This window comes from Pleurodeles waltl, chromosome 7 (genome assembly GCF_031143425.1).
Source record: "Pleurodeles waltl isolate 20211129_DDA chromosome 7, aPleWal1.hap1.20221129, whole genome shotgun sequence".
Taxonomy (NCBI): Eukaryota; Metazoa; Chordata; class Amphibia; order Caudata; family Salamandridae; genus Pleurodeles; species Pleurodeles waltl.
Window position 1 is genome coordinate 446,876,185 of NC_090446.1, and position 224,252 is coordinate 447,100,436.

At 46.0% G+C, this 224,252-nt stretch overlaps 1 protein-coding gene across 4 annotated transcripts; it reads left to right on the forward strand.

Annotated features, from left to right (window-relative positions):
* Window positions 1-3,293: 3,293 nt before the first annotated feature.
* LOC138304161 (uncharacterized) lies at window positions 3,294-171,694 on the forward strand. 4 transcript variants are annotated; one of them, XM_069243979.1, is made up of 14 exons: window positions 3,294-3,484; window positions 10,228-10,314; window positions 28,967-29,171; window positions 44,332-44,500; window positions 44,730-44,814; window positions 44,908-45,043; window positions 46,534-46,723; window positions 94,048-94,156; window positions 94,396-94,427; window positions 94,524-94,623; window positions 116,844-116,909; window positions 137,255-137,347; window positions 170,524-170,670; window positions 171,385-171,694. In XM_069243979.1, exons 4-13 carry the CDS (start codon window positions 44,346-44,348, stop codon window positions 170,653-170,655), a joined length of 1,098 nt encoding a protein of 365 aa, XP_069100080.1. In that variant the 5' UTR covers window positions 3,294-3,484; window positions 10,228-10,314; window positions 28,967-29,171; window positions 44,332-44,345; the 3' UTR covers window positions 170,656-170,670; window positions 171,385-171,694. The 4 variants fall into 4 exon arrangements, with proteins under 4 accessions (XP_069100080.1, XP_069100083.1, XP_069100082.1 ...); XM_069243981.1 differs by lacking the exon at window positions 28,967-29,171 and adding an exon at window positions 4,117-4,580 and having other exon boundaries at window positions 3,295-3,484; XM_069243978.1 differs by lacking the exon at window positions 28,967-29,171 and having other exon boundaries at window positions 3,295-3,484.
* The last annotated feature ends 52,558 nt before the right edge of the window (window positions 171,695-224,252 follow it).

The window sequence follows — 224,252 nt, forward strand, 5'->3', positions numbered from 1 at the left end:
GGCTGACCTCCCATGTTCTTCGGCGCCGATCCGGAGACCTGGAACGAGCCTCCCTTGAATGACGCCGAGATTCTCTACGGCGCCGGGAGTCTCGATGACGCCGATGTCTTGGAGAAGACTTTTTCTTGTGATGCTTCTCCTTTGACTTGGCCATAAACAGCTTCGCCTCGCGTTCTTTAAGGGCCTTCGGATTCATGTGCTGACATGAATCACAAGTCGAGACGTCGTGGTCGGAGCTCAAACACCAAAGGCAATCGGAATGAGGAGCCGTCACCGACATCTTGCCTCCACACTCACGACAAGGCTTAAATCCAGACTTTCTCTGCGACATTATTTCCACAGAGAAAGAGTACGCAGCAAGATATACACTGTAACCGCAAGAGTAACAGTTGCTCCCTCGAAGATAACCGTTTCGAATGCACGGAAAAAAGGGAACTGACGTCTGCACGTCGTCGAGGACCTCTTATTGCCTGTATGACGTCAGACGGCGTCGCGTGCGAGACAGTGACGTCCTCGTCGACGTGCAGAGACTAGTAAGAAGATTTCCGTCGAATGCTGGCGCCATGGGAGTATTCATGAGGTGAGGAATCCACAGGTAGTTGTATCCATCAGAAATAAGGAAATTGCTACAGTAGGGATTGAAACTGCAAGTATTCAAGCCCTACTATGGTAGTAGCCCTGGCATAATCAGAGAGGCTATAATCAGAGCACTTACATAATGAGATTGCTGCCATAATTTGTCGCCACACTACATGGCACCAAAGGGACAAGTAGATCTTTTTACAGGACAAGTAGATTTGAGAAGCAACCTGTCCACTGGACAAGTAGATATTCTAATAAATTCCACACCCCTGTAGAGGGCAGATGCACTTTGGCCTATGAAGATGGGCTCTTGAGGATACAAACCATTTTATGATGGGCTCTTAAGGAGACGAACCATGTACCGGCCTTTATGATGGGCCCTTAAAGAAACGAACCATCATACTCTGCTACCATCTCTGTTAGCGCGTCTGACTTTATTTGGCTTTTTATCTTTAATTTATAAGGGGGCGCATTAGAGGTTCGATGGACGTTTTGACTGCGCTTAGAGTAATTCCCACCATAAGACTCAATTTCAAATACAATCAATAAGAATATCAATTAATAGAATCAATAATCGTGGGAGTCAATAATTTCCACGCACCATGACCCGTTTGGCCATGAATAACCACACCTTTATGTAAAAGTTATAATGTTTATTTCCCTATGTTAACAATGCTAATATCACATAACTTAGTCTCAATATCAAGTGATACACATACAGAAACAACACTGGTTGACCAAATCTTCTAAAGAATCTCAATTTAATCAAAGCATGTATGGTTACGAATTCTAGGATTACAGTACAACTCAATAACAAGAATAACTACACAATAGAAATAGCATAGATTTAGTTTCAGCAAAGAAACATCAACTGTTGTTAATAATTAGCAAACATTTTCAGTGAGTCTCCTGGCTAACCGTCTGATTAGAAGAGCATGTTTGGGCTTCAGCCAAAACAATTTAGTCAACAGAAATTTGGAAAACATCTAGCTATGGCTCTATCAAAATTAGCGTTTGGTACCTAGGAACAAAAGATAAATTACATCAAACAATAACATTTGGTTGGTACCTCTCCTCGGTATGGTTCAGCAAGCTGCAACTGTCTTTGACAATTGGACATCTGTTCGGTCAGCAACAGCATCAGACCATGAAAGGAAATGGTTCAGAACAGGGGACTCTAAGCTATCCTAACCATTTGTAAGGCATAGCATAAGGATCAGCATTCAGCATCAAAGTCTAAGCAATAAAGTTAAAGGTAGAATTAAAGTCCTCAGGAACTGCTCAGCTCTTCAGACAGACTAAACAACCTCCTCTCAGGAGGATATCAAAGTGGGAGAAAAGCCTCTCTCTTCTGAGTGCAGTCGGACTAAGTTAAAACCATCCAGAACACTTTCCACATTGCCATCGGTCCAAGAATTGTGCGTTTATATTTAGTCCAATGAAAGTAGAATTTCAAATGTACGATATAACTAAACTGTCTTTCACATGTCGATGATACATGTCGATGATTGTCTCCTCTTTTCCTGTTCCATCGTCGGACTCGTCAGGTAACAATTTTGTATCTCTCTGCTCTCCAGTCAGTGAGTGCATCCATTGATAGCTCCTGGGTACATCATGTTGACACACACTAAACTTTACATTGTAATGATAGCTAATACAGCGTTTTCTAGCAAAAAGTTCTCATGGAAAAAGAAAACCATCTACAAATGTTTGGTCAACGCAGTGGAATAATACAAGTATTAATTTCTCTAAACAGCCATTTTATGTGAATTATTTAAACAGTGCAGCTTAACGTGAGGCTGTGCAACTAGGCCCAAAACCTTGCTAACCTAAGACCTACAATTAACAAAGCACGTACATAATCATTAATATAACATACTACTACATTAATCTAAACATGAGCACGTCATTTCATATTAATAAGCAATTTATAAGGACACTTTGCGATTGACTGCCACCCAAGTAGGCACATTTTCGAAGTTGTGCATTATTTTCTATATTAATTCATTTTCTATGCAGATTCAACATTCAGAATACATTAATATTTATTAGTAAAAATTCAGCGCTTACAGTTATGAATGGATTGGTGTGCGCTTGTCTCTGTAAACAGCTGACATTGGAGTCCTAAGGGCACCTCTAGTTAAACAGTTACAAGGCTTACTAAGAAAAGTGAATTGGCTTGGTTTGTTGTTAATTATATGCAGGGCCACCGGAATTATGTGGCAGAAACGCCCAAAATATAGGGCAGGGATGTGGCAAGCAAATGTTTACTTATGCATTTACAATGCCAGTAGCTCCAACTCAAGTAAATGCGACGCCTAATGCATTGCAAATGATTGCTTTTTCAAAGCGATCCCGGGCCACATAACGCCACCGCGCAAAAGAATTGTCCGTTTACTAGAGCAAATCACAGAGGAGCAGGAACCTAGAACCCCACCTATGAGTGAAGCAGCTGGGCAGCGAAATAAGGCAGAGATTTGGTCCCTGTCTTCAGCGGTCTGGTTCTGCTTTAAGGAATTGAGCCAACAGATTAAATGCACGTGTCCGGTGATGACAGTCCGGTCTGGAACGGAAACCCGGTCCGCCACCTAAAACTTGCGTTAAAGTTTCGTCCTGCACCTCACTTTATCATGAACGTCTTCTTTAAGAGAAAAACGAGCAACCTTCAAATGCCGTTCTTCGAGCCACGCCCACAGCGGAAGTCTTGTGCTTCTGTTGTTAGAGGTTACCTAGGAGATGAGTGGTCTTCCTGACCTCGAAGGAAGGCAAAGGGAAAACCGAGGTTTTGATGCAGGAAGCGGGACCAGGAGATTCGGAGAGAGGACCGTGTGATCCAACAGAAAGTCCGCAAGAATCAGAGTGAATATCTAAACTCCAGGGAGGAGTAACAAATGCGAAGAAGGTAGAATGAATGGGAAATTGGGAAATCAGTTGGGTTCCTTCACAACAACGTTGCAACCATTTCAAACACGTGCCTACTTTTGCGCATTGTGACATCAGCCTGTGAACTTTTTGCAGGAAATGGCATTCTCTTGCTGTGCTTGCTTGAATTAGCGCTCTCTTCCTTTGTAATGCTACCAATTGTGGCATTTGGGAAGTTGAAATGGATCACTGAAATTGAACATATTTACTATTTAATTAAAACCATACAAATGATGTAGCAAAAGTAAATCCACAAATTAAATTCAAAGACAGTTAATTTATTGAATTATCAGGACCCCCTTTTTAAAGTTAAAAAAAGCGACAAATGTAAAACAAAGGTTTAACAGTTTCCTTTGCTTGCTGTATGTTTGGCAAGGACAAACTATGTGTAATTAAGGCTCACTTTTAATAACTACATACCCTGCATGCCATTGATGTTGCATAGTTTTCCCAGCACTGCGTTTTCTCAGTCAGTTGTACTGAACTGGAAAGGAGTATTGCAAATGTACCCTTTACAGACAGGAGGATTGGAACAATCCGATTTCTATTTTAAATTCCCTTCTTAAGACACTGTAGTCAGCCATGACATTACTCTTAATACTTCCCTGGCAGGGTTGACCCAGGAGAATCTATGCAACATCCCGCGCAGAGATCGCGGCAGCGGCCAGGATTACCGGATCCCTGAAAGGACCCCGCTGTCCAGGAGGATCACTGCCGCGGAAGGAGTGACGCCCGGGGAAAAAAGAGACACTAAAGGAATACAGCAAACAAGGAAGAAAGAGAAGGGGTCGCAAAGTAATGGTAGAAGGGTAAGAAAGGACGAGAAAACAGAAGCAGAATAAGAGAAGAACGCGCCTTGTAGCAGGAACAGAGGGGCAGAGGACTACAGCCCCCAGCACTCCTACCTCTGAGGCCCTTATCCAGGGCTGGCATCACCGCGGCGCGGGACGCACGCGGGATGCGCCCGGGCGCGTACAAGGGCCAAGACCGGGCCAATAAGGGCCCGTCTTCGCCCGTCATCGCCTGTAGGAGACTGGGCTGGGCCAGCACTCTTGGGTTGGAATGCAAGCGCCCAGGTAAGGAGTCCTATAGGCTGGTCCTTGATATTTATTTACTGTCATTTTTTATTTTATTTTACCCTTTTCCTAACTGGGTCACTGTACACGTGATATGGGGAAGCGGAAGGCTGATGACACTCCAGTGCCCCATTCTGGGATCAAGAAACATAAAAAGCGGCCGACTGGGAAAGTGGATAGATGTTCTGCTATTAGCAGAAACCAATTTAAAACCATTGACTCACTGTTTGAGGAGGTTGAGGCAATATTGAGGAGTCCCTCCATTTCTGCCCTTCCTAACCCTGCTATTCCCTTACTCAAGAAGATCCCCGATCTTTTCGGGAAAAAAACACAGAGGCCCAGATTGGACGTAAAGGTGGATCTTCATTCCCCCCCCAAAAACCTATGACGTAATCTCATCACCACCAAAGAGATCCCCTTTGCACGTGGAATCTGTCGAACATATTCTAGCTGAGGCCCTTTCACTTCCAAGGCACAAGGCCCTAGCTCCCACTGACATTCCTTGTTCAAATAGATTCTCGGTCCTGTCTTCCTCTAATGAAAGCCAAGAATGTCCTCAAGCTCCAGTTCTAGATGAATTTGAGGAGGGGATCCAGGGTGGGAAGTTGGAAAGCAATGAAGCTTCCAAATTGGCAACCATTTCTCACAAGCTGGATGACCTAAACCTCTTGCTGGTAACACTTTTGAATAAGATTTCGGGACTCACTGAACAGAGGGCCACATGTAATTGTAAACTGTTTAATGAGGCCGTTCATAATCCCGAATTGATTGTGGGACCAAGAATGACTATTACACCTAATACTGGCGGCAAAGCGACCACCTCATCTCCACGTAAGGGGTTTAGGGTCTCATCTGGAAGTAAAGCAGCGAATGACAGGCCGATTTGACCGACTGTACTGGTAACTAACGGGCGAGCTTCCAAATTAGACACACAGAAACATGAATATATCCCCGGGCTGCGGGGTTCGCCAAACAGCTTCTAACAAAGACCCCGGGGAGCTTTGGATGTGCATGCAGTTGCTAGTTACCCTAGAGTTTCACCCTCTGGCCATCCGAGATTAATAAAGTCTCATGATATGAAGGGGTTACTTGGTTGGAGAAGAGAAGGTGCCTATTTATTTCTGACAGGGGTCCCCAGGCTGCCATCTGGTCATAGAGAGTCGAATGACTCTCTCACCAATAAAGTTATATACTGGTGGGTGATTTTCATTGTTCCTTTGCATCAACGAACATTATTAGTAGCCTGACAATTGAGGAAGACGAGCTATGGGGTATTCCCCAATCCAAAAAGACTGTCTCTTCCTCTGTTTCTCGCGTCGCAATGCAGATGGCCACTTTATGCTTAAAAGTTGGGCTAAGAGAATGCAATGGTCGCACAAGATCCGATTCCAACCGTGCTTCCACCTTTAAGCGAGGGCTTTCCTCTAGTACCATTGACTATCTCTTGGTGGATATTAGACTATGGACAAGTACCTTAGTTATGGAAATAATATTCCGCCATGATAGTGATAATAATCCCTTGTGCTTTACCTTAACTAATCATATATTTGCAAGAGCCCAGCATCTAGAGACCACTGATGTTCCGACGCCCCGGTTGAATCTTGGACAAACCTGTGTCAGCTGCCCAAAAGTGATATCAAACCCGTACTTGATCAGGGAAATCTACTTATCGTTTCTAGAATTTTTCTCTAGTTTTGGGGAACAAGAAGCTGTTATTATTTCAATCATGGCTATTCATACAGAAATGGCAGGTACCCTTCAGGGTATCTTTTATAAAGAATCATCTTCTAGGCAGACACCGACAATATTTCAAGGAGGGAATGGTATAACAAGGATTGTGTTTGTGCAAGATCCAATTTAAAAGTAGCTTTAAAAAATCACTCACATGGGGAGATTAGGAACGCCAGACTAAGGTATATTAGGTCCTTGGAACGAGCTAAAAAAAGCTGGGAACATGAGGTTTGGCAGAGTTTGTTGGATGCAGTTAAGATCCGAGATGATGGTTCGTTCTGGAGGTTGTTGGCTTGTAGATCAAGAGGGGGCAATGATAATATAAGCATGTACATTGAGCCTGAAAGATGGGTGACTTATTTTTCTGAGATCTATGCTTCCCCTGTTTAACAGGACCCTGTACATATTGGGTGCGTTGACTACAGAGCTTCCGATAAAAGTTCAGCGAAGGACATTGTTTTTACAATAGATGAAACAACAGCAGCCATCAATTCCATGAGACTAGCTAAAGCCCCTGGCCTTATTGATAACCTGCAAAAGATCTTTGCTAAGCAAGAGTTAGACAGGCTCACGGAATTGGTCCAGCATGACCAAGTTTTATCCCCTCTTCAGGGTGTCTTTCACACAAAAATCAGTACCATGGACCAAGTTTTTAGGCTTTCATTGCTATTTTGGAAATATGTCACCTTAGCCAAGCAAAAATTGTAAGTTCATTTTGTAGATTTAAGATCTGCTTTCAACCTTGTTCCAAGAGAGAAGCTATGGGAAGTCTTGAACAAAATTGGTACCCCAGGAAACCTAGTGCAATTAATCCAAAGGCTGCATGATAATACAAACGAATGAGTAAGATGGGGTAGCCAGGGGGAACTTACTGATAGAATAGACATTAGACGAGGGGTATGCCAGGGTTACGTCCTTGCCCCAACTCTTTTCACCTTGTTTATCAACGAGGCGGTGCAAGCCGTATCTTATTGCCATAATGTGCCGCCCTCCTTGAACAATCAAAAAATCCTGATCTTATTATTTGCTGATGACTCCCTTTTGATTTCCAAACCACCTATGGGTCTTCAGGTCCTAATGGACAGGTTTAGCTCATTCTGTGTCGACTACGGATTGGAGCTTAATTATAATAAAACCAAACTTATGACCTTGGGTTGTGGTAATACTAAGAGATATACCATCTTTCACAATGGGACCCCCCTAAGTAAGGTATGTTTCATCGATTACCTGGGGGTAAGAATCAGCAATAATATGCATTGGGAGGCTCAGATTGATAAAATCATAGCCCTTCTGTCGCACAGATCTGGGGCCATTTTGCATTTTCATAAATCCACCACAGAGAGAGCGGTCTCTCCAGCCATTAAAATCTATCTGGTGAAGGCCCAGGGTGCTGTGGTTTATGGGGCAGAAATTTGGGGATTTTCTAATGTTAGTAAACTCTGTGGGGGGAAATAGGTTTCTAAGATCGCTTCTGGCATGTCCTCGGAATACCCCTTTGATCCCAACGTTTTGGGACCTTGGTCTTTCGCGTATCTCAGATGTAATTGTCCTAAGACCCCTGCTTTTCTGGGTACGCGTCTGGACTACTCCTGAACTAATTGTATACAAGGAGTCCCTCCAAGATATTCTAGATAGACCCAATGCACTTTCTATTCCTTGGCTTAAGCATATCTCAAATTGGCTTCATATTTTGGGTCTTAAAAACATTTAGAGTCAACCTTACAATCTAAGGAGGGACCACAAGAAACACTTGAAAACAGTGTATTGGACTTATGTCAGGGAAAATTACCTGCTACATATGTCACATCGCAGACTGACATCCCAATTTCTTGATCTTAAGTGGTATCCTCCTCTTGAACCATTTATGGATTCAGTTTCTGACCCGCTAAGCAAAAGTTTATATATCCAGTTTAGGTATGGATGCTTACATCTTAAATCTTTTAAAAGCACGTGGAGTTCTGCTACAACAACTGATTTATGTCCCAGCTGTAATTGCACTCCAGAATCAGTAGTACATTTTATGATTATATGCCCCACATATAGGATTGCATGGCGGAAGTGGCTACGCCCAATCTGTAGGAATATGGGCATGAAACATTGCAAAGATGCCCTAAGGATTATGATGAGGGATACCTCCACTCCCCTGTTCTGTGCGGTCAGCAAGTTCCTTGCGGCCGCATGGTATATACACACACGTTATCTAAAAAACTATAATGACTAGTTCTAAGTTTTATAGTTTTAATTATTTATTTTTTACTAATGTATGTCTTTTAAGATTACTGTGATTGTTCACCAGCTGTTAATGAGACTGCTAAGAGAAATGGGCTTTCAGGTGGTTAAATACAATTTGCGGGGAAGTATGCTTATGATTTTACGTATTTATGCTTTTATTCTCCCCCTAAGTTATTTCTGATAGCATGATAGTTGTGTCCTCTCTTCTTGAAATTGATTTTATTTCTGTATTTTTATGATGTTATTGCGTTGATGGTTGAATGTAACCGAATAAAGCTGTGTAGTGACTGACTGACTACTCTTAGTCCTACTTGTCCTTCTCACAGTCATTACATCTACGTCCCTCCTCCTTGTTTCAGTCATTGTTACATCATGAGATATACCAAATTATCAGCCTTTGGTAAAAACACAATACACAACAAAGTATGCACACCTAACGATTTACTGCACTATGATCCCGTAAAGTAATAGAGATTAGGTAAAATAACTCATTGCAAAACTGAACTTAATACCTCCAAATCAACATTTTTATTACAGTCCAGAACCTTATTCGGTCTGTGTTGTCCCACAAAAGTAGAGTCCGAAGACCAAGTGGCTGCTCTACAAATCTCTAAAAGAGAAACCCCCTGGAATTCTGCCCAGGATGCAGCCACCCCCCTGGTAGACCGTCCCTGAATCAAGTAACCTCCAGAATGGTCCTGTTGACTGCATGATAATGTCCATCAACCACCTGCTTAGTGTGGCTCTATTTGCTGACCTGCTTGCCCAAAAGTAAAAAAAAAAAAAAATCAATCCGTCACCATGAATGCTTGAGGCCTATCAAGATAAGGGAGAGTGCACATTTAACACTGACGAATGAAAAGCTTTTTCCTCAGAAGGAAGAAGGGAGGGAGAATCAACTCCTGGGAACCGTGAATAGAAGAGTTAACCTTAGGTAGAAAAGAAAGATTAGGATGACGAATAACCTCCTCTAAAAGTCTGAGAAAAGGAGGACGACAGACAAAGCAGAAAGCTCACCGATCCGTCATGCAGGGGTGATGGTCACCAGAAAAAGAACAAAGCCCCCAAACCTTGGAATTGTTCTTTGAAGCGAACAGATCTACAAACGGTTGACCAAACTTTGTGCAGATCTGAAGAAAGATCCTTCGACACAGTACTAGATTGATTGATGAATACCTGTATTCTAATGAGTTCCTCGTCCTAGAAGACAGGAAAAACAACCAGAAGGATTCTGTGTAAGCCCATGCCTTCTATGCCACCCAGAAGGGTGAGTAGGGCTTGCTAGAATTCTGCATGTTTTTTTTCTATCTAGAGGTTGGAGTCACCATCATGATATAATGACTTGGATGAGAACGATTGGTTATGGTTGCCAGGGCGTATTGTGCAACCCTTTGAGTCACCCATGAGGTTGCCACCTAATTGGTATTTATGTGGTCTGACCTGCATTTTTATGTGCATGCCAGTAAAAAAAAATAAGGTAAAGCGATGAAATGCAATAGCTTTTTCCCTTTTTAACCTTAAATCTGAAACAGCAAAAATAAATCACCTGAAAAGCAATTGATAGATGTCCAAATGAATATAATGTGTTAATAAAGCAAACATAGCAATATTTACTGTGATATGAAAGAATACTGAACATTTCACACAAAATCTTTGTCACCCAATCTTGGTCTTTCCATAACAGCAAAGTGAAAATACATGGCCAGTATTTTCTTCTGAAAAAGTGGAAACCCTAATCAGCAAGGAGGGCGAACTGGAAAAGTTGAGGAAGGTGAGCTAATTAAAATCAATTTAAATGAAACATTTTAGATGGTAAGTAATATTTTCAAGAAGCATGATTCCTTCTATGGGAAGCATTTCAATTATTTGGAAGACGAGGATGAGTCCATAGTGGGTAATATCCTCCAAATGAAAAACGAGGTAATGTTGTGCCATTGGGCATGACAGGAAATAAGAATCCAATGCATACCGGCATGCTTGTGTTCGAGTATGAATCTAATGGCTTTTCTCTCTTTTTGCTGCTTCTGGTAGCATTTAGGAAAAAAAAGGTGAACATGTAATGCTCGTTTCTGGTACCACTCAATTAACTCGCATTTCCTTGATGGCACTGGACTCGTTTTCACCCTCTTAACATGTCAAATGCTCCCTATAGCCACCAAATGACTAACTGTCTCTACAAAATGTACTTGCCTTCCCCCAAAAACATGTTGGCATCTATGGACTTCAATTTTCTGACACAACACAAATGCCTGACTTCGCATTCTTTGGAGAAATCAGTGGGTTGAGAGGTCTGCTTCCCTCAGCATGTAAAGATCTAGCAAATGCAAATTCTCATGGTGCAAAATGTCATGTTGCTTCTGTTAGATCAAAACGCTGCTCTTGAGTATTAATTTCAACTGGCTTCTGTTAGGGAGTACTCATTTGGTACAATTTGCTGTGGTGGTGCATGCAGTAATTCTGACACGATTGTTTTGTGTAGGGTATGAGTTTGGGTAAGATCAGATTTTTAACTGACAAGACCTGTCCTAGTTAGGTGCTTCACTAGTTCTGAAGAAGACCAGACTAAGGGCTAGATGTGTGAAGCCACTTCACAGAATCAGGCTGTATACGAATGCAAAAAGTATTTTTCTAATGTATCAAACCTAGCTTGTGATTTGGTAACACATTACTGAATCGTAATTTTGGTTTGCAACCTAATAACCATTCGGTATTTGGAAATGGCTTGCTTTGGGCGTTCCTTCCAAATACCAAATCATAGTAGTATGTATTAATGTTTTGCAACCGGAATGTGGTCGCAAAATATTCATACTTTACCATCAATTCAAAGTTGGTGGTAACTCATTCGCAAATGAGAAGAGATCCTCTTGGGACCCCTGTTCCCTTGAGAATGTTGAAAAGAAAAAAAAAAAACATTTCATTTCTTTTTTTTTTTTAAACACAACCTGTTTTCCTTTTAGGAAAACGGGCTACATAAAAAACATAATAGCTTTATTTAAAAGCAATCACAGACATGGTGGTCTGCTGACCCCAGCAGCCCACCATCTCCATCTCTGTGATGGCATCTAATCCTAGTGAGTCAAAATTGAGTCCTACCTCATTTTTATTCCTGATGTAGGTCAAATTACGACCCACTACAGATTGGTAATTTTTAAATTGACCTATAAATAACAATGTGATAATTCGCAAATTACCACACTGGTTGTAAAAATAGTATTTTGCGACCAGTTGTGCGTACACCTAGCCTGAAATACCTAACCAGGGTGAAAGTAGCAACAGTAAAAAAAATTGAACTGCTTTCTAGAAAATGGACCTATAATGTATGGTACAATTATATTGCAAATGAGAAATGAATGGAATATTGTTACTGTATTATAATAAGCAGGCACAACCAAGGCTTTTCTGTTTAGTATTTTCTCACTATTTGACTTCTCAGTTGAGTACTAAGTCTGCACTTTTGAACATTTGGTACCCAGTGTAATTTCTGATTGTTGCTTACATCTTGCCTTCATAAAACCTATACTATCTTAATGGGGGCATATTTGCATTTGTATGCTATTTTTAATAATACCTGTGCATTGTCACAGAATGAGATGCTTGTTCTGTGTGATGTCATAGAGTGTGGTGCTCATTCTTTGCTATGTCACAGAATTTATCTTATGTGGAAATACAATCCCAGAGGCTGCAGGGCACTTACAAGCACTATTGCAATTAGAGAAAAGGAATAGGTAGGGTAAGGGGGGGGAAGAAGTATGGTAGAGAGAAAGAGTTGATAATAATTTGCAAAGAAAGGTAGAGTAAACAGCATTTCCAGCTTTCAGAGAATATTTGATAGAGGAATATTTCAAATATTTTGAAACAGCCAGAAGGTTTGGTGGTGTGCTTAGATGAAAAAGCATTCTAGGTAAAAGTCACAGTGCAGCACTGTCATCAAGTTTGCGTGATCCTACATTTGGGAGTTTCTAGACATAAGATGATTGGTTACTAACACCTCACAAGCCACATGATTGAGATAGCATAGTGGCATGACATGATAAGTTATAGGGCTACAGTGATTGTCCTGTGTGACAGCCTAGTTTAAGTTGACTCTGTGGGTTAAGGGAAGTCACTTGAGTTTATTAAGTACCTGGGTAAACTGGTGGAATTTTCCTGGTATTGAGGGAGGCCTCTAGAGGGAATCTCCATGATTTTGGGAAGGTCTGCTAGGATAGCAGTGCAAAATTAAACTTTGAACAATTCTAGGGCTTGCAAAGTTAAGCAAAAGCCACTGAAGGAATAGATGTCAATGTTACTTATCGAGAGGAGTTTGTGACTATATTACTTCATTTTTTGCTTCACATAGGCTTGAATTTTTGAGTAAGTGTCCAATGTCACACCAGTGAACTTGGCTTGAGTAGGGGTGTTTGTTAATATTTTGTCACAGCATGTGTGTTTTTTTCCTAAAACTTACTTCAAAATTAATTACACTCAACTGGCTTATTGAATTTTACAGTAGGGTTGTGGCAAGTTTGCACTGGAAATGCTCCACTACCATTGATGTTAAATGCCATATGTGAGCAGCAGTGTGTATTTGCCCCATACTTATATGACTATGGGCCTCATTACAAGTCTGGAGGTCAACAGCCTGTCAGGCTCGTGGTGGCGGTCATGACTGCCATTGGTTTACCTGTATGTCCGCCAGATTGAGTTTGGCTGTCGAACCGCCAAAAGACTGCCTTCTGTGCGGGAACAATGATGCTGACGGTTGTGCAGGTTGGAATCAGCCAGGGCAGTGCTGAACCCAGCGCGGCCCTGCTGATTACAACCTGGTTCTCCGCCAGACTTTTCATGGCAGTTTTACCACCATGAAAAGGCTGGTCGAGAACAGGTGCAGGGGTCCACCTGCTCAGCACCCTGGTAATGCGCACTGTCTGTGGTGCAGACAGTGCGCATTACGAGGGTGCTGGTGCACACTGCGGGTGGCAACATTGCCACTGGCTTGATTACGAGCCGGCGACCGTGCCTCAGCCATTTTCCTGCTGGGCTAATTGGCAGAAACCTTTGTTTCTGCCCGTCTGTCCAGCAGGAAAGTCATAATGGGGCCGGCGGGGAGGTCGCCAGTAAGGCCGCAACCTCCCAGTTGGAAGTTTGGCGGACAAGGCTTCCCGTCTGCTGAACTCGTAATCAGCCCCTAAAACATTTACTCTAGAGAACACCACTGTGTCATTGCAAGGCTGGAGTTTTAAAACCACTGCTTGAATACGTGGCAAGGAAAATGCTTTGCCATGTATCATGCTTATATTTATACATTGGCTAAGTCAACCCTAAGACTGCCCTGAAAGCTCCCATGGTTGGGAGCTTACTGTATAACACTGCAGCTCATTACATATTAAAGAATATTGTGTCCCCCTGGTGAATAGTTGCCAAAGGCTGTTTGTCACTGTGTAGGTCAAGTAACATTTTCCTGTGAAAGAATTGTGCTTAAAAATTGACTTTTAAGTTAAGCCTTAGGAAATAATGGAAACATACTTGAAAGTTAAAGAACAGGTGTCAGAGCACTCATGATATTCCTAATTAGGAGTATTGATGTATCCAGTCTTCTTAGTCAATCAATCACCGACTCATGTTCATCTCAGAGTCCAGATTTTATTCTCAATGTATGGAACTCTCCATAAGTATAGTACAGTACAGCCAACACGTGTTTCATCCCATGAGAAGTTAATCTCTTAAGGACTTCATCAGGGCTGCAAATAGACAAAATAATAGCGTCTACATATGTGGTAACGAGCGTTGATCAAAACAGAGACCATATCAGCACCCAAAGTGACAATAGTGCAATGTAACAGGGCAAGATATAATGTGACTTTTGTGATATTCGTAAAAAATTATTAGTGGTTAAGATAAAACAGTATAGACCGACAATTTTTATATATCCGTTCAAAAGAGGGTGAAATGTACGAATCAGTCATCTGTTATTAAAGCTTTAGTTAACTATTGATTATACATGTCATGTACCATATAGGTTTATATAATAAGAATGTGCACGTCACCAAAAGAAGACAAAATGGAGTGAGACGCCCTATGAGCAAGGCAGAAAAAAGATCCAGGTTTTATGTAGAGATTATAAAACAAAACCCAGAATATATAGAAAACTAAACTAGAGATTATACAAGCAGAAGTAAATAAAATAAATAAATCAAGGAAAACCTAAACTAATCTGTCGTTATCCCATTAAGGCATCTCATCTGTGACATACCTTAATAAAATTAATTAGTTTAGTAGCGAAATATCCAAACAGGGCCATTGAGCAACCTGTCGAGATCCCAAAAAGAAAAAGGGGGGGAGAACAATCAGTCTTAAATAAGGTCCATATCAGGTATAGAGTATAAAATCCAAGCAATTAAGTAAGACAACTCACAAATATACATACACCGACCTTAAGTTCTATGTTGCATCCAAAATAAAGTTGCACCGAGGTAAATTCCATATCAATCTACAAAAAAGAATTATAGACATGAATCTATCATGCTAAGGTAAGCGTCACCGTGTGGATTCTATGTCAAAAAAGAAAAGAAGAAAAGAAACACAAAAAACAAGAAAAAACCCCGATGCCGAACCTCGAACAAACGGAGCCAATCCAGATGTTACAAACCAATACACCACTCACCTTCTGTGATAGAATATCAAACTTATATATGGGGAACCGAAACGGAGTCAAAATGCATCCCGCTACGTCCCAGTCACAATGTGCCGCATCTCGTCTAAACGCCCGAGAAAGCCGTCCCTTTTTAAAAAGGAACTGTATCCGCGGGAATGATTGGAGTGGAAGACGGACTTTAACTAAAAACCATGGGCGCCATATTGTAATGACTAGGACTATCCGTAGAACGTTGATTATACCATATCGGGTACTTAATGTTCTAAAAATTCACCCGTTATCAATCGATATGCCACATGAGAGAAGCAAAAACGGTCTATACTGCAAAGTGAAGTGTCCAAATTACGAAATGTCGATTCTTAACAATATGAGTAGCAAGCATACTGCTAATAAGGTAGATATAAAAGAAATACTGGACAAAGGTTTCTTTAACCTTGTTAACTATTAGAATAGGGGGAAAGAAAAACGGGGGGTCTTAAAACCCAATCATAATAAATATCCCTCATCTTAATAAGGATAATAATAACTATCTATAGTCATAAATTTAGAATAAGCCAAAATATACAATCAGAAATGGGATGGGAAATAGCAAATGATCGCACTATAACCAAAAAGGAGGATAAGAGTGAAGTACATATTCAAAACATATATACCTATTGATAAGATCTGTAGTAACAACACTTTATCTATGAGAAATCATGATATAAATATGTCGGAGATGGGATAGAAAAAAACATGTGGTCATTAATACAAAAAAGAGAAGGGGATGAAAATAAAATAACATTTACATCACATATAACATGATATGTCTGTTGCAGGGACAGCTCATAAACAGTGACGTAAGGACGTCTTTAAAAGAGAGATAACATAGTAGCCTCATCAGTTGCAATGAGTCAATAATGAAATTCAAATCACATTGAATGCATTTGGACATGCGTAATATCTCGGGCAATGCGTCTGAAGAGATCGGATACATTATGTCAGAAATCTAGACCTAGAGATGACACCATTCGTTGTATAGTTAACTATACGAAACCAGCTATGCTTCTTAAGAAATGTATGAATAGACATTGGAATATTCTTACAGCTGACCCTAACTTTAAGAAAATGATTCCTAGGACCCCGGTTTTTACTTTTAGGAGGGGTAGAACTCTTAAGAACATCCTATGCCCTAGTTTCCGCACTAAACTGAGACACAATGATTGGCTTAGTAAACGTAATAAGGGTTTTTTCAAGTGTGGACACTGTGGCATGTGTAGATGGGCAAAATCTGGCATCTCCTCCTTCATGAGCTCCACTGGAATTTCATTTAATATTAACTACAATATCACATGTGACAGTAATTTTGTCATTTATATGATCGTATGCAAGTGTGGCCTGTATTATATAGGCAGCACCATTAGATCACTAAAAACTAGAGCAAGTGAACATTTCAGAGCCCTCAGACAGGATGATGGGAGATATCCCATTGTAAATCACATGCGGCTATGCCCTGAACGTAACAACTCATGTGGTTTTGAATTTTTTGGGTTTGATCTCATTGAAAGAGACCCTCGGGGTGGTAACAGGGAGTTAGCCCTTAGAAGAAGGGAATGCTATTGGATTTTAAAACTCAGAGCTGTGGAGGATGGCCTGAACACCAATTTTGAGATGGAGTACTACTTAGGTGACTAACATCTTATCTTCAATCATGGCTGGACTACAATGTAGGTTCATGTGATACTTATGGATTTCCATAATGATTGTATCCGTATGTCATTTCATTAGATATGTATCCATGTCAATGATTGTTACTGAGGCAGCGTACGGGGTCTTTATACAATGATATTGCTGTATAATTTGTACGTATAGTTGATTCGAAGTATACATTGTTTCAATATAATAGACTTGGTACTAGTATCAATTTCAGCTCTTTACGCATGTCCAAATGCATTCAATGTGATTTGAATTTCATTATTGACTCATTGCAACTGATGAGGCTACTATGTTATCTCTCTTTTAAAGACGTCCTTACGTCACTGTTTATGAGCTGTCCCTGCAACAGACATATCATGTTATATGTGATGTAAATGTTATTTTATTTTCATCCCCTTCTCTTTTTTGTATTAATGACCACATGTTTTTTCTATCCCATCTCCGACATATTTATATCATGATTTCTCATAGATAAAGTGTTGTTACTACAGATCTTATCAATAGGTATATATGTTTTGAATATGTACTTCACTCTTATCCTCCTTTTTGGTTATAGTGCGATCATTTGCTATTTCCCATCCCATTTCTGATTGTATATTTTGGCTTATTCTAAATTTATGACTATAGATAGTTATTATTATCCTTATTAAGATGAGGGATATTTATTATGATTGGGTTTTAAGACCCCCCGTTTTTCTTTCCCCCTATTCTAATAGTTAACAAGGTTAAAGAAACCTTTGTCCAGTATTTCTTTTATATCTACCTTATTAGCAGTATGCTTGCTACTCATATTGTTAAGAATCGACATTTCGTAATTTGGACACTTCACTTTGCAGTATAGACCGTTTTTGCTTCTCTCATGTGGCATATCGATTGATAACGGGTGAATTTTTAGAACATTAAGTACCCGATATGGTATAATCAACGTTCTACGGATAGTCCTAGTCATTACAATATGGCGCCCATGGTTTTTAGTTAAAGTCCGTCTTCCACTCCAATCATTCCCGCGGATACAGTTCCTTTTTAAAAAGGGACGGCTTTCTCGGGCGTTTAGACGAGATGCGGCACATTGTGACTGGGACGTAGCGGGATGCATTTTGACTCCGTTTCGGTTCCCCATATATAAGTTTGATATTCTATCACAGAAGGTGAGTGGTGTATTGGTTTGTAACATCTGGATTGGCTCCGTTTGTTCGAGGTTCGGCATCGGGGTTTTTTCTTGTTTTTTGTGTTTCTTTTCTTCTTTTCTTTTTTGACATAGAATCCACACGGTGACGCTTACCTTAGCATGATAGATTCATGTCTATAATTCTTTTTTGTAGATTGATATGGAATTTACCTCGGTGCAACTTTATTTTGGATGCAACATAGAACTTAAGGTCGGTGTATGTATATTTGTGAGTTGTCTTACTTAATTGCTTGGATTTTATACTCTATACCTGATATGGACCTTATTTAAGACTGATTGTTCTCCCCCCCTTTTTCTTTTTGGGATCTCGACAGGTTGCTCAATGGCCCTGTTTGGATATTTCGCTACTAAACTAATTAATTTTATTAAGGTATGTCACAGATGAGATGCCTTAATGGGATAACGACAGATTAGTTTAGGTTTTCCTTGATTTATTTATTTTATTTACTTCTGCTTGTATAATCTCTAGTTTAGTTTTCTATATATTCTGGGTTTTGTTTTATAATCTCTACATAAAACCTGGATCTTTTTTCTGCCTTGCTCATAGGGCGTCTCACTCCATTTTGTCTTCTTTTGGTGACGTGCACATTCTTATTATATAAACCTATATGGTACATGACATGTATAATCAATAGTTAACTAAAGCTTTAATAACAGATGACTGATTCGTACATTTCACCCTCTTTTGAACGGATATATAAAAATTGTCGGTCTATACTGTTTTATCTTAACCACTAATAATTTTTTACGAATATCACAAAAGTCACATTATATCTTGCCCTGTTACATTGCACTATTGTCACTTTGGGTGCTGATATGGTCTCTGTTTTGATCAACGCTCGTTACCACATATGTAGACGCTATTATTTTGTCTATTTGCAGCCCTGATGAAGTCCTTAAGAGATTAACTTCTCATGGGATGAAACACGTGTTGGCTGTACTGTACTATACTTATGGAGAGTTCCATACATTGAGAATAAAATCTGGACTCTGAGATGAACATGAGTCGGTGATTGATTGACTAAGAAGACTGGATACATCAATACTCCTAATTAGGAATATCATGAGTGCTCTGACACCTGTTCTTTTTCTGTGTGTTTGCCTTGAAACATGGGAGGACTAAGGGAGATCCTCTTGTCATGAGCACCATACCATAAACTTATTGGACTATTACTTGATTGGACTTACTGTGAGCGCCCAAATCCTATGAATATCTTCCCTGTTGGCATTGTTTTTATACTTGAAAGTTATGTTCCATTTTATATTGAAAAATCAAATTTTATAGTTAATGGAGATTTTGGTTAATTTGAAGGAAAATGTGTTAAAAAGTGTACGTTGGTGTACTTTGTAGCCAAATGGAATTAAATTAGTGCTGTTGGCTGTCTTTTTTTCAGGATTGTAATTATCATCCAGTTAGTGCAGAATGTTTATAATCTGTGATATCATAGATCTGGCTCTTACACTTTGTGATGTCAGACCAGAATGCTCATTCATTATGATGGCATATAATACTATGGTTTTGTGATGGTCTACTAGCCGTGAAACTGATTTTGAGGTGGATGTACACATGTGACCAGATCAAATATTTATTCCTAGTGAACCAGTCCAGCTTCTAGCTGTTATCATTGGCTTGTCACCATAGCCAACTCAGACCTACTATGTTTATAAGCTCTTCTGCAAGGCAACCATCAAGTATACCATAATAAATGTACAAATATGTACAAAGTGCAGTTGTCAAACAGTATAACATCCCTACTAATAGAGCCTAATAAGGATTGTCGTAGTTTGGACTCTTGCTCTAGGCAAGACTGCTGGTTAAAGGATGACAGTACTTTTGCTTGTAGGCGACTATGACTGTCCTACAACAAATCGCAACTGTTGTCCCAACCTTACCGGCTCTCTAGCAGCACCTCACCAGAAACACAGTAGTAAAAGGTGATTTGTGGCAGCCTTTACGCATGGACTCGAGAATAAGACATCTCAGGGAGTGTCAGGGTTAAATGGAGATTACCCCTTTCCCACAGATATATCATGTCTCATACAAACACAGGCAATGACAAAGATGCAGTAAAGTTTCAATAGTTTTTATTTAACATAACTGCAATTTGCGATAAGTTGCATGGGCTGCAATGATTAGGATAATGAATAGTGCAAGAAACAGAATTGTGGAGACGAGAGTCATTATTACAAAGACCCCCACCATCTTGCAATGCATGTAAAAGACATAAGAGATGTAATGAGCCCTAATACCCTAATGTAATAGGCCTAACCTCCTACCTAAAGGAGAGCTGGGTTTGCTAAACCTAATCTGCCAATGCCATCTCCATGAGAGGAGCCCCCAACCCTCGTTACCTTGGAACGAGGTCTCTATCTCAGAGTCCGTAGGGACACGAAGACTGGGTCAGCGTCAACATGATGTGCAGCATCGATATCAGCGATGGTGGCAATGCCTTCCGGTCGGAATCCCTCTGATTATCTGTCTAAATTGCGATGTATTTATACAGATCTACCAGAACCCCTGACGTAGGTGTGTTCCCAAAAAATAGATAACAGACATGCTTGGGATGGTAATTAATATAAACAATCCCTCGAAAGTATAGAGAGGGAAAATCCCTAAGTGTGAACACCTACTGTTTGTCTGTCTTTACTGCTTGATCTTGACGCCTTAGCGCGGTGGCACTGATAATGCAAAACATAACAAGTGGCCTAACTATAAACAAGGCAGCCATCTTAGATGAATTAAATAATTAAATAGGCTAAGACAGAGTAAGCTAAGTAGGTCAAAAGTCACTAGGTGACGGGGGGACGAGTCTGCAAGCCAGAGGCTAAGCTAACTCCTGTTATCCCATTAAAACAAACTAGGATTCACTATAGGATTACCATTAATTAACCAAAGTAATCTATCCCTATGGTTTCTTTGGGTAGGTTACCCACTGCAAAGACCTTTCCTACTAAGGTATTCTGCTGGATGTACCAAAATATCTGCCTTTAGACTTTAGCAAAATGTAATAACAATTCCCCTTAAAAACTATTGTTTTTAGCACATGCACTTCACAGTAAGTAAGTCCTGCTTGCTGTGCCCTAACTTTTCATTATAAACGGTTCACACCTAAGGAATCTGACATACCGTTTTCTAGTGAACCGATAAGCCTCTAGCTTTTACCAATGGCTTGACACTACATACAACACTGGCCTACTGAAGTGTGCATAAACTGGCAACCATGACACGTGTGTGAGAAGGTAGCCTCTTTCTAGCATTGTTACCCCCACTTTTAGCCTGTTTGTGAGTATATGTCAGTGTGTTTTATCTGTCTCGCTGGGATCCTGCTAGCCAGGACCCCAGTGCTCATAGTTTGTGGCCTGAATGTGTATGCCTGTGTAGTGACTAACTGTGTCACTGAGGCTCTGCTAATCAGAACCTCAGTGCTTATGCTCTCTCTGCCTTTACATTTGTCACTATAGGCTAGTGACCACTTTTACCATTCTCAATTGGCACAATGGAACACCCTTATAATTCCCTAGTATATGGTACCTAGGTACCCAGGGTATTGGGGTTCCTGGAGATCCCTATGGGCTGCAGCATTTTTGTTGCCACCCCTAGGGAGCTCAGACAAACCTTTACACAGGACTGCCACTGCAGCCTGAGTGAAATAACGCACATGTTATTTCACAGCCATTTTCACTGCACTTAAATAACGTATAAGTCACCTATATGTCTAACCTTCACTTGCTGAAGGTTAGGTGCAAAGTTATTAAGTGTGGGGGCACCCTTGTACTAGCAAAGGTGCCCCCATATAGTTCAGGGCCATTTCCCCAGACTTTGTGAGTGTGTGAACACCATTACATGCGTGCACTAAATATAGGTCAATACCCATATGTAGCTTCACAATGGTAACTCCGAATATGGCCATGTCACATGTCTAAGATCATGGAATTGTCCCCCCATGCCAAATCTGATATTAGGGTGCCAATTCCATGCATCCTCGGGGCTCCACTATGGACCACGGGTACTGCCAAATCAGCTCTCTGGGGTTTTCTCTGCAGCTACCGCTGCTGCTACCCCACAGACATGGTTCTGCCCTCCTGGGGTCTGGGCAGCCCAGTCCCAGGAAGGCAAAACAAACAATTTCCTCTGAGAGAGGGTGTTACACCATCTCCCTTTGGAAATAGGTGTTAAAGGCTGGGGAGGGGTAGCCTCTGGAAATGCTTTGAAGGGCACAGATGGTGCCCTCCTTGCATAAGCCAGGCTACACCGGTTTAGGGAACCCCCAGTCCCTGCTCTGGCGTGAAACTGGACAAAAGAAAAGGGAGTGACCACTTCCTGTCCATCACCACCCCAGGGGTGGTGCCCAGAGCTCCTCCAGTGTGTCTCAGACCTCTGCCATTTCGGATCCAGAGGTGTGAGGGCACTCTGGAGTCATGAGGGGCCAGTGCCTGCAGGTGACGTCAGAGTCCCCTCCTGAAAGGTGCTTACCTAACTAGGTGGCCAATCCTCCTCTGAGGGCTATTTAGCGTCTCTCCAGTGGGCTTTTCCTCAGATAACGACATGCAAGAATTCACCAGAGTTCCTCTGCTCCTCTCTCTTCGAGGCCAAGTATCAACCGTTGACTGCTCCAGGAAGCCTGCAAAACTGCAATAAAGTTGCAAGAAGACTACCAGCGACATTGTAGCGCCTAATTCTGCCGGCTTTCTCGACTGTATCCTGGTGGTGCATGCTTTGGAGGCTGCCTGCCTTCATCCTGCACTGGAAGCCACCAGGAAGTCTCCAGTGGGTCGACTGAATCTTCCCCCTGCTTCAGCAGGCACCAAACTTCAGCGTCACTGGTACTCTAGGACCCCTCTCATCCTGACGAGCGTGGCCCCTGGAACACAGGTGGTGGACCCAAGTGACCCAGACTGTCCAGTGGTCCAACTGTCCAAATTTGGAGGAGTTAAGTCCTTGCCTCCCCTCTCCAGACAGTAATCCTGTGCCCTGCGTGAACTGCAGCTGCTAGGGCTTCTGTGCACATTTCCACGAAATCCTTCATGCACAGCCAAGCCTAGGTCCCCAGCACTATGTCCAGCGATGCTCAGCTCCCTGAGTTGATCTCCGGCTTCGTGGGACCCTCTTTTGCAGTGTTCAGATGACCGCCGTGTTCAGACTTCTTGAACCCGTGTTCAAGTACTTCTGCAGGTGCTACCTTCTTGTGCGTGGGCTCTCTACGTTGCTGAGAGCCCCCTCTGTCTCCTCTCACAAGTGGCGACATCCTGGTCCTTCCTGGGCCCGGGTAGCACCCTTTTTCTTCAATCGCACCTCTTGCAGCTGGCAAGGCTTGTTTGCGGTATTTTGCCAAGGAAACAACTCTGCATCCTCCAGCACTCCGTGGGACATCTTCTGCACGAAGGAGAAGTTCCTATCATCTTTCGTTGTTGCAGAATCTTCAGCTTCTTCTATCCAGAGGCAGCCATTTCGCACCTTCATCCGGGGTTTAGTGGGCTCCTTTCCCCCCTGGACACTCTCACAACTCTTGGACTTGGTCCCCTTCCTTTGCAGGTCGCCAGGTCCAGGAATCCATCTTCAGTGCTTTGCAGTCTGTTGTGGTCTTTGCAAAATCCTCTATCACAACTTTAGTGTGTTTCTGAGGAAATAGCAGTATTTTACTCCTACTTTCCAGGGTCTTGGGGTTGGGTATCTTGGAAACCCTTAGTGTTTTTTTACACTCCCAGCGACCCTCTACACACTACACTAGCCTAGGGGTCCATTCGTGGTTCACATTCCACTTTCTTAGTATATGGTTTGTGTTGCCCCTAGGCCTATTGTATTCTACAATGTTTGCACTATTTGCTGACTGTTTTACTTACCTGCTTTTGGTTTGTGTGTATATTTTTTGTATTTTACTTACCTCCTAAGGGAGTATATCCTCTGAGATATTTTGGGCACATTGTCACTAAAATAAAGTACCTTTATTTTTAGTAACCCTGAGTATTGTGTTTCCTATGATACAGTACCTATATGATATAAGTGATAGAGTAGGAGCTTTGCATGTCTCCTAGTTCAGCCTAAGTAGCTCTGCTATAGCTACCTCTATCAGCCTAAGCTGCTAGAACACTACTAATCTACTAATAAGGGATAACTGGACCTGGCACAAGGTGTAAGTACCATTGGTACCCACTATAAGCCAGGTCCACCTCCTACAGCGTGCAGTTGTTAAATTACACATGTGTACAAAATTATAGTTGCCCAAACAATATACACCTTTCAAGAGGGCCTAATAAAAGTAATCATGGTGAAATTGTGCTCCCTCAGTTTGTGGGAGTGTGACCAACACCAAAATCCTTGCCTACTTTGGTAATCAATTCAATTCAAAGAAGCTTTATTGCGGCTACAAGAGCCAAAAAAGCGCGAGCAGTAATAAATACAAATAAATGCACATGATAAAATAAAATTGCAGGTAAATATGGTGATAAAAGGGAATGAAATATAAATAAAAATTAAAATGGAATAAAAATGAGATAGAATAAAATGGAATGAAATTAGAAAAAATGAAATGAAGTGAAATGCACTCTGCAGGATGTTGGGACAGTCTTATTTGGAGTCTTTGTCCAGGAGAGTTTTCCCTCTAATAAGCCAACTAGCTCCGAGGAATTTGGCGATAGCGATCACTAGCGTTGGTCTGGTGTCTGATCTAAGGATTCGCAGAGCTAGCGCAGAGCAGCGTGCTCCCAGTAGTCTGCATGCCGGGGCCAGCCATTTCCTACGGGGGGCAGTATACGCGGGGCATGCAAAAAGGAGGTGAGGGAGATTCTCCACGGGGGCTTTGCAAGCAGGGCATGCGGTGGATTCGTTGTGTGACCAGCTGCTGGTGAAAAGTCTTAGTGGGAGTGTTCCAATGCGGAGCTGGAAGTACAGTTTCCTTTCCCTTGGGGCCGTGATTAGGTCCCAAAAAGTTTCGTACTTGCATGACTCTTTTAGGTTGGCAAAGTCACAAGATAATGTAGTGTGGAGTGCAGCCCGAGTGTCTTCGTTGTTGGCCCTTTGCCAGTAAAGTTTCTTTAGTTCGCTTTTCGAGGGAAAGACTGACGTGGCTGGTGAGTTCCAGAGATCATCGAGCCCGATAGAGTGGAGTAAATCCTTGATGGATCGTAGCCAGGGGATTCTGTGCAGGTGGTCGGCTTTTAGGATGACCTGTAGAGCTTCGGTGAAGATGACAAGTTCCGGAGTGGTCCAGAGACGCCGCCAGTACAGCAGAGGTCGCAGGCGGGCTTTGTGACCAATGCGTTTGATGCCGAGGTCCTTGAAAAGAGGGAACAGTGGGGTGCTTAGCGGAAGGGACACAAGGTTTCTTAAGAAGTTGTTTTCAGCGGTGGTTAGGTCTTGGGTTTTGGTATAACCCCAAAGTTCAGCCCCGTAGAGCGCTGAGGAAACTGCCTGGGCTTCGTATAATTGTAATGCTGGGCGAATTGGTTTTGTGTGTGAGAGAAGTTTTTTAGTAGAGCCCCAGTTGTTTGTCTTAATTTAAGGGCTTGTTTTCCTATGTGTGGCTTCCAGGACATGTTGTCAGTGAGTGTTATGCCCAGGTAGCTGAAAATGCCCACCTTCTCGAGTGAGGAGCCCTCTAGAGTAAATTTCCCTTTGAAAGATCTGTGGGGATTAAGGGTCATTAGTTTGGTTTTCGTTGCGTTGATTTCGAGTCCCTGGGATGAACAGAAATGCTCGAAGCACGCAAGGAGTTTCCTTAGACCACTAGGGGTCTTAGATATCAAGAGAGTGTCATCGGCAAAGAGTAAGACTGGGATTTTTTGTGTGCCAAGTGAAGGTGCGTCAGCCTGCAGTCTGAGGAGGGAGGGGACAATTTCGTTGATGTACAGGGAAAAGAGGGTCGGGGCAAGTACGCAACCTTGCCGCACACCCCTAGAGACGTGGATTCTATCGGTAAGTTGGCCCTTGTTGCCCCACCTGACTTGTGCGTAGTTGTCCTCGTGGAGTCGTATCAAAATGGCAAGGATGTGTTCCGGGATTCCCATCCGAGAGAGAGTGACCCACAGTTTGTTGCGAGGTACTAGGTCAAAAGCAGATTTGAGATCCACGAAAGCTACATAGAGGCTGCCTTTACCGATGAACACTGTTTTCCAATATAATAATAGGAATCTGAGGGCTTGATCAGTGGTGGAAATCTTCTTTCGGAAACCGGCTTGGAGGGGGCTAAGGATATCGTGGTCAATTATCCATTCTTCTATCTTCCCTAGGAGGCAGTGGCAGAAGACTTTTTGGACACAGTCAATTAGACTAATGGGTCTATAGTTACAGGGAAGAGATCTGTCGCCCTTTTTAAAGATTGGAATAACAATGGCCTCTTTCCAAGAGTCGGGAATTGGCGCCCCAGATGCTATTGCGTTAGCTAGAATGGTGAGATATCTTGACCAGGATGCTAGGTCTGTTGAGAATAGGTCTGCTGGGACGCAGTCTGAACCAGGGGCCCTGCCGCGTTTTAGAGTGCTTAGAGAGTAAGTTATATCACTTTGGGAGAACAACAGGGGTGCTGCGGTGGTTGGTGCTAACGAGTGAAATAGGAGGGGGCCCGTACAAACAGAGGTGGGGCTATCATGATCAGGGGAGTACAGACTACTAAAGTGGGCTATCCAGTCTCTTGGGGCAATATTGGTTGTGATGTCCAAACCACTGGTTTCGGGGCCTCGCGCTGCCAGGGACCAGAACAGACTATAATTTCTCTCGCGCACAGCGTCGCTGAGTGATGTCCACCATTTGCTATCTTGATCACGCTTGGCTATGCATATTGCAGATTTATAGGACTTCCTAGCTACGCGGATGGCGATGGGGTCCTTGGATTTAATGGCTTGAACTAGGCGCTTGTTTAGGGACCGGCACGTTTTGTTGAACCAGCGGTGCCTGGCTTTGGGTCGTTTGTCGTCATGGGCTGGGGGTGCTGAGAAGTGGGTTGCGATATCCCTAAAGCAGGAGGTGTGGATTGAGCTAATTTCCTGGTGGGGTGTTGCAGAACCTGCCTCTAGGTCCCTTAGTGTGGATTTTAGGGTGTTGTTGGCAGCATTGATGAGTGCGGGCCGGGCCACAATATTGACCCATTTTAGGTGTCTTTTGTTGTTGGCCAGGTTAATACCCTCGGGTGCTACTGCTGCGGGGTTAGACGTGGCTGGGAGGTTACCTAGGGCTAATGTGTGGACAGAAAGAGGGTTGTGATCACTTTCGGTCCTTTCGATGATTGTCATATCGATGACTAGAGGCCATAATCTTATATCGAATAGGCAATAATCGATTCTGCTGGTGTGGTTCGTTTTGTTGTATGTGTGACTACCGTTGGTGTCTGATTACTTTGGTAATCTGTGAGAGTACATGTAACCTAATACCTTTCTACGAACTGTAACATACTTTTAGAGGTATACTTGATTACCATATACTTTTCACACTACATAAATCAGGTTTTATTTGTTTTTCATATCTTTTCATAATACACAGGCCACACTTCTGCCCTTTGGCATAACGTTTCCCTGCACACAAATTAAGCTATTGCTGTTATCATTGGCTTGTCACCATAACCAACTCAAGACCACTGCACAAGGCTCAAGCTTGACCACAACGCAATCATCAGGCATACAGTTATAAAATTGCAAATGAATACAAAATTACAGTTCACAAAGAAAAATACTGTGTTTCCTAACAGGGCTGAACAAGGATTCTCACAGCGCAACATTTCTAAATCCATTGTTTGTTATAGGTTCTAACCAAAATAGTTGTATGTTAATACAACTAATGCTTGTGGCACGCATGCCTTTGCCATGCAGCCTTCATCCTGCAGATTTCTTTAGCAGGCATGCATTTACCATGCATGCATGCCTTTGTGTGTGTGTGTGTGTGTGTTTGTGTGTGTGTATTTTTTCTTTTTTCTTTTTTGTGGGGAACCTCCTAATCCCTCCTTTTTTAATTTACTCCTAACCACCCCATATGTCTAACCAAACACTAAAACTATCCCTACCACCCTTTACCACCACCCACCCCACACCCTAAAGATTCCCTTACCACACCTAAATACTACAGTTACCCTTACCACCCTTTAACACTACCCACCTCTAACTTTACCCTTACTACCCATTTCCTCTGCCCACAACTAATCCCTATAATTACCCAGACCACCCTTTATCACTACCCACCCCTAAACCTTGAAATTACCCTTACAAATTACCTAGTGGTGGTTGCCACTAGGTAGTTATAGTTAGGACTGCTTTTCCACAGAAAGAGCGTTTTTTGGTTTGCTAATAACTTTGGCTGAATGGAGAGACCAGTCCATTCTCACACCCAACTATGCACACCCGTCAACTGAGAGAGAGGTGTGACAGTAGAGGGCAGACCCTCCCCACACACAACAGCGCACACTTGTCATCTGAGAGAGAGGTCTGAAAGGAGAGCCCAGTCCATCCACACAATCAACTGTGTACATCCATTATCTGAAAGAGAGAGGTCTGAAAGTACAGGCCTGTCAATCCCCACAAACTGTTATAAACACCTGCCATCTGAGAGAAAGGTCTGACAGGAGAGGGCAGTCCCTCCCCGCACACACCAGTCATCTGAGAGAGAGGTGTGAATTGAGAGGCCAGACTATCTTCACACTGTACTACTATACACGCCTGCTATGCTTTGATGTGACTGGTTGCAGAACCTCAGATTGTCCTTGGTGCTTTAGAGGAGAAGGAAGTCTCTTTGAGTTGTACTCAGCAGATGTGACTTAATTTATAACTGGAAGACACTAGTATCCTCAGTTGCATTTAAGAAAGGGCTCCAAGTTCAAAGATCTGAGGTGGCTCCACATGCTGCGGTACTCACACTAAACTGTTTGTTTCTGCTTTTTTGGCTGAACTACTTCTTGCAATATTAACAGATTAAATATTTTGCAGGAACCTTTTGCCACCTGACCTCATGTCGAAGAACTGCCACACCTAGGATTCCTTGGCAGGCTTAGGTGGTTGAGCTGGTGCAACTGCCCCTGACTGCTCATCAGAATCTGATGAAGACATCTTTATACGTGAAGGCAATCTGGGAAAGAGAACAAGCCAGATTATATCTACCTCACCAAACTTCTAGAGGGAAATAAAGCAATAAGTATGGAATCTTCTTTTTCCAAATAAAGATATCCATATTTAATTTACCTTAGTACCATACCTGGTAAAGACGCAAAAACATACCATCATGGTAAAGGTGTGCATGGTAAAGGCAGCGTTGTAAAGGCTGTTACCCCACCAAAACCCTTGCCCACAAAGGTAATCTGTTATTTTCTATGAAAGCAAAACCCACCTGTAGGCTTTAATTCAGAGAAATAATAATCCACCCTTAAATGCTTATTGATTTTAACATATGGTTTTCACAGTCAATATGCCACGCCTACTGCTTTCATAGTAACTTCATTGTAAACAATCAAGTCTGTAGCCTTTATAATTGGCTAAAGCTTAGTCCTACTGTATTGAGCGTAAATGTTCGACAAAGGAACCATCTGCCGTATAGTCATAAAAGTACAAATATATTCAAAATTATACTTTGCAAAGTACTGTCTCTCCAAAAAAGCCTAACAAAGATTAAGTAGTGCATATATTATATCCATATGTTTTGTTCAATTGAATCACCAACACCAAAACCCTTGTCTAGTACAGAAAACTGTGAAATTTCATGTAACAAAATACCCGCCTACTGGCTTTAGCACAGTGTAATTACAAGCCATGCTTAAACTCCTGTTGTCTTTAACACATAGGTCAGTCCTACTGGCTTTGTTATAGTGTTTCATTGTAAAAAGTTAAAACCTGGGGGGCAAGATGGCGGTAGCACTCTAAGAGTGGTCCGGACCCCTCCGTCATCCGCCGCCATCCATGCCGCAAGACTGCCTACCGGACTCCCACCACCGATGGCTATCCTCCTGACTGATGTAGTGGTCCTGATGTGAGGCCCCTCGTCACTTCTGCATGTGACTGACATCCCATAGGGATGAGGAGAACGGCGCAGCTGATCGGAGGCGGTTGGTGGCCTCAGAGGCTGGCCGGTGACAAACCACCCTTCACTCCTTGCATTCTGCTGTGGGTGGGTCAGACTTCAGGCACCCGCTGCTGGGTGGCCCGGAGCCTCCGTGGGTGGTGCTTGCCCCCAGTGGGTGGGGAGCCGTAGCTGTGGAACCGGCCATGTGACACGGTCCGCCGGGTGTGCTTCGGCCCTGGGAGCCCGGACGGTGGAGACCTTGTGGAGGTGGCCTACCCCCAGACCAGATTGGGGGTGCGTCATGGGGTGTCCACCTGCCACAGCTGCTTCCTGGTCTGGGGCTGAATTGAGAGCCGCTGCCCTGTTTGTCAGTGACAAGGAGGGCCCCGGAGACTTCTGCCTTCCAGGGGGCAGACCCGTGTGGCTGGGATGACCCAGGAAGTGATGAGATTGTGCTGTAGTACCTTAGGCCACCCGAGCCTACAATGCCAATAGACTGCGCAACTGGGTTTGGCGCGCTGGGAGGCCCATAAGCAAGTGAGTACCCTGCAGAGGGCGGTGGCGGCCCGCTCCCCCTCACCTTTCCTCGCAGCCACGCACCGAGATGGCAGTAAATCCCGGACAAGACTTTTGAGGGGTGGGGTGGCCTTCCTCCCCTTCTCCAATGCCAGTGATTAACAAACTGACTTGTTTGGGACCCATTTGATTGCGCTTTCTGTCTGCTGATTCTGAGGCCCACGGAACCTTGATCTCGACCCCTCCTGGGCCATGGAAGACCCCAACAGTGTTACGCCTCACTCTCAGCGCGGGAGGAGGGGATACAACACCCCACGCATGAGAGACGGAGGGGGACGGTCTGGGTCAGTGAGGCACAGTCTCCGCACCCCCAAGCATCGTTACGAGTGTGCCCCAAGGGACTCATAAACACATCCCCAACCATCCTCAAGCTTGTGCATCAGGCGGAGAACCCCTAATTTAAACGGTCCCCCCACCTGGAAGATCCCTGCCATGGGGAAGGCGAAGCAGGTGCGGCCCTCGTCCTCCCAGACCCGCATTGATAAATTCACCACCCCGGCTGGGACTCCGGGCAGGGACAACATGGAAAACTCAATCCCTACTACAGGAGACACAGCTAAGATTCTACAGGCTATTCAGTCTTCACAAGTGGCAGTTGAACATAAGATCGGGGAGGTAAGAGTGGACATGGCTTTCATACACCAGGACCTTAAAAATATCACAGCACATATTACGGAAGCAGAGCAGCGTGTCTCCTCAGTGGAAGATGAGGTTCGAGACTTAAAGACCAAGGTAAATTGCCTACTAACACACACTCATGAATTACAACGGCGTGTTAAGACGCAACAGTTTGTGATTCATTGGCCTTCCGAAAGGAGCCAAGTGTTCCCGGCCTGGTGATTTCCTCGAGGCATGGTTCAAGACATGAATCCCCTTTGATAAACTGTCCTCGTGGTTCACTGTGAAACCAGCTCATAGAGCACTTACCGCACCCCCCCCACAAAGGATGCACCTTCTAGGATGCAGATTGCCTGGTTTCTTAACTTCTGCGACTGTATTCTGATGGAGGCCCACTGACAAGATGGAGTACATTTCCAAAACTCAAAGATCCTAATCTTCCGAGACTACTCTTGTGAGGTCCAGACTAGGTGACGCTCTTATGTACAAGTCAAACAGAAACTGAGAGTGCTACATCTGCAATATATGCTCCTTTTTCTGGCACGCTTTAATGTCTTACGTGCAGGCAAGGCCCCCTTTTTCAATACCCCCGAGTCTGCGTGGGAGTGGGTGACGGAGGAGCGGTGGCTCCAGCCATGCCCCGATGCTGCAGCTCCCTCCGGCCTGGTTTTGTCCCGTGTGCCTGGGGTGACCGAGAAGGGTGCGCCGGACCTAAGCGCTCCCGCATTTGAGCTCACTGTGGAAGACAAAAGACCCTACAGGGGTCACGATCACCTAGTTCTGGCTCTCCTAACCCATCGACTAAACAAAATACAAATGCACCTTGCAGTCTGGTCCAACATACTCGAACGCCCTTGTCTGTGGGGGGGAGGATGGCAGGGGGGTGCTTGAGACTGAGTCAAACCCCAGTAATCAAACTGATCACAATTAAATGATGTGGTGGCTGGACTGGCCAGTTGGCGCAACAGACAGAGAGATCCTGCTTCCTGGAGGTGTCCACCAATCCATACTGTCTAATTCTTTTTCTCCCTTATTTTTTTTCTCTTCCTTTTTTGTTACTGTTGGACACTGTTAAAGGGTGACAAATCCTTCTTCAGTTGGAAAGAGAGGTATGGGGAGGGGGCATATTGGGGTATGTTAACCATAGTTTGTTAATATTTGACCTCAAACTCATACAGCAGGTCCCTCAAATAGACCTCAGATGCTCTCTGACATGTGGTCCTCCATGGACAAACTCTCACTCTCTCACACCTCATGGCCCCCTGCACCATAATGTCGTGGAATGTCAACGGGCTCCTCGACAAAATCAAAAGGGTGGCGGTGCTGTGCCACTCACGGCGTCTTCGCCCATCTATCCTGTTCCTACAAAAAGCACATCTAATGGGGACTTTCTGCCCGTTCCTTGCCCGATATTGATTTGATCGTGTATATCATGTGGGCTTTGGCACGGAGCCAGGGGAGTTGTGATACCCTTGCACCACAGTTACCCCATAGTGTTAGACCAGACATGGTCTGACCCTAATTGGAGATTTATTACCCTGGCGGGCATGATAGAAGGCCATCCTATCAACCTCCTCAGTGTATATGCCCCCACAGTGCTCGAAACGTTCTTCACTACATTAACGGACATAATAACTCGGGTGCCTTTGGGCCCTACTATCATTGGGGGCGATGTGAATGCTGTCCTTGACTTGAGTTTGGATGTCACGGGCCCGCTTTGCAGATCTGCTGCAGGCGATCTAACCTTCTCAATAAATGGTTATCGAGTCTTGGCCTGTGTGACGTGTCGCGAACTTGGCACCCTTGCTTCCGACAATACACTCCTACCTCTGCAGCTCATCACACACATGCTCGCATTGACATGCTCTTTATGCTGGGCACTGATCTCTCTCTAGTCACTCAGGCACAGATACTCACTCGAGGCATTTTCTACCACGCCCCAATACTCCTGACCGTTGGTTCCTCTGACCTCGCTGAGAGGCTTATGTGGCAACTCAGTGCATGGTTTTTGCAAGATGCTATCTGTTCCGCTGGCCTCCGTGCAGAAATTGAGCATTACTTTTGGGAAAATGCAGAGATGGTCCAGTCCAATATAACGTTATGGGTGGCAGGCAAGACCGCTGTTCGTGGCCATACCAAGGCTCTCCTGCGCCAACAAGAAAAGAAGAGGCAGGTACCCGCAACACAACTTGAAGCTCAGGCGCTGCCACTACAGCGGGACCTAAACAAGGGAAGTGTAGAGTGCCAAGAACATGGCCTGTAACTAGTGTGATTGGAAATCAGGACTCTCTTCCTCGAAGAAGCAAAGCTGATTTGGTGGTCCTCCTGTAGGAGGCTGGCCTGGCTTATAGTGGGTACCTTGTGGTACTTACACCTTGTGCCAGGTCCAGTTATCCCTTATTAGTAGATTAGAGGTGTTCTAGCAGCTTAGGCTGATAGAGGTAGCTATAGCAGAGCAGCTTAGGCTGAACTAGGAGACATGCAAAGCTCCTAATATACCACTTATATCATATAGCACTATATCATAAGAATACACAATACTCAGAGTTACTAAAAATAAAGCTACTTTATTTTAGTGACAATATGCCAAAAGTATCTCAGAGGATATACTCCCTTAGGAGGTAAGTAATATACACAAAATATACACACACAAACCAAAATCAGGTAAGTAACAGTTAGAAAAGTAGTGCAAACACTGTAGAACACAATAGAATGCAATAGGGAGAGATAGGCCTAGGGGCAACACAAACCATATACTCCAAAAGTGGAATGAGAACCACGAATGGACACCAGGCCTAGTGTAGTGTGTAGAGGGTCGCTGGGAGTGTAAGAAAACACTAAGGGTGTCCACGATACCCCACCCCAAGACCCTGAAAAGTAGGAATAAAGTTACCCTACTACCCCAGAAAGACAGTAAAGTTGAGATAGGGGATTCTGCAAGGACAACAACTGACTGCAAAGCACTGAAGGCGGATTCCTGGACCTGAGGACCTGTAAAGGAAGGGGACTAAGTCCAAGAGTCACGCAAGTGTCCAGGGGGGGCAGGAGCCCACTAAACCCCGGATGAAGGTGCAAAAGAGCTGCCTCCGGGTGGAAGAAGCAAAAGATTCTGCGACAACGGAAGGTGCTAGGAACTTCTCTTTTGGTCAGAAGATGTCCCACGGCGTGCTGGAGGATGCAGAGTTGTTTCCACACAGAAAGACCGCAAACAAGCCTTGCTAGCTGCAAGAGTCGCAGTTGAGGATTTTGGGTGCTGCTAGGGTCCAGGAAGGACCAGGAGGTCGCCCCTTGGAGGAGGAGACAGAGGGGGCACTCAGCAACATGGAGAGCCCATGCAGAAGCAGGCAGCACCCGCAGAAACACCTGAACAGGTACTTAGAAGATCTGAGGACAGCGGTCGACTCAGAGTCACAAAGGAGGGTCCCACGATGTCGGAGTCCAACTCAGCGAGTTGGGCAATGCAGGACGGAGTGCAGGGGAACTGGGCTAGGCTGCGCACGAAGGAAGTCTTGCAAAAGTGCACAGAAGCCCGAGCAGCTGCAGTCGACGCAGTACACCGGATTACTGTCTGGCGTGGAGAGGCAAGGACTTACCTCCACCAAATTTGGACAGAAGGGCCACTGGACTGTCGAAGACACTTGGACCCAGCTCCTGTGTTCCAGGGACCACGCTCGTCAGGTTGAGAGGGGACCCAGAGGACCGGTGATGCAGAAGTTTGGTGCCTGCGTTGGCAGGGGGACGATTCCGTCGACCCACAGGAGATTTCCTCTTGGCTTTCAGTGCAGGGTGAAGGCAGACAGCCCTCAGAGCATGCACCACCAGGAAACAGTCGAGAAAGCCGGCAGGATGAGGCGCTACAATGTTGCTGGCAGTCTTGTTGCTACTTTGTTGCGGTTATGCAGGCGTCCTGGAGCGGTCAGCGGTCGATCCTTGCCAGAAGTCGAAGAGGGGAGTGCAGAGGAACTCTAGTGAGCTCTTGCATTCGTTATCTCATGAGATGCCCACAGGAGAGACCCTAAATAGCCCTCAGAGAAGGATTGGCTACAGAGAAAGGTAAGCACCTATCAGAAGGGGTCTCTGACATCACTTGCTGGCACTGGCCACTCAGAGCTGTCCATTGTGCCCTCACACCTCTGCATCCAAGATGGCAGAGGTCTGGGACACACTGGAGGAGCTCTGGGCACCTCCCCTGGGAGGTGTGCTGGTCAGGGGAGTGGTCACTCCCCTTTCCTTTGTCCAGTTTTGCGCCAGAGTAGGGCTGGGGGGATCCCTGAACCAGTGTAGACTGGCTTATGCAAGGAGGGCACCATCTGTGCCCTTCAAAGCATTTCCAGAGGCCAGGAGAGGCTACTCCTCCCAGGCCCTTCACACCTACTTCCAAAGGGAGAGGGTGTAACACCCTCTCTCAGAGGAAATCCTTTGTTCTGCCTTCCTGGGACCAGGCTGCCCAGGCCCCAGGAGGGCAGAAACCTGTCTGAGGGGTTGGCAGCAGCGGTAGCTGCAGAGGAGACCCCGGAAAGTTAGTTTGGCAGTACCTGGGCTCTATGCTGGAGACCCGGGGATGCATGGAATTGTCCCCCCAATACCAGAATGGTATTGGGGTGACAATTCCATGATCCTAGACATGTTACATGGCCATGTTCGGAGCTACCATGGTGACGCTACATATAAGTATTGACCTATATGTAGTGCACACGTGTAATGGTGTCCCCGCACTCACAAAGTCCGGAATTTGCCCTGAACAATGTGGCAGCACCTTGGCTAGTACCAGGGTGCCCACGCACTAAGTAACTTTGCACCTAACCTTCACTAAGTGAGGGTTAGACATATAGGTGACTTATAAGTTACTTAAGTGCAGTGTAAAATGGCTGTGAAATAACATGGACGTTATTTCACTCAGGCTGCAGTGGCGGTCCTGTGTAAGAATTGTCAGAGCTCCCTATGGGTGGCAAAAGAAATGTTGCGGCCCATAGGGATCTCCTGGAACTCCAATACCCTGGGTACCTAGGTACCATATACTAGGGATTTATAAGGGTGTTCCAGTGTGCCAATCAGAATTGGTAAAATTAGTCACTAGCCTGCAGTGACAATTTTAAAAGCAGAGAGAGCATAAACACTGAGGTTCTGGTTAGCAGAGCCTCAGTGATACAGTTAGGCACCACACAGGGAACACATGTAGGCCACAAACTTATGAGCACTGGGGTCCTGGCTAGCAGGATCCCAGTGAGACAGTAAAAACACCCTGACATATACTCACAAACATGCCAAAAGTGGGGAGGTAACAAGGCTAGAAAGAGGCTACCTTCCTACACCTCCCAAGGAAACCTATATGGCTGGGGAGACAAAAATAGCAAACTGCTGTATTGGCTGGGAGAGGGTGATTCCTGAGGTGGTGCATGCAGCCGGGATAACTCATACCACCCCCCACAGCATAACCTCTACTTGAACAACGATTGAAAGAGGTATCTTTGTCTTATCTCCTAGCCTCTGTCATTCGAACCCTAGAAGGGCCCATAATGCCCAAAGATATTGGTGAGGATATTACAGCCCTGAAGACCCCCGGCCTGGATGGTTACCCTGCTGAATACTATTCCAAATTTAGCGACATATTGATACCACACCTCCATGACCTCTATAACGAGGCCCTACAAAGAGGCGTTCTGCCGTGTGACCTGGATCAGGCCACAATTGCAGTACTCCCAAAATCCCGACCCCATCCTGTGTCTCGTTCTGTTTACCGACCTATCTCGCTAATAAATGGAGAAGTAAAGATATACGCCGCTATCCTAGCTACTGGCCTGAAGGCAGTCTTGCACCATCAGATCCATTCTGATCAATGCGGATTTATGCCCATCCGTGGCACTTGGCATTGCCTGCGAAGGTTGTATGTGGCCTTGGCACATCAACACACACTCCCCTATCCTCTGGCCTTACTATTAATAGACTTCGAAAAAGGCATTTGAGTCAGTGGACTGGGGATACCTAGACCTAGTTCTCCGGAAAATGGGATTGAGGCGCTCCTTCCATCGTACGGTGCAACTTCTATAACAAACACCAAGAGCTTGTGTTCATGTCAACGGGGTGGGTTCAGAGGCCTTTCCTGTTAGTAGGGGGACGCGGCAGAGCTCCCTCTATTCCCACTCCTCTTCACCCTTGCCATAGAACCCCTGGCACACTCAATTCAACGAGATGCCTTTCTTAGTGGATGGCAATTGGCAGGAGGAGAAGAAGACCGCGTTGCTCGATATATGCTGACAATTTCCTACTTTATTTATGCTACCCATCGGTGAGCAGTCTCAGATGCCTTTACTTACTCCAGGTCTTCGGCCTCCAGCCTCTGAGTGAACCACCAAAAATCTCTCCTGATCCCTCTCGCTGGCTCCCACGACACCTTAGACTGGCAATCACATATCCCCATCTGGCGCCTTAGCTTCACTTCCACAACCTGGTCCCTAAATATCACTCCCCTTGCCCAGAGAGTAAAGACCGACCTCGGGTGATGGCAAACAGTGTCTTTGAATATAATGGGCCAAATAGCACTATACAAAATGATAATTCTACCTCATTTCCTTTATATCCTCCAGAATCTCCCCATTCAGCTTCCACGGCAGTGGTTCCAACAGATGGACGCAGTTGCTCGCAGATTCGTCTGGCACAATAGCAGATGACGCATTTTTGGGATGTTTGCCAGCGAGACACCCATGAAGGCAGCTTGGGCATGTCAAACCTATACTTCTACCATTTAGCCATGCAAACATTGACCATCAATAATTGGCTTACGGGGGTTGTGATGACCCGGCCTACCGCCCAGAGCTGTCAATGATGGGTTTTTCACCCATCATGGATATGTTGTACGAAAGCCCCATCCCCAAGACTATTCCTGAGATAACAAGCCAGGTTCTTAGCGGGTGGTGCTCAGCTCAAAAACATACGGGATGGTGGAGCCAGATCACTAACTACACTCCGTTAAGGCATGGTACATGGCTGTGGGAAGTAGCGGCCCTGGAGGGATTCTCAAGATGGGATGCCATCAGCCTCACGTTGGTAGGTCACATCAGGGAAAGCATTCACATGATGTCCTTTCAGAAACTCCAGCAGATATATGCACTGGCTAAGACACAATTCCATAAATACCTACAGTTGAGACATGCACTGACTGTACATATTCCCAAAGATACTCCTATACCTGAATTCAGCCCCAAGGAGGCCAAGATGATGATGGGGACCCTTGGTGTGGGGGGGGCACTCCTTGGTGCTAAATGCCTCTCCATCTCTCCAGCCCTTGGCTCCAGTTGGAAAACCTGGATCGGACAGATGGATGATGAGGCCTGAAGAGGGATACGTTGATGGCACCCCATACTATTAGCATATCAGGCAAATTACGCTTGATAAAAACATATTATCTGCACAGTGCATACCTAACCCCCAACAGGCTCTACCAAGCAGGCTACGATCTAATCCACACTGTAATAGGTGCTCCCACTCACCTGCTGACTTCTTCCATTTGGTCTGGTCCAGCCCCGTTATTACACGTTATTGGTCACAAATGCTGAAGAGACTCTCCACAGTGTTCGAACTTGCTCTTGAGCCCTCCCCGTTGAGCAATCAATCAATAAATCAATCTGGAATTTGTAAACCGCACTACTCACCCGTGAGGGTCTCAAGACGCTGAGGTGGGGGGTGAGGTGCTGCTACTGCTCGAACAGCCAGGTCTTGAGAAGATTCCTGAAGATAAGGAGATCTTTGGTCTGACGCAGGTGGGTGGGAAGAGTGTTCCACGTCTTGGCGGCGAGGTGCGAGAATGATCTGCCGACAGTTTTAGTTCTGCGGACACGTGGTACGGTGCAAGGGTGAGGTTAGCGGAACGGAAATGCCAGGTCGGGGTGTAGAAGGAGAGCTGTTTGTTGAGGTATTCCGGTCCGGTGTTGTGCAGTGCTTTGTGAGCGTGGGTGGGGAGTTTGAAGGTGATTCTCTTGTTGACTGGGAACCAGTGCAGGTCCCTCAGATGGCTTGTGATGTGGCAGTGGCGGGGGATGTCCAGGATGAGGCGTGCAGAGGCGTTCTGGATGCGTTGGTCCTTCTGGGGGTAATGGAGGGCGTTGATGGCTCACGAGCTCTAAAAATGCTATTGGGCAAGGCACTGCTCATAGCTAACGGAGATATTGCTACACGGTGGGTAATGAGCACCCTTCCTTCCCTATCAAAGTGGAGGCTGGGGATGGATTGCTGTGCCTGAATGAAACGTCCTGTATATCAGGTGAGGGGCTGCCCGAGGAAATATGATAAGATTTGGTCTAAATGGTTGGGGACTATGTAGGAAAGTACCATCTTTCTTGGCATAGTACTCCCAATTAATGCCTGTTTGTCAGTGTGTTTTTACTGTCTCACTGGGATCTGCTAGCCAGGACCCCAGTGCTCATAGTTGGTGGCCTATATGTGTTGTCAGAATGCTTGACTGTGTCACTGGAGTTCTGCTAATCAAAACTCCAGTGCTTATGCTCTCTCTATATGTCACTATAGTTTAGTGACTCCATATTCCAATTCTGATTGGCACACTGGACCCCCCTTATAAGTCCCTAGTATATGGTACCTAGGTACCTAGGGCATTGGGGTTCCAGGAGATCCTTATGGGCTGCAGCATTTCTTTTGCCACCCATAAGGAACCTTTTTCAGGACTGCCACTGCACCTTTAATGAAATAGTGCACATACTATTTCGTAGCGATTTTTCACTGCACCAGGTAACTTATAAGTCACCTATATGTATAACCTTCATTTACTGAAGGCTAGGTGCAAAATTACTGTGTGTGAGGGCACCCTTGCATTAGCAAAGGTGCCCCCATGTTGTCCAGGGCCAATTCCCCGAACTTAGTGAGTGCGGGGACACCATTATAAGCGTGCACTACATATATGTCAATACATATATGTAGCTTCACAATGGTAACTCAGAATATGGCCATGTGAGGTGTCTAAGATTGTGAAATCGAATCCCCAATCCAAATCTGGTATTGAAGGGCCAATTCCATGCACCCTGGGGGCTCCACCATGACCCCCCAGTACTGCCAAACGTGCTCTCTGAGGTTTCCCATGCAGCCCCAGCACCTGCCAGCTCACAGACACGTTTCTGCCTTCCTGGAGATTGAGCAGCTCAATTTTAGGAAGGCAGAACAATGCATTTCCTTTAGGAAAGGGGTGTTACACCCTCTCCCATTGGAAATAGGTGTTACAGGCATGGGAGGTGTATCCTCCCAGAGCCTCTGGAAATGCTTTGAAGGGCACAGATGGTGCCCTCCATCCATAATCCAATCTACACCGGTTCAGGGACCCCAAGTCCCTGCTCTGGCACCAAGCTGGACACTCCCCTGTCCATCACCACCTCAGGGGTAGTGCCCAGAGCTCCTCCAGAGTGTCCCTGACGTTAGCCATCTTGGTGAGGCTGGGCCACTGTGAACTATTGACCTTTTACATGACGAACTATATCATAATTAAGTATGTGATTGTATGGGAACATCGCAAATTGACTAATCTGCTTAATCTGTTTAATCTGCTCTGTGACACATCATAATCCAAAAAAACAATAATGTTTGTTATAACAAAGAAAGTTAAAACCTATGAAATCGCTCATGACTTTTCCCAATGAACCAATTAAGCCTTTGCCATTGGCTTTAAACTTCACTAAACACTGGCCTATTCAAGTGGCGATAAACTGCCAATCAATGGGACTACAGTTACAAAATTGCAACGTTTGTAAAACATATTGACGGCAAAACAGTAGGCTACCCCTCCCAACCCCTCCCAACAAGTTCTAACAAGAATCATCACAGTGCAAACCACCCCTAGGGTTTGTCAGAGCAGGAGGTCAACACCAAAACCCTTGCCTGCTATGGTAATCTGCAAGATTACACATAACAAAATACCTTCATATGGCCTGTTACATAATGTTATAATAACCAATTGTTAAAGGCATACTGGTATTTAACAATTGCTTTTCACAATTAATAAGCTAGACCACCTGCCATTGGCATAACGTTTCATAATAAGCAGACGAGCCCCATGGAATTGGACATAATGTTTACCAGTGTATCAATCACACCTATAGCTTGTCACTATAACCAACTCGGGCCTAAAGGTTTAAGAGTAAGCTTGCCCATAAGGCAACTATCAGACACAGTCATACTATTAGAAAGGAAATAAATACAAAATTACACTCGGCTAAGCAAAATACTGTCTCTCCTATAAGGTCTACCCAGGGTTCTCAAGTAGCAAACCTATGTTTATGGTTTGTCACACTGGGTAGCCAACACTAAAACTGTTGCCTACTATGGTAATCTGTGAGAGTCTATGTAACAAAATACCCATTGGTATGCTTTATTATAAAGTAGTACTCAACACTTAAATGCCTACTGATTTTAACATACACTTTTCACAATAGATTTTAGGCCTAGTGTCTTTATCGTTACATTTCATAAACAGATCAGGCCTGTAGCTTGCACCATAACCAAATCAGTCCTGTATTGAGTATAAGTTGTGGTACAGGCCAAAAAAGTGAAAGCACACACATTCAACCCATCAAATCCTGTATTGTCAAACCAGACCTTAAATCAGGGATGTGGAATTTCTATAGTCAGACACATGGGACATATTGTTTGGGGTCAAGGGCAACACGTTTTCATGTTTATTTTGTCCTTGGGACAAGTAGACCCAACCCCCTGCAGAACAAACCCTTTGGCTGCAAGTTTACAGAGAAGGAAGCGGTCTGCAGTTGAGGTAATATGTATGTTAAGCTAATGTTAATGTTGTTCAACTTGTATTTATGGTTCATTAATGAGAAGCCTTCATTATTAGTGTGAGCGCTGTAAATAAACGTTTTAAGGTCACACTGTACTACTGACTGTGGTTCCACTAAAAACAAAACAAAATGTACACGTATAAAAAGGTTAACAATAGGAGGATAAGTATAATGCTCCCAGAATGCTCTCTGATTAGATCCAAATGTTTGCAGAAGCTTGTAAGCAAGAGTGATGATTCTTTGAAAATAAAATGTTCAGAAAAAATGCAAGTTAGAAAAAAATCGTTTTGCTACTATGGAATGTTAGGTGCTATTTCTTTGAAGCGTCATTTAGTAAAATGTATTGATGCATGCTAATATTTCCCAAAAATATTCCTAAAGGAAACTTAGTGTAACCATTTTCAACACAATTTTGGGAAGCATGAAAATAAACAAGCACTGGCAAAGTCAACCAATCCGACATTTTTTGTGAGTCTTTTGGTTTCGTCAATGCATGTCTTGTTTTGACATGGCTTCTGTAACACTTTATTGTTGTGAGAGCTGCCAGGCACTCCCCATTGTGGCAAACACTGGCAAAAAGAAAAAACTTTTTGCTCTCAAAAAGCACACGTTGCCACCAGTGGCGTAACAAAGGCCTCGCAGCCACGTCCAGGAGGCTCCCTCGCACAGCACCTGGCTAGAGTGAGTCTGGAGTGGGGCCTTTTCTAGTTTTGTTATGCCACTGATTGCCACAGTAGTTCCTGGCACTGAAAAAAATTACTTTGTGTGCCAGTATGCTCCTTGTGGAATTGCAGAATGTGATCACTCACAGTAAAGCCAGCCGATAGATAGAGGGAGAAATAGAACTTTAATAGAAACATCTTTGTTAACGCTAGACCTAATTAGGGACCCAATTCTTAAAGAAAGTCACAAATGTGCACCCATGGTATGTCTTTGCATTAGTGTTTTTCATGAATTCACAAGAACTTACAGCAGTAGACCAGGAAATCGTACTCCTAGAAAATATTTGTGAACTGTATTTTAGCATGAGCAAATATGCATATGTAGATTTGCTCATGTGAAAATCGGTTAAGCGTTTACAAGTTCACTTTCCCTCCAACCACTTTATTCCCAACCCTGGAAGAACTTCTACTTCTGCCATTGTCAGGAGTAAATTTGGAACATTTCTCATTATGGGGAAAGATTAGAGGAGAGAGGGTGAAAATCCTTAAAACATGCAAATTAATAGTTTTGCAGACTCAAATGCATTCCAGCCCCGAAACTATTGCTTACTGCTTCCTCCAGCCCCAGTATATAGATCTGAGGAATGGTGGTAAAATAAAGAAATCGCTATAGTAAGGATTGAAACTGTAAGTATTGAAGCCCTACTATAGTAGTAGCACTGGCATAATCATAGGGGCTATTATCAGAGGTCTTAGAGAATGAGACGGCTGCTATAATTTGTTGCAGCATTATACGGCACTAAAGGGACAAGTAGATTGTTTTAGAGGACAAGTAGATTTAAGAAGCAACCTGTCCCATGGGCAAGTATATATTTTATTAAATTCCACACCCCTGTTAAATCCATATTGCTCTCCAAATCAAATTTGCGCTATTAAGTTTAAAGTTAATAATGGAAGGGGAGGGTGCTGAGATTGTAATGCTTTCCTTGTGGGACTGTAATACATTCCTCATGGCTGCTCTCCTTCTGTCTATTCTGCTGCCAGAGAAAGACAAATATCAAAATATGTCTAGTTACGTACTGCATTACAATATCATGCACGTTCCTCTGAAAGTTCGAGCCCAGACAGCTGGAAAAAAATACAAAATGATCACAGGTGCATGGATAGCAAGGTGTTTTTTTGTTGTTGAAGCCCACAGCTTCTCGAAATGTACTCCTGACTATCAACATATGGGTGATGCCAATCCACCTCTGTTGTGATTCTCACATAATTGTCTGTCTACAGCTGCCTGAGGCCATTGGCATTTCACTCTGGTCGCAGTGAAGTCTGTCATGCTTGTTCTGAAGATTGTTTGTTCCTGAATTGGGCAGGCCACACAGAACTGGCCTGGCATGAAATCAGAACTTGTTGCCCATCCTTTTTTTTTTTTTTAAAGTTCGAACGAAACACTTGTGTTGTCTCTTTTTTTGCTGCCTCAGTTTAGCAAATGCGGTGATTTTGAAAACATGCAGAGGGTTTCAAGAGACAGGAAAATAACAAACACAGGAAAAGAACAAACTGACTATTTATCTCAGCATAGGGGTGACTGGTTGTTTGCAGAATTGAGGCATCTCTGAGTCATAACCAGTGTTTTTGCTTGTATTCTGAATTTGACAGGTGATCGCATAGCCATGTACAGCCTGTTTGTGACCCCCCGTCGTCTAGTGCCAAGTCGCTCCTTTTCCTACAGTTCACAATGGGACAGCTATGCATCTGAAGACACTGAATATGCCCCTCCTGCTCCAGAACCATCCGTCCAGGGGGACCTGCGGATCATTAAAATTATGTAAGCATTGCTGATGCTTATTGTGTGGTGTACAACAAAGTCATAATGTGATTTCTGTACAGTAGACCCCGGCTTTCGAGGCTTATGTCACCTTGGAGCCAGTTTCCTTTGGTGGTGGAGCTCATAGTGAGGTTGGGATGCCCACAGGATACTCATTTCCTAAGATGAGCTGTGCATGAATAAAAATCTTTTTTTTGTCCCTTGCACATCCCCCTGCTTGCTGACTCAGAGACTGTGGAGAGGAAGCAATGTACTGCCAATTCAATAAGCGAGGGACCTTGCTGGCTGTCGGACTTATCAGTGGTGTCATCAAGGTAAAATGCTGACGTACTCGGTGTTGTCTTTTCTTGATAGGCACGTCAAGATCGCAGTGGTCCATTTATGCCTTCTGTCTTCTTCTTGCTTAGGTATACATGGTGAGCGAGGGATCATGTGTGCATATGCTGAGTGACAGTGAATCTGTGGATGCATCCCTGCCTGTCACGAGCCTGCGCTTTTACCCACAGAGCTCATCTTCCACCGGAGACTTACTTCTGGCCACATGTAAGACGCACATTAAGCGATAGCAACATGTCACTAGACATAGAAGGAATAAAAGGGCCCAGGATTCAGCCTGGGCCAACAGAGGGAAAAGCAAGGAAGCTAGAAGATATGAAAACACTGCTTATTGTCAGACGCTGATCCAGCCTGGGTCCACTTAAGAGAAGAGTGATGAAAATTGGAAGGCGCTTTGAAAAAAATCTAAATATCTGTGTGCCGCAGATTCGGAACTGAATGAATAGCTAGCCATTGTGTCAAACTGCCCCGTTAGGAAAGATATGGTCAGGGGCCACAGCTCCAGCTTTTGAAGAATGCCCAAATCCCACAGGTGGTTGATCCGATCATTAACAGGCAGATCATTACTTGGTTTTAAACAGAGGATGCCGACCCTAAAATGTTGATGACAGATTTGATACAAAAGTCTGCATAGGGCGAGGCAAAAAACTGTTGGTGAGGGGTTTCTTAAAAATAGAACCCTCCTTATTCTCATTCTCTCTCTAGCACACACAAACACCCTGCTTCTCATGTCTATATCCCCCCTAACAGTCACAAACGATTTCTCTCTAGTTTCCTCTGTAAACCTGTAGCTCCCTGTTACGACTGAGGGCAGTTAAGTATGAGGGTACAGCAAGGCTTTACCTGATTTCTGCCTCTAGTTTGGACTTTCTTTTCTGCTTGCCTGTTTATTCACATTTGCATGGCCAGCTTTTGGAAGCTGCAAACCACACATAACTATGAATGAGGTGAAAGTAAATACATGTGTGGAGGAGCACAATTATCCACAGGTAATAGGTAGTAAACTGAGGCCAAATGAAGACTTACTAAACAATATATGGATAGGATTGTAAACATAATAGAGTAGGCTCAGTAATGGAAACTTATTTATTCAGTTGTTTTGTCTAGCACTTGTTGGATAACGTCTGGTTTCTTTGCTGCACCTTATCTTCTTACAGTAAACAGTAGATTTCTTAGAACACAGTGCTGTTTTATTCCAAGAATCTGGAGGGGATCAGGGAAAATTATGCTTGATAGTAGCAAAGTTTGAAAATGGATTTTAGAACGGTCTGTATCTCCTTTTTGGTAACTTGCAAAAACAGTTGTGAGAGTGACCTAGAAGAGCATTTAGCACAGTGAAGAGGACCATTCACTGATCCAGCTTGCTCCTGGTCTCATGGGAGGGAGCATTAAGTGGTCTGGGTGGTGATGTTAGATGATGAGCAGAGGATTGACAGGTACAGACGTGGGCTGTGTCAGTTGATAGGAGAAGTAAGAGGACCTGAAAGGAGCGAGATTGCAATGGGGGAATGGGTGGGGTGCAGCACTAGAACGGGCCTTGGTCTAGAAGAAAAGCAATGAGAGTAGCTGAGGGAAAGAGACAGGTAATGCGCTGGGGTTTGGAAGGCACAGTTCCAACCAGGGTCCTTACAGGAATAGAGTGTTTGGGGCGGGGAGGTGAATACCTGGCTCTGACTCCACCTTCCTCTCCTCATCAGATGCAAGTGGCCTCGTGAAGTTCTGGCACCTCTCCACACAGACCTGCCTGCAAACCATTTCTGAAGACCGACAGATCCTCACTGGGACATTTAATCCATCTGGGACTTGCTTCTTGACTGCAGGTTCCAGCAACGACATCCATGTTTATGACACAGAAACCAAAGAGAGGATCAACACCTGCAGGCCCAGGTGAGGAACATACAACCCAGGTGAGGATCTCACTCTGAATCTTTCAGAAGAGTAGAGAGCCCTTGACACTGCAGATGGGCTCGTAGTGTAACTGGGGAGCGCGTATTGTAGGTGAAGATCTCAGTATGAATATGAAGACTAAGCAAGAAGCAAGGCACAGAACAGTTAAAAGAGCAGCATGAAGTACTAGACAGGTTAGCGATGGCAGCAAACTGGCACAAGCTGGAAGAGTAATGGGAGCAAGGCTCAAAAAGGAAGCAAGAGCTCTAAAGACCATAACCGACGAGAGTATATGTTGGCACAATATGGATTAGGGTTCTGCATGACATAAGATGTAAGGGAGTAGGTAGTGAGGTAAACATGGGATGAGTGATGGTCGACAAATAAGAAAACTGAGAAAATATATGGGAGACAGGACCAAGGTGCATGAAGTGTGGGAAAGGGAATGATTGAGGAGTGAGAGAACAAAGTACAAAAAATATGAGAGTGTGGACTGAAGCCCAACATGAATGAGATAGAAGAACAAGATGCACAACCAACGAGAGAACGAGCAAGACATAAGATACGTTAGAGAAAGGAGATAGAACTAAGATAGATGAGAGAGAGAAATGGTGCAAAGTGGATGAGAAAAGTTTGCAAGGCAGAAGATGGATGGAATCCAGTAACAAGAGTGAGAGAAATAAGGCACAAGGATGAATAGAGAGAGCATGTGGCAAAAACATACAAGAGACTGGAGTGCGCCACTGGACAGATGATAAAGGGAAGTTGAGTGCAAAGCTGACTATGAGAAGGAACAAATTCCAGTTTGGTGAGTTTACCTCCTTAAAAGGGCTGAGGTTTATCGAAAGATCTATTGGAAGTACTGAAACAAGCCAGAATGCAAATCCTGATTTGTGAAATGTTTGATATCTCGATACTCCGGAAACCCAGTGGTATCAATAATAATTTGAGCCACTTTCCCAGCTAACATTTTCTAGTAAGAGGAAAAAAACTTTTTTTATAGAAATTCCTCATAAAAAGAAAACACAGGAACTGTATGCTCCTTGTAGAAAAATATCTGAGTCCAAGACATGGAAACACCATGCGGACAATTCTATAATCCACAGTCTAGATCCAAGTGCTATATTTTCAGTGACATCGAAGTAGTGCCTTACGTCTCCTAAGTTATTTCCACACCAATGTTAGCTTGCCAACTGAAGGAATGCTTGTCTGTCCTGGGAAGGTTCCTATTCCTAAATCCCAGTTTACACAGAAGAAATGACTTGTGTCAGATCAGCAACTTGTGCACCATGTAAGGATCATTCTACACATCTTCTTCATACGGGGCCTGATTCAATACATTTGTTATATTCCATTGTCCTTGTTGCCTGCTATATCCACCTCTTGGAAGTTAGTGATAAATTTCCCATCCTGTAGGACATCTACCCCATGGCCAACAGGTTTAACTTGCCAATGCATGTACACAGTATAGGTGTAATTCATACATTAGCGTTGTTTTGCATTTAAAAGCCAGACTTGTTGTCTTGTCCATTTCTGTTTTACACTGTCCAGAATGTAGTGCAGTGAGGCACATATGAAAAGTACTTGTCCTGTATAAGCCAAACTGTATCATAGTTGGGTTGTTTGCGCACACACAGGATATTAACTTCCCCTTGATTTATGCATATGAACAGGGAGGACATGCATATCACCTCACTGAACACTGTTCTACAGTTTCACCTGAATTTCTTCTATATAGGAGCTGTGCCAGTGCACTGATATTGATAATTCTAATGCTGATCCCAAATAACATAAACACAGGTAACAGCAATTCTGATTTTAATTCCTGATCTGAGTGGGTTGCAGCTGGGAAAGAGCACCTCTTCAGAGGGAGAACAAGAGACGGTTAGCAATGCTAATGCTTATTCTAGGCTAATGTACCAAGTGTGGATATCTGAGGTCTGGTTTAGGATCTCTGCATTCATGTCACACGTCTGACCACCCCTGGAAAGAAAGCCAGAATGTACATGGGTCCCTTTATCATAGTATTATGACTTACCTCCTTCAAATGAGAACTGGGCTTTGGAAGGTTCTAGGGATCCATTCATTCCACCATATTGAAATGAGGATCACTCCTGACAAACCAACCCTGACTGGTTCTAAACTTGTATTTTCTCCAACTACCAACTATGAGCAGACACCTGATGGCTGGGAAGAATTACTTTTCAAAAACCTTCCTCACACTAGAACCTGTTTAGTATAAATGTATCAAAAGCGCCATGCCCCAGACTGGAACTTTTGGCATATGGTACTGCAGTGTTTTTAGATTGCAACCACATATACTACTGTGGTGTGCCTGATGCCATGTGGTGTAACCTCCACTGTGGCGTTAAACTTGTATACCACAAGTGTATTTTATGCATTTGTGCATGTGCCTTATTTAAAAGTTAAATAAATATGCCATTAGAAGTTAACCAATTTTGCACTATGATTTAGAACGCATGCACTGGGAGGTTAGATAGCAGAGATCAGATTAAAGAAAGACCAGTAAATCCAGATTCATAAACCCAAAGACAATTTGGGGACAGTGTGAGGTATTAAGGGCACTGCAGAGCCCGTCCGGAGATTATTGAGGGTGTGCCAGCAGTGTGCTGCTTTCTGAATGTTCTTTCTCTGATAACACACATTGACTTGAGCGGTAGGGTGTCACTCTGGAGGTCGAAATACATGGTATATGAAGCCAGGCTAGCAGGTGCCTATTTGAACCATGTTGTTAGTAAATTTGCCAAGTGCTGCATTGTTTACAATTCTTATCATTGTATTCACAATTCTTTATTCCCTATCAAACCCCTGCTTTTATAGGAAAAAAATAACTAAGTAACCGTATGACAGAGATACACTAACATAAACGCTTAACAGTGAACACAGACACTGCAGTAATGTCAGTTATCTAGTGGCTCTAACCTGCGATTGTGGCCACAGTATAAGTCAGCAGAGGCTTGTGTGTTAAATATGTATGAACATTTGGCTTTGATTAGTGGACTGCTGGAATACATGTATGTAGAACTAATGTAAACGTGGAAGCCTGTTCATAGGGAACAGAAACGTGGATGTCCTTTGACCTCACAAATTTGTTTATTTACAAAATGCAAATCTATGCTGAAAACAAGCTTTGAAAGACCATAAGCATGCATAGGGTTCTCCCGGTGACCCCCAAGAGCTTGAGGAGAAAAGCAAAGTGTAATAAAACAAGCATTTGCAATACAATATGTCTCGCATTTTCTCCACTTAGAGCTATTAGCGTTGTAAAGTCCTTACCAGACTTTTATTCCCACATAAAATGAAAAAAAGTTCGCTTGCAGTCCAACGTTTCAGCAAATGTGCAGCGACATCGCGCTGCGTAGGAAATAAAAAGTAGTCCAGAAACCATGCTTAAAACATGGAGTCTCATATGTTTTCAGTAGTTGGCCGGTGCGCTCGAGGAGGGCTAAACACCAGAAAAGGCATGACATATGCATGCCTTTCACAAATAAAATCGAGCGATTTTTAAAAGGCAAGCCTTCTACCCAACGAAACTGATGGGCGTAACATGGGTGTAGTTAAAAGCCAACATAGAGAATACAGTAGCCTAGAGCGCTTGTTTGCTCAATCCTAAAAAAATATAGCTCTCTAGGGGGAAAATAGAACAATTTTCACAATCATGATGGGAATATGTGGCAACTAAAAAGTTAAGATTCGCCTCAACTCTATATTACGTTCCCTGATGCGGTATTCATTTATGGTACATGTAAGGAAATGCCTCCTTGGCATGGTTGCCCCCTGACTTTTTGCCTTTGCTGATGCTATGTTTACAATTGAAAGTGTGCTGAGGCCTGCTAACCAGGCCCCAGCACCAGTGTTCTTTCCCTAACCTGTACTTTTGTATCCACAATTGGCAGACCCTGGCATCCAGATAAGTCCCTTGTAACTGGTACTTCTAGTACCAAGGGCCCTGATGCCAAGGAAGGTCTCTAAGGGATGCAGCATGTCTTATGCCACCCTGAAGACCTCTCACTCAGCACAGACACACTGCTTGCCAGCTTGTGTGTGCTAGTGAGGACAAAACGAGTAAGTCGACATGGCACTCCCCTCAGGGTGCCATGCCAGCCTCTCACTGCCTATGCAGTATAGGTAAGACACCCCTCTAGCAGGCCTTACAGCCCTAAGGCAGGGTGCACTATACCATAGGTGAGGGTACCAGTGCATGAGCATGGTACCCCTACAGTGTCTAAACAAAACCTTAGACATTGTAAGTGCAGGGTAGCCATAAGAGTATATGGTCTGGGAGTCTGTCAAACACGAACTCCACAGCACCATAATGGCTACACTGAAAACTGGGAAGTTTGGTATCAAACTTCTCAGCACAATAAATGCACACTGATGCCAGTGTACATTTTATTGTAAAATACACCACAGAGGGCACCTTAGAGGTGCCCCCTGAAACTTAACCGACTATCTGTGTAGGCTGACTAGTTTTAGCAGCCTGCCACAAACCGAGACATGTTGCTGGCCCCATGGGGAGAGTGCCTTTGTCACTCTGAGGCCAGTAACAAAGCCTGCACTGGGTGGAGATGCTAACACCTCTCCCAGGCAGGAATTGTCACACCTGGCGGTGAGCCTCAAAGGCTCACCTCCTTTGTGCCAACCCAGCAGGACACTCCAGCTAGTGGAGTTGCCCGCCCCCTCCGGCCAGGCCCCACTTTTGGCGGCAAGGCCGGAGAAAATAATGAGAATAACAAGGAGGAGTCACTGGCCAGTCAGGACAGCCCCTAAGGTGTCCTGAGCTGAGGTGACTCTAACTTTTAGAAATCCTCCATCTTGCAGATGGAGGATTCCCCCAATAGGGTTAGAATTGTGACCCCCTCCCCTTGGGAGGAGGCACAAAGAGGGTGTACCCACCCTCAGGGCTAGTAGCCATTGGCTACTAACCCCCCAGACCTAAACACGCCCTTAAATTTAGTATTTAAGGGCTACCCTGAACCCTAGAAAATTAGATTCCTGCAACAAGAAGAAGGACTGCCCAGCTGAAAACCCCTGCAGCGGAAGACCAGAAGACGACAACTGCCTTGGCTCCAGAAACTCACCGGCCTGTCTCCTGCCTTCCAAAGATCCTGCTCCAGCGACGCTTCCGAAGGGACCAGCGACCTCGACATCCTCTGAGGACTGCCCCTGCTTCGAAAAGACAAGAAACTCCCGAGGACAGCGGACCTGCTCCAAGAAAAGCTGCAACTTTGTTTCCAGCAACTTTAAAGATCCCTGCAAGCTCCCCGCAAGAAGCGTGAGACTTGCAACACTGCACCCGGCGACCCCGACTCGGCTGGTGGAGATCCGACGCCTCAGGAGGGACCCCAGGACTACTCTGATACTGTGAGTACCAAAACCTGTCCCCCCTGAGCCCCCACAGCGCCGCCTGCAGAGGGAATCCCGAGGCTTCCCCTGACCGCGACTCCTTGAATCCAAAGTCCCGACACCTGGGAGAGACCCTGCACCCGCAGCCCCCAGGACCTGAAGGACCGGACTTTCACTGGAGGAGTGACCCCCAGGAGTCCCTCTCCCTTGACCAAGTGGAGGTTTCCCCGAGGAACCCCCCCCTTGCCTGCCTGCAGCGCTGAAGAGATCCCTAGATCTCCCATTGACTTCCATTACAAACCCGACGCTTGTTTCTACACTGCACCCGGCCGCCCCCGCGCCGCTGAGGGTGAAATTTCTGTGGGGACTTGTGTCCCCCCCGGTGCCCTACAAAACCCCCCTGGTCTGCCCTCCGAAGACGCGGGTACTTACCTGTAAGCAGACCGGAACCGGGGCACCCCCTTCTCTCCATTCTAGCCTATGTGTTTTGGGCACCACTTTGAACTCTGCACCTGACCGGCCCTGAGCTGCTGGTGTGGTGACTTTGGGGTTGCTCTGAACCCCCAACGGTGGGCTACCTTGGACCAAGAACTGAACCCTGTAAGTGTCTTACTTACCTGGAAAAACTAATCAAAACTTACCTCCCCTAGGAACTGTGAAAATTGCACTAAGTGTCCACTTTTAAAACAGCTATTTGTCAATAACTTGAAAAGTATACATGCAATTTTGATGATTTGAAGTTCCTAAAGTACTTACCTGCAATACCTTTCGAATGAGCTATTACATGTAGAATTTGAACCTGTGGTTCTTAAAATAAACTAAGAAAAGATATTTTTCTATATAAAAACCTATTGGCTGGATTTGTCTCTGAGTGTGTGTACCTCATTTATTGTCTATGTGTATGTACAACAAATGCTTAACACTACTCCTTGGATAAGCCTACTGCTCGACCACACTACCACAAAATAGAGCATTAGTATTATCTATTTTTACCACTATTTTACCTCTAAGGGGAACCCTTGGACTCTGTGCATGCTATTCCTTACTTTGAAATAGCACATACAGAGCCAACTTCCTACATTGGTGGATCAGCGGTGGGGTACAAGACTTTGCATTTGCTGGACTACTCAGCCAATACCTGATCACACGACAAATTCCAAAATTGTCATTAGAAATTGATTTTTGCAATTTGAAAAGTTTTCTAAATTCTTAAAAGACCTGCTAGGGCCTTGTGTTAGATCCTGTTTAGCATTTCTTTTAGAGTTTAAAAGTTTGTTAGAAGTTTGAATTAGATTCTAGAACCAGTTTTAGTTTCTTAAAAAGTATTCCAACTTTTAGAAGCATAATGTCTAGCACAGATGTGAATGTGGTGGAACTCGACACCACACCTTACCTCCATCTACAGATGAGAGAGCTAAGGTCACTCTGTAAACTAAAGAAAATAGCAATGGGCCCCAAACCTACCAAAGTACAGCTCCAGGAGCTTTTGGCAGAGTTTGAAAAGGCCAACCCCTCTGAGGATGGCAACTCAGAGGATGAAGATAGTGACTTGGAGGGAAATTCCCCCCCTCCAGTCCTACTTAGGGAGAGCAGGGCTTCTCAAGCCCTGACTCCACAAATAATAGTCAGAGATGCTGGTTCCCTCACAGGAGGGACCAACAACTCTGAAATCACTGAGGATAACTCCAGTGAAGAGGACATCCAGTTAGCCAGGATGGCCAAAAGATTGGCTTTGGAAAGACAGATCCTAGCCATAGAGAGGGAAAGACAAGAGATGGGCCTAGGACCCATCAATGGTGGCAGCAATATAAATAGGGTCAGAGATTCTCCTGACATGTTGAAAATCCCCAAAGGGATTGTAACTAAATATGAAGATGGTGATGACATCACCAAATGGTTCACAGCTTTTGAGAGGGCTTGTGTAACCAGAAAAGTGAACAAATCTCACTGGGGTGCTCTCCTTTGGGAAATGTTCACAGGAAAGTGTAGGGATAGACTCCTCACACTCTCTGGACAAGATGCAGAATCTTATGACCTCATGAAGGGTACCCTGATTGAGGGCTTTGGATTCTCCACTGAGGAGTACAGGATTAGGTTCAGGGGGGCTCAAAAATCCTCGAGCCAGACCTGGGTTGACTTTGTTGACTACTCAGTGAAAACACTAGATGGTTGGATTCAAGGCAGTGGTGTAAGTAATTATGATGGGCTGTACAATTTATTTGTGAAAGAACACCTGTTAAGTAATTGTTTCAATGATAAACTGCATCAGCATCTGGTAGACCTAGGACCAATTTCTCCCCAAGAATTGGGAAAGAAGGCGGACCATTGGGTCAAGACAAGGGTGTCCAAGACTTCAACAGGGGGTGACCAAAAGAAAGGGGTCACAAAGACTCCCCAGCAGAAGGGTGATGAGACAACCAAAACTAAAAATAGTAAAGAGTCTTCTACAGGCCCCCAAAAACCTGCACAGGAGGGTGGGCCCAGAGCCTCTTCACAAAACAATGGGTACAAGGGTAAAAACTTTGATCCCAAAAAGGCCTGGTGTCATAGCTGTAAACAGCATGGACACCAAACTGGAGACAAGGCCTGTCCCAAGAAAGGTTCCACTCCAAACTCCCATCCAGGTAACACTGGTATGGCTAGTCTCCAAGTGGGATCCACAGTGTGCCCAGAGCAAATCAGGGTCCACACTGAAGCTACTCTAGTTTCTGAGGGTGGGGTGGATTTAGCCACACTAGCTGTCTGGCCGCCTAACATGCAAAAATACAGACAGCAACTCTTAATTAATGGGACTAGAATAGAGGGCCTGAGGGATACAGGTGCCAGTGTCACCATGGTGACAGAGAAACTGGTTTCCCCTGGCCAATACCTGACTGGAAAAACTTACACAGTCACCAACGCTGACAATCAGAGAAAAGTACATCCCATGGCAATGGTTACTTTAGAATGGGGAGGGGTCAATGGCCTGAAACAGGTGGTGGTCTCCTCAAATATCCCAGTGGACTGTCTGCTTGGAAATGACCTGGAGTCCTCAGCATGGGCTGAGGTAGAACTAAAAACCCATGCAGCAATGCTGGGTATCCCTGAACTGGTGTGTGTGAAAACCAGAGCACAGTGCAAGGCACAGGGTGAACAAGTAGAGCTGGAGTCTGGAAGAATGGCCCAGCCTACCAAGAGAAAAGGAAAGTCAGTTGGGGAACCAACTGCAACACAGCAAAAGAAAGGGAACCTCTCTTCTCAGGAAGAAGTTCTGCCCTCTGAGGGAACTGAGCCTTTGGAGCTTGAACCTTATCAGGTTGAGCTCTTAGGCCCAGGGGGACCCTCAAGGGAAGAGCTGTGTAAGGGACAAGAAACCTGTCCCTCTCTTGAAGGCCTTAGGCAGCAAGCTGCTGAAGAGTCCAAAGGCAAGAAAAATGGAACACATAGGGTCTATTGGGAAGATGGGCTCCTGTACACTGAGGCCAGAGACCCCAAACCTGGTGCCACTAGGAGAGTGGTAGTGCCTCAGCTGTTCAGAGGGTTCATCCTAACATTGGCCCATGACATTCCCCTTGCTGGACATTTGGGACAAACCAAGACGTGGGAGAGGTTAGTCAACCACTTCTACTGGCCCAATATGTCCAACATGGTTAAGGAGTTTTGCCTCTCCTGCCCCACCTGTCAAGCCAGTGGTAAGACAGGTGGGCATCCAAAGGCCCCCCTCATTCCACTTCCAGTGGTGGGGGTGCCCTTTGAAAGAGTGGGTGTGGACATAGTTGGTCCACTGGAACCTCCCACAGCCTCAGGAAATATGTATATCCTGGTAGTAGTGGATCATGCTACCAGGTATCCTGAGGCTATTCCCCTTAGGTCGACTACTGCCCCTGCAGTAGCCAAGGCCCTCATTGGTATCTTTACCAGAGTGGGTTTCCCTAAGGAGGTGGTGTCTGACAGAGGTACCAACTTCATGTCAGCATACCTAAAGCACATGTGGAATGAGTGTGGAGTGACTTATAAATTCACTACACCTTACCATCCACAAACTAATGGCTTAGTTGAGAGATTCAACAAGACATTAAAGGGCATGATCATGGGGCTCCCAGAAAAACTCAAAAGGAGATGGGATGTCCTCCTGCCATGTCTGCTTTTCGCTTACAGGGAGGTACCACAGAAGGGAGTAGGGTTCTCACCCTTTGAACTTCTGTTTGGTCATCCTGTAAGGGGACCACTTGCCCTTGTTAAAGAAGGCTGGGAGAGACCTCTCCATGAGCCTAAACAGGACATAGTGGACTATGTACTTGGCCTTCGCTCTAGAATGGCAGAGTACATGGAAAAGGCAACCAAAAACCTTGAGGCCAGCCAACAACTCCAGAAGTTTTGGTATGACCAAAAGGCTGCACTGGTTGAGTTCCAACCAGGGCAGAAAGTCTGGGTTCTGGAGCCTGTGGCTCCCAGGGCACTCCAGGACAAATGGAGTGGCCCTTACCCAGTGCTAGAGAGGAAGAGTCAGGTCACCTACCTGGTGGACCTGGGCACAAGCAGGAGCCCCAAGAGGGTGATCCATGTGAACCGCCTTAAGCTCTTCCATGACAGGGCTGATGTGAATCTGTTAATGGTAACAGATGAGGATCAGGAGGCAGAGAGTGAACCTCTCCCTGATCTTCTGTCATCAGACCCAAAAGATGGCACAGTAGAAGGAGTGATCTACTCAGACACCCTCTCTGGCCAACAGCAGGCTGATTGTAGGAGAGTCCTACAACAGTTTCCTGAGCTTTTCTCCCTAACCCCTGGTCAGACCCACCTGTGTACCCATGATGTGGACACAGGAGACAGCATGCCTGTCAAGAACAAAATCTTCAGACAGTCTGACCATGTTAAGGAAAGCATCAAGGTGGAAGTCCACAAGATGCTGGAATTGGGAGTGATTGAGCGCTCTGACAGCCCCTGGGCTAGCCCAGTGGTCTTAGTCCCCAAACCTCACACCAAAGATGGAAAGAAAGAGATGAGGTTTTGTGTGGACTACAGAGGGCTCAATTCTGTCACCAAGACAGATGCCCATCCAATTCCAAGAGCTGATGAGCTCATTGATAAATTAGGTGCTGCCAAATTTCTAAGTACCTTTGACTTGACAGCAGGGTACTGGCAAATAAAAATGGCACCTGGAGCAAAAGAAAAGACAGCATTCTCCACACCTGATGGGCATTATCAGTTTACTGTTATGCCCTTTGGTTTAAAGAATGCCCCTGCCACCTTCCAAAGGTTGGTGAATCAAGTCCTTGCTGGCTTGGAGTCCTTTAGCACAGCTTATCTTGATGATATTGCTGTCTTTAGCTCCACCTGGCAGGATCACCTGGTCCACCTGAGGAAGGTTTTGAAGGCTCTGCAATCTGCAGGCCTCTCTATCAAGGCATCCAAATGCCAGATAGGGCAGGGAACTGTGGTTTACTTGGGACACCTTGTAGGTGGAGGCCAAGTTCAGCCACTCCAACCCAAGATCCAGACTATTCTGGACTGGGTAGCTCCAAAAACCCAGACTCAAGTCAGGGCATTCCTTGGCTTGACTGGGTATTACAGGAGGTTTGTGAAGGGATATGGATCCATTGTGACAGCCCTCACTGAACTCACCTCCAAGAAAATGCCCAAGAAAGTAAACTGGACTGTGGACTGCCAACAGGCCTTTGACACCCTGAAACAGGCAATGTGCTCAGCACCAGTTCTCAAAGCTCCAGATTATTCTAAGCAGTTCATTGTGCAGACTGATGCCTCTGAACATGGGATAGGGGCAGTTTTGTCCCAAACAAATGATGATGGCCTTGACCAGCCTGTTGCTTTCATTAGCAGGAGGTTACTCCCCAGGGAGCAGCGTTGGAGTGCCATTGAGAGGGAGGCCTTTGCTGTGGTTTGGTCCCTGAAGAAGCTGAGACCATACCTCTTTGGGACTCACTTCCTAGTTCAAACTGACCACAGACCTCTCAAATGGCTGATGCAAATGAAAGGTGAAAATCCTAAACTGTTGAGGTGGTCCATCTCCCTACAGGGAATGGACTTTATAGTGGAACACAGACCTGGGACTGCCCATGCCAATGCAGATGGCCTTTCCAGGTTCTTCCACTTAGAAAATGAAGACTCTCTTGGGAAAGGTTAGTCTCATCCTCTTTCGTTTGGGGGGGGGTTGTGTAAGGAAATGCCTCCTTGGCATGGTTGCCCCCTGACTTTTTGCCTTTGCTGATGCTATGTTTACAATTGAAAGTGTGCTGAGGCCTGCTAACCAGGCCCCAGCACCAGTGTTCTTTCCCTAACCTGTACTTTTGTATCCACAATTGGCAGACCCTGGCATCCAGATAAGTCCCTTGTAACTGGTACTTCTAGTACCAAGGGCCCTGATGCCAAGGAAGGTCTCTAAGGGATGCAGCATGTCTTATGCCACCCTGAAGACCTCTCACTCAGCACAGACACACTGCTTGCCAGCTTGTGTGTGCTAGTGAGGACAAAACGAGTAAGTCGACATGGCACTCCCCTCAGGGTGCCATGCCAGCCTCTCACTGCCTATGCAGTATAGGTAAGACACCCCTCTAGCAGGCCTTACAGCCCTAAGGCAGGGTGCACTATACCATAGGTGAGGGTACCAGTGCATGAGCATGGTACCCCTACAGTGTCTAAACAAAACCTTAGACATTGTAAGTGCAGGGTAGCCATAAGAGTATATGGTCTGGGAGTCTGTCAAACACGAACTCCACAGCACCATAATGGCTACACTGAAAACTGGGAAGTTTGGTATCAAACTTCTCAGCACAATAAATGCACACTGATGCCAGTGTACATTTTATTGTAAAATACACCACAGAGGGCACCTTAGAGGTGCCCCCTGAAACTTAACCGACTATCTGTGTAGGCTGACTAGTTTTAGCAGCCTGCCACAAACCGAGACATGTTGCTGGCCCCATGGGGAGAGTGCCTTTGTCACTCTGAGGCCAGTAACAAAGCCTGCACTGGGTGGAGATGCTAACACCTCTCCCAGGCAGGAATTGTCACACCTGGCGGTGAGCCTCAAAGGCTCACCTCCTTTGTGCCAACCCAGCAGGACACTCCAGCTAGTGGAGTTGCCCGCCCCCTCCGGCCAGGCCCCACTTTTGGCGGCAAGGCCGGAGAAAATAATGAGAATAACAAGGAGGAGTCACTGGCCAGTCAGGACAGCCCCTAAGGTGTCCTGAGCTGAGGTGACTCTAACTTTTAGAAATCCTCCATCTTGCAGATGGAGGATTCCCCCAATAGGGTTAGAATTGTGACCCCCTCCCCTTGGGAGGAGGCACAAAGAGGGTGTACCCACCCTCAGGGCTAGTAGCCATTGGCTACTAACCCCCCAGACCTAAACACGCCCTTAAATTTAGTATTTAAGGGCTACCCTGAACCCTAGAAAATTAGATTCCTGCAACAAGAAGAAGGACTGCCCAGCTGAAAACCCCTGCAGCGGAAGACCAGAAGACGACAACTGCCTTGGCTCCAGAAACTCACCGGCCTGTCTCCTGCCTTCCAAAGATCCTGCTCCAGCGACGCTTCCGAAGGGACCAGCGACCTCGACATCCTCTGAGGACTGCCCCTGCTTCGAAAAGACAAGAAACTCCCGAGGACAGCGGACCTGCTCCAAGAAAAGCTGCAACTTTGTTTCCAGCAACTTTAAAGATCCCTGCAAGCTCCCCGCAAGAAGCGTGAGACTTGCAACACTGCACCCGGCGACCCCGACTCGGCTGGTGGAGATCCGACGCCTCAGGAGGGACCCCAGGACTACTCTGATACTGTGAGTACCAAAACCTGTCCCCCCTGAGCCCCCACAGCGCCGCCTGCAGAGGGAATCCCGAGGCTTCCCCTGACCGCGACTCCTTGAATCCAAAGTCCCGACACCTGGGAGAGACCCTGCACCCGCAGCCCCCAGGACCTGAAGGACCGGACTTTCACTGGAGGAGTGACCCCCAGGAGTCCCTCTCCCTTGACCAAGTGGAGGTTTCCCCGAGGAACCCCCCCCTTGCCTGCCTGCAGCGCTGAAGAGATCCCTAGATCTCCCATTGACTTCCATTACAAACCCGACGCTTGTTTCTACACTGCACCCGGCCGCCCCCGCGCCGCTGAGGGTGAAATTTCTGTGGGGACTTGTGTCCCCCCCGGTGCCCTACAAAACCCCCCTGGTCTGCCCTCCGAAGACGCGGGTACTTACCTGTAAGCAGACCGGAACCGGGGCACCCCCTTCTCTCCATTCTAGCCTATGTGTTTTGGGCACCACTTTGAACTCTGCACCTGACCGGCCCTGAGCTGCTGGTGTGGTGACTTTGGGGTTGCTCTGAACCCCCAACGGTGGGCTACCTTGGACCAAGAACTGAACCCTGTAAGTGTCTTACTTACCTGGAAAAACTAATCAAAACTTACCTCCCCTAGGAACTGTGAAAATTGCACTAAGTGTCCACTTTTAAAACAGCTATTTGTCAATAACTTGAAAAGTATACATGCAATTTTGATGATTTGAAGTTCCTAAAGTACTTACCTGCAATACCTTTCGAATGAGCTATTACATGTAGAATTTGAACCTGTGGTTCTTAAAATAAACTAAGAAAAGATATTTTTCTATATAAAAACCTATTGGCTGGATTTGTCTCTGAGTGTGTGTACCTCATTTATTGTCTATGTGTATGTACAACAAATGCTTAACACTACTCCTTGGATAAGCCTACTGCTCGACCACACTACCACAAAATAGAGCATTAGTATTATCTATTTTTACCACTATTTTACCTCTAAGGGGAACCCTTGGACTCTGTGCATGCTATTCCTTACTTTGAAATAGCACATACAGAGCCAACTTCCTACAGTACACCTTTTAGAACTGTTAGCACTCAAAGTCCTCTTGCATGTTTATTTTTCTTACAATATTTTTACTTTGTTGTTATATAACTGAATAAATTATGTCATACTAACATATGACATTTTATACTAACCAATATTTCCCATCCACATCTACATGGATAATTACAATGTGTATAACATGACAACGGTGGTGTTCTTGTATACAGTTCAAATTAATTAGAGATACATTTTTCAAAGTTCATCCTGGTTCAGGCTATTCGAAGCTTGTGTATAAGAGCCCTATGGACACAAAATAAAGCTTCAATTATAATGCACCCGGTAGTTAACTTCCTGATGGTGTCACTATTCTGAGCAAAGCTTCTTATGAAATATGTCACACCCTTTTGGCCCCTTTGCAAAATTTCTACGAGCCTCATCAGAACAATTGAAAGAGCTAGGGTATAGATGCAAGGTAAAGTAACAAAGGACAAATATCAACTATGTTTAATGGGTATAATGGGGACCCTGAGTGCATCCATCAAATCCTATGGTGACGTACACTTAGCCCACCTCAATGAAAATACAGATGCCAATGTAGGAAAACTTGCTGAAAAAGATTGTGAGAAAGACGTGCCCCCACTTTATCACACAGGAACAATGCATGAACATTTAAACTCCCTATCTCGAAAATCCTCCGCAGACATTTTATGGGCAGTGGTAGATAAAAATGAATGGCCCAGAATACCTCTTACTCAAGTGTTTCCTCATGAAAATGACATGATGTAATTACAGGCAAAATAAATATAAAGCAACAAAAAATATATTTTCATATTGTAAGGAAATGCCTCCTTGGCATCGTTACCCCCTAACTTTTTACCTTTGCTGATGCTAGGTTATGATTTGAAAGTGTGCTGGGACCCTGCTAACCAGGCCCCAGCACCAGTGTTCTTTCCCTAAACTGTACCTTTGTCTCCACAATTGGCACACCCCTGGCACTCCGGTAAGTCCCTTGTAACTGGTACCAAGGGCCCTGATGCCAGGGAAGGTCTCTAAGGGCTGCAGCATGTCTTATGCCACCCTGGGGACCCCCCACTCAGTACATGCACACTGCCTTACAGCTTGTGTGTACTGGTGGGGAGAAAATGACTAAGTCGACATGGCACTCCCCTCAGAGTGCCATGCCAACCTCACACTGCCTGTGGCATAGGTAAGTCACCCCTCTAGCAGGCCTTACAGCCCTTAGGCAGGGTGCACTATATTACAGGTGAGGGCATATGTGCATGAGCACTGTGCCCCTACAGTGTCTAAGCAAAACCTTAGACATTGTAAGTGCAGGGTAGCCATAAGAGTATATGGTCTGTGAGTTTGTCAAACACGAACTCCACAGTTCCATAATGGCTACACTGAAAACTGGTAACATTGGTATCAAACTTCTCAGCACAATAAATGCACACTGGTGGCAGTGTGTAATTTATTGTAACATACACCCAGAGGGCATCTTAGAGATGCCCCCTGAATACTTACCAGACTTCTAGTGTAGGCTGAACAGTTTCTGCCAGCCTGCCACACACCAGACATGTTGATGGCCACATGGGGAGAGTGCCTTTGTCACTCTGTGGCCAGGAACAAATCCTGCACTGGGTGGAGGTGCTTCTCACCTCCCCCTGCAGGAACTGTAACACCTGGCGGTGAGCCTCAAAGGCTCACCTCTTTTGTTACAGCGCCCCAGGGCATCCAAGCAGGTGGAGATGGCTGCCCCTCTGGCCTCTGCCCCCACTTTTGGCAGCAGGGCATGGAGGAGATAATGAGAAAAACAAGGAGGAGTCACCCACCAGTCAGGGCAGCCCCTAAGGTGTCCTGAGCTGAGGTGACCCCTGCCTTGAGAAATGCTCCATCTTGAGTTTGGAGGATTCCCCCAATAGGATTAGGGATGTGCCCCCCTCTCCACAGGGAGGAGGCACAAAGAGGGTGTAGCCACCCTCAAGGGCAGGCAGTAGCCATTGGATACTGCCCTCCCAGACCTAAACACACCCCTAAATTCAGTATTTAGGGGCTCACCAGATCCCAGGAAATCATATTCCTGCAACCTGAAGAAAGAAGAAGGACTGCTGACCAACAAGCCTGCAGAGAAGGAGGAAGACGACAACTGATTTGGTCCCAGCCCTACAGGCCTGTCTCCAACTTCGAAAACCTGCTCCAGCGACGCATCCGACAGGGACCAGCGACCTCTGAAGCCTCAGAGGACTGCCCTGGACTACAGGACCAAGAAACTCCAGTGAACAGCGGCCCTGTTCAAAACCAGCTACTTCTTTGCAACAAAGAAGCAACTTCCAAAGACTTCACGTTTCCCGCCAGAAGCGTGAGACTCTACACTCTGCACTCGACGCCCCCGGCTCGACCTGTGGAAAACCAACACCTCAGGGAGGACAACCCGGCGACTGCGAGTCCATGAGTAACCAGAGTCGACCTCCGTGAGCCCCCACAGCGCTGCATGCAGAGAGAATCCAGAGGCTCCCCCTGACCACGACTGCCTGTAACAAGGGCCAGACGCCTGGAACCAACACTGCACCCGCAGCCCCCAGGACCTGAAGGAACCGAACTTCAAAGCAGGGGTGACCCCCAGACAACCTTCTGCCCTGCCCAGGTGGTGGCTGTCCCAAGATGCCCCCCCATGTGCCTGCCTGCACCGCTAGAGTGACCCCCGGGGTCCCTCCATTGAAACCTATACAAAACCTGACGCCTGCTTTGCACACTGCACCCGGCCGCCCCTGTGCCGCTGAGGGTGTGTTTTGTGTGCCTACTTATGTCCCCCCCCCAGTGCTCTACAAAAACCCCCCTGGTCTGCCCCCTGAGGACGCAGGTACTTACCTGTGGGCAGACTGGAACCGGAGCACCCCTGTTCTCCATAGGCGCCTATGTGTTTTAGGCACCTCTTTGACCTCTGCACCTGACCGGCCCTGAGCTGCTGGTGTGGTAACTTTGGGGTTGCCTTGGACCCCCAACGGTGGGCTGCCTATGCCCCAGGCTGAGACTTGTAAGTGTTTTACTTACCTCCTAATCTAACCTTTACTTACCTCCCCCAGGAACTGTTGATTGTTGTACTGTCCACTTTGAAAATAGCTTATTGCCATTTTTACAAAGACTGTACATGATATTGTTTTCATTCAAAGTTCCTAAAGTATCTAAGTGAAGTACCTTGCATCTAAAGTGTTTACTGCTAATCTTGAACCTGTGGTTCTTAAAATAAACTAAGAAAATATATTTTTCAATATAAAAACCCATTGGTAAGTCTTTGAGTGTGTGTTCCTCATTTATTGCCTGTGTGTGTACAACAAATGCTTAACACTACCCTCTGATAAGCCTACTGCTTGACCACACTACCACAAAATAAAGCATTAGAATTATCTACTTTTGCCACTATCTTACCTCTAAGGGGAACCCTTGTACTCTGTGCACACTATTTCTCACTTTGAAATAGTATATACAGAGCCACCTTCCTACACATATTTAATAAGGGACCCATAATTCTGTGAGAAATAATTCTTTAGAAGTAAACTTGCACTGGTGATGTGCTACATATGTGAAATTTCTAGGATTGCTCTGGTGGGGAAACGCCAGTCATGTCCAGTTTGGCCCAAAGGTGCCTGTGAAAACACTCGGCTTGGCGCCAGTGTTGTCATTTCAGTGTGTTGCAAACAAGCACCATATTGGTTGTCTTTGTGTACATAACCACATGATGTACCCACCATCTTGTAATGGTTAGGTTAGTATCCCCGAGACAGAACCAGTGGTGTTGCATTATCTAATTTGAATGTGGCTTTGAGTACTCAACCTGTACATCGGTACTTGAAATATGTAAGGAAATGCCTTTTTTTGTGTGATCACCACAAAGTTTTGGACCAAAGCTGCTGTTTCTTTGACTCTGATAGTGCACTGAGGCCTGTTAACGAGACCTCTGTGCCAGTGCTTTAACTTTTAAAAGTATATTGGCGTATATCTAATTGGCATAAGTTAACTTGCTTATAAATCCCTAGTATACTGTACCAGTGGTACCCAGAGCCTGTAAGTTAGTTTCCCTCGTGGGCTGCAGCTCTTATTGTGCCACTCGAAGTGTAGCAAAGTAAAACATATCTCCCAGCCTGCCACTGCAGACTGCTAACTCAACTTTGCCATTTAAACCAATGACAAACTCCAATATATATATGAATCACCCCTACAGCAAACCTTTTAAGTCCAAAGGTAGGGTGCTGTATATTGAAAAGCAGTACATATATCTTTCTATGTCTATTTGTAAAAACTCAAAATTGTCATTCTTACAGTGGAAAGGCTAGTAGCCCCATTGGAAAGTACAGGATTATGTGCTGAAATCTCACCTGTGCTAACTCCTACCAAATTTGGTAATCCAGTGTATCAAAATATTTGTTTTATTCAACTAACTTGATGATTTCCAGTGGCAATTCAGAGATGCTTTCCACAAGACAGCCTTCTGTGCTCCTGGGGAGAAGTGTGAACGACTTCCAGGAAAGGAAACAATAAAGGCCTGCCGTTGGAAGTGGTGTTGCCACTCCCTGGCAGAAAGGCCACACAGGATGTGAGCCCAAAATGCAATCTTTAGGGAGGACACCACTCTTGAAGTGCAAATAGTGGACACACACAGGAGGGGCTGCTCTTTTTTTCTGGAAGACAGGTTGGCATCGGAAACAGAGGGGGGATAACAGTCACTAAAATGGTTTTCCTGTTCCCAGGCAGCCACACGTCTATGGTGAGCTGTCAAGCTGCACACACCAAGTGAGGGATTCTGCCATCTTGTGAGTGGGCAGAACAGTGCATCCTGGGAAAGCTAAATGCCACACATTGCCAGAAGTCGTCATCAGGCAGGAAGGGACCTAGTTGACTGTTGGCTAGTAATCACTGCATCCCCTGCGGGCACTTTTGGGTATAAATATAGCACCCCTGGCACCCAAACCTCAGGACGTCTGTGCTGGAAAGAGGGCCAAAGAAGGATTGTCCTGCTGTTGCCTAGATCTTGCAAGGAGAGGCTGCCCCTAAGATTGGGCTGCACTTGTTGCTCTTAAGCTAGCAAAGATAGGAATGTGCCTGTGGTGCCCTGCTCAAGGAAAAGTCACCCCGATCCCTAGAAAGAAGAGGTGAATTCCAAGAGTCGGTTGGCTGACTTCCTGTTAACAGCTCCAGGGACACAAAAGCTGAAGAATCTTGCCTTGGCTAGTCAGCATCCACGAACACTTGATCGCCACTGACCACAGATGTGCAGACACTGGCCTCCACCAAAGGGAACCACTGCTTTTGTTGTGTTCGGAGTCCAGTAGTCCAGTGGCAACTGGACTTTTGCTGGACCTAAAAAGACTTTGAGGGACAGCAACATCTGTGGCCAAAGTCACCCCATTAAGACTGGAGACCAAGAAGTAGCCCCAGGGAGCCCCTCTTCAATCACACAGCATCCTACAGCTTTCTAAAAATCTATATCACTGCAACCCTCCTGTGGATTATGTTCATATTGGTGTCTAAACATTCATAAAAATAAGATCTATTTTTGTTGGTGTTGGATTTATTTTGTGTTGTATGGCCTTCTAATTTGATTGTTTTGATGCTTCTAAATAGTTTGCACTTGTTCTTTTGTTTAAGGTTGACTGCTCAAAGCCACAGCTGCCCAGGGCTGAGTTATGGTTTTTGCAAATGAGCGTAACTGGCCCCAAGACAATGTTGTGAGTGTATTACATAGTGAAGTTGAGCAACCACACCATATAATACACCACTTTCCTCACAAAATACAATTATCAGTCTGACCAAAACATATTACAAAAATTAAAAACTAAATTAAATTGAGGAAACAGGATAATGAAGCTGCACCTCAAAAATTAATAGACACCCGGACGCATAATGGAAATCTAGGAATATGATCTAGGAATATGAATGTTGGAGCTGCCATCTTAAAATGGTAAGATTGGTGGAAACCAAGTGTGTGGTGTAACCCTTTACTTATATGTGCTTGTAGAATAATGCTTGTCTCTACACAGCATTATCAACAGAAATTAACAAATCCTCAAGAATGAATCCTTACATCTAAGCATGTATATGATGTTCAAGCACACAGTAGAATAATCAACAAAAGAGTCCTCATTAAAAATTATTAAAGCACAGCTTAATATAGTTCCTGTATCAATAAATTACAGTGAGTACCAGTTGCACAATAAACAGTGAACATTTTAAAATGTTGGCAGCATCAAAATATTTTCCAAAATTACTGTACATGTATAAATTCCTGTGCCAGTACCCAATTAAAAACACATTTTATGCAAACCCCCCACCAAATAAAACAATTTACATATAGTCAGAAGAGATTAATTCCACAAGGCTCACCATGATCGGTACCCAATCAAGATTACAGATTCTTAAACTTTATTCATAATCAGGCATATTCTGGCATGTATCAACCATTTTGAAAACCTGAATAAATCATGCTTCTAACCGTTGTAGTAGAAACTCCACATTGCCCTAACTTTGGCAATTACTGTTCAGTATAAGTCACTGGGGCTCTAACCTGCTTCCATGTAATATGGTACCACAGGAGCCAATGTTACCTTACCTGTTAATGGTTTTGGATGGTCAATTTGCATATGTGGCAGGGAGGTGATTACATACATCACGTTGTCACAGTTGCAATGACTGAAAAACTTTTGACTTTGTGCAATGTCATATATGGTATCTCTTTGCTATTAATCGTAAATCGTAAACGGGCAAATTGAAAGCAAGCCACATTTGTAATGCCCACAGCCCGAGAGATTTCACAATGTTTTCTGTGTGTTCTACTTGTTGATAAATTAGCCTGAATGAGGATTTGCCTTGTATTCTACCCATTTCTTTGAAGGAAAACATAGGTTCTGGAAGGCTTGTTTGCTCCAAAACTGACCAGTGTTTTTTTAATAGGTTTTCGGATCTTATTGGAAACAGGACTTTACGTCATAATGCATGTCTGTCTTTGATCCTCGTTCTTATCCTTAGTGACCAACAATGTTTTGCTAGGGGTGAACCAGGCTCATTTTGTGGAAGCCATGTTCATCTTTTCTAGAGTCCATTTAGTCCCTTGCTCTGTCCTGTGATAGGCAACGATGACAAGGCCTGCCAGACATGCTCAAGGTCGAATGACCAAGTAAACTAATGTACTCTGCTGAACTGCTTGTAACCCAAGGCTTGCACAAACAGATATGTCACATGGTATACATTGTCTCACCTGCCCAGAAACAATAATAGTTAGATATATCCATAACCCAGGGTACAGTGACAGTTGAGTGGCCCACCACATACTGAAGAATTGGCCTCACACCTGGGCGTTTCACTGCATACTGACATTATGTTATATTATGTGTTTACAATTCTTTTGGTACCGGTAACTATGTTCTATGCTGATCTAGCTTTCCTTATCACGAATGTTGTAGTGTTTTATATTGCTTGTCAGCCCTGCTATTGTGATAAGGCCTTTATTGTTGTATTGGGTTTTTCCTTTTGCTTCCATTGCATTTGTTGGCATTGTTGGCAAGGATGATTTCCATTTTGTTGTTGATTATGTCTTCCCCACATTTTAGATATCATGTTCGTTTTAGAATTTTCAGTATCACCACAGTTTTGATTAATTTCCCTGTGCTTTTGTATTTTCCTCTTGGTAGGCAGTGACTGTTTTCCCTCCCACATTCCTCACCGGGATAGCCCTTCGGGAGGCTCCGGTGTGTGGTTAGGACACACCTAGGCTGTTAGGGTCACTCCTCACTCTCTTGTGTATGAATGCACGTGTGAATGAAAGAGGGTTCCTCACTGTCTGCAAGTATCTTTTATGCTTAGCCAGCGGTGGATTCCGGAGGTTTTCCACATGGACTCAGACGCGCCAGTTAACCTCCATTAGAGAGTCTAGAAGAAAGCAAGGGAGTATATATGCTAAAATGTATTCTGACTTTCCTGTCCTCTTCTGTTTGGTGGTAAGTACATTGGGTGAACCGGCACCTATTGCACCCTTTGCCTCTCAAGGCACTACCAATTTCGTGTTGAGTCTGTATTCTTCTTGGTGAACCAGTATTGTGTGACCCCCAACCCCAGAGTGCTTGTGGTTGCACACTCCTCTGCCTTATACTCATAGCGCTGTGCAAAGGTTGAGTGCAGAAGGATATGATGTATGTGTAAATCTGATTTCTCCTTGTCCTCCATGGGTATGAGCTCAGGCAACTAGTCCCAGGGACACCCTATTGTATTTTTGTCTAGTGCAAGTGGAAGTACCTGTCGTGCAGTAGGGACACTTAATATTTTCTGAGACAATGGGCCAGCCAGTGAGTAAAGGGGAGTTGGATAGTAGCAAGCATGCCCCGCCCAAAACATCTGCTGATCACGTGGCTGTACACCATGGTCCTAGTGCAAGTTTGCTGTTGGAAAAGTGGCACAAGTTGATCGGTTGCAATAAGGATTTGTGGTTTTCTTTGGATGGCACGTTTGACATGCAGAAGCTAGGATACTTGAAACAAGTGTTATTGGTGAAAGGAAACAAAATATGTCTGACTGAGTAGGACTTGTTCTGGATGTGAGATTTAACTGTGTGCGATTTGGGGATTACAAGTGATGTAAAGGTGAAGGTTCATAAGCAACTGCTGGCATTACTGAATAATCCACTGGTGCTGGCCCATAATCAAAAGATTAGTGAAAGCTGGCATAAATTTCATTTTGATGTTAATGGAGTGTATCCCTGTCTTTCCCTGCTTAGTGCCGTGTCAGAGGAAGATGGCGAGGACAGATATCCTCTGCTCAAGGACATTATTTTAGGGTGAATGAGACACCTCCCTCCCTATGTGCCAGCTGGAGAGGTCCCTGAAGATGAGAGTAGAGCTACCGGCGACAAACCTGCTGAGCTGTCCCCACCAGACAGGGCAGTGGTCCTGAAGTAGCTGCACAGCCTGCTAAAAGAGGAAGTCAGCAGAGTAGGTCTCTGTAACATTTCAGATGTTCCATATCTCTTTATTATGAGGAAGGAAGCTGTGTTTGTGGCGAGGGAGGTGGGGAAGGGATGGGACCAGCTGGCTAAGAAATATAGAAATAGAATACCCTGCATGGCATGAGGCCACTAAAGGAAGAGTGCAAAGGGCTGCTTTGGGTGCAGTTACCATGAGGAGGTGGGTCACCAGCACCCCTGCCCCCTAACACCCTGGTGACGCACATTTGTGGTAGCTTATCGGACATTTATTCAGTAACTCTTGTGTTGCAAAGCACTTAAAAAAACAGGCATATTTCCTGAAGAAAGATAATGAAAGGTGCCATGCACTGCTGGCTGATGTGGTGGGTGGGACATTGTAGGTTTCCCTGTTAAAGGAGGACTATGACTAACCATACCATGAGACTGTGCTGAGGGTAACAAAAACAAGCTTGCTTGACACCTTCCCAAAAGTTCACTCCACTTATGTGCAGCCTATACACGCCAATGACACTGCTTCTTCCCCTTCCCTCTCCCCACAGTAATGCTGGGACTTGGCCAAATTTAGCTAATCTGGATGCTGGCTTGTTGTTCTGGAGTGACGCCCACATAATAGATACCCTTCAGTATGCAGTTGACAAGCTGTGACAGTGGGAAGACTTGTAATCCTCCCTAACAACTATCGGTGTTGTGCAGTAGCCAGCTGCCATCTCCCCCTTGGTGGCCCACCCCAACCTCATGATGCCACCTCAGAAGGTGTCTTCAGTGCCCACCCCTGATGGCGAGATCAGGACCACAGACCCACATACAGGTCCCATGGTCCAGATATGACCTTATGTCCTTCACCAGTGATTTCCTCATATTACGTGAGGAGCCCCACAAATGATGCAAGGAACTAAACCGCCTGGTAGCAGTGGGGGTCCTTCTGTCAAAGAAACTAGCCATTTTGTTTAATATCATTGTACCTAAAGACCTATGGCAAAAATGCAAGCACGCAGTGACCTATCTGTTGGCCAAACCTGAGCAAAAGAAGTGTGGTAAACCTAATGATTTGGTAACAGTTAAGGTTGAGGAGGTAATAAAACATCTTAAGACAAATATTCCTGAAGACAGAGTAGATTGGTCTAAGATAGTCAACACCACCCAAGAGAAAGACAAGACAATAAATGCATATTATGACTGCCTATTGCAAATTTATCAGCAAAACAACGGCATGCGTAACCCTTTGGGGGAAAGAATTCCAGCTTTTGTCACAACTTTTGTGCAGAGCCCGTGTCCGGCACTATGGGCGCACCTACAAGCATCCTTTGTATATACTGGCAACAAGAGCCAATGGAGAAGGTTCTGGCCGCAGCAAAAGATTGCATAGATCACCAAACACATTTGCAGGCAATAGAAGGCAAAGAAAGATAAAGTGAGGCTAATGGTTGCCCAGTAACAGTACTACCAGAACTGTGGTCAACAAGGTAGAGAATGGGGAAGGAACAGGGGAAGGGGCAGAAGTAGAGCTAGACCAGGGTAGACGGGCAGTGTCTCAGCCTCTGCCAGGGACCAATTGCTTCCACTATAACCAACCCAGCCATTGGTGGGACAACTGCCCCCCTACTAAATGCTTCAGGGTCAGGAGGTGGAGGTATAGTAACCCAGAATACTAGGAATGTGCAGGCAGCATCTCAAAATATGTACAGGGTAGGTCCACCACAGCACACAAATGCACCCGTTTTCTCCTGCACCAGCCCCACCTACTAGTAATAACGCACAGTGGACATCAAACATGGATATGACTGATGGGTACTACCCACTTTCTCCCCACCCCACAAAACATTTTAGGGCTGCCTGAAAGGAGGAGACTGCCTGATGGCACTGGGGATGAAGGACAAACAAACAGACCCATATGCTAAGGCAACAGTAATCTGCAAGACTATTCCATTCCTAGTCGACTTTGGAGCCACTAGATCTATGCTAAGTGCATCACATTAACCTGATGTGTACTCCTTTCAGGAATACAAATATCGGCAGTCAGTCTGACAGGGAAAATGATTAATGAATATCTAACGAAACGAATGAAGCTTATCATTATTGTGCACCACCCGTTTATCTTTCACAGGTCTTGCCCCATAAATTTGTTAGGGAGGGATCTGCTTTGCAAACTACAGTGCACCATCCGTTGCACCACTGATGATATCTCCTTGGAGAGCAGGGACTATGAGTTACTGCTTCAAACTTTCATGACATGTGCCAAACCTGTAATTCCACAGGAACTGAAGGATACAGTACCACACCATGTCTGGGCACACCACCAGAATAATGTGGGACAGGTTTTAGGCTACTCACCAGTACCTATCAGGGTACCATTACAACACATTCCCAAATATAAGATGTCCATGGAAGGGGAAGAGGGCTTTGCACCAATAATTTCTGATTTTACAGCAGAGTATAATAAGGGAAAATTGAATACAGCCCCTATAGCACTCCCATACTTCCAGGGGCCGGATGGGCCCCACATACAGATTTAACCAGGACCTCTATGCAGTAAATAGCATAGTGATCCCTTCATTTCCTGTAGTACCCAACCCAACAACAGTACTATCTAATATCCCTCCAGTGACCAAATTCTTCACAGTGTTAGACCTCAGCTCTACGTTCTTCACCATACCTCTGCATCCCGATAGCCAGTACCTGTTCTGCTTTACATTCAAGCAAAAGATGTATAGTTGGTGTAGACTTGTGTAAGGGTATACAGAATCTCCTTCCATCTTCACCCAGGTGCTAAAGAAGGACTTGAATTGCCTGACACTTTCGTCAGGCTCCACCCTCATCCAGAACATTGATGACCTACTTGTAGCTTCACCATTATATGCAGCATGTGTCACTGACACTGTAGCCCTTCTATGCCTTCTGGCCTTGAAGGGTTATAAGGTATCCCCCAAGAAATTTCAGTTTTGTTTGACCACTGTCAAGTAACCTGGATGTAGGAAGTTGGCTCTGTATATACTATTTCAAAGTAAGAAATAGTGTGCACAGAGTCCAAGGGTTCCCCTTAGAGGTAAGATAGTGGCACAAAGAGATAATTCTAATGCTCTATTTTGTGGTAGTGTGGTCGAGCAGTAGGCTTATCAGAGGGTAGTGTTAAGCATTTGTTGTACACACACAGGCAATAAATGAGGAACACACACTCAAAGACTTACTCCAGGCCAATAGGTTTTTATATAGAAAAATATTTTTTCTTTGTTTATTTTAAGAACCACAGGTTCAAGATTTACAAGTAATACTTCAAATGAAAGGTATTTCACTGAGGTATTCTAGGAACTTTGAATAATCACAATAGCATGTACAGTTTTGACAAAAATGGCAATAAGCTAATTTAAAAGTGGACACAGTGCAAAAATCAACAGTTCCTGGGGGAGATAAGTAATTGTTAAATTCACAGGTAAGTAAAACATTTACAGGGTTCAAAGTTGGGTCCAAGGTAGCCCACCGTTGGGGGTTCAAGGCAACCCCAAAGTTAACACACCAGCAGCTCAGGGCCAGGTGCAGAGGTCAAAGAGGTGCCCAAAACACATAGGCTTCAATGGAAACAGGGGTGCCCCGGTTCCAGTCTGCCAGCAGGTAAGTACCCGCGTCCTCAGAGGGCAGACCAGGAGGGTTTTGTAGGGCACCGGGGGCCACACAAACAGGCATAGAAAGTACACCCTCAGCGGCACAGGGGCGGCCGGGTGCAGAATACAAACAGGCGTCGGGTTTTGTATTGAAAGCAATGGGGAGACCCGGGGGTCTCTTCACCGATGCAGGCAGGCACAGGGGGGGCTCCTCGGGGTAGCCACCACCTGGACTAAGCAGATGGTCGCCTGGGGGTCGCCCCTGCACTGGAGTTCGGTTCCTTCAGGTCCTGGGGGCTGCGGGTGCAGTGTTGGTTCAAGGTGTCAGGTCCCTTGTTACAGGCTTTCGCGGTCAGGGGGAGCCTCTGGATTTCCTCTGCAGGCGTCGCTGTGGGGGCTCAGGGGAGTGGTCTCTGATTACTCACGGGCTCGCAGTCGCCAGGGAGTCCTCCCTGAGGTGTTTGTTTTTCTCAGGTCGAGCCGGGGGCGTCGGGTGCAGAGCGGAAAGTCTCACGCTTCCGGCAGGAAACGTGGAGTCTTTTAAAGTTGCTTCTTTGTTGCAGAAAGTTGCAGTTTGTTAAACAGGGCCGCTGTTCTGGGAGCTTCTTGGTCCTTTGGATGCAGGGTTGTCCCCTGAGGCTTCGGAGGTCGCTGGTCCCTGTTGGATGCGTCGCTGTTGCAGTTTTTGTCGAGGTAGGGAGACAGGCCGGTGAGGCTGGGGCCAAATCAGTTGTCGTCTCCATCTTCACTGCAGGGCTTCAGGTCAGCAGTCCTTCCTCTTCTTTAGGTTGCAGGAATCTATCTTCCTCGGTTCTGGGGTCCCCTAAATACTGAATTTAGGGGTGTGTCTAGGTCTGGGAGGGCAGTAGCCAATGGCTACTGTCCTTGAGGGTGGCTACACCCTCTTTGTGCCTCCTCCCTGTGGGGAGGGGGGCACATCCTAATCCTATTGGGGGAATCCTCCGTCCACAAGATGGAGGATTTCTAAAAGTAAGAGTCACCTCAGCTCAGGACACCTTAGGGGCTGTCCTGACTGGTGGGTGACTCCTCCTTGTTTTTCTAATTATCTCCTCCAGCCTTGCCGCCAAAAGTGGGGGCAGTGGCCGGAGGGGCGGGCATCTCCACTAGCTGGGATGCCCTGTGGCGCTGTAACAAAGGGGGTGAGCCTTTGAGGCTCACCACCAGGTGTTACAGTTCCTGCAGGGGGAGGTGAGAAGCACCTCCACCCAGTACAGGCTTTGTTCCTGGCCACAGAGTGACAAAGGCACTCTCCCCATGTGGCCAGCAACATGTCTGGTGTGTGGCAGGCTGGCAAAAACTAGTCAGCCCACACTGGAAGTCGGGTATGTTTTCAGGGGGCATCTCTAAGATGCACTCTGGGTGTATTTTACAATAAAGTGCACACTGGAATCAGTGTGCATTTATTGTGCTGAGAAGTTTGATACCAAACTTCCCAGTTTTCAGTGTAGCCATTATGGTGCTGTGGAGTTCGTGTTTGACAGACTCCCAGACCATATTCTCTTATGGCTGCCTTGCACTTACAATGTCTAAGGTTTTGCTTAAACACTGTAGGGGCATAGTGCTCATACACATATGCCCTAACCTGTACTATAGTGCACCCTGCCTTAGGGCTGTAAGGCCTGCTAGAGGGGTGACTTATCTATGCCATAGGCAGTGTGAGGTTGTCATGGCACTCTGGGGGGAGTGCCATGTCAACTTAGTCATTTTCTCCCCACCAGCACACACAAGCTATGAAGCAGTGTGCATGTGCTGAGTGAGGGGTCCCTAGGGTGGCATAAGACATGCTGCAGCTCTTAGAGACCTTCCCTGGCATCAGGGCCCTTGGTACCAGGGGTCCCAGTTACAAGGGACTTACCTGGGTGCCAGGGTTGTGCCAATTGTGGAGTCAAAGTTACAGTTTAGGGAAAGAACACTGGTGCTGGGGCCTGGTTAGCAAGGTCCCAGCACACTTTCAAGTCATAACTTAGCATCAGCAAAGGCAAAAAGTCAGGGGGTAACCATGCCAATGAGGCATTTCCTTACACCTGGGTCACAAACTATCAGAGGGAAATTGCTGCCTGGAAGGATCTCCACTATCACAAACTTTCCTAGATCCTGTACACAGAAGAAGGTGAGGGCCTTTTTGGGTATGGCAGGGTACTGCCGTCACTGGATACCAAATGTCTCTCTGATTGCTCGCCCCCTCCAAGCTCAAATGCACAAAATCATGTCTGACTCAGTGCCATGGTCCTATGAGTGCCAAATTGATTTTCTCACTTTGAAGTATGACCGCTGCGTTGCCCTGGTACTGGGCCTCCCAGATTACACCAAACACTTCAATCTATTCTGTCATGAAAAATGGGGCTGTTCCCTGGCAGTGCTTGCACAAAAACATGGAGCATTTTGTCGCCCAGTAGCCTAGTACTCGGCCACACTAGACACCATAGCTGCAGGCCTGCTGCCCCTGCCTCCCACCCTGCCTACCGCCCTGCCTGGTGGCTTATGCTGCTTTAGCCGTGGAACAATCTGAGAAGTTATGTTGGCACACACCTTGGTTTTATGCGTTCCACATGCTGTTGACAGCATCAAAGACGCAGCACCTCACCATACATTGAAATTAAGAGGTGTACCACTTTAAATCCTGCCTGCCTCTTGCCAACTGATTACATCAATTGATGGCTGACAATACTTTCCATAATTGTGTGCTTACTGTTGATAGACCCACCAAGGTGCGACTGGACTTGCAAGCCATTTCTCTGTTTGATGCTGATGGAGACCTCTTTGTGGATGGTTCAATTCGGAAGGATGGTAAGGGAGTTCTGCATGCATTCTCTGCCTTTGGCACTGCCTGCAGCCTGCTGAAAGGAGCCTGGTTGCCAGTGGTAAAAGGCCCCCAGGCAGCTGAGCTAGTAGCATTGAGTAGACCTTGCTGTTTGGCTGAAGATGAGAAAGTGAACTTATACACCAACAGCCAGTATGCTTTTGGGGTTACCCATGATTTTGGCCCGCTCTGGGCAATGCGAGGGTTCCTTACTTCAGCAGGGCACCAGGTTCAGCATGCACAACTGATAGGCCACCTCTTGCAGATCTTGCTGTTACCTTCCAAGGTAGCGCAGCACACACCTCTTCTAAGGACTACGTTTCCAGGGGAAATGCATTTATAAACTGGGAAGCAAAGAGGATTGCTCCTACAAGTTGTGAATTAGCTATGGTTCAAATGCAACCCAGAAACGCTACCAAAAAAATATAGATGATCAAATGTGTTTTGACTCGCTGGTAATTGAAAAAAGTGCTGATGATTTGGAAACAAAAGTGTGGCAGGGAGGAGGGTGTGTGCAGACAGAGGAGGGATTATGGATTGGACCAGATGGGAAAATATGTTTATCTATGTCTATCCTTCCACCTATATCTTGTTTATTTTATGGTCTCTCCCACATTGGCGGAATGGCATAATCATACTGTTTTCTCAATCTTGGTACAATACAAGGTTTCGTCAAGTAGCAGACCGTTTATGCAAACAGTGTACTGTATGTGCACAATTCAGTGTTGGAAAGGGTACACCCACTGCACCTGGCCTTTCCCTCCCCCAGCCCTCTCATGGAAATTTGAAAGTCTATAGCTTGACTTTATTGATACCACCCATGTACAAGTACAGGCATGCACTGGTTGTTTTCTGCATGTTTGGCGAATGGATGGAGGTGTATTCGACTAAGAACTATAATGCACAAACTGTTGCTAAATGCCTATTAACAGAACTATGATTTGGGATTCCATCGTTTTTGAGCTATGACAATGGACCGGCGTTTGTCTCCCAAGTGATTAGGGGGCTTTGCAAAGTGCTTGGGTTCGCACAAAAACTGCACTGTGCCTACCATCCTCCAGCAGCGGGTGCAATGAAACGATATAATGGTGTACTAAAAAACAAACTGGGGAAAATTTGTGCATCCACCGATTTGTCCTGGATTGATGCATTACCACTTGTCCTGTTGGCGATGAGAAGCACCCCTGACAGAGTAACCAAACTGAGTCCACAAAAAATACTGTTTGGCTGGCCACATGTCAATTACTTCGCTGTCAGTATCTGATGATTTGCTCTTACAGTACTGCAAGAAACGAAGAGAGATATTGCATTGTCTTCATCATCAGGTACTGTAGGCTCTTCCTGACTCCACTTCACCTGCTGGACACGATCTCCAGCTGGGAGATTCGGATTGGGTCAAGGCCCACACCAGACGTCACTGCCTCCAGCCTTGGTGGAAAGGGCCATTTCAGCTGCTGCTAACTACGGCTACGGCTGTAAGGTGTGAGGGACTGACTTCCTGGACACCCAGCACTCACACAAAGAAGGCATACTCACTGCTGGAACAACAAGAAGGCCCAGGAGCATTGATTGCATCACCAATAGCTCCTCCTAAGGAACACTGTTACATCCTCCACTGTAGAGCGGTACCTGGGGTGTCACATGCTGGCCAACCTATGGCATCACCTGAAAGGTACAGGTGTTTTGCTACCATACAACAATTAATTTTGAAATATCTCCTTGTTAAAATGCCTGGCACCTCTCTGATTACAGGAAGAAATTGCCAGGGGTGCTCATTATGGTTTGTTCTCCAGTCCCTGCAATGCTAATACCTGCGCCGGTAATAGTATTTGCAGACAGTATTGCCATACCATTTATGGAGGGACAGATACCCAGACTGAGACTTTATATTCCTTGTCCAAGGTTGACAATGCAACAAGAATAGCAAATGCAATAGAAAGTGGGAGAGAAGGTGATGAAGGAAAGGAGATGTTTAAGAAATATGAGGGAAACAAATATGTTGAAATGATGAAAATGTATGTAACAATAATGAATGTTTCAGTATGTTATATCTGTACACATCAGCCTACAGATGCTGAGGACAAAATTACATACAAAGTATGTAGGGTGTATTATGGCGAAGGAAATGTTGTCCACTGAACATAAAATAACGGTGAGAGTAGTACAGCCCCTCTCTGGTAGGAATCCATCTTCGAGAAGACCCACATCTGATCTTCATAGCACAAAAGCCTGCATGTCTATACGCCAACTGCAAGGGAAGGGTCACTATTAGCCCATTTGACAGAACTCCGCAGAAAGGAATAAAGGGGCAGCATGGGTCTGAAACATGGCACTTCCCAAGGGATATGGATGAAGGTAAAATAGGGGTACCAAGGCTATGAATAAGTCAACAGATAGTGTCCCCCTTGTACATTAGAAGTGCCTGTGATCATTGTGAGAAATTGGGTTGTTGGTTGACTGGGGTGTGAGCCCTGGTCAAGCAAAAGCCACATTCCCTTGCAGGGTAAAACACAAAAGTGACTGATTTAACCTGTGCTTAACCTTCGGTAGCTTGGCACTAGTAGTCAGGCTAAACTTAGAGGCAAAGTGTTAAGTATTTATGCAGTACACAAACAGCAACACACCACAATAAAAATCCCAAACCAATACAAAAAATAGAGAACATTTTAATACATTATTTGACACCAACACCATCAAAATCCAGTTAGTAAGACCAGAGTAATTATGTTTTTAAAGTTTAAAATAAAAAATAACAAGTCCTCAGTTTTAGAGAATGGCCACCTTGGCACCTTTAGCACCACGACCAGGGGGTCCAGGAGTGAATGGAGACCTCCTGGGCTAAGACTCACTCAGGCTGGGTCTAGGTGCTGGTTTAAGATGGTGGGAGCCAGGTATGTCCCTGTGGCTCAGAACAGGAGACCACCTAAACTTGCCATTGGAGTCACTTTTGAAGTCCTGGCTGCAGGTGGTGATGCAGGGCTCTACAGCAGGGCTGACCTCTGAAAGTTCCAAGCAGGCTCCAGGCAGCAAAGCAGTCCTTCCAGGTACAGCAGTAGTCTGGCAGAGTACACAGCAGGTCACAGCAGCTGGCAGTCCTCGGAGAGTCCTTACACAGGTCCTGAACTGAGGAGCAAGTCTGAAAGTTCTTTTTTATTACCCTAGTGCCCTGCTCCTAGACGTTGGGTGACGTTTTTAGAAAGGTTCTCTGAAGTTCCAGGAATTTCCTTCCTCCCCTGCCCTGGCTCCTAGCTGGCTTCACTGACAATACAGGATTGTTAAGTCTATTGAAAGGTGCCACAGCCCAGCCTGTTCAGTTGCAAGTGGGGCTGTGCTTATCTCCACCCTCCTCATCAAGTCAGTTAATGGCTCATTCAGGCACTGTTATTTCCCATATTGTGTGACTGTCTAGGGTGAATTCACAAAGTCCCAACTATCACACCAGGGCTAAGGGCAGCATAATGGAAACTTTCTAAAAGTGGCATTTTCAAAATTGTAATAATAAATCAGAGTTTGCCATTAAAGAGGGTTTGTTATTACAAGTTCATAGATACCAAACATGACAAATCTACCACATCTGGTTTAGGAAATTCAACTTATTAATTTTAATAAGGAATCCCCAGTTTTACCATATGGGATGAGTAGGCCTCTCAATAGTGAGAACATTCATTTGGGAGTTTTCCACTACTAGAACATGTCAAATGAAAAAGTATATATCCTACCTTTTAATTACACAGCACCCTGCCCTATGGGCTACCTAGGGCCTACCTTAGGGGTGACATATGTAAGAAAAGGGGAGTTTATGGTTTGGCAAATAGTTTTAAATGCCAAGACAACAGGCAGTGGGACACTGTCTTCAGGCTGCTATGGCAGGCCTGGGACAAGTTTTAAGGTGCTACTTGAGTGGGTGGCACACTAAATGTTGCAGGCCCACTGGTAGCTTTTAATGTACGGCCTTGGGTATATGGTATACCACTTTAAAAGGGACTTGCATGTAAATTAAGTATGCCAATCAGGTATATGCCAATCAAACCATGTTTAGGGGAGTGAGCACTTGCACTGTAGCACTGGTTAGCTGTAGTAAAGTGTACATAGTCCTAAGGCCAACAGAGCAAAAATCCAAAAAAGATGGAGGTAAGCAAGAAAAAGGTTTTGGGGAAGACCACCCTGAGGGTGAAAGGTCTAACCCATGCCCCCCCAGCTGAAAGTGGGGAGAACTACCCAACCTCCTGGGAGGTCTCATCACTAAGGCTGAACAACATGGATAAACCATCAGCATTGGCGTGGTCTGACCCAGGTCTGTGTTCCACTGTAAAGTCCATTCCCTGTAGGGAAATGGACCACCTCAATAGTTTTGGATTATCACCCCTCATTTACATTAGCCACCTGAGTCCCAAACAGGTATGGTCTCAGCTTCTTCAGTGCCCAGACCACAGCAAAGGCTTCTCTTTCAACAGCACTCAACATCTGTTCCCTGGGAAGTAACCTAGAGATGAAGGTTACCGGTTGGTCTAGGCCTTTATCATTAAGCTGTGAAAGTACCACCCCAACGCGATGCTCTGAAGCATCTTTCTGATGGATACAACTACCTGTGGATTCCTCACCTAATGAATACTCCCAGTGCACCAGCATTCGACGTAAATCTTCTTCCTAGCTTCTGCACGTCGACGAGGACGTCACAATTGCCCTCGCGCCGCCGTCTGACGTCATTCAGGCAATAAGAGGTACTCGCTGACGTGCCGACGTCAGTTCCCTTTTTTCCGTGCCATTCGAAACGGTTATCTTCGAGGGAGCTACTGTTGCTGTTCGACAGTTACAGTGTGTTTTTGGCTATTTTTACTTTGAGACATTACAATGTCGCAAAAAAAGTCAGGATTCAAGCCCTGCCGAGAGTGTGGAGGCAAAATGTCGGTAACGGACCCACATTCTGACTGTTTGTGGTGTCTGAGTTCCGACCACGATGTTGACAAGTGCGATTCTTGTCAACACATGAATCCGAAGGCCCTGAAAGAACGTGAGGCCAAACTTTTTCTTGCAAAATCAAAGAAGAAGGAGAAAAGGCGTCACCGAAAGTCGTCGTCGTCACCGAAGTCACATCGGCATCATCTGGACTCCCGGCGCCGTCGAGAATCTTGGCGCCGGTCGAGCAGGGAGAGGTCTCGATCGAGGTCACCTTCGTCTCGACGTCAGAAGACTTGGGAAGTTAGTCCCACTGTCTCTCCCCAGCCGACGACGCCGTTACCTTCTCCGGCTTCACCGACTTCGCCCATGTCATCGGTTAATCCTCCTTCAGTGTTCGAGGTTCCACAGCCTCAGGTGTTTTCTCCGTCTATGCAGACGTCGAGACCGGCGTCGATGTCGCCTTCGAACCAGGCACCTCCGTACCTGGCTTACCCGGCCCCTGGAGCTGATAGTACCGCATTCTTGAATGCGATGTTCTCCATCTTCAAACAGATGGCTCCAGGTGGTGGACCGGCTGGTCCTTCAGGCCCTTTGGCCTTTAACATGGGTGCTCCGGCTCCACTTCGACCTGCACCCTTTATGCCCTTTCTTCCCCTGGGAAACGTGGGCTCGGCGCCGGTATCGGCTCCGGTGGCTTCGGCTCCTGTGGCTTCGGCCCCTGCGGCTTCGGCTCCTGCGGCTTCGGCGTATCAGCCAGCGACGCCGACTCGACCTCCTTCGACTCCGGAACAGGCTTCGGTCCGTCCTGCTCCACGTTCGGCGCCGAAGAAAACCATGGTGCCTTTAGACCCGGCGTCTGACAGATCCAAAGATCGGCGTCAGGCTTCGATGTCCGCTGACGCCATGTCGACGCCGAGGATAGAGGAGAGACTGCATTCGAGGAGGCTTGCTCTTCGCCTCCTTGAAGAACAGGAATACCGGAGACAAGCTTTGGAGGAAGGGGAGATTGAGGACTCTTGTGAGGGTCTCCATGGCTTGGACACTGCTAGTGGCATGGACACCTCTCCTGAATGGGACTTGTCATCACCTGGGGAGTACACAGAGGAGGCAGCCTCTTTTCATTCAGCCATTAGAAAGGCGGCTGACTTTCTGGACCTCCCTTTGCCAGTGACTGAGACCAAGCCTAATATCTTGACGGAAGGGTTGCATCCTGCCTCTACATCTGCAGAGCCACTTTTGCCTTTCAATGAGGCACTACTGGACCCCATTATGGAAGTATGGAAGAAGCCGGTGTCTTCTTCGGCCGTGAATAGATCTGTGGCTCAGAGGTATCGGGTTGCACCGGCTGATCCAGGCTTTCTTTCCAGGCATCCAACACCTGAAAGCCTGGTGGTTCAGGCTTCGTGCTCAGCTCGATCTGCTCCTGGGTCCTTTCCAGCTGTGCCCTCGGATAGAGACTCTAAAAAGATGGACATGTCATCGAAGAATGTTTTCTCGTCATGTAGCATGGCTTTGAAGTCCACCAATGCTACATGCATCTTAGGGAGATACATTTACGCACACAGAGGTTCCTCAAGAATGATTGAGCCTGGTCTCTGATGCTCAGGCAGCAGCAACCCAGGTTATTTAATCTGGGTTGGATACATCTGACTCGGTTGCTAGAGCAATGGGCACTGCTTTAGCTACGAGGAGGCAGGCCTGGCTTCGTAGCTCTGGTTTTTCCTCTGATGTGCAATCGACCCTCTTGGACCTTCCTTTTGATGGTGACAAGCTTTTCGGCGCCAAGGCGGATTCGGCCTTAGAAAAGTTCAAGGAGAGTAGGGCCACTGCCAAGTCGTTGGGCTTGCAAGCCACTTCTTCTGCTTCCTCCAGATTTTTTAGGAGGTTTCGAGGATTTGGTTGTGGTTCCTCCTCCTCCTTTCGAGGAAAATTCCAGCAACCCACCTCTGCTCTCTCCTATAGATCTTTCAAAGGGAGGGGTAGGGTCCGTACCAGGGGAGCCACTCAGCAGCACTCTGCCTCTTACTCATCCTCTGGAGGGGTGCAGCATGGGAAGCAGCCTTAGGCTTCCGCCAATTCCTTCTCACTCCACTCCTGTAGGGGGGAGGTTACTGATTTTTCTCCACAAGTGGGAGGTCATAACATCAGACTCCTGGGTTACCAGCATTGTGAGAAAAGGCTATACCCTACCCTTTCTGGAGTTTCCGCCCCCCATCCCGCCCGTCCTTCCTATTGTTCAGAAGAACACCTCCTGTTGCTAGAACAGGAGGTTCAAGTCCTCCTTTCAAAGGGTGCAGTGGAGTTGGTTCCAGAGCAGGAAAGGGGTCAGGGTTGTTACTCGAGATACTTCCTGATTCCCAAGAAGGATGGTCGGTTGAGGCCAATCCTGGACCTGAGGATCTTGAATTGGTTTCTCAAACAGGAAAAGTTCAAGATGCTGACCCTAGCTCAGGTGCTTTTGGCGCTGAACAATGGAGATTGGATGGTGTCTGTCGACTTGCAGGATGCTTACTTTCATATCCCGATACTCAAGTCGCACAGGAAGTATCTCCGGTTTGTGGTGGGGTCGCAGCACTATCAGTTTGCGGTCCTCCCGTTTGGTCTTACTTCAGCACCTCAAGTCTTCACGAAGGTGATGTCGGTAGTTGCAGCGGAGCTCAGAGGGATGGGGATAGCAGTATTTCTTTATCTGGACGACTGGTTGATCAAAGCCAAGTCTCCGGAGCTCGTGTTGCATCACCTTCAGTCGACTACTCAGTTGTTGTTCGACCTCGGTTTTTCAGTGAACGTGCCCAAATCTCACCTAGAGCCCTCTCAGCACCTCCTGTTCATTGGGGCAGTACTGGATACAACATTGAATCAAGCCTTTACTCCGCTTCAGCGGATTCAGGACATTCAGGCGTTGGTTCCAATGTTTCGAAGTGGAGCAGTTATTCTGGTCCTCAAGGTGCTACGCCTGCTCGGCCTGTTTGCTTCTTGCATACTGTTGGTCACTCACGCTCTCTGGCACATGAGGGCTCTTCAGTGGTGCCTCCGAAAGCAGTGGTCTCAACACAAATGAGATCTCCAAGGTTCGGTGAGAATCTCCAGAGATGCTGCCACGGATTTGAAATGGTGGATTGCGGACGGCAATCTTACCCGAGGAAGGCCGTTCTCGCAAGCTCCGCCTGTGGCCACGGTATTAACAGATGCTTCCACTCTAGGATGGGGAGCTCATCTGGGGGACCTGGAGATCAAGGGTCTTTGGTCTCCAGTAGAACAGATGTTTCATATAAATCTATTAGAGTTACGGGCTGTACGTCTAGCTCTCAAGGCCTTCCTCCCATCCCTTTGCGGTCAGTCAGTTCAGGTCCTGACGGACAATACTACTGCGATGTGGTATATAAACAAACAGGGAGGAGTAGGGTCGTACCTTCACTGCAGAGAAGCTCTTCGGCTATGGTCCTGGGCAAAGGACCATCAGATTTGCTTAGTAGCAAATCATCTGGCCGGAGTCTTGAACGCACGTGCGGACAGTCTCAGTTGCCATTTCTCGGCCGATCACGAGTGGCGTCTCCATCCGGATCAAGTCCGTCTAATCTTCCAGATGTGGGGGTTTCCTCGGATAGATCTGTTTGCCACTCGGGAGAACTCGCACTGCCCGTTATTCTGCAGCCTCCAGTATCCGGGACAAGGAGCATTGGGGGACGCGATTCAGTTGACCTGGTGTGACCAGTTGCTTTACTCGTTTCCCCCCATACCCTTGATTCCTCGAGTTTTGAGGAAAATTCGCCAAGACCGGGCCCAAGTCATCTTAATAGCTCCCGATTGACCGAGGAGGGTATGGTACACGGACCTTCTCCAACTCTCACTGTGCCCTCCGCTCCGTCTCCCTCTGAGGACAGACCTCCTCTCGCAGTCGCAGTGGCAGGTTTTACACCCCCACCTCCTGAGCCTGCACCTTCATGCCTGGAGAATGAACGGGGCAACTTGAGTTCCTTTTCTCTCCCGCCTGATGTAGTGGATGTTATCTTATCGGCCAGGCGACACTCCACTAAATCTATCTACGCTAATAGGTGGGCTAAATTTGTGATTTGGTGTGGAGAGAGGCAAATTGATCCCTTACGTGCTCACTTATCAGATATTTTATCTTTTGCATTGTCTTTGGCACAGAGGGGTTGTGCAGTGGCTACTGTTAAGGGATACTTGTCTGCCCTGTCAGCCTTTCTATGTCTTCCAGACCAGCCTAGATTCTTGAAAGGTCTTATTAACAAATTCCCTCCTACTCCTTTCGTTATGCCTCAGTGGGATTTAAATTTAGTTCTAACTTTTCTTATGGGGTCTCCGTTTGAGCCTATGCATTCTTGCCCCTTAAGGTTATTGGTCCTAAAGACGGTTTTCCTGGTTGCAATTACTTCTGCAAGGAGAGTGAGTGAGTTGCAAGCTCTATCTGTAAAACCCCCTTATACATCTTTTTATGGGGATAAGGTGGTGTTGAGGACCAAGGCTGCTTTCCTACCAAAGGTTGTTTCACCCTTTCATATGGCCCAGACGATTACTCTTTCCACGTTTTATCCTCCGCCTCATCCTTCAAAGGAAGAAGAGAGACTTCACTGCTTAGACCCAAGGAGAGCGCTAAGCTTTTATGTGGATAGAACGAAGGATTTCAGGCTGGAGGATCAGCTCTTCATCGGGTACGTAGGAAAGAGGAGAGGAAAGGCAGTCCACAAGAGAACACTCTCCAGGTGGGTTGTTCTTTGCATTAAAATGTGTTACTCCTTAGCAAAGAAGGAACCCCCTGATGGTATAAGAGCTCATTCCACCAGAGCTAAGTCGACCTCTTCGGCCTTGGCTAGGGGTGTTCCTGTGGTTGACATCTGCAAGGGCGCAACTTGGTCATCCCTTCACACTTTTGCGAAGCATTACTGCTTGGATTCTGAGGTCAGAAGGGATGGCCATTTTGCACGGTCAGTGCTGCAGGATTTCTTGGTTTGACCATTCAGGCACCCACCACCGAGTGCGGTACTGCTTTGGGACTCTATTCATTAGGTGAGGAATCCACAGGTAGTTGTATCCATCAGAAGAACGAGTTACTTACCTTCGGTAACAACTTTTCTGGTGGATACATTAGCTACCTGTGGATTCCTCGCGGTCCCACCCGCCTCCCCGTTGCCTGTCTGGTCTAACCAAGTAGTTCTTGAGTGTGCTCCTCTTGGTTTTGAGGGCTTGTACATATTCTATATATATGTTCAGATGTATATATAATTGTTCGTATATTCATTTACTTGTTTTAAAAAATAAATAAAAAAGGAGAATTGGGTTCTTAGAATGATGTATTTATTTGGAATTTCATTAAATATTGCTATTTGTTCATTTATCTCAATGGCCTATTATTCTCAGGCATGTAAAAAATGTTGGTACTGACGTCGGCACGTCGGCGAGGACCTCTTATTGCCTGAATGAATTCAGACGGCATCGCGTGGGCAATTGTGACGTCCTCGTCGAAGTGCAGAAGCTAGGAAGAAGATTTCCGTCGAATGCTGTCGCAATGGGAGTATTCATTAGGTGAGGAATCCACAGGTAGCTAATGTATCCACCAGAAAAGTCGTTACCGATGGTAAGTAACTAGTTCGTTTGGACTATAAATTCTTTGGAAAAGTCAGGGGCCTTGAGCACAGGGGCTGTGCACATGGCCTATTTTAGAGCGTCAAATGCTTTTTGGCAGACCTCCATAGAGATCACCTTTCTGGGCTGTTTCTTTGACGTCCGCTCAATCAAGGGGACAACAACGGTGCCATACCCCTTGACAAACCTCCTGTAATAACCTGTGAGTCTCAAGAAGGCCTTCACCTCAGTTTGAGTTTTTGGGAGCTCCCAGGCCAGAGTAGCCTCTATTTTGGCTTGGAGGGGCTGCACCTTACCCTCGCCCACCTAGTGTCCTAAGTACACCACAGACCCCTGCCCTATCTGGCACTTACTGGCCTTGATAGTCAAGCCTGCATTCTGCAGGGCCTGAGGCAATTCCTGGTGGTGGAAAAGGTAGTTCTTCCAGGTGCAACTAAAGACAGCTATATCAACTAAGTAGGCAGCGCTGAAGGCCTCCATACCAGACAGTACCTGGTTTACCAGCCTTTGGAAGGTGGCAGGGGCATTCTGTAACCCAAAAGGCAGCACTTTAAATTGAAAGTTGCTACTTAAGTGGGTGATACAATAAGGGCTGCAGGCCCACTGGTAGCTTTTAATTTACAGGCTCTGGGTACATGGTATATTAATCTACAAGAGACTTACATGTAAATTAAATTAAATAGGCCAATCATGTATATGACAATCAAAACATGTTTCGGGGAGTGAGCACATTCACTTTAGCACTGGTTAGCAGTGGTAACAAATTCCTAAAGCCAGCAGGACAAAGAACCAAACAAGATGGAGATTCCTTCATTCTTCTGGTGCAGGCTGAAGACTGTCTTCCCTCTGAGGATGCACAACCTGGAAAGAGTTGCAGTTGCTGGCAGGAGCTGAAGATAAAATGTTGCAGAAGTCGTCTTGGCTTCTTTGTTGCAGTTTGTAGAGTTCCTGAAAGGTCCAGATACAGTTTCATCTGTAGAAGGTGAAGTAAAGGACACAGAGGATTCCTGCCAGAGTCTTATAATCCGAATCTGAGGAAACACCCAGGAGAGAGATCCTAAATAGCCCTAAAAAGGGGGATTAGTCAGCTACACAGGTAAGCACCTATCAGGAGAGGGCTCTGAAGCCACCTGCTGACACTGGCCACTCAGATGCTCCCAGAGTGCCCCACCACCTTGGAATCCAATATGGCGAAACCCAGGGACACTCGGGTGGAGCTCTGGGCACCACCCCTGGGGTGGTGATGGACAGGGGTGGGCCACCCCACTTTCCTTTGTCCAGTTTTGCACCAAAGCAGGGACTGGGGGGCACCATCTGTGCCCTTCAAAGCATTTCCAGAGGCTCTGGGAGTCTACCCCTCCCATGCCTGTAACACCTATTTCCAGAGGGAGAGGGTGTAGCTCCCATCTCTCAAATGAAATGCTTTGTTCTGCCTTCCTGAGCTCGAGCTGCTTGAGCAACAGGAGGGCAGAAACTTGTCTGTGAGGTGGCAGCAGCTGGGGCTGCCTGGAAAACTTCAGAAGGCTGGTATGGCAGTACTGGGGATCCACTGTGAAGCCCCCAGAGTGCATTGGAGTGTACTACCAATACTAGATTTATTATTGGGTACAATTCCCAGATGTTGGACACCTTACATGGCCATGTTCGGAGTTACCATTGTGCAGCTGGACATAGGTCTTGACCAATGTCCAGTGCCCATGTAAAATTGCATCCCCTGACTCACGAAGTCTGGGAAAATGATTCTGGACGATGTGGGGGCACCTCTGGTAGTGCAGGGGTACCCTCACACACAGGTACTTTGCACATAGTCTTCAGGGTGGGAAGGCCTGATATATAGGAGACTTATAAGTGACCTGGTGCATTGAAAATGGCTGTGAAAGGGTGCATGCACCATATTACACAGACTGCAATTGAAGTCTTCCAGAGGCCTTTGCATGAGCTCCCTATGGGTGGCAAAAGTAATGCTGCAGCCCGTAGGGATCCTCTCGAACCTCAGTGCCCTTAGTACCTAAGTACAATATGTTAGGGACTCATAAGGGGTGACCAGTATGCCAATTTGGGAGGAAATACTGGGTTACCAGTATGCAGTGACAAATTTGAGAGGAGAGAGAGTATAAGCACAGTCAAACACACTGACATAAGGCAGAAATTGAGGGTAACATGCCAAAAGAGGGTACTTTCCTACAGTTTCCCCATTAGAGAGAGTATGGTTCAAGAGGTTACTGTAGGGAAATACCATCTTTCTTGGCATGTTACCCCCATTTTACCTGTATGTCAGTATGTTTTTGCCTGTCTCACTGGGATCCTGCTGGTCAGGACCCCAGTGCTCATAGTTTATGGCCTAATGTGTGTGTCTTTATAGTGCTTAACTGTGTCACTGAGGCTCTGCTAATCAGAACCTCAGTGCTTATGCTCTCTCTGCTTTTACATTTGTCACTATAGGCTAGTGACTTAGTTTACCAATTTCAATTGGCACACTGGCCCCCCCTTATAAGTCCCTAGTATATGGTACCTAGGTCCCCATGGCATTGGGGTTCCAGGAGATTTTTATGGGCTGCAGCATTTCTTTTGCCACCCATAAGGAGCTCAGACAAACCCTTTCACAGGACTGCGACTGCAGCCTGCGTGAAATAACGCACATGTTATTTCACAGCCATTTTTACTGCACTTAAGTAACTTCTAAATCACCTATATGTCTAACCTTCACTTGCTGAAGGTTAGGTGCAAAGTTACTAAGTGTGAGAGCACCCTTGCACTAGCAAAGGTGCCCCCACATAGTTCAGGGCCATTTTCCAGGACTTTGTGAGTGGGGGAACGCCATTACATGCGTGCACTACATATAGGTTAATACCTATATGTAGCTTCACAATGGTAACTCCGAATATGGCCACGTAAGGTGTCTAAGATCATGGAGGTGTCTCCCCATTCAAAATCTGGTATTGGGGACCCAATTCCATGCATCCTGGGGGCTCCACCATGGACTCCCAGCACTGCCAAACCAGCTCTCTGAGGCTTGCACTGCAGCAACAGCTGCTGCCACCTCACAGACAGGGTTCTGCCCTCCTGGGGGTCTGAGCAGCTCAGTCCCAGGAAGGCATAACAAAGCATTTCCTTTTGGAGCAGGTGTTACACCCTATCCCTTTGGAAATAGGTGTTACAGGCTGGGGAGGGGTAGCCTCCCCCAGCCTCTGGAAATGCTTTGAAGGGCACAGATGTTGCCCTCCTTGCATAAGCCAGTCTACACTGGTTCAGGGACCCCTTGTCCCCTGCTCTGGCGCGAAACTGGACAAAGGAAAGGGGAGTGACCACTCCCATGTCCATCACCACCCTAGAGGTGTTGCCCAGAGCTCCTCCAGTGTGTCCCAGACTTCAGCCATCTTGCTTTGCAAGGTGTGGGGGCACTCTGGAGGGCTCTGAGTGGCCAGTGCCAGCAGGTGACGTCAGAGACCCCTCTGATAGGTCCATACCTGATAAGGTAGCCAATCCCCCTCTCAGGGCTATTTAGGGTCTCTCCTGTGGGTTCTCTTCTGATTCTACTTGCAAGTTTCCAGCAGGAATCCTCTGAAACTACTACTTCATCCTCTGAACTCGGATCAACCGCAGCCTGCTCCAGGAACCACTGTAACAGCAACAAAGTATCCACAAAGGATACTTTTCTTCTGCAACTTCAGCTCCAGCCAGCACCTGCAACAGTTTCCATGGTGTGCACGCTCTGAGGACTCCCTGTCTTCATCCTGCACCAGAAGGACTAAAGAAATCTCCCATGGGGTGCCAGAGTGACTCCCCTGCTCACGCAGGCACCTTCTAAGTCGACGACCGGTTCTCTTGGACTCCTCTCACAGCGACAAGCGTGCTCCTTGGAACATAGAGGGTGGACCCCATCGGCACAGACTGTCCTGGGGTCCTGCTGTCGCAATTTGGAGGAGGTAAGACCTTGCCTTCCCCCAGAACGACAGTACCCCTGTGCACCGCGTCTTCTTCACCTCCTGAGGCCTCTGTGCACTATTGGCAAAATTCCTTCGTGCACAGTCTGGCCCAGTTCCCCAGCAGTCTATTCTGCGATGCTCAACTCTCTGAGTTGATCTGCGGTGACGTGGGACCTTCTTTTGTAGTGCTGCACCCACCCCACTTTGCACCTCCTTTGCTCCCGTGTCCTGAGGGCTCTCTGAAGTGCTGAGCGACCCCTCTTCCTCCTCACACAGAGTGGAGGCCCCCAGGTCCTTCCTGGGCCCAGCTAGTGCCTAGTTGACACAAAACGTGACTTTGCCGGAACCAAGGCTTGTTGGAGGAATCGAGCACCAAAACACGCCTGCATCCATCTTCACGACATGGGACATCCTTTGCATCACACAGGAACCTGCTGGCATCTTCCTAGGGTGCATTTCTGCAGTCATTGTCCAACCTGGGACTCTTCTTTTGCACCCTCTTCTGGGTTGGCAAGGGCTCCTGTCCTTCCTGGAACTTCTGGACTGGGCCTCCTTCTTTTTCAAGTCTTCAGGTCCAGGAATCCACTGTTTGTTGTTTGCAGACTTGGTTGGTTCTTGCAATAATTCCAATCATGAGGTGTAGTGTGTCCTAAGCAAACTTGCAGTACTTTACTCCTGCTTTTCTGGGCTCCGGGGTGAGGTAATTTACTTACCTTTGCTGTATTCTTACTCTTCTAGTGATTCTGCACACACTACACTTGTCTAGGGGGGAATTCGTGATTCACATTCCACTTTCTTAGTATATGGTTTGTGTTGCCCCAAACCCATTTTGTCCCATAGCATTCTATAGCATTTCCTATTGTTTGCACTATCCTTTGTCTAATTACTTGCCTTATTTTGGTATCTAGTGTATATATTGTGTATAATACTTGCCTTCAGAAGGTGTATTGCCTCTATGATGTTTTTGGTACTGTGTCACCCAAATAAAATACCTTTATTTTGGTAACACTGAGTATTGTCTTTACTTGTGTATAAGTACTGTGTAACTATAAGTGGTATTGCATGAGCTTTGCATGTCTCCTAGTTCAGCCTAAGCTGCTCTGCTATAGCTACCTCTATCAGCCTAAGCTGCTAGAACACTACTAAATTTAACTAATAAAGGATAACTGGACCTGGTATAAGGTGTAAGTACCCAAGGTACCCACTACAAACCAGGCCAGCCTCCTATAGTTACAGATCTGGAGACTCAACAATCACCATGGGTATGTTTGTCATCTTGTTATGAGGTAGTTTGTCCACCGAGTGGGAGCTTTCTGATTCCCCCTTTCTCTGCCTCTGCTGCCCCTCTTGCTTCTTCCTTAAAATGCTGCTGGTACCTTTGATCAAAGGACAAGCTTCAAAGCACAGTACAATAAAAAATAATAATAACAGTTGTACATAGGAATAAAATAAGGCAAACTAGCAAAACACCTATGTCTTGCTGCAATCAATTAATAATAGTACTGTGTCAGACCAATTATAACTTATGAAAAATAGGCCAGTAGCTTGGTACCAAGATGTGGATGAATTTGCAAATCAAGCGGAGAACTAACTCTCAAATTAATCCAGGTGTGATTGGCAACCATTGCTAATGTGAGCACTGTCTAGAAATATGGTCTCATTTCCAATGGTCACAAATGACATGATTCACCCCCTTTTGGGTGCAGTTTGATATGTTGCAGAACAATAGTGTTTCATTGATAGCATTAAATTAACAAAACATAATAAGCCTTTGGCACTACTAACACTTGAGCCTCAAAAAGATGTGTTTATCAAACATCGCTCCTAAATTGCATGCTAGAATTATTGGGTTGTGGGCGATTTGACCAAAGGCAGATGGACTTTCCTGCGATCAAAGGTTCAGCGGAATAATGGCCTTACAGTAAAATTTTGGATTTTTCAGCATTAAGGAATTAATTACGTATCCACATCCAGGATTTTATGTTCCGGTGATAGAACATTGCAATTATGTGTGCCTGGCAATCATGTTGGACCAGTAAAATTTGTATGTCATTGGTATACATTTGGTACCACAGACTGTAGTAATCTGTTCCAATAGGTATTACATAGAGATTTAGAAAGGCAGAATTCTGGTCACTGCGGTCTGTAGGGAGAATTAATAACCCAATTTTATTAACAACAGGAGGCAATTTTTTTAGGTAAGGTAAAGTTACCAACAAATCCTTTCTTTTTGATAATCCCTCTTTTCCGTTATGCACATAATTAATGATCTGGTTTTGGTAAACACAGACCTAATGTCCATTTGAGTACACAATCCTTAGAGTTGTGGAATGTCATTAACATGCTTCTCTTTTTTTGAGAGATAGCCAGATAATTAACCCTTTAAAAACATTTCTTATTAAATAGTGTTGTAGATGTGGCCATAGGAGTAGAGCAGATCAATGCAGTCTACTGTTTGTTAATCCTTTCCACAAATCCTTGAATATGGCCAGCACTCTATAGAGAAAATAAGCACATTCTTCATCTACCTTCTACATACCTAGCTCCAGTCCTTTTAATTCCTTTTTTTTTAGCTTGAGCGTAAGCGTTTGATCTCATGTATACTTTTAGTATACTTCTTGTGGCTTAAAGCAATTTATTTTGTTGGTTGCAGTCCCACCTCCTCCCATGTCGCTGACATTTGTTTTGTCTTTATTCCAGTGCTGTCCTCATTTACCTCTTGCTCCTAAATAAGCTTATTTTACAAAAGAAACACCCAGCCTTTTAGCTCACTGCCAAAGAAAGTCACAATATGCCCTTTGTGGTAGAATGTAGCTAAACCTAGAAGCAATGATGTGAAACTCTCTGTCTTTGAGGCCCCTCCCTGACAGCACTCAAGACATCCTGCTCAGGGCATTGCTGATCTCCTTCATTGGGGCCACAAGTCTTCTCAGGCAGCTCCGCTATTGTTAACTTTATAAGAGCTTTGTTGAAGTGTGAGACAAGAACTCTTGCAAGACTTTTCATTCAGTTGAATTAAAAAGAAAATACAGTTTCCAGCCTTATTTTCCAATTTCTGTTCAGATGTTTACACAACTCAAGGTAGTGCAGTCATCGTCTTGTCTCTCCTCAAGGGCTTGTGATTTCTGATGTCAGTAGCAACTAGTGACCACCGAAACATGGCAGGAAAAGACAAAATTCTGAGACAGGGTTGACCAGTTTATGTGGTAAGAAAAGTACAGTTCTGAATTTATAATGCCAATAGCTCTAACTCAAGAAAATGCGAGACCTATTGCATTGCAAATGCTTGTTTACCACACTTCACCTTATCTGTATCTTCTACCTTCCTTCAGCCAGTCGTTGACCATCATGAACGGACACCGCTCAAGGATCTTCACCATCACCTTTCATCCACAGATTGAGAACTGCTTCATCTCTGGGAGCTGGGACAACACCGTGCAGGTGAGGGTAGGGTTTTAGCATTGAATTGGAGACTGAGTATGAGAACACACGTTAATGGAGAGGAGAAAACAGAGGTGGCTAAGGGAGGAGAGGAGTGCATTATTGAAGGAATGCAGAATGAGAAGGACATGAAAGGGTAGAATGTAATATATTAGGCAGATTTGTGAGGGTTCTTTGTATGGCATGCTTTGCCATGCATTCTTCTGTCTCATAGTCTTTCTTTTTGTGTTTTTTCATAGTTCTGGGATGTTAACAGCCAGCACTCCTTGAGGTAAGTTGTTCATGCTTCCTTGGCAGTAATAACCTACTTTCTGTGCTTCCTTAGCTTTTTCTCACAGACCTCAGTATCTTTTTTACTTTTGATTAGGAAGATATTTGGGCCCCACATTTGTGGTGATGCCCTGAAGTTTCATCCCACCACCAATCAGCTCCTGACAGGCTCCTGGAGGAAGCACCAGTCACTGCAGGTAAGACTGACTGCCCCGTGATGGCTAAGGTAGAAAGATAGAATGGGCCAATTCTGCGAATCAACCTGTTTGCAACTGCAAAAAATAATTTTTGTATCTTTGAAACCCAAACTGCAATTTGGTTAGAGGTTATTGAATTCCAATTAGGGTTTGTGACCAAATACCGATTCAGTATTTGGAAGTGGCATAGATATCGTATTTGGAAGTGGCACATTTAAGGTGTCCCTTCCAAATACCGATTTTCAACGTTCTGTATTCATGTGTCTGATAGAGACTTCTAGCTGCAGGTTCCTTACCCTTGATTTCGAATTTCCAGGTCTCCGCTTCTAATTCAGAATTTTTGGCTGAACAGTACCCTGCGTGCACTATCGGGTGGTGTTGTTTGGATCTGCATGCTTCGTCAGCATCATTGGATCTGTCTGTGAATTCACAGTCGCCTATAAAGGGACCACCCCCGGTGCGCGTACGTCAGGTCTTTTCCTTCTGCGCTGGTTTAGCATAGGTCACTGATTGAGTTACCCTCTGCCTTTTTTGGCAGGCCTCAACGTCAGTTGGCGCTCCAGGAGCCCCAAGTCCTCTTCTTCGTACTCGAGGTCCTCAGGTGTCTCGTGGAAGAGACACAAGAAGAAGAAGAAGAAGTCCAAGAGGACTTTGCAACGTCCATCGGCTGACGAGGCAACTCGGGAACATCGACGTTCCATGCACGGTTCCGTGGAACTACTGCTAGGGCTGACTTCGCATGTCCCCTCTATTCGGAAGCAGGGGTGACCACCCCCCCCCCTTAATTTAAAGAATTTGACAAAGCCATGCGCCTCATATTTGAGCGGGCTTCCCCTGATGGTGAGCCTTCGGGCCCTGTAAGGTCGGCAGCGGTCCCACCAAATTCCACATCGGTGGCTTCAGCCCCGACGCCATTGGGGACCCCAGGATCCAATATCGGATCCGGATCAGCGCTGGTTCCACACAGTCGGCCTCCTCTGGCGTCAGTCTCAACGTTGATGCTCCCTCCACCGCTGGCGCCCACCGGTGGTGCGAGCCTCATTCTCATTCCGGATGATCCGGAACCTGAACAACGTCGTACGATGCTGATTCCGACTTCTATGGCGCCAACAAAGCCCAGATCAGTGCCTGAGGCTTATTTCGAATAGCCAGGCACAGGTGAGGAATGGAAGCGGTCTGAGGACCCTTTAGAATATAGATTGGAGCAGGACTGGTATGAGGTTCTAGAGGAAGCCAATGGACTGGATACGTCTCCAGAAACTGGCATGCTCTCACCTCCTTCTGTGGCTACGGAGGAGGGAGCTTCAGGTGCCATGGTGGTGGGTAGAGCTGTCGAGGTATTGAACCTAGAGTTGCCTATGGTGCCAGTTAGGACTAACATCTTGACAGGTGCTTCAGGCAGGGGTTTCCACATCGGAACCAATGTTGCCCTTCAACAAATCCCTCACTGATGTCCTGCTGGGGACGTGGTCCAAACCCAGCACAGGGGCTCCTGTAAATAGGGCAATCGGCCGCTGCCATCAACCAACTCCTACTGACCTTGGTTTCCTCACCCAACACCCCACCCCAGAGAGCTTGGTGGTCCTGGCCTCCACCCCCAATGGTGCCTTCCCTTCCACTCCCCCCGGATAGGGAATCTAAGGGGCTGGATCAGCTTGGTAAGAAAATGCTTTCCTCCTCCAGCCTGGCATTGAGGTCTGTAAACACCTCATACCTATTGGGCCGTTTTTTCCATACTTTATGGGATACAGTGGCACAGGTGCTGCCCCAGGTCCTAGAGGGCGTACGGGACACTCACTCAAGCCGTCAAAGCTGGGAGAGACATAGCCAAGTTTACGATTCGGTGTGGTTTGGACATGACCGACTCGCTGGGCAGGGCCATTTCATCTAAAGTGGCCCTTCGACGCCACGCCTGGCATCGTACTTCTGGCTTTTCGGAGGCTGTCCAGACAAACCTTACGGACATGCCCTTTGATGGCTCACACCATTTTTGGAGAAAAGGCAGACTCTGTGCTTGAGCAGTTCAAGGAATTTCCGGATACGGCCAGATCCTTGGGCCTCTTGGCGTCAGCTCGTTAGCAGTTTGCCTTTCACCCCTTTAGAGGCTTTGTAAGGGATGGGGTACCATGCCACCGTTCTCCATCATCTCAGCATCCAGTGCGAGAACGCGGTTGTGGTACCTTTAGACCCAGATGGTCTAGTCAGAGGTCGGTCACTTCCCAGCCCCCCTCCTCCACAGTGCCCAAGTCCTCCTAGTGTGGTTCTGCAAGGCCACACGCATCCAGTTTGGAGGGAGGATTCAATTTCATCTCCCTCGTTGGCGGTCCATAGCATCTGACAAATGGATCTTGCAGATCAGACAGAAGGGCTATTTCCTCCCCTCCCAGTCTTTCTTTCCCTCTATGCCTCCATTAAAAGAACGGCCGATTGAGGATCACTTAATTTTGCTCTTGTAGGAAGTTATGCCTCTCTTGGCCAAGGGAGCTATAGAAAGATGGCAGAAGTAGACAGTGGTTGTTATTCCCGATACTTTCTGATTCCCAAAATGAACAAGGGTCTTCACCCGATTCTGAAATTTGCAGGACGTCAATCTCTTTCTCAAAAAAGATAAATTCAAGATGCTCACTTTTGCTCAAGTCTTGTCTGCCCGAGACCAAGGGGACTGGATTTTCACATCCAAATCCTGCCCACCCACAGGCGCTACTTGCGATTCAATGTGGGCCACGAGCAGTTTCAGTTTACCAAGCTTCCCTTCGGTCTTACCTGAGCCCCTCAGGTGTTCACCAAGGTGATGGTGGTGGTAGTAGCTCATCTGTGCAGTTTGGGGGTTTCAGTCTTCCCCTACCTCAATGACTGGCTGTTGAAGGCTCCTACTCCTCATGCTCTCGTCACCCACCTTCAGACTACGGCAGACCTCATGCATTCACTGGGGTTTCTATAAACGTGCCACAACTGACTCCCTCTGAGTAGCTCCCTTTCATCTTAGCCGTTCTGGACACAGTGCTGTTTTGAGCTTATCCTACAGAGCAGCAAGTCCAGGATATTCAGGTTATGATATAGATATTTCGGCATCTATCCTGGATTTCGGTGAGACAGACTCTGAGGCTGTTGGGACTCATGGCCTCCTGCATCCTGTTAGGCAAGCATGCCAGGTGGCATATGAGGGCTCTGCAGTGGGACTTGAAGTTCCAGTGGGCACTGCATCATAGAAATCTTACCGATTCGGTTCAGATCTCGGAGGGACCTGCAGTGGTTGTTAGTGAACTGCGTTTGGGTCAGAGGCAGACTCCTCTCCCTTCCCCAGCCAGATCGCACAGTAGTGACAGATGTGTCACTTCTGCGATGGGGCAGCCATCTGCGAGAGGTGGAGATCAGGGGTCTCTGGTGGAATCTGGACTCCATATCAACTTACTGGAGCTCCAGGTAATCCAACTGGCATTGAAAGCTTTTCTTCCTGTTGTAAAAGGGAAGATAGTGCAGGTGTTCACAGACATCATCAGCGTAGTGTGATACTGCAGCAAGCAGGCCGGTGTGGGATTGTGAGCCCTTTGTCAAGAGGCTCTGCGTCTCTGGACATGGCTGGAACAGCATTGCATAATTCTGGTGGTTCAACACCTGGCAGGTTCTCTGAATGCCAGGGGGGGACAAACTCAGGCGGAGCTGCCTAGCAGATCACAAATGATATCTCCACCCGAGGTGGCGCAAGGACTCTTTCAGCAGTGGTGAGAGCCTTGGTTAGATCTGTTCACCTCCGCAGAGAACACGCAATGTCAGCAGTATTGCTTGTTGGAGTTTCCAAGGTGGCAGTTGCTCGGCGACGCTTTTCTTTGCGAGTGGAGTTTGGGCCTCCTGTATACCTTTCCGCCCATACCACTTCTGCCCAGAATTCTCAAGAAGACCAAGAGGCACAAGTAATCCTCGTAGCTCTGGATTGGGCATGGAGAGTCTGCTTCCCCGAGCTTTTGAAAATGAGCATCGATCCTCTGATCAGGCTGCCCCTTCAAGAGGATCTTCTGTCGCAGCAGCAGGGGAGGGTTCTCCACCCGAACCTGTCAACTTTTGACCTTCATGCATGGAGATTGAGGGGTGGCAGTTGATGGCTTTGACCTTTCGCCTGAAGTCTGTAACGTTATTTTGGCAGCCAGGCATTCCTTCTCTAAAACAGTATATGCCTGCCATTGGAAACGCTTTGTATATTATTGTACAGAAAGGTCTATTGATCCTCTTTCTGCTTCTCTTTCTGACATCCTTCTCTTTATACTGTCCCTTGCCAGCAGGGTTCTGCCTTGGGTATTCTCGAGGGCTATCTTTCCACCTTATTGGCATTCCTTCAGCTGCCTGAGCAGCCTTCACTTTTCAAATCTCCCATTGTAGATAGATTCTGCAAAGGGCTTGTACATATGTTTCCCCCTACGTCCTTTGTTATGCCCCAATCAGACTTAAATCTGGTCCTCACATTTCTTATGTGTGCTCCCTTCGAGTCTTTACACAACTGTCTCCTCCAGCTGCTCACCATCAAGACAGCCTTCTTAGTGGCAATAACATCTGCCAGGAGGATGAGTTAGATGCAGGCTCTTTCATCCAAGCCACTGTATCTCACCATGTTCTCAGACAAGGTGGTTCTCAGAACTCATGCCTCTTTCCTCCCCAAGGTGGTGACCCTATTTCATCTGGATCAGAATATCATCCTGCCCACCTTCTTTGCTCTACCGCATCCCTCTAAGAAAGAGGGGTGCGACTTCACCGGCTGGACCCAAGCAGAGCATTGTCGTTCTACCTTGACCACACAAAAGAGTTCCGGGTGGATGGCCAACTCTTTGTGTGGTACATGGGAGCAAAGAAGGGTCAGACAGTGCAAAAATGAACCATTTTTTGCTGGGTTGTTCTCTGCATCGAGATCTGCTACGCATTGGCCAGGAAGCAGCCTCCTGAGGGCTCATTCTACTAGGGGTAAAGCTGCTACCACTGCGCTGGCTTGGGGCGTACCCGTCCTGGATATCTGTCAGGCAGCAATGTGGATATCCTTTCACACATTTGCAAAACATTACTGCCTGGACAATCAGGTACGGAGAGATGGTTATAGAGGTATCTGCAGCCCACTACCAGGAGGTTATGTCTGGGGTATCTATTCAAAGGTAAGGAACCTGCAGCTAGAAGTCTCTATCAGATGAACAAGTTACTTACCTTTGGTAATGCATTATCTGGTAGAGACTCTATCTAGCTGCAGATTCCTTTCACCCAACCATGTCGTCCCACTCTGGGGATATATCTAGTAGGGTTAGGGTTTATCCCTTTTAGGGCACTAGTTTTGCACAGACGAACTGTTGTTTCTATCCATGACTCTGGGCTTCTGTTGTGGAAGTTGATGGGTAAAAAAACTGACGTACGTGCGCCGGGGTTGTGCCTTTATAGGCAACTATTTCATCAGAGACAGCTCCAGCGCCGCTGATGATGCCACACGGATCCGAACAACGCACGTGGATCCAAACAATGTCACCTGACGGCACGCACAGGGTACTGCTCAGCAAATAATTCCGGATTCGAAGCTGACGCAAGGGAATTTAAAGGTAAGGAATCTACAGTTAGATAGTCTCTACCAGATAATGTGTTACTGAAGGTAAGTAACTTATTCTTTGCGACCAAAAAAATTATACTTCTGAGTACAAACATGTAGTGGTAACCCATTCACAAATGGAAGGGGTCCCTTTGGAACCCTTTTCCCTTTGTGAATGTAAAAAAATAAAAAAACGGTTGTCTAACCCCTTCGCTGCCAAGCATTTTCCCCTTCCTGTGCCAAGCCTTTTTTGGCTCTTTGGGGTAGTTCATGGTTAGGCCCCCATAACGTTTTGTCAACATAAGCTATCCATGCCAAATTTGCATCAGTTTTTTCCAATCTCCTGGGGATTCTAAAGGTACCCAGAGTTTGTGGCTTCCCCTGATGGGGACAGAGAAATTAGCCAAAATAAAGCTAAAGTTTGGTTTTTTTTGGAAAATGGGGTAAAAAGCGCTGAAGAAGAAAGCATCTATTTTTTTCCCTGCAAATGGCATCAACAAAGGGTTTGCAGTGCTAAAATTAACATCTTCCCAGCTTTCAGGAACAGACAGACTAGAATTAGAAAACCACATTTTTCAAGTTTCAGTTTTGACATTTTGCTGGAACATACTCCATTTTTCCTATTTTTGTGCTTTCAATCTCCTTCTAGTTAGTTTCAGAAATAGGTGTGAAAACAACAGTAGATCCTAGAAAGCTATACATTTCTGAAAAGTAGACAAAATTCTGAAATCAGCAAGGGGTCATTTGTGTAGATCCTTCAAGGTTTTCCTGTAGAAAGTAATAGTTGAAAAAACCCAGCTATTTCTGTTTGTCTTTTCTTCTGTAACTTTTCCCAGCTATGGCAGATTTTCTAAAGCAATCGCCGTTACGTCCGCTGGACCCTTCTGGTTGCAAGGATATATGGGGCTTGTAGGTTCACCAAGAACCCAAGGTACCCGCAGCCAATAAGTGGGCTGCATCTTGCCATGGGTTTTCATTGTGTACTGGGTATACAGCAATTCATTTGGTAAAATATAAAGAGCGAAAAATAGGTATCAAGGAAACCTATGTATTTCTGAAATAGGTACAAGATATGGAGTTTAGAAGCAGTGGTTGTTTGTACATCTCTGAATTTGGGAGTGCCTCTACTAGCGTGCAAATTACAGGGCATTTCTCAAAATGACTTAGTTCTTGCACACTGTCTTACATTTGGAAGGCATAAATGTAGAGAAAGACAGTTGGCAATAACACTTTTTCTGCTATCCTGTGTTCCTCCAAATCTCACTTCTGTGGGTAGGCCTAGGGCCTGCGACAGAAAACGCCCAAAATCACAACATGGACTGAAAATTAACACGTTTTTTTCAAAGTGCCTAGCTGTGGGTTTTGTGCTTTTGCTCAGCTGGCACTTAAAGAAACCTAGCATTTTTTTAAACTAGACATCTTGAAGAATCCAAGATGGGATGACTTGTGGGGCTCTTCCCAGATTCTGCCACCCACAATCCTTTACCAACCTCAAACTTTGTCTAAAAAAACAACTTTTCTTAACATTTCTGTGATGAAAAGTTCTGGAATCTGAGGGTAGCCACAAACTTCCTTCCACCCAGCACTCTCCCAAGTCTCCCGATAAAAATGCAACTTCACTTGTGTGGGTAGACTTACTGCCCTTGACATGAAATGCCCCAAAACTCAGCATGGACACATCACATTTTTCCACCAGGGCGAATGCAGGATGGGATGACTTGTTGGGCTGTCACCAGGTTCTGTAAGCCAGAATCCTTTGCAGACCTCAAGGGGGTAACCTGCATTTTTGGTCCCGGGCTCGGTGGCTCTAGGAAAGTGCCATCTTTCTTGGCATGTTACCCACAGTTTCTGCCTGTTTGTCAGTGTGTTTTGCCTGTCTCACTGGGATCCTGCTAGCCAGGACCCCCAGTGCTCATAGTTTGTGACCTATGTGTGTTGTCCGTATGCTTAACTGTGTCACTGAAGTTCTGCTAACCAGAACACCAGTGCTTATGCTCTCTCTACTTACCAAATTTGTCACTACACTTTAGTGACTCCATATTCCAATTCTGATTGGCGCACTGGACCCCCCTTATAAGTCCCTAATATATGGTACCCAGGGCATTCGGGTTCCAGGAGATCCTTGTGGGCTGCAGCATTTCTTTTGCCACCCATAAGGAGCTTATACACACCTTTCATCAGGATTGCCACTGCAGCCTGAGTGAAATAGTGCACACACTATTTCATAGCCATTTTCACTGCACTAAGGTAACTTATAAGTCGCCTATATCTCTAACCTTCATTTCCTAAAGGCTAGGTGCAAAGTTATTGTGTGTGAGGGCACCCTTGCACTAGCAAAGGTGCACCCACGTTGTCCAGGGTCAATTCCCCGGACTTCGTGAGTGCAGGGATACCTTTATAAGTGTGCACTTAATATATGTCAATAGATATATGTAGCTCCACAATGGTAACTCTGAATATGGCCATGTGAGGTGTCTAGGATCATGGAATTGTCCCCCCCAATCTAAATCTGGTATTGGGGAGGGCAATCCCATGCACCCTGGGGGCTCCACCATGGACCCCCAATACTGCAGAACCAGCTCTTTGAGGTTTCCACTTCAGCCTAAGCTGCTGCCACCTCACAGACAGGTTTCTGCCCTCATGGGGACTGAGCAGCTCAATCCCAGGAAGGCAGAACAATGCATTTCCTTTGGGAGGAGGGTGATACACCCTTTCCCTTTGGAAATAGGTGTTACAGGCTTGGGAGAGGTAGCCTCCCAGAGCCTCTGGAAATGCGTTGAAGGGAATAGATGGTACCCTCCTTGCATAAGCCAGTCTACACCAGTTCAGGGACCCCCAGTCCCTGCTCTGGTGCAAAACTGGACAAAGTGACCACTCCCCTGTCCATCACCACCCAGGGGTGGTTCCCAGTGCTCCTCCTGAGTGTCCCTGGCATTAGCCATCTTGGATTCCAAGGTGTGGGGACCCTCTCGAGGCCAGCAGGTGACGTCAGAGACCCCTCCTGATAGGTGCGTACCTGGGTAGGTAGCCAATCCCCCTCTCAGGGATATTTAGGGTCTCTTCTCTGGGTGTTTCCTCAGATTTGGTTTGCAAGATTCCTCCAGGACTCCTCTGCATCCTCTGCTTCAGCTTCTCACAGTCGGATCAACCGCAGTCTGCTCCAGAAACCGCTGTAACTGCAACAAAGTATCCAGGATGACTCCTTTGACCTGCAACTTCCGCTCCAGCCAGCAACTGCAACAGTTTCCAAGGTGTGCACGCTCTGAGGCCTGCCCATCTTCACCCTGCACCAGAAGAACCGAAGCAATCTCCCATGGAGTGACAGAGTCACTTCCCTGCTTCTGCAGGCACCCTTCTGCGACAACGACCGGTACACTGGGACTCCTCTCCTGAGGACGAGCAGGTTCCCTGGAACACAGTTGGTGGATCGAAGTGACCCAGACTGTCCATAGGTCCAGTGGCCCAAATTTGGTAGAGGTAAGAGCTTGCCTCCCCGTGCTACAACTGTACCCCTGTGCACCGTGTCTTCTGCAGCTCCTTGGGCTTCTGTGCACTTCTTCCAAGAATCCTTCATGCACAGTGTAGCCCAGGTCCCCAGCACTCGATCCTGCGACTCACAGCTCCCTGAGTTTTCTTCGGCAGTGTGGGACCTTCCTGTGTAGTTCTGCGACGACCGCACTTTGCATCTTCTTTGTCCCCATGTTCTGGGATTCCTGTGGGTGCTGCCTGGTCTTCACGGGGCTCTCTGAAGTGCTGAGAGCCCCCTCTGTCTCTTCTGCCCGAGTTGAAACCCCCAGGTCCCTCCTGGGTCCAGGCAGCTAATTTTGTACGCAAACCGCGTAGTTGCTTAAATCAAGGCTTGTTGGCGGAATCCAGCGACGCAAACAGCCTGCATCCAATAACTCGACGTGGGACATCACCTGCACCAAGCAGGAACCCGCAGCCATCTTCTTTGGTGCTCTTCTGTACTTTTCTTCTGACCGGAGAATCCACTTTTGCACCCTCTTCTAGGTTGGCAGGGGCTCCTGCCCTTATGGGACTCTTCTTCGATTTCTGGACTTGGTCTCCTCTCTCCACAGCTCTTCGGGTCCAGGAATCCATCATTTGTTGCTTGCAGTGTTGCTTGCTTCTTGCAAAATCTATTATCACGACTTGTAGTGTGTCCTGAGGAAACTTGTACTTTACTCCTGCTTTCCTGGGCTCTGGAGTGGGGTACTTTACTTACCTCTGGTGTTTTCCTACACTCCCATCGCCCCTCTACACACTATACTTGCCTAGGGGGGATCATTCCACTATTTTCGTATATGTTTTGTGTTGCCCCTAGGCCCATTGCAATCTATAGTATTTTCAACAGTTTGCACTATTGTATGACTGTTTACTTACCTGATTTTGATTACTAGTGTATATATTGTGTATAATACTCCAGGAGAATTATCACTAAGATATTTTTGGCCTTTTGTCACTAAAATAAAGTACCTTTACACTGAGTATTGTCTTTTATTGTGTATAAGTACTGTGTAACTATAGTGGAATTGCAGGAGCTTTGCCTGACTCCTAGTTCAGACTAAGCTGCTCTGCTACAGCTTCCTCTAAACAGTCTAAGCTGGTAGAACACTGCCTACATTTCACTAATAGAGGATAACTGGACCTGTTATAAGGTGTAAGTACCTTAGGTACCCACTACAAACCAGGCCAGCCTCCTTCAGCGGCCATCTAAGGAAACATACCATACCCAGATATCTCTGAAAACTAGACACTCTGGGTAGTCCACTAAGGTGTGGCTTGCGTAGGTCTTCCAATGTTTTCTTACCTAGAAACCTCCGCAAACCTCACATTTTGCTAACAGAATCACATATTCCTCACACTTCTGTGTGAGATCATGGTGGGCACAAATTTTCTACCACTGAGCATTCTCCTCATCCTCCTGATAAAAGTAATACCTCACTTGTTTGGGTGACCCAAATGCCTACAGCATGTAAGGGCCAAAAACGTGTAAAGATTGGGAGGATAGCATACCTTTTTTTTTTTTTATACGTTTTTAGGATGACTGCTTTGGGCTCCCACGCAAGTGAGGTACCAGGTGGCAGCCTTCTCAAGTCCCAGGTCCAAAAAGTGTGGCTTGGGGGCAGAAAAACTGTTAAGCCCTTCATTTGCATAACCATGCGAATGGTGGTGGGCAGCCCCCACCCCTTTATGTTTTTCGATTCCCTGGCGTCTAGTGGGCAGTCTGCCCCCTGGGAGGCAGAGAGACTTAGTCCCCATTTATTTGGGGTGGGGGGTTTGCCTTGCCTTTTAAAAAAAATTAAAATATAAATCTTCCCTGTTGTCTAGGTGTCTAGTGGGCTTTCTGCTCTCCAGGGGGGCAAATCAGAGATAAAAATCCTCATCTTCCCCCCCCACACCGGGGGGTGAAGAAAGATTGTGGCCTTTTGTGGGGGGTGGGTGCATTGCCACATCCGTTCTGGGCTGCCCCCAACCCTACACTAACAAATAAACTAGTCCCTGGTGTCTGGTGGGCTTTCTGCCCACCTTCCAGGGGTAGGGGGCAGATTGAGGTAATAACCCCCATCTGCCTCCCGGGGGGGGGAAGAAAGATTGTGCCTATTTGTGTTTAGGAAGGGGTGGGGCACTGTCATGCCCATTTTGGGCAGCTTCCCGGCCCTGCGTATAAAAAAAAAATTCAAAAAAACCCTAGTTGCCTAGTGGGCTTTCTGCCCCTCCCTCACCAGGTGAGTCAGATTGTGGGTTAGTGCCCCCAGCCGTCCCCCAAGCAGGGCAGAAAGACTGTGCTGCTAATTCGGGGGGGTATTTTAATGCATAGTGGGTTGATCCCTGCTTGGGAATTGCCCTCCTGCGCTGATCCCCAAGCAGGGATCCACTTGGGAGATTCTCCCCTTTCCAGCACTACCTCTTCTGTCTGGATCAGTGCTCAGGGGGCAGAGATAGCCACCAATGCAGAGAAAGTGAAATCGGCTCATTTCACTTTAGTTTTTAGAGAAATTACGTCAGTGCGCTGGTTTAACTTCACTGAGAACAAAATAAATCAATTCGTAGGCAGTGAAGCTTTCTCCCACCTCCTGAGACCAATTCTTTTTTAAGGCAATCCTGACTCGTGTGCCAGGAACGAATGGGAGCTGTCCTCGGCACATGAGCACTGTGCCTGAGGACGGCTCCTGGCAGTCCTCAGCACAGAAGTGGTTAAAAGGGAGGCACTGTATCTCTTTAAAAAAACAAACAAAAAAAAACTTTTTTTAACGCAGTCCTGTTTCCATTAAGAGAGCAGGCTGCATTTTAAAAAAAAAAAAGATCACAGACATGGTGGTCTGCTGACCCCAGCACACCACCCTCCCTGTGATGGTTGCAAATCATAGTGGAGTATACAAAAATTGGGCAGTGGAATGTTTGAATTAATCTCAGCCACTGGTAATTTCTTGGGCTACATCCCAGTCCATGATTATTTTGCACACCATTCCACCTCCGTTTGGACTCAGCCATATGCAAAACAGTCTTGAACTCTGCTCCAAAGAAAACATCACAGCCCATACTGCCAGGACAGGTCCTCCTTGAACCGGAACACAAGCAACCAATGACCGGTTTCACTCTAGTTATGGCACATCATCCAGATATACCTTGGTTCCAGCAATATAGTATGCACAGGACCCATGACTGGGCATACCCGTCCGACATAGAGCAACACACTAAAGTATACAATTAATGGAATGCTTGAATTAATCTCAGCCACTGGTATTTACAACGAGGCACATTCTAGGCCATCATTATTTTTCAAATAATGTCACCTCAGTTTGGACTCAGACATATGCAAATCAGTCTTAACACTGCTCCAGTGGGAACAGTCCAGTCGGAACTGCCAGGCCAAATCCTACCAGAAGTCATAGTGAATCATAATTTGCGACCTACGTCATTCATTTTCATGAGATAGGTCAAATTGTGACCCACTACGAATCAGTAATTTTCAAACTGACCTATTAGTACATAGGTCGGTTAAAAAGTTACTAAACTGGTCGCAAAAATACTGGTCGTAAATTGCGTCCAGTATTTTGCCACTAGTTGTACATCCATCTGACCCAAAGGTACAAGCCAGTCATTTGCATAAGCTAACCTGGTTGTTCTTAAATAAGCTCCATGACACTACATATCAGCATTTTGTCTGGCTTTAAAATGTAACATTTTCAAATTGACTTTTTAAAAATTAATAATACGTTAGGATTATAGCAATATAGCCCGCTGCCGAGGTCTATACTGGTTGTTAAAGTTCCTGAACACAAGTTATAGGATTGAGCCGCAGGGCCTGTAACAAGGGTGAGAACCTTTAACAACGGGTATAGCCAGAGGTGGAAGTACTATAAGGCCATTAGAACGTTCCACCCACTAAGTGTGCGAATGTTCTAAATTAAAAAAGAGAAACATGAAGACAGACATTGTAATGTTGGAGCTCCAAGCGTATATCAGCCATCATAAGCCTGGAGCCACTCCATTGTCGTCAGTGAAGCTCTCAACATTCCAATGTTCTAATTCATGTTAAGTGGTGCCTTAGCCAAATTAATGAGAAATTCACAATCTTATTGACCCATTTTTGTATTTTTTCAGTCATATTCTTATTTAACTTCTATTTATGTTTTAGATTTTTCTTTTTTTAATTAACATGGGGCCACATGTACGAACTTCGGGTTTTGCGACTTGCAAATTGCAAGTCATAGCGACTCTCAATTTGCGAGTCGCAAAACCTGATGCACAACACTGTCAATGACACTGTTTGTGATTCCCAATGGGATTGCAAATGACCGACCTCTTGAATTTTCATGAGGTAGATCGCAATTTGCGATCCCATTGGCAATAGCTGCCCTCACAGGGATGGTGGCCTGCTGGAAACAGCAGACCACCATGTCTGTGACTGCTTTTAAATAAAGCAGTTTAAAAAAAAAAATGCAGCCCATTTTCCTTAACGGTAAACTAGATGCATTTCAAAAACAAAAAATGAAAAGTTTTCTTTCCATTTTTTAGAACAGGCAGTGGTCCATAGGACCACTGCCTGCTCTGAAAAAATATTTTTGCTGCCATTCACAAAGGGGAAGGGGGTCCCATGGGGACCCCTTCCTGTTTGCGAATGGGTTAGCACCAGCTTGAAACTGGTGCTAACTGCGATTGTTATGCGACCGCATTCGCGGTCACAAAACAATCATACATGGGACTGCGACTCACAATTGGGAAGGGAACACCCCTTCCTAATTGCGACTCACAAACCCTTTTTGACATTCAGTAAATAGATTACTGAATCGCAAAAATGGGTCTGTACATCCCAAATAGCATTTTCCACGTCGCAAACGGCCCAATTCGCAGTTTGCAACGTTAAAAATGCTTCGTACATGTGGCCATAATCTTCTATTGTTCGGCAGGTGAACAGTGCTACAGCACATTAAAAGTTGAACAGTGTATTAATATTATTTATTAATAAAATAATGGCAAGTAATTATGGACAGTACTTCCTGCCTGCTGAATAGTTTTAGGTGATTGTAAAATTCCAAGTGTACATTTGGCTTTGGATTTAAAGCACCGTAATTTGAAGCCATCCATGGTAAGCCATCTTCAAGCACACAAGTCTCTCCAGTACTGGAAAGAACTTATTCCAGATTCAGTGCCTGTTCAGTCTTTTTTCTTTATGCTGATACTTCCATCAGGCACTGCTTATGTAGATTTTCCTAGTAATTTATGAAGGAACGTCTTAATTTTATTAAATACACGGGGCGAGTATTAAGCTTCCCTAATCTTGCCGATTTTATTTGCAGCAGTCAGGAAATCAAAACCACGAAACCCAGAAGGCCAAAACCAAGCAGCCAATGGGAGTAAACAGTCAATAACTTAGCGGTATCCATAATATAATGTCCCTTGGCTGCGGACAGCTCCTTTTTTCTTATGCAAGAATTTATTATTATTAAGAAATTAAAGAAAAAAATAAGAAAATAACATGCAACAGAGAAAGTCAACAGTTCCTTGCAGAGGTTCAGCAGAAATAAACCCATACCAGGCAGATGAACATCAGTGGTGGAAGATCCAAAGGATGTAACACAGGAAAAGCTAGGCCATTTCGTTGGATTAGTGGTCCGATGATTACGAAGAGGAAGGTAAAGTTGGAGCAGCTAGAGAGAAGGGAGGTGGGATAATACCCGCATCCGTGTTTTTTAATAAAATTAAGACTTTCCTTCTTAAATTATTAGGAAAATCTACATTTTATTGCAAGACTGGAGGCTCATATTATGCTTGTTTAGAGCATCTCAATTACAACATAAGAAGCTGTATGTACTGGTTTTCAGTAAAAGGTGCAAAACACATTATTGTTAGACCAGTCAGCCAACCTTAGAATGTCCTCTAGGCAAGAACGAGCCCAAAAAGCTGTGGAAGCCATAGCACCTCTGGAGTTGGGAGTGAGAGGACATTCTGAGATCAGCCATTTTGAGTTTGTATAATTTAAGGCGTTGTCCAACACAAAGTTTGGTTGACCTCTAAAATATGGATAAAAAACTGATGTTAGGTTAGTCTTTGTCCTTTTGTGAACTGAAAAGAAAACACCTGTAGGAGTAAATTGACATGAAGTAATGTCAAGAGTTTTAACATCAGTAAGACGTTTTATAGATATCAGATATAACATTGAGAGTTTGGCAGATAACATGTTTAATGATATGTCAGCATTGTCAGGCCACAAAATAAAAATCTTTAAGACAACATTCAGATACCACAATTAACTATATTTATGAATATGTGGCTTTCAAAACGTTACTCCATTTAAAAGGCAGCAGAAAAGAGGATGTTCTCCAACTGGTTTGCCGTTGATTAAAGTATGGTTCATGGAAATAGTTGATCTCTACAGATCTATTGTACGATAAGACTTACCTGAACTGACCCCAGCCGCTAGAAGGTTAACAATTAGTGTTATATCTGGTGAAAAGGGATTGATAGATTTTCCCATACACCAGCTTGTCCAAAGAGGCAAGGCTAATTTGTACGCCTTGGTAGTGCCTGGGCCCAGGACTTATTAATGAATTCTGCAGCTTCCATTGAAATGAAAGTTGAAGATTGTGGGATCCCTGACATTTCCAAGCTGATAGAGTGAGCGTTTTGTCCAGAACCAGATTGTGAGGGCGACCCAGGGGATCCAGAAGAAGATTTGGGAAGGATGGAATGAGCACTGGATAATCCACGGTTAGCTCTAGAAGGGGAGGAAGCCAGAATTGAGATTGCCAAAATTAGACCGCTAGATTAGAGTGGCTAATTGCCGTCTGATCTGAGCTAGGACCCTGTTGATTTTGAGAAACAGGGGAAATGCATAATTTGTGAATTGGGTCCAGTCTTGAGAGAAGGCATCTGCTGCTAAAGCTAATGGGCTGGAGCGCCAGCTGAAAAAGCAGGGAAGATAAGTATTGAGTCTGGAGGCAAATAGATCTACATGGAACGGACCCCATTTTTTAAAAAGAGAATTGAAAACTGAGGGATGAATTCTCCAATCGCTCGAATTTCTTAAGTGATGGGAGTGCCAATCTGCTATGGAATTGAGATCTCCCGGCAGGTATTCTGCTCATACTGAGATTGTGTTGCGGAAACAATGCTCCCAAAAGCTATTTACCAGTTCTGCTATGGGTTTGGATTTGGTACCTCCTAGGTGATTGATGTACTGGACTGCTGAAACATTGTCATACGCAGAAGAATGGAACATTGTACTCGTTCATTTGCTAGGCTTTTTATTGCAAAGGAGCCTGCAAGCATCTCTAAACAAATGATATGCAATTTGCATTCCACTGAGGACCATGTACCTCCAGTCGAGATTGAACCACATCTCGCGCCTCATCCAGTCAGACTTGCATCTGACTCTAATACAAGATCTGGGGCTGATGAGAAGATAGACCTGCCATTCTAGGTATCTAAATTGTCTTTCCACCACTGGAGTTCTGTCGGAGCTTCTGAGTCTAGAGAAATTATGTCTGAATAGGCCAGCTCTTTGCGTAAGTGGCAAATTTTCAATCTTTGTATAGCTTGATATTGTAGAGGGCCTGGAAAGATTGCTTTTATGGAAGATGGTAGGAGACCGACAATTCTTGCGAGAGATCTTAAAGAAATGTAGCAACTCAGGAGAGTTTGAGAAATCCTCTGACTTGATGGCGTTGACCTTTGTTGAAGGAAGATGAAGAGTTCAAATCAAATCAAATCAAATCATAAACATTTATAAAGCGCGCTACTCACCCGTGCGGGTCTCAAGGCGCTAGGGGGAGGGGGTTACTGCTGCTCAAAGAGCCAGGTCTTGAGTTGCCTCCGGAATGCGGAGTGGTCCTGGGTGGTCCTGAGGTTGGTGGGGAGGGAATTCCATCTCTTGGCCGCCAGGTAGGAGAAGGACCTCCCACCTGCCGTGGCGCGGCGGATGCGAGGGACGGCGGCAAGAGCGAGGTTGGCGGATCGAAGTTGACGGGTGGGTGTGTAGAAACTGAGGCGGCGGTTGAGGTATTCGGGTCCCTTGTTGTGGAGGGCTTTGTGTGCGTGGGTGAGGAGTCTGAAGGTGATACTTTTGTTGATGGGAAGCCAGTGCAGGTGTCTCAGGTGGGCGGAGATGTGGCTGTTGCGGGGTATGTTGAGGATGTGGCGGGCGGAGGTGTTTTGAATTTGTTGCAGACGTTTCTGGAGTTTAGCGGTGGTTCCTGCGTATAGGGTGTTGCCGTAGTCCAGGTGGCTCGTGACGAGGGCGTGGGTCACGGTCTTTCTGGTGTCGGCGGGGATCCAACGGAAGATCTTTCGGAGCATGCGGAGGGTGAGGAAGCAGGAGGATGATACGTCGTTGACTTGTTTGGTCATGGTGAGAAGTGGGTCCAGGATGAAACCGAGGTTGCATGCGTGGTCTGAGGGGGTAGGTGCAGTGCCAAGGGCAGTGGGCCACCAGGAGTCGTCCCAGGCGGTCGGGGTGTTTCCGAGGATGAGGACTTCCGTTTTGTCTGAGTTCAGTTTCAGGCGGCTGAGTTTCATCCAATCTGCGACGTCTTTCATTCCATCTTGCAGGTTGGTCTTGGCGCTGGTGGGGTCCTTGGTGAGGGAAAGTATCAGCTGAGTGTCGTCGGCATAGGAGGTGATGATGATTATGCTGTGTTTGCGTACGATGTCGGCGAGGGGGCTCATGTAGACATTGAAGAGAGTCGGGCTGAGCGAGGAGCCTTGTGGGACGCCGCAGATGATCTCGGTGGGGTCTGAGCGGAAAGGTGGGAGGTAGACTCTTTGGGAGCGGTTGGAGAGGAAGAAGGTGATCCAGTCCAGGGCCTGTCCTTGGATCCCGGTGGAGTGGAGGCGGGTTATTAGGGTGCGGTGGCAGACGATGTCGAAGGCAGCCGAGAGGTCGAGGAGGATGAGGGCGACTGTTTCTCCGTTGTCCATCAGGGTTCTGATGTCGTCTGTGACTGAGATGAGGGTGGTTTCTGTGCTGTGATTGGCTCGGAATCCGGACTGAGAGGGGTCGAGTAGGTTGTTGTCTTCAAGGAAGTTGGTAAGTTGCTTGTTGACGGTCTTCTCTATGACTTTGGCAGGGAAGGGGAGGAGCGAGATGGGGCGGAAGTTCTTCAGGTCGCTTGGGTCCGCCGTAGGTTTCTTCAGTAGGGCGTTGACTTCAGCGTGTTTCCAGCTCTCGGGGAAGGTGGCAGAAGAAAATGAGCTGTTGATGATGGTCTGGAGATGCGGGGCGATGATGTCGTCGGCTTTGTTGAAGATGAAGTGTGGGCAGGGGTCCGAGGGGGCACCGGAGTGGATGGAGTTCATGGTGGCTTTGGTCTCTTCCGTGTTGATGTGAGTCCAGGCGTTGAGGGTGATGGCTGGGGTTGTAGGTTCTATGGTGGTTGGCTGGGTTTGGTGTCCGAAGCTGTCGTGTAGGTCGGTGATCTTACGATGGAAGAAGGTGGCGAGGGAGTTGCAGAGATCTTGTGAGGGCGTGATGGCGTTGGCGTTAGGGTTGGAGAGCTCTTTGACGATGTTGAAGAGTTCTCTGCTGTTGTGACTGTTTTTGTCCAGTCTGTCTGTGAAAGAATTTCTTTTGGCGGCGCGGATCAGTTGGTGGTGTTCGTGGGTAGCGTTCTTGTGGGCAGTCATGTTATCTGCGGTGTGGTCCTTGCGCCAGGCTTTCTCGAGGGTGCAGCAGTTTTTTTTTTATTCCTTGAATGTATCAGTGAACCAGAGTTTTTTTTTGGTGTTGGTCTGTCTTGGGAGGCGTCTGAGGAGAGCGAGGTTGTCTGCGCAGTTGGTGATCCAATGCGTGAGGCTGAGGGCTGCGTCGTTGGGGTCGGTGGAGAAGGTGGGTTGGTTGTCGCTGAGAGTGGAGAGAAGCTGTTCCGTGGGGATTTTGTTCCACTGTCGGCGTGGGATGGGTTGTGTGCGGAGGTGGCGAGTCTCGCGTCTGAAGGTGAAGTGGACACATCTCTGGTCGGTCCAGTGTATGGCGGAGGAGTGGCTGAAGGATACGTGGTTGCTGGCGGAGAAGATGGGTTGCGCATGAAGAGTTGATTAGGAAACCTAGAAATTCTTTCTGCTTGAAAAGAGTAAGAATTGATCTTCTTTGTTGATAAGAAATCACAAATCTGATTAAAAAAAGAACAAGTGATCTGTAAATGATCTTGGAGAGAAAGAATGTTTTGACCCATAATAAGAATGTCATCTAGATAAATGATCAGACGTATTCCTCTGGACCTGACGAAAGCAACTACTAGTTTCATTATCTTTGGAAAGCACCATGGTGCTGACGAGAGACTGAATGGAAGGGAGGAAAAATTATAAGTTAGACCCGACCATTGGAACTTTAGGATTTTCTGTTTTTGTACTGTATGGGAATTGTCAGGTATGCATCTTGGAGATCTAGTCTGACCATCCAATCGCTCTGTAGAAGAGAATCTCTGAGATGGAGAATTGTCTCCATTTTTAAGTGGCGGTACACTACAAATTGATTAAATAATCGAAGGTTGATGATTGGTCTCATCTTTTTGTCCTTCTTTTGTACTAGGAAAATGAAACTGAGGAAACCTGACTGGTCTTGAAGAAAATGTTGGATGGCGCATTTTTGAAGCAATGATTGAATTTCCTGAGATATTAGATTGGACGTTTTTAGAGAAAACTTTGGAGGCTGGGGAACCCTTGTTTGAAAAGGATTTTCATAAAGCTCTATAGCATAACATTGAACTGTACTTAATAACCAGGTATCCGATGTTATATTTTGTCATTTCTGTAGGAAATTTAAGAGTTGACCCCCTACAGGGAAAGAAGAAAAAGGTAGGCTTACCTAGTTGGAGAGTCACTCTTGAGATTTTGTGCCCTTGGCCTCTGAAACCTCTGACTCTCCGTGGATAAAATTGTGGTTTGAAGTCTTTGTTATAGTTGTTGCTGTTGTAGTTAAAGGAACCTCTGTATCCTTGGTTCCGGTAATTACAGCTGGCAGAGTGGTTCCTGCCTCTACCGGCCCTCCCAAAAACCCATTGGGTGAAGACTTTCTTTATTGATTGTTGAGCTTTAACAATTGATGTGAAAATAGTTACTTACTTGCTCAGATCCTTAACAAAGGAATCCCCAAAGAGTAAGCCTTCAGCTCTGGAACCTAGGTCCAAAAGAGCCAGGCTTGCAAGTTTCGGATTGAGTTTTAAGAGAAGTTCTTTCCTGCGTTTGTGGGTAATTGCAGAGTTTGCATTCCCGAGTAGACAAAATGCTCTTTGAATCCAGAGCGAGAGTGCTTCCGGATCTAAGGACTTGTTATCAGATTGAGCCAAATCGGCCATGTCGAAAATACGGACAAGGGGGCCAACAATGTCCAACAGTTTATCCTGGCATGTGGACCAGACTTTATCCACCCCTTTCCTATGATCCTTGCCAAATTTTGTGAAAAAGGTAAGCAATGTGGGGTCTAAGGTAGGAGTGGAAGTGATGTTAGATGGGAAAAGAGGTCTAGAGCATTTGGATTTAAGTTTTGCCTTGGTCTGCTTGTCTAGGGGTGACCGTAACCTGGAAGTAATGTATTCCGCTACATGATCCATAGGGGACCAGTTTGTCAAGTTTAGATGATGTAAAAGTTTAGGATCAAGCATAGGTAAACCCATAGCATCGAAAATAGGGTTTTCTTTAGGGAAATCTTGGGTAGTAATTATTTTATTTTTTTAACTGGTGGAGAATACTCAACAACATCAGGAATATCCTGCTCATTGTCTGTGCCGTCATTATTTCCCAAATCGTCATCTGTGTCCATTATATGGCATATCACCAATTTAGAGGGTACTCCATTAGTGTGTTTAAGTTTTGATTTGCACTTGGAAGGTGACTTGCTAGACCCCTCCTTAATAGAATGCCTTGAAGAAACCAGGTCCTCATTTTTGTGTAAGGGAACCTCCCTGTTCGCAAGTGCATTCTTTTTAGTAGGGACAGACTGCACCTTCTTAGATATTTTTGATAGAGAAGGTAATTTTCTTTTTCTGCTTTTCCCCACAGAATGGGCCATAAATGTTTTGGACATCAAATGTACCACACAATTCTCAATATTTTTAGTCATTTTGTTCATGGAAACTGATACTCCTGGCTGCACAGATGACTGAATAAAAAAATGTGGTAATTTTTTAAAGATTCCCCTTCATTATCATTATTTTGAGAAATTAGAGAGCTATCAGTCTCCACTGTGAATAAAAGTATTTAAGTTGACTGAAAAAAACAGGAAAATGGGGTTAAAAACGAAGTGGGTGTGAATGGATTGCAAAAGTCCCTCCCAGGGGGTGTGAAACAAAACTGAATGCTATCCTGGGGAAATGAAGCAGCTGGAGAAGGCAGCGTCCCTGGGGAGTTGTTTCGGAATGAAAGTTGATACCGTAGGAAGAAGGCGCACTATGCTGAAGAGCGAGGCAGTTGAATTAGCAGTTCTGGTGACAGTGACACCACCTCAACAGAGTAAACTTCTGACAGTGAAATGAACGTGCAAACTAATAATAGCCTAAAAATGCTGTTACAGGCATGCATGCGAGCTACAGAACGTGGTAAACACTGGTGAATAGATATAACTTCAACAAATGATTCCAGTATACCATATACAGTGGTATTATGCAGGAAGTAATAATAAGAATGATGGAAAATTGTACTTATCTTGACTGCGAGCAGCAAGAAAAGAGGAGCTGTTCGCAGTCAAGGGACATTATATAATGGACACCGCTACTTTATTGGCTGTTGTGTTGTTCTGTTTACTCCCATTGGCTGTGTCGTTTTGGCTTTCTGGGAGTTGTGGTTTTGATTTCTTGACTGCTGCTAATAAAATCGGCAAGACTAGAGGAGCTTAATACGAGCCTCCCATCTTGCAATAAAATCTTGGCAGCGATGATGGTGGAAACAGTAGAGGATATAGGTAAAAATCAGAAACAAAAACCACCCATAAGCAATAACCAGAATGGGGCATGGTCGAAGGGGATGGATGAAAGTAGTTTGTGCAGACGGACAGTGACAGAGACCAGGGAAACCATATTTCAAAATGCCTTTGTGGATAACTGAAATACCATTGCACTAAAATGGATTAAAAACAACAAATTGAAAAGAGTTAATGTTGACACCTTGCGTTTATGTTGAGGCTCCTCTAGAGTTGACTCTAAGCTATGATTCTCCTCTTCCTTCTCAGATCTGGGATCCTGATAGCGGTGAGGTGATTCAAGAGATTCCTGATGACTTCCGAGGACATTCACGGGTCAGTATTTCTTGAGTTATAAACATAATGTTGTGGTACAATGTTTGTTAACATACCAGGAAGGGCAAACACAGCTCTGAGATAGGGATGTGGTATCTCAACTGTCTTTGCAATTGGAACTTTGCCCTGTACAGTTTTATCAGTATGCCTTTATTGATTTCATTTATTGTACAAAAAACAATAAAAACCTATACAAAAAATAAACATGTGGTTCGAAAGCAAACTGCACAATTAGTACTTGCTTTGTTGCTGGAGACAGAGAGGACATGAAAGTGACAACCTGGGGCTGCTGGCCAATATGGATATTGGGGTGAAAATCCCCTAGAAACTGAGCCTAGAGCTGTATGGCATCATTTCTGACATTACAACATAGCTCCAAGCCCTCTGAGTGGTAAAAGACAAGTTAAAACTGCACAAGTGTGATTGAATGACCATGAAAAGTTCGTGCTTTAAAACTGGTGAATGTGATGTACCAGGTGCTGAAAGTGATGCCCTCAGCGCCTTAGAAAAGTGGGATGTACAACCTTGGCCAAAAGGCCAGTCAGCCAGTGGAGATTCCAAGCTTATATTCGTAATGTAAATAACAGCAATGGACCTGCAAGACATCAAAAGAAGATGAGCATGTAAATATGCAAACTTTGTGAAAAAGACTCACTGCTGTTTGAGGATGCGTTAATGGTAGGTTGCACTTCCTTTTAACACCTAGCTCTTGAGAGAGGGATGATAAGGGCAACCTCCCTCTGATTTCTCACTCATCTCCTCTTGGTTTAATGAGGCGAGGGTAAAGAGCCACCTAGCAAGGTACCAACAAAACTGTGCAACGTGGCAGAGGTAATATAGGGGTACCTAAGAGAGAAAAGAGCAAACATTTTGCAAGAAAAAACTCTAAGAAAAACACACAGGAAAAACAGAAAAAAGCAGACAAATCAAGTCCTGATTAGAATTCCGCTGGTAACGCTGAAGAAAAAAACTAGTAAAAAATAGTAACTCAAGGAATGAAGTTGGTGAAGAACATGCTGAAAACAAATCCTCAAACATTGAGATGCATGGAGGATCAGACCACAAGGCCTTATATACTGACACCTCTCCCAGTGACCCAGGAAGCAAAATACCACCACCCAGTATTTACAAGACACGCAGACTCTTATTCTGAGTTTGTTGAAATGTAAAATTTCCTACCTAGAGTGAAGAAAGTTACAGTTCTATAGGAGACATGGAGGCAAGGATTATGCTTGCTTTCTTCTGTTTATTTTTTCAGCAGCCTTAATAAAAACAATAACCTAATAACATTGACAGAGGACTCAATTTCCCATGAGTCCTGAGAAAACAAACTCCAACCAATAAACGTACATATGTCCCTACAGGAAAAGTCCTTCCTCTTTCTTTGTTCGCAACACACCTTAACCTTAATGTAACTCAGTATTCCTGTTTCTGCTTCAAACCTGAAAGAAAAGGTAGAGTCTCAGAAACTTCCAACATTGTGAAAAATCTCAATAAGAAAAACAATGTATCAACATCATGAAGACTGTTTATGAACCAAGACAAAATTGTATACTCAGTGCAATCCTATCATCCCAAGGGTCTGATCACAAAACAGTAGCATACCAAAAATGGGTTGGATAACCCTTGTCTCTGTCTTCAATAGAATTGTAACTTCCCTTCTTGATAGCTAGGACATTTTTCATTCTATATGAGGACTGGAGGCTCGATCATACAAGTTTAAAGCTTACTCACTACAAGCGATGCAACTCCTATCACTGGCTTGAAGTAATTTATTTTTTAAAGATAGAATCAGATATCCAGTCAGAATATCCTCCCATCAACATCCTAAGAAATATGGTTTGGATGCCATAACCACTTGTACTGAGTAAGCCCCGAAAACAAAAGTATATACGCCTGCCTTCGACATAATCCATTTTACCCATCTAGTTGGGTTTCTTTATTGCTATCAGCAATCGCTTAGTGCCCGGAAGCCTCAGTTCTTCTGTCCTCGCTTCATAATCCCTGATGCAGTGTACCACACATATGTGATTTTGTGTTTTAGGAAACAATGAAAGTGACCGCTTCTGGCGAAAAAATTCTGGAATATATGTCCAGGGCTCTCACATTCAAAACAAACTTGCAGGAGATTAAGCACAACAACATAGCTAATTTACCTTCTAAATGTTATCTGGCCAATTGCTGAGGAAACGAAAAACCACATTCACACCCCAAAAATGAGAATACTTTGTTCCTGGTGGAAGAAAGAATCGTATGACTTTCAGAAGTGCATAACTTAGGGAGTTCCATGTTGAAGGAAAAATGGCCAGCCAGATCAGCAGATCTGACCCTGTTGATTGTGCAGAAAGCCAAATCTCCTTCCGCTAGTTCTGATAAGAAATTAATCAGAACTACATATGTCCCTACGAAATACCGATTCTGTGTCACACACCACCTAGACCACTTATGCCAAGCTGATACATATTGTTTGGATGTAGATTCTGCCCAAAGCTTCCTGGTGAGAGAGGAAGCTTACTCTCACAGCCCTTAGACATCCCAGCAACTCCTGTAATCCACCACGCCATCAAACAAAGTGTTTCTTCCAGCACCAGAAGGTGCAAAATCCTTGGAAAATCTGAGAATGTGAGGATGCTGTGGAAGGATTGAAGAATCACAGGAAAGTTACAGAAGCACTGGTAACCAAGCTTGCAACCTCCATAATGGCGTCACTTGAACAACCAATGCCTTCTGCCTCTTGACCCTTGACATGCCCGTCAACCGGGCTGTCATTGAGAATGGTTGAAACACATATCCCACCATATGATTTCAATCCTGAAGAAATGCATCCATGGTTTCTACCATTGTGTCCGACCTGCAACTGAAGATCCTGGGGAGTTGAGTATCCAAGCATGAAACAAAAAGTCCACCTCGCAAGGGCCACATCACGCCATCAGATTGTGAAACACCACAGGATCCAGTTTCCAGGCACTGAAATCCTTCAGATATCTGGTGTTCCAATCTGCTACAGAATTCACCTTCCCCTGAAGGTATTCTGCTGTGATAGAAATCTTGTTGTCCAGACAAAAATCCCAGAACTCACTGCCCAGCTCTTCCAGATCCTCCAACCGTGTGCCACCTAGGCGATTTATGTAAAGGACAGCCAACACATTAGGGCACAGTTTGCATTGTCCAAAAAAACACAGAGGGCACGCTGTTCCCAACCTGACATCACGTTAGGAGTTATTAAGTTGCCAGTATCAGAGGCCTTTTCTGCCACATCGAAAATCTTAGTCTGTGGGCCCAAGACATCCAAAAGCTGGTCCTGGCATGACCACGATGAACAATCAATGCCTTCTTAGAGTCTTTGATAATCTTTGCATGAAGGTAGCCATTTCCCATGTATGTCTGGGGTGTGTGTTATCTTCCCTTCCAGAAGTTGCTGCATGCATTCTGCTTTCAGTCTGCCCCAACTCCTTATCCAGCGGTTTCTGCCTACAAAAGCTTGCATGATCTGCCTCTGTGGGTGCTCAATCCGTGGAGCACAGAAGTTAAATATCAACTGGATCCAACATATCAGGCATGCTTTTGGGGACATCCCCTGCCCCTTTCCCAGTAAGAATTAACATAGGGCGTTTAGGACCACCTTCGTTCCACCAAGGTCTGCTAGGGCTGGGTTCATCTCACGAGTCATCCCCTTGATTGGGGTCATCGGAGTCATCCCTGTCATCACATGTGGCCCCTTGTGGGAGTGAAGCACTTCCTTCTGAGGTACTGGGTTTGTCTGGGCCTGTCTATCAGACTGAAAGGCCTTAACCTGTCTTTTCAGAAAGGCCAACCTGAGGCTCCCAAAAGCATCAAGGGTGCAGAGGAGGGGGCCATAGATTTGGCCTTGGCCTTATCAACACCCCAGACTTCAAAAGTCCTCAAGGACCAGCAGTCTTCATGCTGCACTGAGCAGTCAAGAGCATGATCTGTCTGCCCAGGGATTTCAGGGCATTTGCAACTACCTTATATAAAGACACATCTATGGTGTCTACAGACTCTTCATCCAGAGTTGGCATAAGCCCCCAAAACCTTATGCCTCAAAGCATACCATGTAGTTCAGGAGTGCAAACATGTTTATACTGGTAAGTATATAGATATAACCAGGCACTAGGTCTGACTATTCAGCAGAGCCTGATATAGAAGGGCACACTGGAAGGAGCAAGGATCAAACACATCTGATGCCTACACCCAAAGATTCTTTGGGCAGGCTTATACTGAAGGGGAAACCCTGCCTGCCTCACTAGCTAAGGCCTGCTGCTTGTGTCCTGCATGCAATGTCGCAGGCACCGCACATTCTCTCAGCGGACTTCGCTATGACTAGCTAGACGCGCTGTGGAGTGGGATTTTCCCCATGTCCTATGCCCTCTAGGGGTGCATTACTGAACCGCGCACACAGCTGCAACGCAGTTTTCCTGAGATGAAAATCCTGACCATACGCCTACTACAACCATTCGCTGGTCATCGCACCTGGTGCTCTAGAATTTATGAGCGGGTTGCGGCAGCACAGTATAAACAAAGTGATTTGCTTCAGTGTGTGAGACAGCGCCAACATACAAATTGGCAAGCAAAATTCAGTCTACAGGAGGGAGAAGAAAGGTGCTGAGAGCATATCCAGCAATACTATGCAATATTAAACAGCCAATCTGTCATAAAGGGTGAATTTCCACCCCTCAACAAGCATTAGCCGGTACAACACACTGAAGCAAAGTAAGAGGGAAAAAAACTTCACTGGCTACTGAGCAGGAAAGAAAGAGGAAGGGCTTTTCCTAGAGGGCTACTTTATGGACATGACTAGAGACCTGATTTATGGCTTGGTCTTATATGTACGCTTATTGATTGGAGTTTTTTCCTCAACACTCATGGGAAATGTAGTACTGTGTCAGTGTAATTGTGTTATTGATTGTGATGGCTCCTGAGAAAAATAAACAGAAGAAGTTATGGATAATTTGAGCCTCTAGTCCTCACATAGAGTTCATGTGCTTTTTATTGCACTGAATAAATAACAATACTCTGGAGTACATTAATTATTGGGTGCGATAAATAGAATCTTGTGTATTTCTTAGGAATAACATACAAATTTTAGTGCTTACCGCACTAATAACTGCTTGGTACAGTAAATATACTTTTTCTCCTGTCAGGTTTGGCCTGCTGAAATTTATCAAAGGGTGAGTTATTTAACACACCTGGTAATTACTGGATGTGGTAGATAGCACGTAAACTTGTAATTCCTACACCTCTGCATAAAGAGGTTTACACAGGGGTCAGAAAACATCAACACACTCGTAATCAGGCCATAGAATACCAATATACTTCCTGAGAATCATATTGTTTTTGTCCTCCAAAAATGGATGGCCCAGGCCTTATAAATTCACCAATGGTAAGCCTCTTCCCCCTTGTCCTTTGTTTAAAGAAGTGCTGCCTCAAGAAATAGGAGTCTCTCTGCAGGTAAGTATACCTCTTTTCCCCAAAGTTTTACGTGACTCGCGGGATACACAGATGATGATACTCAGGACAACTACGCGGGGTTAGCGAAGACTACAGTCCTAGTCTCCATTTGATGGGGTCCGAGAAGACCGGTTTCTTGTTCGGCGGATCAAGCATGCATTTACTAAATGTCAAAGGCTACTATTTTGGGGGCAGCATAAAAATTACCAGCTTTCATTTAGTGGAAATGTGTTAATAGCCCCCACAAATCACAAAAAGGTTTGGTTGATAATAAAATGTATGTATTTCAGAAAGTAACAGATTGTTACTTGTTGACTAAAACTTTTCATTTTCAAACAATAAAAGGACTCAACAGAGGATGACTAAGAAAGTCTGTTGCATCTCCTTCTAACTTGCCTGCAGAAAGGGCAACTCCTCCCAGTAGCCACAGCTGCCACCCTGCACAGAATAATATACATTAAAGGTGCCAAGTGTCTCCTTTAGATGGACACATGAAGAAAAAAAAACACCAATGCGGAAATGCCTCATTTGGCAATCTAGAAGCTTTAGATTGAAAATAAACGTAGAGCTGGAGAAATCAACAAAGCGCATCAGACAGCAGAAAAGAACGAAGCTGTGCCAATATCCCAAAAGGAAAGCAATCTATCCTGGTTGAAGCAAAAAGCGGAAGCAAAATTATGTGCAAGCAATGTAGATTACTACAGGGAGTGCAGAATTATTAGGCAAGTTGTATTTTTGAGGATTAATTTTATTATTGAACAACAACCATGTTCTCAATGAACCCAAAAAACTCATTAATATCAAAGCTGAAATTTTTGGTAGTAGTTTTTAGTTTGTTTTTAGTTTTAGCTATGTTAGGGGGATATCTGTGTGTGCAGGTGACTATTACTGTGCATAATTATTAGGCAACTTAACAAACAAAAAATATATACCCATTTCAATTATTTATTATTACCAGTGAAACCAATATAACAGCTCAACATTCACAAATATACATTTCTGACATTCAAAAACAAAACAAAAACAAATCAGTGACCAATATAGCCACCTTTCTTTGCAAGGACACTCAAAAGCCTGCCATCCATGGATTCTGTCAGTGTTTTGATCTGTTCACCATCAACATTGCGTGCAGCAGCAACCACAGCCTCCCAGACACTGTTCAGAGAGGTGTACTGTTTTCCCTCCTTGTAAATCTCACATTTGATGATGGACCACAGGTTCTCAATGGGGTTCAGATCAGGTGAACAAGGAGGCCATGTCATTAGATTTCCTTCTTTTATACCCTTTCTTGCCAGCCACGCTGTGGAGTACTTGGACGCGTGTGATGGAGCATTGTCCTGCATGAAAATCATGTTTTTCTTGAAGGATGCAGACTTCTTCCTGTACCACTGCTTGAAGAAGGTGTCTTCCAGGAACTGGCAGTAGGACTGGGAGTTGAGCTTGACTCCATCCTCAACCCGAAAAGGCCCCACAAGCTCATCTTTGATGATACCAGCCCAAACCAGTACTCCACCTCCACCTTGCTGGCATCTGAGTTGGACTGGAGCTCTCTGCCCTTTACCAATCCAGCCACGGGCCCATCCATCTGGCCCATCAAGACTCACTCTCATTTCATCAGTCCATAAAACCTTAGGAAAATCAGTCTTGAGATATTTCTTGGCCCAGTCTTGACGTTTCAGCTTGTGTGTCTTGTTCAGTGGTGGTCGTCTTTCAGCCTTTCTTACCTTGGCCATGTCTCTGAGTATTGCACACCTTGTGCTTTTGGGCACTCCAGTGATGTTGCAGCTCTGAAATATGGCCAAACTGGTGGCAAGTGGCATCGTGGCAGCTGCACGCTTGACTTTTCTCAGTTCATGGGCAGTTAATTTGCGCCTTGGTTTTTCCACACGATTCTTGCGACCCTGTTGACTATTTTGAATGAAACGCTTGATTGTTCGATGATCACGCTTCAGAAGCTTTGCAATTTTAAGAGTGCTGCATCCCTCTGCAAGATATCTCACTATTTTTGACTTTTCTGAGCCTGTCAAGTCCTTCTTTTGACCCATTTTGCCAAAGGAAAGGAAGTTGCCTAATAATTATGCACACCTGATATAGGGTGTTGATGTCATTAGACCACACCCCTTCTCATTACAGAGATGCACATCACCTAATATGCTTAATTGGTAGTAGGCTTTCGAGCCTATACAGCTTGGAGTAAGACAACATGCATAAAGAGGATGATGTGGTCAAAATACTCATTTGCCTAATAATTCTGCACTCCCTGTATAATAAAATCAAGGAACAAAATGCATTACAATGCGCCTTCCTTTTCCTCTTACAGCCTTCTTTTTGTTTGCGTCAAGCTGGATTTGACATCACTGGAAGAGACTCTACAGCATTTTGGATTGAGAGGCTCAGATTACCTGCAATGGACATCTTGGAAAAGGCTAAGTATAAAACTTGGCTGTGCTGCTTTTTAAGAGTTCATGGCATTCATTTGACTGTGAAGAAAATACACTTGACAACAGAATACACTGTTCCAAAAAGGAAGTGGGAAAAGGAAGTCCTAATTTTAGGAGCAAGAATCCTCACACACCCAAATGAGTGTCATGCTTCATCATCGGAAGTGCTCCTCGTCAGACTGGCGCTGCAATGTCTGACGGGCAACCCCGTAGGGGGGCTCTTTGCCAGAGATCTTTACTCGATGATGCCAAGACCCCACAAGTGAGCTTGGAAAGAGGAGAAAGAGAGTGATAAGGATATTTAAAATTGGCTCAGGACCCAGCACTTAGGGATAACAATTTTATTCAACCATGAAGGGTAAAGGCCAAGGCTAAAAATAGTGAGGAGAGTGAAGTGAGTATAATGGTCAAAACACTCTCAACCACATATAATGGAGGAAAAGTTAAACGGGTGGAATTACCAGACCCTCCCTAACACAAGGGTCAACATGTTTTGCGTCTCTAATGGTCCAAAAGGATCCAGCGACGCTTCTTCAGGATCAGGTGGGAATGTACTTCTCCTTCTATACAACTGCAAAAACACTCCTATACATTAAGACTATCAGTTGACAATACTGCAGTCACTTACAATGTTCATGTGTAGCTAGAGCATCCTATTCCTAACTGTCGCCCTGCAATCAAAAAGAACACAGGTAACAACTGCAAACATGTAATTGCACAAAAAAAGTTAAAACCGTAGAAATCAGTGTTGTGGATGGTGAAAAACACACAATGTGAGTGCAGATGGTGGCACGCTAGTGCATAAAGATCTGTTGGTTAGCTCACCCTCCCATTAGAGAAACAAGCTTCATGGGACAGCTGCGGCCCAGTGACCTGGCGTAAACTATCTAATCGATAAATAGATAAACAAAAAATGGCTGTCATTAAGGGCAAACAGTAGTCTAATACCCCCAGATTACAGAGAACTGTAAAGAGTCCAGTAATTAAAGAAGTCCAAGTGTTAAATGGTCTAGCACTACACAGGATACACTTATCCCTAACAGTAAGGCTGTGTAGGAATCCAAAACTGCGCACCATTTAATCAATAGATGCAAGGTAAAAAGGTTAGTCAAAACTAAACAGACTGAATTATTCAAAATGGGCCCTCTCTGGTGTAAAGGGTCGGTTGAGTAAAAATCACAATTTTACATACTTGCAAGTAATACTATGTCTGAGAGAACGCGGCATTCTTATTGCTGAAGTCAAAAAAGAAACGGAGACACCCGTAAAAGGATATAATCACACACCTCAATTCGTCAAACAGACTGGGCAGTTACTGTAAAGCGCCCGTTAATCAAAGTGCTGGGCAAACATAATTGCAGTCGATCCAGAAAACGTCAAAGTGTACCTAAGCTTACTTGAAAAACTCAGTTGCCAAAGCAGGGACCCTACCCCTGGCCGCGCTCCCGTAAAAATAGTGAAGACGCGGAGAAGAAAAACCCTGTGACGGGAAGCAGGTGATCAAGGTTACGTGCATATAGATGAGCACACACCGGAACGGAAGCGTCAGAATGATGCGCAGATTGTTGCTAAGCGACCACGCCGAGCGAGCGCTACAGGAGGCAGGAGAGAGGCTTGGGACCCCTGAGGTAGGGTTCCCCTGCTCAAGATATAAGACAAATAAGCGAACTTAACTGTGGACTTCCGAAAGGGACGAAGAACACCAGAGACCAGACAGGTAGCCGGACAGCAGGAGCCTGTGGACCACGGGGAGAAGACTGCGGCGGTGGATGACCCTGGGAGGCCACAGGGTTCCTTTGCTGGATTTTTTTTCCAGCCATAGTGGCCCACGGGGAACGATCAAGCAGGGGGAGTAGGGCAGCCCGGCCCTGGAGAGCAGTAATGGGAACACCCGCAATGGAGACTTGCCTGACCCCTTGATGGTGGCGCCACAGCCTATACTGGTGTGGTAAGGAGAGGAGGGGTAAAACACAGGAGTGCTCAAAGTGGGTGTTGTGCAGGGTATAACCTCCTGTGGTAACCCCTAATACTAATCTACACGAGTGGAGGCCCAAACAGAAAATACAGAGCTAACTAATGCGTGACCCTAAGATGGTGGCCACAATGATCCCAGCCCGCTGAACCGGCTGGCTGTAGATACAAGAGGCACTCGTCGCACTCTCACCACCCCAGTTCAGCACCTGTCCTTGGGGGGGATCCATTTGAAACAATGATTGGGCCATGGGCTTAGCTATGAGAAGCCTACATTCCTCAACCACACAAAGGATAGTAAAAATGCTTCACTGTCCATAAAAAGGAAAAGGGATCCTACTTAAGAAAGAAGTACTGAAGGTTATGCGTGGAGGACTTCCACTCCTCGGTATGAATGAAGGAAGGGCTTAGGGCACATGAAGTAGAGGAAACGTGCCCATATGAAACTTAGTGAGGCCGATACCAAAGACCCCTCCCGCATCCAAATTTACAAGATCCCCACATTGATGACATGACACCGCCACGCTGAAGGTCCATTTGAATAGTACCTTAATTAATGTACCCGCACTCCTATGTGGGGAGGGAATCAGGGACTGTAATAGGAAAGTCTGAATGGAGCATCCACTTATCACGACTACCTTTATTCTTTCGAAAAAGCCACAGAACAATAGAGTGTCAAGATATTTTGCCCCAGCGGAAGCGTGAGCAGATAGCACAACCATGGAGACAGGCGACACCATGCCTTTGACAAAAGAAGACCTCCTATCATCATTGCATGAGTTCCAGAAGGAACTACGAGGGGAGGTTAAGGCCGTCATGTCATCCTCCATAGAGACATTGAAAGCAGATCTCAATGGCCAACTGAAATCCTTACAGAAAGATATATGCCCTCATTATGACATTGGCGGTCAGCTGACCACCATGCCAGCGATGGGGGAAGTACCGCTGCCAGGCTGGTGGTGAAGACCGCTAAATTATGACCATGGCGGTGATCCCTCCTATAAACAGCCAATGTACCATCCGAACCGCCACTGACCACGGCGGTAGGCATCTTCAGGTATGCGGAAGACAATGAGCTGCCTACCATATTATGACATAGCAGACTACCAGGATTTCCAGGGTGGGACCACCACCACCAAAAGCCTGGTGGAAACAGATAATATAAAAGAAGACACTTCCAGGTACACAGAGGAGTCCACGGCCACCATGGAACCTAAACTGGAAGTCCTGCCGATGCTGTACCACACGATGGCAGTCCAGGAGATCCAACAATGATGAAGATGACAACGGTGAGTACAGCTCCCTAGCCCACAAGGGAGGGAGGGGAGAGTGACACACACACGCCCTCACAACGTACAACAAACACACATACCACAAACCCAGAACAATCTGCAAAGTAAATCAACAACAACATAACCCAGGAGCAAAGAAAGCTAGGACACATACCTCTGGTCCAACCACTGTAATAATGTTGAAAAACGAGCTTAATTTCAAATAAATAAATAAATAAATATGTACAGCAAAGGCCATTGGCCAGTCCACAGTAAACAAATGGCCACAGGGCAACATCCAAGGCCCAACCTGACTCCTGACAGCCCAATCACTCCACTGGGCAGGGGCATCATGTTGTTAATACGCAGGCACCTCAGTGGGGAGGGGGGTGTTCTTGTTGGGAGGGAGGTCCTTGGGCTTGGGTTTGGGAGGGGGCGGGTCATTACCCTTCCGTTTAGGGGGCAGAGGAGTGGGCTTGGGACGGGGGACCAGAGTGCCACTCATGTGCCCCTTTGTGGCAGGTGAAGCCTTAGGGGGAGGAACAGGAATCGAATTGGAGGTACTGGGCTGGCAGGGAGGGATCTTCCTCTTATGGGCAGGACGGGGGGAGAGTTCAAGGCGGGAAAGGAAAAGCTTCTTAGGACCAAGGGGACAGGTTGTGGGAGGAGGATTAGGTGTGGAGATAGAGGAAGTGGTTGTAGGAGGACTAGGTGTGCTGGACTTGGGTGCAGGTGCATGTACATTGTCATGTGTGAGGTGCATGGCTGTTGGGTGTCTGAGTGGGAGCGTTTATGTGTAATTGGAGGGGGTGGGGCAGACAGGGTGGGAGAGTACAAACAGGACGTGTGGATGTATGTTGTGGTGTCTGCAAGTGAGGTGGGTGTGCGGCATGAGGTTGTGATGGTGGTGGTGTTGACTGTGCATGTGGTGTGAGGGGTGCATGTCTGCGTGTCTGCTGTTGTGGTGACTCTGGGCAAGGCTGTACAGGTGGCAGGATCTGGGACTGATGATGCAGTCCATGCAGGTGTGAGTGTTGATGTGACCATGAGGGAGGAGGAGGAGACTGTGGAGGCAGTGGCTGTGTGTGTGCTTGTGTAGTGAAGTGTGGTGCCTGTGTTTGTCTGTGCAAGTCCTGTCTGTTGTTTTGGGTGCATGCTTGTCAGATTGTGTGCGTGAGATGGGTTGTGGGAGAGGGCTTTGGGACTGGGTACAGGTAGTTGGAGGGGAGAAGGTAGAACCAGGGACACTAGCTGCCATCAGAGAGGATGCCAGAACCTGAAACGATCTCTGCAGGGCAGCCAAGCCACTGTGAATGCCCTACAGGTAGGCATTGCTGCATCCGGGATGCCAGCCCCTGGATGGCATTCACTATGCTTGACTGCCCTACAGAGATGGATCTCAGGAAGTCAATAGCCTCCTCACTGAGGGCAGCAGGACTGATGGGGTCAGGGCCTTAGGTGCCTGGGACGAAGGAGACGCCCACCCTCCTTGGTGAGCGGGCACGGGCAACAGGGTGGGGCATTACTGGGAGGGCAGTGCTGGTACGGGAGTGGCAGGAGAGCTAGTAGCTGGGGTGGTCCCAGAGGGGTCTGCCACCACCAGGGAGCTTTCATCGGAGGAGGAATCTGAGTCTGTAGTCGTGGCTCCTGTCTTCCCCGTGGTGCCCCCCTCACCCTCTAAACCCACTGGTCCCCTCTGAGTCTGTGCTCTCTGCCTCCTGGGTCCCGTGGGCTGCAGCTCCCCCACTCGCCGGTGCCCCTGCTCCTTTGCCAGATGATGCTAATGCACACAAGGACAGGATGAGAAAAGGAGAGAGGGTGGGGGAGAAAGGAAGGGAGCACAGGGTCGATCACAGCACCAACAGCACATATGGCATACACTTCACAATCACTCACTGGTATTAACACTGCAGTATGGACCAGAATGACAGACCATTACTTGAGTACAACAGCAGTAAATAACCCTCACACTACCATCTGCACACCTACTGGGACGCACTAAGCCCGATTTGCCATGGTATGCTAGCTACTTACCATTTCCAAATATATGTACCACCCTACATAGCTAAGCAGGGCTACACAGGAAAAGCTAAAGTGGCATCTTGGGGCACCACTGATTAGAACCTTGCACCCAAACCCCATGCCAGGCAACAACAAAAATAATACCACACAGTCTGTACTCACCCCCTTGTGGCTGCTGTGCTGCTCTCAAGCGCCCATCCAACTCAGGATTGGCCACCACCAGTATGCGGGCCGTTAGGGGGGTCAGGTTCCGACCAGGCACCCCTCCCTCATTGGGACACCGTCCCCAGCTGGGCCTCCGTGGTCTTCCGGGCCTAGCGTCCCAGGTCCTTCCACCGTTTCCTGCAGTGGGTGCTCTGCCAGCTTTGGACCCCCAGGGTCAGCACGTCTTTGGCGATGAGACACCACAACCCTTTCTTTTGATGGGCGCTGACCTGCAGAGGAGATACAGACAGAAGGACACCATAAACTAAACAATCCACTCAGTAACACAGATGGCTTACATTCTACATATAACCCACATTAAGCACACATTAAGCAGACCCCTACCTCTGCACTCACATTGATTCCTACCAAACTCACCCCCCATGTCACACTGCCTGCACAAACATACATATACATGAAGCCATGTTGCATCCAACGTACCCATGTTGTTCTCACCTGTTGGTCTGGAAGCCCATACAACTGCCCATACAGGGGTAGGACCCCATCTACAAGCTCCTCCAGCTCCTCCTATGTGAAGGCTGTGGCCCTTTCCCCTGTAGCACGGGCCATCACAGGTTCCAGACACAGGTCACAGCAGCACACGCAGTGGAGATGTTCAACTGTAGAGTGTCAGGAATCAAGTGAAGTGGCTCAGAGGAAATAGCGGTCACATCTGCGGTGGTGCACACCGTCACCGCCGGCATTGATCATCATTGGTTTCTCTACTCCATAGAGCTCCAAGGTAGCCCATGAGGAGTTGCACAGCGGTTCAGACCTCCTTCCGCCATGATGCCAAACGCCAACGGCATGAGGTCACTTCCACGTGTCCCTGCATAGGGGACAGGCAGTTGCCATTTCCCAATGCTAGTACTCATGTTGGACTGATTTATGTGCGTCATTGGTATAGATTGTACACACCTATACAATTCCAGTCTTCTACATACATACATACATACATACATACATGCTCTGTGTACTGTGATATTGTGTGTCCATACTTCCTGTAGTCACACACATCTTAATTTTGGCTCACTTAGGTACCAACCACTGCAGATGATAAGGAGGCAGAGACAAGCACCTGTGTACAGATCCCTTGTGGACTTGGCTAAACTAGAGGACCTGCACATAATTCTCACCTATCATCTGGACAGAGCCACAATCACTGAACTGTGTGCACAATTGGAGCCTGATCTAATTCCTTTTATCCGTAGCACTACAGCAATTCCCCCTGTAGTACAGGTACTCTCAGTGCTCCACTTCATGGCAAGTGGTTCATTCCAGGTGACAGTGGGTTTGGCTGAGGAATGTCACTGCTAATGTTTTTAGATGTGCTTGGAAGGGTTTTGGTTGCTTTGCTCAAACACATGAGCAGCTACATCTCATCCCCCCCACTGTGAAGGCTGGATTCTACGCCATGAGACACATACCACATGTGCTTGGGGCCATTGACTGGACCCATATTGCCTAAGTCGCTCCCAGGGCAAATGAGCAGGTCTACAGGAATAGGAAGAATCACCACTCTATAAATGTCTAGATGGTGTGCCCTGCAGATCAATACATCTCCCAAGTCACTGCCAAGTTTCCTGGATCTGTGCATGATGCCTATGTACTGAGGAATAGCAGCATCCCACAGGTGATGGTACGACTACAGAGGCACAGAGTGTGGCTTATTGGTGAACTTGAGTTTTCACACAATGTATGTCAGTGTATGCCAACTGGAGTTGTACTCCATGCCATTGTATATGAATAATATGTGTCCCTCACTTCTTCCAGGTGACTCCGGCTACCCAAACCTGTCCTAGCTGTTGACTCTGTTAGGAATTTGAGAACTGGGGCTGAAAATTTGTTACAATGAGGGACATGGCCACACCAGGAGAGTTGTAGAATGCACATTTGGTCAAATGAAAGCCAGGTTCAAGTGCCCCCATTTAACAGGTGGGTCCCTATGCTACGCCCCTAAGAAGGTCTGCCAAATTGTGTAGGTCTCGGCATGCTGCACAGTTTGGCCCTCAGATGCCATGTGCCCTACCTGTAGGAGGAGGGGGAGACAATGCACCTGTGGCAGCAGTGGACACTGAAGACAGTGAAGAGGAGGAAGAGGTGGAGGATGTTGACAACAGGACACATATCATACAGCAGTACTTCCAATGACACTCCGGTAAGACTGTTGATCTGTTCATATCTATATTTTAGTTAAGTGCTGTGTGCCAGCTGTGTTGTGCCAATCACTGCCTTCAGATTTCAGTTGACTGTCACGTATGCCTTCCCTTTATGCAGATGTTGGTGTGGTCAGAACTGTGTACTGGTGTGATGACTACAGACTGCTTGAATACATTTGTTGGATGGATGCACACATTAAAGGACATTTGCACAGGATGACACAGTTCAATACACTGCACATTTCTGTATGATAAAGCACTAATACTCCAGTTGTGTTCAAGGGTGTTAATTGAAGTGATAATGATGAAGGGATAGTGCATTAGTGTGGAGTGATGGTTGAGGAAATGTCAAGTGTAGTGGCCCAATTGGTTTGCAGCACAGGTCCAGTGTCCATGGGTCCATAGGAAGAGGATAAATGGCAGTCCAAACTGAACAAGGTGACTCAGTGGCACACAGGGGGACATTCTGGAGGGGCTCATTTTCTGGCAGTGGTTTTGGTCTTGGTAACAGTCTCTGGTGTCTGTCTGGGCCCCAGGGAACGTTTGCGGGTGGTTCTTCTGCTGCAGAGGGAGAGATGCTGGTGGCCTGTGGGTCTTATGGCAGGTCGTCCTGTCCACTAGCTGCAACAGATGCTGATGGTTGGTGAGTGGACTGGCTAGTGGAAGGTGCCCGCTGGTGTGTTGTGTACTCACGCATGATGTTCGCCATGTCACCCAGCACCCCTGCAATGGAGGCCATGTTTGCATTAATGCCTTGCAACTGCTGCAAGACCTCCTGGTGGTGTTCTCCCTGCAGCCACTGGTTCTCCTGCAAGATGGTAATTACCTGGCCCATCCTGTCCTGGGATTTCTGGTATGCCTCCAGGACATGTGTGAGTGCCTCCTGGGAAGTCAATTCCCTGGGCCTGGCCTCCTCCTGCCGCACAGCTTAACTTCTACTGTCCCTGGGCCCCTGTGCCTGTGTCCCCTGAATGGTGGGCCCACTCTCACTTACACCACACTTTCACCGTCTTGCCTGTGTGGTGTTGACTCGGGTCCCTGTACAGGTGGGCACACAATTGCTCTGGGGATGTTGAGTGGCTGCTGTGGTGTTGTCGGAGGGGTGGGTCCCTTTGGTGTACTGACTGTGTGATGTGGAACCCAACTGACCAGTGGTCCCAGATGGGCCAGGGAGTTCATCCAGCTCAGGACATCCAGAGTTGCTGTCATCACTGAGGGCATCTTCTGGTGGAGGACTGGTTTCCTGTGGCACCTGCTCACCATTGACATTGGCTGCGGCACCTGTGGGGATGTAAGTGTTTTGTCAGGGTCATTGTCTGTCACATATTTAGCATTTCTGCCTTTCCCTATGGGTTGGGTGTTGTACGCACCCTTTTGATAGTGTATGGTGATGGATTGTGGGATTGGTAGTTCTGCGTGCTGTCCATGCATTGCAGGTGGGTGTGCATGCAGAGCTGGGAAGGATGTGCTTCCAGTGGGTATGGCATGCAGGGGTACACATTTAGGTGTGGTCATTGGGGTGGTACACTGTGTGGGATAGAGTGGATTGTAGGCAGTTGGGGTGAAGGCGTGACATGCCATGCAGGTATCGGTGGAGGTAGGTTAGTAATAGTGACTTACCAGTGTCCAGCCCACCAGTGAGGCCCTCAGCATGCAGGATTGCCAAGACTTGTTCCTCCCATGCTGTGAACTGTGGTGGAGGAGGTGGGGGATCCACCGCCAGTCCTCATCATGGCGACCTGGTGCATATATTTACATCTTATCCTTCTGCATTAATTACAGTGCTGAAGAAGGGTACATCTACAGAGAGACTGAAATAGCTATCTGTTGCTAAATATGTATTTACTACATAAGGCCTATGAGAGGCCAGTACTGAGCAATGTTTTTTTTTAAGATGATGGCATGCACTATTGTGGATTTTCCAAACTATAACTTCTCTAATAATGGTGATGATATCACTGCACGTATGTTGTGATAAACCGTTGGCTGTCCACTGATAAAAGAATAAAACAGCCATACATAAAAAACACCAGCTCTCTTAAAATCAATAGTGCAATCTTGCCTACAAAGTATGGAACTACTTGGTATGCATGGAGTTTCATACAGAATGAATTTGTTTTTAATAAACACTATTTACAAACCATATTTCCTGCAAGGATTTGGGTCTAGAATGCATGTAATAAACATGGTGTCACAAAAGGTGTATTTAAACGAACTTTGATTAAGTGAGTGGGCAAAAAAGTGCCATGATTGGCTAGTTAGGGGTGATCACTTAAAATAGAATAAATAATCACCTAGCGCTCCCATGAGTGCTGTGTTTTTCTGGTTTTGATAGTGATGATTTAACGGGGAGTGGTCTGCCTATCACTGCCTGGCAATCAGCTATATATACATATATCGCATTTGTTTTTAAAGAACGTGTTACTCTTTGCTGTTTTGGTCATCTGGTCTTTTGTTTGCAACGTGTATTTTATGTCTTCAATGGTTTTCTTAATGTTTTACTATCCAACCCCAGAGGACTTTGTTCTTCTACCATCCCCAACCATTACCCCCCCATCCTTCTGACTGATGGACTAACTGTAACTCCCGGGACTCCTCAATCTGGTGCTTTCCAGATTATGTTAACAACTTCCCATTTGAGCATATAAGGCAAATAAGTAGAGCCCTCCTGGTGCTCACGTAGACGTACCGGGGCTTGCTGCATGACTCCTCTTCTTAATCAACAAACAGCTTTCAAATTATTTGGAAACAAATAAGTTGCTGCACACCAGCCATTCTGTGTTTTTTTTCCTCTGGGTCTAGCACGGAGGCTGCCCTATTCAAAGTGTTCGAGATTATCAAACTTTCCCTAGACCACGGTGGGAAGATGGTGCCAATATTATTAGATCTCTCTGATGCATTTGACACTGTGTCTCATACCCTACCTCAGCGCTTGAACTCCTTTGGAATGAAAGGGCTAACATCAGATTGGATTGGATCTTTTCTTGAGAATATTGAGAATATAGTTCAATCGGTCCGGCTTTTCCCTGTCTCCTCTGTCTTGAACTCCCTTTTAGTGGGAGTGCCTCAGGATTACTTCCTGAGTCCAACTCTCTTTAGTATCTAAAGTGATATCTTACGCTGATGATGCTCAAGGAGTGATAAAGGGGTGAATTCGAACTGTGGCCGTGTTAAGGCCTATCTCTATGCTGTCTTTGAATGTCCAAACTTGAACCATCTTATGTGCAACATGGACAAAATGGAGGTTCTCTTATTTGGTACTTTTCCATTCACCTGGTGGTCTAGCTGTTGGCAGGAGAGAGCCCCAACTCCACCTTGTCCTTCAGTGGTTATGAAAACCCTTGGGTGAAATTTAATAATCAGTTGTCTCCCACAGGTGTCCACAGTGGTTGGAACCTGTGTAGGTCTGTTGCGTTCTTTGAAGAAATTATTGCAGTTTCTTCCTATGACCCTAAGAAAACCGTTGTCCATGGCCTTATTACGCCCAGACCCGACTATGCCAGTGTTCTTTATCTGTCCCTTCTGGATTACTTGAGCTTCAGACTGTACTGAATGCGGCCTCTCGGCTCATTCTGAAACTTCCTTACGGACATCAGATTCCCCTTTTCTGAGATCTTTGCACTGGCTTCCTGTGGAAAAGGGCATTCTTTTTAAAGCTCTGGAAAAAGGGCCATTGGGCCTTTTTTGATTGGGCCTCGATATTTGGCAGCCAGAGTGCAACACTGAATTCCTACTAGAACTACTCGGGGTTCCTTTGAGGTAGTCCTTAGAGTAAGGCAGGTCAGATGGGGCAGTCACTCCTTCTCCATTGTAACTGCTATCTTCGAGTCCTTAATGCCAGGATAATCTTCGGAGCAACTGTGTGCTCTATTTGACCTTGTGATTGATTGATTGATGAGGTCTCTCCCCATGGAAGACCCCTGTCATGTCCTAAGCACTACTCGTGCAACAAGCCAAATAAACAATTCAGATCCTAGTAAGTGAATTATAATACACATTTTTAACATTATGGACCACAAGTATCTATCACTATGAGCCAGAAGTACAAAAGAAAGTAAAACATCTCCCCTCCAACGGATAATATTTCTCCATTACCACACTGGCCATAGCACTTAAGTCTTTTGGTGGCGCTGATTAAATATGGGAGGGGCAGCAATCCTAAGTAGCCCCATCCTTTGAGGGCCTTTTACCATTGCTTACTTCGAGTACCACTCAAGGAACTGTAACCTAAACGGCAGCAAAATCTTCAGACTGCCTCTGTGATAAAATGCCAGTGCTACTATTTCTTGTTACAGAAAAGAACAGATGCTCAATTATCTAAGCAAAGGCCAAGATGAAGGCAGGATCTTCTGTGACCCCTCCGCCCCCAAAAGCTCTTCACATACATTGGCAGCAGCAATGGCACTCTGTTTGCCTCTGCTGAGCTGAGCAGCAGCCTAGCAGTGCCAGACATTCTCTTAGCGAAACCTTGTGTCCAGAGCAATTTACATAACTGAATGAGACTTCTCAAGAACCTGGATATACAAGCATCCTCAGGTGACCACCTCATCCTGGTCCAGTTTCAAAGGCAATCCAGCACTAAAACAAGAACTGTGCTAAACTGAAGCGGTCTCCCATATTCTCCTCTTCGTCGAAAATGTCTTAGAAACTGCTGCGGCTCTTACTGTAAACCATACTGCTCTGCATTGGTTTTGTGGCATGCAAAGACATCTAGGATGGGATAGAAAAGATATGGTGAAATGGACAGTCTATTCTCTCCTTGTCGCTGATTAGAATGTCTTTAAATATGTCCTCTTTGTTTTTTACAGATTTACAGTTGCCATTGGCTGGACTCTGAACACATTCTGGCAGCCGGCAGTGAAGCCCACATGTGCAGAGTCATTGATCGTACAACCCTAATGGTATGTCTTCTACTCTACAAGTGTGTGATCTCTTGCGCAGGACTCATACCATTTCTTTACACATGAGCAACAGAGAGTTAGCTGTCACAGAGCTTCTTGATTCGTTCATTTGTATTAGGCATGCGGATGGAGAACTTATGTAGTTTATGACATACAGGTGAGTTCCGACAACATGTGCTTTGCTCACTTTGTCAGCACTTTGCTGGGGGTGTACATAGCTTTATGTAGTATGTTGGTAACACACAGGTCAGAGCTACAAATTGAGTAGGGAGCCCTTGTCTCTCCTTCAGAGTATCTCCTTTGGTAACCATATACACTGAATTGTCCTGCCTACTCACAATATACTGAAGGACATTTTATGATTTACATATTTATTACACCTTTCCTTCAGAAAGCCTTTTTTTTTTATAAAAAAAAGTGGTGACAGCCAATGTTAATGTATTTTCTTTCAAAATAAATAGGCCATGTTTTAAAAAGTCAGTATAGTAAGAAAAACAACAAGGAAGCTATTTCACAAAACCTTTAAAAAAAAGTTAAAATGAGAGGGAAAAAAGGAAATGTAGCTAAACAGGATTCAGCCTACAGAGGCTGGAAAACTGAAACTGATTCTTTAAGGAAGCATCTTCCCACCAGTTTCCCTTCATGCTTTATTGTTGGCAGCAGCTCCTGCTCATTTGTCAGTCAATGGTAACAGGATCCTGTAGGACGGAATTTTGATTTTTTTTCTTTTTTTTCTTTGGAAAACTTTCCAAACCTTAGGATATTTGATTTGCTGAACATAGCTGATGACTAATTGTGTAAAGTACCTAATCTGTGGAAGAAAAAGGCGCAGATAGACCTCTTTTTGCGGCTGTGTTTTTCTGCCTTCTAGAGAGTTGTCACCCGGAAGACTGCAGACAGTGCAGCAACATTTCCAGGAGGACATTAAAGGCCAGAAAACAAAATCAGTGTTCCTGGCCTGCAGGAGGACCAGCAAAGGACTTAGCTTTAGCGTGGAGAAGATCTCAGGAGCTTGGGGAGTGGACTCCCTTAAACATTATTGCTTTACTTACCTCTTCAGACTCCAAGAGGGTGAAATAAAAAACGAGACGAGGAAGTGAGAAACTATAACATTCTCAGTTCATCTTGAAGTCAATGACATTGAGGACCATTATGGTGGGAACATGCTTGCAAATGAGTGTAGGTTCGCCATCTACACAACCTGTCAAAATCATGGGCGGCTCCTCCCCGATGGCGGAGGAGCTTGCCCCCCACCAGCAGCAGGAGCTGCAAACTTTAAAAAAAAAAATAATTAAAAAAAAATGTTTTTTATTGTTTTATTTTCAAAGGGGCGGGGACATAGGGGTGACGAGCACTCAGGGGAGTGCACAGAGCACTCCCCTCAGTGCGCATCTATGTTTGCCCGGCTGTCTCGGGCCGGCCAAACACACAGGCACACAAGGGCTCTCTCCAGCTGTGTTGCCGGATTGGAGAGAGCAAGCCCAGGCTCTGAGTTTGCATTGGAGCCCCCAGCCAGGGAACTCTAGCCAATCATAAGGCTGCTTTGAACAGTGTCGTGGTTGGCCGCAGGGCAGGCTAGCTGCCTGAAAAGCGGCGGCGCGGCAGCGCAGCAGCAAGTTTCAGCTACGTTTAAAAAAAAAAATATGTTTTTGTATTTTTGTTTTATTCCCTCTTCCCGACACTTTTACCAGCCGCAACTGATCAAAATGCATCTCAACATCAAAGACTGGACTCACATCTATACATGATGCAACATCAAGACATCACTCAGTTTTAGGCAGGTTGAGAAGGAGAGTTCCTGAGACTTTAAACTCTGAATGCTCAATGCCTAACCCCTGAGGTTATTTATACCTTTTGTCAGTCTCTTGTCAGTCTCTTGTAGTCACCAAGCATATCCTGTGTCAGTTGTTTTAATACCTGCATGACCTATTATCTCTCTCACCGTGCCAAAACGTATATGCTCCGCTGCCAATAACCACCTCCACTGGGAGATTAATCCCTAAAAAATCTGTGTTGCTACAGCAAAGGTCCCGTTCTCTGAAAAGGCATCGCTTATCATAATCATGATATCATTGTAGATTTTCTAAAAAGGTTTTCCTCACTAAGAATATCTTGCAAAAGATCTTACAGAAGTTCTTTGACTTCATTTGTTTATGGATACTCTCCCACTCTTAACGGAGTTTTATCCTTTCAGAATTTTTTCAGTTGATGACATTAACAATTTGAATGAATATCATGTCAAAGGTACTACTAAGCTTAACTTCACAAATACCTACCTCAGCAGTGTAGATACCTAACATCATCTTTGAGGCTTTACATCACCGACCTCTCACTAGGTCATTACTTCCTCCGGTGCTACATTTATGGGAATCAGTGAAAAAGCTATTCCTGACTCCTGCCTCAACCGTATCTTCTCCAGTTAGGTTTTTGAATAAACATCCGCAGAACAAGATTCTAAGGGCCTGACTGCACATCATAGTACATTTTATAGTACTACAAAACATGCTAAAAAATGCAATACACAAATTACGTGCCAAGTTTTATGACTCTGCACTTTCTATACTTATGTAGGAAGAGTTCTCCGCCACAATTGTGGAGTCCCTGGGGTTGGAGTACTCTGCACATACAAGTATAGGGAGTGGAGTCATAAACCTGGGCACATAGGTTTTGAATACTGAAAAGTTTAAACTTACACAAAAGTGTAAGTTTATCTTTGTGAATCAGACCTTTATTTTCTAAGCTCTGATTCTTCTCCGGACTCGGTCATAGCTTCCACTGCAAGACAATTCCATGCTTACTGCTCTGCCTCCACTTGACCTTTTGAGGCAGAAACCAAAACTTTGGATGTGGTGGGGAGAAACCTTTGATGAACTTCTGCTATTGAGGCTCTGATGGGATTCACTGAAGTGATTCACAGAGAATCTCTCATGAGGATATAGAAGCCTTTCAAGAAATCTTTAGTGAGGGAATGATAATGGTGAGTCAGTCGGTCAGTGCTACAACTGAGTCTTATCATCTAGCTGGTCATGGCTAATGTCATGGTCTTGCCCAGCAGCATAATTGTTGGATTTCTCTTACTGATTTTAAACCTGCAATACAGCATATGATTTTGAAACATATTTTTTCTGGTAAAGCATTGCTAGGTTTGCATGCCGATAAGGAGGTGCAATCATTGAAAACTGAATTGGAGACCATCAAGGCTGTGGGCCCAGAGAAAGGAAACACCAATTTAAACTCATGATTTTCTGTATTCATAATAGAAGCTTCAAACCCTACAGGGTTCTCACCAGTACCATTAGCAGTATCAAGAGTAGTACCCAGAGCTCGGAAACACTAAGAAGCCATTACTGCCCTTTAAAGTCTGCTATCAGCAAGACATGCAACTCTGGGATATTTCAAAATATTGTATGGGCTCAAGATGCCAAAACGAACAGACTGATTCTTAATGCACATGCAGCGCAGAAAATGTGATCATGATACAGCCCCTGGAACACATTTGTTAGGATATTAAAACAAATAACCAGTAAAAATCATAATTGTCTTTGAATTTGAAACAATAAACCCATGGCCAAAACCTACTGCGTAACACAAATAGAAGGATGTTGTTTTCATTTTAATCAAGCCATTTGAGGCAGGGTGCAAAAATTCAGTGATTGTGGAATACTTCGCTTACCGCAACTTTGTATTTAAATTGAAAAGCAAATAATAGCTCTTCACTTGGTCCTCGTCACTGAAGTTCTACGGTCCCATGGCCTTCTAATAGATTTACTCTATGTCATGGCTAATAAAGAAAAAACTGGCCTACTTTTCAAATACTTGTGGGCACGCAGATGGGTCACATGCAGCAAGGAGGGCAAAGGTAGACTCCCAGGTTGCACCTCACATGGGAGAATACATAGGGTCACACAAAAAACAAAGAAGCAAAAAATTGTAATTTGAGGCACAACTCTTTAAAGGGAACCCTAGGTGGACACCACCCGACACTTCAGCAGCTCATTGAATCCTGAAGATGAGGGACAGCCAAACACATCAGGGGCAAAGATCACCTAGCCCATACCCTCTGCCTAAAGTCTCCAAACAGACTAAGCAAACGCACCTGTTAGCTAATACAAAAGTCATGTTATTTGAAAGCATAGACGATGTACATTATTTAAAATAAATAGCCTAGACTTTAAACACTATTGCTTAAGTAACTCATAAAGTGTGTTTTTCTTCCTTTCTGGAACTTGCAGTCTTGCTAATTGTATCCAGAAAATTAGCACTGCATGTCCTAACATACACAGCGTATGATATAATCCATTTACGAATCCACAAACAAAACTTCAAAATAGTACAACACATGTTGAAAATATTTACACCATTCAAATATATATTGCAATTACTCTAAAAGAGCAACACACTTCCTTTAAATAAAACATTATACAAAATATTTTTTATATTTCGATAAAAAACTATAAATATACAAAATATTGCATAGTAAAACCAATACATTATATGAAAAAATGCATTAACAGTGGTACAATATAAATGAAATCAATGAGAGTACTGACAGTTTGATGTTTTAGAGAATTCCAGCAAGACATTCCTACATATTGGGTTATCCAAAAATTATATGAATCAAAAAATGTAAAAATGTTTTTTCTGAAAACAAAAAACAAGGTTCTATATCAAATCTATCCATACCCTGCAAAATCTAAAGAATATTTATAAACACATTCTGATGTAAACTTCGCACTTGTATAGCGCACTACTCACCCGTTAGGGTCCCAAGGCGCTGTATGCATACCTCAGGGGAACACCTCCTGGCTTTTCCCTGTGAGGCGCCCACTCCTGGACAGTCCCAGGGTGAAGCCAGGCATCCAAGCGCTGTGAGGGCCGTTGTGGAGAGTAAGCAAGCTATTGCCCAGAGTTACAGAGTGGGACCCATTAATTAGATTAGGCAGCAAGGCGAGAATTATCTGGTCCAAGGGAATTGAGCCCAAGACCCACCGAGGTGGGAATTGAACCCTGGTCCTGGGCCAGATCTCTGCATCAGGATCTGCCGCTCTAACCATTGTTTACAATTTTCACTTACTTTCCCCAATATTGGGGAAAGTGCATACATTCAGAGAGGGTGGAAAATGCTCTTTTCTGCTTCAGTTCTGCAAACATTTGAGAAAGTGGGTGGAGGCTTAAGATTCTTCTATACAGAACCAACGACCCACAATACATTTTAAAAAATATATATTTTTTATTGGTTTTATGTTTCAGACATAAAATACAAACTGTTCAATTATCGACATCAGGATCTCTGTTACATTGTCCAATATTGAAACCATTTAACAACCACAAACCCCACCCCCAATACACGCATCGGAACGCTATCGATCCTATAGTATCTTTTCTTACTGAAGTTGCCGGGATTTTGTCTTGTGCTAGCTATCATTGGAGTTGCACGCTCGTGACCAGAATGGACCCTATTCGGCTGGGCCTATATCACTAGCCACCTGGTGGAGATTCCGGCTAGGTTGCCAACCGAGGATGGATGCCCGGGTGGCTCTACGCCCTGTACTTTATTAGTGCACTTGCATTGGGGAGCTGGTAAGTTGTGAATACAGGAGGAAGAGGGGGGGGAGGTGTCAGTGCTGTCATGCCGGGTCGCCCTGCGGGCTGTGCCTCTGTGTTGGAGGATGTGGGGAGAGTTGTGTCGCGCTTATTATAGGTATGTATTCCCTGGTTCATGGAGGCATCTCGTCATTTTTAGCTTCGAGTTTGGTTACCAGAATTTCCCAAGTGGAACACCCTGTGTGTTGTCGCCCCTCCCGCACAAGTTTTTTAAGTACATGGTATTCAGTGCGAGCCCAACGTAGTATTAGAGTGAGCCAAGATTTACGATCAGGAGCGTTGGGGGCTTTCCAGTGCATCGCTATCAATCTTTTATACATTAAACTTGCTAGATCTGCGAATTTGTGCATGTATCTTTGCTTTTTAGGTCTTTCCCTCAATCCCAGTAGACAAGACCCGGGGTCTGCTGACAACGCAAGTCCCGTTAATTCGGAAATCTCCCGCATCACCTCCAACCAGGCTGTTTGTATATTAGGGCAATCCCATACCATATGGTAGAAGGATGCTGACAGTGCCTTGCATCTGGGACACACTGGCTCGGAGTCTGGGAACATTCGCTTTATCCTGGCGGGGGATAAATATGTTTGATGCGTAAAGTTAAATTGAGTGTACCTGAATCTGGGGTTCCTTGACACGCCGCGGGTATGATACAAGGCTTTTGGCCAGTCCACCAGTGGGATCGGGGCGGGGAGTACAGCGTTCCATCTCTCCCGGGCTTTCTCCGCTTGTGGTTCGGGAGATTTGTTTAGGATTTTGTACAGGCTAGATATTATTTTTATTTGGTCATTGTATTGTAAGAGATGGTGAATCGCTGGGGAGACCGCTGGTTCCAAAATGCCAGCCCCCCACGTTTTCCTTATTGCGTGGCATATAGCGTGGTATGTCAGAAACTGGCCTGGGCATATCTCAGTGAGGGCCTGTAAGGCCTCAAATGACATTAGCTTGCCACCTTCAAAGCAATCGCCCACTGTCTGTACCCCTGCCTCCATCCATGTCCGCGTCGCCCGCGCTCCAGCTGCGATGCCCCCCAATATGTAGTCCAATGGTATATGTGGGGAGTAAGGGAGCTTACCCGCTCTGTTTTGCACGAATTTAGCCCAGCACGCGTGCGCCACCGCAAGCAATGGGTTGATATGTTCCGCCTTAGGGTGTTTAGATGTCAACCACTTTAATCGGGGTGTCCCTTCCATCCAGTGCTCCAGACATGTGGCTTCTGCCTGCGCTGGTCTGTGGATCCAGTTCAGAAACCACTGCAGCTGTGCGGCTGCATAGTAGCGTTCGAAGTTGGTGGCTCCCAGACCGCCCACGTCCACCGGCCGTTGTAGCGTGGCTAGAGCCACCCGTGCTCTGCCACCGCCCCAGATGAGCTGCAGCAGGGCTGTGTTTAAGTTGCCGAAGAAGCTTTTAGGGATAGTTATCGGCAAGGCCGCAAAGTAGTATAGCAGCCTGGGTAAGATCAACATGTTTGCGATCGCCACCTTGCCAGGCGGCGAGAGCGGGAGCTTATTCCAGAATTGCAATGAGCCTTTTATGGAGGTCAGTGCTCTCCCCAGATTCCCATCCCTTAGGTCTTCTGTGTCATGGTATATATTTATCCCAAGGTATTTGAACGTTTCCAGGCACCACTTTAGACGCCCTACCTGAGGGGCACCCTGGCTATTGGTTGGCGGATTTGCCAGAGGAAACGCACAAGACTTTTCCCAGTTTACCACTAGACCTGACAGGTCCCCGAACTCAGCTAATAAGGATATTACTAAGGGAACAGCTACGCGGCCATTCCGAATGTATATTAAGGCATCGTCTGCGTATAATGAGATCGTGTGATGGAGCCCATTCCTGATTATTCCCCATTCGCGTTCCATGAGGCGTACTCTTGCCGCCAAGGGTTCCATTACTATGGCAAACAGTAGCGGGGATAGAGGGCACCCCTGCCTTGTGCCCCTGGAGATTGAAAAGCTATCAGAGATCACCCCACCCGTCTTCACCCTTGCACTTGGGTTAGAATATAGCGTCCGAACCCAGCGAATATAGTTGGGTCCTATTCCCATGCGGGCCATTGTGGCCAATAGGAAGTCCCACTCGAGCGTATCGAAAGCCTTTTCGATATCCAGTGAGAGCACCATTTCCTCTCGTGTGTCTCGGGGAGTATCCCCCATTATGCTCAGTAGTCTGCGAATATTTAGGAAGGTGTTGCGCCTAGGAATGAAGCCATTTTGGTCTGCGTGCACCAATAAGTGCATGAGGGGGGCTAATCTGTTAGCTAGGATTTTGCCTAATATTTTACAGTCTAGGTTCAGAAGTGATAGTGGTCTATAGGATTTAACATCTGTGGGATCGCGGCCCTGTTTGGGGAGTACCACTATCATAGCTTCTCTTTGGGATATGGGCAGGCATTCGTTTGTCCACGCTTCTACGAACACTCTTAGAAGGTGAGGTTTCAGGCAAGGTAAGCGGGCTTTACAGTATTCTGCCGGTAGGCCATCTGCACCAGGCGCTTTATTTCTGGGCAATTGTGCAAGGGCTAATTCTATTTCATCCATTGTCATGGGAGCCTCAATTTTTTCTCTATCAGTTTGTGACAATTGCGGCAGGAGAGAGTCGGCGAGAAAAATCTCAAGCTGTGGTGTAGTGCATGAGGTGCGTTTGGTGTATACGTTTGAGTAGTATTTTCTAAACGTCTCGTTTATCTCTACTTGTGTGGTAGCCATAGCATGTGCACCCACACGTATGGCCCCTATTGGAGATTGCTGTCTATCCTCATGGAGCAGCCAAGCTAGCATTCTGCTTGATCTATCCCCTTCTGTTTGCAACCTTGTCAGGTGATAGTTGTAATCGCGGCAACGGAGTCTGCTGTCAGCGACATTATAGTTTGAGCGCTTTTCTTTTAGGACAGTGTGAGAGATTTCACCTAGTGCTACCGCTATTTCCGTTGCTCTGAGCTCCTTCTCCAGTTTACTAATCTCCGCTTGCAAGGAGCGTCTCACTCCCCACGTGGAGGAAATGCATACTCAGCGTGCTACCACTTTGTGGGCGTCCCACTCTATCGCTCGTGTTGTTGCGGACATAGCATTTATATCCCAGTACTGGCTTATAGAATCTTTCAATTTTTCGGCGAATGCCTGGTCCTGTAGTGCTTCCGCCTGGAACCGCCAGGTGGGGACCGCCTGGCGTGACCTCCCCCAATTCAGTGTTACTCTAAGTGGTGCGTGGTCCGACAGTGTCTTCGCTAAATATTCCGAGTCGCTGATCAGTGCCACTATATCTCGGGTGCCCCATATTATATCTATTCTGGTATGGGTGTTGTGTGGAGCTGAGTAGAATGAGCATTCTCTTTGTTTTGGGTGGCCTAGTCTCCATATGTCGTGTAATCCCATGACGCTTGCCCATTCTTGCAGGGGACCTGTGGGTTTCCTGTTTGCTAGCGAACTCGCTTGGACACTAGATCTATCCAATGTTGCAGATGGTGTGCTGTTGAAGTCACCGCCCCAAAGGGCCAAGGTCATGGGGTGGGACAGTAATGCTGGAGTGAGAGTGGTAAGGAATCCCGTAGTCCCGCTGTTTGGAGCATATATACCAACCACTGCTATTTGTCTACCGTCTAACCTGCCCTCCACTACCACGTATCTTCCACCTAGGTCTATTTTGTGTGTCAATAAGTGGAATGGGACTCCCGCCGCTATCCAGACCAGCACCCCCCTCGCAAAGGCCGAGTACGTTGTGCCTATCAGCAGGCCTCCCCATTTCGTGCGCAGGTCGCGTAGGTCCCCTTCTAGCATGTGTGTCTCTTGTAGGATGGCAATGTGCACTCCTAGTCGTTTGAGCCGTGCGTGTACTCTGGTCCGCTTGCTCAGCGCCCCCAGGCCCCTAACATTCCATGTCACTATAATATACTGGTTTTTATTATTTTTACCGGAAGGCGTTTTGGGGGTAAAACTCTGTGCTTAGGTACTGAGCTTTGGTGTTGGCCCATCTGGTCACGACCCTTCTGTAGCTGTCATTTGTTAAATATATCAAGTGCAGCTGCTTATTTTGTGTTTTGAGTGGTTCCGATACATGCATTTCTGCTAAACTACTAACCCCCACCCCCTTTAATAAATCCCCATTACTTCTTATAACTGGTGTAAAACTACTGAACTCGAAAACACGTGAACTAACCCATATCCGGTTGGATTTACATATTGGGGTTCTCATATCTTCCAGATGTGGCTCTTATAAGGGGCTCACATCTTTCCGCAGACGTAGTCTGCTAATATCGTTGGGCGCCCCTCAGATATTGGACTCCTTCCCGCACTGCCCCGCCGCCCGCAGTCCGCCCCCGCGTGTCCCCTATGAGTTAGCTGTTCATTCATATCAAAGATACGTATTTGCTGGAGGCGCATTCGCCCCGGTCCATGACAGTGCCACAGAGTCTTGGGAGGCTTTTCGGATGTCGAGCGCCATAGAAGCCTACGGGCTGATGAGGTAGAAATACGCGACTTAGAGTTCGTCAGCGGACCTGGGGGTGACCTTTGGCCCACCTAGCTCTCCAGATATTGTAGATGTGGAAGTGGCCGTGTCGGAGTCCGAGCCCAGCTCTGGGGGTTTCCTAGCAGTTGCAAAGTTGCTTTGCATGTGTAAGGGCGTCTCTTTTAGCACACGTGCTCTGTCTTCCGCTGCCTGCCGGTCGTTGGGCTGGCCCCTGGTGCGTCTCTTGGATCGCTTCCTTGAAGCAGGAGTTTGCCATTCCTCATCTCCCTCCGCAGTTTCCCGCGGGCGAGCTAGGCCCTTGGCATGTAGCCATGTCCAAGCATCCTCAGAATTAGTAAATATGTGGGTACGGTCCTCCGCTACCACCCTTAGTTTCGCGGGAAAGAGCAGGGCATATTTTATGTCATGCTCTTGCATGCGCTGTTTAATTTTAACGTACGAGTTGCGTTGGTTCTGCACCTCCTGTGTGAAGTCTGGGTATGCGTTTATAGTCGAGTCCTCGTACTTAAATGGGCCTTTGTTGCGAAATTGTTGTAATATTGCATCTCGGTCTCTATGGTTCAGGAATCTGGCGATCAATGGTCTAGGTGGTTGGCCAGGGGTCGGGGTCTGCCCGGTATTCTATATGCCCTTTCCACAGAGAAAAACTTGGATGGAGCCCCATTTAGCACCTCTTTGATTAGCCAGTGTTCCAGGGGGATTTCCGATTCTGTTTGCCGCATACTTTCTGGAAAACCCAGGAAGCGTACGTTATTGCGGCGCGCCCTGCTCTCCATTTCTTCCGATCTCCTCCAGAGCATCTTCAGTTCCGCGTCCATACGCTGGATTTGTTTTTGGTTTCCTTGAGCCATTGGGGTTAAGTCGGATATTTCATCCTCGGCTGTTTTCACTCTTTCGGCTAGGTTTCGGTGATCCGCGCGCAGGAGATTCAAGTCTTCTGCAACTGCATCGATTCTATTTTCTAGAGATGATTTAGGCCCTCATTCCGTCAAACCGCCAGGGTGGAGGGCAGAGGAAGCACCGCCAACAGGCTGGCGGTGCTTCCCGGGCCATTCTGACCGCGGCGGTAAAGCCTGCGGTCAGAAAAGGGGAACCAGCGGTTTCCCGCCGGTTTACCCCTGGCCCAGGGAATCCTCCATGGCGGCGCTGCTTGCAGCGCCGCCATGGGGATTCCGACCCCCTTCCCGCCAGCCTGTTTCTGGCGTTTTACACCGCCAGAACCAGGCTGGCGGGAACGGGTGTCGTGGGGCCCCTGGTGGCCCCTGCACTGCCCATGCCACTGCCCCTAACAGGGTCCCACAAAGATTTGCAAACACTGAAAATCGCGACGGGTGCCACTGCACCCGTCACACCCCTGCAAATCCGCTGGCTCCATTCGGAGCCGGCTTCCTCTTTGCAGGGGCTTTCCCGCTGGGCCGGCGGGCGATCTTTTGGAGATCGCCCGCCGGCCGAGCGGTAAAGTTTGGAGACCGCCCGCCGGGGTCGGAATGACCCCCTTAGTGTCCAAAATCACCTGTAACACTCTCTCGAACTGTGCAGAGTGCGACGTGAGAGTGCTTTCTACTGACTGTAAGGACGGGTTGGATTGCTGGTCAATGGGTGTTGATCCATGAGTGCTACGGTCCAGGTTCTTGGTTGACTTGGCCCTGCCGGCCATTTTGGCTGTCTCAGGATTGCCTTGTTTGCAGTTATTTCGCAGATACAGGGCCGGGCGGGCCACCAATGTCAAAGCAGATATTTGGCTTCTGGGCGGAATCCAGAAATCGCTATTTAGACACTAGGATGCTCTAAGAACCCCCTGTGCACCCTTTGTAGCGTACTGTCTTTATGGGCCCGGGCAGGTGTCCACTGTATTTGGCAATGTCCCACCTCCGAAAATTATTTTTTTTGCCCTATAGGCAAAAGTGCCTCTGCTATTGTCAGAAGTCCCAAGATACCCCCTTGTTCTGAGCGGCATCCAGTGTTTTTATGAGGTCGCGCCGTGGCGGCCGGAGCCACGCGAAGAAGGAGGGGGGGGTGGGGGATGGAAGGGGGGAGTTAATAGTGGCTCCCCCCCACTTAAGCTATGCTCAGCCCAGCAGGTCATCCCCTCATCTCTTCATCCCAGCGTGATGATTCGAGCCTTTTTCCCAGGCTCTCCTTCTAGGCGAACTCCATTACGTGGGTAAACTACCCACAGTCAGCCCTGCCTGGCTGCCGGCACGAGCGTTGCTGATTTGCCCTCCTGCAGGGATCGTACGTGTTCCTCGGGCCCCGACCGGGCCCACGAGATTAATTTGCGCCGGCTCACCAAGTTTTCGACAGAAGCGCCAAGCGCTGCTCCCCAGATTCCGCGACCGCTGCCCTGCGGTCGGAAGCCCTCGCATTCCGGCCTCCAGACCGCCGAAGGGGGTCAGGTACAGGGCGGGGGGGCAACCGAAGAGTCCGGAGGCGCGTCTCCTAGCTCCGGCTCGTCCGGAGCAGTCGGCGCGGGTCCTCCTCCTCCCCCGCCGCAGCCCCGGTCGAGCGCCGCGACCCCCACTGCGGCCTCTCCACTCGAGATCGGGCGCTGGCTCTGCAGACTGCTTGCGGCCAGCACAAATTCCCCTGCAAGCCGCCTCCAAGACCACGGAGTCGACCGCCCCACACTGTCCGGGTGCAATAGGCCGGGGGGCGCCCTTCAGGATTTTAGCAGGCAGGCCCTGGACGGAGCGCTCGCTCACACGTCCATCCCGGCCGCCATCTTGGCTCCTCCCCCGACCCACAATACATCAAAATAATATCAAACCAAAACCTGCAAAACCCACTATCTCTAAGAACTATAATCCATAAAATGAATAAATAAAATTAAAAAAAAAAATAATAATCAAAATAATTAATCAGCTGGACCCCAAATAAAAAGAACCCCCCAAAAAGTATGCTAATGAAAATATAAAATATAACCCACATACATATTAGTTATATTTGAAAACCCACTAAATACAATCATTTTTACAACTTGGACAAAATAAAATCAATGAAAATCAATACCAAGTATGCATAGCGGATATAAACATTTTAAAAACACATCTTTAAAACAAAAACTAATAATAAAAAAATACATATTACGAAAAATAGTGAAATCGATATTAAATGCTATGGTATTATAGTAATTATATTTTTAGCAACAATAGTATTGACAAACAGAAAAAAACTATATATTTACCTGCACTATTATGTCCCACAATGTTTGTTGCTACCATTATATTTTCACTTAAAAGTCTGTAGACCTTCAAGATGCTTTCTTTTAGAAATGGGGTTTTCTGGTTGACTAGGGGATGCACCTAAGCCAGGCAGAACCCACCCACTGTAGTCAGGGCTGGGGAGTTACTTGACCAAGATTACCCCTGCTTCACCCCCTTGGTAGCTTGGCACGAGCCGTCAGGCCTAACCTGGAGGAAAGGTGTAAAGCGTTTGCACAACACACACAATACATGTGATGCAAAAAATACACTAAAAGGAAACACAACACCAAGTTATATAAAAATAAACTGTATTGTACACAACATCATTAGACCAAACACAACATGTCAGTAATACCCTGCTACCCAAGCAGTTGTCATAACATTACACAGTATAGTTATTCCGCAAAAAACAGCAGTAGTCACATAAAACACATAGGTTACTGATTATTCTGCAGGATAAGCAGTAGTCAGGAAAAAATTACTAAAGAAATAAACTTGTCATAAAATCATCATAAATGCCCATAAAAGGAACATTAGAAAATATATGGCAAGTCATAGAAACATCCAACATAACGTTAGGGTAACCACGTTATCGGTAGTGCACCTGCCCAAGAAAGCACATTACACAAAGGAAATGCAAGGACATCATCAATGTAAATGCCTTCTCACTGTTATCAGATGCAAGAAGCAGTAAATCGCAGCCCCATAATGGTCGGCCAAGAGCTCACGTGCTCCTCGTGTCAGGGGATCCGGCAAAAACCCTTTACTGTGACAACTTGGGGCAGGCCGGGGACCTCAGTGATCCAACCACACTTGAAGAGGCACCATGTGTTCCACAACGGGGTGTTCCACCTCCTTCACGCGGCCCTCTGTGACCCAGTTCTTCTCCTCTGCGGGGGACCTTACCTTTGGGGTTCCCATGCGAGAATATACATACTGCCTGCAGCCGCCTGCATCCTCGGGTTGCCGCAGGAAGAGAGAGTCACCCACCTCCCTCTAGCGATCCTCGCTCCTCCTGAGGACAGCTACTGGAGCTCCACCGGGCCGCCCGCATCCACGGGCTGGCCCGCTCTCCTTCCCTGCGTCTCCCTGGGTCGCAATGGTGAGAAAAGACCCAAAGTGGAAGCCTGTGGGTGCCCCACGGGCTCTCCTTGCAGAGCACTACGCCCCGGGGGCACCACTCAGAGCATGCTCGTTCCAATCTTGCAGCTCCGTGCCACGGGGCACATAGGAAAGCACAATACAACAACCTCAAAACTACAGCCTGCTGTGGCCATGACTTCACAGCACCTGGCTCCGCCAGAAGAGCGCTCCAGGTGCTATTATAAATAAATCAAGGCACTCTCAAGGCACTGAGGTAGTGAATAGAGTGCTATTCCCTGCGCTCACATGAGATGAAGGGAGGACACTATGCTCCTCTACAGGAACCTTTTGGTGCAGCACTAGCCTCGTGCTGAAAGCCAAGGGTTGCAGAGGGCAGGGGCCACAGCACCCAGCCTCTGGGGACACAAATGAAGCACAGGGCGGCAAGGCCCAACAAGAGGCCAGCTCAATGGGAATGCAGTCAGTGGCAGTTCTTCCTAGTCACCCAGCAGATCACAGGTCAGCACAACAGCGGCAGTCCAAGGCGGTTCCTGGTGAGTCCCTCCAGCAGCATTCTGTGTCCAGTTCCAGGTAGGTTTCTTGTGTATTTGTCTAGGGAAAAATCCCCATTACTTATACTCAGTTCTGCAAAGGATTTTCAATGAGGGGGAGAGGAGGTTCCAACCAGTTACAACTGGTTCTAGGAGTGTCCTCTCTCTCCTCCAGCACTGGCTCCAGACATCAGTTGGGGTAAACAAGCCCTTTGTGTGAGGCCAGGGCACCGCATTTACAGATGCAAGTGTACCCTGTCTCCCCTTCTCTCAGCCCAGGAAGACCATTAAATATGCACATGCACCTCTGTGACTCCTCCACCCTCCCTGTGTACAGGCTGTCAGAAAAGTATGCACAAAGCCCAACTCTGACTCTGCCCAGATGTGGATTTACGTCAAGCTGCAAAATTCCAGTCATAAGCACAGAAAATTGCTCACTTTCTAGAAGTGGCATTTCTATAATGGTAATAACAAATCCATCTACAGCAGTAAGCAGCATTTCTCACTTACCATTACAACCATACCAAACATGCCTACGTTACCCCTCATAAATTAGACAATACCCCCTAGACATAAGGTAGGGCATAAGGTATGGCATTTCTAATGCAATCCTATGAGAAGGCAGCACTCACAGTAGTGAGAAACCAAAAAAGGCTGTTTGTCACTACCAAGAGAGGCCATGCCACGAGGCACATGTCCTGCCTTCTACATTATAGCACCTTGCCCATAGGAATAGCTAGGGCCTACCCTAGGGGTGACCGACATGTAGTAAAAGGGGAGTTCTGGTCCTGGCAAGTAGATTTAGATGCCAGGTCTTTGTGGAAGTAAACTGCGCACGCACGCCTTGCGCTAGCAGGCCTGAGACAGGTTTGAAAGACTACTTCTGTGGATGGCGCAAGCTGTGCTGCAGGCCCACTAGTAGCATTTAATTTACAGGCCCTGGGTGTAGGGATACCATTGTACAAGGGACTTACAAGTAAATTAAATGTGCCAATCAGGTCTAAGCCAATCATACCAAGTTTACACGGGAGAGAACATGTACTTTAGCACTGATTAGCAGTGATAAAGTGACCAGAGTCATAACGTCAGCCAAAAAGGGTCAGACAAATCAGGAGGAAAAGGCAAACCGTTTGGGGAATGACCCTGTAGAAAGGGCCAGGTCCAACACTTTCATATTCCAAAATTGGTGAAAAATCAAATGTTCTTAAGGTTTCTTGTTAGAAAAGACCATTAGCAATGCAAGGTCCTTCCATTTGCTTTCTCTAAATGCCTGGTGGTAGTTATATATTCATCTACCCATACTCAGATGACCTGCTGATCAATGCCTCAGCACCTCAGAAATGTATGCTTCAGTACCAAAATACTTTCACCTTGTAACTAGACTGGGCCTTTGGATCAATTATGTTAAAATAGACATCAACCCAAAGGTTGTGCCGATCAGAATGGTGGAAAATGTGTGTCCCTCTGAGGAGAGACTATTTTCCATTTGCCTGAAATATCATAGTCTTCTGAATCACAGTGACTGCACATCTGATGTAATCATTCTGTGGTCCATGGCTTCTTGTATCTTCCAGATAACTTGTCATTGACAGACTTTCTAGCAGTGCCTCAATGATCAGTGGTGCTAATAATTCTGACAGCTGGCAAAGTAGGCTACTTCTAACTCCTTTTGAAATTGAATCGTCCCTTGATGGTGCAAGACATACAACCCTGTGAAAGATTTGTCTTTCCACCAAACGATTTCCAATCAGACAGTTGTTTAGGATGCTTCGCTGAAGGTTTTGAGAGCCCTATGATTTATCTGCCGGTACCTGGGCCACGGTGTCAAAAAGAAATGTCATACTATAACAACTGGGGTTGAGGGCAGTCCTGTATACCTTGGAGACTTTTCTGCTAAATAAAAGACAGCTTTTGCAGGTGAACAACACAACATCAGTACACTGTTTGAACAAGAAAGAAGGAGCAAGATCCAGACTACTGTATCTTGAATCATGGATAATTTGGAACTGGCTTACAGCTAAAAGACCTTAAACTCACAGCAGTCCACCTTCTGAAAGTCCACAGTACAAACGCTGATTTACTGAGATGAGGTTTTCAGGAGAATCACAAATGCACTATAAATGACGAAGTGCCATATGACGTCTGTGACACATAATTTTTTGTAATCTGGATCTGTTTACAAAAGCAGAGAACTAAAAATGCTCAGAATTCACCTGTACCACACAGGAACAGAAGGCCATTTTCTTTTGATAGACTTGTCTGAGAAGTTTCTATATTCTTTTCCTCTGATACCCCGATTCCATTGGTTATCATCAAGCTGGCATGTCCGTGTGCCAGAAAAAAGATTCATAGTAGCACCTGAGTGACCATGCCAAAAGAGATTCACCGGTTTAGTTCACTTATCAGGCCAACTGCATATTAGGCTTCCATGTAGACTAGATCTCCGCCAAAGGTTCAGTGATCAGATCATGCACTTTATATCTCCATACTTGAATTTTTGCAGCACGGCTTCTGTTCTATTACACTATGATCATTAGAACCTACCTCAAAACCTCAAAAATTTATGGACATTACAAAGAAAATCAAGCACCAATCACCAAGAGCTTCCTATGCTTTGAAATGAAAGAAATTCTACTTTTGGTGCACAGAAAAAATATTGACTGAATAAAGTGCCAGGAAGAAGCAGTACTTCTCCTGCAGGGATCTTCATGAATAGTCATGAGCACCGAGTTTCGTCACCTAACCCGTATCACGTTCTAATTTAGAAATGGCTCATTTGAGAACATTTTGCTGACTTATATTGGTGAGATTTCATTTATTTCCTTTTAAAAAAGAAGCAAATCATTTTTTTTAAACTAGAGACCAGGACGATCTTTCACCAATCTTGCTTACTAAAAGGAAAAAGAAACGATATGAAAAAAACAGGGCAATGTAGACAGAAATAATGATGCTGCACCTTTTACCGAATCTCACTCTCTCTGTATTCCATAATGCCTTATCAGTGACAGTTGACACTCCCCCACCCTCCCGAATCCTGGAATCTGGATCTTGGAGTACTGTGTATGACCTTTTTGTCTTGCTTTCCTTTGGAACCCACCTGTTCACTTTCTGTTTCACTCAGTGCCTCTTGGCACTAGGGGTGTTCTCCCACAAACTTCTATCAGGGGTAATGTAATTTTCATAAAATGCCATCAGATAATGTGAAATGCCCTTTCCGCTTATAAGGAAAATGTTGGAAGGACCCTAAAGGAGAAGCAAAACATCATGCTTCATAGACTGCAGGAAGGCAAATTCAGGCTCTACGTATCCACTTCCAGGAGATCTGAATAGTGAGGAGAATTGTCTTCTGCTGCAGTTCCATTTACTGTCTCCAAATACTGTTTTAGAGAAATATCTAAAAAGAGAAATTTTCCTGAAAAACTGTACTGCTCAATGTCAAGATCTATGATGTCAAAGATGAGTATGTTGGTAGAATACTTGCAGATCAGATCAGTAGAAAAGTTAAAATGTTTTTTTCTGTTGGTCACGAACGGTCTGGAGATCCCTATACTGTCAAGCCAGATCTAAAAATAAAAAGGGAATTTATTTCTGTTACCTTCATGGGAAACAAAGTTATCCAAGAAACAATTCAGACCCACTCTATACCTCAAGAAAGTAAATTAATAAGAAATAAAAATTTAGTATGCTGAACTTACATCAAATTTTCCCTCCAACACCAAGGAGACTGGATGTGGGCCATAGACCTACCAAACATTGTCTCATGGGCAATGAACACTTCCAGTACAAAGTCCTTGCAATCAGACTAAAGTTTGTTCCACAAACTTTCTACAAGTAGTGGTATAGTAGGCACATGTCTCAGAAAACAAAGAAAATTGTCTATCCCTTTCTGGGCAACTGACTGATCAAACTTCAACACCATAGGAAGCTCAGCGAAACCATCATGTGACACGATCCCATACTGACTGTAAGTCAACCACATGAAATCAACTTCAATCACAGTAGAATACGATTTCTATTTTTGTGGGACGGTGGACAGGTGGCAATAGTGTTTCTGTAAGAGTTCCGCCTTTTCTGCATTGTCAGTCTAGATTTTTCACCTTTTGCTTGACCCTATATTTTTTCTGGCTTTAGAACTATGTGCAGTTTAGCACTACTAAGCAGTAGTAAAGAGCCTGTTCTCGGTTGAATTGGCATATTCCTAATTAGCATATTTAACTTGCATATAATCCCATAGTATATTGTTCAAAGTGTACCCAGGGCCTAGAAGTTAAATGCCGCCAATGGACTTCAGCTCCCATTGTGCCATACACTACAATGGCAGTGCAAACATGGCTTTAGTCCTACCCTGTGTTGCCTGACTGTAGCAGTGGAAAAACAGAAATTTGAATAAACCCTTTTGATAGATTGAAGCCTCCCTTTTAAGTATTGGTCAACCATATATAGGCCTTGTAGCTCACAAGGCAGGGTGTGTGGTTTTTAAAAGTAGGGCATGTAGAAATGTAATGTTAACATGTCCTTACAATGACTAGCACCAAAAAGCTATTTTTACTGTGGCAGACCTAGCTGTCCTTTGTAGAAAACCAGAGTATGAATTAATGGCTTCAAATCCTAATATTGTATTTCAGGAATAGGACTAGCTATAAATATAATTAAATAACTATTTTTAATACTTATTAAAAATCCAACTCAATGGTGGATTGGGCTTTTTACTAAATATGAAGGAAAAGTAACTTTTAGAAAGTTGCCCTTTACTTACCTGAACTGTGATAAATTATTTAGTGTAATCCTCTGCCTCCTCCTAGCCTGTGATTAGCCTTTGAATATGTTTGAGATGCCTCAAACAATATGCTATCCTGAATGGGAAGATGTGCCGTCTCAGAGCTCTTCGGAATATGCAGGGTGGGGATTGGGGCCTTATTTTCATAACACAGTGTCAAATTCTGCTGGACAGGTCTGCAGAGCCACCTGCAGCATGAGAACAGGATTCCAAGACAATTCTTGTGTATCCAGTCTGGGTGCAGAAGAATATTAGTTTTGTCCCATCAGGCTTCTGTCTCTGGCCTTATTGTGCAAACAGTTTTGGACTCAAACTAGACTTTGGTGTTACATAAATGAGAGTACACTGGGAATACCATAGCACACTCCCCACAAACACCCTCAGCCCCCAAGTTTATTATGGTTGATGACTTGCGCTATCTTGAAACCCTTTTTCTAAGGATGTGCCCTGGAGTCATACCCACCCACCCACTAGCTCATGCGAGGCGTAGATGTGGCATCACCAGGAACTCACTTCAGAACATTCCTGGACCCGAGGAAGAACATAAAAGGACTGGACCTGCTATCTGTGACTTGGGAGGAGCCCTGAAGAGCTGGACTTGCTCACTCTAGTACTCAGGACAAAGAAGTTGAGTCCAAGGGTCATAAGGCTAAGCTCCTGTTCAAGATACTGGGAGACAAGATATAAGAGGCCCTTCTTGCAACTGCCCAGGTGACTAGTGGCAACTAGACCTGGACTGGAGTCTGCTGTTGGCCTCTGCCTGACAACCGGTGGGTCTCACCCCATAGTGGATTGGGACTTAAAAGACTAAAGTCAAAAGGTAAAATCTTTGACCAGGCCTAATCTGGTTGGTATATCTGATCCGCGCGCCATCGTGATCAGTATCAAAGTGCACCTGGTTCCAGGTTGACCATAATCTTTGACTATCATTGGCACTTTGTTCGGCTTGGTGCTATTCCTACTTAAACCTTTACAAATTCATATCTGTGTTCCCCCCCTATTAGTTATTGTCATGGTATTTTGTTGGAATTGTTATTGATTTGCATTTTGCCTTAATTACTGTTTTTGTACTGCATAAATACTTTACACATTGTGCCATAGCTCAGTTAAGGGAAACATCCTTTATTACGACGTTTTTTTTAATGAAAGTTGTGGTTAACGAAAGCGCAACAACGCTTTTTTTAACCACGACTCCATTATTTTGTGCCTTAACAACGAACATGTGGTACAAAGTAGGGAGTTGGCGAAGGAGGACAACGCAGGTGACAAGGGGTCGACTAAGGTAAGTGGGGGGTTTTAGGTTTTGGGGTGGGGTTGGGGGGGTGGGGCGTTTTTGGTTTTGGGGATGGGGTGAGGGGGTCAGGGGGTTTTAGGTTTTGGGGTGGGGTTGGGGGGGTGGGGCGTTTTTGGTTTTGGGGAGGGGGTGGAGGGTCAGGGGGTTTTAGGTTTTGGGGTGGGGTTGGGGGTTAGGGGGTTTTAGGTTTTGGGGCGGGGTTGGGGGGGTGGGGCGGTTTTCGGGAGGGGGGTCAGGGGGTTTTAGGTTTTGGGGCAGGGTTGGGGGGTGGGGCGTTTTTGGTTTTGAGGAGGGCGTGGGGGGTCAGGGGGTTTTAGGTTTTGGGGAGGGGTTGGGGGGCTGGGGTGTTTTTGGTTTTAGGGAGGGGGTGGGGGGTCAGGGGGTTTTAGGGTGGGGTTGGGGGGTGGGGCGTTTTTGGTTTTGGGGAGGGGGTGGGGGGTCAGGGGGTTTTAGGTTTTGGGGCGGGGTTGGGGGGGTGGGGCGTTTTTGGTTTTGGGGAGGGGGAGGTTAGGGGGTTTTAGGTTTTGGGGTGGGGGTGGGGCGTTTTGGGTTTTGGGGAGGGTGTGGGGGGTCAGGGGTTTTAGGTTTTGGGGCGGGGTTGGGGGGGTGGGGCATTTTTGGTTTTGGGGAGGGGGTGGGGGTCAGGGGGTTTTAGGTTTTGGGTGGGGTTGGGGGGTGGGACGTTTTTGGTTTTGGGGAGGGGGTGGGGGGTGAGGGGGTTTTAGGTTTTGGGGTGGGGTTGGGGGGTGGGGCGTTTTTGGTTTTGCGGAGGGGGTGGGGGGTCAGGGGGTTTTGGGGGTGGGGTTGGGGGGGGGTGGGGCGTTTTTGGTTTTGGGGAGGGGGTTTGGGGTCAGGGGGTTTTAGGTTTTGGGGGGGTGGGGTGTTTTTGGTTTTGGGGAGAGGGTGGGGGGTCAGGGGTTTTTTGGTTTTGGGGTGGGGTTGGGGGGTTGGGGTGAGGGATGTAGGGTGAATGGTGCCTATTAGTAATGCTTTTATCAGGAATGCCTTTACAACGAAATATCGTTGTTAAGGCATTCGTGGTAAAATCATTAGTAGTAAGAACGAGGTCGGTGTTCCGACCTCGTTGTTAAGGCACTAGTTGTTTTGAAAGTCGGTGTTCCGTCGTACAACCCTCAGTTAATTTAGTGACTATGTGGGCTTGCCCTAATGAGGTTTGTGAATATTCCTTGTGATAGGTAGTAAACCACCCCAAATACTAATCACATTTCGTGCTGTATCCTTCAGTAGAGAGTCTGTCGTCTAGCTATCTGAAGTGTCTCAAGTCTTCTAAAAATGCCATAGTTGACTGCTCATCAGATATCATCTCTACTAGGATCAGTAGCCTTTCACATTTTCCTATACTTTCCAGCAGTGAGTTGCAATTCCTGGAAGATCAATTGAATTAAGAACCAATTGTATTAGTGTTACAGCATTTTGGAAGACAGACTTCCTCTTTCTCATTTTGCATTTCTATCATGCCCCTGGTGTTGGTGATCAGAGAATCTGCTGAAGTGTTTACCTTCCATTTACTTATCTTTACCCAAACAATTTGTCACATGCCGGCCTCATAGCATGGGACACTCACTTGGATCGCCTTCAAGTACAGGGAACACATTTGAAGAAATAGATGTCTTACTAGAAAAATCTTCTGGAATTAAGAGTCCATCTGTCTTTAAAGTCATCCCTGTCAGCTTTCAAAACAAACTCCCAACTTGCACAAATGACAACAACAATGTACTATTTAAACAAAATCACAGTATTGCTTCCAGATACTACCAGTCAGAGATGAAGGAGTATAGACTAAGAAGAGATTTTTCCTCTGATACCCCGGATTCCAGCAGTAACAATCAACATGCTCCTACTAAAAAGCCAGGATAATCCTCGTATTTCCAAAGTTCCCATACGAGTGGTGATTAACTGACCTTGTACATCGATTGGGGCAGTCACACAGAAGAGTACCATGCAGATCAGAGTTCTACATTTTCAGGGGTAAGATTGTGCATCACAGCCTTTCATCATTGGACCAAGTTTCATGGCTCCAGGGTACAGAAAATATGGGCATCTGAATTTGCCACTAGCCATATGGACATTTTGAAAGACTCTAACTCAAGCAGCTCTTTATACAGAGATTCTGTACCTAGTGTATTCAGAAAGACATTGATCACTTCAGATGTCTGGAAAGATGGTACTTTCCTACCTTCTCCACTTAACGTGATCAGGACTGCACTTCTCAGCTGAGGTACTCAACTAAGGTACATCTTCTAGTTAGTACTTTTTTTCAGAAAGCCAGTGGTTAACGTTTTTCAGATGGTATTCATAAGGTTTTTCCATGTGCCAAAGGACTGCATCCACCTTTATAGTCCTATTATGGTATCCACAGAGTCCCAAGGGTCAGTATGATGCTCAGAAAGATAAGGCCTAGCTGTAGGCACCATCAAGTCTGTAAATTGCAATGTGCAGAGTTTCAATATGGGCAGGTGAGGGAAAGGGTTGGAGGAAGAGAACAGTGAGGAAATGACCTGCAACAACAAGGAGAAACATTAAAGTTGGTGTCTTGTACACCCATCCTAAACTCCATTCTTACTCTACTCATTTACTAATCACCTTGGAGTAGTGATTCATTGGATACATGCCAGCTGTAGCTGGTCTAACATAAAGCAGGGCAAAGTCCTGTGCCAGGAAAGAACATGGTTAATCACATTAGTTGATATGGACACAAATGTGGCACATATATAAGAAAACAATCAAAGAGCAAAGGGCAACAATAGTGCTAATGTTCTTGGACTTCAGGTGATTCACAGCAGTGGTTCTTTCACCCTGCTGCAAAAAGCATTGATATTGGGTTGTCTTGCAGTCAGATGAAATGACTCAAAAATGAAAAAATCCTAGCTATCATAACAGAAAGTTTCAATTTTATTGAGAAGAGAGAGGCAAGGATTGGGCTGTTCTTTCTTCACATCTGTATTAGCAGCAGCCATTAAAACATTATGTAAGCAGAATATAACATCAATTAAATTGTCAACTTCAGCTTCTTACCTGGCCCCTCTGACCCACCTGCCAATAGTAGGAGAGGAAACTGTTTTATGCTTTTAGTGAGAGCAATGAACAGCTTTTTTTCCCCTTGAGGACGGAGCTCCTCTGTCATCAATTCATAGGCTTTTATGGTTCTTACAATGCACAACTTTGGAACATCTGGAACATAAGCTAGGAGGCTGTTTTTGAATTACATTTCTTTCACCTAGAAATGTAAAAGGTCACTTCATCCAGAGTAAATACTCTACCTATTATGTCCAAAGCTCTCACATCTGAGACTCTGCGTCAAGATACCAGGCACAACAGGGTAGCTAGTTTTGCAGACATCTGTTTTCTTGACAGATTTCTTCAAGGGCCAAAATTTGAACAGGCACAAAACCTTATTGACATCACATAGTGTACTGTATCTAGGTTTAGGAGGATGAAAAACTTCAGGCTAAATCGGAGAGGGACTTCAATTTCGTTCCCCCGAGATGATTGATGTAGCGGACTGCTGCTACATTGTTCATCTAGAGGAAGTGCAACATTGGGCTTTGTCCTTGGTCCAACCTTTCACCACAAAGGAAGCGGTCATCAACTTTAGGCAATTTATGTGAAGGGATTGCTCTGCAGGAGATCATTTTCCAACTGTGGCGAACTCTCCACAGGGTGCTCCCCAACCCAAGCCCCTGATGTCTGATTCTATCACCAGATTGGGTTGGGAGCTAAAGATGACTCGCCCATCCCAGGCTTGCATGTGGGAGATCCACCCTTCCTCTTTGGCCTCCTCCGAAAGGGGAATTGATTGAGAGTACTTGAGACACCGTTGCAGATGGAAAATCTTGAGGTGTTGTAACGCTCAATAATGTAGGGGTCCTGGAAAGAAGGCCTGTATGGACGATGATAGAAGACTCACTATGCAGACGAGTTGTCGCAGAGAGATGGTGGGTCTGGCTAGAGTCCTTCTGAGTTTGTGTTTGATTTTGGAGAGTTTCTATGATGGGAGACTCAGTGTGGCCTTGACTGAATTCACAGCAAACCCCAGGACGTGCAAGGTCTGGGATATTACAAGGGAGGACTTCTCATTGACAACAAAACAGAGTGACTCCACAAGGTTGATGGTCAGTTGGAGGTGAATCAATAGTCACTTTCGACATTTATCCATAAGGAGGATATGGTCTAGGTAGACATTGAGTCTGAAATCTCAGTATCTCAAGAGTGCCACTACCGGTTTCAGTACCTTGGTGAAGCATCAGGGAGTGGATGACAGACCGAAAGGAAGGAAGTGAACTCGAAGATCTGTGACCCCCATCAGAATTGTAAGAAACTACTCTGGAAAGGGAAGACTGGAATCATGAGGTAGGCATCCTTCAGTTCCAAGTGAATCTTCCAATCATTTTTCTGCAGCAAGTCTCTTGAGAAGATGGATGCCTTCCATCTTGAAATGGCAGAAGACCGGAGACTCGTTGAATTCCCTCAGATTGATTACAGGGCATTGGCCCCATTCCCTTGTTTCCACCAGGAAGAGGTTGCTGAGAAAACCATATGGATGTAGTTCAGCTACCCCTTTCTCCTAGAGCTGAGTAATCTCTGATTCAAGAAGATCTGCTGGATTTGGGGAGAACATAAGTGGGCTCCGTCTCTGTGGTTGGAATGGCGAACCATAGATTTCTATTTGGAAACTGCTCACTGTGTAGAGAACCTAGGCATCTGATGTAAAAGCCTCCCAGTTGTCAAAAAAGTCTGACAGTCTGCCCCAAGTTTGATCCCCCATAAGGATTGCACACCAACCTTGAGGGGTGGTGAAGGTGCTATTGCCTCTGGAATTCTGTCTCGAGCCACACTGTTGGGGGTGACTTCTACTGCTGAAACGGGATGAGTCCTGCCACTGTCCTCTTTGTAGCCCAGAGCCTCTGTAGGCTTGATGGAAAACATGACAGATCGAGCCCCCTCTTCCATGACCGGCTCCAGCAAAAAACACTTGGTGCAAAGATTCTTTTGATAGAGGATTGAGCTTTATCTAGGGAAGTAAATATCTTCCCCATTCGTGGATAAAAGGATCTCCGAGGAGACCCCCTTGGGCAATGGGACCTGCCTCGGATGTTGCTAACTCTCCCAGTTTCGGATCAATTTTTATTAAGAGGGATCTGGTCCTGTCGGTGGAAATCGTAGTTAGCGTTTCCTAGAAAAAGTATGGCACAGTGAGCCCATCCTGTCAATGCCTTGGGTGAGATCAAGTTGCCAGACGCCTTGACACCTTCGGCCATGTCAAGAATCTTGGCTAGGGGCCCCAGTATGTCCAACAACATATCCTGACATGAGCACCGGGAATGTTATATCCCCTTTTTTGGACCTCTGTCAAATTAGGCCAAGAAGGTGGTCATCCTCTCATCACTGTTTGGAGTGAGGACAACTTTGCCACCTAAGGAAGGGCAAGGATACTCAGCCCGAAGGCGACTGCGGACTTCTTTGTCCAGCTGTTTCCGTAGGCGGCCCGCCACATAAGAGGCAACTTTTGGTGCTGGGGACCACTACACAGAACAAGGATGTAGTAAATTATCTGGGTCCAGCATGTCTGAATCTGGCCCCTGTGGAGGGGAAAGGAGAGGTCCCCCAAGGTGCTGGAATGAGGGGAAGCAGTGCGAGAGGTTGAGAGTCCCTGAAAGCCTTTTTGAGGCAGGCAAAAGTGCCTAAATTGACCCCAGGGTCTTCTGCGCATTTGCAGTTAGTGTCTGTTATTGCAAAGGGCTGCCCTGGAGGTATGAGGGCCACAAGCTCAGAAGATTCTTCCATCTGAGCGAAGGGTTGTTAGCATTGTATTTCCATGTGGCGAACGTTTGCCACAAGTTGTGAAACTACTTTAAGGATAGAGGCGTTCATGATGTGACAAAAAATATCAGCAAAAAGGAGGTACGTTTTTTCCTCCTCTTCAATGTATTCAGCTAGGTCCTCCACACTTATAACAGTGGACTGAATACAGGCCATGAGTGGAGCACAGCAGTAGGTATGCTGCGACAAGTACAGGAGAGTTTTAGGCTCTACCCTACGGTAATAAAATGAGCTGACACTAAGGAAAGGCCGTGGGACACTGACACTCCCTTCAATTTCAATGGAAAGTCTTATGGGGAAAAATACTGCCTGGGTTGTGTCCCTGGTTATGCTGCCAGACGTGCAGCTAGTCCTACCCACAAAGTTGAGGGAATGACAGCTCACACACAAGACGTGGCCGGTCACGCTTCACCAGATGAAAGACAGGTGAAATTGACATACCGGCCGCTGGCAGGTAGAGTTCACTGAGCGCAATGAGTAAATTAGGCGTGGGGCCCTCTAGAAGTCGGACGATTGCATGACACTAACCAGCCCTCAATGAAAATAACACAATAAGCGGCCGCAAAGGAGCGATAAACATTCCTGCCGCCCGCTGCAAGAAAAAGAATGATTATCAATGCGACGACAGTAACATAATAAAGCAGCAGCATCTAAAAGCGTCAACAGTCCTTAATAGTAAGCTACTAAGGCCTAAGTCTTAGCACACAAAACACTGTATAGAGGCATGTTAGAAATGGGGTCTTTGGTTGACACAAGCGAGACCTTGCGTTGTTTCTCCTTTCGTCGGGTCGGTGCGTTATTTCTTCTCTCTGCAGGAGAGCAATGTGTAAATCCGGTCAGCACTCTCGGGTCTGGGCAGGCCTTGCGTTGTTTGTACACGCCCAGTGGTACATGCGTCGCAAATCCTGCTGCACGATGATCCGAAAACCACGCAGCTCGGGTTGCAATCTCCCAACCTCCGTCAGCGATGCTGCACATCGTTTCTCCAGCTCCATGCGTCGATTCTTCAGTCGCATTACAGACGAGCATCGATTTTCAGCCACACAGCCGGCGGCATGTCGTTTCTTCAGCCGCAGATTGGGGTCGCGTCGATCTTTTCCCTGCACAGCGCTCTGTGCGTAGATTTCCTCGTCTTAGGCTGCCAGCTTCTCCTTTCAGGGTCCCAGGAACTGAATGGGCACCACTTCAAACAACAGGAGGCAACCTCTAAATCAAGCCCTTGGAGAGTTCTTCTCAAGATGAAAGGCACACAAAGTCCAGTCTTTGCCCTCTTACTCTGGCAGAAGCAGCAACTGCAGGATAGCTCCACAAAGCACAGTCACAGGCAGGGCAGCTCTTCTTCCTCAGCTCTTCAGCTCTTCTCCAGGCAGAGGTTCCTCTTGGTTTCCAGAAGTGTTCCAAAGTCTGTGGTTTTGGGTGCCCTTCCTATACCCAATTTCTCCTTTGAAGTAGGCCTACTTTAAAGCAAAGTCTCTCTTGAATGTGAAATCCTTTCTTGCCCAGGCCAGGCCCCAGACACTCACCAGGGGGTTGGAGACTGCATTTTGTGAGGGCAGGCACAGCCCTTTCAGGTGTAAGTGACCACTCCTCCCCTCCCTCCTAGCACAGATGGCTCATCGAGAAATGCAGACTACACCCCAGCTCCCTTTGTGTCACTGTCTAGTGTGAGGTGCAACCAGCCCAACTGTCAAACTGACCCAGACAGGGAATCTACATACAGGCAGAGTCACAAAAATAGTATAAGCAAGAAAATGATCACATTCGAAAAGTGACATTTTCAAACACACAAGCCCTCATTACAACTTCGGCGGTCTTTCACAAAGACCGCCGAAGCTGCGGGCGCCATCTGGCTCCTCATTATGACTATTCCGCTGGGCCAGCAGACGGTAACAGTGTTTCCATCCGCTGGCCCAGCAGAAAAGTCACATTAACATTGCGGCCGGCTCATAATAGAGCCGGCGGCAATGTTGATGGGCAGCGGGTGCAATACCACCCGTCGTGCATTTCACTGCCCGAAACATGGGCAGTGAAATGCGCAATGGGGCTGTGTCTAGGGGCCCCCAGGGGCACCACGAGTCCCCCTAACAACCAGCCTTTCCATGGCGGTGTTTACCGCCGTGGACAGGCTGGTGGATGTGAATTATGACCGCCAGACGGAAGCCTGGCGGTATGTTGGAGGGGCCGGCGGTATGGCCGTGGCTATTGGGCCACAGTCATAATAGCTCGCAGAACACCGCCAGCCTGTTGGCGGTGTTCCGCCAGCTTACCGCTGGCCGCCAGGGTCGTAATGAGGCCCACAATCTTAAAACCAACTTTACTAAAAGATGTCTTTTTAAATTGTGAGCTCACAGACCCCAAACTCCACATGTCCATCTGCTCCCAAAGGGAATCTACACTTTAATCAGATTTAAAGGTAGCCCCCATGTTAACCTATGAGAGGGACAGGCCTTGCAACAGTGAAAAACGAATTTAGCAATATTTCACTGTTAGGACATATAAAACACATTACTATATGTCCTACCTTAACCATACACTGCACCCTGTCCTTGGGGCTACCTAGGGCCTACATTAGGGGTGTCTGACATGTAAGAAAAGGGAAGGTTTAGGTCTGGCAAGTGGGTACAATTGCCAAGTTGAATTTACAGTTAAAACTGCACACACAGACACTGCAGTGGCAGGTCTGAGACATGATTACAGAGCTACTTGTTTGGGTGGCAAAACCAGTGCTGCAGGGCCACTAGTAGCATTTGATTCACAGGCCCTGTACACCTCTAGTGCACTGTACTAGGGACTTACTAGTAAATCAAATATGCCAATCATAGTTAAGCCAGTTACATACACATTTTGTAAAGGAGCACTTGCACTTTAGCACTGGTTAGCAGTGGTAAAGTACCCAGAGTAACAAAAACAGCAAAATCAGAGTCCATCACACATCAACAACCTGAGGAACAGAGGCAAAAAATTAAGGGAGACCACGCCAAGGATGAAAAGTCTAGCAAGGCACTTAACTGAAGGGTGCTGGAGCAGCGGAGAAGGAGGGTCTGCAGAGAGTATTAAAGTGAGTGGTAATCGTGGAGTGAATTAACCATTTTTTATGTTCTTTCCCAGTGTCTCATGAGAAATTAAGTTTTTTTTATATTAAATTCTGCTAGCATAATGTTTTAATGGTTGCTTGTAATAAAGAGGTGAAGAAACAATAGCAAAATCCTGACATAGAATTGTCTGCACTCCTAGTCTAATCTCTGGGTTAACTGTGCCACAGCCAAATGGTAAAATAAAATGTCTTTTGTCAATATGCAGACAGTGCACAAAATGTGTCTGGAGTTGTTAACATTCACATTTATATGCCTTTCTAATTATGGAATCACTCACAAACTTCCTGCCCACTGAAAACAGGGTATAATTACAGTTAGTTAAACATTGATGAACAAAGAGTGAAAAGGTAATGCACCTACTACTGAGTTGTGAAACACCTTCCTCAGTATATGCCACCAGTAGCCACTCCAAAACTCCAAAATTGACTTCTAAGTGGAGCCAGGACTTCTTAGCTGGGACTGAGTGAGACATATACCTGCGCCTCTCGAGGCGGGATCGAGCCTTGGGTGCTTTGTGAGTCCGGAGTGGTATTAAAATGTCATGGCCCTTCCCGCGGTTACATTGTTGCAGTATACTCATTAATGTAGAGATAATCAAACTATTGATGTATGAGATGGCCAAAGAGGACCCAAGTCAGGTGTACAATTAAATGAAAAAGTTTTGATGCCTCCATCATGGGACAACGTTCCCTGGGCGCACTACTGGAAGTCCCCAAATAGGAAGGTGGCCATTTTCTCCAGCACCTGTACCCACTTGAACAGACCAACGAGCGATATAAAGCGCGTGGGGCACTTCACAGCGTGGGACACGCTAGCAATTTTGACAAAGGACTACATATCCCAGACTGCTTTGTGGCCCCAGGAGGCGGGCATTTCCTTCAACACCTGTACCCACTTGACCAGACCAACTAGCGCTATAAAGTGCGTGGGGGCACTTCGCAGTGTGAGATGCGTCTGGGCAAAGCCCCACCCCATCCACGCTGGTCGGAGTCCAGAGAAGGTTGGGATGGGCCCCTTTCGACCTTGACCAATTCACTTACCCTGACATAAATGATGAATGTTGATACAGCTGAGCAAAACTGCAGCCGTCCACAAAATAGTGCTGCTAGCGAGGGTGTGGGAGAAAATAAATTCAGGAAGGAAAATCCTCCCCACCAGAACTCAGAATATGAGAGTTTTGATATACAGGGGCAAAATTCTATTTTGCAGCATGTGGGGGCTGAAGGGTCCCCCACACAGCACTGGCAGTCACTTTTTTTTGGAACGTAGCAGGTATTGGGGCAAAATACCACAACAATGATAGGCTTGCTTTGATAGAAAGCAAGCAGGTGGCTTGCCTCCAAGAAACATGGCCCAATAGAGCAAGCCATATCAATGGGTTTCAGTCAGTCACGACCCTGGCAACACGAAAACCTATCGCGCGCAGCAGTGGGGGATTGATGATGCTGATTAACATCGCCTCAGGCACCAAGGCAACTAAATGCAGAACTGACTCTTTTTACTATCAATTAGTGTTGCTGTTTATGAAGGTTATCTCGTTATGCTCTTGGTTAATTTTTACCACAACAATTTCGTGAGATCTAACGTTGAGATTTACAAGCCCTAGGGAAGGCCATTGAGGAAATGGTATGTTGCTTGAATAAGGATTTTATCATTATATAGGGTGGGAATTTTAATGTCTCCCTTTTCTCCATAGGGGACAATAGGATCTGTGGATTATACGATAAAGATGATTGCAATTGTTTCCACTTTACCCATAATCCCTGTGGGGAGAAGCAAAATAACCTCATGAGGACTCATGATTTAGTATTGGCAAGTGGCATCTCACCGACCTTTACTCCCCCAGATATCACCTTTATTGGGGGGTGGGGGGGCTGTAATTGATCACGTAATGATGTCAAGGTCCCAGCAGGACAAACTGGGTGCTTTTCAGGTTGTGCCGAGTGGCCTCAGCGATAATAATCTGCTCGTCCTATTATTCCAATGTGGTTTCAAGAAGAGACGTTTGCGGAAAATGGGAGGCCCTGTGGAATACCTTAGAAATAAAGGTGTGTTATGCAAATGGCAAAAAGTGGACACAGAAACTCTCCTAAGTAGGGTTGTGGGCAAAAATGTGGTCACCTTTGAAACCTGCCTAAACACCGAGCTACACCTTCCCCAGGTCCTGGGAGCTTTTGCAGACATCTGCATGGCAGTTAGGACATAGCTAACTCTTCCAACTCAATCTGCCAAAACCAAACGTGTAAAGTGGTTTGATAAATCAACCACTCACGCCCATTCCAATCTCATACAGGCATTAAAATTAACACAAAAAAAACAAATCAGAAGTCACAAGATGCAGGGATCACTATAAGAAGGCAGTTTCAGCCAGGAAGAAAGTGATTGGAGAAGAAGCATGGGAGAAATTGTGGAATGCCGGAAAGTTGTCACTACCCCCTGTTTTTTTAGCTCTGATACAAACAACGACGTTGAGGTAAACATCCCAGAGCAAAGCTGGGTCAGTCATTTCACAAAGTTGTATGAAGGTCGTTCGGATGACTGTGAAGTGACTGTTGTAAATGGCCCTGCAACGTTTGGCATTGAGGAACTGGATATACACCTGAACGATCTCATACTGGCAATTAATGGCTCATTGCCAGATAAGGCTCCATGGCCAGATGGCATCCTAGCTGATCTCTTTAAGTATAACATTGATCTTTGGGCACCAATTTTGGTAAACGTTTTTAGAGCTGCGTCAACCTCTGTTCTTCCTCCATCATGGTCTAGTGCCATTATTGTCCCAATTTTCAAAAAAGGAGACCAGATTGACTCTGCTTGTTATTGTCCAATCTCTCTGGTTTGACGCCACTGCAAAGATATTTGATAGAATCCTCCTGGACCATTTGGAAGCCTGGGCTCTTGACAATAACATCACCTCTGAGTCACAGTTTGGCTTCAGGCAACGGTGCGGACAGTTGACCAATATTTGAACCTCCACTTAATTAGATAAAAGTATGTGGGAATTTAGCAAGGGTGTCTTTATTTGGCACTTGTGAATCTAACAGCAGCTTTTGACAATGTGGACAGAAGGAAATTATGAGCAATGTTATCTAATAAAGGTGCAAATCCAAGGATAGTGTCCCTGCAGGTCAGGAGGGACAATTCAGTATTTATGATTTTTATCGAAAGTCCTCTGAAGGAGACCTAGATTACATCTATGTAACTATTCTGGTCTGTACTGTGTCTTTTTGTCCTGTGATATGTTTCTTTTTATTCTCACAGAGTACAGGCTGCCTGTTGAACCTAGCTGGGGGAGTTTACAGCACAGATGTTACCTCAGTAGGACCTTCTGGCCCCCTCATTGCTGTCACCTCCCGCTCCAATGTATACCTGCTGCAGAGGCCTAACAAGTGATTTATATTTTGACTGGTGAGATGTTCTAAGTTGTCATTTGGATTGGTTACGCTGCACTTGCAAGGGTTGGCTTGCTTGTAAATTGGGTTAGACTCCGAACCGGTGCATGGTATGTTAAGTGACACGGCACCCATCATGTCCCAAGCCAAGATAAGATATGCTGCTTCTGTTTGCACTATGATACTGTCTCAGAATTTTGCATGCATCGTTTGCATGGCTCTCTGCAGCTTGTAAGTCCAATTTTAGGCAGGGAACTATATTGCTTTACATCCACTGAAAAATTAAAGTTAAGTGGGTTTCATTCATAGCACTTCCCTTGATCACAGATTGCATGCGGTAGTGGAAGTGCTCTGGTATAATTGTGGTGCATCAGTAGGTCAATCCATTCTTGGAATGAGCAAAAGTGACTAGTATGCCTTATTTGAAGCTCTTGGTTACAGTGAACGCAATGTGCTCAAAAAGCTGTGATGTGCTGAGGATATTACATATATTCCTACCTTATATTGAAGATTGAATATGTATGTGTATAAAAGTACACAAGCACTGAGTACAGGTGTAGAAACAGCGAGGGCCTGTCTTACAATTTTGTAACAGCACAAAGGAGACCTCCAGAAGCGGCAATACGCATGGCTTCAGAGTACAGGGGGAAATGTCTCTCTCTATATTGTGCATATATCACATCCATTTTTGTTGTGTTTTTTGTGACTTGCACTCCTGTTCTTCTTATAGAAAGTAAAACTTTTGGCAGAAAGAAGACTTCCTTGTGGTGGCTCCTATGAAAAGAATGCTCCTGGTGGACTCTCATCGAGGCTCAGCATCTGCCATTTTTGGTTGAAAGAAACAAGTGGAGCATGTTTTTGTAATTTGTTATTGAAGTTAATGGTTTATATTTGGCAATGAAGTGGATTGGGTGTCAGGAAAGATAGCTTATGTGCCAAGTGTTGAATTTAATAAAGTTGCTCATGAAAACAGTGAAGTGGAACTTCGTTCAACCTCACAATCAAGGATTCCCCTTAAATAAAAACACGCATCTTCTAAATTCAAGGGTGCTTCTTCCAGAATCCAGATTTTGTTAAAAAAAAGACAAGGACTTGAAGTAAATTATATGGTAGAGTAGAAATTAAGCGGACCTGGGACACTAGGAGACCTTATTTATAAACCTTCTTTTTTTCCCTTTTTCAGTTTTTTTACATGTAAGTATAGACAGAGGACAATCTGTATCCAAATCTGTATTTATTTATATATAAAAATGGAAACCATGTTTGATTTTTACTCCCATGCTGTAAATACGTTTCAAGGTCAGTGGCTTTTGAATTGACAAAATTGACTGTAAAAACACCAAGGGATGCCAAAATGTTTAGCTTGCCAAAGTAATCAGTCCACTATGAACACCCCATCACTCCAAGAACGAGACATGCTTTATTTCTGGGTTTGTAAATTATGGTCAATTGAAAGCCTTATGATTAATTGTAATAAGAAATCTTTCCATTTGTTGCCTGTTTTAGATCATATTTGCGAAATTATAGATCAGACGTTGCACAGAGGATTAACTAGTGTATTATTGACAAATTAATTTTTTAAATACCGTCTTATTCTGAGGAGCGCATTGGTAGGGTGAAGGCTAAAACGTAACAAAACAAGTTGTGAAACTGGCCAAGTAATAGGGGGGCAGTGGAGAACACTGGAAGTGATGTAGGGCTGGGCAGAGCAGATTACAGCTAAATTGCCTTTTGATGCACCTAGAACGATAGGCGCCAACTTCTGTGCAGCTCAGAGGCTTCGGTCCCACCAACATTTTAGCTGGGGGATTGGTGGGACATTTTTGCAGATGCAGAGTGTAAGCCAAAGTAATAGAGCAAAGAGTTCACAAAGTATGACAAGCATTTGCAATGCGATAGGTCTCGCATTTGCGAGAGTTGGAGCTATTGTTGTTGTAAATTCCAATCTCTTATATTTTTGTGTTTTGGTTTGGAGTGTAGGGCATGTATGTGATGTGGAGTGGAAATTTGTGGTTTGTATTTTAATTCTTTGTGGAATTGTGCAGTGTGGAATTGTGTGGTATGGAGTGTATGTGTAGTGGAATTATGTGGCATGGTGAATATATATGAGTGAGAGCTGTATAGAATAGATAGGAAGATAGAGAGAGATAGCTATTTTATTTAGGAACTGGTGGAAGCTTCCCTCACACAGAAGGTACAATGCAAGCTTCCCTCACACAGAAAGTACAATGTAAGCTTCCCTCACAGAGAAAATACAATGCAAGCGTCCCTCACACGTAAGATACAATGCAAGCTTCCCTCACACGTAAGCTACAATGCAAGCTTCCCTCACAGGGACGGTACAATGCATTTCTCCTCCACAGAGATGGTGCAATGCAAGCTTCTCTCACAGAGAAGGTAAAACGCAAGCTAGCCTCACACAGAATTTACCATGAAGCTTCCCTCACACACAGCAGATAGAGCATATCAGCAGTGCAAGCTTCCCTCCCAGAGAACGTACAATTCAAGCTTCCCTTACACAAGGAACACAGGCAGCAGTGCAAACTTCCCTCACACACACCAGATACAGAACAGCAGCACTTCAAGCTTTCCTCACAGAGAATGTACAATTCTAGCTTCACTGACACAGAAGGTACAATGCAGGCGTCCCTCACACAGAAGGTACAATTCAAGTTTCCCTCACAGAGAAGGTACAATACAGGCTTTCCTCACACAGATGGTACAGTGCAGGCTTCCCCCACAGAGAATGTACCATGCAAGCTTCCTTCACACACAGAAGATACAACACAGGCAGCAGTGCATGCTTCCTCACAGAGAAGGTACAGTGCAAACGTCCCTCACACACAGCAGATAGAGTACAGGCAGCAATGCAAGCTTCACTCACACACACCAGATACAGCACGGGGCAGCAGCAGTTCAAGCTCACCTCACACACAACAGATACAGTGCAGCAGCAATACAAGCTTCCCTCACACAGAGAGCAGATACAGCAAAGGCAGTAGCAGTGCAAGCTCCCTCAAACACAGCAGATACAGCACAGCAGCAGGGCAAACTTCTCTCACGCACAGAGCAGATAGAGCACATGCAGCAACAGAGCAAGCTTCCCTCACACACAGCAGATACAGCATAGGCAGCAGCATTGCAAGCTTCCCTCACACACAGCAGATTCAGCATAGGCAGCAGCAGTGCAAGCTTCCCTCACACACAGCAGATACAGCACAGCAGCAGTGCAAGCTTCCCTCACAGAGAATGTACAATGCTAGCTTCCCTCACACAGAAGGTACAATGCTAGCGGCCCTCACACAGAAGGCAACATGCAAGCTTCCATCACATAGAAGGTACAATGCAATCTTCCCTACCATGGAAGATACAATGGAAGTGTCCCGCACAGAAAACGTACAATGCCAGCTTCTGATGGATACAACTACCTGTGGATTCCTCACCTAATGAATTCTCCCAATGCGCCTGCATTAGATGGAAATTTTCTTCCCAGCTCTCATGTCGACCAAGACGTCACAATTGCCCGACTCCCATGCGATGCCGTCTGACGTCACTGAGGCAATAAGAGGTCCTCGCCGTCGTGCTGACGTCAGTGAGGTACTGGGTTTTTCAGAACCGGTACTGATCCGGTAACCCAGCGGTGCCAGGGTACACCCAAAGACCTCGGGTACTTTCCTGATTCAGACCACAGAAACTCAGAGTCTTCTAGGTGAAGTCAAAGATCGAATTTATTGGCTGCAACCAAGTAACAAGCGTCCTAGAAGTACAACAGCACGGTTTGTATGTTCTCAGGAGACTGTGTGTCAATGCAAAATCAGGTTTCCTTATATACAGTTTTTTAAGCTTCAGGCAAACATTCTTGACATTTTGGTTGGTCATTCACATGTTTTCACTACAAAGGAAAAAACAGTGTCATGATGAAACCTCATATTTCATGTCATCCAACCCATAATAAATTACCCGGCAAGGCCTAGAATTTCACATCAGATAAGTGTGGACCCCCAATAAAAACGGGCACCTCCCCCTCGTAAAGTAGGAAGAAGAAAAGAGCAGGTGCAGGTGTGAGCAAGATTAGGCAGGGTGTGTGAGCGATAATAAGGGTTTTATGGCATGGTGTGCCTTGATGCTATCTGATTCGGCCACTGGGAGAGGGACTGACCAAACAGGTTTGGCCTGAGGCAATGGTTCCAGCTTGCCCAGGTCAGAGAAAAGTCAATCAAGGTGTACGTGTCCTTGGAATCAAATCCGACTGTATTATAAGCCTATGTGAGGGCAACTTTTAAAATGGCTGCCGTGTATAAAATGGGAGCCACGAGTGCAGGACGAAAATGGCGATTTCGAGGTGAAAACGCTGCTGGAATTGAGCGAAAATGCTCATGCTTAGTGTACTAGTCATTATCGGTCTTTTGATACTAAAATCGTACTGTTGTGGCAAAGTAAATTACATGGGTCCAGAATTTTTAGAACCACAAACCCTCCTTTTGCCCTTACATAGGCAATAAACCTATTCTTATGCTAATCTGAGTCCAGGTCTATGTTTCTAAAGTCGTTGAGATGTTGCTGTAACATCATCCTAGTATTTAGTTCATCTCTTGGTGCAGGTTTCCTTATGCATGATGTAACACAGAGGCCACATATCGCAGGAGCACACTGCACGCATAGACAGAACAGGAAAAGAATGGCCAAGATCATCCCAATGACCATCAGAATCTTCCATCCCCATGCTGATATCAGTTCCCAGAGCCATCCCATTAATGACCAATCTCCTTTATCTAAATGAATAGATTCGGAAATTCTATGCAGTTTGGAGATGGCCTGGTATACTGTTGGAGCGTTATCTGGGACAAAACACAGCAACTCGACTGGATCAATGTACATACTCCACCCCGGTCTGCAAGTATGACATCTAATGCGACCCTGTTCTGAAGGGTCATAAGACGATCCGACTGGAGCTCAGCAGTCAAGTTACCAAGGGCACCAGCGGTTTCAGCCACGGTGGTTTCAACCACTCTTATCAATTGCCTTATACTCCTGCTGTTACTTATTTGTCCCCAGAACGGCAGAAAACCCTTTACGAAGTCCCCAAATTCTTGTCCTGCAGTGTCTTCTTCACTGAAGACGCCTCTAACTATCCTTGTCTTGTGGTAATCTGCCGCTGCTGTGTAGGTAGGGGGCAACAGGAACGAAACGAAGCATGTGCCCGAAAAGTCAGGGGGCAACCATGTAAAGGCTCTATCATGGCAGATGAAATAGGTACCCTTAGCTGCCAAGAGCGGAGGGGAGGTCTGAGATGCGAAGACATATGTCTCAGTGCAGACGCTTTCCCCTAGCTGAGCTCTGGGATTCTTGCCAGTACCTTGCAGACACAGGTGACCCTGATGGGGTACAACCCAAATCAGGGAAGATATCTTAGCTTGCTGTTTCTCACTCATTGTGGCTTCATATCCGGTCATGTTCCATCCTATATATGCCATTGTCTCATCTCTGGGGATAGTCTCGTAGAAGATATTGTCCTTCATCATGTCTATGATACCTTTAACTAAAGCATTTTTCTTAGGGTTGTCTTCCGCAAAACGTAGGGGGTAGTGTGCATAGATGAATATCGTTCTGAATGCCCACACGGAACCATTGTGGCTGAAAGGCAGGATCAGATAAGGGATACCTTTATCTGCTGTGTGAGGCATAAGGCCACACACCCAACAGTTAGTTGTATTTATCACTAGTTGGTGTTGGTGCAAAAGCTGGATGAAGGAGTTATTAATGAACTCTAGTCTCCTAGCAGATTCATGTTTAGGGAGGAGTTGAAAAGAATGTGGGGAAACAGTGGAAGGAGGAGGTGCAGACGAGGTAGTGGGTGCCAATATCACGTTAAAACAGAATAAAATATATCCTATAAAAAACATAAGTATACTAAATAATATAAAAATGCACAGCAGCAAAAACCGTTTCCTGGTTATCGTTTCACATATTCTCTTCTTGAAACTCAGTCTTTTAACATGTTCTCCATTTTGGAAAGATTCCATCCTCTAACCGTTGCCGTTCGTGGCGGTTGGTTTACTTCACTTAGGAGTGTTCTGAATGTTCCAGGCCGCCCTAGAACAAACCAGACCTGTAGACCTTGTGTCCACAGGCTACCCCCCTAAGTCTTTTTAGCCACGATCCTACAGCTGAACCCGGATGGAGGTTCAAAAAACACAAAAAAAGCAAAAAGTTATTCAAAAATAATTTCCATATTGGAAAACTTTGCTAAAGGTAAGAAAAGTAAACTGTTTTATTTGTCCTTTATTCTTGGTCGTAGATTATAACGGTTAGTCCCAGGTATCGTGTGGTCCTGAAAAAGGAGTTCAGGTTCTGTAGTGTCCAATCGAACTGACGGTGATACTGCTGATTGTAAAATGTCATCACTTTCTTTCTCAGTGAGTGTTCCTTTTATTCGTGCATCGCTGAAAGGCAGAAAACGTGGCACGGTTTCAGTCTCTGAGTCGGCGACACCTTCCTGGACCAACCGGTCATATGGCAGAGGTAGGGGTACCCTTTTGCAATGGGTCCCATGGATCCAGTGTTTCTTCCCTTCTACTCGAACAGCTGATCTTGTGGAGAGAAGAACGAGGTGCGGTCCGGTCCACCTGGGCTGCTCGTTTTTGGTTCGCTGAAAGTTCTTTATTAAAACCCAGGATCCAGGCTCAATGGGATGACCTGGAGATTCAGAGACCGGAGGCAGGGTGTCGTGGACCTGTTGATGTAAGACACGCAATTTAGCTGTCAATTCATACAGATAGTCAAGCAAGACAGGATGCTCTATCTCGCTGAACTTCTTGGGCCTAGGCACTCCCCATATATTGGCCGAAGACTATTTCATAAGGACTAAGTTTCACTCATGAATGCACAGTCATTCTGGTTGATAGAAGTGCTAAGGGTAGAGCGTCAGGCCATTTGAGACCAGAGCTCGCTTGTATCTTGGCCAATTTTAGCTTTAGAGTGCCATTATAGCACTCCACTAATCCAGCTGATTGGGGGTGATTTGCAGCATGAAACTTTTGGTTTATGCCTAGCCCTTCGCATACTTTCTTCATCACTTGACCCACAAATTCACTTCCATTGTCACTCCAGATCATTCTCGGCATTCCGAATCTAGGGAAGAACTCTTTCACAAGGGCTTTGGCTGTGGATAGCGCAGTATTGTCTTTTAGGGGATAGGCTTCCACCCATCTTGAAAAGGCACAAACAACAACGAGTACGTATTTTAAGTTGTTGCACCTCTCCATGTGGATGAAATCTAGCTGCAAAACCTCAAACGGATACGTAGGAGGTGCAAAATGACCAGCTGGAGTTGGGGTTCCTTTACCAGGGTTGTGTTTCAGGCATACCATGCAATTTCTAACCACATTTTCTGCACACTTGGGAATTCCTGCATTTTGCCATACTGGGGCCAACAACTTACAAATCCCTTTCACACTGATGTGAGCCATTCCATGAGCCATTGTAACTACTGCAAGCACATACGCATCGGGTAGCAACCATCTTTGATGTTCTGACAACTCGACCCAACAACCATTCGCATCCAATTTACCCGTACTTTCTCTCCACACACTCAATTCTCTCTCTGTGGCTTCAGCTTGAATCGATTTCACGCTTTCTATCGTGTCTTCACACATTCCAACATCACCAATCCATCTTGCAGGGCCCGCGACATACATTTGGCTCATCACATTCCTTGCCGTTTCTTTTGCGACCTCGTCAGCAAATGCATTCCCACGACCAACATCATCAGTCACCTTTTTATGTGCGCTACACTTCACAATCGCAACTTGCAACGGTAAAGTAAGTGAATCAAGAAGCTCATTTACCAACTGACCATGCTGTATTTTAGTTCCATGCGAGGTCAGGAACCCACGTTCCTTCCACAAACGCCCAAAACTATGGGCCACACCAAACGCATATTGGCTATCGGTATAGATAGTCACTTTCATTCCTTTTGATACTGTACATGCTCTTGTTAGGGCTATTAACTCAGATGCTTGGGCTGAATTATGTGGGATACGTGCAGCTTCAACAATCGTACCCAAAGTTGTCACAGCATACGCCGCAGTCGTGTCACCATTCGGGAGCTTAAAGCATGAACCATCCACCCACAAAGTACCATCACTCTTTGCAATGGGAGTGTCCAGAAGGTCTATTCTCCCTTTCGTTTCTTCTTCTGTTCTATGGAGACAATCATGTTGTTCAGAAGTATCTAACTCCGTCACAATTGGCAATAACGTAGCTGGGTTAAGTGTAGTGCATCTTTTTATATGTACATGGCTTGCTAACAATGTCAACTCGTAACCTGACAATCGAGCACTAGTTAAATGCTGTGTCTTGGTTCTGTTTAACAACGTGTCCACTGCATGTGGAACCATTACGATTAATGTGTTATTCATCACTAAACCAGCAGACTGGTGGATAGAAACAGCAGCTGCCGCTGCCGCTCTTAAGCAGCTCGGTAGTGCCTTAGCTACTGGGTCTAAGGTTGAAGAGAAATAGGCGCATGGACGCTCCCTGTCTCCAAACTGTTGTGTCAAAACTGCTAACGCACAACCTTCTTTCTCATGGACATACAATGTAAAAGGCTTGCTGTAGTTGGGGGTACCCAACACAGGAGCTGAACATAATGCATCACGTAATTCGACAAAACTTTTCTGACAATCTTCAGACCATGGGACGGGATTTGGTATATCTTTACAAGTTAATGCCACCAAGGGTTTGGCTATTAACGAAAAATTAGGTATCCATTGTCTGCAATATGATGTAATACCCAAGAAAGCACGCACTTCTCTTTGTGTTCTTGGCACACTTATTGCTGCAACAGCCCTGATTCTCTCTGGGGTCAGTTGCCTTCCCTCCTTCGAAAGAGATGACCTAAATAGGTCACTTCTTTTTGACAATACTGTAACTTTGAAAGGGACACTTTGTGGTGTAAATCAGACAAATGACGCAATAATGACAATGTTGCTTCTTTGCAGATCTCCTTAGTATCTGCGGCAACTAGCAAATCATCGACATATTGAATGAGAGTGGCGCCATCAGGTAACATAAGAGTGTCAAGTTGTGCTTTCAAAGCCTGACTATAGATAGATGGACTTTCACAATAGCCTTGAGGAGCTCTCTTAAATCTGAAGCTTCGTCCTCCCAAATTGAAGCCAAAAATGTCCCTGCTCTCTTCTGCAATAGGGATGCTGAAGAAAGCATTTTTCAGGTCTATTACTGAAAACCAAGTGGCTGAAGCTGGAATCATTGTCAACAATGCAGTGATATCGGGGACGACTGGAAACTGTGGCACAACTATTTTGTTCACCTCTCTAAGATCAATTACAAACCTATAAACAGGTGGCTGAGTAGGGTCAGTATGCTTCAAGACAGGCAAAACAGGACTATTGCAAACGTTGCCTCTTGTCTCTTCAGTTACATCCTTCTCAATCAGATCACGAATAATTGCCAACAACGCTTTTTCCCCTTCACTAGAGATCTTGTATTGGGGAATACGTGGCATTTTAACATTGGCTTTCAATGTTATCACATATGGCTGAATTTCCAAAAGACCTACATCATTAGGTCCAGTAGCCCAAAGAGTATTAGGAAGAGACGAAAATTCTGGTGGAAATCTGTCCTTTGACAAATACATTGGTGAAACCACTTTCTTACCCAATGTGAGTTGCACTCCAGAAGGAGAGCAATACAATGTCGCATACAATCTCTTTAACAAATCTAATCCTAACAAGTTCTCGCCACAACCTGTCGTCAAAATAAGAGGTGTTTCAAATTTACAAGGTCCAACAGAAAGAGATATAGGGTTAGAAATCGGATTTCTAACTGGGGCGCCGGAAAACCCTACTGATACATTTGTTTCGCCAGACAAAGGTGCGCCAGGGAGTTTTGAGTGCATAATAGAACTCTTGGTAGCACCAGTATCCAACAGAAAAGGTTCTGACACACCTGATGCAATCACCTTAACATAAGGCCCACTCTGATCTACTGGAACTGAAACAACTCCCTCTCTTTGTCTATGGCTGTCCTAGCAATCATTACTGTCCAAATGCTCATCCTCTGTATAGTAATCATCAGTATAGTACTGAGCCGTCCTACCAGATGCATTAACCTGTTGATCAAATCTGTTCATTGAGTTTTGAGGGAGGAATGGGCGCGCGCTCTGGGGAACATATCCACGTCCTCTTCCTCTAGGTGCTTGTGGAACACCTCGAACTCTTAAACCAGAAGTACCATTTGCGCGATGTAGCAAAGCAGGGCAACTATACTTGAAATGACCCTCTTCCTTGCAATATGAACACTGATTGGGACCTACTGGGATACGTGGTTGAGCATACTCGGCTCTTTGCGAGTTTCTCTGAAACGGTTGGGGCTGATAGTTATTCTGATAGTTGTTCTGTGCACCACTATTCTGACCACCACGTGGCGGGTACGCTTGTTGTAACAGAACCTTCGTTTTCAATTCTTTTGTTTTCTTCTCTACTCTATCTCTCTCATCTTTATCTCTATTTTCGTAGTACTGTGCAGTAGCCAATATCTGTGCTGAAGAGGAAACTGCCCAAGAACTTTCTGAGTCTTTTAACTTTTTACACAACTCAGGAAGCAGATTATGCACAAATTTATCGACGAACAAACGTTGACCACCTTCCGTGCTCATATCTTGACCACTGTGATCCACAAACGTTTCTTCAAACCTGGTGAAGAAATCTGATACCGTTTCTTCTTTCTTTTGCTTACATGCAGACAATTTATCCCAGTTTACACGCATCGCAGGCATTATAGTTTTCATGTAATCAATAATTCTACCAGGAAGCTCTGTCACTAAAGGCTCAGGTTTAGCACCACCAATTTGTCGGGCATCTGCAGCAGCAATATTAGCCCATGTGTCACCTAACTCTTGAGCATGGTCTGTATGGCGAATCTTTCCCCATAAAGGCTGTGGAACAACATTCCCAAACAACATGTCTATGTCAGCTAAATTCATAATGCAAGACCCCGCAGTCTGTGACAATTCCTTGTAATACCCTGTAGGATTCTTACGGGGATCAGGCAATGTCTGCTTAAGGGCTAAAACTTCAGCTCGCTTCCAGGGAACATGTACCCATACACGCTGGAAATGAGGCAGGACAGGTGGATTAGCATTTGGGTCCCCTTCCCTCCACTGTGGGGGAACCTCTCTCATGGGGTACTGTTTCCCTTTCTTTTTAGCAGGAGAATCATATTTAAACAATAACCTGGAAACACCTTCAGTCCTAAACGATAATAACATCGCAACTGCTTTCTCGACATCTGAACCCACAATCAAACCTGTCGAAAAATCGAACCGTACACGACACAACTTAGGCGGATTGGGCTCCAAACCATTTTCCTCTAAATCCTCAGAAAGAAAAGTACACATTTTTTCAAAAACGTATCTCTGTTTCGGTTCTTCCCACTGATGGAAGACATCCATAACAGACTCTAGTTCATATCTCGCTGGTTCAGTAACCCATTTATGCGCCAAATAATTCAGTGTCTCTTTCTCCATACCATCAGGCAATTGGCTACGCAATTGCTTACGCTGTGAAACTGGGGTCGTAGCTAATGGCCCAAAGAGAGGGGATAAAAGACTAGTCACAGTGTTTGTCATTCTCTGACAGATAGAGGGAGAGGTTGACAAATGAACAGGAGGAGAAACAGAATGAGACAAGGCAGAGACAGAAGCAGTGTCAGAAACAATACCAGGAGTGGTAGTCGCTATAGTAGTCAAAGTTGTAGGAAGTAAAGGCAGAGCAGATGTCAAAGCCGGTGGCCCTTGAGGAGGCTGCACCGGAGGAATAGGAACCAACTGAAGAATAGCTGGTGGGTGCTGGGGAGGAGCAGGAGGCAATGCAACCACCGGTTGTGCAACTAGAGGTTGCGGAGGTGCCGTTGCATTCTGCGCATAGGGTGGTGGCGAACTTAGCAAATGCGACATTAGGGGATCTTTTTCAGAGTCTTTTGCTGCATCTTGCTGAAGAGGCGGCAAAACTGGATAGCATTTATCTACTGTCATTTTATGTCGCCTATGCAACTTTAACGTTATCTTTAAACTGTATAGCAGCTTGCATAATCGAAATACCTTTTTCTCTCTTATTTTTCTTAGCTAATTTAATTTCCTTTTGCTTGGCTTCCTTACGCCATAAGCGGAAAGAATCAAACATTGCCGGCCGGGCTTTCTTCTTAAAAAGTCTAACTTCGAGGTTATCTAAGATTTCTGTGTCAAAGCTACCATTTTGGGGCCATTTTAAAACACCATCTTTTCTGGTGTAACGGATCCATACTTCATTATATGTGATGGGGCCTACTCCGTGCTTCACATATAGTTCATAGGTTGGAGTTCCAATCGGAGGAACCGGACATGAGTCCTCCAACCGGGAGTCCCTTTTACAACCAAGACAAAACAAATTTCCAAGTCTGCTAAGACCAGGCATCTTCGCTCACTAGTCTAGCTTCAAACTTCAAAGGATTATCGTTTACGATAGTCTCGTGAATACACGAGTCCTTCGGCTTTGGTACTTGCAAGTTCCAAATCAAAGTGATCCCAAAGGGATACCAAACCAAATGTCCAACTAAGGACCAAACCAAGTGTCCAACTAAGGACTGGGAGACGCTCCACTTATACTTAACTGAAAATATCGATGGCGTCACCAGAAGACTCGTCTTATCGTTTCGCTCTACCAAACATCAAGGGTCCAAATCAGGGCGATAGCCAGGGCAGCAGTCCTTCGTAGCCGTCGGGAAGCAGGGAACCTCGCAGCAAAGACTTTCGGACCACGTCGACATGCAGGGGTCGATGAAGTGGCGGCCTTCCTCCAGAATTTTCACACGAAGCTCCTCACAGACCTCAGGCTTGGACCGGTACCGCTGGTATCGCCCCACGTTGGGCGCCAACTGAGGTACTGGGTTTTTCAGAACCGGTACTGATCCGGTAACCCAGCGGTGCCAGGGTACACCCAAAGACCTCGGGTACTTTCCTGATTCAGACCACAGAAACTCAGAGTCTTCTAGGTGAAGTCAAAGATCGAATTTATTGGCTGCAACCAAGTAACAAGCGTCCTAGAAGTACAACAGCACGGTTTGTATGTTCTCAGGAGACTGTGTGTCAATGCTAAATCAGGTTTCCTTATATACAGTTTTTTAAGCTTCAGGCAAACATTCTTGACATTTTGGTTGGTCATTCACATGTTTTCACTACAAAGGAAAAAACAGTGTCATGATGAAACCTCATATTTCATGTCATCCAACCCATAATAAATTACCCGGCAAGGCCTAGAATTTCACATCAGATAAGTGTGGACCCCCAATAAAAACGGGCACCTCCCCCTCGTAAAGTAGGAAGAAGAAAAGAGCAGGTGCAGGTGTGAGCAAGATTAGGCAGGGTGTGTGAGCGATAATAAGGGTTTTATGGCATGGTGTGCCTTGATGCTATCTGATTCGGCCACTGGGAGAGGGACTGACCAAACAGGTTTGGCCTGAGGCAATGGTTCCAGCTTGCCCAGGTCAGAGAAAAGTCAATCAAGGTGTACGTGTCCTTGGAATCAAATCCGACTGTATTATAAGCCTATGTGAGGGCAACTTTTAAAATGGCTGCCGTGTATAAAATGGGAGCCACGAGTGCAGGACGAAAATGGCGATTTCGAGGTGAAAACGCTGCTGGAATTGAGCGAAAATGCTCATGCTTAGTGTACTAGTCATTATCGGTCTTTTGATACTAAAATCGTACTGTTGTGGCAAAGTAAATTACATGGGTCCAGAATTTTTAGAACCACATCAGTTCCCTTTTTTCCGTGCCTTCGAATAACGATTTTTCTTCAGGCTGTAGGGAGCAACTGTTGCTTTGATTGATACTTTGTTAAAACATGTCTCCTCCACGGAAATCCGGTTTTAAACGTGTAGGTAAAGCGGGGGCCGTATGTCTGTACGGATCCGCACAATGATTGCTTGTGGTGTCTCAGTTCCGACCATGATGTGGAGGAATGTGGTTCATGTCAGCAAATAAACCCTAAGGCGCTGACAGAGCATGTAACGAAGCTGTTCTTGCCGAAGTCCAAGAAAAAGGAAAAGAGACGGCATCGGAGATCCTCTTTGAAATCTTCGAGGAGCCATAGGAAGCGACGCCGTCATGACGACGTCGGTCGGAGAAGAGCCGGTCTCGATCAAGGTCGCCTTCAGCTCAGCATCGAAAGTCCTGGGAGGTTAGCCCAACAGTGACGCCTCAGCCACAGAACCCTGCGGATTCACCGGCGCCGTCGGTGGATGAAGTTGAGCCTCGCCAGAGCCCTTACGTCTCGCCGGCTTTTTCTGAGGCAAAGGCCGCAGGAGTATACGGAGCGGGCGCCGCAAGGGTATCCAGCGCTGATGCCAAGGTATCCTGAGTTCTCGGCTCCAGGGGTGGATCCGTTGGCATTCTTGAACGCGATGTTCAATATCTTCTCCATGGTTCCTGGCGGTGCACCGGCTGGTCCTTCAGGCCCCTTGGCATTTGATTTGGGCGTTCCGGCTCTGTGCAGACCGACGCCGTTCATGCCTTTTTGTCCGATTGGAGGGGCAAGTTTGGCGCCGATGTCATCGCCAAGAAGATCTGCGACGCCAGTGGCACATGCGACTCCGGTGGTGCCGTCTGCTTCCCTGCGGCTTCAGTCGATGCCAGTAAAGAGGGCCCACCTGTCTACAGCACCGACGGATCCGGTGTCAGGCGAGTCGGAAGATCAGCATCAACCAAGGTCGTCGACGTCGGCAAATTTCTTGTCAACGCCAAGGATAGACGCCAGATTGCATTCCAGGAAAAAGGACCTGAGACTGTTGGAAGAACAGAAATACAGAAGGCAACTCCTGGAAGGAGAGATTGAGGAGCCCCTGGGGGATTTCCAGGGCTTGGATTCCGCTAGTGGGCTGGACACTTCTCCAGAGTGGGATTTGGCATCTCCTGGGGAGTACACTGAGGAGGCTGCCTCGTTTCACTCAGTGGTTAGGAAGACGGCAGAATTTTTAGATCTCCCGCTGCCTGCTGCTGAGCTAAAGACTAGTATCCTCACAGAGGTTTTGCATCCTGCAGCAGTTGCGGCGGAGTCCCTCCTCCCCTTTAATGAGGCCCGTACAGATCCCATCATGGAAGTTTGGATGAAGCCGGTGTCTTCACCTGCGGTGAATAGAGCTGTGGGCAGAAGATACAGTGTGGCTCCTGGGGATTCAGGTTTCCTATCCAAGCATCCGACTCTGGAGAGTCTGGTGGTGCAGGCCTCGTGCTTTTCACGTACAGTGCCTGGTTCCTTCCCTGGGGCCCCGTCAGACAGAGAGTCCAAAAAGATGGAACAGTCGGCGAAGAAAACCTTTTCGTCTTGCAGTGTGGCCTTGAAGTCAGCCAACGCAACCTGTGTCTTGGGCAGGTACATCTATGCCTTGGTGGACGCGGCCAAGGCTGCGCAGTCTGATTTGCCTCAGGAAGTGATGGGTCTTCTGGCGAATCCGCAGGCAGGGGCAACTAAGATCATTCAGACAGGACTGGATACTTCCGACTCGGTAGCCCGGGCAATGGGTACATCAATAGCGACCAGGAGGCATGCCTGGTTGAGGTTGTCTGGTTTTTCAGCTGATGTACAATCGACCTGTTAGACTTGCCCTTTGATGGGGACAAGCTGTTTGGCACGAAGGATGACTCTGCCTTAGAACAATTTAAAGAAAGCAGGGCTACCGCTAAGTCGCTGGGCTTGCAGGCTTCTTCCACCACCCCGTTTAGATCCTTTAGGAGGTTCAGGGGGTTCAGGCGTGGTTCTTCCTTTCGGGGTAGACTCCAGCCAGCAGGCCAGCAACCTTCTACTCTCCCCTATAGGACCTATAGAGGGAAGGGTAGGGTTAGGACAAGAGTGGCCACCCAGCAGCACCCTGCCTCTTCCTCTTCCTCCGGAGAGGTGCAACAGGGGAAGCAGCCTTAGTCTTTTATCCATCCCATCCCATTCTTCTCCTGTAGGGGGAGGGCTAATTTGTTTTCTCTGTATGTGGGAGTCAGTCACATCAGACTCCTGGGTCATCAACATTGTGAGGAAAGGGTATGCCCTTCCCTTTTGGGAGTTTCCCCCTCCCATCCCTCCCCGTCCATCCTTCTGTGTGGAAGGCCATCCTGTTGCAGCAGGAAGTTCTAGTCCTTTTATCAAAAGGTGCAGTGGAGTTAGTTCCAGAGCAGGAGAGGGGTCAGGGTTGTAATTCAAGATATTTCCTGATCCCCAAGAAGGATGGTCGATTGAGACCTATCCTGAACCTGAGGGTTTTGAATTGGTTCCTCAAACAGGAGAAATTCAAGATGCTGACCCTAGCGCAGGTGCTTTTGAACGAAGGAGATTGGATGGTGTCTGTCGACTTGCAGGATGCTTACTTTCATATTCCCATTCTCAAGCCTCACAGGAAGAATCTCCGGTTTGTGGTGGGGTCGCAACACTACCAGTTTGCGGTCCTTCCTTTTGGTCTTACTTCTGCACCTCCAGTCTTCACGAAGATGATGGCGGTGGTTGCAGCAAGTCTCAGGAGGAAGGGAATAGCGGTGTTCCCTTACCTGGACGGTTGGTTGATCAAAGCCAATTCTCCGGAGCTCGTGCTGCATCATCTGCGGATGACTACCCAGTTGTTGTTCGATCTGGGGTTTTCGGTAAACATGCCCAAATCTCACCTAGAGCCCTCTCAATGCCTCCTGTTCATATGGGCAGTACTGGACACGACATTGAATCGGGCCTTTCCTCCGCCTCAGCGGATTCAGGACATTCCGGCGTTGATTCCAATGTTTCAAAGTGCAGCTGTAATTCCGGTCTACAAGGACCTTCGTCTGCTCGGTCTGTTCGCTTCATGGATTCTGTTGGTCACTCATCCATGCTGGCACATGAGGGCTCTTCAGTGGTGCCTCCGCAGGCAGTGGTTTCAACACAAAGGGCATTTCGAAGAGTCGATAAAGATCTCCAGAGACGCTGCAGCGGATCTACGATGGTGGGCTGCGGGCTGCAACCTTTCCCAAGGACGGCAGTTTTCGCTGCCTCCTCCAGTGGCCACGGTGATAACGGATGCTTCTCTCTAGGGTGAGGAGCTCATCTGGGGGACCTGGAGATCAAAGGTCATTGGTCTCCAGTGGAACAGATGTTTCACATCAATCTGTTGGAATTGCGTGCGAAATGTCTGGCTCTCTTGGCCTTCCTCCCCCCCCTTCGCGGTCAGTAGGTCCAGGTCCTGATGGACAACAGTACCGCGACGTGGTATATAAACAAGCAGGGAGGAGTAGGGTCATACCTTCTCTGCAGAGAGGCTCTGCGGCTCTGGTCCTGGGCTCAGGACCATCGAATTTGCTTGGTAGCAAACTATCTGGCCGGAGCTCTGAATGTACGGCGGACAGTCTCAGTCTGCACTTCTCGTCCAATCACGAGTGGCATCTCCATCCGGACCTGATCCTTTACATCTTCTGGATGTGGGGGTTTCCTCAGGTGGACCTGTTTGCCACTTGGGAGAAAGCGCACTGCCCGTCGTTCTGCAGCCTCCAGTATCCGGTGCAAGGAGTGTTGGGAGACGCGTTTCAGATGTCCTGGTTCGGCCAGTTGCTTTATGCGTTTCCCCCCATACCCTTGATCCCTTGGGTTCTGAGGAAGATTGGCCGAGACCAGGCCCAAGTTATCTTGATAGCTCTGGATTGGCCAAGAAGGGTGTGGTATACAGATCTTCTCCAACTCTCACTGTGCCCTCCGCTCCGTCTCCCTCACAAGGCAGACCTCCTCTCACAGTCGCAGGGGCAGGTTCTACACCCCCAACTTCAGAGCCTGCACCTTCATGCCTGGAGATTGAGTGGGGCAATCTGAGTTCCTTTTCTCTCCCACCAGAAGTGGTGGACGTTATTTAATCAGCCGGGCGACACTCCACCAAATCTATCTATGCTAGCAGGTGGGCTAAATTTGTGACTTGGTGTGGAGAGAAGCAAATTGATCCCTTACGTGCCCACTTGTCTGACATTTTATTATTTGCGTTATCCTTCGCACAGGGGGGTTGTGCAGTTGCGACTGTTAAAGGCTATCTGTCGGCACTGTCAGCCTTTCTGTGCTTTCCTAACCAACCCTCTTTATTTAAGTCCCCTATAGTTTTAAGGTTCTTAAAGGGCCTAACTAATAGGTTTCCTCCCACTCCCTTTATTATGCCTCAGTGGGATTTAAATTTAGTGCCAACATTTCTGATGGGTTCGCCGTTTGAACCGATGCATTCATGCCCTTTAAGGTTGTTAGTACTGAAAACTGTTTTTCTGGTTACCATTACATCTGCTAGGCGGGTAAGTGAGCTTCAGGCGCTTTGTGTGAAGCCCCCGTTCACTTCCTTTTATGTGGACAAGGTGGTGTTGAGGACCAAGGCGGCTTTCTTACCGAAGGTTGTTACACCCTTTCATGTAGGGCCGTCTATAACACTCTCGTCCTTCTATCCTCCTCCTCCTCGTCCATCAAAGGAGGAAGAGAGGCTGTACCGACTGGATCCTAACAGAGCGTTGAGCTTTTGCATCGACAGGACGAAAGAGTTTCGACTGGAGGATCAGCTCTTCAACGGTTACGTGGGGAAGAGGAAAGGCAAGGTTGTCCACAAGAGAACACTATCCAGGTGGGTCATTCTTTGCATTAAAATCTGTTTTTCTTTGGCAAAGAAGGCTCCTCCTGTTGGAATTAGAGCCCATTCCACCAGGGCTAAGTCGGCCTCTTCGGCCTTGGCTAGAGGTGTTCCTGTGCTTGACATCTGTAAGGCCGCAACTTGGGCGTCCCTCCACACTTTTGCGAAGCATTATTGCTTGGATTCAGAGGTTAGGAGGGATGGCCATTTTGCACGATCCGTGCTGCAGGATTTCTTGGTTTTACCATTCAGGCACCCACCACCATGTGCGGTACTGCTTTGGGACTCTATTCATTAGGTGAGGAATCCACAGGTGGTTGTATCCATCAGAAGAACAAGTTACTTACCTTCGGGAACACTTTTCTGGTGGTACACTAGCTACCTGTGGATTGCTCACGGTCCCACCCGCCTCCCCGTTGCCTGTATGGTCATACCAAGATTTCCTTGGGTGTGCATCTGTATATTGTAGATATGTATATATCAATGCAATTGTATATTTATATGGGTATATGTATATATATATATGTGTGTGTAAATATATGTCTGTGTGTGTGGTTATTTTTAAATTGATATTTTGCAGTTGTGTTTGATTAAATGATGATCTTAAATATTTGGTTGAGGTAGTCATGTCAAATATATGTTGTTGGTTGTCACCTGTTCGCCTCAAAGGCATGTAAAAATGGTGAAAACTGACATCAGCACGACGGCGAGGACCTCTTATTGCCTCAGTGACATCAGACGGCGTCACGTGGGAGTCGGGCAGTTGTGACGTCCTCGTTGACGTGCAGAGCTGGGAAGAAAATTTCCATTGAATGCTGGCGCATTGGGAGAATTCATTAGGTGAGGAATCCACAGGTAGCTAGTGTATCCACCAGGAAAGGCGTTACCGAAGGTAAGTAGCTTGTTCTTCGCTCATACAGAAGGTACAATACAAGCTTCCCTCACAGGGAAGGTACAATGCAAGACTTTTGGGGACCCCCCACTTAATCATTACTGGAAGCCAGGGATCCCCACTGAATCATGATTGGAATCCGAGGACCCCCCATAAGTTATTACTGGAAGCCAGGGATCCCATCCTAAGCATTATCGAGAGTTACCACAGAAAGAAAGAGGCAGATGGTTCCACCTACCAGAGGAGAGTAGCTATTGCAAAAAAAGCTGCCAGGGAAAGGCTGGTGCCTGCAGAAACAGCCAAGGAAATTCACTAATAGCCAGAATTAAATACTGCAGCAAAATGGTATCACATGCAAACGAAATAGCATTTTTCTCATTACACACCTTTTGCTTTTCCCTGACATATTTCTGTAGGTTAGCACTAAATAAGCAGCATTTCTGCACTACAGATAAGCAACACAATTTACACAACCCACACTATTTAACCAAACAAGAGCATTTTTTTAATGCAGGCTTTCTTGAAGCTGATTTCAACAAAAGATTATTATCTCCATTCTGGTATTCATATCGTCTGTTAAATGTACATGTTTGTTTTAATGCCTGCATGTCTTGATGCAGCCAAGATTTGCAAATATCATGTACAAGGAAAGGCTTGGAGTGTGAGGAAACTTAAACCCCTCCAAAAATAAGCACAATTGGATGTGAATGTGGTGCAGATTAAATATAAAGCACACCTAACTACTACTTAATGTAGAGGAAAAAAGATAAACATCCGCATGTATTCTACATTTTGACAAATTCAGCACATATGCTTTAAGTTAAAAAAAAATTAAAAAGTGTGTTGGCTAGCAAGTTATAATCGAGTGAATGCAGGATGTGAGAGGAAGCAAACAAGCAGCCTGAGAAGATGTATGACCCCAATGAAGAAGATAAGCTGTGGCCAGTGTGTGGATGTTGTGAGGGCTGGCAGGGAGGGGCCTCTGAATAGAGAGGCTCCAGATGCGAGACTCTGCAAATTTTAAGTGAATGCTCTTCTCCTGTGCTGATGCCATGCCTTTCCATATGAATAGTCAATTTTAACTACCTTTCCTGATGAAATCTGGAAAAATGTATAAGTTATATATATGTAGACTGCTTCTTCTCTCACACGTTTATACATGCTGCAAAAAAAGCAGATTTTTTGTGTCATGCCAAACGCACTGAAACCTTTTTGCAGTAAAATGTGTAAAATATCTGCAATATCTTTCCCTTTATCTTAATCAAAAGTAGATTCTCCAACTGGAGTGATCAAACGACAAAGCCATCTTTGCCATTTACAGTAACACTGTCTGTGACAAACTGCCGTCCGGAAAAACATCCAAGGCCAGTCTTGTGTGACACAACTGAAATCTCAAAGTTCAAGAACTAACCAACGTCTTTTATGCGGCTCTTTTAGTGATAATCTACATGCAATCGGATGAAATAAAGGTACTTAGACAGGAAAGTCTTCAGCTGTTTATTTCAGACCCCTGCCGGTAGTGGCATGTCTACCATCCGACCCGTTAGCATTCAAAACATAGCCAGGTTCAAAACACCGAACACGGGCACAATGCGCCACAAACCCAAAGCAATAGCAGTTTAACCATCGAAACTCTGAGAAAGACACAGATAAGCAAGTCTCTGCTCTTTGAAGGGAACAATATGAAACAAACCCTACAGCTGATGGTGCATTTATACTAGTAGAGCATGAAAACACAATACCCCTTCCTTGCACAACAAAAGCATGCCCCTCCTCCTAGGCGGTCAGACCCACCTTCTCCTCCACAGTGCGTAAATATTGTTGCATATTTGCAGCTGAGCCGGCGAAAGAAGGCTGGGACTCCCATGGCTGTGACGCTGGCGGGGAATAACGAGACTGAAGCAGTGGCAGCAACCCTAGAGTTCCACCTTAGCCGTGACTATTGTTGAGAAGGAGGGGGAAGAAAAAAAGCGTTGTCTTATTTTTAGTTGCTGATCGGAGCACAGCAGCTGATTTAAAGACAAAGTGGAGCACGAAGATTGTTAAAGGAGCAGGCACCGGCCATTCAGAGGAATCAGGCAAACTCGAGCAGGAAACAAAGACAAGCAGCAAAGCAGGAGGGGTTTGGGGATGGGGAAATCATCGCGCTTCAGTGAAAGAAAATTACCTTGATCTCTGTGTTTAAAGGCCCAGCAAATGTGAGGAGATAACACGAATGACTGCCCTGTCAAGCAAACAGTAACAGAACAGGAGCAGGGAAGAAATCAAGCGCTCTGGTCAAATGTTCTTAGAACAAGATGGCTAGGGGTAAAGAGACATTTTAAAGTGTTTTTGACTCAAGCTCTCTCTGTATGTAAGAACGTGTGCTATTTAAACATGCCAATGATGGGCGTCTATCTACTGTACTACACTCTTCTGTAGCACGTAATAAACAAGTGGGCATCTGCCCTCCCACCAGCAGGGACTGCATGCAGGCACACTGGGCTCCACGAAAAGAAAATGTGACAGCCTGATTTACAGTCTTGTGTGAAGCGCAGCAAATATAAGCTGAAGGTTCACTGAACAGGAGCAGGCAATGAAGAACAAAAAGCATTTGGAATGCAATGGTCTCCTGTTTGCTCGAGTTAGAGCTGTTAAAGTTGTAAATTAATGCCACAGGAAAAGCACATTAGTGAGAAAGAAACAAAAAAGCATTTGGAATGCCGTGGTCCTGTTTGCTTGAGTGAGAGCTCCTAGCGTTGTAAATTACTGACTGGACTTTTCTTGCCACACAGACTGAAAATAACAAGAGGAAGAGAGGGAGAGCGAGCAGGCCCTGGAAAAGCCCCCCTCTGCTGTTGGTTTATGTTTGCAGAGGGAGCTGGTGGGGAGGAGGGACAGAACAAGCACCCACAGTGTAAGACAAACAGGCAAATACTAGGAAAAAAGTCCCTTACAGAAGAGATAAACAGGACATAGCGTAATTATACAGTACTTTGTGCTGCTCCCAAAGTGAAAAAAGACAGGACAAAGAGGCAGAACTGACCACTAGCAAGCAAGGATTTTTGAAGGACACTGCAAATAACAGATCAAATAGCCTTGTACCACAGTATAAGTACACTAAAAGTATACAGCTGGTCTAAGGCTAACGCACGACCTAAAAGGGTAGAAAGGATAGAGTAGGATCTGAAGAGGCACTAAGCAGAAAGTGTCATTTTAAGGATTTTGAGATCCCAGGGCAAGACATCTTTATGGCCTCCTAAACAGAACACATTTACCCATTTCCTGCTAATTCAATTATATGTTAAACTTTAACAGGGTCACACAAACACAGCTGAATTATGTCTTGTTGGGACCCAAAATAAATCCTTAAGATGACACATGGTAGAGAATTATAGTCAGAGGTAGAGGTAGGCAGAGAGGGAGAGGTAAAAGTTGAGAAATAGCATAGGCAGAGTTTAAATAGAGAGAAAGTTAACTTTCCTAGGGGGGCCCTTGAAAGGTGGGTAATTGTCCACTTTACCCATACCTTGAAATGCCTCTTTGCAGAAGGGACAGCGTGTAAGCTAAATGGGCAGAGTGTGAGCAGAGGACAGTGTAGGAGCATAGACAGAAGCATTTGAGTAGGGGGCTCAGTGCAGAAAGGGCAGTGTGTGAGCAAAGGGCTGAAGCAGACAAGGCAACATGTGAGCCGAAGGGGCAGCTAAAGTGTGTATGCAGAGAAGATGATGAGATGGGGCAATTTAGGGCACCTTATGGATAGAGGCCTGGGCTGCACAGGGCGAAGCATGTGAGCAAAAGGGAAAGAAGCAGAGGGCAGCATGTTCGCAGAAAGGGCAGAAAGCTGAGAGGGCAGTGTGCATATAATCAGGTCACAGAGCAATCGGGCTTAACTCAGGGACAATGTGTAAAGTGTTTATGCAACACACTCAAACAGTAACAGTGAAAACACGCCACAAAAGGATCCCACACCACATTATTTCAGTTTAACACAGCTTGAAATACCAACTAGCACAGGCAGCTCCACAGTCCAACTTCCTCCCAGTAGAATTGATCAATTCTCCCGGGGGAACCCCCTGGTGTAAGGACTTTGTAAATGTGCCGATGCAAATGAGAAATCCATTGGGGTGCGACCTATACACAACACACTGAGCAACATTGTGTAGAAAGTTTTCTCGGTAACGATAAGTCCGAGGGTGAGTTCCGGACCACACTGGAACTCCAAATCCTGTTTCATTAATGAATAACTCCCTCAATAACTGCACTAAGATACAGGACGTGTATTTAAAAATGTTTATTTTATAAATGTAACCTAGTGAATAAAATATGAATGGTAAACACACAGAACATGAAAAGTAATGCAGCGAGAGATGCCCTGAAAAATACAAATAAAAAGAAACATTCTAACATGGTTGTCTCCCCAAACAATTTCTAAAAGCAACGCTAAGTTTTAGCGGAAGCAATACATAGCAAGCCTGTTCTCGAGTTTCAGAGATCGGTCGCACAGCTTACCTGTATTTTCAACGTGAAATAGCGAGCAAGCGCTCCTATCATAGCTTGTTCGGTGATAGAACATAGAGGCAAACAGCTGAAGGCGACTTCTCTCCGATGTCGCCTACAATGAAAGTTGATGCTGAAAATTGGCAGGACCTCTGTCTGAATAGACGCAGCATAAAGTCCCTCTCTGAAATATGCTGTGATGCCTGGGATTTTATAGTATTTGAACGTCTAACTTATTTTATATTTTGAAAACAATAAATCGGCCAGCGGGCACAAAATCAGCAATACGACAAGGCAGTCATGGCGTTAGATGTGACAACTCGATAATGATAAAAGCAGGTGCATAGGGAGGGGATATTTTTAACTTTTCTATACATGTTTAAAACTTCACACTTTCTATGAAGGAGATAGAAAAGTCTGAATAAGGCAAGAAATTGAAATAGTTGGGTTTGTAAGGATAAAAATAATGGAAATAGAAACGTCGGAACTGGAACTGTTGTCGTGTTCAACACATCCCCTGCAATAAAAACTGAGATAGAGGCATCTATTACATTTGATACATTTATAATCATATACATTTATACAATACATTATATGCTCATAACGAAAAAAACTGCCCTTTTATCACACATCTCTTCACTCAGTTTGCCGAAAAGCAGGAAAATCCTTTCCCTTTTCATGCTGAAAACTGACTGGATAATGTTCATTTCTTCCCTGTCGACTACGATGTCACGGAATCTTCATGAAATCCAGGGGTTGCTGTCATAGGAGATAGAACAATTGATGAGATAAAGAATAGCAATAGTCTATGCATTGACCTCTCACTCGATCCAGTAACCACTGATGTGTTGGATGACCATATTCGTTGGAATAGATCATAGTCATCAAGGAAACATTTCTTGTGGTCTGACTCGTCAAAACAGGTTGTTCAGGTTTTTGAGATTGTCACAGGCAGGAACATTGAAAACATAGATGGTCTGATGTGCTGTGCGTATTTCAATTTTTTTGTCCCAGTTATTGGAAGAGTTCTTTCACATCAGTAGATGCTGTAAGGGGAATCTTTTGTGGTATTCCATCAGTCTACCCTCAAAACAGTTTATACACAAGAAGACTGATTTCACTTATGGAGCATTCATGTTGTGAAATCAGAGTCGGGTGCTCACTTAGCTCACTCAGCTATTCAAATCCAAGACTGAATGCTAAACTTCCCTCCCACTTGGTAAGACTACTGTAGTTCATGCCGTTGGTTGAACTGCTTTATTTCTTTGCAAGAAATAAGATGAGATGCCACAGCCAATGAGCAGAAGAATAGAACAGTTGTGACTTACAATTTACAGCTCAACCCTGACTACAAAGGGTTAAATATACCTTTTAAAGTGATGGAATCACAGAGGAGTGAGTGGCCTAGCGGATTCATTCAACCAGCTGTACTTACCAATTTCTGCATTGTTTTGAGTGAGACAGTGGAATTCAAATGGGAACTCCCACCTGTGCTGAAGGAAAGTGTGCTGTACCTCCTTATACCTGCCCAAGGTCCTGTGTTTTTGACAGTCTTAGAAGAGAAGGGTGGTAATGGTTAGGGAGATTACTCCATGTGTGTCTTCTTGGAAAATAGGGTGGTTTCTATTTATTCAATATTTAAATGGGTGTAAGTGGATTCCTTCTTAGACACTTCTTTTTGTGTGAATTTTAGGTTATTAGGTTCGAACACAGCATTCATGTATAAACCGCTAGAGCACTTTGCATAATAACTTTAAACGTTGTTTGCATTATTTTTCCATCAGTTTCTCTAATTCTTTCAGAGGCTTCTCTCCCTGAGTAAGTCTGTATCTTCTTATAAGTAGCATAGATTAATTTACTGTTAGTTTCTTTAGGCAGATGTGGCCACTAGTATTGTTGCTATAGCATTGCTACTGTGGCACTCATGCCGGCATGGGAAGATGTTACCACCTCATAAGCTGCCGAAACTAGGTCTAATTTGCGTATATCCCATTCTAGGGACTATCAGAGTGTTATCTTGCCTGAGTATATAGAAGTATTTGGAAACACAGCCACCAGGGAGCAGACAATTCTCTCCTTTTATTGATGGTTGAATCAATGCCAAAATATCTGTCGATCTTGGGTTGAGAATGACTTACTGCAGCTACCTTAAAGGTATACATTGCCACTTCTAAAGCAAAGTCTGCTCTACATTTCCCTTTAGCATGAATTGCTTCACTTTTATGGGCCGTGTGTTTTGTACATGGATCCAATGAAGCTGTCTTAGAGGACAGCTATCTTTCCTCAGTGCTGTTTATTTTTTACTCATTTCGTTTTTGAATCTCTGAATATGTTCAGTGCCATTTCCTAACTCTTCGCTGTAACCTTACAAACTATTAGTGTGGAAATCAAAGAATCAGTCTTCTGTAGTGAAAGGAACAAGGAATTTATTTCTGGGAGGTATGCATTACAATTAGCTAAAGTTTTTGGCCCTCATTTCAACATTGGCGGGCGCCAAGCGCCACCCGCCAAGTTGAAACCGCCAGGTGGCCGCCAATGCAGCCGCAATCCTGCGGGGTCTATTTGGAGATCCCCGCTGGGCCGGCGGGCGGAAACCTGGTTTCTGCCTGCCGGCCCAGCGGGGATCTCGGTCGCAACACGGGAGCCGGCTCCAAATGGAGCCGGCGGTGTTGTGGCGGTGCAACGGGTGCAGTTGCACCCGTTGCGCTTTTAGACAGTGAAAAGCTCCATGGGGCCGTGGCAAGGGGCCCCTGCACTGCCCATGCCGGTGGCATGCCCAGGGGCCCCGCAACTCCCCTTTCCGCCAGCCTTTTCATGGCGGTTCATACCGCCATGAAAAGGCTGGCGGGAAGGGGACTCGTAATCCCCTGGCCAGCACTGCAAGCAGCGATGTCCTGGGGGATCGCAACCGCCGGGACAAAAGTGGCAGGAAACCTCTGGTCCCGGCGGTGCGACCGAGTTTGTACCACCAGCCTGTTGGCGGTACAAACTCTAAAACAGCCCTGGCGGTCTTTGACCGCCAGGGTTGTTATGAGGGCCTTAGTGTCTGTTAGTAGTGCTTTGAAATCTCTGTCTGCAAAGCTTCCTTGCAACGCAGCGCAAGCCACAAAGTAACTGCAGGCTGTGCAGAGCCATCTATGTAGAACATGCTGTGATATTCATGTTAGGGTAACACATTAGGAGTTTGTGGACCATTCTGTGTGTATTGTAAAACTTTTTGCATGTAGAGTCATATTCAAATTTGACAACAACCACATTTAACTAAGCGGTCCATTGCACCCGGTCCAAGTGTTGAGCATGTGAATTAGGTATACTTGCTTTTGTTGCTGCTTCTAGTGTAGGAATAGAAGAGACTATACCTATTTGTTTCCCCTGCACCAAAGGGCCTTTGTTTAATATGCCCGTATCCACTGCAGTAAAATAATTCTCTGTGGGAGCGAAGCTTTCTTCAGCAGTGGAATACAAATGTGATGTGTAAGCAGTACAAATTGTCTGCCCCACATTGCCCTTCAAACTATTAGTGCGCCAGTGGGCTTTCTTTTAGTATGGCTATCTTATGCAGCAGTGGACTCCAAATGTAATTTGTAAACAATAATAGTTGTCTGACCCTCAGTATAAACTACGTATATGTAGCCTCAGGAACTGTGAATGATTCTAACAACTAAGCTTGTTTTGTTGTCCATCGTCTGTAAATATTTGGTCTCTAATGTGTCTGCTTGCAGTCCACATTAGATAACTGTGTTTTTCCATCAAGTGTTTTGCAGTGTTAAATGAGAAGGAGCAGCCAAAGATGGTTTACAGGGTGGACGTGTGGAGCACTTGAAGAGGGGAAATGATATAAGGAAATATCATTATGGTGGGGCAAGAAGGAAATAGGCTAGGTAAACAATTCATAGTCTGAGGTAGAGAGTACAGAAGAGGGGCAATGAACAGAAATGATAACATGTTAAGCAATGGTCAGCCTCCTAGAGAGTTTAGGACACCTACAGAGGATGTTCAGCAATATAGAGTGAAATATGTTTTTGAGTGGCCACAACCTTATAAATGATAAGATGAAAAAAGGACGAAAAGTGTCCATCATAGAAGAATGCCGAGGAGGGATAGGAGACAAATGTTTCCTAAATGCGAATGACAGAATCAAGGCCTGCTAAATGGTTGAGAAAGAGGAAGCCATCACATGAGGAAAGTAAGAGTTGCCTAACAATAGTAGTCAGGAAAAGGAAGCCAGGTGACAGAGGTTTCAGTGTTACACAAGTCTTAAGAAGTCAGTGTGGGACACATTTTATGTCATTTTATATGATCATTTGTAAAACAATGTATCACCCATATGAGCATCTTTTAACAGTTAAACAACAGCAATCTTTCCTCAGTGAAGGGGGAGGAAAACTGCAGGCAAACAACCGGATCTTAAGTCAATTTTGAAATGTCAAATGGTTGGGTAACACACTTAAGTTAATTGGAAAACTGTTCCAGGTTGCTGGGGCCACGATAGAAAAGGCCCTACTGCTTCTTGGTATCTTAAAAATGTGATGATGTAAGCAGTGCTTGGTCTGGGGAATCCCCGACATGGACAGGAGAATATCAGCAGTCTGTTCTCAAGTAATATAGTAACGTGACCATAAATAGTCCAGTGTGTGATGCTTAGCATTTCAAATTAAATTGTAGATGAAATAGGAAATCAGATGAGAGACTGATTATGAGTTTTATCTGGTTGGTATCTACTGCATTAACATAGCAGTCTGACCGTAGCATTCTAGACAATCAGGAGACTTCCTAAAAAGGCAAGCTCCAAGTATAGTGCAATGCCATAGTTGAGGCTTTACCCAGCCAAAGTGCTAACAGCTAAAATGTTGCCAAATGAAGTAATTCATAATACTTTATTCACTTGTATGCATCTGACGGCTCGGAGCCGCCCAACATCACGGTGCTCGGGTGCGCAGGATGGCTCTGAGACGTCCTTGCACACAAGACACTAAATCCCTCTGGTGCAGGCACCAGAGGCATTTCTTGTCCCTAAAATGGCCACAGGAGCCAGAAGAGAGGGTGCAGAAAGCCTACTAGGCACAAGGATCACCTTTATTTCATGGCATAGGGGTGGGTGCTAACAGGGATTTTCATTTTATTTTATTTTATAAAAGAGGGGGTTGGGGCTGACCACAAAGGGCATGGCCATGCCCACCCCAAATAAATGGGTACTAAAGCCTTTCTGCCTCCCCTGAGGGGGGGAAGAGGGCAATAGCCCCTAATCTGCTCCCTCGCAGAGGCAGAAAGCAGACTATATGGGGGTTGCCCACTACCATGGGCATGGTTATGCCTCCATCCCAACTGAAGGGGGTAATAGTCTTTCTGCTCTCCCTGCAGACTAAAGCATTGCATCCCAATGGCAAGCAAGAGGACATATGATTCTTTTGGGTGTTGATTTTACATATGGACCAGGAGAGCTTGGCTGACTCCTAATATTGTCTCACTTGTAATGGTGAACAGCTGCACTTTTTCGGCTTGGGTAGGCTGCCGCCTAGAAAAACGTACCAGTCTGTAGGAAAGTATCATCTTTCTTGGCATGTTACCCCCAATTTTACATGTATGTCAGTATGTTTTTGCCTGTCTCACTGGGATCCTGCTGGCCAGGACCCCATTCCTCATAGGTTGTGGCCTAAATGTGTATGCCTGTGTAGTGCCTAACTGTGTCACTGATGCTCTGCAAATCAGAACCTCAGTGCTCATGCTCTCTCTGCCTTTAAATTTGTCACTATAGGCTAGTGACTACATTTACCAATTCTATTTGGCATACTGGACCCCCTTTTAAGTCCCTAGTATATGGTACCTAGGTACCCAGGGCACTGGGGTTCCAGGAGATCCATATAGGCAGCAGCATTTCTTTCGCCACCCATAGGGACCTCAGACAAACCCTTACACAGGACTGCCATTGCAACCTGCGTGGAATAACCACACGTTATTTCACAGCCTTTTTCACTGCACTTAAGTAACTTATAAGTCAATATATGTCTAACCTTCACTTGCTGAAGGTTAGGTGCAAAGTTACTAAGTGTGAGGGCACCCTTGCAAAACCACAGGTGCCCCCACATAGTTCAGAGCCATTTCCCCGGACTTTGTGAGTGCGGGTACACCATTACACGTGTGCACTACATATAGGTCAATACCTATATGTAGCTTCATAATGGTAACTCCGAATATGGCCATGTAACATGTCTAAGATCATGGAATTGCCCCCCCATTCCGAATCCGGTATTGGGGAGCCAATTCCATGCATCTGGGGGCTCCACTATGGATCCCAGTACTGCCAAACCAGCTCTCTGAGGCTTGCACTGCAGCTACAGCTGCCACCACCTCACAGGGGTCTGCCCTCCTGGGGTCTGGGCAGCCCAGTCCCAGGAAGGCAGTACAAAGCATTTCCTCTGAGAGCAGGGTGTTACACCCTCTCCCTTTGGAAATAGGTGTTACAGGCTGGGGAGGGGTAACCTCTCCCAGCCTCTGGAAATGCTTAGAAGGGCACAGATGGTGCCCTTCTTGCATAAGCCAGTCTACATCGGTTTAGGGAACCCCAGTCCCTGCTCTGGTTGGAAACTGGACAAAGGAAAGGCGAGTGACCACTCCCCTGTTCATCACCACCCCAGGGGAGCTCCTACAGTGTGTCTCAGACCTCTGCCATCTTGTTTTCAGAGGTGTGGGGACACTCTGGAGGCCTCTGAGTGGCCAGTACCAACAGGTGACATCAGAGACCCCTCCTGATAGGTGCATACCTGGGTAGGTAGCCAATCCTCCTCTCAGGGCTATTTAGGGTCTCTCCTGTGGGCTTTCCATCATATTACGACTTGCAAGAATCCACCAGGACTCCTCTGCACTTCTCTCTTTGACATCTGCCAAGGATCGACCTCTGACTGCTCCAGGATGCCAGAAGACTACCAACGACATTGTAGCGCCTAATCCTGCCGGCTTTCTCAACTGTTTCCTGGTGGTGCATGCTCTGGGGGCTGCCTGCCTTCACCCTGCACTGGAAGCCACGAAGAAATCTCCCATGGGTCAACGGAATCATCTGCCTACTCCAGCAGGCACCAAACTACAGCCTCACCGGTACTCTGGGTCCCCTCTCATCCTGACGAGCGTGGCTCCTGGAACACAGGTGGTGGACCCAAGTAAACCCGACTGTCCAGTGGTACAACTGTCCGAATTTGGAGGAGGTAAGTCCTTGCCTCCCCTCCCCAGACAGTAATCCTGTGCACCGTGTGATCTGCAGCTACAAGGGCTTCTGTGCACATTTCCAAGAAATCCTGCATGCCTAGGTCCCCAGCACTCTGTCCTGCGATGCTCAGTTCCCTGAGTTGACCTCCAGTTTCGTGGGACCTCTCTTTGCAGTGTTGAGACAACTGCTGTGTTCAGTCTTTTTGAACCTGTGTTCAAGGACTCCTGTGGGTGCTTCCCTCCTGTCAGTGGGCTCTCTACATTGCTGAGGGCCCCCTCTGTTTTCTCTCCTGAGTGGCGACTTCCTGGTCCTCCCTGGGCCCAGGCAGCACCCTTTTTCTTCAACCGCGACTCTTTCAGTTAGCAAGGCTTGTTTGCGGTATTTGGCCGAGGAAACCACTCTGCATCCACCAGCATGCCATGGGACATCTTCTGCACGAAGCAGAATCTTCTACCTCCTTTCGTTGGTGCAAAACCAGCATCTTCCAACCGGAGGCAGTCATTTTGCACCTTCATCTGGGGTTTAGTGGGCTCCTGCCCCCCCCGGACACTTTAGCGACTCATGGACTTAGTCCCCTTCTTTTCAGGTCTTCAGGTCCAGGAATCCATCTTCAGTGCTTTACATTCTGGTGTGGTCCTTGCGAAATCCTTATTAACGACTTTAGTGTGCTTTGGGAAAAATAGTAGTACTTTACTCCTGCTTTCCTGGGTCCTGGGTTGGGGTCTCCTTTACACCCTTGGTGTTTTCTTACACTCCCAGCAACACCTCTACACTTGCCTAGGGGTGCATTCCACTTACTTAGTATATGGTTTGTGTTGCCCCTAGGCCTATTGCATTCTATTGTGTTTTACAGTGTTTGCACAACTTTCTGACCGTTTTACTTACCTGGATTGGTTATTTGTGTATATTTTGTTATGTTACTTACCTCCTAAGGGAGTATAGCCTCTGAGATATTTTTGGCACATGGTCACTAAAATGAAGTACCTTTATTCTTAGTAACTATAAGTATTGTCTTTCTTATGATATAGTACCTTTATGATATAAGTGGTATTGCATGTCTCCTAGTTCAGCCTTGGCTGCTCTGCTATATATACCTCTATCAGCCAAAGCTGCTAGAACACTACTACACTCTACTATTAAGGGATAACTGGACCTGGTGTAAGGTGTAAGTACCATTGGTACCCACTACAATCCAGACCAGCCTCCTACACGAGCCCAGACACTTCTGAAAACTAGACATCTGGAAAGTCCATGGTGGTGTGCTCCACATGCACCGCACACCATTTTCTTACCTACAATGCCCTGCAAACCACCAGCTTTTCCTGAAGTCACATATTTTCCCTACATTTCTGTGATGGAAACTTCCCGAATCCACAAAATTCATACCACAGAGCATTGCCCCATCTATACAATAAAAACTCTGTCCCTCTTGTGTTGCTGGGCCTAGTGCCAGCAACAGGAATGGATCCAACCGTGGTCCATAGGAGCCTCCACGCAAGAGCTCCCATTGTCCTTGGTTTGATCCGTGTCCTGGGGAAAAGGCAAAGAGTTTAGGTAATATGAGCATTCCAATTAGATTACTCAAATGGGTGGACTTAGAAAGAGAGAGAGGCTATCATCCAATTTAACCCAAGAATTTGTACCATTGGGATGTGTTTGGATATTTGGAAAGGCCCGACAGCTGAAGAATTGACTCTGTGGGTCTTCTCCACCCCCCGCAATCATCACCTCATTCATTTCAAAGATATTCTTTGACTCCCTCTTACATAGCCAGGAATTGTTAGCAGTTGTATCCAGACCCAGTACATATGGAAGATAATCTGCAGGTTGGTGGTATACACTTAAAGTAGAATACAAGGATCAGATTAGGCAGACAAGATATTCTATATGCACGCTGAAAAGATTCAGCAAGCGCTTTGTGGAACTCTAATGCTCAGGCTTAGGTTTTGATGAGAATGGTGGTGCAACACTTCTAATTGAAAATATTCAAACAATTTGACTGTGAAATCCATGAACTCTATCGCCTGTAGATGCTTAAAAAGAATATTATGACCAGTGATCTTAAACATTGCGGAGAGATCCAGAAGTATCACTGAACTTGCACTGCTAATTTCTGCAGCCTTTCTAAGTTTGAAACAGGAGAAGCTGGGAGGCTGGTAGTATCTATGATTCAGGATTTTAATTCCTTTCTTATCATAAAAGATAGTAAAGGAATTGCACACAGCTTGTGAAGCTGTGGCTGAGGTATTGGGTGCAACGGGCCGAGAGTTTTAATAGTGTACAATTTTATTTTTACTCATCCTCAGCTCTTCCTATTTATTGGGAAAAGGACCTCTGATGAGCATGAGCTTCAAGATCGCAAGGGGTCTGCCACTTTCTGCTGATTTAAATTTTACCTTGGGTTTGCAGATGAGGCAGGTTATGAAAAGCTAACAGAAGATAATGTAATTGATGGTGACAGGAGAACATGGAGAGGAAAATAAGGCACCAAGAGACAAACTTTACACAATATCAAATATGTGGTGGGACATATGGGAAAGGGAAAGCTAGAGAAGGACCAATCAGAGGATAGGAATAGGAGAATGGGTACAGGTGTACAGCATTAGAAATATAGTGAATATGTTGAAACTATTGCATTGGGAGATCATGTGTGAGGATAGGTTGAGGGGATTGGAAATTGAGCTGGCTACAGTCCTAGGGGCGCTACCGAACCTAAGAATTAGACTTCTACAGTTAAAATATATAAAAATGTTTAGATAGTACAGTGGCACTCTTTAAATAATTATAAGCGATATCTAGAGTCATTTTGTTGCAATGGTTTGGCTAGGTATGGAGAATAATTATCATCATGTATAGATGTCACTCAAGGCCACTAACATGAATACCAGATTCTAGGTCTGGTTATTCTCTGCTATGAAATTGCAACAGTGGGAAACAAAATGAGCAAAAGCATAATCTAGCCCTCTCTAAGTATCTAGCGCACTGATATGAGGCCTATCTCATTCAAGTTCAAAGCAAAAGAACTGGCTGTTTCCCAAAATGTATGTCTTTTGATGTTTTAGACAAAGAAAGTATGCAGTTTTCATAACATGACATTTTGTAAATGTACAGTACTGGAATGTTACTTGCCAGCACCAATCACATTATTATTTTCAAATAACTCGTGCTTGCATTGACTAACAATGCACATCATTTTTAATTCAAAACACAAGAGAAAGACCCCTGTATAGAGCTTAACTTCACAACCTACCCGAAAATTAAACGTACATTTCTGACAAATTGTGTGTGGATTTGATCAAGGGTGTAAAGTTATAAGTGAGCAAACATGCACATTTTTACCTGTCTCCCATTCAACAATGTCCCCTTGATAGATCAGCATGCAATCAACATGTCCGTAGTAAGTTAAGCATTCCAGGTGTCTGGCAAATTGTGTCTATGTCTATCAAATGACACCAAACGCATTAGAAAATCAAAGATTTATTTCCCCCTGTAGGAGGCTGGCCTGGCTTGTAGTGGGTACCAGAGGTATCTTACACCTTGTGCCAGGTCCAGTTATCCCTCATTAGTGTAGAAGAGGTGTTTCTAGCAGCTTAGGCTGATAGAAGGTTGCTATGGCAAAGCAGCTTAGGCTGAACTAGGAGGCATGTAAAGCTCCTACTATACCACTGGTGTCATATGCACAATATCATAAGAAAACACAATACACAGAAGCACTAAAAATAAAGGTACTTTATTTTTATGACAATATGCTAAAAGTATCTCAGTGAGTACCCTCAGTATGAGGACAAGATATATACACAAGATATATGTACACAAACCAAAATTATGCAGGTAATAGCAAGAAAAATAAGGCAAGCAGTGTAAAGTTACAGTAGATTGCAATAGGAGCACATAGGTATAGGGGCAACACAAACCATATACTCCAAAAGTGGAATGCGAACCACGAATGGACCCCAAACCTATGTGAGCTTGTAGAGGGTACTGGGACTGTAAGAAAACAGTGAGGGTTAGAAAAATAGCCCACCCCAAGACCCTGAAAGGTAGGTGTAAAGTGCACCTACTACCCCCAGAGAGCACAGAAGTCGTGATAGGGGGATTCTGCAGAGAGAAAAAACACCAGCAATGCAACAACAGTGGATTTCCGGACCTGAGTACCTGTAAGACAAGGGGACCAAGTCCAATAGTCGCGACAGTGTCGAGAGTGGGCAGGAGCCCAGGAAATGCCAGCTGAGGGTGCAAGGAAGCTGCCACCTGTTGGAAGAAGCTTGGAGTTCTGCAAGAAAGAAGAGAAAGACGGATGTCACACATCGCGATGAAGCTTGTAGAGGTGTTCCCACGCAGAAAGACCGCAAACAAGCCTTGCTGGCTGCAAGGGTCGCGGTAGAGTTTTTTGGGTGCTGCTGTGGCCCAGGAGGGACCAGGATGTCGCCACTTGGAGGAGGAGACAGAGGGGGCGCCCAGCAACTCAGGGAACCCTCACAGAAGCAGACAGCACCCGCAGAAGTACCTGAACAGGCACTTGGAAGAAGAGTGAACCGGAGTCCATGCGAAGTCACAAAAGGGAGTCCCATGACGCCGGAGGACAACTCAGAAGGTTGTGCACTGCAGGTTAGAGTGTCGGGGACCCAGGCTTGGCTGTGCACGAAGGAAATCCTGGAAGAGTGCACAGGACCCGGAGCAGCTGCAAATCAAGCGGTACCCAGCAATGCAGTCTAGCGGGGGGAGGCAAGGACTTACCTCCACCAAACATGGACTGAAGAGTCACTGGACTGTGGGAGTCACTTGGACAGAGTGGCTGAGTTCCAGGGACCACGCTTGTCGGGCTGAGAGGGGACCCAGAGGACCGGTGATGCAGTCTTTTGGTGCCTGCGGTTGCAGGGGGAAGATTCCGTTGATCCACAGGAGATTTCTTCAGAGCTCCTGGTGCAGAGAGGAGGCAGACTACCCCCAGAGCATGCACCACCTGGAAACAGTCGAGAAAGCTGGCAGGATGAAGCGATACAAGGTTGCTAGTAGTCATCTTGCTACTTTGTTGCAGTTTTGCAGGCGTCCTGAGCAGTCAGCGGTCCATCCTTTGGTAGAAGGTGAAGAGGGAGATGCAGAGGAACTCTGATGAGCTCTTGCATTCGTTATCTGGTGAGATCCCCAAAGCAGAGACCCTAACTAGCCAGAAAAGGAGGTTTGGCTACCTAGAAAGGAGGATTGGCTACCAAGAGAGGTAAGAGCCTATCAGAAGGAAGGAGCCTCTGACGTCACCTGCTGGCACTGGCCACTCAGAGCAGTCCAGTGTGCCACAAACACCTCTGTTTCCAAGATGGCAGAGGTCTGGGACACACTGGAGGAGCTCTGGGCACCTCCCCTGGGTGGTGCAGGTCAGGGGAGTGGTCACTCCCCTTTCCTTTGTCCAGTTTCGCGCCAGAGCAGGGCTGGGGGATCCCTGAACCGCTGTAGACTGGCTTATGCAGAAATGGGCACCATCTGTGCCCATTAAAGCATTTCCAGAGGCTGGGGAAGGCTACTCCTCCCCAGCCCTGACACCTATTTCCAAAGGGAGAGGTTTTTACACCCTCTCTCAGAGGAAATCCTTTGTTCTGCCTTCCTGGGCCAGGGCTGCCTGGACCCCAGGAGGGCAGAAACCTGTCTGAGGGGTTGGCAGCAGCAGCAGCTGCAGTGGAGACCCCGGAAAGGCTGTTTGGCAGTACCCTGGTTCTGTGCTAGGGACCCGGGGGATCATGGAATTGTCCCCCCAATGCCAAAATGGCATTGGGGTTGACAATTCCATGATCTTAGACATGTTACATGGCCATGCTCTGAGTTACCATTGTGACGCTATACATAGGTAGTGACCTATGTATAGTGCACACGTGTAATGGTGTCCCCGCGCTCATAAAGTCCAGGGAATTTGCCCTGAACAATGTGGGGGCACCTTGGCTAGTGCCAGGGTGCCCACACACTAAGTAACTTTGCACCCAACCTTCACCAGTTGAAGGTTAGACATATAGGTGACTTATAAGTTACTTAAGTGCAGTGGTAAATGGCTGTGAAATAACGTGGACGTTATTTCACGCAGGCAGCAGTGGCAGGCCTGTGTAAGAATTGTCAGAGCTCCCTATGGGTGGCAAAAGAAATGCTGCAGCCCATAGGGATCTCCTGGAACCCCAATACCCTGGGTACCCCAGTACCATATACTAGGGAATTATATGGTTGTACCAGTATGCCAATGTGAATTGGTAAATTTAGTCACTAGCCTGTTAGTGACAAATTTGGAAAGCAGAGAGAGCATAACCACTGAGGTTCTGGTTAGCAGAGCCTCAGTGAGACAGTTAGGCATCACACAGGGAACACATACAGGGCACATACTTATGAGCACTGGGGTCCTGTCTGGCAGGGTCCCAGTGACACATAGACTAAAACAACATATATACAGTGAAATATGGGGGTAACATGCCAGACAAGATGGTACTTTCCTACACAACCCTCCCCCCCCCAAACGAAGGGCAATAAGACTAGCCATGACCTGATGAGTCTTCATTGTCTAAGTGGAAATATCTGGAGAGTCCATCTGCATTGGAGTGGGTACTCCCAGGTCTATATTCCACTGTATAGTCCATTCCCTGTAGAGATATGGACCACCTCAACAATTTAGGGTTTTCACCTTTCATTTGTTTTAGCCAAAGTAGAGGTTTGTGGTCCGTCTGAACAATAAAGTGAGTGCCAAACAGGTATGGCCTCAACTTTTTCAGTGCCCAGACCACAGCAAAGGACTCCCTCTCAATGGCAGACCAACGCTTTTCTCTAGGGATCAACCTTCTGCTGATAAAAGCAACTGGTTGATCCTGGCCCTCAGAATTCAGTTGTGATAAGACTGCCCCTACCCCTAATTCAGATGCATCAGTTTGAACAATGCATTTCTTTGAGTAACATGGGCTTTTTAGGACAGGTGCAGAGCACATCGCCTGTTTAAGCTCCTCAAAAGCTTTCTGACAGCTGGCTGTCCACAATACCTTTTTCAGCATCGTCTTACTAGTGAGATCATTAAGAGGGGCTGCTATGGAGCCACAGTTTTTAATGAATCTCCTGTAATACCCAGTGAGGCCTAGGAAGGCTCTCACCTGGGTCTGAGTTGTAGGGGGAACCCAATCCATGATTGTCTGGATTTTCCCCTGAAGTGGTGCAATCTGTTCTCCACCTACCAGGTGTCCCAGATAAACCACCTTTTCCTGTCCTATCTGGCACTTTGAGGCCTTGATAATGAGGCCTGCCTTTTGCAGGGCCTCCAAAACTTTCCAAAGGTGGACCAGGTGCTCATCCCAGGTGGAGCTAAAGACAGCTATATCATCTAGGTATGCTTCACTAAAAGCTTCCAACCCTTGCAGGACTGTGTTCACCAACCTCTGAAAAGTGGCAGGTGCATTTTTCAAACCAAAGGGCATCACTGTAAATTGGTAGTGCCCTCCTATAGTTGAAAATGTAGTTTTTGGTTTAGCATCCTCAGCCAATTTGATCTGCCAATACCCTGCAGTCAAATCAAAGGTGCCTAGATACTTGGCAGATGCCAGTGTATCTATGAGCTCATCTGCCCTGGGTATAGGGTGAGCATCAGTTTGTGTTACAAAACTAACTCCAAACAGTGGAGAGGGTCCAGTGGCACTATCTTCCTGTGTAAATGCCTGCTTCATAGGGTAGGTGTGGGAACTTTGCCGGGGGACAAGGACCCACGTCCTCCAGAAATAGAATACAGTGTAAAAAGGTAAAGTCCCACTGAAGTAGTCCTATTTTAGATCATAATTAAAGGTCCAAACACCATGAATTCAGTAAATGCAATTTAACAAGAGGTACAGAGAGCGTCGTGGTTGAACAAATTAAACTTATTTAATGTTGAGAAAACGTTTTAGTTCCAAGGCAAAATGCATCAATAATAAATCCAAAGTGGTAACATGAAAGGTCAGCCAACACGTGTTTCGCCCCCTCAGGCGCATAAGCCGGGGCTTTCTCAAGGCTGAAAAAGAAAAAGAAAAAGAATCCAATTCTAAAATAATGCTATAGTGTAGAAAAGAAGGAATATATTAGATACAGCAACACCGAGAAGTGAATAAGTGCGAGTTACATGCAAAGTAATTGTTTCTCAAACGCACTTGGTCCTTAGAATAAGAGATCCTTGAGCCCAATAATAAGGAAAGACGAGAGAAAAAAAATATACGATAAGAATTGGAGACCAAAACAAGACTTAACATGCACAATAGCTTCTAAAACTTATGGGGAAGTGATTAAAGAGAGAATATAAGTCTGTCAGTAGGCCAGATAAAGTCCTGAGAAAATGTGATAGGCTTGGCCTTCAATAATTGAGGAAAACTTAAAAGACAAGCAAATCAAACCATAAAACCGGTAGGTAGTGCCCGTGAATGCAAAATTGAAATAAGACTGAGAAACGGGAGAGTTGTCCGACATGTGGATAGAATAGTAGTGAATGGCTGAACTAACGATAATTAAAGTGAAAAGTCTAATTATAATTATAGAACAGACATACCCTGCAGACAAAATTCAGCATTGTGATGCAGTCATTGTATATACACATTGTACTGTACTGTAATGTAAAAGTAGTCATTGTGTCTATGTAGAAGTTTAATGTGTCACCCAGGAGGGTCTCCAGGAAGTGTATGCACTGCAAGTAGTATCACTCACATATACGTGTGTATAGTTATTAGTATAAATCCATATTTGATGCAGCTGACCTTATGTGCTAGGAGAGGTTGTCCCAGATGTAGCCTCCCATGTATGAAAACACCCTACCCCCTGGCTTGATTATATGAATATTGGGGGGGGTTGAGTGGAAGTGATGCACAGCAGAGGGTCATGATTGCTTGGTGGAAGTGTAGACGGTATCCGAGCTAGGTAGGTCCCTGGTAGTGTTGTGCCTTGTAGGTGTGTGGCTGAGCATCTTGAACTGTCATCATGTCTGCTTCATCAGGAAATGTAATTGCGATGTCCATGCCACAAGGTAGGCTGAATAATAATCTGGCAGTGGTGTTTTGCTGTAGTAGAGGACATTGGTATATTTCAGTCAACATGTGATGAAGGCCTGGGTGATGGCTGGACAGTTTCCAGGAGGGAGCCATATGTAAAAATGTCTGATAATGCAAATAAAGTAAAAGCAGGTGAAGGTGGTTGTGCCAGTTTGACGTTTCATGGTGAGGTAGGTGTCCAGGATGATGGACAGGTGTCTGTGGTGGTTGGAGGATGAGGGCTGTAGGCCTACTCTTGTGGGCAACCACAGTGAGCACAGTGTCAGCACTGCTATCTTGTCATGTTGAGTATGTGCAACTCATCCCACATACAGATAGCCATGTTGCTCAATGGCATATATGAACTACTATTGGTGGTGTTGGTGTCACATGAGTGTTTAGTGTATGCTCTGGATGTCATCATTGTAAGAGATGAAGTACAGTCCCTAGGTCTAAATAATGATTGCCATAAGAGTCATCCACATGTTGAAGAGAATTGGGCAAATGGGTCCCTTGGGTTCTGAGGGAATGGATTGAGCATGAGCTGGTGCATGCTGCCAAATATGAAGGATGCTATCCCCTTTAGAGATGTTCCTTAGTCCTTAGGGTTGTGGAGTCTGGAGTTGACTGTGTGTGTTGTAAAATAACAGGATTCTCTAGTCAAATTTGAATTAAGGTCTTGTATAGGGCGTTCCCCTTACATGCAGTACAGCAAGGTGGTTTGATATGTAGTTTTTTGTGTGGATGTATCTGAAAGATTAATCCTAGGGTCCAATACTGCACAGATTGCATGCAAGACAGTACAGCGAGGCAGCTTGGTGTGTAGTGCTGCATAAATGAAAGAGTGCAGGCTAGCGTGAGTTGAAATTAACATTGACATGTCCTCCTCAGTGCTGCATTCCAAAGAGATGGCTAGAGCAAATGCAGGCACCCTTGCTACACGGTGGACTGGTCTTTGCAGTGGTGCCAAGAATCCAATTTTGATACAGTGGATTCAGACAGCACAAACATATAAAATGTGCCCCACGCTTGCAGTCACTCATTTAGGCACGGCAGGTCAGCACGCTGGTGAGCTGTGTTGGGTTGTGTGAAAGTTACACAAACAGGCACCCTAGTGAAAACTGAGGTTGTGCGTAGAACGTACATATCTTGCCATGTAAAGAGCAACTATAGAACAACATGGTCATTTAGACTTGTAGAAACATATATTCCACATATCCCTGTGTACTTGAAAGTGAATAAAAAGTACTGTCTAACTGTGACAGAAATAACTTAGTCATTCAGGAAATCCACTAAACATATCACTTTTTTTCAGAGGGACTAATGCCACCTCCTGGAGATCAGCCTGTCTGTGATGACCAACTTGTTAAGGACACCACCATGCCCCCATGGATGATGACACCTTCCAACTGCTCCTGGACTCTTAACAATTCTCCTCCAGAAGTGGCAAGGGTAGAGGATGTTGATGGGTCTCCAGATAAACAGACACACACAGAACTTGGATCATAAACAGATTACATTATTGTTGGGGACTTTGAGTACCCCCAAGTTGCCTTTCAACTGTGAGTGGTAGGATTCCAGCAGCGGCTGGCTGATGAGGTGTGAGCAGGGATAGAGACCATAGCGGGCACTCTTGAAAGAGTCCGTATGTGTCTTAGCCCTAATAAGACGTTGTCAAAGGCCCTCATAGACACTTATACTTGGCTCCATGGTATTGACGAGTCCCTAACTGACATCACTAGTGTCATGATGCGAAATGAGCAACAACACCAGCCTTCTACATCTGACCCCAGGGACGTACGCAGGCAGCTGGGGGGAATTACTACCTCCATCCAGTCCCTGGAGCCAGGTTTGACTCCTTCTTAACAAAAACAACGTTATTGCCTTGTTGGCAAACCAGCAAACCCTTGCCATGGACTACCATTCTGTCTTACTGGCACTCAAAAATGTCATTAGGAACATATGAGTCACATCTGCCTCTGATGTATGTGTGCCTCCCATTCAAACCCCACAACATCCGGTGAGGCCAAACATGCATCGGAGGAGGAAGATGTTGATGTCTCCAGTTTTCAAAGGAGAGCGTCCCAATGAACATTTGTAACTGCCCCCTGGTCAGTTTCAAATCTGACCTGTATTGAATATCATGTCACCCTCTTGTGAACCCAGGATGGTACTCTTTGTTTGTTCAGCAGTGTTTTTATCCATTTGGGCCCCTAAATACAAAGCAACACCACCTAATGGCAGTGTTCCGCTCCTCACTAAAGTCATGACACAAATGTAATTCTTTGATTCCATGGATAAAAGTAATTGTAAATAGACCTTATTATAGTCTTTTTTAACAGTGCATCTATGAGGCCAAACCTACTCACATGATGTAATGTGAGGTTAGGAACCCCTACAAAATATCAAATCTGTTTGTTTATGAGAACCATATTGGGGTTTGTATGGCTGTGCCCCAACAGTTTACATACATATTGGAAATGTAAACGCCAATGTGAATTGTGTGAATGTAAAGAATATTGAGGCCAAACATATTTGGACATGGTGTCTTGGTATGTGCACATACACCAATCCACCCATTATAGTGTCCTTATTAGGAATGTGTGCTACAGCAATGTCATGTCACAATGTGTCAACAAGATGGAGTTTCATGATAGACACACAGTGAGGACCTACTGACAGAGTATACACAATATTTCCACATTTACATATGATATGTGAGGCATGTGAGGTTAAAACAGCTTAACTAATGTCAACAATGATGTTGCAAAGTGAAGAGTACTACATTATTTACTTACTAGTAAACACCACAGATCTACAAATTGATACTAAACAACACCAAAGTCTTGATGGTGTACCTACACTGGCCAGATTGCTATGCCCATTGTCAACATGTCTTTGCATTGTACATGTGTCACAGAAGGATGCACAAGAATAAGGAGATATTGTAAAGGAGGGTGCCCTAGCCATGCAAGGGCACCTTGCCGCCTGTGTATACTCATAAGTGTTGAGTAAGTAAACCCCAGCTAAAATAAATGTCTGCTGTTACTTTGCCACAGAGAGGCCTGACATGTCTTGAGTGTGAATGCATTCACATATCTGATCATATGACCATACAGTGTTACCATTGGTGGGACACCAGTGAGGCTGCCTAAATGATAGCTCTCCCTAGGGGAGGGGTACATTTGAGAAAAATGCTGAAAAATAAATGAGGGTTCTCTTTTGACATGTGAGGTGCATGATGTGGAACACAAAACACACATGGAAATCGAATTGAGATAGATATTGTACAGGCATATGTAACTTCATGACTAAGTTAACAACACACCAGAATGCAGACATCCTTTCACAGTGGTAGTACTATGCAGCAGTGTATGTCACTATGAATGTCCTGAGCATCATTCTGTGTCATAAAGTTGAATTCAACACTTACATACCCATTCACTTTATTAAACAGTGCTTCAGTAGGAGAATACTTGTGATTTGTGTCACTTCAATTTCTGAGCCACACTTACTGTGTCTCAAGTATGGAAATGGTTCCCTACAGGAATCAAATCTGAGGACAAACAACAGTTGACCATGGGCTGCTGTGAAAACAACCAATACCTAAAAAATACATTAGGTAAATTTTTACATCATGTTTTCAAAATCCCTCAGACCTCAAAACTACAACCTACTTAATTATTTATGAACTAACACTTACCTACACCTACACTAAACCCTGACTAACACTACTGACTATAGCAAATATCAATAAAAAAAGAGCAGGGAAAGTCGTTAGAAAGATGGAGAGAGTCAGATCTTGCTTGCAATCTTCTCTAGAACTCCCTGGCATATTACGAGAATTTCCCTGGTGCTGGCCTGCACCCTCTTAATGCCTGCCATCCTCTGGTTTAGACTCCCCTTTGTCTCAGCAAGAGATAATTGAAAGTAGATGATTCAGTACAGCTGGTCGTTGTTTACTGTCTCTGTGGCACGTGTGACACACTTGAGGATCCCCCTGTGTCCTGTATGCTGACCTGCAGCTGTTGTTGGGCACCCTTACATTGTTGTTGTACAGCTGGTACCTTGTGTTGCGACCTGCCTTCACTCTTCTAGAGTCAACTGGCCTTCAACCTTTGGTACAATGCAGCCATCTTATTGTAGGCCTTGGCAATTTGCCTGTACCTGTCCCATCTGTCCTCAAATGTCCTTGCTATGTTGGCTGTCATATTACCTAGGGAGTAAAAGTAAACACATATCACATCAAGTTGCAAATATACATGTTTCCACAGTTTGGCTGATATGGTCATGCTAGCATAAGTGAAAGTCCAGGCCAACACCAAATTATGAGATACAGATATGGACAATGCAACAACAGTACAAAACATTTTCTAATACAATATGTGAAACTGACCTAAATGAGGTCAGTGTAGTTGTACAATAGGTAAAGTTAGCCACAATATAATAACAAGCATATCACTAATAACAGTGATTTTCAATTATGACCATGTATCATTAATACGTTGTAGACATGCTCCAGATATGTACACTTGTGGTGTAGGTCTAGCAACATGCAAGGGGGAGCAAAGTTGGTCACAAACATACATGAGCGGTAATAAGGTAAGCAATTACATCTAGTGTGCTTTTGCATTGCAGGTAGCCACTCCATAGATGAAGGATGGGTGGCTCCCTCCGGGAAGACTTTAATGTTGAACACTTCACCAACATAGTCTCAGCCATATACATTGATTTCTGAAATTCAAAAATTATGCATCTGGGAAACAGTTGTATCAAAACCAATATAACCTTTGTATATCTAATGTTATGTACCCTCTTTCTCCCTGGTCTACATTCAGCTGTGCAGAAATAAAATATGTAAACTCATCTCAGGAGTTTAAATATGCATGCAGGAGTAATCACATGTACAAGAACCTTGTTGGGTATAATGCAGTGGCCCTTTCAACATGATGCAAGGGTGTCTGCGTTGCCTGCAAGATTTTGATGGTGCACGAAGGGACACTTTCCTGCACAATAAACAATCGTGAGAGGCATAGTCCTCCTTCTATATGGGCCTACAAATAAAGCACACATAAATTGAGGAAGTGACAAGGAGATATTTCTCCTTGTTACCCCTCACCTGAGGAGGCATATTTGTTTTAGACATTTCCTGGTCTACCTGTTCTGATAAATCTGGGAATGTGTCAAAAACCATGGAGGTTGCTTGGGGACACTGACACACAAACCATACAATGCCTTCCAAGGGCAGAGTAAGGTAATATAGAAATTTGCACTTCATTGCCTTACTCCAGATTTATGGAGCCACTCAGGGTCTCACAAAGTGGCCTTGCATGGCTTCATAAGTCACATGTAAGATCTGCATTGCTCTTGCACCATGTTGCGTGGTGCAAAAGTGACACCAACTGGCTCCAATAGGGCCCACAATGTGCAACAATCAGGCGGCCTGGCAATAATTTGCACAACACCATGGATCAATAGAGGAACTAACCTACATCCATGCAGCATCCAGGGCCTCAGTGTAATTCTTCCTTTGTCACTTCATTTCACATAGGTATTGCATGGACTTTTTTGAGGGAGTCTCAGGCACCCCTAAGGCATGATTACAACAGCCATACCTCAGGTATATTTTTAAAAGGCTCATTCATACATACATAACTGATTTAATAACACCTTACAGAAACACATGTTGAGATGTCATTGATACCCTTTAATGTGTCAAAATCATGATGTGGATCAACTTTGGGATGTCACTGCCACATTCCCAGCTTCTATCATTGGTAAAAGCTTAGGAATGTGATGGCTACCCTAATGACACTGTCCTTCATGTTTTAACGCACAGGGACAGGTATGAGTCCACAAAGATTTTAGGTTTTGATCAGCAGGAATGTTCACCCACACCTATACTGTCACACTGGAAAACATGCAGGAGGAGAGTTTAAACTTATGCATCATGGTGGAATATAGTATGGCGCAAGATAAAGCAAAAATATGGCTTCATGTCGCACAGTTTGTACTATTCTGATTTCATTATACCTTCATGTTCACACTTGATAAGACTGTCTGGGTATTGTTAACACATCATCAGCACCACTTTCATATTCAAATATGGGCATAGGCAACAGAAACATGCACAGACAAGTTTTGCTAAGGTCATTCCACTTTACTAAGGTCATTTGTGGTGCAAGCAATTTGGTTTGTGCTGAACATCTGCATATTATGTGCCAGATGGAGATTCACGTGCCAAGTGAATAAAAATTGTAGATATGCACATATCACCACAGATGCAAAAATGCATAAATCCTGTGTGCCTGCTTATATTGCCCCTACATTCACAAGAGCATGCATCCTTGACAATTCTAAATTATTCTGTTGACACGTTCTGTTGTGTTGCCACACTGACTGTAATTTGGTTGCAGGTGATGAATAGCTCTCCATACACATCACAATGTTACAACTATCATGGATCACACATAGACGTCACACAGCTACAACCATGTACCCATTACACTTACTGGTTGCATTTGTATCCTGGAAGCTGCCTATTTCGCCCCGGCTGAATGGGACATATCCACCTACAAGACAAAAATGTGGACATTGCATTGTAAATAGTCCAACAGCGCACAGTGAAAATTGTACAATAAGTAAAATGACACCCCAGTGTACTTCGGAAAATCAACACTCTTGACATAAATTGTATGATTATGGGCTGCATCACATGCCTCAGGCATAAGATGTTTTAATTACTACTGGCCATCATCCTCTCAGGCCACCTTGTACCATGACACAAGGGTGAAACCATTGGCCCTAGGCAAAATAAAGTTGATCTAAGATGGGAAAGGACAAGTATTCACTGCATGTAACATTGTAGGGGCCATATCAGACTTTTCATGGTGCTGGTGCACAAAGTGCTGACTAGCAGCAATGCACGCAACCTTGCAACATGGTACAAGGGTGCATGCCTTGTAAACAGGTTTGTTGGTCTATTTTGCTTATGCAGGGTCACCCCCAATCTTTTTGCTTCCTGCCTCCTATTTTTTCTGACCTGTTTCTGTTGGCTTTTGAACTCTGAGCACTTTACCACTGCTAACCAGTGCTAAAATGCATATTCTCTCTGTGTAAATTGTATTGTTAATTGGTTTATCCATGATTGGCATATTTGATTTACTAGTATGTCCCTAGTAAAGTGCACTAGAGCGACCCAGGGCCTGTAAATCAAATGCTACTAGTGGACCTGCAGCACTGGTTGTTCCACCCACATAAGTAGCTCTGTAATCATGTCTCAGACCTGCCACTGCAGTGTCTGTGTGTGCAGTTGTTAACTGTAAATTCGACTTGGCAAGTGTACCCACTTGCCAGACCTAAACCTTCCCTTTTCGTACATGTCAGACACCCCTAAGTTAGGCCCTAGGTAGCCCCAAGGGCAGGGTGCAGTGTATGGTTAAGGTAGGACATATAGGTGGTCATTAAAACATTGGCAGTAAAAGCCACTTACCGCCATGCAGAAGACCGGCAACACACCGCCGCGGCCGCGGAATTCCGCCACAGCCATTATGACCCAAAGGCCGGAACCTGCCAAAATCTATATACCCACACAAGTCCGCCACACTAAAGGTCAGTGAAAAACAGGCGATAAGAAATCCTCCAATGTCACGCCAACAGGAATACGCCCACACTATCACAACCCACGAATCCACGCGGCGGTCTTTCAACCGCGGTATTCCATTGGCGGTACACACCGCTGCGCTCAAAATACTCACACTTATACAAAACACATCCACATTGGACAATTTGCAATACACACACCTGATACACATACACACACCACTCCCACACACCCAGTACAATATAAAACACACACCTACATCACCCACAAACCCCTACGACAACAATTGCGACTGAAGGCCAGAGAGAGACACCACCATCTACAAACAAGCATCCACAGGCACTCAACACCATCACCCACATAACATCCACGCACCTCACACAACACACCACTAAATATCACCCCACACATTATAACACACACCACCTCACACATCACCTACACCACCCCATGGCATCGCAAAGACACCCCAGGTTCTCTGAGGAGGAGCTCAGGGTCACGGAGGAGGAAATCATCCGGGTAGAGCCACAGCTATTCGGATCACAGGTGCAGCACACCTCCATAGCTAGGAAGATGGAGCTATGGCGAAGAATCGTGGACAGGGTCAGCGCAGTTGGACAGCACCCAAGAACTAGGGATGACATCACAAAGAGGTGGAATGACCTATGGGGGAAGGCGCATTCCGTGGTCTCAAGACACCACATCGCGGTACAGAGGACTTGGGCGGACCCCCACATCAAACAACATGGGAGGAGCAGGTCTTGGCTATTCTGCATCCTGAGGGCCTCGCAGGAGTAGCTGGTAGAATGGACTCTGGTAAGTCTAATATTTACTACTATATCCCCCACCCTACCTGCATGCCATCTCATACCCCCACCCTCGCTCTCGCCATCACCCCCATCACTCCTACTCCTCACACATGTCCCAATATCACAAACCACCCATCCCAAACCCAAGCCCTGCATGCAACACCAAAGCATGGACACCCATCACCAAAGCATGGCCGCTGCACCTACCCATACACCCCCCAAACCATCATCACACCAGGTCCTACACAGGAATGCAAGCACTGGGGTACACGGTCACCCACCCATTGCACACCATGGCACACACAGATGCAATAATCATGCTTTTACACCCCTGCAGGACCCCTACCCAACATCACCGGACAGGAGGGTCCAGACATGTCCACTCCACCCACAGAAGAGGCCCACAGTGATGACAGCAGCTCTGTCCAACTGGATCTAGACGACCAGCCCGGCCCATCTGGGACTTCCCCCCTCTGGAAACACCAGCACAGCACCCACCCAGGGGGCCCATACTTCTGTTCCCACGTCAATCAGCAGTGTGTCCACCACTAAGGGGAACCCAGGCTAACCCAGCACCCCAACAACAACAGGGACCTGGGGACAGTGGTAGTGGGCACATGGTTCCGGGGACAGAGGCCCAGGAACACAAGGGAACTGGGAGGGCTGCTGTGCAATAGGGGCAGGACAGGCTCAGGGAACCCACTCTCCATGAGGCCCTCTCCAACATAATGGGAGTCTACCACCATTCCCAGGAGACTATGGCAACGGTACTGGCCAAGTTTCAGGAGACCCAGCGGCTGCAGGAGGAACAGTATTTGGGCTTCAGGGAGGAACTCAAGTCCATCAATTCCACCCTGAGCATCATTGTAGGGGTGCTGAAGGAACTCATCAACACCAGGAGGGACACTGTGGCACAACAAGGGGCCCCTGACACTAGCCTGGCCAATGAACTGCCCACTACCTCCGCCGGCGCTAGTGGTCAGGAAGCACCGCCACAGGACCACCACACCAGCATCACACCCCCTGCAGAGGGAGAACCACCCTGCAAACGGTCCCTGAAATCCAGGACAAAGACAGAGAACGATGCCAAGACCAACGTCAGGTACGTAAACACAGCTTACTCTGAAAATATTCATAAATCGAATTTTGCCTGTAATAGTGTTTAGGCAAGGCCTAGGTATGTGTGACGCAATAAAAAATAAAGCCATGTGGGCCCCTGAAATGGCGGCTGCCTGACCTGTAAGGTGGGACAAGGGGATATGAGGTAACTGCGCTGGCGTTGTACACCGTCGTGGTAGGCGGTAGAAGACTACGGCGCAATTCTGCATTGGTTAACATTGTACCCTATGGGTCTCAGTAGCCAATGACGATGTACAACGGCGGTGACGGTATGCACCGCCACAGACGTGACCGCCATTTTCTCTCTGTTCAATCACTCGATACCTTATCTTCGACAGGAGAGGACCTACACTGCAAGTGCTGCTGTGACCTCAGTCTGGAAGAGACAATGGCTCCTGTGTCTGGGGAAAGGGCCCCTGCCTTCAGCACGGAGGAGTTGGAGAAACTCGTGGATGAGGTCCTCCCCCAGTACACGCTACTCTACGGTCCTCCAGAAAAACAGGTAAGTACACTGTGAGCATGCTGTATGGGCAATGCCTGTGTGGAGTGGGGTGGATGAAAGATGGGGGGGGGTGAGAATGAGGCGTGCATGAAACGACGGTGAGTGCATGTGCGTCATGGCAAGGGTAGGGATGCGGGCCAATGACTGTGATGGTGCAGTTGGTAATTACTACTCTTTTTCCCCTGTACAATTCCTGTAGGTCAGCACGCACCAGAAGAAGGACATCTGGCGTGCCATCGCCAAGGAAGTCAGGTCCCTGGGGGTCTACACTGCCAGAAAAGATGGGAGGACTTTCGCCCCTGGAGCAAGAAGACGGCGGAGGCCCAGCTGGGGATGGCCTCCCAACGTGGGAGGGGTGCCCCTCGCACCATGACCCCCCTGATGTTCAGGATCCTGGCGGTGGCGTACCTGGAGTTGGATGGGCGCTTGAGGGCATCACCGCAGCAACAAGGGGGTGAGTACACTCTCATTCTGCTGATTCAGCGCGCATTGTAGGATTCTGGGTGGGGGAGGTGGGCTGTGGGTTCCCTTAGGCCAGGGCGAGTTTGGTAGTTAAGTTCCCTTTTTCAGGCAGGCCCTGTGGCACCCCACCCCACCTGTGTACAGTGCCAACTACACCTTGTCAGGCTCCTGTGACATCCATGTGTGCAGAAATCGGCCATAGTCTTGTAAGCCATGTCCCAGGGTTTGAATAGTGGACCCCAAGTGTGCGGCATAGTGCAGGGGGCTTCTGTGTCTGTTGTGTCCGCCAACAATAGCGGTATTGCATGAACTGAACATGTCTTTCTTCTGTCTCCCCCCCCTTTTTGTGGTCTCCCTGCTCTTGTGTACATTAGCATCATCAGGCGGAGGAGCAGTGGCACCGGAGCAGGAGGGAGCTGCATCCCACATGGCCCTGGAGGGCGAGACTACGAACTCCGAAATCACCAGTGGGACGGAGGGCGAGGGGAGCTCCACGGCGGGGACAGGAGTTAACACCAGCGAGACGGACTCCTCCTCTGATGGTAGCTCCCTTGCGGTGGCAGCCCCATCTGTGCCCCCGCATCTACAGGTACAGCCGCCACCCCCCCACCAGCACCGCCCTCCCAGCAGCCCCTCAGCTTTTGCCCCGTACCTGCTCACCCAGGAGGGTGGGCATTACCTTCGCCCCAGGCACCTCAGGCCCTGCCCCAGTCACCCCTGCTGACCTCAGTGAGGAGGCCATTGACCTCCTCAGGTCCCTCACTGTTGGGCAGTCTACCATTTTGAATGCCATCAAGGGTGTAGAGAGGCAGTTGCAACAAACCAATGCATACCTGGAGGGCATTCACTCTGGTCAGGCAGCCCTTCAGCTAGCTTTTCAGACTCTGGCCTCAGCACTGATGGCAGCCATTGTCCCTGTCTCTAGCCTCCCCCCTCCAACTTCCTCCACCCAGACCCACACCCCTATACCTCAGCCTATCCCAAGCACACCATCAGACCAGCATGCACACACCTCAACACACAAGGGAAGCTCTGGCAAACATAAGCACCACACATCCCACAGGCACTCACGCAAGCATCACACACATGCAGACACACCAACATCCACAGCCTCCACTGTGTTCCCCTCCTCCTCATCTCCCTCCTCCCTCCCTGTCTCGTCTCCACTCACACCTGCATGCACTACATCCTCAGCCACTACGTCCATCACCAGCACACACACCACCACACCCCGCTCACGTGCAGTCACCACCCCCACTACCATTCACACATCCCCTTTGTCCTCTCCCAGTGTGTCTGTGAGGCCACCTCCCAAGGTACACAAACGCAGCCACACACCCACCCAACAGCCATCCACCTCACGACAGCCTCCAGCCCATGCACCTTCACCCAAAGTCAGCAAACGTACACCTCCTACAACCACTACCTCTTCCTCCACTCCCAAACCCCCTCCAGCTACCTGTCCCAGTGTTCCTAAGAAACTTTTCCTGTCCAACCTTTACTTCTTTCCCTCACCTCCCCCACCCCTTCAGTCTCCTAGGGCCCGACTCTCCAGGTCCCAACCTAGCACCTCAGCCACAACATCGGCGGGACCAGTGGTACCAGTAGTCACCGGATTATGGGGTGCACCAGGCAGCAGGGCAGTCAGTGTGGCAAGGAGCCACAGCACGGACAGTCCCCCACCTGTCAAGCATCAAAAGTTGCCCAGTGCCCGGCGGGAGAGGGAAAAGAAATCAGCCACCAAAGCCGCTCCCAGGGGTCAAGTTGGGAGTATGGAGACAGCTGCGACACCACCCAAGGTGGGGAAGGGGCACAGTAAAACCGGCAAGTCTGGGAAGATCAGCACAGCGGACAAGACCGCCAGCAGCCCCACTGCCCAGGGGAAGACCGCCAGCAGCAGCCCCGTTGCCCAGGAGATGACCGCCAGCAGCCCTGCTGCCAAAGACAGGACCGCCAGCAGCCCCACTGCCCAGGGGAAGACTGCCAGCAGCAGCCCCGCTGCCCAGGAGACGACCGCCAGCAGCCCCGCTGCCCAGGAGACGACCACCAGCAGCCCCGCTGCCAAAGACAGAACCACCAGCAGCAGCCCCGCTGCTAAAAACAGGACCACCAACAGCAGCCCCGCTGCCAAAGACAGGACCGCCACCAGCATCCCCGCTGCCCAGGAGATGACCGCCAGCAGCCCCGCTGCCAAAGACAGGACAGCCAGCAGCAGCCCCGCTGCCCAGGGGAAGACCGCCAGGAGCAGCCCCGCTGCCCAGGAGATGACCGCCAGCAGCCCCGTTGCCCAGGAGACGACGCCAGCAGCCCCGCTGCCAAAGACAGGACCGCCAGCAGCAGTCCCGCTGCCAAAGACAAGACCGCCAGCAGCAGCCCCGCTGCCCAGGAGACAACCTCCAGCAGCCCCGCTGCCCAGGAGACAATCACCAGCAGCCGCGCTGCCAAAGACAAGACCGCCAGCAGCAGCCCCGCTGCCAAAACCAGGACCGCCAGCAGCAGCCCCACTGCCCACGAGACGACCGCCAGCAGCCCCGCTGCCAAAGACAGAACCGCCAGCAGCTGAACCGCTGCCCAGGACACCGGCAGCAGCTGAACCGCTGCCCAGGACACCGCCAGCAGCTGAACAGCTGCCCAGGACACCGCCGCCAGCAGCACTGCAGGCCAGGACAAGACCGCCACCAGCTGAACCGCTGCCCAGGACACCGCTGCAAGCAGCACTGCAGGCCAGTGAGCGCCAATGATTCTGATGCTACTGAGTCCGCCACGGGCAGGCTGAAGCACTGTGGGCACAAGGCCCCCTCCAGAACCAGTGGAGAGTTACATCCACTACCTCTGTCCTTGGCAGGATGAAGCACTCTGGGCACAAGGC

Bases quoted from the DNA above. Each gene is read 5' to 3' on its own strand.
- LOC138304161 (XM_069243979.1), top strand. From the start codon at position 44,346: ATGTACAGCCTGTTTGTGACCCCCCGTCGTCTAGTGCCAAGTCGCTCC. The intron at 94,157-94,395 runs GTGAGGGTAGGG...GTTTTTTCATAG, and splicing joins GCTGGGACAACACCGTGCAG to TTCTGGGATGTTAACAGCCA. The intron at 94,428-94,523 runs GTAAGTTGTTCA...ACTTTTGATTAG, and splicing joins AACAGCCAGCACTCCTTGAG to GAAGATATTTGGGCCCCACA.